Source organism: Enoplosus armatus, chromosome 20, assembly GCF_043641665.1.
Source record: "Enoplosus armatus isolate fEnoArm2 chromosome 20, fEnoArm2.hap1, whole genome shotgun sequence".
Classification (NCBI taxonomy): Eukaryota; Metazoa; Chordata; class Actinopteri; order Centrarchiformes; family Enoplosidae; genus Enoplosus; species Enoplosus armatus.
Genome location: NC_092199.1, coordinates 12024645 through 12301613, shown reverse-complemented (window position 1 = coordinate 12301613; position 276969 = coordinate 12024645). Strand labels below are relative to the sequence as shown.

Below are 276969 nucleotides of genomic sequence, written 5' to 3'. Positions count from 1 at the left end.
GTGGATGTGTAAATGCAAGCACTGTCTCTCCCTGTGTCGCCTTACATGTACACCCATCCCCCGCATCCCCACCCCGCAAATCCAGCTCTCCATCTCCCCGATTTTGCAACCAGACTCTCTTCCTGTCATGTACCAGCGCACACACACACACACACACACACACTCTCCCTGTTGTGATAATCGCTGGCTCGCTCTCTCTCTCTCTCTCTCTCTCTCTCCGTCTTTCTTTCACATTGTCGTTCTCTTGTCTGAAGTATGCGGGGTGCAGACCAGCACGCCGTCTCTCTCCCTCTCATTCCCCACCTCTCTCGCTCTCTCTCCTCCGCTCTCGCGGCTCTCTCTGGCTGAGCTCTCGCTGGAAGACCGGGAGGAGGAGGAGGAGGGAGGAGGGAGGCGGGAGGAGGGAGGAGGAGGAGGTGGTGGAGAGTGCGCGAGAGAGAGAGAGAGGAGGGGGGGACATGGCAATGGGGGGATGCGGAGAGAGAGATTTCTCTCTCTCCCTCTCTTCTTCGTGGCCGTCACTGGGCCCCAGAAACAGGAGCGTGTGGTTCATTTACAGGTAGCGGCTGTTTCCTCATTCATTGGCTGGCTATGGATGTGAGGAGAGGACAATGGAGAGAGGGGAGAGGTAGATGATGCTATTGAGAGGCCGTGCCTTTTCAAAGACAGACTAATAAGCTATGTATTCTGTGCGTGCGTGCGTGTCTCTGAGTGTGCGCGTGTCTTAAATTTGTATTTTTCCTCTGCATGTGAATATCTGTGGGACGGAAGTGGCTATTGAATGGAGACTCTGCAGCATGTTTATTTCTGTGTCTTCCTCCCGTGTGTCTCTGAACGCTGTATGCGTGTGTTAGTGCATGAAAGGGAGCACATATTGATGCATTTCAGTCAGACAGTGTGGGTGTATTTCATTCTCTTTGAGTCATGATTTCTTTAAGCAGATATTTTTCATTCACCAGGACATTTATTCCTGTTCCTTTAAAAATGCTATTCTCACATCAATCCCATATTTTTTTTATGTGTCCCAGTGTGTCATATTTTGGCTGTACAGAAGGATGAAAGTGAATAAGTCAATGAGTGGCAAGAGTGGGGTTTATCAGCATCCTCTCGAGCTCTAATTTGAGATACCGGTCGTTTCTGTGCATGTCTGTGTGTGTGCATGCATTCGTGTTTATGTGTGTGTGCATGCGACTATATACACTGAATAAAATATATGTGGTTTTCACATATAAGTGTATACGTCACAGTGCTGGATTGCTGTGGGAGTATTTCTCCTGTACATACATTTATGTATATGTACTGTCTATCTACCACGTCTCCATCCACAGTGTGTGTCACTAACATCCATCAAGTGCTTCACTTGTGGTGTGAGGGTATTGTCCCCACATAGCCAGTCTATCTGCATGTGCATTCAGCAGGTGAATGGTTAAAAAGCTGCCTTTTTTCTCAGTAATTGTGGATAGAAGAGAGGATGACTCAGGAGGGTACATAATAACTCGTCTCTAGTAGGCTTCCAGCTTCATTGCAGCCAGTTCAGAGAGAGTGTGTCCTACCAGCCAACACCAGGGACGTTTGCGCTTTTTATGGCCCTAATTGGCCAGGAAATTGTGGTCAATATGGTGACAGATGAGTTAAATAGGTTTAAGTATGTAAAGGAAATCAGGTGTGTTACTGCGAGCCAGCGGCACCACTTAGAACCACCTGGAGGACCAACGCAGGCCATGTTTCCCCCTTGTAGAAGTGGATGGATGAAAAGCCCGGTGGATCCGTCCACCCACTCCATGTTACTTTGATCCTCAGAGAGGGAAAGCATGATGGAGGACAGGGTGAGAGAAAAAGGAATGAGGTGTGAGGAGCAGATGGCTGGAAGGCGGCTGTGCGTTGGCGAAACAGTAACATTGATGGAGAACACACAAGGGATGGACCTCAGTAGGGGAAACTGGTGATCGTCTGTTCAGTGCTAAAGTTACGGCTTGGTGTCGAAGTCTGGATCTTCAGGCCTGTAGGCCAATGCTCATGACTCTGCTGGACCTCTGTGATTCCACAGCCAAACTTTATTACATGCTCTGCCGGATTAAATACACAAAACCTTGCTGGGTCTGTGCTGTAAGAGACGTTGTGGAATATAATATTATACTGTCATTGTTATTTTAGTAGCAGAATACACACGGGTGTTTCGGAAGTGGTGGAGGCAGGATGAAGTGATGGGGTCGTCTGCCAGACATTGAAAAAATTCAAGCTCTGTTGCTTAAAATCTAAAAGTAAATCAAAATGTGGCCACATTTTTAAAGTGCTTACAGGGTGAAGTTATCCTGATGAATGTCTGGCTGTAGAATGAAGTGGTTGTGTTTAAGTTTTAGGTTAAAGATAGTTAAGGTTGGATTTAGCGCGTTTTGGGATTTGGGTCTGCTGACTCAAGCGAAGGAGGCAAAATTTGTATGCAGCCTGAGAGTAAGGAGTGCCTGAAGTATTCAACTCAGGGCCAAAAAATCCCATGCCATCCCACACACCATTCACCCAAACTTCCTATTTGAAAGGGGGAGGGACACAAAACTGTATTCCCAGAGGAAATTATGTCCTTGAGTATACCCAGAGCCTTTTTACTGCATTGTTTTGGCAGTCAAGCTATCACTGTAAATAAAGACTTACTTGTCCTGTTCACACACAGCTCGACCCTTCTAGGAAATCAAATACTTTGATTTGTCAAGTGTCAGTCTGCGTTAAGTTGAGGAGCACAAACCAACACAGAAATTAGCTGCCTAGGAAAGAAATATCTGGTATTTCTCTTAAATCTTACAGCTCTGCTCATGCCCCGGGCTCTCTAACAGAACCAGGGTGAATTGACATTGTTAGAAAGTCAAGTCCAGAAATGAGTCGTGAGATGTGGCTGTGTGTGGCAGTGTGGAGTCCATTTAACCGGTCCCTATATTAGAGAAAGGGTTGTAAAGCAGCTTGGCCAAAAGTCCCAGACATGGTAATAGAATAATGAAGGAGCTTGCTGGGCCAGCTGTTACACTACTCCAACAATCTCATAATAAGATTGCATCACCGATTTCTGTGATCGCTGTTTCTGCCCCTTGCATATAGTGCTATAGTCTTTGAGCTAGAGGATCTGTTTGTGGAGGGAGATTAGAGGCCTGTCTGACTTCTTCTTGTACATAATTTGAAGTGTCATGTATGACCTGTAGTGGTGCGCTGGAGTCTGTAAAGCAGTATCCTAGCAAAAGCTGCCAGAGGCGGTGAAAGCTAATGCAGCGATTTAGGTGCGTTTGGAAGTTTCCATTATCAGTGAAGTGTATGTGCACATTTTTCTAATGTGCCGTTCCCCCCCGGCCCAGTGCTTGTCAGCTCTAGCTGGATTAGTCCATAGTATGGAATGTCATCTCATATACACTTCCTCCCATTGTGACACTAACTGTATCCCTGCCATCAGCCCTTTTGTGCACCAGCGCTTTTTGTATGACATTCTCAAGCCAACCTATCTTTTGCTGCAGTGTGATTTCATAATGTGATGCAGTATAGCTGTTTTCCACATTCAGAAAATGCTTTATTTGCATGACAATAAGACTTTTCTGTTGCTATAGAAGTCATATAGCTCTCTTCCTCTCCCAATTCTCTCTCTCTCTCTCTTTTTCTCCCCGTCTCTCTCCACCCCCATTTTCCCCTTCCCCTCTGCTCCCTCTTTACTCTCTCTAAGTGACTACATCATTAAGGAGAAGACAGTGCTCCTACAGAAGAAAGACAATGAGGGCTTTGGCTTTGTGCTTAGGGGAGCCAAAGGTGAGCCTCTTCTGCAAAATTCACCTCATATTTTTCTGTCTCTTCAGATTTCTCAGTCTCATATGCTCTTTTTTCTCTCTTTCTAATCTCTCTATCCCTCCCTCATTTTCAAAACCATGTTCTTGTTATCTGTGTCCACTCATGCTCATCCTTTTTGTTGTGTCCTCTGCAGCTCAGACTCCCATAGAGGAGTTCACTCCAACGCCAGCGTTCCCAGCGCTGCAGTACCTGGAGTCTGTCGATGAGGGGGGTGTGGCCTGGAGGGCGGGCCTGAGAATGGGGGATTTCCTCATTGAGGTAAAAACAAGATGCATTTTGGACTAATGCATAAACTAAACCCAGCATGGAACTTAATTTGAGGCCCTGAGTTTCACTAACAGCACACTTTATCCAGAAGCCACATTCAGGTGAAACACCTAGCATCTGAAAATCTAGCATTTCTTGGCCCATGTTGTTGTTTGGTGGTCTATATTTCTCATTTCCAATTAGTAGATTAATTGTTTCCTGTTAGAGTTAGGAATTCACCAACCATACAGGCAGCTTTGGTGGATCATCATGCAGCAAGCACAAGCTACAGGAGGCACAATATTACGTTTTGAGTGAGTGAAGGAACTAATGAATGCAACACGTGCAGACATGTTCCTCTGAGAGTGTCACAACTCATTCTGGGAAATGTAAGAAATGAAGAAGAGAAGTGGGTACCCCAAAAAACTACACTTCTTGTAACTTCTAGATCGATGATATCTGCGGGGCGGACAACAGAATCACCTTACGATACAATAGCCTTGCAGTAAATACCAATTTGTACCACATTTACTAAGAAAATGGCGTGGCGCAAATGTGCGGTTTTAATTGTAACCAGATTGTATTAATTAATAATAATAATCATAATTTTAGTTTCTAACAATTGTTTTTTAGTTATATGATGCATGTTTCTTTCCCACTACTTGGGGCAGACTGCGTCACAAAAAGCCTTAACCTGGCCTATAGTGTTTTTTCTTTTTTTAAGATTGATCCATTTCTGTGGTGAGTTTCCAAGTATATATTTTGTATGTAGAGTATTTTAGTTGCTGTACTGCTGTTCATGCTGCCATTTTGTACCTTTGAAAGTTCTAAACCCAGTTCTAAAAATGGTGATTGTCAAACCGCTATTAAAGCTGACACATACCTCTAATTAGTATTCAACCTAATATGAGTCACTTATGTAGATGCCCAAACCTGTAACTGTGATTTACTGTAGTTGCTGCCTGAATCGCTGGTGTACCGGGCCAAAACACCAAAATTAGGTATGTTTAAAGCTAAATCTTAGAAAACTGTAACCCATTACCAAATGAACCAGTGGTCACAATAATAAAGTATGGTGTTTCAGTTTTGGGGTCCACTCCCTTTAACAATATGGATATTAATGCAACACATCAGCTCATTCTGCATTCAGTCCTTCTGTGTGTTTGTGTCTGTCAGGTGAACGGCCAGAATGTGGTGAAGGTTGGCCACCGGCAGGTGGTCAACATGATCAGACAGGGCGGCAACAGTCTCATGGTGAAAGTTGTGATGGTTGCTCGAAACCCTGAGCTGGAGGACACTGCTCGGAAGAGAGGTAAGAGTCAGATTTTCCTTGTGTGTCATTTCCATCCTATGTTTATGATGTGATAACGCTGATTGCATGTTTACTTTACCTTAAAAGCCTGTTGCAATGTGGTTGTCATTGGTGACTGCATGTTTATACAAGAATACGAAACATTAAGTCTGTATTTGGCTGGCTTCCCTTGGCAGCCCCGCAGCAGACTAAAAGACTGACTCCTCCTGCCATCGCCCTGCGCTCCAAGTCAATGACATCAGAGCTGGAAGACATGGGTAAGATGATTGAGGGGATAAAGGACTGAATGCAAAGAATAAAGAGGAGGGGAGGTCTGGAAAGTAAAAAATGAATTAGATTAGAGTGCCCCACTGTTTTTTTTCTGGGGGGAGACACATTTGAAATAGGTGGGTTAGCAGCTTCTCTGCAGGATGATGGTACAGTACCATGGCACTATTAGGGAAACACAGCATTAAATATTAACCGAGTTGATGCAGAGGGCCAAGAAAATTATCCAGTATAGGTGTGATCTTTTTCATTAGCAATAGTTTGATGGAGAAGGAGCTTTTTTGATTCATTTGCACTTTTGATATGACCTATGAAGAAGAAAGATGATAATTAAAGAGGTAAGAGATATAGAAGCAACTGCATGTTGTGAAATGATACTTGTCTGGTGCCATCAGTCACAAACTGCTCTTTGTTTCTCTTTCTTTTTCTTCTGACCCAAATGTGCTGCATACAGTGGACAAAGGTGGGAGAATCATGGATTTGTGTGCTCTCATTATCATTTCCATCACTATCCCTCTCATCACATCAGTATTCACACCATCACATGTGTCTGAGTATGTATTTCATCCTTTCATCTGCTTAATACACATGACTACACAACAGTTCTAGTCACACCTAATTTCTGTTTCCCGAATTATGTATGCTACAGCAGCCTCTCCGTGGAAAAAGAAAGCAGGTGAATATCAGCCTTTATCATTACCCCTATCAGCCCCTGAGCTTTAATTAAAAGTCAGCCTGTTTGATGCTCTTTTTTTCTCCCCCTTTTTCAGAATACGAGTCCTCTCAGGGTCCTGATAAGAAGAGGACAGTCTATCAGATGGCATTAAGTAAGAAATCATTCTCACCGCTCTTGTCATACTGTAAAAGGGTGTTTTTAAACCTTGAGGGGACAGGAGGGGGCTCACTGAAATCCTCCTTTTCATGTTTATGCCTTTATTGTATGCTCCCTCTCACTACCTCTCTACATTTCTTTCCTGCCCTGCCCCTGCTCGGTCTTTGTTTTAGATAAACTGGATGAAATCTTGGCTGCTGCCCAACACACTATTACATCAGACAACCAGGGCCAGAGGGGTCATGGAGGCAAGAGGGACCGGAGCAAGAGTATTGTTCCCAACGTCTCCAATGAGGTACTGTTGGGAATTGGAAGGAAATGGTCCTAGTTTTGGTCGTTACCATAACTTGGGTTTCCTGCTGGCTTTTTAGATTCAATGTCTGGATCTACTTAACAAACACTGAACAGTTATGGACCTCTCTCCCAGCCCTGCCATAACAGATTCACATATACAGTTTCTTGACTGCTTGAGGATGTAGCACATATTTAGCTATGAAAGTGACTAATGATAGCAAAAAAAATATTCCTATCTATAAAGCTGCTTGGTCTTTAGCTTTTTTTTTTTTTTGCCCTCACTGCACTTTAGAGAAAATGATTGACAATGGACCACCCACACCAAAACATTTGTTTAAGTGTGAGTCAGGTTGTGTCCATTCATCCATGCGAGTGTTGCCTTATATGCTAATACTCGGACGGGCTGGTTCTCCTGCATTGCATTATACTGTATATCAAATCAATATCAGCTTAACAGCCAACATCAGTTTGATTTAATTATATCTGAGTAAATGTTTCCTCTCCTCTCTTTACCCCCTCTTTCCTTTCAAATTCTCTTTTGCTCCCTTTTCAAAATGTGTTTCGACACCTGAAGCAACCCTATGAGCAGCAGTCATCAGTGAGTATGGTGCAGCCTGGACCAGGTTTTGGCTACAACCAAGCTCATTTTCAACCAGGCCACGGTCAGCATGCAGTCATGATGCGTCAAAAATCTATTGGTAACAGCAATTGTCATGGAAGAAATTTCTGCCTGCTCAATATATGAGTTTTCTTTTAAGTGTCTGTTTGCCTGTGTCCTTGTTCTCAGGTGTAACAGAGGAGGAAAGGCAGTATCTTCACCCACCTGCGATGAAGCTGGCTCGCAGCCTGTCAGTGCCGGGACCAGAGGAAATCCCCCCACCCCCTAACACATCCGCCCCAGATCCGCCTTTATCTGCGGGCCCTCATCCTGTGAGAGGGCCTGCTATGCCCATACCCTCTGTATCTCAAGCCCACTACCAGCTCCACTCCCAGCCAGGGCATCCTACTCAAGCAGGCTGGGAGAGGGGAGGACCTGGTGGAATGAACCAGCAGGTCATGGTCCCCACCCTCCGCAGACAATCAGAAGGACTGTGTGTCAGAGAGCCGGAGGCGCCCAGGAGAGGTGGTGGCAAGATGGGAGGGTTAAGGAGAGGCTACAGCAGCGCTACGCCACCGACAAGTGCTAAGCCTAAGGCCCAACAAGCACCGCAACATCACCCGCACATGGCCAACCGGGAGCAGGGTGGAGGGGTTGGCAGGGGGGCGGCCAGGAGGGGTGGTCGAGGAGCTCTGATGAAGCAGTCGAAAGTGGAAGATGGGCTGAGACAGCACAGAGGAAAAGGAGGTGCAGCCAAAGAGAAGAGCTCCATCCCCATCCCCACCATCATTGTCAAAGCGCCCTCCACCAGCAGCAGCGGCCGAAGCAGCCAGGGTAGTAGCATGGAAGCAGAGCCGTCCCACGATGCAGAAGACAGGACCTCAGCAGATGCAACCCCAGACAGCCCCAACACCAGTCTACCCTCACCACTCACCCCCTCGCCACCTCAGCCCCCTACGTCCACTGCCTTGCCGTCATCAACTGTTGCCCCCTCCGTTTCCTCCCAGCAAAACCTGGAAAACTTGGAATACACTTTGACATTTGGTTCAGCCTTTGGGGGAGGAGGAGGAGGAGGAGGGGCACGCAGGGAAAGGGAACGTTTCCGAGATATGAGAAGAAAGAGCGCGTCTTTCTTCCTCTCATCTGAGGAGGACATCCAAGGAGAGGCAGGAGGAGGAGCAGGGGAAGGGGGGGGAGCACTCGGGGCAAGAATTCAGCCTTTGCAGGGCTCACAAATGGAAGTGCCCACCCCTCGTCTACGGCCCTCCAAGTCCATAGATGAGGGCATGTTTTCTGGAGACAGCTATGTCAACTATTCCAGCAGCATGCCCCCAGCCTTCGGCCTGCCTGAGTATTCTTCCCCTATCCTCAGTCAGGATGGCCAGCCAAAGTCAGCTCCCTCAATGTATGGCACCCAACCCACTACTACCTTCATCCACCCACTTACAGGGAAAGTTCTGGACCCCTCGTCCCCACTTGGCCTGGCCCTAGCTGCAAGAGAGAGGGCCCTAAAGGATGACCGCAGGACACGCAGAGAGGAGAGACACTTTGGTCGGCAGCTGTCCACAGTAGGAGCGTTCCCTACCCCTGTTCAGACCCCAACTCCTTCCCTTTTTGCAACACCTACACAATCGGCCTACACTTCCCCAGTGTCCCTCCACCTAAGCTCCCCCACCGCCACCACCTCTCCTGCATCGCTGAGTCGGCCACAGTCACCAAGGATATTACGTTTGGGAGGAGGGGGTGGGGAGAGGATGGAGAGAGAAAAGGAGGGAGGGCCCAGGGAGGGTCTTAGAGTTCGCTTCTCAGAGGACAGAACCAGTCAGTATTCAACCCAGTATTACCCACAGAGTCCCAGGGAGAGAGAAAGGGAAAAGGAGGTGTACGACAGCAGACCTGCTCCACCCATACAGCCTCCTCCACCCCCGGCTCAACCTGCACCTCGCAGACCTTCCTTTTTGCAGATGGAAAGCACTCCCAACACCAGCTACATCCCTCAGTACACTGTCCCCACAGCCCCAGCGCAGACACATGAAGCTATGGGAGACGCAAGAGCAGGGTCGGGCGGAGGTCTAGGACTGATGGTTCTCCCTCCACCAGCTCCGTCAATAGATGCAGATGATGAGTTTGTCTTTGCAGATCCCTTGCCCCCTCCTTTACAGTTTGCTAATGGTAAGAACGAGAGAGTCCAGGAGTTTCCTCGGCAGCATCAACACCCGAGTCAACACTCTGTTGGAGTTGCTCCACCTCCCCCACCCCCTCTTCCATCTCCCAAGCCCTCAAACGTTACCCAACCCTCTCCACAGGGGGGTGACTCTGCCGCCTCCAGCCTTACCTCCTACGACAGCGAGGTGGCCAACCTTACACAGTCAGCTCTCTCTCCATCTTATCCGTCCCCACAAATATTTCCCCCTCCCTCCACCACCACCTCCACTTCTGCTGCAGCTTTGCCTGCCTCATCACTACACAGACCCCAGCCCATGTCCCATTCTCACCCCTATTACAGCAGCGCTAACGACCCCTTAGTAGGTGTTCACACCCCAGCCCAGGACAGAGGCACAGCCGTCCTCACCTCCACCATGACTTATGCTACCACTACCATGACAGCCACTGCCGCCGCCTCCTCCACCACCACAACCTCACCGTCATCCTCCGACTACAGCATGACCATGGCTGGGCCCAAGGCTGGCCTCAGCACAGGGGATAAAGCTACTGACCACATTAATCACCCTACTATTATACCCAAGGGCGGAGACTGGCAAGATGCCGTGGTGGATTCTGGGATTGAGGAGCTGGATAGTCACAGCAGTAGCGACCACCACTTAGAAATGCTGGGATTGAGTGGGCTGAGAGGAGAGAGGGGAGGGATCGGAGGAGACGGGCGAGGAGGAGAGGGAGAGAGAGGAGGTGAGCATCAGGATCCTTGCACAACCTACTCAGGTGGGCAAACATTTGAGGTGCACAGCTCCAAACTGGCAAACCCTGTGTTTCCAAAGATGACTCATTACAAGGAGGGGGGAGGGAGGGGCCCGTCTGTAGCACTACGTAGGCAGAACAGCACCAACCCTGCTCCTTTGCAGTTGCAGAGACAAAGCAACCCAGAAGATGCCAGGTTAGATGGGGCTCTTGCAGATGAAAGGAAGCGCAAGCCGAGTCGATCCAAAATGGAGGATGGTTTTAGCTCCGCTCTGGCTGCCTGCTTAGAGAGGCCCATGGACACTCGGTCAGTGGGCTGGGTTGAGGTCGGGGAGCATGATCTAGGTGAGGTGCAGAGAGATGGTATGGTTTTGGAAGGCCGCAGACTTCATTCACCTTTTTCTGGTGTGAAGGCCAGCATTATCAATGAGCTGAGCTCCAAGCTGCAACAGATGAGTGGCATGAAGAGCATGGATGACTGGACCCACACTCCAAAGTCTCCCACCATGCATAGGTTTGTTTGTTTTCATCAACCAGCCCTTGATATTAAAATGAAATGTTTACATATCTGCTTATTTTAACTAAAGCTTGTTGTTAGAATTAAAGTTCACATTTTTTGTGTCTCTCAGGTATTCGGCGGATTACACTGATGCATTTCACAGCCCCCCTACTGGCCGCTCCACCTCGCCATTACCCACCTCCTCCCCACAGCATCGTCAGATCCTGACACCAAATCTGTCGGCCACCCCGTCTGTCTCCCCTTCACCTCAAGTCCCAATTCAGCGCAACTGGACCCGCTCCCCATCTCCACAGATGCCTTCCTCCCCAGTTCATTCACACCCTCCCCATTCCCCGACCTACTGCCCATACCCAACGTCACCGAAGCATCGGTCCAAGATGCGCAGGCAGACTTTTGATTTTCAGTGCAGTCCCACTAAGGAGATGCGGTCTTCAATCTCCAGGCGCCGGGCTCCCAGCCCTCTTATCTATAACACTGAACAGCCAAACCCCACCCCTCCCAGACCTTCCTCTCTCCCCATCCTTCCCAGTACACCTGTCTACAACAACCCCTTTGACTTTCCCGGGCCCCTCACTCCTCCTTCGCCTGGCCTCCCTCTGGGAGATACCTACAGAGCTTCAACTCCTCCACTGTTCTCTCCATCCGGTGTGCCAAGTCCAAACCCCCTACTTGTGTCCCGCTCTCTCTCCCCCACCCATTTTCTCTCTGGGGCCTCCTCCCCCATGCACTTGCCCCCCAGTCCTTCCTGCCTCAACTATCCCCATCTCACCCCTCCCCCGCCAGCCAAACCCTTCGCTGTCAAGCCCCTACCCTACTGGACCAAGTACGACGTGGCTGACTGGCTGGCTTACCTAAACCTGGGTGAACACAGAGAGCGTTTTATAGACAATGAGATAGATGGATCACATCTGCCTTCGCTCACCAAGGATGACTTCTTGGACCTGGGAGTGACACGTGTGGGACACCGAATGAACATCGAGAGGGCGCTGAAGAAACTCACTGACAGGTGAGGGAGGACTAATAGACTCTGGAACACGTAGAGGCAACGGGGTCAAAAGGTCAAAAAGGAAGCACCGGATGGTGAAGGAAAGTCAAAGTGTCTCATTCCGTCCATGCAAGTTAGCTGGACATCCCCTTTTTGTTCATTAGATGCATATAATTTGAAAAGTTATCTCATCTTCCCTCCATCCCTTCCTCTTTATTAACCTGTTTTATCAACCCTATTTAGTTTGCGCCGTCTTTATTTCATTTCCGCCCATTCTTATTCTTTCATTTGCCCTCCTTCTCTCCCCAGGCGGCTCTCCTCTCCTTTGCATGTCACTACTTCTCCCCGAGACACAGACTGAGAGAGTGAAGGGGTGATTCAAAGATGAAAGAAAGGGAGAGACACAAATTGACAAAGATGAACAGAAGACGTGCAAGTGAAGAACAGTGGACATCAACAGGTTGTGTTGAACTAAGACTAAGGGCTGGATGTGCGTGGGGAAAGTGTTTTCTTGCAAATTTGCTATACATGAAATCGGTGGAATGACTATTGGTCAAGAAAGGGTATGAAGAAATTAAGATTGTCACATGAAAATGACGCTCTTCAACTGAAAATACACAAAACTTTTGACGGACAGGCATTTAATTAACACACTGTTTTGTGCTGTAAAAGACAAACACATATACACACACACACTGACAGATGGATTCTCACACCATCTGCTGCTTAGCAGCACTGAGAAAACTTCAGTCTGAGTTCAAAGGAAAGTTGCTGCTTAAAGGGTGAACCCCAACAAAATGTTACTGATGGTGGCTGAGCCAGAAACTCAGAAAGCAAAAACATAAGAGTCACATCCTAACATCAGTTTTGTAGCTTCAAGCAGATCAGAATATCAAGTGGCTGTGAATCAGAATAAGAGAGCAAGGGTTTTGTTTGTAAATGATGAGAGAAGAAAATGGTAGACAACAATAGTATTCTTTTTATATATTTGCCATATTCCCCCCAAAGGATGCCCCAGTAAGCTTTGTATGTATGTACTTTGCGAGCACTAAATATATCTTACATGTTAAACGGGATTCACTATCAGTAGAACCATTTGTTTTGTAAGTGCTGATCGCAATCATTCATTTGAAACTGGCGAGGGTATTTATAACTGTTGAATTCAAGTTGTGCATAATGAGGACATACACATATTGACAAAATATTGTTGTGAAATGACCTTTTTGTTATTTTCCTGGTTATTCTATAAGAAAGGAGAGGAAACACTGGAGAGGGTTTGCGTGTCATGCAACTGCAAATCATCCTTTCTTCGACTTAATTGGTGTTTATGGCCATAGCACAGGTCAAGGGATGGATCCATCCTCTTTGATGCCATAATGTTGACCGCTCTCTCTCACACAGCAGGTGCAGTGATCAAAAAGGGCTTTTTACTGCTTCTCTGTCTGCCTGACTTCCTCAGCCTTCAGCCTCTGCGAGTCTGTGTGTCTGATTTTGTGCGTGTGAGTGTTCGTCAGCCTGCATTGGTGGCCAAATGCTTTCCCTGACCTACACCTTTCTCTTTCTAATGCCTTTTCCAAAACATATTTATAATGGTCAGAAAACATTGTTTGTTTTTTTCTCACTAGTTGACAATCCCAATGTTTCCCTGTTCTACACATTAACCCTCGAAAAGAAATACTCTGACCCACTTTTCAAAAGGTTTTTTCAGAGTGATAAACTTAAAGTAAATACTGTATATGTTACATAGAGGTGAACATGAACGCCCTGGATTTTTTAAACATGCCAGTTTAGCCATTCCCTGCAGTGAATTCAACTGTAAGGCAAAAACACATCATTTATAGATCTATATGTAATGATGATGATGACAATGATAACATAAAAAGATAGTATAATAAAGATAATATTAAGTATGTAAACATTTTTAAGAATCTCCGTCTTCCAAATAGTGTGGACAAATTCTTTGAAGCTTTGTTTTGTTTATGTTTCATTTTGGGTTTTTCTGTAAATGCTTTCTATACTGCTGGCCCTGTGGTGACCCCAGTGAAGCTGACACACGTTAGTTAATGCGTATTCCGTCTGTGTGAGTTTAAAATTATGAGTCTGTATTCTCATGCTGAGTTGCATCAATGCTATCTCATGATGGACTATTGTGAGAGGTGAAAGGACTGAGCAGTAGTGTAGAAAGCATTACATACTATGATTTAAAAGAGTATTTTAGGTCTAGTGAAATGCATAATGAATATGACTACATACAGTATGAGCATAAGTATGCAGAGATAAAAGGTATATATATAAATATATATATATATATATATATATATAAAGTTTTGCTTTAAATAAAATACAGTATATACTGATAAACAATATGATAGAGGTACAACTAAGGTGTTGAAATAAAAGCTAAAATAAACTCCGGCCCTGTCGTGATTCTCATTTCTCCTTGGATTCCCTCCTTTGACAGTTTCACATAATGATCCAATTTAAAGTGCTGTGTTTGAATTGAGTCATTTGGCAGCAGCTCGTCTCAGCCCTGCGGTGGTCGAACACAACATTGTTTTCGGGTCCAGGATTATTTTCCCATCAGGCTCTGTGAGCTAATAGGACAAAAGAGTAGAGCTCACAGGGAGGGAGAAGATGAGATGGCTTAATTCAAAGCAAGCAGTGGCTCTATTCGTGCAGCAAACCCAAAGACGCCTGTAAGGCATGAAAAACAACTTGGAAGAAGTCGAATGTGAGACTGTTAGCTAGCATGGTGGTCAGCTTAAGGTTCGTGGTAGAAAATTGTAAATATAATGCTGTTGTTTTTTAAAGTTTGTGCCAGTCGTCCAGATTGTGCCTCCTTTGTATTTCTCTAGTTGGAGTCTGCTCATAGTTAGCAGAATTACAGATGTCAGGGCTTGTGTTTCTCTGAAGATGAAGCCACAAGCTGCCATTTTTTATTCTCACAGTATGAAAAAAGCTTTGATGGTGGTGGAGAGCACTGTCTAACAACAAAATCTCCAATAGGTGTTCAATTGGGTTGAGATCTGTTGACTGTGACCACAGCATATCATCATCAAGCATTTGCATTTGTTACGTTTTTTTCACTCATTCAGTCAGGTTTCCTCTTTAATTTGTCACCCGTCTGTATTTTCAAAGGAGGCTGAGTAAACGGGGGCACTGACGCTGGAAACCGATGTTACTACTGAAATTTTCAAATGTAATTTTCCAATGCTGTGAGCACCACAACTAACATTCATTCACCTCTATTGCACCGGGTGGAGGCAGGAATCTCAAAGACATGATATCTGAAAACCTGGGAACATAAAGCAGAAACTATCTGTATGGCTAGATACCACTAGTGTGTGGTAAGTGAGGAAATACATGTTTTTGTATATTGGGCCTCCCTTGAATGTCACCTGACATCCCCTGGAGGAAATGTAAATATCTTAGGTTACTTTAGTTTAGTTGACATTGTGAGAAGGGAGACATTAAATAACACATGCTGTGTCTTGTAGTTACAGCATGTGTCTATTTCTTACAGTATGTCCATCGTGGTCCTTGATGTAAAAAGAGTAACATCTTAGTGACATCATGCTACAAACAAACCAATACTTAAATTATAGTCAATAAAATCACAAAAATAATTTTTAAACAGTTAAGTCGAATTTTTTTCAAAGTTTCACATAAGACACAATTTGACTTTTTTTGCAATTGTGTTGGTTGCCACCTTTTTTTTATCATGTAAATTAACGTATTCCAATGTTTGGCATCATAAAACGTAAAGGAACACGTACCCAAGTTGATATTAAGCGTCCACAACCACAAGTGAGAAACACTGTCTCTTGTATGGTGGGTGTTGAAAGTGGTCCTTGGATAAGCTGTTAAAAATGAGTGGATGCATGAAAAGTCTAATTATATACAGCATTTATCGCATAAAAAAGACAACAGTAAGCGAACTGTAACTCAAGGATGACATTGGTGTTCTCCTTTAGCTTCTGGCTGATATCCAGAGGAGTAAAGCCCAGAATGAGTAACCAGTGTGTGGGTGAACATACTGTACTCTCTTTGACATGCTCTCTTTCTAGGCCCGACCACATAGAGAATGGCAGGTCACAAAGGGGCACAGGGCTAATGTGGCAGTCCATGGGACCCCCCACCCTCCCCACCTGCTATCACACACACTCACTAATAAGCTCACATGACTCTGTGCCACACTGACACGGTTCTGTGACCAGCGGACAGTCAAAATGAAGGTTCAGCGTCTCATTAGCACCATATTGAGAGAGACAGAGGGAGGGACGTCCAGGGAGAGAGAAGGAGGGGGATTCTTCCAGCTGTTTTTCTAATAGCAGAGAGGAGAGAAAGTGAGCGGGTGACAGTCAAAGAAGAGCTAAACAGCCTGATAGGGAGGAAGCCGGCGAGTTAAAGAGGCAAAGGATGGGGTTAAAGTAGGGAACAGAAGAGAAAGAGGAAGAAGAGTTCATCCTGGTATGACTGTGAAGTAGAATATCACAGCTGGCGGGGGAGGAGAGCAAGCAAGGTAAGTTTCTTCCTCCTTCTTTGTTTGCCCTGAAGCCAATTAGCAGTGGAGTGACTGCCATGCAAATCCTCTGATTTGTTGAATTCATTTATTTTTTCTTTGCTGCTTGCTTGCATTGTCTCTGTGTCTCACGCCCACTTTCAGATCAACAACGTGTGTGTGTAACTTTAAGTGCCAAGGGAAAATTGGGTCAGAGAGAGAGAGGGGAAGAGGGGGAAGAGAAGCATGTGGTAGAGGAGGAGAGGCACACTGGGAGAGGGGGAGACGGACAGAGAAATGGAGAGAAAATCCTCAGCAGGCCCTTGAACTACAGTAACAAGTGGTCACTTGAGTAATCACTGGTGATTCAGAGAGAAATGTAAGTGCTGGTTTCTCCCAGGCATGGCTGCTCTGTTGCCACTTTCTGCTTCTTATTGGCTTGTGGGTGGAGTTTTTTTTTTTTTTTAATAGCATTAAAATACTTTGATATGAATGCTTCTGTGTGATAAAATGAGAGGATGAGCTGCTGAGTCCCGTTTCTTCCTTTCCTCTGCATGCACAAGAACAGAATCAGACCTTCAGGGACTCCCTGCCATGTTTCCACTCGCAGGAGCTCATAGCAAGTGAAAAAAGAAACATGAAATAACATGAAAATATAAGTATGAAGACCAGCTAGCTGAGGGAAAGAAAGTCCTAGAGGAGGCCTGACTCTCCGTCATGCTCAGTCTTGTGATGAGGTGTGGTTAGTCACTTTCATATTACTCAGCCAGCAATGTGTCAACGCGTTACCCAGACAGAAATAGGCCCGAATGTGACTGCGTCTTTTGCATGTTTGTGCATGCATCTCCCTTCTTTTGTTAAATTCTCCCTGTAATGTATCAGCCACTTGTGCTTAGCTTTACATGCTGTGCAGAAAATGTCTGCTAGTGGACATTTTATTCCTTTTAAATGCTTCATTTGTCACGTTTGTTTGCCAAATCATAAACCTACCCCCCCCCCCCCCCCCCCCCCCCCCCCCGTCACGCTCTTGTGATCATGATCTCTGAATCAAATGGCAGGAGGAGTCAGAGTGGGAGACAGTTGGTTCTAATAGGCCTTGTATTAGTCAGAGCAAAGGGAAAGATGACCTTTCCCTGCTGTTTATTTTGGGAAGGCAACAGGAAGAATGCCGGAGCAGCTGTTCTATTCCTGCTGGCAGATCCCACCCCTGTGAATTCCAGTCTGCCACTGCAATGACACTCCCCTTACTCACGCAGGGGGTTTGGATGTATCCAAGCACTGTACAGTGTAAATAACACCTCGTCAGTATCGTCTAAGTAGTTATGGCAATAAGCTCAGCAGCACACACACACTGCATGGTTTCAGCCGACAGTTATTCCCTATCAGGCCGTACATGAGGAACTGCTCTGCTTATGAAGAAGTCAGCCTGCTGTATCTGCATGTTACACCGCGTAGACGTCCAACCTGTTGCATGATAATCAGTGTCACCTGTCTGCCAATAAAAGCTGTCTTTCCTCGCTTGTTAAGCATCGTAACCAGTCTGGCAACTCACTTGTGTAACACAAACAGCTATCTCTTGGTTTCAGACACAGACACGTTCCCAACAATGGCAAGCCTTCCCAAAGAGCCGCCCGAGGATGCCAAGAAACAGAGCTTCTGGATGGTGAGGATTATATTTATGATCAATTCTTGATCCAAAACAGTGCTCATGTGTGTTGGTGAATGAGCAACTCATCCCTGTGTGGTTGAGTTATTCTCACACATCATCACCATCTTTCCTCCTACCAGCCGGGGAACTATGGGCGCACAGTGCACCGGACTGAACAGTCCTTCCAGGCCTGCAACGACATTGTGGCCTGCTTCATGGAGAGAGCGAAGGTAGAAAAACAGTACGCCCAGCAGCTCAGCCAGTGGAGCAGCAAGTGGAAGTCCATAGTGGATTCTCGTAAGTATGAGAAGCTGCACGATGGGGAGCCTAAAAACAGAGAACATGCATTCCCAGGCCTTTTTGATTGTGTCAGCTCTCATCAAGTTAAAATTTATTCTTAATAAACAGCTGCATCTGTGTTTGTCTGAAACTTTCCAGAGGACAAATGGAGGTTATTATTTCTCTATTGGTTCCATGACTCACCTCTGTGCTCTCTCTTATGTCATTCCTCAGTCTGTCTTTTTTTCTCCTTCCCCAGGGCCACTTTACGGCTCTCTCATGAGGGCGTGGCAATGTTTCTTCACCTCCACTGAACGCCTGTCCGCCCTCCACTCCTCCATCTCCCAGTCACTCATGGCGGAGGAAGGGCAGCGGGTGAAGACCTGGCAGAAGGAGACCTTTCCAAAGAAACTCTTCTGTGGGTTCAGGGAGAGCCACGACAGCAACACAAGTTTTTCACGTGCACAGAAACCCTGGTCCAAAAAGCTGATAAAGGTCGTCCAGCACATATGTCGTTTTGATTCATCTGTGTGTGTGTGTGTGTGTGTGTGTGTGTGTGTGTGTGTGTGTGTGTGTGTGTGTGTGTGTGTGTGTATGTCTGCACATGCTAGTAATGATGGTCATAAGTAGCAATGGTAGTTTGACACAAAGTCTTTACTCAAGGTCCACTTGCCAGCTTTGTTCCGCAGCTTTCAACTGCATGTCTTCATGAGCGAATGTAGTTTGCGAACTCAATCAGTTGGCAGCTCCATCTGCTGTTGAATACCGCCAGATGTGGTTGAAAGCTCAGAAAAAAAGCTAGTAAGTGGACTTTGAAGTACAGGTAAGATGTTTGTTTTTTTTGGTCAAACTACTATTTCACTGTCACGCTCAGCAACAGTAGTTTTTCAGTATGCTTTAAGGGAATAGTTCAACATTTTGTAAAATACACTCATTCGCTTTCTTGCCGAGAGTTAGTTAAGAAGATTGCTACACTTAGCATAAAGACTGAAAACAGAGGTAAACAGTAGCCTGGCTCTGCCCTACCAGCACCTCTGAAGTTCACTGATTAACATGTTGCATCTCAGTTTAATCCCTATAAAAGCCAAGGTCCCGGGGTTTGGTGCCAGATCTATATCTTATCTAAATTATCAAAAATTCAACTTTGAGTTGAAAATGGGGAAACATTAAATGTACAATACAATGCTGTTCAAAATGAAATCAGTGTATCAATGACATGTTGTAGTGTTATGGAGAGTTACTGTGTTTTTTGTGCGAATTCAGCAAATGAGATATTACGTGTGAGCTTTAGAGGGGTCGGCAGGCTTGAACAGAGCCATGCTAGCTGTTTCCCCCTGGTTCCAGTCTCTGTGTTAAGCTAAGCTAACCATCTCCTGGCCGTAGCTTCATATTTACAGGACAAACATGAGGGTGGCATCAATCTTCTCATCTACCTCTCGGCAAGAAAGCTAATTAGAATATGTTTTTAAATGTCACACTTTTCCTACAGGTAAATAACATGTATGTGTGTGATTGTGTATTCAACAGCTGGAGAAGGGCCGGGTAGCATATCACAAGTCCTGTCAGAGGGAGCAAACAGCCCTCGACAAAGAGAAACAAGCAATCGAAAACTCTGAGATGAGTCCAGAGAAAAAGCAGAAAATCACAGATGCCAGAGAAAAGGCCACAGAGGAGAAAGAGAAGGTGAGAGGAGAGATGTTGACACACTGCGCCGCTTCACTCCAAGCTCAGTCATGCATGCTGAATAAGGGCTTCATTCACAGCACATTTAAATTCACAATTCCTGATTCACGACATGCCACATGGAGTTAAACATGTTGCATTCCAAGACAGTTTCGTCGGCCTGCTGCATGCGCTGATATTTATTCAGTTGAGAAACTATCAACTCTAAACACGAGCCCCAGCCCTAAATTTCTGTTCCAAGCATTTCCCTTGTATGGAGATGTGTTATTGTTACGCTGCTCAGTGTTTACGGAGCCCAGCATGGGAACAGTAAAGAGCACCAGATGATTTATACTTATTTTAGATCGTCCTCCATTAAAAAAAAAACACAGTAGATGTTCTTCCTGAGGAAGAGTGAACGGCAACCTTCATCATAAAACATCATAAGACTGTCTGTCTGCAGAATATAGAGCGCTACGAGAAAATGCTGGAGGATGTGACGTCCTACACGCCTCGCTACATGGAGGAGATGGAGGCCATTTTTGAACAGTCGCAGGAGGAGGAGAGGAAGAGGATCAGCTTTCTGAAGCAGGCCTTCCTCTCCATCCACAGACATCTCGACATCACCAACAATGAGAGGTGAGCTGGGTGTGACAAAAGTGTGTGTGTGTGTGTGTGTGTGTGTGTGTGTGTGTGTGTGTGTGTGTGTGTGACTCTTGGGTTAATGCAGAGCAAATGTGTATTTATTGTGTCTCTGTGTCCTTGTGTCAGTGTGAAGGCAGTGTACAGCGAGCTCCACCACACTCTGATGTCCATCAGTGAGCAAGATGATGTCAAATGGTGGAAGAACAACCACGGCCCTGGCATGCCCACCGACTGGCCAAAGATTGAAGTATGCTACAAAGTTTCACTCCAATACGTGGAGGAAAGAAAATACATGCAGGACATTTCTTACATTAGAAATATCATGAACTAAAGGTGGCAGTATCTTCTAAAATGAATATTTGTGTGAAAACCTTGTAACGTTGTAGTATTTTTCCTATATTTTACCATGGTCTCACACACTGTCTAAAACCCATACAAACAAGACTTCATTGAAGTGTTTTCACCACATAGTAACATTTATAGATCTCTGGTATTAAAAGGTTTGTACTCAGCCCCAAGATAACCTGAAGTTGTGTTGATATTTGCATGATCTTGCCAAGCATTTATTGTTAGCTGTTTAACTTGACCAAAATGTTGAAACCCAAACGTTGATCTCTTCCACCAGGAATGGGTCCCACCAGTAAAAAAGCTAAACAGAAAGAAGAGGGACCAGAAAAGAAAAGAGGGCCGACCGTAAGTTACCCACTGTGGTGCTTTCAATATATGGTAACTAATCAAAAAAAAAAGAACAAAGTACAAGTCATGTTTATGTTTTTTGACTGTCTAAACATCCTTGTCTTCTCCTGGTAGCGTGATGATTGGAGGTGTGAAGGTGCGAGCTCTGTACAACTACGTGGGAGAGGAGGGTGATGAGCTGTCCTTTAAATCAGGTGACAAATGAAGTGTGATGTGACGACACTCAAATGTATTTAGACAGTGGTGTTGTTCTCAATGTTAAAGCTACGATAGGCAAGGTTTTTATACAAACTTACAACCATTGTATCAGTATGAATCTGAGTGAGGAGACAGAAATGCATCCCATCCCTCTCAAATGATGCAGTTTACTGATGTAAATAGTTTTTTTTTTCCAACCTCATCACCTAGATTGGCACCAGAATCATCCCCTTTGTCTTTCATACTGTTTTATCTTGCCTTATGACAGTGTTGTAGTTTTAAACAAGATGTTTTACTTACACAGTGAAATACAGATAGTTAGATAGATACAGTTCAACAGCTCTAAACTTTGGTTTTGTGGCTACAACGTCATTCCCGTCCTGCAAAGACAAAAAGTGTCCTTGTAAGTTTTGTAGCCAGACAGCAACTCACTTCTGTGCAGCTGAGTAAAGCTGAGGTAGCAAACTGCCACAATCAGTCAATCAAGGCAAACACACCCTCTAAACTTTTATTTAGAGAAAGCACCTAGTGGCCTCAACAGGAATCTTAAGGCATTTCAATGGCTTCAACATAGAGTGATGCTGTGTTCTTACTTGGATCTGCAATAACATCTACTGAACTCACAGAGGTTATTTCAGTTGAACTATGTTATAGTCAAAGTGCCAAAGAATGAGTAAGGTGACCAATTAGAAAACTCCCATGAGCTCTGTTGGTTGGTACTTTAAAGTAAACTAAAAATGACTACTCTGCGTATCATAACACACACTTATTCTTTATTAAAACTGGTTTTTTTTCTATATGTTGAATTACAGAAGCAAGATGTTGCATTTTAACTGACTATGACTAATTTAATTCCTTTTAATCGCAGGTGAAATGTTCCTGAAGGTCGAGGAGGAGGATGACCAGGGTTGGTGTCGAGGAGTCCTGAGCGGAGGGAAGGAGGGCTTCTACCCAGCAAATTATGTTGAAGTTGTTGAGTGATGTCACGCAGTCTAATATACTATGTCCTAAACTTATTTCTCTCAAAGAGTTAGTTTTCAAATCTTTTAAAAATAACAATTATTATTGTATTATTTGTTGACACACTGATTTTGAGTTAATGTCGGATGTAATCTGTTCCCAGCCATTTTTGAAATGTCAAATGTGTTAAGGCCTTAATATTCTAACTTACTTTGAGTACTTCTGCAATAACTTATCAAAGACTAGAATGTACTGTTTGTGCAGGAGCTGTATGTGTATATGTGTGAGTGTGTATGTGTGTTTGCATGCATGTGTGCACGTTAAGGTGAAACAAAAGACAACAAGAGAGGATATTTATTTACAGCCATCATGTCTGAATCATAAGGCCACTGTAATGAAAGATAATGAAACATGAGGTTTTCCCAGGCGCAGGTTTATTATGATGTGTGCACACAAGGTTAATGTTTACTCAATAAGTATTACTTAGAAACACCCAGAAGTTACTTTGACTGAGGGAGTGGACTTTCAAAATAAAAGTGTAATTGTTTTGCCTTTAATCTGTCTTATTTTTTTCTTTATTTTGCCATGCTAGCTGTGTGGGTGTATGGATGGTAATACTGGTCACATGGTCAGTCCACCACTTTGGTCCAGACTGAAATATCTCAACAACTATCAGATGAATTGCCATGAAATTCAGTCATTCATGGTCCCCAGAGCATGAATCCTAATAACTTTGGTGATCCCTGGACTTTTCCTTTAGCGCCACCATAAGCTTGACATTTTTGTTTTTTTAGTGAAATGTATCTACAGTTATTGGATGGACTACCATATAATTTGGTGAATATATCCATGGTCCCCAGAGGATGAACCCTAATGACTCTAGTGATCTCCTCACTTTTCATCTAGGGCCTTTTTCAAATTTTTCACTTATTCAGAGAAATATCTCAACATCCATCTACCTTTTGGAGTGGTACAACATTTTGTCCCGACATTCATGGCCCTCAGAGGACGAATTCTGATGACTTTGGTGATCACCTGATGCCTTTTCCACTAGCGCCACCATGAGGTAGACATTTGTGGTTTTGAATTAAATGTCTCATCAAATATTGGCAGGACTGCTGTGAAACTTGGTACATATTTATGTTCCCAACAGGATGAATTATAATCACTTTGGTGATCCCTTAACTTTTCATCTAGCGCCTTCAGCTGGTCAAATTTTGAATCTGTTCAGTACTTTGGTTTGTGACCCTGCTAATTCCTACATCCCATCAGCCTCAGCTGCACTTTGTGTTTTATGGTAATTAGCATATGTCAGCATGCTAACATGCTTAACTAAGACGGTGAACATGGTAAACATTACACCTGGTAAACATCAGCTTGTTAGCATTGTCACTGTCTGCATGTTTGTGTGACATTAGCATTTAGCTCAAAGCACTGCTGTGCCTGTAAGTACAGCCTCACAGTGGCTCTAGCTTGACAGTAGACTCTTAGTCTTTAAGAAAAACAACACAAAAGACCAAAGAACAGATTAAAAGCAAAAACGTGTGTATTTGTGCCATAACTTTCATTTCAAATGTTTAAATAGTATTTAATGTTGTTGGGGGGTTTTTATTTTGCGACCAGCTAATTTATTGCACATATGGATACATTTAATTTTATGAATCAAACATAGGCCAAGGAAAATACTCAGACATTTAACAAAAAAGTCATTGTTTTAAGCTATGCTCTTTGGTTTAGGAATTTATTTCTTCATTCCTCAAGTCCTCAGAAGTCTTGTAGATTTGTCTTGGCATTCCTAAAACAAATCATATTACATTACAGATGCTATTTTCTTTTTTTACTTACATTTCTTCCCATGCTTACACACACATATGAATAGGAACATAATAGCATGCCACAATATATCTGTCTACATGAAAGACTTTTACAGGATAGTCCGTGTAGGATATGCTTTTACTTTGAAAGACTATTATCTATATTATTCATCTTGACCTTCAACACTTTGCTGCCATGTTTCTCTATTCAGCTTCTATTCTTCCACCCATTTCGTTTACATTCATGAAATGTTTAACTAGAGTTGGGCAATATGCGATAAATCTCTGCCTAACCACCCAACCTCGCAGCTTTGTGCTCACACACACTGTAGTATCACAGTGGAAACAAACCTGTTGGACAAGATGTCTGAGACACACATCGTGAATGACAAGACGTCACACTGTAGTTGAAACATTTCTGAGACCTGGGAGGGTTTCAGGTTTATGGTTGCACTGTTCTGTCTGCATGGGTAAGTACATCTTACATATGCTTATTTGTTAGAGGATTTGTTCATCTTAAATTGCTGAATGATACATGCTGGCTGCAAGGTTTCTTTTATTGGAATGCTTCTTAAAGGTGTGTCAAAATGGTAAAACCTGAATGTCACATGATCCCCAGAGGAAATTATACTGTAATTACTTTGATTGCCGTGGATTAGATTGTAACGCAGCGTGTTATGTGTTAAATAAGTCAATGTAGACTCCTCCATGTGTTATTGTGTGCCACGTTCTGTTAAATAATGTGTTTTATCTCACAGTCAGGTAGACAATGGAATTTGCTTGTGGGTTTGTTTACGTGCCGCCATCAGTGACTCAGAAGGACGGCCAACGATCCAATGCCCATGTTATTAAACGTTCAGGTATGATTTCTTTCAAACGCTCCCAGGCATCTGACATTAAAGAAAAATATAAAATATAAATCTATAGCACGAATGCAGAGATCACTAGCTAGACACACTGATATTTTCAATGCAGCTTCAGTGACGTTTCACACCTGAAATAATTTCACATATCTAAAACATCGACAGTAAATATCAGATTTCAGTGTCAGATTGAAATAGTGCCTTTGTTTACTCACCAGTCTGAAGAAATCCACAAAAGAGACACAAAGCTTTCACCCTGCTGTCACTACGTCTGTCACTGACATCTCACCTACTGTCAGATCCATTCTCTGTCAAAAGGCATTCTGGGAAATGTAGGACTTAACTGAACTTTACTTAATCACAAAATACCTGCTAGTTTGTTTTGAATATAAAAGATTGTGTAAAGACTGTGTAAAAGTATCTGTCAAGTGGATTTTTCCTTTCATCAGAGCTTTCCGGGTGACTGGTTGGTTAAGTATCATTATATATTATGCAATCAGTGACACACACAACCTCTCCTGTCTATCTTAGGAGATATTCCTTTCAGACACTTTGCTTTGCTCAGTAAAAGCCATCTGCCACCTGAGTCACATTTTCTTCACCGCACAAAGGTCACCACTGCACCAGTTGTTTTGTCTGCGCTCACATTGCTCTTGCAAGAAACTGTTCTCAAATCCACAGCCACTGTACATGATTTTTTTTCATGTTTTTTAGCTCTTCTCCCTCCTGTTAACCGGATCCGTCCTCGCATTCCTCCCCCTCCTCCTCCAACAAACTCTGCAGAAGCCAAATCGACGAAATCCATCCCATCTCCCCCCAACATTATTGAACAGTTGGAGAAGAGCAGGGAGGTGAAGAAGGCTGTGAAACCCACAAGCCCGCCCTATGAAAATGCAGAATTTCACAATAAAAAGGAGGCAGCTTCTTCCATCAGTATAACCCCTCAGCAGACAGCACTTCCTCGAAAAACAGGTACTGTGAATGTGGTAATGTCAGTGCTAATGTGTGGCTGAACAAGTTTAGTTTCTGTGCTATAGTGATGTCCCGATTACCTTAGCTGCCATTGATATCTTAAAGGAGTAATTCACCTTGATGATGATGGCCATCTTTAGGCTACACCTTTGTTCAGATGCAAGAACATTTCTTCGCATGTGCAGCAAAATTTGTCATCAAAGGATTTCAGCATGAGCCTAAAAAAACGTATTTTTCACTAGATTGCCAGATGCTACAACATAAAAAACACAGACGTGTGAATGCGCCCAGAGGTCTGTCAATGATTGTTATTTTCAATGACAAAAATAAAGTGTTTTCTCATTACCTCTTTTGGTACCAAATCATGCGGATAGTTTATTTGTAGTATTTGTCCAAGGATTGAGATATCATGAGTGGTGCATTTCATTTGGCCTGGAGGCAGAAATCACAGCGGTTGATGGCCTATCTCAAAATCTGAACATGTTAAACCAAACGTATTTGCATGGTTAGACATCACTTTAGGTTAAGGAAGCAGCATTTCAACCTTTTCCCTTGGCACTGACACCAATCCGACTTATTGGATTGGTGCATCCCAAAAGATTTGGCTGAACCGGCCCTTTAAGCCTGTATTTTGTTTGGTGGTAAATCACTGTGTGTTTGGTGGTCCACTGCTCTTATGTAGGTATTTCATTGAACTGCAGCCTACTAGTTCAGTGACAGTTTTTATTGTTTGGGTGAATTATTCCTTTAACACACTGCTCCCACCTGCTTTACCCAGCGCTTCTTCCGCCACACATGAGACCTGCAGCAAACAGCCAGCCACTCCCGTCCCCCAACACCAACAGTCAGACATTCACCTATGACCTCCCTAAAAGTGAGCCGGATTTAAATGCACAACCCTGGGACCCAAACTACTCATACACGACACCAGAAGGCACAGGGGTCCAGGTGAAGCTGCCAGCTGAGAGCAGCGTGTCGGCCATGACATCAGGTAAACGGACAACATGCCGTGTTTTCCAGATTTGAAGCAGCTTTGTGCAAATAGTTTTAAGGGACAGACAGTTTATTGCGTTCTGCTCTCAAACCTCAGCCCCTCCTCTTCCTCCGAGACCTTCTTTCATGACGTCAATGCCAGATTACCTGGTTCTGTTACCCACATCTCTCTCACCTCGCTCACCATCTCAGAAATCACTTACAGACCCGCCACGTGTCTCATCACCTGCAAGTAAAGGTAATTGTAACAGTCTCTGTCATGCTGTCACTCATTATGAATGCTTTGCACCACCGACGCAACACAAAATGCTTATTTGAGATGCTCTTGTTCCCAACTCAGGATCAGCAGATAAGGGGCTTCTGCCGGGGAATCCTAATGTGGTCCTCGTCAGTTTAGGGAAATTACTCTCAGAGGAAAGAGGTCAGTAAATTTTGATCATCGCCATAAAATCTTCACTATCTACCGTCTAGTTTTCATTTTCAGTCCCATTGGCTTATGATGACGATCATGTTTGCACATTTCCAGTGCAGACCATACAGGGGGAACCCGCCACCTGCTCCCAGTGTGGCTCTGTGCTGGACTCCTCCTATGACAATGTGGTAATTACATACTGTATTTCATTTGGCTTTTATTCTGAAACTGTAGTGACACTATTAAGAGTCATAACCTTAAATCTCTTTGTAATCATGGGAAATAGAGAGCGTGACAAACTCTTAGAGGCAATATTGATCCTAACATAATGAAACAATGCATAACTGGGATTTGTGTGTCTCTGGTTGCTCTGACTGAGTCCTCTCTCCTTATGCTGAACTACAGGTTAATATGTGTTACTTCTGTCAGCCCTGGGAGTTGACCAGCTCTACCAGTATGACACAGTGTCCTCCATGTGGTTACCAGGATAGCCTCTTTTTGCTCCGTCCTGATGAGAAGCCCCTGTGTGCCGCAGACGCTCTGCTGCTCTTCTGCATCGACATCTCAGGCTCCATGAGCATCACCTCCCAGGTAAAGCCACATGACGGACACTGATCTCTTTCCTTTGTTGCTATCATGACAGTTGACATTCACAAATACAACAAGTGGTGTTTCAAGTGATCAATCTCTGTTGTTTTAAGGTGTCAGAGGGAGAGCATGTTGTCCACAGATCCCGTCTTCACGTGAGTTCTCGCTCATTTTCTCCTTTTAACGTTTGCAAGACACGACTACTACAATAACAGCTGTCCAAAGATGCTATCAAGATGCCGTTGGTGATAAAAAAAAAATCACTGTATTCAAACCAGTGTGTCCAGGAGGCCGTGTTGCAGTGTGTTCAGAGACTGAGTGAACAACAACCTGACATACGAGTGGGACTCATCACCTTCAACTATCAGGTACACATGATCGTCAGAGGCTTGATCTCCAAAAACTCACAACAGATTTGTATGTATATTTTACATTTTCTCCCTGATTCTCCTCAATGTTCTTTTAGTTGTCTATTTCTGTCTTTTAAGTTTGTGATTTGTTTTTCAGTTTATTATTCTCTCATATGAAGTTATTGTGTTGTATGTGTTGCTAGGTGACAATACATGGATATGAGAATTTCATGTCACATTTCCTGAGTGGTGATGAGTTGACTGACAGCGACCATCTGAAAGAGGCTGCAGCCAGTTTCCCCAGTCCACCTCCACTCTCACAGACCAAGGACTACTTACAAAGACAAGTTACGGGGTGGGGGAAAGACCAGTGATTGGTGTATAATCAATTGTTTTTGTCTTTTATTACAAAAAAAGTTACATTATCTTCAAATAACAGATGTAGTTTTTGATCTTCCTCTTGTGGAAAGATTATCTGAAAGTGGGACCACGGCTCTCGGTCCTGCTGCCCTCCTGGCGATTGCGATGGCCTCCAGACAGCCAGGGTCCAAGGTAGGTTTGGTGTGTTTGTATGTTTTAGCCCATTTACACTTCACATATACTACATTATACATGTGACCTGTAGTGAATGACCATTTCACTGCACTGCATAGTTGCATAGATTCAGTAAAGCCCATAAAGTGTTCAGGCGCATAAACAAATAATAATAACTGAAAAGGAACCAGGAATCCCACACAGTGACGGTCACATGTACTCACACTTTTGTTTGTTGACCCTCAGGCTTGCATTCATTACCATCAATTTCTACACTTTTGCAGTGAAAAGTTAATATGATTTGTCATAAATGGTGTGGTGCAGTCCCAACACAATCATATGTCAATTCTTTCATTTTTCTATTTTCTTAAAACAATACAATCCTGATCTGCTTATCCCTGCTGATCTCGAAGGTGATTATCTGTACAGATGGGAAGGCCAACACAGAGCTGGGGAATCTGGAGGTGGAGGATAATGATGCTCGCACACTCCTCTCATCCACCATCTTCTACCAGGAGCTGGGGGAGTATGCCGCCAATCAGGGGTTGGTACACGTCTCCTCATCAATGTCAAGAATGGAACAAGCATTAAAAAAAAACAATTAACATACATTTACATACTTGAAGCACTGTTGCTCCACCAGTAACTATAAGACTTCTATTGGTGCTAATATTAGTACTAATGAGGAAATGTCCTTCTTTCATTAGTGTGACGGTGTCTGTACTGTCCATTGAGGGAACAGACTGCAGGCTGGATGAGCTGGGAAGACTCGCAGATCGCACTGGAGGGACAGTAAGAGACAGTTTGGACAGATTTTTATACTGAGCGGCAATATTTTTATTAGGCATATCACTCGTGTGTGTGTGTGTGTGTGTGTGTGTGTGTTATCCCCTAGGTGGTGATAGCAAGTCCCAAGAGGTTGCACCCGGAGTTTGAACAGATCATCAAAAACAGGACCACAGCTACACATTGCACTGTCACATTACTGCTGCCCCAATCACTGTGAGAAGACCTGCGCCTTATACCTTAAATACTAATATTTCTAAATTCTTCCTCAAGTGGTCTAGCTTGCACACAAATGTACTTTAAACTATATTACTAACAAAACCCACAGCATTGACTGATGTTCTCCTTTGGTGCAGGAGTATGAGAGGAGAGAGGGAAGCAGGACACAAAGGGACCAGAGAGGTGGGGAACGTGGACCCAGATACAGAGATCACCTTCCAGTTCGGAGCCAGTGAACAGGACACAGATGGTGAGAAAAGACTGGTATGCCACCACTGTAACAACCACCTGAAGGCTAACTGAAAGAAACATTCAGCTTGCCAGAAATAAACAGCCTCTTTAAGAAATTCACATTACAACAGATAATGTTGGGGTTTTTTACCTTTCCAGTTTCAGTTGCAGAGAAAAGTCTACTGCAACGTCTACTGCAGAAGCTGTCAAAGCAAACAAAGAAATATACTAGTCTGTCAGAAAGTGATAGCTTTCAGATCAAATTCACTCTTTAGCTGCAGCGTGGCTCCAGGGATGGAAATGTCAGTCTATTCATCGGTCCACCACTTTGATCCAGGCTAAAATATCTCAACAACTATTGGATGGATCGCCATGACATCTTGTACAGACTTTCATGGTGCCCAGAGTATGAATCCTAATGACTTTGGTGATCCCCTGACTTTTCCTCTAGCACCATCATCAGGTCAAACTTTGTCCATTACTTTGGTTTATTACTTTTTAATATCTGCAAAACTAATTCCCATCAGCCTTAGCTGCGCTTAATGTGTTTAGTGCTAATTAGCAAACGTTAGCATTCTAACAGGCTAAACTATGATGATGAATCCAGGTAAATATTGTCTGTTAAACATCAGCATGTTAGCATTGTTGTTGTGAGCATATTAGCATTTAGCTAAAATCACCACTGTGCTAGTGATGTTTGATACAGCCTCACAGAGCTGCTTGTATGGCTGTTGACTCTTATTCATAATTTAATACACAGCTTAGCTATTATGCATCTGGACTTAATAGACACTAATGAATTCTGCAGCAGTTCAACCTAAACTGGGAAAGGGGAGCAGCCTGTATTCAGAGTGGAGGGGCATCAGATGGGTCAGAGGTGGTTCATCATCTGAGCCAGTCTGACCACTGAGTCCTCATACAGGCCAGAGCACTGTTTGACTCGTTCAACCTCTTATATCAGCTAAATCTAAATCTACAAACCAAACCAGGCCGTGACACCATATTTAGTATGGTCAGAAAGCAACATGTGCTTCAAAAACACTCAACTAGATTGTTGTTTTTAAAAACCCTGAAACTCTTTATGTGCTTCTCTTCAGTGTCAGCTCCAGCCTCTGGTAGCCGTGTGTCCATCCAGCTGCAGATGAGGTACAGGCAGAGGAACGGACAGATGATGCTCAGAGTGATCACTGCAGACCGAGATGTTACTGATGACAGGTGATAATGATATTTCCATAATTACAGTTTTTCTTTTCTCACACACACTCACACACACACACACACCACTCTTGTACTGAGCTGTTTACATGCTTGTGGCCTCCTTGTACGCTTAAACAAGTCATTATCTTGTGACATCTTTAATCAACGAGGCGTTCTCCCCCTAAGGACAACAATTGATTAGATATATTATTTCATACCAAATCTCTGAGAACCTTTAGGCAAAGCAGTTTGGAAAATCCACGGAGACTGGCTGTTGCCGAGATACCGCAGCCCTTCACATCATGCAGAAATGATTGCAGCATGTAAATCGCATTTCTCATCCATTCTAACATTTAGTCACACAGCAAATGAACCTCTCAGCTCAGTCTGCCCGCTTCATATACTGAATGAAGGTCGTGCAATTCACCATCTGAGCGGCTACAAAGTGGCCCCTGTGTGTGTATGCGTAGTAATACAATGGCAAGGCTGAAGCTGTAAATGTTGCGAAGCACTCTTATGATGAAAGTGTGACCCTCCTCAGCTCGGCGGCCCTGTCCTCTCTGTCTCTGGCTATCATTCAGCTCAACTCGTCACAGGCCAGTGCTGCTCTGGCCGTCAGAGGCCGCTTCCAGGACGCCAGGAGGGAAGGAGAGCCGCAGAGGAAGCTGATTGAAAGAGCAATGTGAGTTACAGGAGGGACGGAGGAAACTCTGACTGACGTTGGTGTGTGGGCAACATGTAGAGTGAGAGCTGATTTATGCTGAAGTCTGACAAATGGATTTAATGAGGGAGGTCTGGTAATTGTGCAGGTGAAATTAAAAAAGAATTTAAGAGCATTTAGCATGAAATGCTATGAACAAAAATATGATTTTAGATGACAGATATGACTGCATTGGATTACATAAACTGAGAGCAAAACTCAAAGTAAAAAGTGAGTCAAAGGAAAATGGAAATCAGATGAACTGTGCTGTTCAACGTGAGTGTGTCTCTGTTTGCAGAGAGCATAATCGCAGTGCTGAGGACAGACAGACATACCAAGAATGGGTTAAAACCATGGAGCCAATATACAACAACATACATAACTTCACAAGGGTGAGTTTTTAACAGTATTTCTATCAGGTTCGGTGCCTCACGTTGGTTAGAATCACCACACTTACATAAATTAACTCTTTTGTTTTTCTTTTTCAGAGAAAATCTGTCATTTCAGACTCACAGGTACTTTATATCAGGTCCTTCGTACTGGAATACTTTGCCTGTTTTGCTCAACTTTTTCTGATAACTCTTCCTCTCTTCTTCCTCCCACCAGTCTCTAACCGACGCTGGTGCAGCGCTGCTCTACAGCATGAAGCACAGCAACAGAAAGTCCATCTCACTGAAGAATAAACAGAAACTCTAGCCAACTGTCAGCCTCCACCTTTTACCTCGTTGGAAGCAACTCAAGTCATGAATGACGAGCATAAATACTGCAGTCTGCTTTGATTCTTTGGCTGAATTAATTTTTCACAATGTAAATAATGTAAAACAGTATATCAACATAAAACATGGTATCACAAAAAAGCCTTTAAATAATTCCTTTCAGTGTTACACATGAAAGCTGCTGAGGCAGTATACAGTGTACATGGGTGTGTTTTAACCCTGTCCCTGTGGCAGAGTTTGTGTTTGAAAAAGCGGACTCAGAAACACCATCATGCAGCTAACACCTAGATCCTGTTGTGTCAGCAAAACACATCTCACAGCATGCACACATGTAAACCTCCAACACAACGGTTAATATAAAGAAAACAGAAGATTTAATAACACAAGAGCAGGTATGCATTATTTTACATACTTTAAAATATACAATATATGCACTGAATGTTGTTCAGAAGATCCACAATACAAACACAGTAAATATGTGATCATATAATTCTTTTATTTTACATCTGAATATTGTAAAGAAAAAAGGTGTCAATATTTAAAAGTTGCAAAGGTAGTGAACAATGGAGTACATGCAGAATAAGACTGAGCAAACAATAATCAGGCCTGAGATGGAAGACAAAGCATAAATAGACATGCGTTTCTCTGGGGCGGCCCTCACAACACAAACATATAACTCTGAGCACACATCTGTCGTGCATCTGTATGGACCATTATTCAGTGCTGGCAGGTTCCAAGAAAGCAGAATATACACAAACCAGGCTTCAACCAGAATACGCAGACCGATGCTGAACAGGTAGAAGCCCACTGTGCCTCTGTCTCTGTGGAGATCTATGACCATCTTGCCCTTGGGGTCTGTGGACACAACCTGAGCCTCCAGCTCCGCATCAGTCTTCACCTGAGAGCTCCTCTTCTGGGCCATGGAGCGCAGGTGGGAGGCGAACAGCTCCATGAGCAGGACGGAGAGGATCACCAGCACGTAGATGACGTTCCAGGCCACCATCATGGGTTTGTGGAAGTGTCTGTTGAAACAGGCTCTGGCGCAGATGCTGTCTCTGGTGCCGTTGCAGGCGAAGTCTGCATCCAGTTTGGTGAAGGGCAGCTCAGCCAGGAAGAGGATCACCAGGCGGACGCACAGGAAGCCAAACCACAGGGAGCGGCACTTGTAGGTGGTGGTGGCATCCACTGCCGTCCGCAGGATGGGGATGAGGCCCGTTACTATGGCAGCCATCGTCACTCCTGGATTTTGTTGGGAATCTTGAAAGTGGGGAAGTTGGAAAAACAGATCATTTCACTTTCAAACGTGATCATATATCATTTTAGATTTTTATGTCGTTTCAAGTGAGTTTATAATTCCAACTGTAAAAGAAATACAGTTAAAATCAACTTTTGTTTCTGGCAGACAAGTTAAGCAGCGATTGAACAGAATCTTTGCCCTTTACAATAAAGGAAGACTCCATCTTTAAATAGGATCTTAATGTACTTCAAGGTCAAACTCATTAACAGGTATGAAGTGTGTAGCAGTAAGAGAGCTTACCTTTAAGAGCTGCAGCCCGCTGATGGAATACTTTCACGCTGGCTTTGCATGCGTCTTTTATGGGGGCAAGAAATGTCATTGTCATCGATATACGTGTTACAGTTTGTCACCAGATGATTTGCTGACTTTTCGTAAGCATCTCCCTCTTCAACATTTAAGTTGCTCGTGCATAGACACTGAAACAATATGAACACAAGCTGGTTTTGCACACAACGAAAAAAAAAAAAATCACTAAAACATTACTACTTTTTACACATTACACGTTTTTTATTGGTATAAAAAATTCTGATTGAACATTTTGGAGCATTTTTTATAATATTAGGTGATACTAATAATTACAAGGTGAAAGTTACAAATTGTTTCAACAATTCAGAAAGAATTTAAAACAAGCTGTGATTAAAAACTCATAAAAACTTGTTACATGAAATCACATTTTAAGTGATATTTTAAAGTGATCAGCATAAATGTTTGCAACACCACATTTTTATGAAGAGATTAAAACAGATACGACAATTTCATAATAGGCTACATATAGTACAATATATATTTTACAACATGATCATCATACTTAACATCTTTCAAATATCATGGCAATAAAAAACAGTGACAAAGCACAGACAATTTACATGAAGGAGACTTCAAGAACTTTTCTTGAAAAATAACATTTCTGTCAAAATCAGACCCATCATCTAAAAAGATTTAAGGCCACTGTCTAAATATATTGTGGAATCAAAACACTAAAAAAAAGCTTAAAGTCCCTCTTCTTTGACTAAATACTCTGGCAGAGTCTGAAAAGCAGTCACGGGTACAGTCACTGGAACGGTCAGGGATATGGTGCTGGGTTCAACAGTGGAGGGGGGAACCTCACTGGGGGGTGGAGGAGAGGGAAGTGGGTCAGTATGAATAATGTTTATGTCGCTGAGCTGCTGGGCGGCCGGAGCCGAGTCTGCATGAGTCCGTAAGTGCTTGCGAAGGTAAGCAGCAAAAAGGAAAGCTTTGCCACAGTGGGGGCAGCTGTGAGGTTTGCTGGTAGAGTGGATCTTCTGGTGTTTACGTAGTCCAGATTTGTTGAGGAAGCCTTTGCCGCAGCTGCTGCAAACATGAGGCCTCGGCTTGGGATGCTGCTTCTCATGCTCCTGCAAGTCTGCCAGCTGCGCAAATTCTGCCTGGCAGGTTTCACAGACATGCGAGCCCAGTGGCACGATTTTGGTAACAGTTGGAGGAGTGGAGTCAATGGAGTGAAGATTTTCATGCGCCTGAACTTCATCCCAGCTTCCAAATGTAGCATCACAGTGAGTACAGGAGAACTGAGGTAGAGTTGTGTGGGCAGTGAAGCCTGAGGCTGACCCGGCCTCTGTCTCCTGTTGTTGTTGTTGTTGTTGTTGTTGTTGTTGCTGCTGTTCAGACAGGTGAGTTCTCTCATGTTTGCGCAGGCTTGAGGACACCACGAATGACTTCAAACACTCCTCACATTTGAATGGCCTCTCTCCAGAGTGCACACGGCGGTGCTTGTTGAGGCTGGAGCGCTCAGCGAATGACTTGTCACACTCAGTGCAGGAAAAGGGCCTTAGACCTGTGTGGACAAGCATGTGGCGCCGCAGATCCCAGGATGCTACAAAGGCCTTGTCACAGCTCTGACATTTGTAAGGCCGCTCTCCAGAGTGGACTCGTTCGTGCACGGCCAGATCAGCTGGCTGCCGGAACCTCTTGGAGCACTTGTCGCAGGGGTAGGGCTTGAAACCCAAGTGGGCTCGCTGGTGGCGACGGAAGCTGGAAGGGTCAGAAAACATCTTGCCACACTGCGGGCAGAGGAACGGCTTCTCACCAGAGTGAGTGCGGAGATGAGACTGGTAGGAGGACAGCTGGGTGAAGCCCTTGCCACACTGCTCACACTGATAGGGTTTGTTCTGGGAGTGAATGCGCTGATGGCAGGCCAGGGAGGAGGAGCGGGAGAAGGCTTTGCCACAGTCTGAGCACAGGTACGGCTTTTCTCCAGTGTGGGAGCGCTCGTGGTTTTTCAGGTCCTTCAGTTCTGTGTATGTTTTTCCGCACTCGTCGCAAGCATACGGCCGATGGCCCTGGTGGTTCCTTCTGTGTTTTCGGAACACGGAGGGGTCGGCAAAACTTTTACCGCACTCGGCACAGAAGTATGGCTTTTCTCCCGTGTGAGAGCGCATGTGCACCTTCAGTTTAGAGAGGGTGGGGTAGCTCTTAGAGCACTGACGGCAAGAATAAGGACGCTCTCCACTGTGCTGTGTCATATGGATCCTCAGGCATATAGCTTGCATAAAGGCCTTACCACACTCTGTGCATACGAAAGGTTTCTCCCCAGTGTGAGAGCGGCTATGGTTGCGTAGCTCTGTGGGCGTCTTGTAAGCCTTGTGACAGTCAGGACACTGAAAGGGGCGCTGGGCTGAGTGAGTGCGCTCATGCTTTGACAGCTGAGCCTTGCTCGAGAACGTCTTAGTACACTGAGAGCACGAGTGTTGCTGCTGACGGTCCTTTACATGAGCTGAAAGCTTGTGGCTCCGCAGGGCTGACAGGCTCCTGAAAGCCTCTGTGCATGCAGAGCATTTGAAGGACAGTTTGGCTTTTGGAGGCCTGCCTCTGCCACGTTTTTTTGCAGGCTGATCCCTCATCAGCTCTTCCTCTTGTTGGCTGTCTTCGTCATGTGCAGGAGGGGTGTACTGCTCTGCAAGAGGTGGACTGCCAGGCTGAGGAGAGGCCATCTTTATATCTGCAAAGAGATTATATAAAAATAGCTTTGTAATAATTATGCAAATAAACAGATCATTAGCAGCACAAGGACATAAGACTGGTAGATTGTTCCACAGCCACAGGCTTAAGTCCTGTGACAGATATGAATAAGGAGAGCTGATCGTCAGTGACTGGCTGATGATGGACCAGAAAAAAATCTGTGTAATAACATAATAACAGAAATATGTGGGTGTGCATTAAATCACAAAATGGCTGGCATTAGGACCTCAGGGACAATAAGCTAACCGCTTTGATGCCAGAGGAAGTTGGCGATGCAATGACAGGGATCACTGTGTGTGAATGACTGACATGTGCCCGACCGGAGACGAGGATCAAAGATTACTTGTCAGTGTGATGGCGTTAACAACCGGATACGATATGTGCGTATTCATTTTCGCTAGCTTTCTTGCTAAACATTTTACTAACTCAAAATGGCTGGCTTTAGGACCGGCTGCACCAATTCTGTCGCCAGTGTCTTCCTCATCATGATTAGACGGGGATGGATTTAGCTAACATTAGCAGTCTTGTGGGCATTAGAGAAACAAAGGTCTTTCTTACCTGAATCAGGACATTAATAGTTGGTCGATAATGCCTGGAAAAACGTCTAGGTCCACGACTGCATTTACTGTGAGACACGGTGATTGCTGTTGACTGGCTGCAGGATGGGGGACGGCTCTAGGACCATGATGACGAAAGCTCTCGGCAAGCCAAGTGTGCAACATTTTAATGCGTTTAACGGTAAAAATATAAATAAATACACATAGGAAATGTTTTGGAACCCCCCTGGTAAAACATGGCAGTCCCAATAAAGCTAGCAGGCTATCTGTCATGATGGTAACACGCGTGTGAGGCCGAAGCGAAGATAATTTACAATGCTCATAAGTAAATGGCAGCGATAGCTGCGTAAGCTAACCTAGCTGTCTGAAGCAGCTGTGCTTCAGGAGTTTTAAGAAAAACCAGCAGCAGAATAGTGAGATTAACATTTAAATTCTTGGTTTCTATTTAATGTTTGCTTTGTGCTCACTTTGACGGTGAGATCGCCGCAGTTTGTGTTGACTCAACTTTTAGCCCATCAAATGTTTGTTACTTTTGAGAGGGAAGTATTTCTCTGCTGCACATTTCCTGTTTCCTAGCAACAAGAGCAATGTGGAAATGGGGATGGAAGAAAAAAAGACAATTGGAAAAAAGGGGGTTGCCCTATACATAAGAATAACGTTTTTAAAATAATTAATGAAAATCTTTCTTCGGAGGCTTGTATTGAATCAGCACTGCTGCAGGTATTTAATATGATTCATTTGCTGACGTTGTGATTCCGTGTTGAAAACGACTTGGCTTTTTGGTGCAATGTTTGTTTAGCTAGCCATGATTATGCTAGGTGGTAGCGCGCTAACGTTAGCTCACTATACCATTATACAAATTTAGCCATCGTTAACCTGTCCGCTCTTCCTATGACCTGACGAGGACGCGTGTGTTCATTCGCTTTTTGTTCATAATGTGGGGAGAATATGGGTATTAGCCGTGGCAATACATTTGTGGGGAGAGGCGTTGGTCTCCCGGTTTATTGACATAGCTAGTTCAGTTAGCCTACTGGTGCAGAGATGTAGCAAAACATGTCAGGCTGGGTACTGTTTCTAGCCAGCTGCATTTAATTTAATAAGTCTGTCAATGATGGCGGTTACCTGCTGCCAGAGATGCATTTTAACCAACGGACTGTGGCTGATATTTCCAAAGATTTACTGACTTTGACATACAGGGAAATCAGGGATCAACACCTGTGAAGCACAAATTATGAGATGTTCACTGTTGCACAGGTTAAGTTGTCAATTTGTATTGCAGAATGATTGCTTGAAGAAAACAACTAATTTCTTTAGGGAGATATGTGAAAGGTTATAGATATATATATATATATAACTACCTTTTTAATGTATACATGACCTATTTCATAAAACTGAAAACTGTTACAGCTCTAACTGGCATCTCTTCTGTCCTCAACAGCTCAATTTGCCTGCTTCTCCTAAACTCAAGTTACTCTCCTAATTGTGTGGAACTGGTTCTCAACATCCCTCCCAGGACATTCCCTGGACCTTATTTTAAAGAACCCACTTCTTTTTTATATGGACAATAAAGGCATGTAATGCATTTCCCTCCTGCATATTCATACACCCTGTGTCTGGTACACTTAATTCGATCATTATCTTGTAATGGCAGTGCAAGATCCTGGCAGGACAACAGGTTTTCCTTGCAAACAATGTGGCATGGTATGTCCCAATATGCCCAGTCTGCTCGAGCACATGGATGCTCACCTTCAACAAGAGGAGGAACGCAAATTTAAATGTGATGAATGTGGACGTGGTTATAGGCATGCTGGTAGCCTTGCTAACCACAAAAAGACTCATGAAGTGGGTTCTTTTCGATGTGACGTATGTGGTAAAGAAAACTCTAACGCTTTGGCCCTGAAGAGTCATCTCCGGAGCCACACTTCACAGAAAAAGTACTCCTGTGCAGAATGTGGGAAATCCTTTCGTCTGGCAACACAGCTGGCTACGCATGAGAGGGTTCATCTTACCAGGCGAGTGAAGGAGCAGTCATATAGAAAGGTAGACATGGAATATCCCACACATGAAAATAGACATGAAATTGAAAATGATCACCCACATCATCTCAGTGAGCAGTCGACAAGTGTTGGGATTTCTACAGAAAATATCCCAGCTGAGGAAAAGACGGAGGTTGTTTATAATGCACAATCTGAGACCTCTGATGATGCAGCAAATCGACCCTTCAGGTGTGATTTGTGTGACAAATCGTACATACACCATCGAAGCCTGACTAATCATAAAAAGACTCACCAAGTGGGAATGTTTGAGTGCACAGTGTGTTTCAAACTGTTCAATAACATGGCTGCCCTCTACAGCCACCAGAGAACTCACAAGGCAAGAAGCGGGACAGACCCTGGTTCAATGGGTGGGTCATATGCAGGCACACCACTGGACCAGTTTTCACCTGAGAGCCAGGATGCTCCAGTAAATTTTTGCCATTTGTGTCAGGTACTATTCCCCAATGATGAGGAGTTCCAGGAACACATCCAAATGCATAACTCTTCATCTCTGTCATTTGGGCTTCAAGACTCCTTGTCAGAGAACCATAATATATCATATGATAACAGTATTGCTTCGCCTGAGTCAAATTTTTATGCATCTCCAATAAATAATGTTCCTTCAGTATCATCAATAGATAATCACGGAGGCTTTGATCAGCCACAGGAGCACATCAGAAGTAACGGTCACGTGTACTCAGACTGCTCCAATAATCAAACACCATCTTCCAATAGCACTCAGGGAGAACCCCCAATCATGGACACAAGCATACTCAATCCTGCCCTGACGCACTCACAAAACGCTGTCAATGCAACTGAGGTGGACGAGACTTCAACTGTAGACTCTGATGAGCGTCCCTTCAAGTGTCAAATCTGTGGAAAGAGCTACCGGCACTCTGGGAGCCTCATCAACCACAAACGGTCACATCAGGTTGGGATTTACCAGTGCTCCATCTGCAGAAAAAGCTATCCTCACCTGGCCGCCCTCAAAAGTCATCTTCGTCTTCACAAAGCTCAGCCGTCATCTTTTAGCCTCATTGCTGAGGGAGACTGGCTCTCCTCAGAACCTCTGACTCTAGATAACCAACAGGGCTGCTCCTCCTCTCAAGACGAGGAGGAGGATGGCACTCACCCTGTGCTCGGTATGGATCAGGAGAATGGAGCGGACCACAGCAATGGAGCTTTGTTCCATGAGCAGTTCAATCAGGACTTTTCCCAGGATATGACTGTGCATCTACCTCACAATGAACACCTGATGCAGAGGCACATGTGTGCAGACTGTGGTGAGACATTTGCAGATATTGCAGGGATTAAGTCTCACAGTTGCCCACTGCTACAGCAACAACACGACACTACTAGCAGTGGCTATGACAATGATATAAATTTCCAGGACAGTAATGGTCACTGTGCCATTGGAAATCCAGGGAGTAATGTAGAGTTCCATGATCTGAATGGTAACCACGACCAAAGTTACTTTGAGCAGAATTTCCATGAAAATATGAGCAGTGATCAGCTGAATGATGGTGGAGAAGGTGATGACGCTGATGAGGAAGAGGATGATGGAGATCTTTATCAGTGCTCTATATGTGGAAACAGCTACACCAGCATGAGGGCTCTCAGGAGCCATCTCCGAGGGCACACACAGTCCCACAGTACTCCTGCAAGCTCAGGGCCTTCTTCCATGTCCTCCCACGAAGAAGTGAAAGATGATGAGTCTGGAGAGATGATGATCTGTAGCACATGTGGGGAGAGTTTCGCAAATAGGCAGGACTTGATAACTCATCAGCTTCTACACAACAAGGACCAGGTAGATAATGTTAATCATTTACATATGAACAACAGCGATGTGTCTGGAGGCAAGGAGGAAGCACAGAGTATCATCTGTGGCAGCTGTGGCATCTTCTGCACCAGCTACCATCATCTCGAGAACCATGGCTGCACAGCTGGGAGTAAAGATGAGTCGACACATGGTAAAGAGGAAATGAAAGTAAATAATGTCGCCCAGCATGAAGACACGGGCCACGTCAAAGAAGCTGTTGATACTGAGGATCGTCACTACAAGTGTGATCAGTGTGGGCGGTCATATCGACACGCCGGCTCCCTCCTTAACCACAAAAAGTCCCACAAAACAGGTGTATTCAGATGCCTCGTCTGCCAGAAACGCTTCTACAACCTGCTGGCCCTTAAAAACCACCAGAGGTCCCACTTTGATATCAAGAGGTTAGTTCCAACAAGAATGCATGCATCATTATTACATGTAAATTCTTACATTTTTCACTCATGTTGCAAACGTTCAATGCTTGTTGGAAATTATAATTGTTGCCTATAGAGTTTTTTGTGTTGCAGATGTGTTTTGTCATCACAGCTCTTTTCCTTGTGTTGACTGTTCCCTGTTTTGTAAACACAGAATTAACCATATGCCCTGTCTCCTCCCCCAGGCATACTTGTCATGAGTGTGGGAAAGCCTTCAAAATTCAAAAGCAGCTATTGAATCATCTGAGAAGGCACAAAGAGAACCAAGCCAAAATCCAGGAACTCAACAACCAGATCCAGGCCCTCATGCAGATGAATGGGAACAAGTCAGATGGAGGAGTGCAGTCCTTAACTTCAAATGCCAATCAGGCTTTTACCTCTTCTCGACGCTGCAAGCAACTGCCTGAAGGGAAGACAGGACAAACAAACTCTGAGACCTCAGTCAAATCAGAAGTCGCAGGCGACCGACGGCCTTTCGCCTGTGATCAGTGTGGGCGTACATATCGTCACGCAGGAAGTCTGGTCAACCACAGAAACTCCCATAAAACAGGTGAATATTACTGTTCTGTTTGTAACAACACGTACTCCAATCAGCTGGCAATGAAGAACCACTTGCGCACCCACTTTGCATATAAAAAGCACTCTTGCCAAAACTGTGGAAAAGGCTTTAGGGGAAAGAAGCAGCTATTAGCTCACATTTGTGCCGACCTCAGAAAGGATGCTGCTGGAGGCAGGAAGGGCCTAAAATCTAGATCCTTTAAGTGTAAGGAATGTAAGCAGACCTTTCTTTCTGTTGACCAACTGACAGCCCACATCTGTGACGGACCTTCAGGCAGCAGTGATGCACAAACAAATATGTGTTCAAATAAGGAGGAGCGGCCTTTCACGTGCAACATATGTAATCGCAGCTACCGCCATGCAGGCTCGCTCCTGAACCACAAAAACACCCACAAGACGGGACACTTCAGTTGCACCTTCTGCTCTAAGCCCTTCACTAACCCCATGGCTTTACGCAATCACACACGCATCCACACACAAAAGAAAAAGTACGTGTGTCTCACATGCGGTAAGGCCTTCCGTCTTGCCAGTATCCTGCACAACCACCAGAGGGTCCACAACCGGGTGGTGAGTCACTTCAGCTGTCCTGCATGTGGAAAGAGCTTCCAGGGCAGGTCTGGCCTGAAGAGGCACCGCTGCCGCAGAGGTCAGGAGAACTCCGTGAGGGCTGGAGTCCAGCAGTCAGAGAGGGGAGACAAGTGCTTCATGTGAGTTACTGTCTTACTGAGTATGTGAGTTTTTGTCTATTAGTCATCATTGGGGTAGTTTTTATATATTTTCTATATGTTAATAAAGCTGACCTGACTGATTTGTCACGGCAACATATCGGCCAGTATTAGCTTATTGCAGATACATCTGTACTACCAAGTTTAGTAAAATTAGTCCTGCTCAGTACATATCTTGGTTATAAATTTAAAGTATTTTTGTCAACAATGTTTGTTTATATCATGTGTTAATGTTAAAAACTAATATCAGACAACTTAAGCTTGAAAAGTAGGTCAGGCTATTTTATTATTTTGAAAGTATAGTCTTGTTTAATAATGTTAATAGTAAAGTAATCAAAGTCATTTGCAGGTTGATAAATAATTCACAGTTGGGTAAAATGATTTGAAGTGTAATATTAGGTATTGAATATGAACATATCCCTGCTGCAGGTGTGACCTGTGTGGGCGCTCCTACCGCCACGCTGGCTCTCTCCTCAACCATAAAAAGACACACTCCGAAAACCTCCACCACTGTTCCTTGTGTCTCCAGACATTTCCTGATCCTCTCACTCTACAGATACATTCCCAGATGAGGCGTCACTGCTGCCCAGAGTGCGGCAAGACCTTCTGTCTGGTCGCACACCTGCAAAGCCACATGGAGGTGCACTCAAAGGACCGGTCTGTGGTCTGCGGCCTCTGCCAGCAGAGCTTTCCCAACACAGCCAGCTACCAGCAGCATCAGGACATGCACCACAGGGCTCAGGACCCCTATCAACAAGATGTGGACGAACCTGTAGATAACAACATCTGCTGGGACTCAGGAATAAATCAGACCATGGGGATGGACGAGATACACAAACACGTTCCACCGCCTTTGTCCCATATTCCAGAAAGCATCACTGATTCACAGAAGAGCAACGACTCCGCCGGCACAGACGAGAAGAGCCACGTCTGCGAGCACTGCGGCCGCACTTACCGCCACGCCGGCTCCCTCCTCAACCACAAGAACAGCCACAAGACGGGCTCCTTCTTCTGCTCCATCTGCCAGAAAGAGTTCACCAACCTGATGGCTCTCAAGAACCACCGGCGCATTCACACCGAGCCCAAGCGCTACCAGTGTCTGGAGTGCGGGAAGGCGTTCCGCGTGTCCACTCAGCTCATATGTCACCGACGAATCCACACCAAAGAGAAGCCCTTCGCCTGCCTGCTGTGCGACAAGAGCTTTTCCAGCAAGTCCAACCTGCGGCACCACCAGAAGATGCACCAGAACACCCAGAGCTACGACTCCTCCTTTAGCATGGATGCTAACACGTTTATGGACTTGGACATGGGGTCTTTCCTTTGAAGTAGTGTGTACAAGAGAAGAGGACAGGTGCTCCTCTTATTTATCTGTTATTTATCCCTCTATCAATAATTGTAAAACAGTATTTTTTTTTCAGAAAGTGCTCCTTGGTCGTGACAGAAGCTCCTTTGAAGACATGCACATTTCGTTACGGACTTCCAGTCTTACCCCAGTAACTGATGGCAACATCACTTAAAAGTCTCCCGAGGGTTTATCGGTCAGCTTTTGATAAGGCCTGAATGTTTTCCACAAATACACAGGATCCCAGAGTACACCCCTCAATGACAAACCAACCAACCAAAGTGAACAGAAAAGTGCAGCCCAGGTCCATGTAAGAACATTAACCCTGATAACATGTTTTTGTAAGACAGTACTGTTCTAACGGTGATCTCTCTTGCTATGTATAATTGTGTTCAGTGCCTCTGTAAGTTCCTTAGGAAACAAAATATACAAACTATATTTATCTCTGAATCCTTTTGTTAGCTTTGCCGCGAGTGTCGAAGGACTGCTCACTCTCCTTTGGGATTTCACATAGGGCAAGCCTGTTATTAAGTCAAATACCTCTGGGTGTGTCCAAAGGTCAGTGGCAAAGTGATTTACTGAAATCATAATATCAAGTAAATAGTCGTACTGCTAATAATATTCACGTTGAGTGACATTGTATGCTAAAAATGGATGTATTTATTAATTTATTCCTGTTATTTTATGTGCATATTTTATTAGAATGTTGTTAAAAAAAAGAAAAAAAAAACTCTAAATCTCATGTAGCCTTTTAAGCAACGTCATCAGTCGATTTGTATTTACTTACTAGTTCTCAGTTACAACAGGCAGGAATGAATGAGCCGAGCATTATTGGCAGCACTCAGGGTAAACCTTCGAAAGGAACGTACCTGATGTGTAAAACATTGTAGATAATCAGAACATTTCAGCACTCTTATAATTTAGCTCAAAGTCACTCCAACATTTAGCTGCAGCTCCACATGCTGTTGAATTATGATCCATCTTGAGCCTTTGAGAAGCATCAGTCATGTTGAAGTGCCAGTGCCTAAAATGTAAGTCAATTGTAGCAGTTTAATGTGAACAAACCTCCTCTCACTGTACTTGTTATACTGTAAACCACAATGTTGATTTTTCTATTGGTCCGTTACTTAATTAGATTTTGTTCTTTTTAACTTATCTTCTGATTTGTGAGTGTCCTCAGCCACAAACCATCAAAACGTCTTAAAGCAGTTGATAAGTAAAAGTATTGTGACAGTGAGGTGGAAGTATGTATTTTCAAACATACCAATATGTGGCCAAAACGCCTCATTTTCTGCCAAGCACATGTATTATTACAAACATACCAGAGCTTTGTGGATTTACAAGGACGAACCAGTTTCATCTTCACTGTCGATATCATGAACAACTTGTGCTCTGTGAAAAACTGTGCAATTATTGATTCTCTGGGTTGTTTTTTTTTTTTTTGCCAAGTTGTCTCTAACGTGCCTGTTGTTCCTGAAGTGGTTTCTTTTCACAAATCAGAAATCTAGCAAACGTGAACGCATGGCCTTTTGTTTTGTTTTTGTTTTGTTTTTTTTACAACAATCTAAAATTTGATTTTCTTTATGCCTTATACATTACACTTCATGTATGAGTATGTTTGGCACTGGTCAGAAGTATGAAATACCTCATGGAAAGCCCTGCCTACCTAGCAACTGCTACTTAATGCCTCATGCAGCTTAATTGTAGAGAATACACTGTAACCATAGAAACTCAGATAGTTATCAATTGTAAGACAAATGATGGATGAAATGTCAATTGTAAGATTTTACTTTGTCGTTCACAGATGCTGTTTCCTCCATAACTTGGTCGTTTCTCTGCAGTTTGTTGTTTTCGGAGTTATATTTGCACATTTGTAGACGAGACACTTGTAGCCTACGGAGGACAGGAAGTATATAACAATGCAGCCGGCCTGTCTGTTGGGGCGTTCGGGCAACAAGTCGGCTGTTCGGTAGTTCACCTCAGCTAGTTTGCGGGTCGCAATATTTAAGCAATATGCTGAAAGTGTTGTTTCAGTGCATGAACCGAGTACATCTCATTTGTTTTGTCTTACGGAGTAAGTCTTATGGAGTACAGTGGCATCAGGTTCATACTGACACTAGCCTTGAAAAAACCATGACAACTTGCCATTTTGTGACATTATTTAAAATCTTATGCGTATTAATTGTAACGATTTAGACCTGTAATATATTTTTCTGTATGCCATGGTAGCCTACATGTAAAAGGACACATGCACATTTGAGTTAAAGCTGACTTATTTTTTTACAATGTTCTCCGCCTACTCTCCCGTGGCACTTAAAACACGTTCACTCCTCCGTCATCGATCACCATCACAGCCTGGTATTTGTGGCGTGCGTTAACCTCAGAGCCCTCTCTGTAAATATTAGAAGGATTATCGGTTGGATCTCTGTACATTCACGGCAGGATTTTCTTCAGCAGGAGAAAACTGCTAGATTAGCTATTGTGTAATAAAAAGAAGCATATACCACACATTCTGATTTATTGGATTTTCAGTGCTCAAAAATGTCTGCTCACTATTTAATTCATATTTATATAACTATTTTGTCACTCTGAAACGTAGATTTTTACTTCTTTGTTAGAACTTAGTTTAGAATATAAGCAAATTATTGAGAATAAAACTAGTTGAAATTAATTAAAAGACTTGGAAAATACAATGTGTTTGTTTCTTGTCCATATTCTTCCAAATGATAGTGATTGTAAATTGTGTATCTTAACATATTGAGATGCTTAAGATGACACATAGTAGAAGCTGGAGCAGTTTTTATATATAAGACTTACATTATTATTGGAAGTTGTCAGTTTTATTGTGAAAATACATTTGGTACACAAAGCAGTTTATGAGATTGCATTAAGTAAAAGAAGCCAGTGCATGTACAGTATATACAATTAGAAACAGGAAGCAAGAGGAAGAAGCAGAAAATAAATGTTAGTTATTGCTCAGTAACATCGTTGGCTGGCCTGGTGGAAGTTTAACACAAATCTTCACTGGAGTCCCTTTTAAAACTGTGCTTGTCACTCGCAGTTGATGCAGAACAACACTGCAAGATGCTTTCAAATAAATAATATAAAATTCTAAAAAGAAAAAAAAAAAGGAAGCAGAAGTATTTGTATTTGGTTTTTCTGCCGGAGGGCAAGCAGGTTACCCACAAGCAGACAGATCCAAAATATGACCTGAAACATTGTCAGTCACATTAAATATCTCAGTTACCTCATTCTGCATGATGTTTTGAAGATAAACAATCATCGTGCGCTGTACAAGACATGGAAAACAACAACCCTTGGTGGTTTCAATGGCTACAAAATTACAAGCACACATTCAGACACATATCTGTTCGGCCTGCTGCAGATCTGAAACCTGACTCGACAGGTCAGGAGTTAGTAAGCATAGTGATTGTGCAGCTCCACCTAAAAACACTGTAGGTGTAATTTTCTTCACTACAGTACATTCCTCACAACATTCCCACATGTTAGCAGTTTGGGACTGCATGTCTAGTGTTTCAAACATCCTGTCCTACAAGCACCAGGACAGTAACGTGTGAATTCTGGGGTTGTAATAGAGACAAATTCAGCTAACATCTCCTAAAACCTAGTAACATTAAAAACAGACAAGACAATATTGTAATGACCTGCAATACAGGGTCTGTGTTGGTCTCAGGAGACCCAGTAACAGTGGATGAGTACAGTTTGCTCCCTTAAATCAACAGCTTTTATCACTGTATGAGGCTACTAGAAGAACAGGTACACGGAGGTACTGGCAGGGCCAAAGGCTAGAATACATTTCACCTACTAGAAAAGTAGTTACATTCAAATGGCCTTAATGTGCCTAACAGTATGTCTAACTCACATGTGATTTATCTTTAAGAGGCTGTTGTGGTAAATGGACCAGCAGATAGACCCCGTCTAACCCCGCTGAATAGCAGGAGATCAAACTGCAGCCCAGCAGGCAGCAGTGGCTGTGTTACATTCATCGGAGTCCTGCCTGTTTGGAAAGCCTCCATCTCTCTGAAGAAAGGACTTAGTTTTATCTTACTACATCTACGAACCCACAAAAGGTCTTCGATCAAAATCTGGTGGAATACAAAAAAGGCACACACAATCTGAAAATGATAACCACTAATGTAATGTTACTATTCCTACAGAGGTGTGAGAGTTGCTCAAGTCCTGTGAGCATGAGAACTACTGAGCGCGTCTCTTCACTCAACGGTCTAATAAATTAAAATGGTCCAATTCTGGTTGAGAGATACCCTGCAGTCAGAGTATACAGTTCATGGTCCAGAGGTTCCTCCGTCCGGCTCCGAACCAGTCGCTCCTTGGTTCTGTCACATCTGTTTCCAGAGGAAGTTGAGGCTGTGGGGGCCATGACAACCATTCAGTTCTCTGTGTACACTCATTATGGGCAGTTTACATCAAACAGCATGCTATGATTAGGATTGAAGCTGCTGATATCTGGTGCAGATATTTAGTGGTTTGCATTCAAATCTGACTTTAAGCCAAATCAATTGTGAAAGAACCAAAACAAAACATCATGCACACTGTCAACCATTTGTACTAACTTTATTTACAACATTTCAGTCCTCAAACTTTCACCAGGTAAAATCTTTTCATCTTGTTTTTTGGCTCCTCACAGAGTTTTTGAGAATCTAGGAACTCTGCAATATTGTTATACGCCAAAACTATCCAAATACATTTTTTAAAAAGTGGATTTGTACAGCCAAAAAATCTCTAAAACATCTGTAGACCAACACTTAACATTAAAATCAATGCGGTTCTTACATACTGTAGCTTAGCAGGTGTCATCACCCACTGCCGCACTGACTGATCAGGTTGTCATTCAAATTCATATATCGGTCTAACCCTTGTTATGACAAAGTGAAAATGATACTTACTGAAATGTTTAAGCTTGATAAAGTGGCCCAGCGGTTTCCTCAATGGGTTCTGTAATAAATCAACATTCAGCATTTTTCCCTGAGAAAAGTGCATATTGCATATTTAAATCATCTGTAATGGGCCTTTTTCACAGCAGGCACTTGTCATAGCAAGAAAAGCACAAGTGTTACTAATAACATCAACAATGGCTCTGTTGTACTCAAGTGTCCCAGTAAGCCACAACAGTGTGACAGTGATAACTCAGCCATCATTCATTTCATTGTTTGCACCTCTGCTTTTCCTTCTGTAACATGTTAAAATGGCTCCTGTGAAAAAAAGCCTAGTGTCTCTCAGTATGTGAACAGACAATAAGAATTATTTTCTGGACCATTTGCGATGGTTTGTGACGCAGCTGCAAAGCCCTCATACCAAAGTGAACTGCACACAGCGTGCTGTGGTTTTCCAAGAATCACTTTCCACCAGGGTGATGACGTGATTTTTGAAGGATTACTTAACCCCAAAGTCATCTTTGTCATCAGTAACTCATCCTCTGTTAGCCTTGAACGTCACACAGATAAGGTTTTTACTCCTTCACAGAGAGCGTGCTGTAATTTACAACTGCAGGCATTGAGGGAAAATAGTAGTTACCTGGATGTAACTCCAGTTCTATGAGTATGTGCGAAGACATCTAACCACAAGCCCAGCTGGTTCCAGTTGTGTCGCTGAGTTTCAAGGGGAGACAAGAAATGCATGCGCCGGGGCTTCATAGGGGAGGGGTGCTACCCCCCAATTGGGCGGAGCACGTACGTCATAGAACCTTTTTTTTCTGGGATTTCAGGGTATGCAGTGTGAGAAAATTAGTAAAAAAAAATCCCTTTACATTCTAATTTGTCACCTCCTGTTGGTGAAGGGACTACACTTGACATTTTATTTCGCAGAACAGCTGGATTACAGTCTCAGTTTGGGAACATTGGAACACTCTTTTCAATTGCAGCCATTCTTTGTGATTCAGGCCTGAAACATTGTGTATTCTTTTCACAAAATGATCAATCATTAATCAATATTTACATTTTTAAGAAACTCACCACGTAGAGGCCGTTTGTGTGACTTGCGCCGGTGCACCATGACCCCGATAATCAACGCGGCTCCGACCAGCACGACAGCCAGCACAGAGAAACTGGTGATGGCTGCCAGTTTCCACACATCAGATGTCTCCTCCACAGATTTACCTGTCGATTGTACACAAAGAGCTTAAACTGCAGCACTGAGAGAAAGGACCCCCACTGTGTGACTCAACCATGGCAGAAAAGTAATCTACATTTTCAGTGATTCACTGTCTTACATGTGTTGCATGACGGGGTCTTTGGGTACTGCTTGCATGATGCACACGGCACGCAGACATCCAAATCGGAGTTCCAAAACTCTGAACTGCCACACTGACCTGCACACAGGAAAACACCAGAGACCATCTGTTAGTTATGGCACTTTTATTCCTTCAGTCATTCACTGGGAAACAATGAGTCAACGTTGGGCCCTGGAGGGTTTACGAGAACTTCCAGGGCAAAACCTTTTTCCTGATTTATGAAATATTTAACACTGCTAAGCCTGTGAAATATTATGATGTGGAGGTAATGTTTAGAGACTGATGCAACTGTTTTAGAAACCAACTGAAAATAAAACAAAACAAACCATAACCAGGTGACTTGCAGGAGAACGTCAGCTGGAAGCAGCTAATACAGTAAAAGGTGTGACCTGAACAGAACACGTGAGCAACTCTGTGGCTTTCTTCTTCTCATAAAATGAAACTGGGAAATTCCTTCGGGTCAGACTGCTGATGCAACATAATTGCATGAGAGAGAACCACTCAGTGACTTCTGGTGCGTGAACAGGCAGGCCGTGTGTGTGTGTGTGTGTGTGTGTGAAGAGCAGGATGTGTTTTCACAGAGTGCTTTCTTCGAATTGTTTTTCTTCTGTGTACGTGTGCGACTTCCAGAGAATATATGAGAAATGTGAGAAAGAAGTCGACGGCGGTTTCACTCAGAGAGAGAAAATGTCTACCTCTGTGGACACAATGGAAAGCTTCATCTCTCTTTTTTCACGGCAGCCAGACAGCTGAACAATTAAAGCTGTGCACTTCCCAGATGATGAGGAAGGAATGAGCCTGAAGAAGTGACACACTTAAAACCAACAGCAAGCTGAGTGTAGAGGCTGTTTTAGTGTTTTCACAGTGTGTGGCTTTCTCTGCAGGTTCAACATCCTGGCTTTGGTTAAGAGGCACGTGAGCATTAATACCCTCAAGGTCACACATGAAGTAGTGAATATTGTGACATCAAACTGAAAAAACACCTCGACAAAAACAATATTACGACACTAAGTCCCCCAATAAGATGACTGAACAATACCTGACATGACTACGTTTCAGATAGTGCAAGAAGGAAATAGTCTACAGATATTTGATAGATAAAATGATAACAATCTTTCTTCCTTCTCAGTGTCACACATGTATTTGCATAGACAACTTCTTTTGTGTCCATTATAACAAGGAACCACCTGGAGCCTAAATTGAGTCATCATTTGTGGTGACTTTCGTGTTCAAACTGGCTGCTTTAATCATCACTGAAAGCAATACCAAAACCATCAGAGGCTAGAATTGACGTGAACCAAAAGTAATGAAATGAATGTCTGTAGGAAACTGCGGCTGCTTCAGCGACAACAACAGGTAACTATTGTGACATCAAGCAGAGGAGCTGACAAACCAGCTTCTTCAGGCCAAGTCAGGCTAACAAGTTGAGTGAAACTACAGCAGACATGATGGCATATATGATAAATGAAACAAGGAAATAATCTGGAGATGTTTGAGAGATAAAATGATTCATTCTTTGTTCAGTGTAAATATTCACAACAGGTTTGAACCAAGTGCTGCACATAAAGCTACACAACTTATTTATATATGAAGTTTCAGTGATTTCTTGAGAGCAATAAAACAGTATGTAGTAATGGTCAACAGTGACATTCAGTAGTGGAGAAGGTAATATTTTAAGAGTACTAGTACAATACTGTGAGAAGTATTCCATTACAAGTACAAGTACAGAAACACCTGTGACTGATACATTATTAGGTTATTAATACTGATGCATCAATCAGTCAATCATCAACCCCATCAACAGTGGGGTAAAAAGTAGAATAGTTACCTCTGATATGTAGTGGGCTATAAAGGAAATTCTCAAATAAAGTACCACAAAATTGTACACAGAACTTGAGTAAATGTACTTCCCAAAGTTCTGTCTACATATTAGCTTATTTTGTCTGACAAACAGACCAAAATCTAAAGATCTTTATTTTACTATCACAAGCAGAAAATCCTCACAACTGGGAAATTAAAACTAGTTCAAGTTTGACATGTTTGGCGTACTACTCCGCCTGTTAAGACAGTTGAACAATGTGGAGGGACCTCCCGAAAGTCTGAGTAACCCTCACCATGTGCATTGTGAGGAACGTAGGATCCAGTGTTTTCAGAGCTTGACTTCTGAGTAAAAGTCAGAATATCTCACTCTGCTGCTTTTATTTTAACTATTTAACTATTTTAACTACTTTTTTTTTTTTAATCTGTCTCTTGTGAGTTCCCAAACTTTATAAAAGTGCAATACTAAATACTGCTGGAGTTTCTCTTTAGTCCTCTCTCTTTAATTAACTGTTTAAACTCTCATTAAAAATATGGAGATGATTCACCAAACCAGACTGAACCTTTCGTGGGAAATATGTGATATTCACTTGCTTTCTCTCATCACTCGCAACCAAAATACATCCAGAAAGAACTGGTCCTTAGACCCACAATGAGATCCAGAGCCTGCATCACACATGTACAGAAGTGTGTACTGATAAGGGGTCTTTAGCTGGTCACACAGGACACACGATACTTGCAGTCCAGTCAGGTCATTATTAAACCAGCTGCAGCCAAAAGGCACCTGCTCAAAAAGTCATGTTTGACCTCTTACGCTCCAGTTATGTTACAGCCACATGCTCATGTCCCCCAGAGACTCTCCGTCCTCTGCAGCCAGCCCGCCTACAGAGCTGGACTGACTCATTTTATGTCCGCGGTCACAGCAAAAATGTGTCACCCTTCTTGTAAGCATTTCTCCGGATGACTTCAGCCCTACATCATCCAGCTGGACTCCATGCTCCAAGGGTTCAAAGGGTCACTGAAAGGAACTGAACCTTGACTGCCGGTTGACCTCCGTCCAAACCCAAAACCACATCTAAGTGGAGCTTTTGTTGCTCAAATCAGACAACAACCTGGACCTGCTGATTAAACTGATAATATTTCAACCATGTTTCTGAGGTTGAGCTTAACTTCAAGGTTAAGAAAGAAGGTGTTTCAATAGGACTTTTATTCCAAGGGGTTACTACACCTTTTCACACGTTCATGAATGGCAACACATCCATCAGACAGCTTTCCAGCGGTTATCCTTTGATTACCACAGATGTTTCTTATGGTTCAGCATCTAAAATCTGGAAAGTTTGGAGCCATTATTTTTTGTGTGTTCCTGACCGGGAGACCTCTGCAAATCTCAGCACCTAGCCTGACAAAGGGTGTTTTTGGGTGTGGGGGTGCTGTGTTTTGTCATAAACTGGGAGGGGGTGGGTGGACCAACAGCTGATGTCCAGATGTAGAGATGGTTTCACACGCAGAGAATCTAGATCGAGCATGTTTTGAGTTTAGCGTGTTAAAATGCATTTGGTGACTTTAATGCCTGGGGAAATGTTCCTAACGCGTGTAATTATTCAGCATAGTGTGTTCTCAGTGCAATCTGAGTCTGGTGTTCTCCACTGGGATTGAATCCAAACTTCAGGGGCTGTGGAAACAAAGTCAAAAGCTCTTCTTTTCTTCTTCTTCTTTTTTTTTTTTTTGAGACAGTAGAAAACTCTGTCTTTGTGTGAAATGGACACAGGCAGTGCACCCCTCTCCATGTGGCCTGTCCTTCCCACCCAGGGGCACGGATGGATGGGGTGAAATAAGGCGATCGGAATGCGGAACCGGTGAGAAATGCAGCTGGTAAAGGAAGCGGCTTTGTAAGCAGACCCGCTATCTGACTCCATTATATGGAGACCAGACCACCGGACTCTAATCCATGTTCACAGAGACAAGGGCACCCAACAATGGCTCATAAATCATAAGGAAGGCATGAAAAGCGAAAGACACATTATCAATTTGCCAGTTAAAAAAAAAACAAAAAAAACAAAAAACAAAACCTGAATTGATGGTTGAACAACAACAAGTTTTACTTACTTTTCTGTGCGCTCACGCCATAAAAAGCCGCTATAATAAGTCCGCACAGCGCGCAGAGAGCGTTTGAAGCCATGATGTCTGCGGGTGAAAAGCTGCTCGCTGTCGGCTACACAATTCCCGAAAGTTCATCTGATTAAAAAATCCGTGCTGGGTTTCAGCATGGAAAAGCGAGCATCAGAGTGAGTCACCCCGGAGGAGTCTGCGCCTTGTTTTAATAGCGCACACACCCACGCTAACAGTTCAACTCCTATGAGTCATTTCCTATGTACTGTACTGCTCGGATTCTCTGTGCGCACTCCCCGACTCACAGGAAACTCCTCTGCCATAGTATGTGGTTTCATTTGCCCCGCTTCAAGTGAAAATTTCACTTAAACCACCCCAGGTACGAGAGTTTCACATGTATTTCATATTGTATGAGCCACACCCAGCAGTGTTTTCCTTCACATTTTCTTTCTTTTTTTTTTTTTTTTTGTCTTTACCAGAGAGTCTGTGTAGTCTGGACTTAATAGTGTCCTCATTGTTATTACCACGCCTGTCGACGTCACCCCCCTCCTCTCTGCCAAACAACACAAGTCTCTGGCACGAGAGCGGGTCCCATACTCAGGAAGAAAAAAAAAAAAAAAAAGTAAAAAAAAAAGAGGAACAAGCAACTGAGGGAAAAACAGATGACATTCACTCGAGCAACTATCTGCTTCTACAGCCTTTGGGGAAAGTCTGCTCAAAAGTTAAAGTGAGATAAGCTTCCTTTTTTTTTTTTACATATGTCTTTGTCCACTTGAATGCCCTCTGCAGACACAAAATAACTGCGATGGTCTTGTTTTTGGAAACTGACATTTGAATAGTGAGTGTCCCTGACGCAGGGTGGTGTTATTAATGTCTGGGGCTGGGTGTAGCCTGCTGCTGCTGCTGCTGCTGCTGCTGCACAAATATGCAATAACAAAGCCAGTGGACGCACGCCTGGAGTGCTATCATGTTGGCCCCTGTCACAGCATTGTCTCATATTAATGAAGACCATCAGCTACTACCACATCATCTGTGCTGTGGGGCATACAAATGACTGCTTAGCACAAAGTGAAAACTACCCATTTATTTATGACAGGTTATGCACATTCACATGAGTAAACAACCACTGCCCATGTATTATTACCAATCAAATTACTCTTATTCATGCCAACATTCTTACTTAACTGTTCCCAAATGCCTGATAAACTTCTTTTTCTTCACGTACTCACTCTTTTTCTCTACAGCCTGGAACTTTTAATGTGTGTGCTACATGGTGTGAACTGCCTTTCCCACAAGAGCTAACGTCAAACAGACGCTAACCAACCTCGCAGTAAATAGTTCACATCATCAGAACAGAGGAAAAGGGGTTTCATTGGCTCAATTAGGTTAGAAGCATGTTGTTAAACAGATGTTTTTGTACTCGACTGTCACGGCTAACCTTAAGGAAAGCGCTCTAAGAGGACCTGGAGCAGCACGGCCCACTAAGGACACCCATATGAGCTGACTTTCCACTGCAGTGATTTCATCAGTAATGAGGCACTATAAGCTGCAGATGTTGTGTCAAACTCTCCAATAGGAACCATGGCAACCGGATGAACACACACAGAGGACCTTGCCCAAGGTGATCCAAACACTCCTGTATGTGCTGACTGGGTGCCAAACTAGCTGTCGTCTCTCAGGCATTGTTAATACTATAGCCTAAGCTGGACAATTCTGGCTGATGTGCTTTATATATTAGAAACATATTTAGTTTTACACATGCAATCCTCAAGTCTGTAAAGGATGGCTTCTTTTAATTTTCAAAAGTTTAAATTTCAGCTTCACTGATTTTACAGGATTTCCAAAAAACCAGCAGGACAAAACAATTCAAAGAAACGCTTCAGGACGATCGACCATGTACCACTGCAGTTCCAAGTTTTTCAATATATTAAAAAAAAAAAAAAAAAAAAAAAGTAGATAGAAGATAAAAGTAACAATTAAAAGTGGGCCCCGTTTTGTTAAAAGAGGATGTTTGACATGGCAAGAACGGCAAGGACAGGAAAACAGTGCAGAGCAGCTGAACATGTAAGAACATCACCGTGTGCACAAACAACTGTGTTTATTAACTACAGCACAACACTCTCAGTCAGATGCGTCACTATCTGTTTGGTCACCAAATTAATCACCAAATGGCAATGATGCGGTAAAACAAGTCTTTCCAAAGAGAGATTAAAACAGGGGAAACACACTCATCTGCTATCCCCAAAATGTCTGCCTCTTTGAACAAATCCCCGGTTCCTTTGTCTTTTCTCTCCTTTGGTTCTGTCTACTGTGTTCTCTCTTCACTCCTCCGTCTCTCTCCGAGTTAGGTGATGTAGATGCGGTGAAAGTCGTTGGCTCCGAAGGCACAGTTGCACTTGGGGCACTTCCTCTGTCGGGTGTCGTAACGCATCTTGAGACATTCGTAGCAGAATACGTGGAAACACTTGGTGAGCACCGTCTCCTTGTCTCGTGTGTTGCAGCAGGGGCAGCGCAGCTTGGCCTGGAGACAGATAAATACATTGTATATGGGCCAAACACTGTTATTACCTCTATCCATTGTACGCTACCACAGCTAACACTTGAGGGTGTAACAAGCATGGTTCTTAATATCCCCAAAGCACAAAGTGGCTGCAATATATCTGTGAAAGTTTGAGCTCACTTTCTGGCCCATACTCATGAATGAAAAACTGCCATTGCCAGCCAATCAAGCACATTACAAAGTTGTAGTATTTAGTATTCCGACACATTATTTTTTCACTAGGCTGTTATAGTTCAGTCAGCCACAGCCTGCTGCTGATTGTGCCAGAAAGCTCTTGGTGTTTTTTTTGTTTTTTTGTTTTTTTATAACTCCCTGACCACAAGAGCAATGTTCTCTCTTTCTCACCTTGTACTGGTTGATCTCCTCCTGCAGGATCTCATCAGCATCAGAGTACACCTCCACCTTCTTCTGCTTCTCCAACTTCCGTCTCAGCCTGGACAGATCCTCCTAGAAGGCATCAGGAGACAGGTCATTGAAGACAGAATCCTGATGTGATCTTCCAACAAGAACTTCAGGAGTAATTTGTGTGAGTTTGGAAAGAGTTCGGAGCGATATCCCCACTACTGAAACACAACATACCTGGGCTCGTTTCAGGTTGCTGCTCTCCCTCTCCCGAGCGGTGCGGTTCTCAGCCACAGAGACCTGGATCTCCTTGAGCTTGGCCTGCGTGTGCTCCAGCTGCACCTTCAGGTCCTCTGCCAGCTGGGCAGCCTCCACCGCCTGCAGCAGGGAAGGAACCGGACACACTCAATAAAAAAAAAAACCCTGATGATGAGATTCCTGAGCTGTAATGTGCCGGTGGTACAGTAAGCTTGGATAAAACTCCCGAGTTTATCCTTTATGCTTCAACTTTAGAGCTTCAGTCGTGTACCAACTTAAACAACACCACTGGTTTTGCATGTTTTATCCTATTTACTGCAGATTGTGTATATTTTCCATCTCTGACGACCATTTCCCACAGCGTGCCATAAGTTTTACATCCTCTTCATAGCTTTCAGGCAACCACTGGTTTCAGTTGAACTATGTGTGTGTGTGTGTGTTTTCTGTTATATTTTAATCTTACTGTTACGGTTGTTCCTACTTGTGAATATCAGATCAAATGTGGAGAAAAAAAAAGAGAAGAATTCAAGCAATATAGTTACGTAAGCGAGAGGGTGACCTCATTAATGGTTCTTCAGTGCACTCGTCGGCACAAATGCAGTCTTAACGGGGAGCAATTACCAGAAATATGTCGCACAAGTAGGAACTTTACTACTTGCAAAAAATTGCTAGTGTGGGAATTGGGACGGTCGGTGGGTTTAATTTGCTAACAATGTAGCTCATTAATGCAAAGTTTTGTGGAAGCAAACTCACAAATCTTGGAGGTCAGAGCAGAACAAGCACCTGAACACGACAAAATGATGACGTGTACAAGTATGACTTTTGGGGAACATCTGGCAGCAATCAAATCATCCAGTGATTAGCGAACCTTAAGTGCAAGAGCCGACAATATGATTGATGGCATCGCTCTTCTCACCTTCCTCTTGTTGAGCTCTAGTGCTTGTGTCCGGACAGCCAGCTCTTTTTCCAGAGCGGCAAGCGTGCTCTGGAGGACGCCCTCTTTTTCTTCTAGCTTCTGCACAACCAGCAGCTGTGCATCCACCTGCAGAGTGGCAGCAACAGTTAATACTTCAGTGCCCTGACACAATGAAAACCATCAAGGCTGCATTTCCAGGTTAAGAAGTGAACACGCCACCTGGGTTTTGAATGTGAGGACTTGGTCGGCCAACTCCTCCTTCTCCTCTTTCAGCAGCTTGTAGATCTGGTTCGATTTGATTCGCTCACTCATCAGCTTGAAATTGGCATCGTCCTTCTCCCGTAACTGCTGCAACAGCCGGCTGTTCTGCTCCTGCATGTCCTCAAAGGCCTGGCCGGTTACATCCATCTCACTCAGCAGGGCTTCCTCCTCCTCGAGAGACACAGGTGTCAGGGATCAAAAACAATGATATTGCTTTTGGACTCCAGTTTAAAAACAGGTGGGGCCTAACTTCATCACCATTTGTAGTCATTCTTATTAAGTATGTGTTGGGAATGTGCAATGCAGATTGAGAGGTTTTACGTCCAAGTCATATTCCCTCAATATGCTTCTTTCTAGATAATGTTCTGTAGTCACAAGTGGAAATAATTAACATTACAGATTCAAAAAGGAATCAGCAGCATCTACTCTTCATAACTACTTTCTTATTAACTCTACATAAACCAAAAAAACACTTATCAGTTCTACACGCAAAGAAAATATGATCTTCTGGCTCACTGATGTACTATTTCTTTTTGAATAAAAACACAAGCATCTTATCAGCCTGAATCAACAGTACAGTTTAACCTCTTTGGTATCTTTTGGTATGAAGAATCACACACGTGCAAAGTTGTTAAATTAAACTGTGCTGTCATCATTTTACCCGATGTGATTAATTACATTACACCTTCATTGGCCCATGTATGCTAGAGTAAGTTGGCCTTCTTCTTGGCTTTTTTTTTCCTCCTAGATTCTTCGATATATTAAGGTGTGATAGACAACATTGAATAAAGCTTTAGAAAAGCCAACAAGCGTGTTAAAAGATCCTTCAGAGACTCTATATCTTACTGCTGTAAAGTACTCCCACCTTCTCCCCTTTTCTGCCACAAGTGGACCACACGCACGCACAATGCAGATGTTCATGCTAAAACAACACCAAAACCAACTTCTGCTGCTGAGGTCACGTGATTTCCTGTCGACTGCGGAGGTCTGCCATTTTGTCTGCAGGTAGGTCCCTCTCCATTTATGACTATGAATGTAGAGGTGCAATTACACCTGGTTTGTTTTCTGTGCTACAAATGTTACTTAGCTGCGTTTGCTTCATTTTGGTTCACACTGCCCACTTAACAAGTCAACCAGGGCCTATAAACTAAAGTCATATGAACTCACAAGTAGCTCATTTATTGGATAGTTTTTGGCAATCTGTCAAACTGCAAAGTTAAAGTCTGGCATGAACTGAGGAGAACAAATCAAACACATCTGAGTCTAAAACCCTTTAGTTGCTGTACTTTTACTTCATAAATCAGTATACGTCCAGATTGTGTTTTACCTTCTGTTAATTATGTTCTGTTAAACCTCCAAAGCATGAGGAGCAGCAGGCTTTCAGATCCCAACATCTGTCTCCTTTATGCTCATAAAATTCTATGCAACAACAGTTAAACAACTTAAAACACGGTAATAACGCTTTTACATTTTGGTGTAATTTCCTGTATTTGATTTAATTATAGTCTGAGTGCTAATGAAAAGAGACCTGAATCTTTTAGGTGGTCTTGGTGCAGTTTATTTACTTTTCACCACTGAGTTCATTGGAACAATGGAACCCAGACTAAGAGAGTAATTGCTCAGGGTGACTTGGGTGAAGATAATATGATATATATTAACTGATGAGCCTCTAAGACTTATCATTTTCAATGTAGCACTAATGTCAACAGCTGAATGAGTTTTAGCGTGACAATATTACATTATCTAATGTGGGTGTATCCACTATCTACGCAACTCAAGTTTTCTAATTACGATGACATTACTTAACCAACATTTGACCCCAGTCAGATAATGGTTTTTATATTTTCCATTTCCAGGCAGTCCACTCACTTTTTTCTTTTTTCTGACTAATGAAATTCCAGAGGAGCGTCTCAACATTTACAAGCAAGTGAGCTCACAGTGTTTTACATACTTAGAATTTATCAGGGTGCCCCACCCAAAAATGTGTGTTTTTTTTCATCTTAGCATTTAAATTCTTTTCATTAAAATCTCAACATAATCGTTTTCATAGCACCTCCCTCCTTCTCTCTGGTGGCAGGTTCAGACAGCAGTGCAAATTCATTTGTGTCAGATAACAAAATGAGAGATATTACAAAGATATTGACGAAGCACAAAACAAGCACTTCTGAATTGTCATCCCATTTCCAGCAGGAGCTGTTGACAATTTTAATTGAGAATTCAAAAATCAATTCAGGGATATGTTGTAAAAGACATTAAATAAATAACGGCAGAGCTTTAAAAAGCTATGTTGTCAGAAAATAAAGATAATCAATAACTAAACATGGACACTGTTAAAACAAGAATGGGATTATGGTTGATTCTTGTATTTAAAAGGTTCTGAAAATGAGTCTAGCAGATGTTCGTGGACAAACAGAAGTTGTTTTCTCTTTCACTCTTTTTAACAACACTGCTGCCAAGTTATTGGAAAAAGAAAAAAAAGCAATTATAAGTTGGGCTAGCATTAAGTTAACCAGCTAATCAGATTTAAATTCCACGCCACAGCGTCAGCTTTCAATTCCTCTTTTGTTGTCTAAGATTAGGAGAACGTCTTTCTTAGGCAAATTTGACACTCATTGCACTAGTTTCATTCTTAATACAGCTGGCTTGTTTATATTCATATGTGGTGCCGTCCCTAAGGTTCAAATCTGACATTTTTCCAAATAGAGCTGATGATTCATGTCTCATTTTTTGCTGGTCTGAAATTCTTAAAAAGTTAAATACAATTCGCTGCTGTGACCAATTATAAAAATGATGCATATGTGTATCGGCTGCATTAATAACCTTTGAGTAAAAACTGTTGAAAAATATTTTTTTGATGGTTACACACTGCTGGCAAATAAAGAAACAAATATGGAGACACTGTTGAGTCTTTTCCCCTGTTAGCGAAGCATAAGTGTACTAGGTAGAACATAAAAGTGGTACACATGCGCAGCCTGTGACACACACATACCTGCTTAGTGGCAGCAAGTTTCTTCTGCAGATGCTCAATGGTCTCCTCCGCCACTCGGATCTTCCTCAGAGCATCTTCATCAGCCAGCTTCTTGCTTTCCTTCCTCTCCCTCTCCTCCAGCTCTCGCACTCGCATCCTCAACTCATCCACCTAGGCAGTTCGAGACAGGGGTTGTATTTAACTTGCATTTCTGTTTAAACATGTTATTAGCAGCTAACAAAGAGCTTTTTGTTACATGCAAGAAAGAAATGTGCAAAAGTAGGACGGAGGGACAACACACCAAAGAACAAACCTCAGCTTTAGATTTGCGTTCAGCTGCCATGAGCTGCACCTTGTCCCTCTGCTCCTTTGGAGCCGACTTATACATGTCCAACAAGAGCTTCATCTCTTTCTGGGACTCCTGGGCTTTCCTGAGGTGTTAAAGATTAAGAGATCACATTAACATTAGCCATCAGTGCAATTAGTTGAGTGTTTCTAAGTGTGCACACATTTGCTTAAAGACGTTGTTGCTGTTAAAACAGAGTAAACAATATAAAAATACAGCTATTAACAAGGCGTCTGTGCAGTTGGTAATGTATCGCTGCATGACTGTCTACTTTGTTTTATAGCACTGGAGATTTTGGACTCCAAAATATGACGTTTTGCATGATGTGAGGAACAATTATTTACAGCAAACATGCTGTTGTTCTAAATGATAGTGGACTTGAGAGGAAGGGGGACGTACTTGAGTTCTACTCTGAGCATCTTCAGTGTGTCCGAGTCCTTCCTCTTCAGCTCGTCGCTGCGCTGTCTCTCTCTCTCGCGCTCCCTCTCTCGCTCTCGCTCAGCCTCCCTCTCCCTCTCTCGGGCCCGCTGTCTCTCCAGTTCCTTCCTCCTCTCCTCCTCCTCCTCCTGGTCCTCATCCTCCTCTTTCTTCACGTCGATGCTGTCACTCGTCGTCTCCTCTAGAATCAGAACTCCTGTGTCGCCACTCTGACAACGCAACTGTTGATAAAGCAAAAATCATTTTTAAGAATTACTATATTTTACTGAAAATAGTGACATTAGTTAGAGGAAATGTATCACTGCTAATGTTTCGGTTTTGCTTGCAACAGCCATCTGAATGTCACTGAGTAAAACATATGTCCGTGAATCACATCATGTACCTTATTGATCTCCATCTGGGTTTCCCGCAACTTCCTCTTATAGCGCTGCACGTCACCTTTTAGCTGCAGGTTGTGGTTCTGAAGGCTGCTGATTAAGTGTCGCATCTCCCTGTTGATTGGTCCTGAGAGACCAGAGACAAAGGATGGGAGTCAGAAACACTCAGAACATAGTCAACATGTGATTTGGTTTTGAGTCACTCAACATTATCTGGTGCTCTAAATGATGAGCTAATCGTGATGCACAGGAGTGACATCACAACATGAATTATATACTATGCACTGTTCCTACAATGACAGTTAAATTACAGCAATTTACAAAAAAAAGTTTGCACTGATCTAATAACTGAGTCTTGCAGTGCATCAAACACAATCCATCTCTAAATACAGGTATGGCTTTACAAAGATTTACAGATACGCAAATAACGGTGTAATGATGAACACACTATGACATGATTTCTCTTCCCTTCTGATAGATGTGAGGCCGTGTTTCGACAGGTACCTGCTTGCTCGTTGGCTGCCAGGTTCTGCTCAAACTCGATGCGCAGCATCTCATACTCTTTGCGCACCTGGGCCAGGGTATCCTCCAGCTGGATGACCTCAGTCCGCAGCTTCTTCTGAAGAGACAGCTCATCACTCTGAAGAGTTGAAAACAGTAAGACATTGTTTACCATACAGCCGTAATAATACACATGCCCAGGTTTAAGTTGCTAGGACAAAAAGCAGTAAGGACAAATAGCTGGAATAGCAACACTGGGCTACAGTCGAGATACAGGAAAGAAAAATATCAAGGGTGTTACATTTTCTCTCATGAATGATACTAATTTACGAAATGTACCTCCATGTGTTCAATCTGTCGGAGATGGGCGTTCTTGGCAGTGAGCAGGAGGGCCCGTGCCTCATCCAGCTGGGTTTTCACCCCGAGAGACTCATTGTACAGCAGGGAAAATTGGGACTGCAGACATTTGTACTCTAGAGTCTCCTTCACAACCTCTTCTGGAATATTCCTCAAGTCCATCTGATTAGGAAACGACAGTGAAGGGTGAGTCTGTTACCACACTACACAGGCCCAAACTATAATCAGCCACAGATTTAAGAAATGTCTAAGAAATATAAAATGGGTATTTGACAACCAGGTGTAGTTACCAGTGCTTCTAATATAACCAGAGACTATATCTTTACCTTGAGCTTCTCGCTCTCCCTCACAGCCTCCTGGAGCTCCACCTGCAGTTTCTCCAACTCTGCCATGCGGCTATTAGCCAACTCCTGGTTATGCTCCAACTCTGCATTGAGACTCTCAAACTAAGATAAAAACAAAAATGTGTTAGAGACAGGGGAAATGCGCATGGTATAAAAACACTGTTTTGCCAGAACAAACTGGCATCTGAGATATGAAGTCAGTTAAGCGCAAAGAAATAGACATGCGTCACACAAATTCAATTGCAATTATTTCCTATGAATGCTCACCTTCTGAATGTTCAGTGTAATCTGGCCCCCAGGTAGTCCACCTGAGCTGCCGGTGCTGCTGTATCCAGACTTTAGCTGCAGACAGCAAACACAGAGCTTTAACCTTTAACTAACCGCCTCCACCAACCAGTCAAGTTGCAGTTTATATCCACGTCTGTCCAGACTCAAAATAAATGTCGTGAATACTTGGAAGGAATTGAAGAAAAGGCATAAAGTGTATTTTTTTGCTAAATGGAAGTTAGTCATTGAAGTCATTGAACTGATTAATGAAGGATTATCATAGATGTATTGGCTAAACTGGTACACATGTACTTGATTACTATGTCACTGTGGATTGTTGTGAGTGTAGCTACACAAAATGTGGCGTTTTTAATTTTCTCCTGGTATTTTTAGATGCAAAGCCTCTCTATGAGCTGTAAGTGAAACTCACTGGATCAATATTAGCTAGGTGTGCTCCAATACATTGCTCACGTTCAGAATGAGGCAGGAAGTGAAAGGCAGAATGGACGAGATGGAGGAAAGCCCGTACTGTGCTAGTTATTGTTTACTCATTGTGACGTCCCAGTCACGTGTGTGAAATCAATTCACTCTTGTGAAATATTGTCACAATCTGCCCTTCTGTTCCTGAGTTATGGTGTTGAATAATGGCCAAATAAGGCTTTTTCTAGGACATTACGGTGTCACAGTGAAGTTGATCTTTTTGGGTAAAAAATGTCACCACTTCACCGTTGTATCCAATCAAACATCTGTGTGAAATTTTGTCATAATTACCAGTTCTTGAGTTATGGCCAAAAACGTGTTTTGTGAGGTCACAGTGACCTTGACCTTTGGCCTTTGTCCACCAAATTCTGATCAGTTCATCCTTGAGTCTAAGTGGACGTTTGTGCCAAATTTGAAGAAATTCGACCACAGCCATCGCAGAGGCATAAAGAACAACATGACAGCATACCTACACACCACCTATGACTCAGACAATGCTTATTTTCTTCTTGTTCAGACAGCGGATGCAAATAATATCACTCATCACTGCACACATCGACAGTGGGACGTGCATCAATAAGAGCAGCTGGCTTGACACGCGTTGATGCTTAGAGCCTTATCACTGTCACCTCATGTACTCAAGAGAAACAGCATGGACAGATTCAAAGATCACACATTTAAAAAAAAAAAAAAAAAAAAGCACAGATACACAAGTTGCACACAGACAACGCACCTGCTCCATGGCCTCTGCCAGGTGTTTGTTGAGCTTTTGTTCCCTGTTGCGGAGTTTTTCAATGTCCCACTGCAGGTCCTCCACCGTCGTCTCCATCTCAGACACCTTGGTCTCGGAGCTGGTCACCTTGTCCACTAATTCATTGTACTGCAATAAGGGCAAAAACATGACAACAGCTGTGTCATCAGTGACAAGTATACACCAAAAGGTGCATACACGTTTTACAATTTTCTCATTCACATACTCCAACTATACTGACACACACTCTCTCTCATACACACATACACACACACACACACACGCACACACGCATATATTCACCATACACACTGACACCCACAAACAGTGCCAAAGACATTGTACCTCCATGGACATCTTGTGGTGTCGGCCCTGCAGGAGAGTGGCCAGGTCTCGCAGTCGACTGTTCTCCTCAAGCAGTGTGTGGTTCACATTGATGATATCAGACTGGCTATCGTCCTCACATCCTGCCAATGAAGATCAAGACAGTTGTGCCACATTAGAGAGGAGCTAGTGTCAAAAAAACCCTGCCCACATTTATGTATACCAACAACTCAATAATGACAGGAAATTTGTTTTAATGTAGGATACAAAATGTGCTGCATGTGTTCCTCTTTCTTATTTGTTTTTGTGTCAATGGCTGATTATAATTTTTGGAGGGAGAGAGGGGCATGACATGCAACAAAGGTTGCCGTAACCATTCGGCTGCCAAGGCACACTATATGAATGTGTCAGTAATATGCGTGTCTCCCCAGTTACCTGCAGCCTGGACCTGCTTGCACATGTTGTCGATGCGGCTGTGCAGCCTGTCAAAGACGCAGACCAAGCAGGCGATGGCTTCCTTGCTGAACTGCATTCGGTCTTGGAGGTGCAGGGTGAGCTCCTCCTCGCTGCTGTGCTCCAATGTGGCTAGGAAACCCTTGGCATTCTCACTTAGGGGAGGAGGGGGCGGCGATGCATCTGAACATAGCAGGAAGTGGTTATGTACGAGGTTGATTAAAATCATAATATGTAATAATTTGATGAAAGCATCTTTATCAAGAAAAACGTAAACTTCCCAGAGATCAGCGTGGTAAAAAAAACAAAAAAACTGACTTACCTGTCGATGAGTCCTGTGGTGGCTCTTTGGGCGTCAACAACTCTTCTGACCCAGTGGGAGGAGGGGGCTGCTGCGGCTCCTCCTGGCTCTCTTCCTGACGCTCCTCCTGCTGCTGCTCTGCCTGCTCCCCCTCATTCTGGGCCTCTGGGAGTGGAGGTGGAGGCACAGCAGAAGTTGGTGAGGCCAGATTGACACCATCTTCCTCCATTGGTGTGGGTTCAGGGAGAGGGGCCGGAGGTGGGGCAGGTGTAGATGTCACAGGAGATTCTGGCTCAATACGTTTACGTAGAACGTGCACATTCTCTTCCAACTGCAAATCAGAAACACAAGAAGTGTTAATCCACTGGAAAAAGCATTCCCATGGGTGTATTTTGGGTACAACAAAAAGACAGTGCTAAACTGAGTCCTGCAATTTGTAAGATCTTTTGAATACCATTCCACCAATTGCGGACAGCACAAAATGCTGTTAATAGGCTATCAAATGCATATTACTGTACATTATCAAGTTAAGACAAACAGTTGGATAACATCTACGTGTTGCATTTGTTGTTGTTGACCGCCTGGTGGATTTGACAGAATGAGACCCCCCTAATCTTGTGTTTACATGGGAATTTCTGAAATCAAGTTACAGCTCATATAATTAGGTTAAAACTAAGTAACAGAATGTGCAGAAATACCTGCGACCAGTAGCGGTTGACAATCAGCAGGGTGGTGTCATCGGTGGCTTGTCTCTTCTCCAGCTTCTCAATTTTCTCTCGTAACTCATCCTCCATCGTCTGTCTCTGCTCCAAGCGCTCGCATAGCTTCTTATTCTTGAACTGGAGGACCTTCATGTCCATTTCCTCCTACACAGATCAAACACAAACACCAAGGTGAAGAATATCATTCAGATTCTGAATGTTGTTTGGCAAAACATACTTGATATGAGCTACAATGTATAATATCCACATAGTGGTCAAAGTAATAGTGAATGGGCTACAAATGATGACTTGTGAGTGTAAACACCAAATGACTGACTGTAGAGGAGACTCCAGCTATGCGTATGGGCTCAATGAGAGTGGTGGTGGTCTTCTCCTCTTTTTTACTTTTCTTCTCAGGTGGGCCAGGGGGGCTGTCCCCTCCTGAGGGACGTTTTCCTCCCCCAGCACCTGACATCGTTCCTTCCCCTGCAAGAGATCAAACATGACATGACATCTTTGTGTTGGTACAGCTGTAAGACAGTACGGATTAGTTTGCAAATGGAACTCATTCATTTGATGTCAGCTAGCAACGGCATTAGCCTTACGTTACATTACAAGCGCAGGGCCACTGATTCTAACTGGCTCAAAATACTGCTCTTCTGATGTTCATATAAAAATATGTGTTCCGAGACGGTTATATTGACTGTTATTGTAGGAGCCACTGCCTTTGAAGCTACCGACGATTTTGAATTTGGCATTTCTGCTAAGATTAACGAACATTAGCAAGCTTGCTAGCGTTAGCCATGGCAATGCTAACGTTAATTCTCCGAGACTTGTTCAGCTAAACGGCGCTCTTTGTCCAGCGTATTTAATGATAGATGGTGAGTATTTTTATTCACTGACCATCACTACACGCGTAAGATAGTTTGTAAAGAAACTCTACATGCACAGAAATGTATAAACCGTTTTCTGAGAATTATTAACGTTACAAACCTTCACAAGGAGCGACTGACAATGTAACTCAGTGCATCCACAGAAGCTATAGGAAATGACGACAGTGTACTTCCGCAGAGTAAATTCATCCCAATTTTTGAAATGATAAAACAAACATCAGATTAACTACATAAGTGAGGTATATTTCCTTAAAATGTATTTGCTTACTTGGACTTGTTTGTAATGCCTCTAAAAGAACCCTGAATGTATTATTTTATAAAAATCAACCATGCTGCAATATTCACTCCAGCCTCACGGGGGCAGTACCGAGCCGCTCTGCAGTGTTTCGAGGAATGTGACTAGAATGTAAACAGTGCTCAGGTGCTAGCTAACGGTTGTCAACATTATCGGTAACTTACGCTAACTTTGATATTGTCGCCGCTGAATCGCACACAGTTATGGCTTCACGATAGATTCCTCAAGCTGAGACGGCACTATTATATTGACTTCTTATTCGCCGTGTCCCCCTTCCTCTTGTCGTTTGATTACATACATGGTGAGTAGCTTCCCTTTTACGGTCAGTGAACCTGCTGCTGCAGCAAGGCCAAATCGAGGACACAGCTAGCTAACAATCAAGATGGATCAAGGGCACTTTTCTAAATAACAGTAGAGAGGAGTGAATGTAACGTTACATGTGCATGTAGCAAGCAAATCCCAAGAATGTCCCGCTAACTAAAATTAAATTAAAGCAAAACACAACACTTCCTGGCCAGTCGTTAGCTCAGTAGTTCCTGTTACAAATCATGCAACACTGTTGCAAAGTCATGTCAAGACATGTGACTGACAGTTTGTATGTATTATAGATTCATGTGCTGTCACCATGACCAAAGACATCGTTGTTGGAGATGAATTACCAGACTGGGTGGGGGCCAAGGAGTTTTACCAGAAATATGACCCGAAAGAGGTGATTGGCAGGTGAGTCCAGCAACATTTCCAGTCCAGTTTTCTATTGGAATGATACAAAAAAAAAACATGCTGTATTCTATATCAATGGTATCTCAGGGGTGTGAGCAGTGTGGTGCGCAGGTGTGTGCACAGACACACGACTCAGGAGCTGGCAGTGAAAATCATTGAGATTACAGCGGAGAAGATGACCGCTCAGCAGCTGGAGGAGGTGAAAACCTCTACACTGAAGGAGATCCAAGTCCTCAACATGGTGAAGGGACACTCCTCAATTAGTATGTTGGAATCCTGCTCTTTTGGACTGCAAGATCCTTTAATTTTCGCCTCTTGCAGATGTGTTGAAACTGTTTTTTGTGTTTCGTTGATTCCCTTTAGTTACCCTGATTGATTCCTATGAGTCCACAACCTTCATATTTTTGGTGTTTGACCTGTGAGTATTCCAACAAATTGCTAAAAATGCAATGCCCTTTATAATTCCTCCCCAAAATGTGAATATTGATATTCACATTCAATCATTGTAGGATGGTATGAATCTCTTGTTTCCATTTACAGCATGAGGCGAGGAGAACTGTTTGACTACCTCACAGAAAAAGTTACTTTGAGTGAGAAGGAAACCAGGTGAGCTCCAGCATCAACACACCCCATGATGATGGCAATGTGACCATGTAAAAAATAGTGCATTTTGTAAAACCCATTGCTCCGCAGGAGTATGATGCGAGCTCTGCTGGAGGCCGTGCAGTACCTCCACTCCCTCAACATCGTCCACCGGGACTTAAAACCTGAGAACGTTCTCCTGGATGATCAGGGACACATCAAACTGTCCGACTTTGGTTTCTCAGTGCAGCTACAGCCTGGAGATAAACTTAGAGGTACTGCAGTATAAAATGAAATAGATGACTGAAGATCAATGCTAATGAAGTGTTTAGATATGTAAATCATTTGTACAGTCAGAGGTTAAAATGTTTTGTCTTTTGTTCTAATTAGAGCTTTGTGGGACACCTGGTTATTTGGCCCCTGAAATACTGAAATGTTCGATGGATGAAATGCATGCCGGCTATGGCAAAGAGGTCGATCTGTAAGTCTTTCCTTTTGCCAATAACATTTATATCAGTATGCTTTTACAAAGCGTGATCCTGGGTGTTGTAGGGAATCTTATCTCTAATTCCTGCTCACTTATTTTGATGCATGTGCTGGAAAGCTGGGCGTGCGGAGTGATCCTTTTCACCTTGCTGGCCGGCTCACCGCCGTTCTGGCACCGCAAACAGATGCTGATGCTGAGGATGATCATGGAGGGTCACTATCAGTTCAGCTCCCCAGAGTGGGATGACAGGTCTGACACTGTGAAAGACCTGGTAAGACTGATATTCTGTCGGCTGATAAACCCTAACAGTTTGAATTTAGATAATAAGATGTTAATAATGTTTGATGCAATAATTCTTCAGCAGAAATGTTATTGTAGTTTTTTAGACAAAATCATGAAGTTAAACCATAAAAATGATTGTTTTTGTTTGTTAGACTACAGCATCACACTGGTCCTGATTTTCAATTGCTTCGTTTTATAATGGTTTTGCCTGTGCTGCTCAGATATCCAGGCTGCTGGTGGTTGACCCAGCTGTCCGTCTCACTGCTGAGCAAGCCTTGGCACATCCCTTCTTCAGACAGTACCAGAAGGAGGACGTGCGGCTCTTCAGTCCCAGAAAGACATTTAGGGTGAGTTTCACCCACAGCTCATAGACAGGCTTTGCATTTAAAAGAGAAAACTGTTCCTTCATTAATCAGTTCAACAATGTATATTTAGAATACATGTATTATATGAGTCTGGACAGACATGGGTGTAAATTACAACTTGACTGAAGCACATATCCTCTACATTCTGCCTCCTCAGGTGTTGATCGTCAGTGTGCTGGCCTGTATCAGGATGTACAGCCGTTACCGCAGGGCTCGGCCGCTGACTCGGGAGGTGCTGGCCAGAGATCCTTACTCCCTTCGCGGCGTACGCAAACTCATCGATGGTTGCGCCTTCCGCATCTACGGGCACTGGGTGAAGAAAGGGGAGCAGCAGAACCGAGCCGCCCTCTTTCAGAACACAGCTAAGATCATGCTGCTGGGCCTGGAGGACTTCGAAGCATAAAAGGTCAACCTCATTCTCATTCCTGTGCTGTCATGTCAGCGTTTGTCTTGTTGCATTAATGTGCATTTAATTTTAAGATGAGGACTTCAGGGACCCGGGACGTTTGTATGCCTTAATGCGCACCATGTTCCTGTAAATTAAAGATAAGCATGCACAATTTAATAATCCTTATCTGCCCTGTGATCCACGTTTTGCGGCTGTTTTGAAACTCTTCTTGTCAGGCCATCGTGTTTGCAGTACCACTTTGCAGTGGAGCACATATTGCACAATCCTTTGATAAAACACATCACGTACTGGTACATTATGTATATTTAGGATTTTACCTGTTGATCGCCAGTTATAACTGAGGAGAGGAGGTGTCGTTTCGAAGCACTGTGTGACTGAAGTGGACATTAATGCACTGTGATTAATTATTAGATATAATAATAAAATACAAAACAGTATCAGAGGACACATGTGAAACATTCAAGTGCAGTATTTTGGAGTGTTTTTGGTGGAGAATCCTGTAGCTATCATGCATGCAGACATTCCTCAATAGGAAACCCACCTCCATTAACTGTGAAGACCATTTGTGACTGTATTTCCTACTAAAACTAACCAACACCATTCCTTACTCATCATTCTTCAGTTCAATAAGTAGCACTTTCCCTGAAAGTGCCTGCCTGAGAAATGTACAGCAATTGTACAAATGGTACTGTATATGAAGAAAAAAAGCTGTTATTGACAATAAAACAAACGTTTGAGTTTGAATTGAGTTTTATTTTGTGTGAGCGCTTATCAGCTAAAAGAAACGTCTATCATCCATTATTTTTTGGCCTTATGGTTGGCCTGTGGAGAATCTAGCGCGCTGTTGTGTTGATCTGCAATTTCTTTCATTCGCTGATCTAGTTGTCCAGACACATGCATCATCTGCTCTCTGACCTCTTTCTCTATCAGTGCCTTCAGGTCTGCTTTTGAACCTAAAAGAGAGGACATGGAGCAGTTACAATACACCATTTGGGGAGCATTTTACTTAAGGTATTTCTGTACAGTCCCTTTTTATGATTTGTGATGCTACCGAGTGTGTCTCCCTCTGGCTCTGCACTGGATGCATCCTGTGTTTGAGGAGAGCTGTCTGCTTCTGCTTCTTTCTCGGTCACATTTCCAACATCTTGTGCAAGAAAAGTACTTAAAAGTATTAATAAATCTGGTCCATGCTCCTCTGAAATATCAAGAATGTTCTGCTCTCCATGTAACAACATCAAATTTAACACTTAAAAATGTGCACAGATAGAGGTTGAAGTTGTTTTTGTGGGTCTTTAAAAACAATGAGAAGTTCTTCAATTTGAAACGAAGTGAAAGGTTTAATGTCAATCAACATTTACCTTCTTCCCCTTTCTTACTCTGCTAATTTACAGTTTCAGAACTTTCACTTGGTATGTTTTGTTGGTCAGCCTGTCTCTTATTCTGTGCTACCCAGAACTTTTGTGCCACTAAAACTGCAGATACCCTGTAATTATTACCTGGAGCAGAAGAATCCTCCACGGTAGGTTCATCCTGGTCTGGGATCCCAGAGTAAGTCAAAGACAAATCAAGTTTTACCTATGGGAAAAAAGGAAGAAGTTCGTTATTCCTTCCAGATATATTTCCACAGCTAATTGCTAGAATAATTAATTTCCGATTCTCACCTGTGGAGTGAAAATATATTTGTAGAGTTTGTAGTGTCTCACGTAGCTGTTATGAATGTGCTTTAAGATACAGTTCACTTCCTCAGAGCTGAAGAGGTTGATACTGAAGGGAGGCCGCTGTAGTGGGCAAACACAGAGAAACATTACATCCATGAAAATGTGTGTGTGTTAAAATTATGTTGACTTCTAATTGTTTTACTGACCCTCACTGAGTGACAGAGAAGTAGCTCCTTGCAGTATTTGAAACACTGTTCTATGTTGTTGAGTGGAGTTTCTGCAAGGGAGGACATCCCACATGAAGTCAGTCAAGTCCAAAATTCAATGCAGACTACACAGTATATACTGTATTCTGTCTCATCTAAATATTGAATTGGATATGGATTTGACAGACATTATCAGCATGTACTGTGACTCAGCTGTCACATAAGTGTTAGCTGCAGAGGTGGCACGTACTTTGACTTTAACACATCATCCATGTTGAAATCCACTTCCATCTCAAATTTCCAATTGCACAGCAGCGATGATAATATAATGACTTTACTTACCTATGTTAGCCTCATGGATGGATTTGATGATGGACAAGAGAGCAGAAGTTTGTTCCTTTTTGAGGCTACGCTCTCTGCAGAAAAGCACAGTCTGGACGTACAACTCGAGCAGGACTCCTCTCTTTGGTTCAGGGAGGTCAACTCCAAACACGCTGCACAAAGCACTGTCACAGGAGAGAAGAAGTGTGACAGGTAAATATGTCAGTGCTGTGTGTGTGTGTGTGTGTGTGTGTGTGTGTGTGTGTGTGTGTGTGTATAAATAGATAGATGTGTTTCTGGTCATGAACAGCGACAGGAACCTCTCCAGATCAGGAATAGACTGCATTTTGTCGATCTCTTCCATGTCATGGTAGCTTACATCTGTCCTGAAAGCACCCAGGGAATGGATTCAGGGTTAGACTTGATATTTAGTCAGTAAAATGAACATAATCTGGATTGTGGACCTCACCATAGCATCACTTTAGCTTTCAGGGCCTGTGGAACCTGCAGAACAAAACAATGCTTGCTTTATATGCAATGGATTACAAGGCAATACTATATAGTTGTGTCCAGTGTGTCCAAGCTACAATATGAATCTTTATATTCAAGTTTTATGATTAAACGAGCAGGCAGTAAAGTGAACCCAATATCTAACTAGCTATTGTGAGTCATACTAAACGTATAGAGCCTACCTTTATTCTCGTATCCATTTGTTATTTTTTTTTGAATTAACGTAGTTAATAAAGCAAACACGTTAACGGTTGAAAAACAAGTAACCTACGATTGATTTGATCCGGTCATAAAATAACGTAACACATTTGTCAAACAAAAAAAATGTAGTGAAAAAAGATCAAAGTTATCAATAGTTTCCTTTTAACCATGTAAAAGTAGGTATTTGGCGAAACCTTCCATTGACCAAAACGCATCATTTCCTGTTTGGCTGCCTCGTTGTATCCTAGCAACACCTTCCCCTTTTTTCTTTTTCCGGTTTAGCGCGCGGTACAGCACCATGTACAACAGAATGATGGAGGATACCCTAATAAAAAAAACAACAATATGAAGGTTATTGTAAAATAAATAATTTAAAAAAAAGTATACATAACAAAACAACAATAAACAATAACAACATAAATATACAAAAAAACCCTCATATATATAAAATACCTGTATTATCTATATACTGTAGGCCTTTATAACCCTGTTAAAATCAAATATATAGGCCTATATGAAGAAAATAATTTGAAATGTTATGGTAAGTCATCAACATTCGTACATGGTTATTTTCACTTCATTTTTCAGTCGAAAATTGTATTTTAAGTCAACTGTCAGTTACTATTACTGCTTGGTTTGGCTACTATATCACCACTATTAGTAGCCTAGACCACACCACTACATTAACTACTATATTACTACTTTTACAATCTTACTTTACTTAACTTTGGGTATTGGGTCTAGCCAACTGTAACAAACTGTAAGTAAAGTCAACTTAATTTGTAGTGCGTCACAAAAGTCTCAGTGCAGTGAAATATATCAAATACATAACGAATACACATACTAATAATACAAATACTACTGATAATAATAATAATCATAAAAAACAAGGAAGGCTTTAAATAGCTTTAAAATCCGTCCTGCACACAAGCACCAGTGTACTGAAACGGCATGAAAATAGACAAAGACCACCTCTCTGTCACAGATGAACTAATAATAACATACAGACATGAACGATGTTAAAGACACGGAGCTGTTGGTTCTTCACATTCTGCATGGCAGCTGTATCCATGGCAACGAGATAAACCTGGCCGAGTGTCCAACGTCTGCTGTTGTTTACGTTTTGTGGGACGTTTGGGTCATTTTAAAGGCACTCTGGGCGATGTGTCGTGAGGCGGCGCAGCCCTGTGAGGCATGTTGGGTGAAACTTGGAAACTTGAGGGCGATTTGTGGTGACGGCTGCGACGTCTGTGTTTGACTGTTCACGCCTGGGTAAGTGATGCAGACTGCCGACTTGCAGTAAATGGAGTGGTAGTAGCGGGGCATCACCTTCCTGTTTCTCCTGTCTCACGTTTCAGCTGTAACACTAGGCCCTAGCATCTCCGCAGAGTCGTGGTGGAAGGCTCGCCATGCCCCCTTGAGACTGCTTGACCACACTGACTGAGCTGTGCAGTGCAGTTTAAGAACATTATCCCCTTTTAATCCACTTTGCCTTCTGCTACATGCAGGTGGACAGACCGTCAGATGGAGCAGGGTGGCACAATCACACACCCGCTTCCATATTTATTGTCTCTTTTATTTTGGAAACTGCACCATTTCTCACGTCGAACTTTGATGCTGGATTTCATCTGTTTGTTTTTAATTATCCTTAATGATCTACTGACTACTTTGTGATTAGCAGTGAGTCTTTACTCAGACATGGAGGACACCGACATAAGACAACAGAAGCTGGACAACCAGGTAAAGAAACAAGGTTTATAAGTAGGCCTGTTTGATGTCATTTACACATGAAATAGCCCAGATATGTTTTGATTTATTTTAAACTGGTACAAGAATTATAAAGCACCTCAAACAACTTACAATGACATGTTACCTTTAAACTGATAGAGTATCAAAACCATTCTGTATGTAGGATACGTATAATTAAAATTGTCAATGCTGACAGTGGAGCAAAGACTGGAACGTGTTAGTTTGATTAGCTGACAGGTGGATAAAGCTGAGGCAGAGCTTTGCAAAGGAAAAAGCGTTCTTGAGTCTCATAAGGTCACGGCCATACCTGTGTCAGAACCAGCTGCTCAACTTGAAGTCACAGACTTGTTTATGCTGTACAGTATGTGAGCTACTGGCTTATATCCAGTAGTACGTAAACACCTTATACCAGAAAGATCAGCAGATAATCAGTGGTAGAAGCACTAATACTAATAGTAGCTGTAGTAACCTAATATTACAAATCCTAAACGAATACTAATGTAGTAGTATAAGTACACCTGCATCCAGAATCAATATTTCCATCATCTTCTGCTGGCAATAATTATAATGGACAATCGCTATCTAGAATACAATAAAATGCTACAACCAATATTAGTCCTATTACAAATAATTATCTGAATTGTCCCAGGTAAACCTTATCTGGTTCCTTTCTTAGTTAAATAATAGAATATAATGTTATAATTCTGACCAAAAAACAATATACCCATGGTATTTAGCTGATGGTCGCTTGAGTTAAGATGTCATCGTATGCATTAAAAAAGCAGTAGTACCTTCAAATGTTGTGAAATGTTCTTCCTTCACTCTTAGATTACCACCTAACCAACAATATGGGCTGTAAAAAAGTATGTGCAAAAGATCAGACATTGAAAGTGAGAACAAAGATATCACATGATATCACTGTAGTACTGAATATAAAGTGATAAGAAGCATTATTTTCTCTGTAGTTGTGTCCCCACGTATAACATTGCATGGAGTTGACAGTTTGAATGAAGTCTGATACTTAATTCTCCCACAGCGAACGCTTTTGATGAAGAAGCAGCAAAAGAAGAGGGCTGATTCTCAAATGGTGGTGGCCAATCGGGATGCTCGCCAAAAGAACCGAAAGCACAAAGCTGTCCACTCCGATGAAACGCCTCTGTTGATCAGCCAATCCCTGAGCAACACTTCCCTGAGTGGTTAGTATTAGAATAATGTATTATTTTATGCAGCAGAAGAACTGAAAACTATTTCTATACAAAATCTAATCCCAATGCATGTTGCAATTATGTTCAGTTTCTTATATTTATTTATGTAATTATTATATTAAGTTTTTTGTTTGTTTGTTTGTTTGTTTCTGGAGATCAAGTTGAACATGCCCATGATAACCCATTGGATGAGATCACATTGGGTGAATGCGACGTGACGGCAAGCATGACGTTAGATGAGATGCCCTCAGAGAAGCATGTTACTCCCAAGAAAATGAACCTGGAGATTGACAAAGAGCCCGAGTGTGAAGTGGAGAATGATGCTCAGGCGGAGGGGAAAAAGACGAAGAAGAAGGAAGTGAAAAAAGAAAAAGCCAAACGTAAGAATATGCAAAGCAGAACATTTTATTCCCATGTGAATGTATTTCAGTTGTGTTGACTATTCAAATACTGTAGTATGTGTCAGAGAGCAACATACATGTTGAGCCCTTAGTGGTCTGGGGCTCTGCATGTGTATTCATCAGCAACTCACTGCTTTTTCAGAGACGGAACAAAATGATGAAAAGGAGACAGAGAAGGAAAAAGATAAGGAGAAAAAGGAGAAAAAAACAAAGAAGAAAGACAAAGTGAAAGAATCTGAAGACCCTCAGAAGCCAAACAAGACAACTAAACAAGAGCGTAAAAGTAACATCATTTATTATTAACATATCAGCATCATTTTAATACAATTTCACTGACTTTAACATGAATCCAGCTGCTGGTTAAAGCACTACACGCATTTCATGTCTCTTCTTTTGCAGAGAAGCACTTACTGGAGGCTTCGACCCCGGAGATAGAGTCAGCGGTGGAGGTGGCGAGTCCAAAGAAGAATATATGTGATGAAAGTGACGATGAAGAAGGAGACGGGTCCCGGAAGCCTCTTCCTCAATCGCCTAAGAAGAAAAAACCACTTGACACATGTGAGCGACAATCTGGCCCAGCTCATTTTACGATCAACAACACTGTAAAGGTGTTGTAAAGAATAATGTTGCGTGTGTTATCTCCACAGCCAGGTGCCAAATAAGTGACGAGAGCAAAGACGAGGAAATCCAGGAGAAGGAGAAAAAGGAAAAGAAGACAAACAAAGCAGAGAAAACCACGCCGAGTCTAGCTTCCCTCAACTCCAACTACAGGGAGAGTTCGTCTTCAGGCAGTGAATCTAATGAAAGGGTGAGACATTACAAGTAAACAACTGTTCAATATGTTAGGCGAGTATGCACCTTATTTTGATTTGTCAAAGCATATACAGATGACTGGTGGTGAAATCATTGTCACTCTCTCATTTCAGCCAACATCTCCGATGTCAGTGGAGGATCTTGAGAAGTTTGCTCTGCGTCCAGCCCCCAGAGATGTGACGATCCAGTGCAGGGTCACCAGGGACAGGAGAGGCATGGAGAAGGGCATTTACCCAACTTACTACCTCCACATGGAGAAGGAGGACGGCAAGAGGGTTGGCACAATTATCATGTCATTACTGTTTTCTTGAGCTGCCAAATTTCTATGTACATTCTCCTCATTGTCTGTCTGCTTGTTTTGTCATTGTGCCATCACCAAGGTGTTTCTAATGGCAGGCAGAAAAAGGAAAAAGTGCAAAACCTCCAACTACCTCATCTCCACTGACCCCACAAATCTGTCCAGAGACACAAACTGCTACATAGGAAAACTAAGGTACGCCTCTCTTTTTTCTCGTTTAATCTACAAATCTTCAGGTAAAGGATTTCCATGGCTCCTCTTTTTTTGTGTGAATTCTCGTGAAACCCTTTCGAATATTTAAAGATGCATTGTCATCATGCAAAACAAGTGGCTCTCAAACATGGACCTGAAGCTTTTATTTATGTCACAGCAGGAAAAGCACAGGTGTAACTAATAACACAAATTATGTCTCAGTGAGCCCCACCACTGAGCCAGCATGCTTAACACCAGTGCCCTGGCACTAAAACAACTGAAATGGAATGGAGCCATCATTAATATTATTATCTACACCTGTGATATCCAGTCAGACATTGTGACATATCATAGCAGGAAAAGCACAGGTGTCACTAATATCCTTAATAAAAAGCTGCATTCCATTTAGGTGTCTCAGTGTCAGGGCTCTCGTATTGTGCCTGCTGGCTCAGTGGTAAGGCTATTGGAATAGAGCCATTGTTAATGTTATTAGTAACACCTGTGCTTTTCCTGTTAGGGTAGGATTAAAAATATCTGCCGTGGCAAAGGCCTTTAAAAGAAAGTGTTGCCGTAATTAAGATGATTAAATTGCTTTAAGCCTCCTCCACCTGTCCACAATGCAGCTCTGTAAATGGACAGACAATGAAAGCAGAGGATTCACAAGTTTAACATTTGTAACCAGGGTTCCTTATCATGCTGCACCCACAGTTTTCATGTTGCAGTGAATTGTGGGATATACTTCATGCTAAAGGCAATATATAGAAATTATAGGGAGGGTTATAGGGAAGGTCATCACTACAATTGCTCTAAATAAACTGGAACCAAATGTTCCCTTTTTGGAGCATTTTTTATTAGGCATTTTGGGAGTTCCCCCTTGATTTGTGGAGGCAAGTGAATGTACCCCAAGGCTGATCTTCTTAATTCTGGCTTGACATCTCCCACCTGATAGATTTCAGATCCATATACCTGATTTGTTTCAGGTCCAATGTTCTGGGTACAAAGTTCACAGTCTATGATGGAGGTGAAAACCCTGAGAAAAAGCCTTTCATCAAAGAGTGTGAATCAGTGCGGCAAGAGCTGGCAGCGATTTGCTACGTGAGTCCGAACCTACTCTATACACCCAACATCCCACTACAACGCAGTATATCAAGAGATAAAACCTGTAACACAACTGGTTATCATGTTCCAGGAGACCAATGTGCTGGGATTTAAAGGTCCCAGGAAAATGACAGTGATCATCCCTGGCATGCTGGAGAACGATGAAAGAGTTTCCATTTGTCCAAAAAATGTAAGTTTTGAAAAACAATCCTCTGTTTTTTAAAACCTGTGATGATGTAGATTAAATGTGAAATATTTCAATGTATATTATTATGACAATATTTTACATCATAGGAACTTGAGACTCTACTGGTCCGCCACGCGAACAGCAACACAGACAAACTGGTCACCCTGGTGAACAAATCCCCGAGCTGGAACGAGCAGACTCAGTCATATGTGCTTAACTTCCATGGACGTGTCACCCAGGCGTCCGTCAAGAACTTCCAGATCATCCACCCTGACAACGGTTAGAAGCGACTGACCTACTGTCTCTCTTCTTGTATTATCTACCACAAGGAACATGGCTGTCTTGTCTTCATTCCTAACGTCACCTCTCGTTGTGCTGATGTCTTTTTCCAGAGGATTACATCGTGATGCAGTTTGGCCGTGTGGCGGAGGATGTCTTCTCCATGGATTACAGTTTCCCCATGTGTGCACTGCAAGCCTTTGCCATCACGCTTTCGTCCTTTGATGGCAAACTGGCCTGTGAGTGACCCATGCTGGTGTGCCTCAAGTGCTTAACTAGATCCCTGATTTCAAAACTATACCCATGATTTTCCACAGGGCCATTTTTCATGTTTTGTATTCTGGTGCATTGTAACACTTTGTATACAATAAATATGGAAGAAAAAAAGATGCCAGACTTAGACTTCAGGGGAGACTTGTTTTATAGGTCTAAGTAAGTAAGTAAGTATTATTGTACCACTGATTTTATATTGAAGTGGAAGCAAAGTCATTTAAGTTAGTGCATTTAATTTAATGGTCTGTCTTTTTATATTTGCCAGATGTGTAAAGAACCCGTGCAATTACCTACACTACCAGTGAAATATTAAATAATAATAACTAATAAGGTTTGCAGGTCTCTGAATGTTTTTTTAATTTTGATTTAATTTACTAGAATAGAATCTTAACCAGCAGTAGATTTTTCCAAAAACTTGACAAATACATCTTTATGCTTCCGCCATCGTACCCTGAGATTGCATGTCATTTCGACATACATCTCTAACTGTCATCTTTAGACTCTTTATCACAAAGAAGGAAAACATTTTTTAAGTACTAAAAAACTGAAAAAAGTACTCATATCAGATCATAACAAGCTGCAGATAGAGCCAGCCGTATCAAGGTTTCTGCTCTTGCACAATATAAAGACTTCATACAAGAGCTTCATAGATGATTTCAAGGACGTTTTCAACACAGGTTCATGCTGCTTCACACGGGGGGACTGAAAGTCATTTAGGTTTCAACAAATAAAAATAGGCCTCCTTTAGCGCACAGATATTTTTGAAAGCAAAAACCTATATTAAACTGAAACCTCTTATCACATTGACATGACTATCTGTGTGGTAACATGCTGTTTACTTGTTTCCTGTTCAAATGCTCTTCAGGTCTAATCCAGTTGTATACAGCAAAAACTGAGCTTTTTTGACTTCCTCTTGATCTAGCAGATTACTTGGTGCACTGTGTGTAAATTAGTATGTTTACAGAATCAACAAAATCACTAACTTCAGAGGAAGACACTGTCAGCTCGTGTCTTTTGCAGAATCACCACACAACCAACATTCAGTTGATCGTCTGTCACTGCTCAACACATTGCACAACACTCTCTTGTATGTTACACAATAATTTATATATTCCAATTTCAGGTTACTTACTTAGAATCACCAACATGAATTGTATACCTCGACGTACACGTCTAGCTCTCCAGATACTGCAGTGGAATAGCCGCAAATATTGAGCTAAAATACATTCACGGGCAGGATTTCTCTGTGGTTTGATATTTAATATGTATATATAATTTATTAGTGTCATTCCATTTCATGTGAATTAGGTCTATTTTATAGATTATAAAGGACACAGAGTACAGGTTCAGTTCAGTTTGTAGAGCTTGAGATAGAAGTTTGTGCAGCAATTTATGTAACGTGTAAGTTTCATTTTATCAGCTCATCAATCAAAATGAATGTCACCACAGTGTTGATATGACACGATTGTCTTCCAGCTTTGTGCGTATTCAGTAGGTTACCATGAGTGAAGAATGCATTTCAGTGCAACTCAGTTCACTATGGATCTCAACATAAGGGTAAAACAGATTTAGAGCATTTCAGATTTTGTATTTTAATTGGTTTCTAAAACTATTAAAATGGGGTCTGATAACAAAAAACATACTTCTGTTTAACCAGATTTTATGAAAAGATAACAAATTCAGTTATCAGTGTGATAGATTATGTGGTGACATGAGACTCAAGCCTTTCAACCCCTTTCACACACTTTGCATTTACAACTGGTCTCTTAAGAAAGCACATCCTCCTCCACCAGTGACATGTGAGCGATAGTGATCAGTGTGAAAAGACTGAAACCTCCCTCTCTCGATCCTGATTAAAACAAGTTTTTTGACAAGCGCTTCAGGGCAGCATGACTTAATCGAAACCTCTCGGGCTGAGGTGATGTCTGGACCGTCTGCTGTGATGGACAGGTGCTCTCCACCCAGGCTGAAGCTGATGCTGCTGATTGCATTTCTGCTCGTGTCCTCCGACATTGTCTGTCTGCACGGAAATCCTGTCACAGGTTATGTCTCTGCCAGTATTTTCTGTTTTTAAAAATGTGATAGAAATCCTGTCTGTTCACAGAACAAAAATCTAAAAATGCGCATGAAGATTGCTTGAATCCCATTTGTACGGTGCTTGGGACAAAAGCCAATTGAATAACTGTAAACTGTAAAAGATGCTTTAATAACTAGATATAATACAACATACACGCTAAGTTAGAATAAATAGTTCAGAGGCTTTGTTATTCATCTAACTGACTCTGATGAGGACCTCAGGTCTATTTGACCTTCAACCTTCTGGGAAAGGTCCCCATATTTTAAAATGCTATGATAAGTAGTATAATGAAAGTCAGTGATTAACACTTTGGTAAGAACTGTCCTTTGACTCCTGACACTGCAAATAAAACACTGCCTATAAATATATTTTTAGACATGGGCCACAATCTTCACTGTGTCAATGATTACCTGTTCACCATCAACTGCTCCCTGAGCATCGCACCATCAGAAAACGCCTCAGACAGCAACAGCTCCTACTGGCTCACTTTCACAGAAACATATGAAAAGTGAGGTCCCCTTTTTTTTTTTTTTTTACTGGCACATAATAATGGGTGACCTTAAATGTGATGATGATGTTGTGTTTCATTGCTGCTTTGTGCAGAGAGCTGTTTGTTTGTAGGCTGACAAACACCAGTGGGGATTACTTCTGTTCCATCACAACATCCGATCCAATGCCTGATGTCGACTATTACCCAGACATCTTTGTGGATACAGACACTTTTGAAATCTCGCTTTGTCACAACCAGAGTGACGAGTCTGAAATCTGTGAGCTGCTGGATGAAGAATATGAGCCTGAGACAAACAGTAAGGAACATGGTCTGTTCTCACACATAGACGTACACAGAACATAAATATATATATATATAATATTTACATTCAGGAGAAATACATGTCTGCCTTTTTAAAAACCTGCCTTTGGTGTGTGTCCGCTCATCAGTTAAACCGAACGCACCGTGCTGCCTCACAGTCAGCCACAACTCAAATCAACACCACTTCACCTGGAAAAGTACCTATGAGGAATACAGTGATTTCACCGCTCTGACCGACAACATGAAGTATCAGCTCCATTACTACAAGAGAAGAGACCAACATAATGTAAGATTCAGTGATAAACAAGCAGGAGTGGGGTGCTCTTTGTTGGTGGGAATAAGAGACAGTTCTGGGCTGTTAGAGACCTGTGTTTGGCAGCTAAAATCTACTGGCAAATCAATAATCGATAGTTAAATCTAAAACATGGAAATTGATTGTATTAAAGGATAAAACAGATGTACAATTTAATAATTTAAAGATGAATGAAAACATTTAATTGGAAAAACTGGTGCCATCTGGTTCCATTTTTTGAACTTTTGCCACTGTGCCAGTTTGACCCAAACTGCTGTCAATAATTTCACCCAGTTCAGAAAGTAATTTCCCTTTCGTCGGGTTTCTTCTCATGCTCTGAGCTGCCAAGACAACTTCATGAAATGAGAAACTGCCACAGCGACTTTGTCAGTGGTCCACTGTGGCCGTCAGCTCAGTGTGGCGACGGGGTGGGTGAAACTGTGACTTTATTTGACCCATAGGTCTTTTCCTCTGCAGACTTTTTGACTTCTCGCAGCAAGAAAAGGACACGTTGAAACTAAGAACACAATAATGGCTCTGTTGCACTCTAGTGTCCCAGTAAGCATGACTTTGATGGTTAAAGCTTGCTGTCGTGCCCCGACTGAACATAGTTTATGAGAGCTCCTAAAACTAGATTTCACAAAATAGGGACTGAAGATGAATTAATAATGCAGGACAGGGCCCTAGTTGATATTGTACTTCTTGAATCAAATGACCAAAAATCAACTGATACCCAATGAAGTGGGGGCTTCTGGGGCTTTTGGGGCTCCTGGGGGTCAGGCAAAATACCAGAGCACTGAACCTGGAACAGTTAAATGAAATGCAACTGGTGCTTTTCCTGCTGTGATGTGTCAAAATATGTGCTGTTGGAAATGACTGCACTTTGAAGCACTTTGATTTGAAGCATAAAGGTGGAAGCATGAAGTTGTATTTGTCAATTGAGATACATCAATACATTTTACCAGACTTTCCTTTAACAGTTTATTTTAATTATTTCTTTTTTTTTAATCTATTGCTCTACCCATCTATCTGCAATTTTCTTGAATAACTGTCCTGTCATATCATCTGTGAACTCATAAACTGGCTCAAATGGGCCTGTGAACAGGACATTTCTCTCCTTTACAAAGTTTCATTACATACCACCCTGTTTACTTCTTTCAGGTGATATCACATAAAATTAACACTGACAGTACGAACTATTCTGTGGATGACCATGAATTTGTGCCAGGCACCGAGTACGCTGCCAGAGTGAGGTCCAGTCCTAATCAAGCTTTTTTCATGGGAGAGTGGAGTGACTGGTCCTCTGAGGTTAACTGGGAGACAGCTGTGAATGGTGAGCCCCCAGACAGCTGATTTAAGATCAATCAAGAGGGTCTTCATTTTAAAGGCAACTTTTCTACCACGTTTGTCCATGCAGATCTCCCAGCAAAACCTTTTCTTTCTGGACTGGGTAAGGTGTTCATCCCCTTCTGTGTAATGGCACCACTGGTCTTACTTCTGTGCTATGCTCCAGTTAAAAAGTAAGTTCCTCCTCCAGCTCGATGCAAAACCACAGTGTACAACCAATATACACTAAATATCATCTTTATATTCCTCAATCTTACAGGTGGAGGCAAAGTGCCTTCATCCCAACTCCAGCACCCTATTTCCACACCCTGTACAGTGACTGCCAGGGAGATTTCAAGGTAAGTTTGTCACATAAAATACTCATACAATACAATTATCTCATGAGAATTTTCCTGAACATGACTGTGATTACAGAGCTGGGTGGTTACACAAGAAAACACAGCAGACATGCTGAAGGCAGAGGAAACGCTCCACATTGACACGTTAACCAAGTGTGCAGATGACCAGGCGGAGGAGTGTCACTCCCAGTTTCACCACCAGTTAATGGAGGGCAGCACATACAGCAATATAACTGACCCAGACTGTGACCCTTCTCTCCTGGGCATCCCCTACGCTGTGAGCACCATGGCTCCGCTGTCTGCTCCAGGGGGCTCTCTCAGAAGTCTGACCCTCAGCTCCCAGCCCGGGAGTCCTGCTGAAGGAGACTCAGGGTGTTGGCTCTGCAGCCACACGTCCCTGGAGAGGGACCCTCCCTGGTACTGCAATGAGTACTGCACCCTGAGCGCCTTCCAGCAGACTAGTCCAGTTTTAGCAGAGCACCATGGGAGCCCTTCTACAAAATCCTGCTCAACAGGGATCATCAGTGGATGAAGCATAAGATGTCATATGTAGCAACTAGACAGTAAAACAGTGTGAAGCTGAACTTTAAATAATGTTGGGCCTAAAATATATGCTTTTGCTATATACAGTATATACACGAGTAGAAATAGCATATATATGTATGATGTTATAGAGTACGTACATTTGTAAAAATGTTTCCACAGCTTTATGTAGTAGAATACTATTTTGCATAACCTCTTGCTTAAATGAAATGAGTAAACTGTGTAAAGGAACTGAATAAAATAGTTCTGACAGTCCTCTTATTTTTGTCTGAATATTTTATATATTTTATAATTTTATATAATTGTTTCTCATTTAATAAAGAAAAATGCAAACATTTTGTAGAAAGTTTTATTTACGCCAACACATACATGAACAAAGCACCGTATAACCTTAAAGTCTGATACAGAAGTAAGCCTACCTGCCTCAGTCATCATGGCCATTTTTATTTATTCCATAGCAAACACTCTGAATAACAAAAAGACAGCCAAGGCAGCAGATTCTATCATATATTACAGCATGCTGAATAGAAAACCTGGGAAAGAGAATTAGACAGAGCCATCTAGAGACACTAGTGAGATACAACAGTATAAAAGTGCCATTCATTATACAGCAGTTGAAATACTGACAATGAAATAAGCTAATTTTACATTAAATTTATGGAACATAAAGGGGGAAACATAAAGGAATAGACCCTGTGAAAGAGCAAAATAAAACAGACATTTTCTTCCTTGAACATTGATGACAGCCAGCTTGCATGGAGTTGATGAAACTGGTACCGAGCTGTGTCCCTTGCACCACATAAGACAATTAATGTTTAAAAAGAAATGACCAGGGTGCTGAAGCACCCTTCCCCTCCCAGCATTATGCGCCAACTGGCAATAAGGAAAAAATGATAGGTCAAAGGAGAACGGATGGCACAGAATGTGTGGAGTTTAAATAGAAGTCTTTAAGCAAGTCCTGATGTGAGAGGAGCACATTCATTGAGAGACTGAGTGGGGAGGTGATTCTTGTTAAACCCATTCCTTCTGCCGCAGCGGAGAGAGTCTTCGCCCTTACGAGGGGGAGAATTTTTTGGCTTGTGCTCGAACTCTTTTTTCATATTCTACTCTGTTTTGGCTGGAAAGGGGTTAAAAAAATAGCAGTTACCACGGTGCTCTGATCACGAGGCATTTCCAAACCATTCTAACTATATATATATAAAAAAAAATCAATGACAAAAGTAGAAAATGCAGCAAATGTTAGCCCCCTGAAAGACACTTCTACACACAAATTATTATTTTGTGCACACAAGTTAAAAACAGTATCTCCAGGATTCAGGGGCTCCGAAGGTTTTAGATACGAAACTACAACCGGGCTGGAGAACTTTCTGCCTAGCAGTCAACCACTTTATTGTTTAAGTGTGGATAAAATTAACAAACATTTTGTATACATTCAGGTAAAAAACACATCCAGAGCTACAGCGCACACACACACACACACACGCACGCACGCACGCACGCACGCGCGCAAATAGAAATAGAAGTCAATCTACTTCAATGACTATACTAGTGATAAAATGACATCTGCAAGTTATCAATACCTTGTCTGGACCATATAGACACAAACTTTACAGTCTCTCTCCTCTGACGTCCACTACAACAACCTTTTCATTTGTCATGAGCTGAATTTATTTTTAGGCACAGAGTTATTATTGATGCATTAGAGAGAACAAGAGAACAATGAAAAAAGTCCTCCATTCCTATTGTAATAATACGGTGCTTTAAGACGTCTGTGGTATTACAGTGCAAGTATAACTCAGTTTCAACCTATAAACAGTTTTGGTATTGTACATAAGAGATCAGTGATTGGCTTCTCATTTCCTCAACCTTTACCAAACATGCACATCACTTCCAGTAATTTTACATTTCAGTGTCATGGTTGAAAAGCTGAAAGAGATGAAATCCAATGTCACTCACCAGTAGATTGTGTAAGCCTCTGCTTGGGCTGGATCCTGGATATTTGGTTCATTTAGGAGTTCCTGGATACCTAATAAGATCTGTAGAATAAATGAACCAATGAGACTAATCGATTTTATATTTCAAGTTGCATATCAGAGAATTCTGATTTACCAGATGCAAAATAAATTTATAATAACTATGACAAGATAACTGATGATACCCATATTACTGTAGCCACTTACAGATACACATTTAGAGATACAGTATGTAACCAAACCAAGAAAATCTCTATCTCAGACTTCTTGGAAAAGCCCTGTAATGTAAATTAGGTATGCTTGGCAATCCAAACCTGCTTTATTGTGATGGCCGGTCTCCAGTCCTTGTCCTCCTCTAGAATAGATAGGCATACTGTGCCTGATGGATACACATTTGGATGAAAGAGCGGTGGCTCAAATTTACCTGAAACACACACATAAGTGCACTTATGTTTCGGATCCATTACAAATGTCAGACAAGATGAACAAATTCCAGAAATGTCACTAGGCTTTTTCAGAGTTTACACTGACTGAACTGTTCAGCTAGAGGCAGCATATATGGCTGTTCACACAAGCAGTGGCTTAATGTTATTTTCATGTGACATTCAGCCAACACCACCCCTGTTGCTGGATATTAGCAACACAGTGCCCTAACGTTGTGTAACCCATAGTGGTAAAGTAATGACTTTGTTCACACAATAGGCCGGTATCGTTCTCTAGGGAAAAGGTTTTAATGTTTTGAGTGGTCGAATTGTCACAGCTGGTTTAGCCGCCACAACTGTATCAGCACTCAAATCATTACTGGCAAGCGCTGTACAATGACCAGTAAAGGATGCATGTGTGAAAGCACCTTCTCGTGGGGGCCACCAATTAGCATCCAAATCATATCTTGTGAACTGGAATGGACGGATAAAATTACCATGACTCCTTACAATGAATAAATAAAGCCCCCCAGTAGTAGTGGTGAGACTGGCTTTTAGATCAGCTTCAACAACCTTTGAAGACTTGTTAATGACAGCTAAACACTGCAAATATGATGATGTGGGAAAAACATGCGTTTGCTACTGCTGTGAAGGGGACAACACAGGTTATCAGACCAATGACAACCAAGGTGTCCAGCAGGTCCAACCCTTATGATTTTAACTACAGTTAGCCCTTGGCTATAAATCATGATCTTCATTACAATGATGCTTGAACATGTTGGTAGAGATTGATTAGATTGATTCAGTCAGGCCAAGTGCAGACTGGGTGACTTAAAGAGAGTTTTCAGAATTGATACACAGGCAGGGACAATATGGAAGCTTGTTGCCCCTCTGTGTTGAGAGGGTTGGGGGACTCCTTCCTTCATCTAGGCCATTTCAAAATGTCAAACTTGCCCGTTTTCATTAACGTAATGTGATTGTCAGTTAGCCATCAAACACTTGCCAGTGTCAGAACAGAAATTAGGCCTTCTAATGCAAAATGCCCTTGATGGAAGACGTGTAATTTGGTGTGCACCTGACTTTACATTCCAGATTAAGCGTTTTTCTGTCTATTTACTGACAATTAGATTTCGGCTACAGCATAATAACAGTGTGTGTAATAATCACAGTAACAGTTGTATCTTACGCTGAACACGGGTCAGACACAGTAACTCACATTTTGGAGGTGAAGAAGGATAGTCATCCTTGAACAACATGCGCAGTTTGAACAGGCCTCCTTCCCATGGAGTCTGAGGAGACACACAGGTTGAAGGCTCATCATTGTTCAAGCGGTTACTAAGAATGATTAAAAGTTGTCACACTGTTTTGGTCCCCGAAAATTTGAATCAGAACCTATGCTGGAACAATAGGATATGCAAGACATACCACTGTAAGTTGAATTGTGTAATACAACTTCTTCAAAACCATACATGCTCTTTTACATCTGCTTCAGAAATTTAATTGATCTCATAAAGCTCACTGTGTTCCATTTAGCAGTGACTTCTATGTAAAGGCACAGATGTTCTGCATGCAAACAGGCTATGAAACACATTACCCCTTTCTTGCCAGGAATAGCACATTCCCAATTCATGAGATTCATGGTTCCATCTGGATTTTTTGTTGGTACAGCAACAAATCCCTGAAAAAATTGAAGAAAGCAAGCAGGAGAGTGCATACAGTTAAGACATCAGTGTTTACTGGAGGACTTGACTTTATATAATGAATGCTCAAATAGACCTGCACAGTTAAGCCACAACAGGTGCATCTCAGAAGACACTACTTACAAAAGGATGGTCCTTTCGCCATGCCTTGCGCTCCTGGGCAAGCCGGCTCAATGCAATGCCTGACATGATTCGTGGACTCCTGCAATGAAAGAGAATGTCAAATGAGTTACATAAAAGAACATGCCTAACATCAGGTCTGACTTGGATTCACAAAGTCCTAGACTTTGTGGAGGAGGTCTGAACGGACTTCATAATAACCATTAATTGTTTGTAAAGCTCACATGATTAGTCAATTAATTCATTTATAAAGCAAAGAAAGTCAAGGAGGACCTAAGGATTTGGTGCTTTTCTCTGTTTTATATCATTGTTTTGTTTGGTTTTGGACTGTTGGTGGGACAACAAAATAGCACATTGGGCATTTTTCTGTATTTTTAGACACATTATAAACCAAATTATTAATGGAAAGAAAATTAGCCAGATTCATTGATAAGATAGTTTCAGCCATAATTGTTTTGGTTCATTCTTTGAGATTCTGGCAGTTTCTGTGACTCCAAGCACAATAACACAGAGGCTCCTAATCTATAAAGTGGTCTACACAGTAATATTACAGCATGACAAGGTGCATGTTTTCATGTTCTTATTAGAGAAACATAATATTGGCTTAGTTTCAACAGTTCTGAGTTGTGGAGAGCTTTCTAGATGTAAGGGGTTTGCCTCTACACTATTCTGTGATTCTAGTAGTGTCAAAACAATTGCTAACAGTGACAGGTGAGCTCCTAACTTCTGTAACGTGATCGAAAGTAGTAATATTACAGTGTTAGATGTTAAAAACTTGACATTAGCCATGAAGAGAGCTCCAGTGAGCAGCTCCAGTTGCCCATGTATACAGTAAAGGAGGACTTCTTACACACATTTTCGTCCACCCAATGAATAAATTGGCCACCCCTCTCTAGATGAACCACCTGGATACAATTATGGTTAAATACTATTCAAGCTATCCATGGCGCATCATGAAAGATAGTTGTTCTCACTTAAACAGATGTGGCTATGCACCACGGTGTTGCCAGCCCGCTTCAAAGCTAATTAAGCGCTCTAATTGAGACCCCTCATTGGAATGTCTAACGATCTCTATAGCAACGATGCTTTAGGAGGCAATGACAACGAAGCAAAGCAAAAAACTGAACTGACAATAACTAATAACTGCCCACGCAGCATTTACTAACTTTAAAGCAGTGGAGTTCTACTTTATATTATATGGCCAACTTAAGACGTAATGTTGAATAGTTTTCATCAGTTTTACAGTAAATGTGTTTCAAATTATCGTTTACACCGACGTGTCTTTAAACGTTATGCTAAAGGGGGCTAGCCAAGTTAGCCGGTGGTGATGCATGACTACAAAAAGCGCTTCTCCTACTCTGTCAGTTGAGCTGGTATTAAACTTAAGGGCCTCTGGAAATGAAGCCATTAACGTTCAATTTGTTTCATGCACGTTGGGCTTTACTGTAAACTTGCTGTCAACGCAAACGTCACTAACTGACTATGAAAGCTATCTGACTAACAAGCTAGCCGGTTAGCTTGATAAGCTAACTCATGTGCGCCAGAATCATGCTATATCCTAACAGGCGCTGGCGCTGTTAGCGTCTGACACGGCCTGATGCAGCACTAAAATGCGCAATTGCACTTGATTTGGACACAATTTTGGTTGAGAGAAAAGTGATCACTGCCTTTCTTCTAACGCTTAATAATACCTACTCTGGAATAGCAACCAGGGATGTGAAATATTCTACAGGAATAAACCATATCATAATCCATTAAAGAATAGGGACAAAGAACGCCAGAGCTAAAAGGCGCACATTTGTGCATTACCAAACTAGCGAAAATGGCGCAAACTGAAGCGGGTAAAATATCATAATACACGACAAAATAAGCATGTTCCTTAATCAAGATGTGCTCCTACCTTTCAGTATGGCTGCACTGGCTCTGGTAATTACGCGAAATGTATTAATCGTGCTCAAATCCCGTTAAACCTTGCAAAGTTTCCCTCCTGAAAAACCACCCGCTCCGACTCAAGCCAGACACAGAAACAGTGAAGCGAAACAGTCATCGGTCGTTTACTTCCGTCTTTGCTTAAATACCCCGAGGAAGATCAGGCTGCGCGTTTCTCTTTTAAGCGTTTGCGTTTCTGAGTGTCTTTTTAACTGCCAATGATCCAGCCGAAAGATTTTATCCGGTTATTTGTTCCAGTTATTCCATTTATTTCGCGTAACAAAGCTTCTACTATTAGCACACAGAACATCACAAGCACCTTTAAGTTGTTGAAGATCATCTTTGCTTTGCGGCTGTTGCTCTTCGCTCATGCGCTGTACCGCGGTCTAACGTTACCTGCTCAGAAAATCAAACAAGCAACGGTCTCACTTTGTAAGTGTACGAGAGACGCATCATGTTTCTTATTAGGACCATCTTCCATCTGCTCATTTAAACAGTTTATGGCCAAAGTTATATGAAATTAATTGTTTATTCCTATTTCATACATCATGAATGCCCAAGCGCGAGATGCCCCATTCTAGCAAACACAGATGGATTTCTATCTTCTCTAATATAACATCTTTGCCCAGACTGACGACCGTTAACCCGAACGATAACGTTTGTCAAAACACATAACATTATGTGCATAATTACAAAAGAGTTGAGATTAACCTACCTTGAGTGTTTTGGCTGTAAAATACATGTTTTCGAACACCATTTTATTCTCCCGTGTAAAAAAACGAAAAAAAAAACAAAAAAGATCGTCTACATTTAAACAGGCAATTTTCCAGGCAACTATACCATAGCAACGTGTTTTGATGAAGTGACACAAGAGGTCGCTATTTATCAAAAACTAGAATAGTTGTAATGACTTGTCCATGTATTTCAATAGTCGCTACAGGTCTAAGGACGCTTCGGTGTGTGATGTACATGTCTTTTAAGATTACTGCTCATTATGAAAAAGCTAATCGTATGTGTACTATTGTGTATAAAAACAACACTAAGACATTTTAATTAAGTATTTATACTTTGGCAGAACCACAGAATAAACACAGAAAAAAAAGTACACACACACACATGAATGATAACATTTTTATTGAGTTTACCTTATGCAAGACCATATAGATCTATCCCCTTAACCTCATACTTAGTTTGTATATTTTTAACATTGCATAAGATCATATAGAAGTGATCTATGTAGTGATATGAGAACCTTATTCATCGATGTATATGCTAGATTGAGGAAAAATGACACATTCATTCCCTCTGATTACAAGTGTGATCATCTTCAATCATGCATTACAGTGGTCTGTGGCTTATGACTTGAATGCAAAACAAACTGGGCACTTAAGTATTAGGCTACAGATTTGATAAGTTTGTCCATCACATGAAATGATTATCAATGCCAAATGCTCAACCAGAAAACCTGTTTGTGAAGGGCATTAAAAAGGTAATGTAGCTGCTAAAGTAGAGGGGTTAAACACCTCAAACCAGAGTATAGTTACAACTGAACCAAGCAAATCAAAACACAAAAACACTTTAAATCTCATCGCAGAGAAAAAAAAAAGCCTCGAAAGAAGACCCAAATGAACCTTTGCTCTGAGCCAACACAGGAAAGTCTCATCCTATTTAAAAAGGGAGCATCTCAAAGCAAGATTGTCTGCAACGCTCAAGCATAGGCTGTCAGAAATGGATGGAATATCTCATCAGTCAGCACGGTTTGTGAGAGTATCAGTTCATGTGGAGTGGGGAGTGCTAGTTGCCATTGGTGCAGTCACACAAGTCAGACAAACACTAACGTGTGTGAGGGAGTGCAAGACAGTACATAATTGGAAGGCTTCAGAATACTATAGCAAATGTAAACATAGCCTAGCTCTGGCAGGAAATCCAGTCTACTTTGATTGAACCTCTTTGCAGATGTCAAACTTTGCACTTTAAAAGCCCTTGTGTGTGTGTGTTTGTGTATATATGTGTATGTGTATATCTATATCAAAAAAACATGCATCCATACTGGTTTCCCCAACAATATAAAAATTGTTTTAGTCAAGTGTATACGTGTACATGTGAGTAAATGGAGGTTTGTGTGTCGTTAACGAGTCTATATGTACAAAGTGTGCCAGCATTAAGAAAAGCTTACTCATCCCTGACACTAAGATTAATGTGTACGATACACATAAGACATTGGATTTTGGTCATTGGGAAAAAAGGCAACACTAAATGATTACTTGTGAATGAAATATCCAACCTATCCAAAACCACACATCAAACCTGAAAACAACTTTCTGTAAAAAAAAGTGTTCTAAAATGCGGTATTTACATCAACAACATTACAGGCTTGTAAGCAATGTGCACAGTGTCATTTCCCCACTGTAGTGCTTGTAATGCTGTGTACGAAATCTACACAATTCAAAATGCTTAGAAGAATCTATCACAATGCAGGAAAAAATACATTTGTTTTAAATGTAACAGTCAACTTCATAGCCAGCCAAGTATAGCTTTGTTATTGGTTATCAAAACATGTTCCAGGCATGTTCTCAGTGAAAGACACCATATTCAGCATCAGCTGTTTCAATCCTAACTCAGAAATCTCCTGTACAAACAATGCAAAACAGAAGTCAACATTGTCAAGATTTTCTCATTTTTAAAGATCCAGTATAAACAACTTCCATTCAAAGTTGTGTTTTCTATACAGTGTACAAAACGTGCAGTTTGTTTTAAGAGTTAAATATTAATATTGAATTTTGGATTATTTACATCAAAACAAAATCCTCTGGATATAAACAGAAAGTCCTTCACCAACTGCCTTCAAACTGCTCCAGTCCCCAAACCTGCCACACCACAAATACTTCCCCTCAAAAAAAGATCTTAATCAAACAAGCTTTTCCCTCAAAACATACAAAATAAACTACTTAAAAATGAAAACTCAGAAGTCAGTGGGGGGAAAAAATCAAGACGCCACTGTCCCGAGGATGTTTTTCCTGACAGGAAACAGGTCATCGTTGGAGGACACCGATGTTTAAAAAAATCTCACTGTAAAACAGAATTCACATTTCAAAACACCTTTGACTATTTTGGCAGTTAATTTTAGACTTATGAACATGAGGAGGTCTCAAACTAAATTAGAAGTTAAGAAAAATGTCTGACAGATTAAATTTGATATAAACTTGCACTTTACACGACTAAAGCAGCAGAAGTCCTACTGTGAAACAACATTGTGAAGGAACATTCGTGGTTATAGGTGCATCCAATACTTAAGTTTCATCCTTATAAAACTGGTAAGTGGACTTCCTGAAAATATAATAATTACTTAATCCCACAGCATACAATGGCCATATCTGTGGGTAATTGGGTTACTAAGGTTGCAAGATAGAGTACATGGTGCCACAAGCAGCTACACTAGCAACGCGTTTACTTCACAAGCCAAGAAAGCGAACAATAAAGAAGTATGTTGCCATATTAGGCAGATATTTCTGCTGTATCTCTAAAGTTAGCTTAGTTAGTCTATGTGAAAATGGGACTTTCATATAATATTCTGTTCATTACAGGTCACTTCCTCATCACCAATAAAAGCCCTGATAAATTACCTAATGCCCCTTTACAGTATCAAATCACTGACATTTTTGTTCACAAAGTTTGTCCTTTGACAGTGAATAGTTACTGAAAATGTTTTTCTAGTAAAGTCAAATGTTTCAAACGCATCTTAAAATGCGTGTTGTATAGCTGGGACCCTCATGATCACAAATCTCAGTCTCAACTGTTTGAATTCTTTGGAGAAATATTTTATCAATTTGTTTTTGGTGAATTTCACATTTAATAGCCGGACTCTTCAACATGCGCTAAATAAATGTACAATTCCCTTCTTAACATCTCTAAACAATGATTTTGAGTTTGATACTTCAGAGTTATAAAGACCATACTGATCCCTTACCAGACCCCTTGAGTTGTAGGATATAAGAATGAACTCAATAGATGACCCTGAGTGAATCATTGGCCATATATGATGTCGGCCATATTTTATAGCATAAAACACATGTAGATTGCAATTCCTCATTTTCAATTAGAGAAAAAAAAACTTGCCGCTAATTAATAAAAAAAAAAAAAGGTCCAGTTTAAATGTACAGGCACAAATTGTCAGTAAACAGACTTATTTACATCAAGAAATAAAAACGAAAACGGAGGGAAAACACAAAATAAATGCACACACCCCCCCTCTTTAAATCTCCATTGTGCCAAACGTTCTTCCACAAAGATGATATGTTTGCATCATAACACCTGGAGCTCATAATACTGAGTCCTCTTCACATCCGGGAACCTCTTTCCTGAAGAATCTGCAGAGACCAAAAGAATGATATAATGAACAAAAACACATCGTACCACAGTCATTTAGTACCCGACTCTGTACAGTCTCCTGTATTTCAGTAGTCACTTTAGTATGTTTTTATACTGCCACAGTGCATTATTCTCTTCTCTGAATGGGGTGCAGACAAAAAGGGAAATGTTTGCACAAGTGAGGAAAATAAAGCGTTGTTCTAGCCAATTCTAGAGCCAATTCTTAGTGAGCTCATGAAGCAGAAAAGCTCGTCATGTGGGATCAACCTTGGTGGTGGAAGACATGCTGCTGAAACTAACCACAGCACCCTGAGGGCTTGTGTCCACGTAGCGTTTTTCTCGGGCAGAAAAGCGCTGGGATGAAGTGCTTGTGTGGTGACAAAAAAAAAAAAAAAAAAACACTGTGGAAGGGTTTTGTTTCTATGACAACATCTTAACGCTACGTTAACAGAGGGTTGACTACACAGCTAACAACAAGCTTACGCCGATAAAAGCACGACACTCAAGTCCGGACGATCTGCTTCCACAAATGGGCTTTTCTGTCTCTGTTATGAGTTATAGTTGAAGATAGACAGACATGGCCAGAACAAGCCTCTCCTCCATTTCCTTGGTTACCAGGGTGACGAGTCCCGCCCCATCTAATATATGATTGGTTGCCTGAAAAAAAGAGCGACACCAGCGCCTTTCTGAAAGGTTCAGAGGGTTGGCCCACATAGATTCCATGTCATTAGACAAATTGTCACATTTACTGCAGCAGCAAAAAATGAAATTGACCCCTTAGTGATTCTTCATACAGAAAAATTATGTATTACATATATTCAGTAGCCCTTTTGGGCGCTGTGTGTATTTTCGTTGTGTTGCCCAGCCCTCTGAGATTAATAAAAGACGTTAGCTATAATATCCTACCCAATTGGAGCTGAAACTGATTATGATTATTTGGCCACAAATCATAATAATATAAAAAAAGATAGTTTGACATCCCAACCTTTAACTGTAGCAATCCAATCATTAGGTCTTTCCTCATTAGGCCGCTTTGTCATTTTTAAACGCACGGAGACACCCTGATAGATTAAAAATGTGACTTTAAAAAACACATCAGTGCTGTCCAAACAACACTTCAACTACTACTACTTTTGACAATGAAATGGACAAAGGGAGCATAGTACCCCCCCCCCCCCCTTCAATGTCATTGAATGAGGGACAATGAGTCAAACTGCAGCAGCTGATGATTCAGCGCACCCTCCATTAACCAAGGCTGTGAGCATGACAATAATTACAAGGGTCTTATTTACACTACTGAAACAAATGGAGCTCTTCCCATCTGGTTTCAAAGAGCTTCACCTGCAAAGAAGTACTCGACCAGTCTCAGCAGGAACCACCTGGCTTTTGATCTAGCTTTGGTATTTGAGTGTTATCAGTTCAAACTGTCTTTGAAAACAAACAGGAAAAACATTTCAGTAGTGTAAACTGCATCAAGGAGGCATGGGGAAGGCAGAGAGGGACAAACTAGGGAGGAGCAGTGGAGGGACTACGAGCACTTGAGCGCTCACCAGTGAGTCATGAGTGCTCAACCCTAATCAGAGTCATTCATTTCATAATCCGTCTCTTCGTCCTCGCTCTGAGCATCATGCAGCATGCAGACGGCACAGAAGGAGACAAGAAAGGCATGGCGTAAAATAACGTAAATGAATGGGGAGGTGTAAAACGTTGGAGAGGAGAACGAGGAGAAAAACAGAACTAATGGATTATGTTCAGAGGGGATTCACAGAAACAACTACATTTAGTATCATTATGGAAGGTGCAAAACACAAGAAAGTACAAATGTTATCCAAGGGCACCTTTCTACCACCCTCAATTCTCTTGTCACAACTGATTCCAGATTATGCCATTCATCACAAATAAATAGCTAACTACAAAAAGGAAAGATAATTTTAGATTTTTTTTGCACCATACTGAAATTAGTCATGCTCAAGGACCCAGTTTGGATATGATGCCCCTGGAAACAAACACAACAAAGTCTCTGCTCTCTTTCTACCTTTGCTTGAAAGATAATCTTCCTATCAAAATACACAGCAGCATGAATATAAATTTAAACGCGGTGCTTCTTCATGTGTCGTTGCCTTTAAGGAGCGCGGCCCCCACAGGGACAAGCTGATGGGAGTTTGAATTCCTCAGGGCGTGCCTCCTGCTTCGCTCCCAAAGCCCTTGAGAAAATGACAGACATCGCCAATAGCACCACTAATCTACAGACCTGTGCTCTCTTAATGCCCCGAGCACGGATTACATCGAGTTTTATTGCAGGTCAAATCTCACACGGCATAACACTAAAAGCTGGGTTAGTTCTGATAGAAAATGTCAAAATTAATGCCTTTCATTTACACATTTTATCTTCTGTTCCTCTGATGGCTTGCGGTTATACAGACGGGCTGTTTTTAACTGAGGGCCTGAATATTCACAATGCTCTCCTTCATAGAGGCTTCTCATCAATAAACCAGAGGTGCTTTCAGTCCCGTGGTGGCATGTTCATAAATGCGATGCATTTAAAACATCCAGCACAGGCCATCATTCACAGATGTTTGCTGTGGATGGATTTTCAACCGGCCTCTCTCCACACACACACACACACACACGCGCTTACCTTAGCCTTCTCACTGGGCTCACTGTTTGTCCCGTATGATTGATTGTGCAGCTCCTTGGAGACTACACACAGGAACTCGGCTTGGTCTTCGTTTCCGTAGTTGTAAGAGGAGCCTATGCTGACCAGCTAGAGAGACACGAGAGCAGAGCACAGAGGAAGAATTAGCGTTAGACTGATGAAGCAGAGGCAAAAACTGGGTTACTCATGGTGGGACAACAGAGGCAGGGAGACATTAAAGTAATGTAAAAGAGGTTGACAACCAATCAAGGAGCACAGAGAGTCTACAGGTTCCTGCAACTTAAAATTTAAGGCTTCCCAATATATTATAAATGGCATGAGTTTCAGTAATTAGACATAGCTAAAAACAGTTCATCAGAATGTCATAGTTGCACATGTTACACTGAGACCACAAGGCCAACAGGGCACCCATCTTAATAAATGAATACACCAAGAGAAGACAGACGTTAGAAGTTTCAGATTTTTAAGGCTACATTGAAATGTGTCAGTTTTAACCTGCAGACAAGCCAGCATTGAAATCCAAAATAAAGCATTCATGTAGATCAAAAGGACAAAAAGAAAACTGAGTTATCAAAGTAATTACACAGAAATAAAATGTGTGGTTCACAAAAATAACAATGATAATGAAAGAAATGGCACAAAGGCAGAAAAAGATAATTAGCAGATAGTTTCCGAGTACAGTGTGAAGGGAGTCGACAACAGGAAGCAAACATGCTGGTTGAAAAATCAATGGGGAACGGAGGGTTTGACTTGAACAGTTAGAATTGAGATGTGTAGGATTTTCTCCAGTGCTGCCATATTAATTAAGATCAATACTCAGTTCTAGATACTATGCGCTGCATTCTACCAGCTTTATATGGCTACTTCATCTTGTCTTGCTTTAGTTGCAAGGCTTCGTTCCAGTATTGAATGTGTCAGTCAGGAAAAGAATTGGCATGAGAAAATCCCACACGTCATCTTTAAATACACATTTTACAATAATCATGGCGATCTTCTAATGCTCCTGTTCCCAGTCACGTCAGTTTGAATAAAAAGACACAAAGAACAAAAGGGGACAAATAAAAAAGGGACGACATCCGTAAGATCTTTATAAACTAACTGCATGCACACCTTGAAAAACATGAGAAAAAAATAAACAGAGCGATTCCTGTTCCTGAATAACCGCTTTTAACTGCTGAATGTGAAGTGTGTTTACACTGCAGGCTACATGTATATCGTCTGTACACAGGTGTACATGTTCAGACTTGCATCGCCTCATTAGCCACCGCTGCCGGAGACTTGTTGTTGTTAAGCATTCTCTCTTACATTAGGCATCAACGCAGCAAATAAAAAGACCAAAAAACCTCAACTAGCTACCGTGGATTCCACTTGTCACCCTGCCAAAGACTCAACACGCACCAAATCCTAAGACTTTCAGCGTGAAATGCACTTCGACAACTTGTCTGTGTGTACGCAGTCTTAGAGAAGGCACTAGGTCATTAAAGCTCATCTCCCCCAAAAAACTCTCCTGGGATGACGACAAAGCTTTCGACTTTGCATAAGGAGTGTTTCTAGGAGTTTCCCATCTGACCTGTGTAAGGAGATTAGAGAGATTTCAGCTCTAATGGGAGATCCAGCGATCCCTCGTCTCAGAGAGACTCATTCACACGTAATACACACTCCCCCACTCCCGAATGTGTGGTTTCTCATTAGAAAAATTTGCCTTTGGCAGTTCCAGCTGAACACAAACTCTCATGTAATCTATTCAACTAGTCTCTCTTAATGTTTGAATCTATTTCAATTACCTGCTGTCAAGAAAAAAAAAAGGTTTCACCCCAAAACAACCAGCACTATATTACAGCACAGCCCCCCAAACAGCCAAGTGGCTACATCAAAGCAAAAAAAGAAAAAATACAGAAGGCTGTTGACAAGCTTACAAACTGTGAATGCAGTGTGGATGAAATAATAAAATTACACACAGACAAGAAAAGAATGTGTCATGTCCTCTTAGCCTCACTGGTGAGCAAGCAGTACAAATGAACACTGAAAAGAATAAACTCAAGGAATGACCAACAGCTATGTGTCTACTTGGGACAAACAATGGCCAACGGGGTGTTTATGGACAACATGGGGACCATGCAGTGACCAGCCCGTGGACAGAAATTTGTTAGACACACCTCTCCGCTGTTGTTTGGCAAAGCAGACTCCTCTCCCTTCACCTCCCTTGACACAATCAGCAGAAACTCTGACTGGTGGGCCCGCCCGTAACCTATACTGACAAGCTGCAACAACCAATCAGAGCACAGAAGGGATGCCCGGATCACGTATGCGGACATTGAGAAAGATGTGATTTGCTGTCTGGCTTTTTAGCCATTTCCAAGATTGAGGATTTGTGGACTTTCTGGGTCAATGTGAGCATAGCGGGGTGGGTGAAGCACATGAAAGGAGGATCGCTGCCGTGACCCTGCAGGGAAGAGATTTACCTGCTCAAACTTCCAGCCGTCAGACATGGTGGACACCATCTGTGTCAGCTCCTCCTCCTGGCACTGCAGCACCCGGTACACATGCTTCACCGGGACCTGAGAGGAAGGACGAACGCATGAGAGAAATGGGATGGAAAAGGAGAAATAACAAGCGCTCACAATATCAATAGAACAGGATCTAAACTTCACATACCTGTGATGTTTTGCAGTCGCGTTCCCTGATCTTGTCCTTGATGAGCTTTATTAATGATGTGATGTTGTAGAATTCGGCTTCTTCTAGCACACCTAAAGCGGTGAAAAATAAACAATGAAGCTTTTAAGGAAGACTTATCCAGTTACTATTAACTACTAATAATAGCATCTACATGCTAAAGTGCAATGCGTTAAAATCTGTACTTCTTTGACCAATCAAATTATTTGTATTGCACGTGTCCTGTTAAAACTGAGATGGACATGTAAGCAGACGGATTTCCTTGTTTCTTTGCAATAATTGCCATCGCTGTTGTTCAGATATTAAAGCAAACAATCAACAATAATGAAGAGAAATATTGAAAATAAATATTCACAAGTCTGTTAAAGCGTTTATTGCGCTACAGGCGACTGTATTTTGATTTTGAACTCATCTCCCACAGAGACGTTACCTTCCTCTGCCAGATCCCTGTTGAGCACCAGTTTGCCATGCCTCAAGTAGTTAAGCACTGGCCCAAAGTATGTGGGGTCTCGGTCTATGAGATAGGCACCAGTTTCATCCTGAAAAACGGAGGAGGAGGAGGATGAGATTCATAGAACAACACTGTATTATTATACTGTTTTCAATTTGAAGTAACAGTCCAACATTTAGGAAATATGCTTGTTTCTGGTCAAACCCACATTTTGATAACACTCTTATCAATTTTAATCCCATGCATCTAGTACAGGGAATGCACTGTATGCACAGAGATGAAAGTGATTTAAAATCTTCTCATCTTACTCTGGGTAAAATGAAAAATTGTATTTCTATATTGTGGAGACAATCAATGAGCAGGCGTATACCTCAACCGAAACATAATCTGTGAAGAGAAATAACACTGTGCATCAGTGAATAAAACTCCGGGGATGAGAATTACGAGGTCAGCTCCTGTGCTGATAATCTCCACAGGGGTTGAGAGGACATGCGCAACACAGAGCCACACACATGCAACATCTTTGGGATATCACTCCACTATTCCCAATGGCCTTGGATTTGATCCCGATTCCTTCACAACCGCTGGGTATTCCCCTATTTCTGTAAGTACTGTGATTAGGCCGTCTTCGTCTCGTGGGGGAAGAGGAAGCTAAAACAATTAGAGCGGAACAGAAAAAAAAGATTTGGAACAGAAGGCTGAATCCACCAAGGGGACCAGGAGAAAGCACCTTGACTTACAACCGACAATTAGCCTAGTCTGGTCTGTTACATAGCTGGCATAACACATAATATAAAAGTCAGTTTGAACAGCTGTTTAACTACTGCAGCCGACACCAGTTAACTACTAAAAGTTGTTTAATACGACATGACACGTCAAATGTGCATGACATTTAGGAAAACATTTGGCATGGAGGAGAGGCCATAAGCAAATTTTGACTTTGCATCAGTCAGGTGCATGGCTTTAGGCGCAATTGTGACAAATCAGCAGCATTGCTGGTTGGTGCGACTTTGTCGTTATTTACCGAAGAACACAGCAATATTGTCACACACTCCAGGCCATGACAGAACTCAAACTTAGCCAAGTCTACACTAAGTCCAGAGATGGATTCAACTCAAAACCCATTAATTTTTCCAATAATAAGAAAAGGTCCCTGTGCATTTTCTTTTGTAATGAATCTCTGAACCCTCTTGGCAGGCTGACCTCCTTTCCAAAGCAAAAATATCCCACTGGAGCCCAATGGAGCTCTATTCTGGTCTCATTGCCCCGTGTCAGTTCCTTACATTTCCATAGTCACTGAAGTTTAAGCACAAGCACAGGTGGGCCTGCATGGAGGAAACAGACGAGGCCAAAGCTGCACGACTCACCACATTCAAACCAACCTGTACATAATGGTTGATTTTAACATAGAAGGTTAAGCTTTATTTATTCTTCTCTGTAATCATTTTATTTAAAAAATTATGTGTTAAAGATGGCAAAACACTATACAGCAACTACTGTCCTCTTCCATCATGGAGATAAAATAGGTATTACAAACATTCTGTGACAAGGCACTATGTCACATGTTAAAACATTAACGATCCATTCCAGCAATTACCAATATCACTGCTTCCACCCGAGTTTGACACATCGAGATGTCTAAGTGGTCTATTCAACTTTAGTTTCACTCTACATTTTGGTGTGGGCCTGTAAAGTGCTATGGGACAACTTAGAAGGCCTTTTTCTCTGGAGACATTTTGACATGGTACAGTAGGAAAAGCACAGTTGACTAATTAAACTGAATTCCATTTAGATGCTTTGTTTTCAGGGTTCCAGGTATCGGGCATGCTGGCTCACTGGGAAACTTGAATAATAATGTTATTAGCAACACCTGTGCTCATCCTACTATGACAAGTCAAAATGTCTGCTGTGACAAAGGCCAATTGCGCTATACAAATAAACTACTGTATACCGCCTCAAAAAACTCCCACTGATCAAACACTCAAAGCTACCACGTGTGTACTGGACACTTCCTGAACTGTTGTGCTGACGAGCCTGTTGCTGGTCCTCTGGGTGCACATGCATCTATGGGGGACTTGGGGTGACAGTGACCCAGTTCAGAGAAAGATGATTATGGGGGCTCTGATATAGGCCAATGTACACAAAGGGGACAGTGTTTTTAATTAAAAACAAAAGGCTGTGTGTCTCTGGGGGCCCAGGCTGGGGAGCGCTGGGCAACAAACAAGAGGGGTGGGGACAAGAGGAGGAGGGCTGCTAGGATGTACTGTAGACAGGCAGGAATATTGGAAGAAATGTATTGAATTAGAAAGCTTAAGCATCTCTGTGTAATACTATGATCATGATGAGGGAAAAAAAACTAGCTTATCTATGAATAATACGTTTGTGAAGAGTAACAGGACACAGGGTTCCTTGACAGAAAAAGCTTCGACACATTACCTTGTCACACACTGAATCTTTATTTATACCTTATATATGTTTAGTAATGAAATAAAAATGTGAGACCTACATGGGAGGCCAACCACTTTAACCAAAGAGACCAGATGATATCAACAAATACACTGACAAGTGTCAACACCGCCTACAATAACCACCAGAAATAGGTCAGTTCAGTGTAGGTCAGGCATGCTACGTGGTGTTTTGTGGTTTGGCCTTGCAAAAATATTCAAACTGCAAAGCCTTCAGTACACACACCAACAAGAACCAAGTCAAAGCAGGCTGGATTCAATTTGAAGACAGTTAAAATGAAGGTAAACAGAAACTAATTAGAAGGGTGGGCTTCACCTTATCATTCGTCTCCTACACACAATACATATCCTCCCACAGGAAATACCATGGTGACCCACCCTTCAAGCGCATGATGTCCAATGAGGCTTTCTGCAGACACGTTAAACACTGAAAGTCAATCCTTAAGTCAACAGAACTAACAAGTCGCTGCATGTTTGTTTCAGAGTACAACAATGGGTGTAAAATGGGGTAAAAACTTTGCATGCGACCATTCACCAATTCCAGACAGGTGTGTTGATATGCACTGCTAAATTTAATATAGACTTTTAAATAATGCACCAGATGGTTGCCAGTAATTAGCAAAAGAAAAAAAAAACGGAATGCTGCTCGGCCTTCACTGCAGCCGAGCCGGAGTACAAGCCCACTGCAGAAACAGTACTTAAAAGATGTTGCAGTAGATCTTCTGAATCACATGACTACAGCTACTTAGCCAAGTGGAAGTCTGATCCTTATAGAGCGGGGCCAGGAGTCCCTCTGGAGTACAAGCAGTAATGGCAAAGTAAAATAGGCCTTCCATCTTTTAAATAATCCACACATCAAGGATATATTATGCAAAACTATCTCATATTTCAAGATATTTAACACTGTCGCTTGAATGCTAGTTTGGCCTTTCGCCAAGGCTGGGAGGAACTTCTCACCTTTCTATCATGTTTTTAACTGTGCAAGGCAACACCATGAGTGCGTTTTGCAGAACAATTTATGACAGAGGAGTGCTTCAGGCAGTAAATGAACAGCTCCTTTTAAAAGTCCCCTAAAAGCTTTGCTGTCATGATGAGAGGGAGTTAAGTAGCTCCACGGCTAAGCTGGCAAGCTGGGAAATTACTGCAACCTGGAGTTCTCTCTTGGCAGAATGGGAAATGTGTATCGGAATAGAAAAGGAGATGGAAGGGAAACGATTGGTCTTGCTGATGAACATTTTGATTTACTGCAACACACACGGCTATGATCATATGTAGGCTGTAGCCTGGCTTTTCTGAATAAAGTTGCTTTGGACTGATAAAGCCAATGAGATCAGCCTTGAGTCACACCTGATTTGCCAATAGCACTCTGCAGTGTCCTGTTGAGCACTTACTGTGAGAAGACGGAGCAGGAGGAGACCGAGATATCACCGTTAAATATTTACGTTGCCTCCCACAGTGTGCTCAGGCATGACATAAAACCTGAATCCGGCATTAAATGCGGCCATATTTTTCTCACAGATGCCGCAGAGAGAACTTCTTTGGGCAGCAAATGGATATGAATATGAAAAGAATAAGATGTTGAAGGAACAAGAATCCTTTGTGATGGGAGTGCCTGAAAAATTGATGCAGCTCTCAAAGCTGGAAAGCTGGGTCTGTACTTGAGTGGTCCTGAGCTGAGTAGTTGGAGAGCAGGAGTCTGCCAAAGGGACGGATGCCCATTGATGTGCATCTCTCAGCTCATTGATTGGACAACTGAAAATTCTGAGAGCAATACCTGATTATGATCTTGTAGTATGAATTAGTCACTTAAGCCTAACAAAACCAGTAACAGAAATATCACTCTAACATAACAGCAATAAGTTGCATGCCAATTCTGGGATAAACTATGTAAAAAGAATACTTATAAATACAAAACTATCTGCTGTTATGACTGTGCACGTCACAGCACTTCCTCCACTTTCTCCCTGATCTACCCCAATGTGCAAAACAGGCTCCAGTCAACAACATGAATAATGCAGTTCTCCTTAAGAGTCCTGCTGAAGCACGTCAGCCTGCGTGACTGAGAAGTGAACCACTCATTTCCTTGGCTGGGAAACACAATACTGCATTCGTCCAAAAACAGAGCACTTCACTGATCTGTTACTCTGCTGGGCTTCCTATTCACATGCAGTGTTGTGTGATGCAAAAAAAAAAAGTGGCCTTCTTTGCTCAGTTGCAGATAAGATGAAATCATATTAACTTATATAGCTTGAAACACCATGGCAAGAGAAATGATATCTATATATCTCCTTTACTGGGAGTAAACCAGACTGCCTGCAGGAGAGAGGTACGGTAATGGCTTGAGAGTCTGATACACACTTAAGACAAGGGATTGAGATGGACTGATCCGTTGCTCATGGGAGGATAAACTGACAAAAAAGCAAGCTGATTATTCAGAGATTAAGATATTTGCATGAAAATACGAGATGAGCCATGGTCTCGGCTTAGTATAAAGGGGGCAGGGGTGAAGATTAAAATGTGCAAGTAGATGAAAACAATGAATAATGGGGCAGTAAGATGAGCGGTGAAAAGCAGAGCACATTACACTATGTATACAGACACTAATACATTGTGTTTGACAGTGCTGGGGGCCTTAAAGCACACACGCTGCTGTTAAAACTGCCAGATGGACAAACAGAGAGAAGCCTGCAACTGGAGCATTGAGGCCATTCAGGGAGAGGAGTGACTTCATCCTCAGCTCTCAGTTGTCAGCAGCACCTCACCCCACTTGGCAATGACTTATGTACTCATTATGGGAGCCTCACCACCAGCACGGAGGCTGATTACTGCAGAGCAAACACAGCCAAGTAACAGACTAACCTCAAGAGAGGGAGGGGAAAAAACACAAATTGATCTTGCAATAAAGTCTTCTATGTGTAGATCATTTGGTAAATTAATTATAGCACCAAAGCTTGCAGACATTACAATCATTAGATGTGCCACAAAAGAGCTATAGATGGATTGTGTATCAACAGCAAACCCACATGATATCATTTAAACGGTTTATGTTACAATTTATGTAATGTAATATGCAAATGAAAGTCATAGCTAACTAATGCAATTGTCTGCACTTATTTGACTGCAAAAAATGGGTGAAATAACCCACCCAAAGTTTTAATTAAATATTACATTACAAACTGTCAAAACTGGGTTACACTATAACAACGAGGTTCAAAGTCGAATATGTCGTTTTTGTCAACACTGTCCAGATTAGAAAAAAACTTAGGTTACTGTCACTATTTGACACCTCGATGAGTGCAACGCAATGCAACGGCCTCAGATGGGGAAAGTTTCCAACTACTGTGTCGACTTGATATCATCACTGGAGACCCTTTAGAAACTGTTAAAACCCTACACTAATTTTAAGAGCCAACACATTTAGGTAACCGCAAGACCTGGCAACTTATCTTGTTGAAGACACATAACGAACCAGCTAACGTACACACACAAGCTAGCAGCAAGATCGTATGTCATGTGGTGACTGTCGGAATCTAGCTAGCTTAGCGGGCTAATGCTAGCTAGCCACAAACATTCGAGTTAGCACTCAAGTATGAATAAACACTGATTTTCACAATGATGGGGATATGATTAATCACGCTGGTAAGTGCAGTCATCAGCCATCCTAACTCCTTAACAATGCAGTAAGTCAATATAAGCTGAATAAGTGGCCAATAAAATAGAGTTAACCAACTGCGCTCCTAACTACAGTGCTAACTAACGTTAGCTCGTCTAGCTTAGCATTTACCTTGTCGGAGTCGAGCTCGGGGTCAGCTTGGCTCAGTCTATACAGAAATGATTTTGGATCTCGACACAGCGTCTGTCTCGTTGTTAAAAAATACGTTCCCCCGACGTTAAGTCGAATCCATTTTGATGCCCCGACAGCGGATGAAATGTTTCTCTCCGCCAGAGAATGGGCCAAACATCTCCGGTGAACGGAGCTGCTCGTCTCGGAGCTGTTCTCTGCCATCCCTCTCCTCACCCTCGCCTCGACTCTGTCTGTGCGGCTGACAGGAAATATCTAAGCTGCAGCCACTAACTTGGAGTGCACGACTCATGCAAAGCAGGCTGCCAGCGCCTCAGCCACTCCTACTAACACACTCCAGAAGCACTGACAGGCACTTGCATAAATTATTCCAGAGAAAAGAGGTCCTCCCCAGCTCGATCTACTGACGCTTCAATATGGAGCAATGATCTCTTGATACCGAGAGCCTGGAAATATCATAGCGCATGAAAATGTAACATCTTTAGAGCTAGGCAGACAAACATCTCATTTCTATTTTTGTGTGCAGTAGTTCGTAATTGTTGTATAGACAGTTTGTTTTTCAAGCATTCACCACCAACCAGCTTTAGGTTTTCTCCTGTGATGTTTGCATAAAAGTAACGTTCAGGACACAAAAACACTGATAATGGGCCGGTACTTTATTTACATGCTGCAAAATGTGAGATGCCATCGCCACTGAACGCTGCTGCTTTCACTGTGTCATGACTGTGGTTGTTAACAGAAGACAGGACACATGGCTTTATTTGTATGCCTAAATCCCTACATGCTTTAATTACTGGACTACCAAGCATTAAGTGGAAAATTCATCATTCAACATCTACTGACCTAGCGCACAAATAATCAGAGAGAGAATGAACAGATTCATTAAATTATCAGAATATGATTAAATCACTGAGCAAATAGAAAATGTATGATATAGTAAGAAAAAAGCTGTAAAATATTATAGTTTACAATAATTATTCACATTCAAAGGCTTTACATCTCAATACATACACAACATGGCCCCTGAACATGACTTCAATCCAAATATGATTCATATATTAGAATTTAAATAACACAGAATGAACTAGAGGCTAAACAATAGCCATCAAATAACCTTATACAAGAATAAAAATACAAAAACTGTATCCTAATATCATTGCATTACTTGCTTCAGATTTTAATAATACATCATCTGTACATCACAGTTCTAGTCAGTTACAAGCCAGGTAGAGTATTCCATACACAATGTAACCGACTGCCATCGACTTGATTCAAACAATTTTTCTAACTAGAGGAAAACACTTCTCTAGTGCTTCCTCAACTTTATAGACAGATACAGCAATTTCATCGGTTATTTGGATCAGATAGATATCCTTTAACTGACATCCAACCACATCGAGCCCCGGGCCCCAGGGCCAGAGGGTCCTATTCACCTATACTCCAGTCACACACTGCACACACACAGACTCAGCTGAAGGAAGAGGACCTTTGGAAAGGACCTTAAGGTAATATGTCAAAAATTAAAAGCATTATGATAATACATATTGCTAAAACAAGAGCACAAGTTAAATCAATTGCTTTAATTTCTATTGGGCCAAACGTCAGAAGAAAAAAAAAAAAAAAAGACGGGCCAGTGAGCCCGATGAGGCAGTTCTGCCATCTTGTCCAGGGACAACAGCTTTACTGTGATTGCTTCGGAGAATGATAGTATGTGTATGTATCTCTGTTGATGAAGGTTTTCTGTTCAGCATGGGGTGGTCAGCACATAAGATTTTGTTTTCAATAGGACGTACTGAAGATGAGCCGACTATCCCACCGAAAAAGAAATTGAAGAATTCACACCACAAAGAAATAGCCAGTGAATGGTACAGAACAGCCAAATCATCCAATAATATTCGCTATGGTTGCCAATGCAGTCAAAAATACCCACCTTTAAACTTGAATAAACTATATCTCCAGTGCCCTAGGAGAGAGAAGCGGACAAGGCTGAGCTACAAAACTGGCCATGCAGGAAAGATAAGCAAGTTATGATTAGGAAGTACAAGCTAGTGGCATGTTTACCCGCCCCCTGTTAGCAATACGTCCTCAGTAACGGCAATGGAAGGCTCACACTTATACAGAGACTGATTCAGACCCATGTCTCACTGCAGACCGGCACTCTGCTTTGTTACACCTTAACTGGACTGCAATAAGCAAGTACCAAGAGACTACAAAAACAACTCAAATACCGTGGGAACATTTGGGCTCTGACAAAAATATATATAGGATTTGAGTTTGGTAAACGTGTGAGACTGAATCAGCTTACAGTATCTGTTACAACTATGGAGTATATGCAATAGAAGTGGGGCCTGACTACAGCTTGCACGTACGATGTAGGAATAGGATATGGTTTAATTAAGATATCAGGATAGGCTCTGGTTCACAAAAGCTAGATTTTGTGTTATGGTATCATTGAAGCAGGAAACCAGTCCTTGCATTTGAGATAGTCCTAGCGGTACCCAAGCTTGTGTCACTCTACAGGACAAGCTTGCCCTTCTCTTCCCCCCTGCAGAATGTACAAAAAGCAGATGTGCATGGTGGCAGTCTTATCATCCATACATGGAAAAATGCAATAGAAGCCTCACAGAGAGCACAAAGAACAAGCAAAGCAACCCTGAATCCAAAGTTGTATTTTTCCCCATCGTTCTACTCAGGAAAACAAACAAGGTCTAGATGCCAGCGTCTCTAAGAGTTTGTTTACATTGCGGTGATGAAGGGCACTAAAGAGGGTGTTACTCTGCTCAGTGATTGGCCTCAGAGCTAAAGAGGAGTGGCCGCAGGAGGAACTGTGCTCCTATAGGCCAGGGTTTTGGTGCCTTTGATAGATCTTTCTCCACACTTCCTGGATCTTCTTGCACCATCTGTCAGCATTTCCGCTGGGGTCCATCAAATAGTATGTTCGGTTAGGCTGCAAACATCACAGAAAATAAATACATATATTAAAAAGAGAAAACCACATATGAGACAAGATTCTAAACAGTAGGCAAGTATCAACATGCTGCTGGAGGAAAATATGCTGAACAGACATCAGAAATAAATAGTTGTGTACCGTGTGAACAAAGAAGGTTTTGAAGTTCTTGGCCTCAGGGCGTAGCTCTAGGGACCAAGGAATCTCCCCTTTCAGGACCTTGTTGACAGGATCCACGTAGTACAGGTGTGGTCCTTCAGTGAGGAGCAGCTGTCTCCGTCGAGCAAACAGACCCTGCAATGGAATGCCACACGTCTCGAGACGTTAGTTCACCAACAGAGGGGGCTGTGAGGCCAATGACACTTTCCTCACCACTGCAGGGAATTCCCCTTTACTTCCTATATGCTAGCAGTCGGCGCAATACCATGGGAAGTGACTTCATTCATGCTGAGCCAACTTCAACTACATCACATTCTACTTACAAAACACAGATAATGTATAGTCTAGCTGGCAGAAGATTCTTAACCTAGAAGAAAGTTTAACTTAAAAAGGGCTAAAATAAAAAACAATACAATACATATGAATAATATACAAATCTCAAATATATGGGCTAGAACTCACACACCTTTCGTTTATCCACTGGGCCCATTTTCAGGATCAGGTTATTCTCCACAAACTGGTGCCTGTGTAAATAAGCAACAGCAGATTACTGGCACCCCCTCCCTTTCATTAATTTTTTCCTCAACAAATATATGTATTGACAGACAAACAAATACTTAGTTTAACTTTGTTCTACATTTCTACAACATGAGTGAGACTTTGATTTAGATCAGATTTAAATAAAACAATGAACAGCACTCTAATACACACAAAGATTAACAGGTTGAAACTGTGGAGGGGTTTACCAGGGGTTTCCAGTGGTCTGTTTTTCCAGCAAAAGCTGCTTCTCTTCTTCAGTAAACTGCAAATCCAGCTCAAATGAGTTATTGTCCAGGTCATGGATGTACTGCTCAATGTTGCTGCTGGACCTCTGCGGGGGGGTGGATTCATGTGGCGACAGGGAGTGTGATGAGCTGGACTGGGCCACCTGCATGTTGCTGAACTGGCTCAGGAGGTCATCGTACTGAGATTGGAAATGAGACAGGTGAGAAATGGTATAGTGATGTTTGGCTGTGTTTGTTCGGAGACCTGGGCCGTAATAAAATATCTTACGTTTCCATAGCAGTCCTCATCATCCTCAGACATGGCTGGCAGGTAGGGGGTGAGCTTGGGGGGTGTCTGTACATGTAGATCACTCCAGGAGATGGTGTCGAAGAAGGGGTGCTGCTTCAAAGGGTCGTACCCTCCCATCTCTTCACACCCAATCCGCTTGGAAGGGTCCAGTGACTGAGGGAAAAACAGAAACAGATATGTGTTTTCATTCAGTAGAAAAGCACTGCCCTGTAAATAACCAACACCAGCACAGACAACTAATATACCACATTAATGTCCCCACAGATCAGTGACATTTAATTGTATCTTACATATATGAATCATGGTACTTCAGGACCTACCAAAAGCTGTTTGACAAGATCCTTGGCTTTGGGGAAGAATTTCTCTGGGAATTCATACTCCAGCTTTATTATCTTCTGGAATATTAGGTACTCATTTCTACACCATATGAAACACAAGAGCAAAAGAACAAAAAGAGACCGTTAGGGTGTACCACGAGTGAAATGTTGTTAGCAAGATTAATACTACGGGGGCAAGGTTATTCTCATGCCTAGCATCTGTTGCACTTGAAATAACCAGTAAAACGTTAATAGGAAAAATAGCAATACAACACGATTACATATCAGCCATTATTGGAGCATGAATTAATGAGGATTGACTGAGCTGTGACAACAACGTCCCCTTAATACTTACCCAGCTCTGAACGGTGGTAAACCAGCCACCAGCTGATAGATAATACATCCCAAGGCCCAGAGGTCAGAGCTAAAAAAATAAGAAGGAAAACAGAGAAATAAACTTACAGATGTGATGCCACTATTATCTGACAAACATAAAATGAGAACAACAATCAGTTACATGATGACCAATCCTCATTACCTCTTGCAGGCTGATTTCTCTGTTAGCAGCTCTGGAGACACATACTGTGCTGTTCCAACAAACGAGTTTGCTCTCGCTGCCAAACGAGGTAAAAAGACATGAATTAATAAATAATTTCATACTGCTCAAGGAAAATAAAATGCTAAATTTATGTGCCTAATACACTTGTTTCACTTTATGCTGAGAAGAATAAGTAAAATCAGGATTGTGGTTATACCTTGTTTACTGTCTGATGATAACTGTTTTGCTGTCCCAAAGTCTGTTATCTGGATGTGCATCTCTTCACTCAGAAGAATATTCTCTGGTTTCAGATCTCTGAAATGAACAGAACAAGCTGTAATTTATAGGGAAAACAAACACTTAACACTTTACATAAGGAAACAGCAAAAAGGACATAAATGTCATTATGGATATAACAAACAGAAAGTCTTACCTGTGTATTATCCCCTTATTGTGTAAGTATTCTAGAGCGCAAACTATTTCAGCGGAGTAGAACCTAGTACAGGTCTCATCAAATGAACCAATTTTGCGAATGTATTTCAGGAGCTCTCCATTCTTAGCATAGCTGAGACCAAAATCTATGAAAAGCTAGTTAAGGAACACCGTGATTATTGAAAATTAATTGTTAAAAATTACCATTTCAGATTTTCTTTTACACAAAACAACTAGTAAGTTACTAATGTACAACATGTCTGACAAATTGGACATAAAAGGATACACAACTTCTCATCATCTTGAAATGTGAAGTAGAGCTTGACGAAGAATGGGTGATCTAGATTTGACATCAAATCCCTTTCTCTTTTCACGTACTGGGCTTTGTTCTCCTTCATTATATGGCGCTTCTCTAAAATCTTAACTGGAGGACAGAAAAGAATATTTTAGGACATAATAGTAAAAACACACCCAGCAACTTTTCCATCTTGATAATCAAGTGTAATTCACCAAAAAGATGGTGCATTATTACTTACTTGCATATTCTTTCCCTGTTACTTGCTCTCTTGCCAGGACAACCTTAAAATAAAAGAACAGAAAAAAACATAACATGGCATCTTACTTTCTTGTCAGACTTGGGAGCAAATCTCACAGCTCTTAGGGCCTGTTTTGTCAATTCAACTCAAATGAGCTGTGGATGACTCATCCAAGTACATTAATCAAAAGAATTCTAGCATGTAGCAACATCTGCCCAGGTATAATTCAAAAGCAAAGTGGAATGCAAGTTACATACCGTCGAGAAGGAGCCTTCACCCAGTATCTTGCCAAATCTGAAGTCCTCTGGCTTCTTTTTACGTGGCTGGGGGGCCTGGACAGCCGGCTGTGTGCGGAGGTCTGAGCCCTGGCTGCTGGCAGACGCTCCTACAGCACGGGCCTCTGAGGTTGAGCCCTCCATGCTGGGACAGTGGCTACTGCTTGCGCCTGGGATAGCAAGTGGCGAGCAGGAGTCAGGGTGGTTTCTTACCATTGATGGATGCGAGCAGGAACAGATGACAACGCTGGGCTGAATGGGCACAACATCATACTAGAAAAGGAGAGGGAACATTGAGAATATCAGTCAGCAGGGTGATGCAGTTGCAGAAATTGTTAAAAAAAAAAAACGATGTCCACATGTGGTTTAACAGTGAGAACTGCTTCCAATATCAATTTGTGTAAAGAATATTTGTTTATAGAAAAGGTCATGTTTTGCTGTTAAACACTCTGAACTGTCATTTCAACTGTGAAGTATTTTCGCCATCATTCTGTGAGCAAACAGATTTAGCAATTTCTTAGGTATAGTGCATCGTAATTCACATTAGTGATAGGCAATAAATAGCAAACATTTACTTATTGTCCAGCAGACTGTACAATGGAAACAATACTTTGTACTACAAAACAAACAATTACCCAACCTATTTCAGAAAATGTGTATATAACACACAAAGGGCTAAGAAGATCTGAATCATACAGAGTAGACCCACTATCCAAGGTTGCAGACTCAAATTTACTGCAGATAATACTCTAGGTAGGTTATCATAACTTAAATATACAATTTCAAATGAGACCACTTAAGGAGCAAAGTCTAGAAATGATAACGACATGCAGCAACTATTGAAGAAGCTGCTTCTGAGTCTGGTGGTCCCACCCTCCAGTGTTTAAGTTGTAAAAACTATGTCAAAGTTACTGCTTTCATGTGACAACTGCTCTTACTACCACAACTGCACTGAACTCATCAAATTTGTATGTACATGATCAAATTGACATGGCTGCTAACGCACACACTGACGAAAACCCCACCAAATGACTGTTGAAAACTCAAAGATAACACACAGCGACAGGTTGGGCTTTTGAACAAACTGTTTGGCGCTTGTACCAAAGTTGGTTATTTTTAACTTAATGAACTACTGTAACACTCAGTGCTGATGTTGTTCAGCTAACAACTCAGTTAACGTTAGTTAGTTCAGTTGGCCTAGCTTCTTCTCATTCAAAACCAAGGTGTGGCCATTTAGCTGCCTTATCCGGACTTGACTGTATGGTTGCCAACTGGTCGTATAACTATCTACTGACCCACTACTATTGGTCAACCATGTACTGGTTGATAGAAATCACCAGCTAACGTTAACCTAACCCTGAGTACTCTGGTAACAACAGGCCTGTGCGAACTTTCTTTGCTAACTACGCCTGCTAGCAAGCTAACGTTAGCTCCTGCTGCCTTGTCAAATAATGCCGGCCATCACTGACAGCGAGTTATAAACTTAACGCTAACAGCCAGTCAATGAGCTAACGTTAGCAAGCCAGGTAACAGATAACCTAAGTAACTTCAAAACCTTATGCAAATTTCACGTAATGTTAACGTTACTTAGTCATGTTCAAAGTTAGTGTGCCGACATTAATGTCAAAATGTGAAAGTTAATGGGATGACAGTCGAACTACACAACGTTAACATTAAAAAGCTATCTTCTAACCAAAAGTGGAACGCAATAAAGCTAACGTTAGCTTGTTAGCAAGCAGGAGCATCGTTCGAAAGCGCGAACATGTTTAGCTAACGTCACCCAACAGATAACGCTACTGACCAAGGGGAAATGGTCATACATCCTATCAAACTATTAGCAAGCACTGGTAAATGCTAAATCAGTACCAAATAATTCGACGAACCTTTAATCATGAACCAAGCCAGGTGTTGGACAACCCCGGTTAACGTAGCAAACATTAGGTGTTGTGTTAGCCAACATTAGCGAGCTAACATTGCTAGTGAGTAGTAACGTTAAACGATCTTTTGCGGCTAGCACCGCTCTTCACATGAAGGCCCAACGTAACTATTTGTTGTCAAACAGCCGCCACACTGTACATTTTGAGCACCGGCTTCGAACTGTTATTCACGTTAAAGTTGCAACACTTACCAGCTGACTTGTAGCTCTTGCCATGGGAGTTTTCCGCGAGTATTTATTTGGAATAAAATAATTAGAGAAGCTCCAGTAATGGCTGCCTCTGCGCCTTCATTTTCGAGCTGTGACGTCGTTCCACAACAATGTTACCGCAGGACAGCAGAGGAGAGTCCCGCTGTGTCCGCCCCCCTCGCCACATTTACAACCTACTGAACTTCATCTTACTGATCGGGATTGAGTCAAACGGCAGCAGTTGTTGATATTCAAATACCGCAGTAAACTTGGCCTACAAGCGATCTTTGCGCCAGTCTGTTTTCGACTGATTAATAACGAATTGTAGCGAGGTTTATCTACAGGTCTTTTACACAATTTTAACGAAACTTTTGTGCAGAAGCAACCTGAATTAACACAGCCCACACGTTTGCGTTTACTGATCTTCTCTTTATCCAGCTGAAACTGTGACAACCCTGTATCCCAATATACACCATAAATTAAATGAAAGTTGCAAATATTGATTTATTTAGTCTGTTTACATACAAAAAAACATTCAATCACAACCCCAAATAGCCTTCAGTTTATGTATGAGTCATGAGTGTTGAAAAGGTTTTTGCCAGTCCTTGTAGCAAAATAATCTATAGTTGAAATATGCTTTATTGTGATGACTTTGGTTCAGTCTCTTCCTCTTCCTCATGATGATGTGAGACTGTTCTTGACTCATCCTTGCTTTCTGTTTTTTCATCTTCTTCTGCTTCATCTTCGTTATCCTCTGAGGTGTCTGTATCCTCACTAGAATCATCATCTTCAGGTGTACTAAATACAGAAATGGCAGTTGGACAACTATTACTATGACAGTTTGGCAAACTATTATTTTTTCCAGCAGTATTGGCTTATTGGTTTTTGAATTTTAGCTGAAAGTAGGTCAACTTTACATGGCAAATTTTATGGCAAAGTTATGTAAAGTGACATACTACTAGAAAAATCAGCAAAAAGTACTGGATCAGTACTGATAATTCATTTATCAACATAAGCATAAGATTGAGAAACTGATGGTTCACTGTGATAGAAGTTATACATTTAATGCCCTCATGAGCAATATTAAATGCTTACCACTGACGTCTGTTGAGATTCCTACATTCTACTCCTGAGTTAACGTCAAATGGATCTGTGAACAAAATAGATGATTAGCTTTCGTTAAGAATTTCTTTAACCATAGAGATCCTTCTCTGAGTATGGGACACTTTTCCAGAGATGCTGGAAACAATTAGCCTGGTTCCAGACATCTGAATCACTGCCCACATCTCCGATTTGTTCAGCAAAGAAAATAGAATCAAATTAAATAAAAATCAAATAAATGAAGTTAAGCAAAATGGCAATTACAGCTGATTATTGATTATCAGTCTAGGAACCAATGCAAGGAATGTTCTTTTTTTAGTTTCGTTTTTTAAGTAGTTTTTTAAGTAATTCATAAAGCTTAAAAGCCTTAAGAACAATGTTTTATGATTTTCACATTCCGAAAAGAAGTGTGAGACCAGTGTTTCCCCAGTAACAATTTAGCAGTGGTGAGTCACTATAGAAAAAAACTACAAGCAACTATGAAATACTATTAATGATTATATTTTAGTCCAGTTTCCCTCAAATGCCCATGATTCCACCAAGGAGAGCTTTCACCATTAAAAAGTTTAATACATATTAACTATTTTAGGGCGGCAAGTTGTACATGATGCCAAACCAACACTAAAATAAGGACAGATGTGGGTTAAAACCCAAATTACCCCAACCACCTCTGCTACACAAATATTTAGGGGAAAAACACTGGATGGGACCCCAGTTTATTTCTCCCCCATTTTACCAAACTCCTCCTCCTCTGGTTTAGACGTAAGAAAATTCTTTTCGACAGAGAGCAGCTCTTCCTCTGACTGGCAAGCAGCATAGCGGTCCAGCAGAACTTTATTGAGATCCAGGAACACAGTCCCCCACTTGAATTTCCTCAACAAGAGCACTGCTAGTTCTTGAAAACCTGCAAAATCAGATACAGAATGTTAAGAGTTGCCGTAACTTGTAACAGGATGGGAAAAAGCAGCATCAAGGAAAACAATACAGTACGTAATTCATGAATAACTAAAGCTACGCCTTACCTACAATGCAGAATGTGGCAGCGAAAGCCTCAACACAAGATAACTTGCAAGGCTTGCCATAGTTGACTGGGTTTGCAGCTACAAGGTACGGCAGTAACCTGGGATGAGTTCCGACCATCTTACTGAACGGAGTCTCCTCCAGTTTGGCCCAGGAACAGTCGATCACTGCTAACCCACTTTGAGCCACAATCTCTCTGTGCATAAAGGTCCACACAACTGTTAAACTATTATGTGGCAGCTTATGGATTGTCTTATGAATCATCATTGTGTGTTATAATAATAAAAATAAATGTACAGATTCTTTGAAGGCTAGCAGTGATTTCAATGGGTGCTGTATGAAAACTTTACACACCTGTCTGCTGGCGTCACATACTTTGTGCCCATTGGACTCAGTATGAGTCCGTTAAATCTCTGATTGAGGCGCAGGTTGCGTACAAAGCCCTTGCGTACCAATTTTCTGCCAGTACAACGTTTGGGATCACAGTGACCCAACTCCCACATGGCAAGTGGACAAGGGAATTTCACCTGAGGGGCATCTGCTCCCTCCTCCAGGTGAAGAGTTGCTGAAAAACAAAGAGGAAAAGTGTACATTATAATGTGAGTGTGAACACTCTTACTCAAGTGCAAGGTACTTACACTTTCCTCAATGACATCGACCTACAACCACTTAATTACTATTTACTTACTATATATGTTACTATGGCAAAAGTTAACAGATATGGTGTGCAATTATATTTCATTTCAGCACAAAGAGGACATGAACAGCCAACATTATTTCACCCCTTAAATTATAACCATAAGAAGTTAATACATTAAGGCCTTATGGTCCCATACTAAAATACAGAGGTCATGTAAATCCTGTACTTCTACTTTAGATTTGTCCTTTCTAGAATACTTAATTTAGCTTTTTAGACAGGAGAACTATTGTACTTCGTCAAATCTTGGTCTTGTAGCCCACATGTAAAATATAAGGCAGTTGAAATATATTTTTTAATTATTAACAGTCAATGTATTACCTTCAAAAGCAGTGTGCATTTCCTCTGTAAAGGCCTCTAAGGATTTCCCCTTCCTTTTATGCCTTTTTTCTTTGCCCTTGTTGTCAGGGCGCACAAACTTGCCCTGTTTCTTTCGTCCCATGTTGCAACCGGTGGACAGCTAGTTAGGTTAGCTTCTGTTTACGTGCTTTACTCTGACATTAGCTAGCTAGCTATCCCACTGACACCAGAATTGTTTCGTATTTTATTTACACCTACACAATTTACACTTTCAAAGATATTATCACAGTAAAGCTAGTATTAGCCCTTGTTTATCCTGCTCTGCTTTTATTATCATGTAAAATACAGTTTAGTTGGTTCTAGCTACTTTGTATCGTGGAAAGCACGTCGTAGTCCAAGAAGTAAACAGCGCATGCTCAAGTTTATTTTGATCACGTGATCTGTCATCTGACGAACGACCATCAAAGCAGGAAATGTAGCAAGAAAACGAGCCAGTAGCACATTTTAGTCACTAAAAAAATAGCCATGCACTCTTTGTGTAACGGAATATATCATTTATTGAGACTGTGGATGGTCTGTGTGTCTCTTTTCAGTAAGTGCTTATATACTCCGCTGAGTGTCTTTTGTTTTACCAAACCAGATGCGCAACATTACATTGTGGTGGTGTGGTGAGTCTGATGTCGACTTGTGTTTTTTACACAGTAAACTATGGATTCACCGGTAAAATGAAGATAGTCGAGGAGCCAAACACATTTGGGTACGTTAAGCAGAAACATATCTGTCACAGTGTGCAGTGAGTGTTGACATGAGCCCCTTTTTGACTGACTTTCTCGATGTTTCTGTGGTTAGGTTGAACAATCCTTTTCTGGCCCAAGGAAGCAGACTACAGCCTAAAGTGACCCCTTTTCCAGTGTCTGGTAAAATAGTTCGACATAATTTAAAACTTGTATTTAATTTAATGATGTGTTTAAAAGTTGTAAAAGAAAATGGTTAACCAGATGTTGACCGAAAGTTATCAAGATTTTTTTGTTGATCAGCCAATCACTGAATTCATTCATCACATCAACACTTCCTGTCTTCCTCAAGGTCCTGCACATCTTCATCGGCTTGCTGGAAAGTGCTTCAGTTTCACAGAGTCAACGTAAGTATTTTACATCTCATGTGAGCATGATATGTGATGTGATTTCCACTCACTCTCTACATTAACCTTGTTTTGTATGCTGATTGTTGGACTCATGCATGTTACATCAAAGTATTTGGGGGAAAAAAACATTATATTTGTTTGCCTGGTCATTTTGCAGGTATAAATATGAATTCTGTCCATTTCACAACATCACCCAACATGAGCAGTCATTTAGATGGAATGCCTACAGTGGGATACTGGGGTAAGATGCAGTTTACCTTACCTTACATTACTCACAGTTACCTTTATTGCAAATATTAATATGTGGATGATTGGTAAATAAGCTGTGGGTATGTTGTGAGAGCAGCCTTTTGTGTGTTCCTAACAGGATCTGGCAGGAGTGGGAAATAGTAAACAACACTTTCACGGGCATGTGGATGAGAGACGGAGATGCTTGCGGAACCAGAAACAGGGAAACAAAGGTGAGTGGGGTTTTAAATGTTTAAACACATTCTGGTAGTCACTTAACAGAAGCTCCCTTAAATATAGGACCAATTCAGTAACACCATGAGTAACATTGAGATAATGAATGAAACCCTTAACAGCAAACTTATCAATTAATATTTAACTAAGAGTCTTGTCTTTCTTGTCATGTTTCTGTAGGTGATTCTTGTCTGCAGTGCAAGTAGCAAACTTGCTCAAGTCTCAGAACCCAGTACTTGTGTGTACTCACTAACCTTTGAGACCCCGCTTGTTTGCCATCCACATTCTCTTTTAGGTAAGACAAAATCTTACAGCACAAGTCAGCAGGGTTAAGTCAGTGTTAATAGTTCTTTCTTATCATTTGTATGCTCTTTTTAAGTGTACCCGACACTGAGTGAGAAGCTGCAAAGGGAATGGGATGAGGCTGAGCAGGCTCGCTATGAAGGTCTTATTACGGAGCAGGTAATGGCTCGATCACTTGCAAGCTGATGAAACATATAGAGTGATTTTAACACAGATATATAGTCCTTTGTTGCATGTGCATTGCAATTTATACAGTAATTTACATATTATAAGGTCCTTATTTACAATTTTTATTCCAGTTTGGTAATTTATCTAATGGTCTTGTCCACTAACATACAATGTATGTTTGCTGCAGGGATACAACAATCTTTTGAGGGATATTTTTGAGGATGCTGGTTTCCTGAAGAGCCAAAAAGTGAAGATAAAGCTGCCAGAAGTTGCAGCTAATTCAGAAACACACAACTCTTTACAGAAATGTACGGAGGTGTGTATATTTACGTACTCTTCCAAATAACAGCCTACAAAATGATGTACAATGATTACAATACTGCTTAAAATGTGTGGCAGAAACCTTGTAATCTCTTAATATATTTGTGTACAGGATTTCCAAAAACAGAGAGAAGAGATTGAGCGGCTGCATGCTCTCCTCACTCAACACAATATTCCTTTCGATTCAAAGCAAAGTAAGTGAACTAGGCTGTCTTCACTTTAAGTTTTATATACTGTGTAATAACATGATTTTTTTTGTGTACTATCTTTGGTGTCGCAGATGAAGCAAAAGGCACAGTGAGCACGACAGTTAAGGATCAACACCTAAGGGGAGACAACGGCCTTATTGATCTGCACTGAAAATCCCTCAGAGCACCGTCTCCATTTAAAAGCACCTGACTGAATTCGAAGATTTCGTCGGTCAATGCAAGCGACACAGACACTCACTGGACAGCACGAAAGGTTCATTTAAACAAGCGACTCTGAGAAAAACTGAACTCATTTGTGGATTACAAACTTTCTGCAGACCCTTTATTTAAAGAGGAGTTATGACATTCGGCTGGCTTTCATCAGAAAGGATCATCTTGTTAATGAATCAAATTCTGTGAACACACAACATATTGAGAAATATGTTTTCTTTTAGAGAAAATGGAAAGTTTTATAAGTTTTCTTGTCTCAACTTTTGAGTCTTCAGTGGGTTTATAAACTTTTTACAAGAGAAAATTGAGTCCCTAAAAACTGTTACAAGTGAAGACAGATAGACTTATGGTGTTATTTATGTGTGTGGCTTGATACAGTGAGACTATCTTGTATATATGTCTTTGGAATTTTAAGTGTACTGTATTTGGGTGTATTTTTATAAATACAGGAAGTGATGTCACCACAGAGACTCAGTTTCCTTCCTGAAAAGTTTGTAACCTGAATTAAGAGTCTAAACATGTGCCTATGTAGTGCAGGAGGCCCACATTCTCCCTGATCCTGCAGCCAGAACTGGCAGCTGCTCCTGTACCTACTGTAAATCTGTTCTGGGCGTAGAGGAGATATGAATTATGGGCACATCAAAGCTTGTTTTTTAGTTTAAGAATCTACATTATTTCTCAAAAATAAGTACATACACTTCCCAAATGCACATGTATGGAACATGAAGTTAGTTGTAAAGCCATCATACTTATACCTTAAAGTTATTCTCATCAGTGACTTCACAGATTATGGGCTTTGACAGGCACAAGCATGTCTCGACTACAGACATTCCTGAGACTTTTAACTCCAGCAGTCTCTCAGCTCTCGGTCTCATCTTTGGAGACTTGCATCTCTCCTCATCTGTCCTCATCTGTCCATGACAGTGAAACTGGACTCTGTCCTCTGACTTCTTTACATTTGAGAAAGTAGTAAAAAATCAGCTGCTGTGTGACTTGTAATAAAAATTTACTTGTTATAACTTTAAAAAAAAATGGTTTTGGTGACTGATCACTACCAGGCAACATTGCATACAAGAGAAGAAAAAGTGATCTAGACACATTCAAATTTAAAAATATGAGCAATACTGGTCATTTAATCAAAACTCAACCTTTCCACAATGGAGCGTTCCCAAAAACGACATAAAAAACAAGTTTTTGTCCTAGCTTGAGACCAGGGTAATCATTCAGTCCACTGATCAACAAACATCAGTCTTTTCCTGGTGGACTTCATGCCCTTTTTCCATGGTGGTGGGTTTAGGAGAGCAGCTGGATAACTTCTCTGGCCCTGTGCGCCCTCTGCTGGACAACTGTGTCCTCTGGCGCTTTTCCCGACTCTTCAACCAGGGCCAAGGCCTTCTGCACTGTGGTGTCTTTGGCTGCTCCACGAAGCCCCTCCAGGTACTGAAGCAGCAGGGAGAACTTCTCATCTGGAATCTGAGAATGAGTATTATAAATGATCATGTTGCTTAAGTAAGTTAATAAAAAGCTCTTCGTAGTAAATGTACAGGTTATTGTACTTCTAAAACAATGTAATTTTGAAAGGCAGCACAATCAAGCATTTTTAAATGTACTTTTAGGGCACTTCATGAAGATTGATAATGCAAGAACTACACAAATGAGGTGAAATCATTTAGAAATACCAAAATTAACTTTTCATAGATTCACCTTTCTATTCTACACATGTTTTTGTAACAGCTCAAAAATGCTACATTCACAAGATGCTAATAAAAAGCTCAGTCTTAAAAATGTGTCCTACTTTTTGAATGGAGATTAGAGAGTGGGTGTAACTCATAAACTAATCAACAGGAAGACACAGCTCTGAGATCAGCATCTCCCTCACTCTGAACCTCAGAAACCTCAGAAACCTCTGAACCCCCCCCCCCCACACACACACACACAATTTTACCTTTTCTGAGTCAAACATGTGCTGCAGTAACCACGTCTGCCTGGTCTTCTGGAACTTCCACTCTGTACGGGTTTCAGCCCAGCTGCCAACACAAAACCAGCACAAGTTGTAGGTGTGGGCTGCAATACTACATCAGTTAACTAGTGCAAAAAGCAGAAACTGTATATGTATACACTCAATACAAATAACAACCTCAACAGTTACTTAAGAGTTGAAGCAATACCTCTAAGACACATTCACCACAGAAAATACAACATTACCACAACAGTATTTGTAAAGTAAATATAAAAATTGCATATGTGCAGTGTTTTTGATCTACTCCTTGCTTCCTGGTTAAGTGGCAACAGACATGAGGTTGCTTTGCATCTATGGTTTCTTATGGAAGAAGTGATGACGTCATAGGCCTGTACTAAGTAAGAGTGGCTCTTACCAGGTGAGGTAATCTAATGCCTGCTGAGGTGCAATGGGTCCAGCTGCTTCACATTTCTCTGAGGCCTCTCCCTCAGCTTTAAGCCTCTTCTTCTCCTCCTTTTTCAGGATCTTCTTCATCTTCCTCTCCAGGACCCGCCTCTCCTCAGGGCTCAAATCCTCCTCTCCCTCCCTCTCATGCGCCCCCTCTGGGCGACAGGGTGGATTTGAAATCTGTCACACAAAAAGCAAAACAAAATGTCATGGGAGTTATCTACATTAACAGACCTTCCTCTGTAGACCCTTATCACTTACTGTGTTTGTGTACAATCATTATCAAACATCCCTAAATAACTCACGCTGACTGTGATTGAATAAGAAACATGTGAGAACAATCAATTGTGTACATAAACTGCCACTTTTCTATTATTTTACAGTTTTCTGGGTTCGTGCAGAGCTTATCTTTCTTATGACTGAAAAATAAATGTGGCATTTTGTTATTCTACAGCATAAAGGCAAATGAAAGCTTTTTGGGTTAGGATCGCTTCCTGTTGCGCTGCAGCTAAGAGGGACGTTTCCTGTATCTACCGCCTTATGGAGGTCAGCACCACACTCATTTATACTGTGTGGTGAAGTTTACTGTGGTGCACAACATCCCTTCAGCGTTGCATTCAAAAGCACTAGCGCTTATCCACGGCACACGGTTTCACTGTTTAAAAATAACCACCTGTTTAATCATACAGAAGAGCCGCAGAAAAGCAGGTGTTTTCAAGACAAAACAAAAATTGGATTTCAGTTTCCTGGCAGAAAATATGCTGGGAGACAACACCAAGTATGAGTATCTATCTCCCTATTTGTCTACAGAATAATTGAAATACTTATTCTACTACTTATTCTAAAAGAGAAATAAAGAACCAGACTGAAGCCATTTCACTGCTGTAGTCAGTAACCACAGCACAACTTGCAGACTTGCATTTAACTCTCAGGGGAAGTTAAACAAGGGACTCAGTATGCTCTCTGATTTAACGGACCTCCGTCTGCACGGTGATGAAAAAAAAAAAAAAAAGAGGGAGGGAGGGAGGGCAGGAAAAGATTTTGATCACATGGCCACGAAGTCACTCTGAAAGTATGCTGGCAGAGTATTGCCCACAGAAATATAAAAGCCCTTCACAGTGAGCGGATCGTGTCCATGCAACAAGCATCATTTTCAGAGCTTAGAGTGAATCAGCAGCGTCGGGCCGGTGGATACAAAACAGAAGACGAGCGGGTGACGAAAGCAAAAATGGTAAGTGGAAACATGTGTTTTCACTGAGCAGGCAGTTCCTCAAAGGGGAGCGGACAAAGACTGGCCAACCAAGACATTTGGTCGTAGAAAAGATTTTAGAAAGAAAACATTTACTATATATTTTGTTAGAGTACTATAATGACGACTTCCGGTTCAAGTTCAAACTTTAGCTCAACTTTGAGTTCATTTAGGAAGGAAATGTACTATATGTTGTAAGAGTATGTTTCTGTGGAGAACCCATTCAGTGATTCATAGGCTGAGCAATAGTAACCACTGCTTAAAATGGGTGTAAATGAGTTTGATTACTCAAACGAGGTCGCTCTTACTGTATTTCCACTTGTTTTTGTGCACTAAAAGAGCAGCTGGTTTACAGACACCAGCCAAATTATCTGAACTTTGCTGATAGTTCACTACATTTATGTTCATCCCCTGATGGGAGGAAATGCTTGAGAAACAGTGGTGATGCTATAGGAGGACAGGATTTCATCGCTGGGTGTTTTCTCTTTTCATTTCCAGTCTAATCAAAGCACCACGGCTCCGTTTTCCGACAGTTCCACCATCAGAGACACTTCCACTTCAACAGTCTCCTCTACCTACCTACCTGAACAAATTGCAGCCAATGACATAACCTCCAGAGCAAACTACGTCTACATTTTCTTGGCTGGGCTGGGCTTCATCGCAGGCTGCTTCGTGCTCTACAGCTTCATCCAGACCTACAGAGCCCAGAGACGGATGGCCTGGCTCGACTGCCTGCTCTGGGCCTTTTGTGGCTTCCAGCTGCTGCTGCTGCTCCTCTCTCTCCACGCTGTGGCCTACAGACCTGCCTACCTGACGACCACAGGTCTGGGCTGTGCTGCTCTCTCCTTTACCATCAACATAGCCTCTCTGTGCAGCCTGTTGGTCTTAGTGCTCATGGCTTATGTCCTAACCCTGGATCCGCCATCCCACGCCCTGCTGAGGAAGTCTGGGGTCTGTGCGGCTCTGGTGATCCTGACTTCTGTCCTGATTTCTCTGCTGCTGGCTGGGCTTCGTGGAACAAGCAATGGTCTGCAGACAAAGGGTGAATGTTTTATGGATCTAGTCCGTGCTGGTGTTTCGTATGCAGCTGCCAGGTTGTGCCTGGCTTTCTTGATTCCCTACATCTTCCAAGTGGGACTTCTGATAGGTGGCTGCGTCCGGCAGTGGAGATCTAAAGGCCGTTTCCTCTCCGGCTCTGAGGAGGGTCCCGTATTCCTGACAGTCACCGTGGTCATGTTTTTCTGCCAGCTCTTCTACAGCGTAGCGCTGGTGAGAGGAGCACAGCTAAAGAGGGAGGGGCTGAGCCCACGTGAGACAGCGTTTCTGAGCGTGGCTGAGTTTGTGCTGTTCTCAGGGAGCAGCGCCAGCCTGCTGCTCGTGCTGCTCATGCACAGGCCATGTCGAGAGAGTCTCCACGGAGTGTTTAGGCAGCTGAGGGACTGCTGTCGAAGCCCAGGGCGCACGCAGCCCAACAGAAACATCACAGCTCCCCACATCGAGATCACAGACACCCTGCAAGACATAGAGTCATAGAGGACAAGAACTCTCTCGTCCATGAGAACAGGACTCTTCTGATGCATCAAATTAAAGACTTTCGACATCTGATGTATGAGACATATTCTTCATCTCACTTTTTAAATGCTTTTGCTGTTTTTCTCTTAAGTGACAATGTAAATGTTTTTATATACATGTGTCTCCTGTGACTGAAAGTCATTGTACATTTTTATTTTACAAAAATAAATGTTTTGCTGTACATCCTCGGAATTGTGCAACATGTTGGTACAGTCCTTAAAGTTACTATAATAATAGGTTTACATGGTTGTTATAAACAACAACTATGAATAAGACAATTAAAAAAGGACAGTATGTGCAATTATACCTCTTGAACCTGCTGTTAGACACACCTCTTTTCTCGGGAAACAGACTCCGTTTGCATTGACATGATTTGCACAAAAGCCCATTTAGACAAAATGCTTGGAAAAACCTCTGCAATGCCCATAATGCCACATAGGAAACATTTAGTCAAGGAAAATAAAAGTCAGACATTTAGGCCAACAGTCTCAGTATTCTTCATGTCATTATTTTTAAAGCTGTTTAAGAACCAAAACAAGCCAGACAAGTGATACTGAAATTTCCAACTCATTTCAAGAAACTGACGGGCGGCAGTTCTAGGAATAACCGACCTGCATGGATCACATATTGCATCGGTGCCAACACAGATTGGCACAAAACCAGGGACCAGTAGGAAAATTAATACAGGAGCCGGGTTGCATAAGATGTTGGCGTCATGTGAAATGTGAGGCCTGATTCACATGGTGTAAAATCATAGTGGCAAAGATCTAATATATGTTATTCCATGGAGGAAAATCACAAAATCATTCGATGCAAATAGCATTAACGTGGTAAATCATCTACAGTCCCAAACAGGTGACTGTAAACCGAAACAAAAAGCAAAAGTGCTGCTAAGTGAACAGTCTCTGTGTTTTAAGGAGTCCGAAGCAAGAAAAGATGAAGTGCGACTATTCCTGTCTGTCCGTCATCTTGTTTTGTGTAAATATACTCTTCAGTCCGTCTTTGCTAAAAGTCCCCAGACTCCCATATTTATATATTTTAACATTCTACAATCATAGTCGTGTTCACACTTCAGTGCCAGTGTTGACAAGTTGGCTCCAGCTCCCCACTTGACATAATTATTTATGCAATGAAATAAATCCATATAAAATACATAGGGAGTGTTCATTGAGACTACTTAATGTATTGCTAATAAAATGAAGCTATGATTGTTTTCATGTTTGGCTAAAAACATATGATTTGTGTGTGTGTGTGTGTGTGTGTGTGTGTGTGTGTGTGTGTGTCTGTACCTGCATTGTGTGTTTGTGTTTCTTGCTATGAGTGGTGGGTGGCACCACAACACTTCACTAGATTTACTGCAGCACTTGCTTTCATAATGACCACCATACGGACAAGAAGGATTAGAAGGACCGTAATGCAGTGCAAGGAAACTTAAGTTTAAGGTAAGTTTAAGCTGACTTGTATTAATGTCAAAGTATGTATCACAAATTCATTTGAACTGACTTATAGTGTCTATAGTCACTGCATCTGTCAATTGTACCATTAATGTGAGAGATAGAACAGGACCAACATGCAACAAAAGTCCCCACTTGGAGTTGAACCAGGGACATTGCAGTTGGCTCCTTAAACCCCTAAATGACTGACGAATGAATGATTGTTGCCTCCAGAAAGTCTGTTCATTCACACTAAATCTCTGTCTTGAGAAGCTGAAAACAAGCTGCTGACTTGCTGCACTTCTCCTCTCTGTCTAGAACAAAGGGCGGGCATCAACTCCTCCATACATCCAAGAGGACCACAGTGCAGAAAGAGGAAACAGATGGCAGCACGGACTCCACAGGGGCTACAGACCCTTGGAAATCTAAGAACTATGGCAACTTAATGGTTAGCTACTGCTAACACCAGATCAACACCAGTGTAATATGGACACGACCATGTTCAGAGTCATCACTGAGTATAACTTCACTGTTCAGCTAAATGACACGCAAATGGCAGTCGTCTTTGATTTTCTGCAGGCAGCTTCGGAGAGCCATCAGCATTATGTTATCAGCCTCTTCCTCTCCTGCCTCTACACTATATTCCTGTTCCCCGTCGGCTTCATTGGGAACATCCTCATCTTAGTGGTCAACCTGGACCACAGGGGCCGCTTGACAGCCCCAGACCTCTACTTTGTGAACCTGGCCGTGGCTGACCTCACCCTTGTAGCTGACTCTCTGATCGAGGTGTTCAACCTGAAGCAGGGTTATTTCAACATGGCCGGCCTCTGCACCTTCATGAACCTTTTCCAGCAGATCAACATGTACAGCAGTGTCTTCTTCTTAACCTGGATGAGCTTTGACCGTTTTGTCGCACTGACCGGCCTCATGGGTCGCAGCATGCCACGTGCACGCCTCAGCTGCTGCCTTATCTGGGTGTCCTCGTCTTTGTTCACCGTGCTTCCTTTTGCTATCGCTCAAGGGCAGCACGCTGGAGAACTCCACTTCTGCTTCGCCAACGTCACCCAGATTCAGTGGCTGGAGGTGATGCTGGGTTTCTTGCTGCCTTTCTGCATCTTGGGTCTGTGCTACTGGAAAATAGCACAGGTGCTCCAGAGGAGCCAGAGGCAGCAGGACGGCCCACAGCAGAGGCCTCGCAGGCAGAAAGCCCTGCGGATGATCTCAGCAGCCGTGTTAGTCTTCTTCCTGTGCTGGCTCCCGGAGAACGTGTTTGTAAGTGTTCACCTTCTAAGAGGTGACACAGATGGCGGCACACTGCGGCAGGACTACCCTCTGACAGGTCATGCTGTCAGGCTGGCTGCCTTTACTAACAGCTGCCTGAACCCGCTCATCTACAGCTTCTTCGGGGAGACCTTTCGGGACAAACTGAAGCTTTTTATTCAGCAAAAGAGCAGATGGGCCAAGCTGCACAGGTCAGCCTCAGGAACATCCATCTATGTGCCAGCTGCAAGCCCATGCAACAGACCAAACCAGTCCTCACATTTAAGCTCTAACATCCTTCAACAAACTGTTATACTCCCCACAAATAAATGTCAACTGAGTACGGTAGGTCAAGCAGATAACAAATAACAACATGTCTGTGCCATGAGTGTAAAAACAGTTATCATCACTGGACAATGTAAAAGTAAGAACTACAACTGCTGTAGAAACTCTTAAGCTGAATGAGTTATTTAAGGTGTATGCCCACCATTTATTGGGATTTTGGATCAATTGTTTTACAGGGTGCCTTCAACTTTATTCAAATTTAAATGCCACTTTTTAATACATTTCTGATGTTATTTGAATGAATATTCAACTCAACTGTAAGAATACAATGTCAACTCTCACTTACTGGTCTGGGCCTAAAAACACTAAAAACTGCTCTAAATTGTGTTTTTCACTGCCTTTAAACACCTTGTTTTTAGAATTTGATGTACAAGACTGTGTTATTAGGAATACTAATAAAGAGTTTTCTGCATGGAACAACACAAATCAGCTCAGAGTTAATCTGAGTACTCACAGAAACATAAAATGACTGACACATTTTAAAGTAAACAGCTAACATTCTTACCTCTGTTTGCTCTGTCATTTGTTTCTTCTTGCGCTTCTTTTCCTTTTTCTGTTTTTTATCATCTGCTGTGATTGTCACATGAGGAACCTGTACTGGAGCCTCCTGAATTAAACAAACATTCATTATTTCTTTGAGCAATTTCAGGTTGTGTCTCTATCTAAAACAGGTACAGGTAAAAGGGACTGGGCTGCTTACCTCTACTTCCATCTTTTTCCTTTTCTTTTTTATTTTAGTGTCCATCATTTCGTCTGCATGCACCTCGCTGGCATTTGAACTCAACTTCTTCCTTTTAGGCGGCTTTGTGTCTGGTTTCAAAGATTTGTTCTTAGCCATGAGATAATTTACTCCTACAAACAAAAACATGTGCATGTTACAGATACACAGACATACTGTATGCAGTATTAAAGAGAAAGACAATAAGCCTTAGTGACTGAGAAGAAGGATGGGTGATTTTGCAGTCTTCAATTTCTGTGATGAACATTTTATGACACTAACACAGAAAAACATAAGAACATATTGACCTGAAGTACAACTGCATATGAATACTCAACCGGACAACACATACGATTGCATGAAAATGCCTTTATTCCCAACTTTATCCTACTATTGCTGATGGCCTGATCAGGCCATACACATGAACAAATATCGGAATATGCTCGATTTCACATTAAAATATAAACAGTTATTTACAGCCAAAAACACGAATGTTACGCTGGGTACGATGGTTTCTACGGCCGCCTGACTGCTATACCCAGTAAAACTTAATCATGGAGCAAACGTTTGTATTATGTGCTTACCTGAAATGCTTAAAAACGTGCTGAACTCTGGAAGCACACAACGAGCATGGGAACACAATCAGGAAGTGATACCGCTGAGGTGAAGCGTGATTGGACGGATATGACTCTTTGTTTTGTGATTGGTCAACGGGTGTGCCCGCTTCCAAAACCCTCGATGATAAAACTAATGAAACCTTCAGCATTCCTGGTATATATACTATCAAAACAGTGATGTGACCTGAAAAGTGATGACTGTTCCGGAATTGCGAGTGGTTTGGAAATACAAGGAAAACATCGTGTAATATGATCGGACGCTCCAGAACAGCTTGCAAATGGACCCTGAGGAAGATTGTTATGTCAAACGATTTGCAAACATCTCATTTAATCCTCTCATTATGTTAATGATAACAGTATAATACAGGAATAATAACATTTTTGATGACAAAGCATGACAAATTCTGTAGAGTGATTTCAGATTATTTACATTTTAGTGGAACGGTCCAAACCGGCGTTCAGCAGCGGCGCCGGAAGGAATTCAAGGTTACACAACGATGTGTTACATGACCTGACCAAGGAGCGTTTGGTAAGAAAACCATCAGTTTCTTTGAACTAACGCCGTGCACACTAAGATGACCAGTTGTCCGAGATGTCTCCAACAGCAGGACGAGTTTTCACCGGTCTGACACGCGTTGCTTTCAGTCGAGGGATATTTATTCGTAACACTACGTCGACCGTGAGGTGAGTATAGAAGTTACCCTGATAGGAACCATGTTGACTCTGCAATGGCGGTGTGGTTCAATGACAAGGTTTTAACTGTAATAAATGTCACCTAATGTGCGAATGCTTTTATCGTGGTAATAGCTGTAACCTGTCAGCTAATTGGTGCTTCCACACTATTTAGATCTAGAGACACACGTTTTGATAGCTGTTACAATCTGAAACAATCTGAACCCATAGACACAAGCAGGGTCACATATTTTGATGTGTACCTGTCACTATTTGATTAACGCTTTAACCTTTTATATCCTTTATCGCTACAGCATCTGAAGAGTCACGGTATTACACGTATTACAGTAAACTGTTGAAGTGGTTCATTTCATTGGTAGTTAGGCACTGAGGAGAGCACAGACTTAAGTAACTACTACACTAGTTAAAAAAAACAATACAGGAGCTAAAGTTTTAGTTTTCTGACAAGCCAGGACTGATGTTGTCATCAGATGACACATTTTGGAGTTGGTCTACTGACAGTGACCTGGTGACTCTCTGTGTACTTGAGATATATTACATCATGAGTTTTAACTGCTGCCTGGGCTTAAAGTAATGACTTAGATCATGTAAAAATAATAATGGGTGCTGCCAGTGGCCCATTGGATTTGTTTTACAATTCACAATGAACAACATATTGTGTTATTTATATAAACACATAACAGATTTTTCATCTTTCAAATTTGATGATTTAAGAATTGTTGATGTTCTGAGTGTGACACTGTTTCCATTACAAGTAGAAGTCCTAGATTTTAAATGTTACTTCATTAAAAGTACCGACATATTAACAGCAAAATCTTGAGTACTGAGTATGTAGATAAACTGCCCCCATTAAGGTAATTATAACAACTTTATATGTAAAATCTAACTGTCATTTTAACTGGTGTATTTTTATTCTCCAGCAGACTGAACAGTGTGCGGCCCCTCGCTCTGAGCTCTCAGAGGCTAGCAGCACCCACAGATGACAAAGAGGTGAACAATGAGCCCATCAAGTTCTCCACCAGTAAAGCCAGTCACAGAACCTGGAAAGTTGACCGCTCCATGGGGAGCCAGTTTGAGCGGCCCTGGTGGAAGGTCCTCCCCATCAGCCTGTTTTGCACCAGCTTCCTTCTGTGGTGTGCACTGAGAAACGAGACAGCCGTTGACACACATCTGGAGAAGGAGCTGTACGAACATTTACCTGGCTTGCTTTCAGATCAAGAGGAGGAACAAAATAAATGAAGTTAACGAATGTGGGACTTTGGATGTATATATTCAAGGCTATATTTATTGTGAAAGGTGTAGTATTTCTGGCTGTGGCACAAACTCATTGCTCTGACAACGCTGAAGGTGTAATGGTGAAGCCGTCCAATACTACAAACATGAATTACATTTTTTGACCATACAATTGCCTTTTGTGTATTTTCAGTTGAGTGTTTGACTATAGCATGTGGATTAAAATGGTTTGAGCCATTGAGCTTTGGTTTCTATTGTAGTCGAGTTACTCAATGTAAACATGCATGTAACCGCAGTTTTTCCCAGTGTCACTTCTGCCACTACAGCACCTGTACTTTCAAGCAATGGGGTCTCCACAGATTTTACATAATAAACTAGTCATGGGGAGTTGTCAAGTGGAGGAAACTGCCCTAGCTGTCAGTTTTATCTCCACTTGGGGCATGGAGTTTTGAAAAGGTATGGGCAGTTATAGGGCAGGAAGGGACCAGAGATGCAAAGAAGTGACATTATGGGTAGTCTAGGATCTAATGCAACCTATAAATTAGAACTGTATATTGCAGCCCTGCAATGTACTCATTCAAGCTATTGTTACCCACCAAAGTAGTGTATTCAGATATCGACCCAGCCCAAAAAAAGTCAAATTTTGAGGTAGCGGAAAGTTTATTTACAGCACGACAAGAAATCCTATGACATGCACACAAAGGATTAAAAAGGTACAGATCCTAAAATAGATTTGCAAACCTGAGAAAGGCAGTGGAATATTTTGTTTTTCAGCATTTACAGATATGAAGCTCTAATCTGAACAGGACAGTTGAGAAAGTCAAGAGTGAAATGAAAAAGTACAAAAAGAAATATGCCTGAAACTACAAATGACAAATTAGGTGGTACACATGCTGGTAATAGTTCCAAGATTTACAAAACAAACCCCCAGTCAGTCCCACCCACCCCCCACTAAAAAGATAAAATCCAATCATTTATGCACGCTCTCCTCTAATTCGCCTGGCCAGCTGAATATCCTTGGGCATGATGGTCACCCTCTTTGCGTGAATAGCGCACAGGTTGGTGTCCTCAAACAGTCCAACCAAGTATGCCTCACTGGCTTCCTACAAAAAGGGAGAAGAAAATGTGTTTAACACAAGTGAGCCAGAATAACTTGCTGCATAAAATTGAAAAAACAAACAAAAACAAAACAAAGTGCCATCTCACCTGCAGAGCTCCAATAGCTGCACTCTGGAAACGCAGATCTGTCTTGAAATCCTGAGCGATTTCCCTGACAAGACGCTGGAAGGGCAGCTTCCTGATGAGCAGCTCAGTGGACTTCTGGTACCTACGGATCTCACGCAGAGCAACAGTGCCAGGCCTGCAACAAGAAAATGTGCCATCTTTAACACCATTGACCACATACATGTTCACTGTAACGTCAATCACACTTTTTCTAGCTAGCAACTAGTTTCAGAAATAAAACATGTACCGAGTTATTTGTTGCTGCTCTCAGTCTCGACATTTTGCAGCAACATCCGCTACCACAACAGCCCAACAGCACTACCAGAGAAACTTGATCACTCTTGAGCATGTACCTGTATCTGTGGGGCTTCTTCACTCCGCCGGTGGATGGCGCGCTTTTCCTGGCAGCTTTGGTGGCCAGCTGCTTCCTAGGCGCCTTTCCTCCGGTAGATTTACGAGCGGTCTGCTTGGTACGAGCCATACTTCACCTGCCGGTTTTAAAATAAACAAAAGATGAAGCAAACAACGAATTGTGAAAAAGTGCATAATTTATTCTTATTAGACCAAATTGCTGCCATAGCAGCATAGTATAGCAGGTAGCAGCTTTACCATTGACACTCCATTAACTCACATCATTAAATATAAATACACATTTCCGACACATATTCACCATAAACATCGCTACAAGAAAAAACAGAGCAAACGTTATATACGTTACTAGCGGCAACCCCTCATTTGTCAGTTGGCCGCTTCTTAATGTGCAGGTAGTGTCGAACCATTGTCGATATGCCGATAGTTTTAATTGAATACAACAAGCCCATCTAAAGCTCCGCCACCATTAAGCTACGGGGCACACACACGTTTCTTTGCTGTCGTTGGCAAGCAAATTTAAAGCTAGCATGGACGGTTGCAAAATGGCGCCAGCTAGCCACCAGAGGCTTACAACAAAATTAAGACACAGTTGCCATCTAAGCTAATGTGATATTCAACTATACACGTGAAGTAAGGCTTAATTGTATGTTTAATTGTAATAACACGAGTTTCTTGATAAGCAAAGTTAGTACAGAGCCCCTCAAATGTAGCTAATTGTTAGCCAACTGGCAATAGCGCGCGCCGTTTTGTTGTCAATTGACTGACGGTAAACGGTAGTCCAACTGTATTTAAATGTACTATAACGATCTGAAAATCAAAGTACACCATACAATTGATCACCTTTAACATCTAATGTAGAAAATCCCAATACTGAAAGTAAAACCTTTCACGTTACCTTTTGTGTTTATTTTCCGGAAAACTGATATCCTCGTCTTTCGTTTCAGCTGACTATATCCACGGGAGAGGGCAGGAGGTGTTATTTATAGTCTGAGAGGAGCTGCCCTCGAAGTCCCGCCCCTGAGCCTACACGATTGGCCCAGACTCAAATCCCTGACGGAATGTGATTAGTGGAGGAAGAAAGGAGGATCGCTGCCTCTGCATTTGAAGTAGGATGGGACAAGAAGTACCTTCTTTTGAAGTGAGGTATCGACATGTTTTGTGTTTTTTTTCTGCATTAATTCATGAACCTGAAACAGCCTCTTCTTAGTCCGCACAGTTTTGGCTTTAGCTTTTGGTTCTACATCCTTAGGATTTATCAAATTATTTATTAAAATATGATGCTCACCGATCAAATCCTTCTCTTTTCATTAAATTGAACGAAATGGAACAATGCTGCTGAACAGTAACAATAGCATCCTACTGAACAACGGATATTCTATGTAATGTATAGAAATAAGTATCTTCAATAATGGATGGGGGGAAATCCATGGGATAAGTTATTGCCTAGTTATTAATACTAATGCTAATAACAATTCTGTTTGGGGTGCAGTTGTGCTTACAAACCTTCAGTCTTTAGCAAAAGCCAGTTGTTTTGAGTGTCCATACAATTACAATTGCCTATATTCTGAAATCTGAACAAATCCTCAGAAAAAAAGAAGAAAGATACAAAAAGTCACTGCAGACCTGTTCTAACCAAAGGAAGGAAACCAAGTTTCTTATATTTAGCAAGCCTATAGTGTGCACAAGACAAGCATTGTGAACCTAACACAGCATGAGCTGCGTAAATACATCTCTATACTTCCACAAAGATTTGGGAAAAAGCACAAGCCATTGTGTGAAGACCTGAGTTAGTACAGAGCACCACAAACAAATCCAGCATCATGCTGGTGGATCCTTCTGTTAACATTATACATTGACGGTGTCCTCCTTGCTTTCTTAGCTCAACATCTGTTTAGGGAACATCCATGACAGTCCTGGGACCCGGTCAAGCATCAGGCAACAGGCCTAGGACACAAACACCCTGAGCCTTTGTGTTAAAAGAGGAGGGTTCAGAGATCACCCAGCCAACAAAAGCCGTTGACAACAAAATCAGCTTGTTTCATTGTCTATATAATGACCCTTTCCTGTTACTGCTGTTTATTAGCATACAGTGATGACAGCCTTTGTTTATCTTACTGTTGTCCTCTTTATATTTCTTTCACCTGTTTTTGTTTTTACATTTTCACATCTTATACAATTTTTGGTTTATGTTTTTGTGTTGTTTTTTCAGGATGTAAAAGTTTTCTTTTCTACAGCTATAAATTAAACCTTATTTTCAATTCTATTTCCAATAAATCTGTGGTGACCAGTATATCTATTAACTCCATGTTCCTTGTCTTCCTTTATTTTTCATCTATGAAGTACATAAAATCAGTCTGTAAAGTCTGCGTATATATTTTTTAAAAACATTAAAAAATATATGCAAATAAACAAGTCGTGTGTGTCAATCCACTCACTCAGCCAATTGGGCCACGAGAACACCACCAAGCGGAACCACAAGCGTTGGGGAAATATTACCAGACGGACCTATCGTCAAGTGACACCAGTGGTAAGTTTCTGAACACAACACGATTTCACGGGAACCAAGAAAATAGAAGAATTTTAAAAACTGTTGGCTGAAACTTGTGCCTGCTCCGCTGAGCGTGTCAGTGCCCCTGAAGCGTCGAGTTAAACAGTTGAGTCTGAAAGGCGACTTTCAGCTGAAAACCTGCAACACCAGAAGACTCAGCATGACCGAGCAAAGGCTGCTGTTTATAGGTACATTATGATTTCATTACAAGTGCTGCGCACTTACCCCCAAAAGTAAGGTATCCTAATGTTTGCGTGAATGTTCATTCAACAGATATTGAACCTAAGTCAAACAGCTCCGCTCCTGTTGACGGCAGAGCTGAGAAGCCCCTCTGGACTCGCAGTGACAACACCTTCAGATTTAACTTCCACCCAGACAACTCTCCAGCACTTCAGGAGGAAACATCTCCACCGTCAGACCAGGCTGAACCAGCAGCGAGCCGGGCATCCTTTACAGGAGAGGGCTCTGCCTTTGCCTTCAACTTTCAGATACCTCCTGTTACACCTGTTGAAAACATGGATACGACAGAGACCCCAGACGCCTCCTCTCCAGGCAGCCAACAGTGCGTCCAAGAGGAAAAGCCTTCCCCGCTGCAGGAGGTTAACTCTCCACTAGAACCGTTGGTGCAATCAAAAGCCAAGAAGAAGAAGAAGTCTGGAAAGAAAAAACCCTCGGACAGCACAGAGCCGCAGCAGAAGCCAAGTTCGGCTGAGGGGAGTCAAGGAGGCGAGGACACAGAGCTGGTCAGTGTGAAATGTTTTCTTTTAAAGTAATCATGGTGGGTTCCAGTTGATTAGCTGATTTTATGTCTGCATGTCTTTCAGAGTGCAGAAGAGCAGCTGAACAGACAGCTGGACTGGTGCATCGAGCACCTGGAATTGGGAATGAGGTCCCAGAAGGGTACACCAAAACAGAGTATGATGTTTACCCGACATATCACCAGTTTACACTTGTCACTAAAATGCATCCAGAAGTCCTGAAGTCCAAACAGGGCCACGTAAGCAGTTAAATGTGACAGATACTGAATTGCTTTGAGGTGTGACAATTTTCTCCCCCTGCAGAGGAGGAAGCCTCTCGTGCCCTGAAGACTCTACGAAGCTCCAAAGCTCCTCTGGCCAAGAAGAGGCAGGTGATGCGAGCCATGACTGGAGATTACAGGAAGAAAATGGATGAGGAGAAGAGCAAGCAGCACAAACTCATGCAGAGCGGTGAGTGGATTTTAGCAGTAGACTGATTTGAACAGGAAAGGTTGCTCACTGTGTTAAAAGGTCCATCTTGGAACTGTGAACATTTTTAGGTGTGGTTGAAGTGCTATTAATTGACAGATTTCTCCAGTCCCAACAGAAATTGCATCAGCTCAGGTCAAAGTTGTGTCCGCTTCTCCAAAGAAATGTGTTTTCCACCGAAGAGCTGATGTCAAAACCCAGACACCAGCCACAGAGGAGCACCTGCAACAAACTGTAGCCCAGGATACAGGCTCGACATCTCAGGCCCAGGGGGAGACGTCAGCTTTTGTTTTTACTCCATCAAAGGGGGAGTTTCGCTTCAATTTTCTCTGATTTGTACCCTGAAGACATGTTTCACCATACATTATGTTGGACTGTGGCTGGACAGTCTGGTCTGAGCTGTGTGCTGGACATTCTTTGTGATGGAAACAATAAAAAGCACATAAAAGAAACTGACACTTACCATCACAATGCGTATATTCAAAATCTTTCATTGCTGACTGCTTGTATCATATTTCTAAATAAAACATGGTGTGTTTTTATTTGCATTGTATTTTCTTGAATATTGTTTTGTAAAATTATAACAAAACAGTTATAAGTAAAGCACAATTTGTGTAAGGCGTGAGTGGGCTCACCTTCAGCTGTGGCTGTGATTGTGGCTGTAGCGATGGCTGCTTTGGTTGTTATACTTATGGCTGTGACCTTGTACTGGTAACACATCTGTCATATCTGATAGAGGCTTTCTTGGCTGATGGTAAATGCAGCCGGAGTCGGAGCAATAACCAGATCCACAGCCACAGCTTCTACCAGCACAGCCAGGCAGAGCCGCTGCAGCTGTGCTCACAGCCAGTGGCTGTTTACTGTCGGCAACATTTATTACGAGGGGGCGCAAAATAACCTTCCGGGGGCTGCGTAGAATACGTTTAAGTAACACTGGCCAGATATATATTAATGTTTTTGCTGTTAAAAAAGTTCAGCAGTACCTTGCAAACAGGAAAGGGCGGGGCACGGTTCAACACGAGCACAATTGAGTGTGACACACAAAACAAAAAAGTTTCAGCCGCTGAGAAAACAAACTAACGGTACCTGTTGAGTGTAAGTCTTTAACTCTTGACACTCGGCTACATTGTGAAATATTGGTTCGTTGAGGTTGTCGTTTGACAGTTTGGGGAATTCATATTAGCCATAGATTAATATGTAGGTGTGTGGTGGGGAAAAGTTCATACCGGGATAACGTTATCTCGCAAAGCTAATGTTGAGCTAGCTAAAAGAGCAAAGTTGGGAATTAAAGCTAGTAACGTTAAAGATATAAATCAACACGAGCCTTCAAGTAACTGCAAGCCAGAAGCTAACTTAGTATTATTATATGTACGTTTATCACAAGCTAAACCCCGGAACATTTAACAACTCTCGGTGTCTGATATTCAGGTAACATGCCCTTTTAAAATGTGAATCCAGGGCTTTGTTGTGCTGAACATTTCGTCTTTAACTTTGGTGCTCAGTCTCAGGGCCACCTCTGTTTTCAGGTGTGTGGAGGGGCGAGTGAAGAGGTGGAAAATGTCTGAGCTTAGTGACGAAGCCAGTGAATCAGAGCAACTGGGTGCCAGCCTCTCTCTGTGGCTGGGTGACTCCCTGGTGCGACCTGAGGAGCTGGATGTCCCTCTGGACCTCCACACCGCCTGCTCCATCGGCCAGTACGACGTGGTGGCAGAGTGCATCAAAAAGTGGGTGCCTGTATAATAATAGATGTATAATAATGTAATAACTAGATGTGTTCATTTCATCCACAGCCTTTGTGGCACATTTCACGATGTGTATTAATAGTTTGTGTCTTGTCAGACGTGTGGTGGACCTGGATGGCAAGAACATTGGAGGATGGACCCCACTGATGTATGCATCTTATATCGGCCATGACAACATTGCAAATCTCCTGCTGGAGGCTGGTGTGAATGTAAATGCTTCCACTGCCAAAGGATTAACCCCCTTGATGCTGGCAGCAAGCTGTGGGAATGAAAGTATCGCATACTTTCTGCTGCAGGTACAAAACGGCTCAGACAGTCACAGTTCATGCCATGCTACTGTATGTTGGTGTGTTCAGAAATCCAAGCAGGACATTTGCTCAGTTAAGTTTTATTTTTGAATGCAACATCCCCATGCAACATGGTCACACTTTACAAGTGAAATCATGCCGAGTTGTTGGATTGTTTGTTTTGTTGCCGGAGAAGTGTTGTATTCATAAAAGTGTCATTGGAAACAGAAAGCAAACACCAATGTCGTAAAAGGCATTTCTAATGCAAAAGGCTGCTGTTTGGCAGGTTACTCTCAATACCCAGATTTTGGCTTTGAATGTACCAACAAGGAAGGTTTCAGCCTTCTCATGTCTCAGACGTTTTATCATGCTAAAATAGCATAATATATATATATATATATATATACATATTTGACAGCAACCGACACACCAACATGTTTCAAGTCTTAAGTCTGTAAGTTGATTTCATCATCATAAACATCAGTGCAAGCTCCTACAATATTGTATAAGTCCATAGGAGTACTTTAAGGTCAGATCAGGCTGGGTCTTTACCCAGTGTATAGGTCACAGAATGGGCTCTTGTCAAAGCAGCTGTATTTTGTGTTAAGACTTTCAATGCCAAAAACAAATTTGGATAAAACAAATTCATAAGCTGAAGTTTCAGCATCAGCAGTCTTCAGCATGGGTTGGGTTTTAAGAAATGCGCTCTAGTAAAGATGAAAGTCTTTGTTATTTTCCTGATAAGGTGTTTACAGCTCTATGTTTTAACGCTTTGTTACTCAGAGTATGAAAGGCCTTTTTGTTTTTTGCACCCCAAAAGCAAGGTGCTGAGTTGGAGCTGAAGGACTCTCGAGGCTGGACCGCTCTGTTCCACTGCACGAGCACAGGCCACCAGCAGATGGTCAAGTTCCTGCTGGATAACAACGCTGATGCTAATGTCAAGTGAGTGTGTCATCACCAAACTACTGCAACACTCTATTCAGACAGATTTTCATTACTTTTTCTGTCATCCACAGGGAGCCAGGGTCTGGTTTCACTCCTCTTATGGAGGCTACTGCTTCTGGACATGAAATCATTGTTCAGTTCCTGCTTGATCACGTGAGTAGGGTACCGTCCACAAATGTGCTCTCTACGTCTTTACTCTAGACGGAGCTACAGCACCAGGAAATTTGCCACTGAGGATGGGTGATGCCGTTACACAAAGAAGAGGCTCATTGTCCTGCTCACACAGAAATCCTGACATCTGTTTTGTTTTAATCCTTTACAGAAAGTTAAAGTGGATGACCGCAACGCTAAAGGAGAGACTGCCCGTGCCCTAGCCATGATGTACGGCTATACCAAGATTGTCAGCCTCATTGACTCACGTACTCCAAGGATAAAACTAGGTAGTTGTTGAAACAGTTTAACTACTCGGTTATTTCTACAAAATACATTGTTGTCCTTTCTTTTTCTTTTATTTTCTGATTTTTTGTGTGTGTGTTCCAACTTGTCAGGACATTTTGAAGACCTGAGCTCCTCCGAGGACTCGGACAGCGCACCCCCGAGGTCGAGTCGAAGCCGAGCTAAAGGCGTTAGCATCCATGATGGGCCCCAGGCCATCGCCAAGTTCCGAGTAGGAGGCACCAGCAAACTGTGTGGTAGTGTCACATAAGACATCCAGTCTGCCAACCTGTATTCGCACTGTTACGAGTGTAGTGGTTCTAGTTGTTAAGTCAAATTACACAAAAGTTTGTAAAAAAAGGAACTATAATCAGCCTGTGCAATTACACTACTTTGTGTACAGCGGGTAGTTTTTCCTTGAGTGTGCTGAAGGACTCTATATTGAGGTTTCATCACAGAAATGATAACAAAGACACTGTATTTGAAATTAGGCAGAAAGCTTTAGTCTGTAAAAAAAAAAAGCACTCATCACTGGCATGCTGCCATTCATTACTATATCGTGGGTTTCTTAATACCGCTTTGCCCCCCACAGAGCCTCCTGCAGTGCCGCCAGGCTTCATGGCGTTTCGTGATGTTGGTGAACAGAGTGAGGGCATCTGCTACCGTGACGTGACCTCACCCATCAACGAGCTGGACGGCCAGAGCAACAGCAGCAGAGGTGAGAGGCACATGATTGCCAATGTTTTGTGACATCTAAAATAAGAAGTGAAATATGTGTCTTTGGTAGAAATATGATCATTGATTAAAGTCCTGGGTGCCTAAAGCAATTAATTTTATATGATACCATCACAGATGACAGTCCATTCTTTGACAATGACATGCCCACCATGAGGAGCAGCAGCAGCAGCGAAGGCCTGCCTCACGCGATTGGCCTCAACTGGGAAGGCTCCGTGGAGAGTAACGAGGTGGACACATGAGCACAGAAATCCCACTGTTTTGGAGTCAAACACCAGATTTGATTCAGATTTGACACTGTGTACTTTTCTCCACCAGGACTCTGACCAAGGCAAAAAGAGCAGCTCTCGCAGAGTAAATAAGGGTCATCATTCAAAAGGCAAAAGTCGCCATGGAGGCAACGATGCAGCTCACTCCAGTGGTACAGTGAACTGTGGGATGCGGCCACATGTTGGTCTTCCATCCTCCTACACTGGTCCAAAGGTACGTCTACGTTTGCTCACTTTTTGATGCGTCAGTAGTTTGACCTCTAATGGGGTGTGTGTGTGGCTCATGGCCCTAAAACCTTCTATTCTTGTAGGATCTGGCAGAGTTCTTGGAACAACTTGGCTTTTCTAAGTATCTCCCCTTACTTGAGGAGCAAGACATTGACCTGCGGATATTTCTCACCCTGACTGAAAATGATCTAAAAGAAATAGGGATCACGTAAGACCTCAAGCCTCTCTTACCCCACATTTACCCCAGGACATACAGAGTTTGTTTTCTCGTGGTATGAAATGCTGAATCCGTTGTTCTTGCTCTCCAGATTGTTTGGACCCAAGCGTAAGATGACCTCGGCTATTGCAAGGTGGCACAGCAGTGCTCGACCACCCAGCGATGCTCTGGAACAGGCTTATGCCGACCAGCTTGAGGCCAAGATGCAGGAGATGGCCATTCAGCTGCACAAGGTAACGAAAATAGATACTCACTGCCATACAAATAATTCACATTTCTGACTTTTACTTGACCAAACTGAAAACCTTTTACCCACATTCAACCAACTCTCTCCCTGTGAAGCGCTGCGAGGCGGTGGAGAGCCTGCAGAGCCAGGTGTCTCAGGAGAAGGAGTTGCGTACCGTGATGGAGGGATGTCTGATGGAGGACAAGATGGCATGGAGGAGGGTCCATGCTGAGCTGGTGGAGAACCACCGGCTGGCTCAGGACATGAATGCCACACTGGCGGAGTGCAGGGCCCGTCACACTGAACTGCTCTCCTGTCTTACTTCTGATGGGAATAGCAGCTCTTATACTGGTGTAGAAGATAAAGGTAACACTGGTGTTAAAGGTGAGTTGAGGTGTCCTGTGCTGGATAACACCTTTTGACAATTTGAATGATTAAAAAAAAGTTAATGATTTTACTTCTTCTCACAGCCGGAGAGGGCCTGACACGCTCCAGTGTGGTAGAGCTAATAAAGAAGCTGGATTCCCATGAAGAAGAACTGGGTAAGATGGTGTAATGCTCAGTGATGATGTGTTAAAGTGGTTTTGTGTCATCAGATGAGCCTAATGCTAATGCCTTGTTGTTTCATCTTCACAGCGGGAACCTTGCAAACAGTGCTTCAGAGTCTGAGGCGACTGAGTGCCACTGAAAAAGTCTCAGATAGCTGGGAACGGCCTTAAACCTTAACAGGTGAGTACTTACGACAAACTCTCATTGGATGGACACAAGTGCTGGAAGAGAAAATAACTTTTGTTTCTTATCTTTTGAAGAGGCCATTTAGCCAATATTTGACGGAGGGTGATCTAACCACCCTGAACAACCTCACTGAAATGGGAGAAGGCCAAAGAAAAGGCTGGCTCTGTTGGACCAGAGCGGCTCGGGGAGTTAAGCAGCTGATCTCCTGCTCCTCTGGGATTGGCTGATGGACCAGAGCTTGCCAGATGTGGACAAGGCCAAGGGCAACGGCAGCTGCTGCGGGGAAATGACAAACAGGCAGGAAGGGTAACTGGCCCTCACACGCTTGTGCTGGTGTATTACTGGACTCCTTTGGTTGGGTTGTGAAAACGCACAGAGAGGAGGAGGGACTGATCGAGGATCAGAGGCTGTAATACTGTGAACTTTTAAAAAAAAAACTGTACTTTCTTCCTGTATGAAATGTGGTTTAAATTATGATCATGCCACCAGCGGAAGGGGTACATTTAATAAAAGTAGTTAAAGTTCTGCAGAGGTATACTTTATTTGAATGATATCTTGTTATTTGTGTGCTGTTGTTAGGTGTTTGAAATATAATGTCCTGCTGAGTGCTTTTTTAAGAGCTTAAATGTGTGAGACCATTATGTTCCACCAGGGAAGGTCTTTTCAATCCATTGTACTGTAATTCTGAGGTCATGTATATACACAGATGCAGAGTGATAAATAGTATTCTTTTTCAAACCACAAATACCTGACAGTCAGTCCAGTTTCAGATTTCACTCAGTGGTGCAATCAAGTGGTTAGTTACCTTTCAGTGGATTCACTGTGTATCTTCTTTAACGTGAGCCTGAAATCCTCCCAAATCTTTAAAATGCCAGATAGTCTTGGTTGTATTTGGACGTGAATTAAAACCTTGTTGTCTGAAAGTTGAAGGTGGATACTTCAATTCTGTGTCATTTTTCTACTTGACAGAATTGTCAAATTGACAGATGTGTACATGTACAACAGACAATCTTTTTTTTTTTTTTATTTAAGCATCACATCCTTGTAAGAAAGACAACTTTTGCTTCTCATGTCATCATTCATTATTCATAATTATGTACCAAAAACACTAATTTCATGACAGCTTGCAACTTTATTTCAAGCCCCACAGCATTGATGTTAGCAGAGACATGAAAAGCTGAGTGGTTATGTGCACACGTGTGGACAACATGATCCAAACAGTACGTAGAAGAAAAAAATAGAAATACCCACCAGCAGCATAGTCATGTTAGGAGAGGGCAGGTCAGTGTAGACTGAGCCTCGGGGTCAGGGATTCCCCTCCTGCTTGAGGAGATGGGAAAATGACTAGAGATGATGATTACTGTACCAGTCATATGTTAAGCTGTCATAAAAAAATGCTGTTTACTAACCACCTGTGCTACTGTTCAAATTTGCATTTTAGTTTGTGCCCCATTCAAATTTGTGTTTTGAAATTTGTCATATGGCTGCACTGCTTTGTTTTATTTTTTTTATTAGTATGTCTTCTGAAATCTGTGAAAGCTTTCCTGTTTTGTGTGCCAGAATACAGCATGCTTATGTGTCACTAAGACTAGTTGAATTTTTTGAAACGGTCCAGGGGCAGAGGACTATCATCTATTCAGATCATCTGCTACTGATTTACACACTCGATGGCAGACAAGAGTGGAAGACAAACACTTGTGATGCTGAGCGCCATCCAGAATGTAAATGTGACCAAATACACACAACCAGTGTTGAGTGTTGAGAGTTGAGACTGGACTGATAAAATATTCTCCTTCTCTCAGTGATCATCTGCCAGTAAAAGTGACAACTAGACTGTAAAATCCTCCAACCAGTTGCCACCAGGCCACACAGTACTGGGATGTAACAGGGACTCTTAGAGTAACAGTCACATTTCACCCAAGACAAAGCTGTTCTGTGGAGGTTCATCTGGACAGAAGTCGTCTCTGTTGGCCTCTACACTCATCTGTTGTGCATCTCACAAGCAGTGAGCTATTACAAACTATGATCAGCAGCTCACATTGTGTCTAGCTGGTGGACTAGACTCTAGTCTAGAGACGAGTTGCCAGTTGGGATTTCTGGGCCCATGAGTGTTAGATGTGGTCGGTAGTAGTGTTCTTTCCCTCTCACTAAAGTGCCCTCAAGCAAGACTTCGTATCCTGACTGCTCTGCTGGAACTGCTCTGCAGACAAGAGCAGAAGACGGGATGTACTGGGCAGCTGCCAGGTGTGAATATTTGCAGCTGAGTGAATATATGAAGCTCAAGTTCAAATGAATTCAGCCTACAGTGACAGCCACTGTAGATTAATCAGAAAAGCTGTGTATACACTGAAAGGAAGCGATTTTCTGTCAAATGCAGCTGACAAAACAGACTTCACTGGTGCTAGTTCAAGTGTCAGTTCAATATGTATTGCTTGAATAAGAGCTATTTCTCATATAAATTAAGTCAACATTCAACATTACACTCCTTCAAAATAAAGTTGTAAGTGTTATGTACAAACAATCCACTTAAGATGAGCAGACAATTATTTCTGTACAGCCTTCAGGATTTTACTGAGGGGTTTAAAAACAATGTAAAATGCAGCAAGTGTGAATTCACAAAAAATATTATTATATTCTTTGAATATCTATCGTAACATCTGCTTATATACAAATTCACCAATGGTTCAAATCCACCAATTCAAATACAAATATGAATCCACTCATGATTGTGTTTGCTCTTGAATGGCTGTCCAGGAGAGCACATATAAACCTCTTCCTCCTTTAGACTCAGTAGATCAGACGTTTGACTCGTCTCACTTCAAACACATACACACAGAACTGTCCGTCTTTCCAATGAGGAGGACTGAAGACATCTCGTTTGTCTGTGGTGTGTGTGTGTGTGGGATCCAGGCCGGTGTGAGGACTGACTTCCACTCCCACAGAGCTCTAGCTGTGTGTGAACAGTGCTTGCAATGAGCTCAGGTGTACTCACACAGGTGACCACAGCCAGCGGGGCAGTGAGCGCTGTTCTTGAGCCAGTTCATGATGTGCTCCAGATGTCCACCGTGGCTGCAGCCCTGACACCACACAAACAGTCCCTTCACCACATGGTGGCACACTGCACAAACGCTGGCACACTGGTGGCACCTAGAGGAGAGACGCAGGGCGATTGTCAGAGCTCGGATTGTGTCAGAATTAAATGAATGTTCAGTGACAACATAAGCAGTAAACAGAGGAATTACACTCGAAATATCAACAGGAGCTGTTGCTAGGCAACCAACAACAGAGACTCCTGGAAGTTACTGGTCATAACCCCCACGAAAGGGTTTTGTTTAAAGATTAAACAAACAATACAACATGTAAATTAGTGACCTTTAGAGTTGCTAGTAGTTGGATTTTGTTAGCCAGGTTAGCGGTTTCCCCCGTTTCCAATCTTTATGCTAAGCTAAGTTAGCCGGCTGTTTGTAGTGGTACCGTACTATCAATCTTGTTATCATTATTAGATGTTAAGATTTTTGCTTGTTTTACAACAAAAACAACTAATTTCAACAAAATTGGACAGAATTTAATAAAAGTAAACAATTAAAAATGACTTTATTGAAGCGAAAGCAACAGTGTTTGTATGAAATATTATTTGCCTTTTGTAATCACACAAAAAGATTACAAGCAGTTTTATCATATGTTAATACATATAAATAGCGCTCTCAAATTAAATGGTGATGCATTGTTTGTACCTGTCACAAATCCAGCCCCTGTTGCTCATTGGCCGCTTGCAGTTGCTGCAGTTGATGTGCAGTGTTGTAGACGCCTGGTTCAGGCCGCTGATGGCGCTGCACGTACTCAACTTAATGACCTCGTTGGACACGTTCCACAACTCGAAACGCTGCAGCAGGTCTATGTAGGACATATACCAGTGCTCCTGAAATGGAAACAACTCGTTCAGGGTCCGCTTAGGTTGTAATTGAATTTTAGGACTTGCGTGTTTTAGTAGTGGACAGGTAAACTATTTACAACTACCAGTCATACATAAAGGCCTACAGAATCCCTAAACTTCTAGTCCATGAAATGGTGAAAATGCAGCTGTATGTTTTTACAACACTAAGCAAGCACCAGTGTTTTCTATCTGACCTGGGTGAGGTCATCAATCTCTTTGCGGATCCGGTCCCCTAAGACGATAAGCACTGACACAGCCATCTGCACGTCGCCCTGCTCAGCGTAGTAGCTCAGCATCTCCCGCACAATGGGACAGAAGAAGCTGGCAGGCAGATGTGGGCTGAACAACGGCTGGGAAATGGAGATGAGTGAGAAGGACTCGATGGGTGTCAGACAGGTGATTTCGGCCTCGTTGCCGCTGACGTGTGGGGAATCGGCCTTGTCCTGTTGAAGGTGCTCTGGAGCGGACGGGTTATCCATGATCTCGTGGCGCAGCTGGAAGGCCTCTTGGGGCAGCGTGTACTCCTGCTCTTCTGTTGTGACAAAAGAGACAGAGATAATATTAGACAAAAGAGCGCTGAGCATGGAGGCAGTTATAAATAGCAGTTACTGACGTAAGCAACTCTTTAGTTTCCTCAGAGATGTGACTGTGACTGACCTGCCTGGTTGTCATGCTCCATAGAGTAGAGGTCATCGTCATCTAACTCGGCATCACCGAACATATACTCAGCCTGGCCCTCACTGCCTTCTGTCTCCTCATTTTCTGAAGGGAAAGTGTATGAATGGCTTATTAAGTCTTGAATATTATACAGAGAACATACGAACAACCAGATTGACTTCTACTAGTTTTAATGGCCACTCTCACCTTCATTGTTATTGCTGATGTGTGAGTTCCCAGGCTCCAGGTGGATGTTGTCCTGCCTGCTCTCACCTTTACTGCGCTCCAGTCTGCTTTCTGTGCCCATCCCTGAACCCATTTCCTTCATGCTGAAACTGAAAGCGTAACGTACCTCAGCGTTAGATGTTAAGTCAGTAAATGACTGGCATTACTGTTTTGTAATGGCACAATAAAAAGCTAATTTACCTGTTCATTAGAGGCAAGGTGCCCAGCTTACTGAGGTTGTGGTTTGGACCGGGCGTGAGGTTTGCTGGGTCAGAGAACATGATTCTCAACATGGTCCATGTTGTGGAAACCTTTGTATTAAAGAAAAAAAGACGTGTTACAAAGTGACGGGTTACTGTAATCACATTGCTTTTTCCTAAAGTGGAGCACGGCTACAAGTTCAAGAGTTTGTCTCTGTCATTACTTACACTATTTCTGATGATGAGGTGGTGTTAAGTCGACAAGTTTATTGACTCAATTAATGCAAATAAACCTCATTGAAGGGTCTAGGGCGAATGTAATGAGCAGACTAGAGGTGAAGCAATTAGTCAATTAATTGATTTGTCAATCGATAAAACATTTTTTTTTAAATATTCGTTGCTGTGTACGATCGTTTAAGTAACTTTTTTGGCTAAAATGGCAGAAAGTCTGGTTCCAGCTTCTCAAATGAGAATGTTTTTGATTTTCTTTTGTGTTTTATGATAGTACTGAATATCTTTAGGTTATGGACTTTTAGTCGGACACAACAAGACATTTTACATTTTATTACATGGGCTCTGGGAACTTGTGATGGGCATTTTTTTAATGATTTGCTGACATTTTAGACGACACAATTAATCGACAGTCATCTGTAGATTTTTAGATAATTAAAATAATAATTGGTTGCAGCCCTAATCCAGTCTGTAACAGTGGTTACTTTTCCAATAGAGTAATGCGTAATTTATTATGTTTAAGAAAAGTAACAAGTAGTGTGAAATCAATCAAATTGTTTTGCAATAATATATCTATCAGTTATTTTAAATCATAATCTGTCACAGTTACATTTAAACTGACAACATCAAAACTAAGCTGCGTTAAGTACAGATTTGTTCCTGTATGGATCTGTCTGACCTGAGGTCTTTTGAGCTCCCGGGCCACCTTGGCATTGTGATCACACAGCTCCGCAAACGGCTTCCCACTGAGGAGGTAGAGTTGTGCTGTCTTGACAAACCAGTCCATGCGGTTACTGTCCAGGTCTGTCTCAAAGACGCTAAGGGCGCTGGACACGTGGGCAAACTGTTCTGTCGGGTCGGGCTTCTTGAAGAAAAAGATGGGGTAGCGGCGGTCGCCTCCAGGGTAAGGCTTTCTGTTGGCGTCACTGCTAATCAGACTCTCCTTGGCTGCAAAGGCCAAGTCACCAAACAGTCCGAAGCACAGACCCTCGGGGTTGGCCTTGTCCACGGGACGAGTGGCGTCCTTGAACATGTGTTGGTAGAGTGTGCTGTCCTTAGAGCCAGAGAGCAGGAAATGAGGGTCGTGCTGGTGGCGCCACACAATACCAGTGGTCACATCTTTGTGTTCCTCAAAGGTGGCGAAGGGAATGAAAGGTCTGCGGACGTCCCACACGTAGATGTTGTGATCCACCATCATGGAACAGGTGGCTAAATGAAACTTCCTCTCAGGCCGCCACTTGACCCGAGCCACTGAGGCAATCGTCTGGACACAATAGATCTCCTTGGCCCGGTTAGTGGTCATGTCCCACACTTTCACCATCTTGTCTCTGCCGCCAGTGGCCAGCCATCCCCTAGCATGGAAACAAAAGGAGAAAGCCATTAACGAATGACAATAATTAAAACCCACTACTAAAGCATTACTAAATGCAAGTGAGATACAGTATGATACCTTTAGAAAGGAAAACCTCTACTTTCTCAGTTGGTTTGCGTCACAAAGTCTCTGTCTTTTACCTGTCATCAGGGTGCCAGTCGCAGCAGAACACAGGGCCAGTATGGGCGGTGAACATTCGCTCGTAGCGGTCCGGCCGCCTGATGTCCCAGAGCTGAACGTTGCCATTCTCAAAGGAAGCAGCAAATGTGAAATAATCCTTCATGCTGAACTGGACGTCCCTTACACTCTCTGACTGACCTAGAAGAAAGAAGAAGAAACACAATTCCAAAAACAGTGAAAATACATGGACTGAAAGTATACATTCAAATGCCCAGAATAATGTCGGTACATCACACTGTTAAGACATATCAAGATGAGGTTTATGCCATGCAAAACTCTCAGAAGTTGTATTTCACTTGTGGGAAATTAATAGTTACACGCTGATGTTTATTATATAATATTCTACCTGAAAACGTGCTGACTGACTCCTTCTTGCGCAGGTCAAAGCACTTCATGAAGCCATCCTGTGAGCCACTTAGCAGCATGTAAACCTCTGTGGGGTGGAAGCACACCTTGTTGACAGTGCGTTTGTGCTCAGTAAACAGCTGGTCCTGCTTGTTACGAGAGGGTTTCCCCAGGTTCCAGGTGACCACCGCCCCGTTGGTGGCAGCCGTGGCCAGCAGGTTTTCCTCCATCTGGTGCCACATAACATCCGCACAGCTGAAGTTGAGAGAGGGTTTGCGGCCGACGCGTAGATTCAGCTTCTCCACAAACTGCTCCTCCTCCAGTGCGTAGATCTTGAAGATGTTGCGGCCGGCTACCACCACCTGCGTGGCGTCACGGCACACGCTGATGGCATTGGCAGGCGCGTCCAAGTGGCAGAACATAGTCCGGCCACTGACGGCATTGCTGCTGAGGGCTGTGGTAACCCGTGACATCTTCTCCATGTTTCTGGTGGACAGTGATTTTACTTGAGCTCAGAAACAATTAAAATGTCAAGATGCATCAGATGAACTGAAATTGATTTGCTACTTTTACAGCAGTCCTATAAGAGGCATCTGAGCAAAATGTAAAATGATTTTAAGGCAGTTCAACAATCCACCAGAAGGTGGCATAAGATGCTAGATTTATACAGCACTTTGTGTAGGGGCAGAAGAGGTGGCAGTGTGTAACAAACAACACAGTATTATATCTATTTTGAACATTTTAATGAAACGGCTGCAGTACTTACGTGGTGAAGAATTGCCGGCCTTATCAATGTTTGCAGCAGCACAGAGTCCTCTTCACACGCTCCCATGAGAGCCAACTTGCTAGTGAGAGATTGGCATGTGAGCTACACACAGCATGATACTATCCGGGTTTATAGTTAGGACAGATATCTTATGTCTATTGCAAACAAAATTTAAAAATATCTAAGGAAAAGATCGGTGTAAACTTTTGTCACACAAACATGAAATCTAACACTGACAGATGTAAACTTTGACATAGTTAATCACATCATCTGAGGATGTTTTCACTATAAATGTAAGCATATAAAAAGATGCCCAAAAATTTGTACTTCCAAGATGAAACTAGAAAATGACATGTAGTGGGAAATATTTAGCAGCATCTAGTCAAATGTATTATATCAGGATAAACCCCTTGGTATGTATCATCTCGTTTACAAGGGGGTCCCAAAGTAGCACATCATCGCTAACCGTCACCTTCTTGCTTTAGTGTTACATTTTTCAACAGATTATTTTAAGTTTTAAATACTGTCAGATGTCCACTCTGTTAGTTTACCTCTGACTGCCGCGGCTTGCTTGTGTCCATCACCTTCTACCTCGTGCTGGTGATTGATTAACTGCTGCTTTGTGCTCACGTGAAGATATAATGATGCTGTGATCCCAACAATGTGAGAGAGCCTATTCACCCAAGTAACATGTGCAGCATTAACACTATTCAGATTGACTACCAGCACCCACTGCCTAAAATTACACCCTTGATTTCGTGCTTTGGTGACGGTTCATTTTACTCATAAAGGGGTTCAAATGAAGCTAAATATATCCGCTAGCTTATTCGCTGTGTCCGCTTGTCTGCTGCTGTGTTGGCTGCAAATAGCTGAACTCTCTGTACAGTGTGTATTTGCACCATAAACATGACAGGAATGTGATGCTAATGCTAGCTGGCTAACCTAGCTACCGAGCACTTTTGTAAAGACGAAACGTGCACGACAGTTTAACAAGTATGTCACACAATTAAAGAAACATGGAAAATATATCCTATGAAGTTACAGTGTCCATGCGAAGACAATAACGAAGTATTTCAGGGGACAGACCTTCTGCAACTGTTGCTCACTGCTGGCGGTACCGGAAGTAGTATTTTGCTCTATCATCTCGCGGGAATTCCGTATCTCATAACGGAAGCACCGTCACTATATTACGATTCATTCAGGAGTTTACAGGAAATTAGCCGCAACTTGCTGGTTTTTGTTTTTGTTTTAGGTGTCCTTCAAACGAAGGTGAGCGCGGCATTTGTTGAATCAAAACGAGGCACTTTAAGGTGTGAAAATAACAGACTTTTAATGTGCTGTTGGCCATTCTTGTAAAATAGAGCTTTGCATTATGTTTGTCTGTGCCTGTAGGAGATGGTGTGAGCTCTGTGCTGCCATGAGTACTCTGTTTGCCTGTGAGGATCCAGCCACATGGAGGGGTGTGTACGAGAAATACTGGGATGTAGTGGAAGCCAAGGCCAAAGGCAAGAAACCTGGAAAGCTGCTGAACCTTGACAAGTGGTAAATCCTTTTTCCCTCACGGCTACAGTCACAAAATCAGACTCAATTTCACTGGACGAGAGAGATGTAGACTCAGTAACATTTCACACTGTGTAGTAAATCTTTAATCTGCTGGCTTTCAGTATGTTATAGAATGTATTTATTTCTCAAAATACATGTATTGATCTAAGCATCTAAGTTAATTCTTGACCTTTGAAATATTTCGACAAAACAATCTCAATTCAAGGTCGACTCACTTTCCGCGCTTACAACTGTATCACAGTGTCTTCATCACTGGAGAGGGTTGGCTCAATTGTCATGGAAAATTTTTTTTTTTTTACATTCCAGCTCAGTAGCTGTATCATTCAATTACTGCACGTTTAGTACTTCTCCTCCATGTTCATTCATATCAGTAAACGCCATCGGCTGATGAAGGCCAAGTGATAAAGTTGAAAGACCTGGGAAAACAAATAGAATTGTTTTGTCAAATCTCGTTATCTGCTTTTACAATAGGTTCACAGTGTGTCTTTTTTATGAATGTAGATGTAAGAAAGTATATCTTTGTTTATCCCTGTATATGAAATGTGTTCTATGAAGTGAGTTTAGTCGACCTTGCTTTGAGTATAACATGAAAGGTAATTTATCCCAATATGTGTGTATCTGTGATCAGGTACCAAGAGGAGCTGCCCACACTCATTGCAAGTCGACCTGACAAACATGTCACTCTGTCAGAGCTGGAGAAACTGATGGAGTGGAAGCTCACTGTGAGTAGCATCTAACACAAAGTCATAATAAGGAACTTTAACAAGGAACTTTAACACACCCACACAAAAATTTGTTGTCACACTGCTCCAGTAAATACTCCTTCAAACATGTATAGTATCACTATGAAGAGGCACTCACAGTCTTAACAGCACTCAATGCATCAGCTGTGTCCTTGAGTGGCCCTGTGTGCTTTTTCTGCAGAGAGGGAAGTTCAGGCCGAGGCTGCAGCAGCTGGTGGCTTCCAACAGCGAGGACACTGTGGAGAAATGTTCCAGAAAGGCCTTCAGCCTCCTGCCTGATGTGCAAGCAGGGATCGCAGAGCTCAGCTCCCTGAAAGGAGTCGGCCCAGCCACCGCTTCAGGTTAGGACGCGCGTGTCTCTTCTGTTTCTTTAAACTTCGAGCAAATAGATAAAAGCTTATGGATTCATACAGATAAAACGTGTCTGTGATCCTCTTGAAGCCCAAAGTGATTGCCTTCTCCTTAAGGCTGGGACTCCCTGCTCTCTGTTTAAATAGTTTGTATTCACTTCATGGCTACACTCACCTTGGCTTGGGGCTGACTGTCCATTTTTGCTCCAGCTGTGTTGGCGGCAGGAGCTCCAGAACACACTGCTTTCATGTCGGATGAAGCCATGGAGAGCATACCGGGACTGAAGCCCATCCAATACACAGCCAAACACTACGCTCTCTACCTGGGCAAGATGGTTGAGTGGACTGAAAAACTAAACAAAGGTTAATGACGGAGAACCAAGGGTGGTAACAAGTGCATCTGCACTGATCCACTTTGGTATTACAGTGTTGTAGATGCATCTGTATTCTGCTAAGTATGGTACTACTAAATAAGATACTACCATTGGTTTATAAAGCACCAAGTGTTTTATGCCCAAAATACATGTCTGATCTGCTACTACATTATGCACCTTCTAGAGTTCAAAACAAAACGTGAAGAAACAGTGTTGAGTTTTTATGCACCACGTGTCTGAAACCCCCCCCCCCAGAATATTGAGGTCTGCTGCAACTGTCTTTTCTACTAAATCCTGGCTTAAAAACGTTTCTTCTATTTCAATTTGGAACTATTAATTCATATTTGGCTCCGCACTGTAACTCTTATTCTCCTGTTAAATCAGTTTTGTTCAAATTTCGCTTGTGCCTATAAAAAGCAGAAAGTGTCATGTTTTATTGTTTTACAACATTGCATCAAAGGGAATTATATGTGGCTTTTTGTCCCTTCTCAATAGAAAAAGACCATTTTAATGTGTTTTGTATTTTATATTTGTAATTAATTTAGATCACTTTGTAGAAATACGCTTTCACTTTCACATTAAAAGGTATTTTTCTGTTTATCAGAATAAAAAAAAGCCACATTAATTCTCCTTTGATTCTGCTGACCGGCCTCCCCTCTCGTCCTCAGTGGATCCCCAGCAGGACTGGACGCCCCACAGGCTGGAGTTGTGTTTGTGGGCGATGACCACAGCCAAACAGCAGCAGCTCCCACTTCTAAAGGATGTTGATGTGAAGGCTGGCAGTGTGGCGGGGGAGAAGTGCTCGGACGCTGATCAGAGACCAGCAAAGAAGCTCAAAACAAGATAAAAATTACAATTATTGCACAGATATTCTTTTTAACATTAAACTTGTTTTAATGTTTGTCAGATTTTTTTGTTGTATTTTTCCACAATAATAAAGCCTTTATATGAAAAACAGCACATTGAGCATTTGTTTAAATTTTCTTGTAGAACTTGTGGGATGAGGTTTACAGATGTTGTGTGAAAACCCTCAAACATAGGGTTTATTTCATAATTAATCGGTTAATCATATGGTCTTAATCATATGGTCTCGTTGCAGCTCATTGACAATGATTTTGTGCTTTAAACACACTAAAAAAGCAGTAGGATGTTGCCACAGTATTGTTCTTTATTTATATTGTTTCTAAATTAAAGCAAAGTACAATGAACAGTACAAAATAAAACAAAATATATTCATATATATACAATATAAAATGGTTCCGTTCAGAACATTTAAAAAGTACAATAGATTGTGAAATAATTAATGAGGACTTTGATATAAATTATCCATATGTAAATTTAGTTTTCCTTTAGTTTCCTCATGATCGAGAGAAAAATAGCTTCTTCTGCTTTGTCTTTTTGTAAACGCTGTGTTGGTACAACCTCTTGTCTGGTCTGAGAGATTGAACCTCATTAGCTTGGCACCATTTTATCAATACAAGTAAGCAGCTCAGGAAAAACTACCACAGCAGCACACATATGACCTTTTTTTTTTATTTTTTAAATTCTAAACCGCTGGAGGGAAACTACTCTGATTTTAAGAAACCACCTGTGATATTTGCATGACCTCAAGTGGCTCAGGCAGTATTTGTGAACATGGAAATAATCTGAACCAAAGCTAGAAACCAGGAAACCAAGACTTTAACATTGTTCTCTGCTACAAACCAGAAAATGCACCCTCAAAACCCTGAATAATGATACACACACAAACTCTTTTATGCTTGTTTCTAGCTGTGGTAGACAAAAATCAGTGTTCACTAATCCACTTGAAAACCAGAACGTTCAGTGGCATTCCTCATTTAAAGGTTAATATTGTAGACTTTAAATTCTTAGCATGATGGATAGTTTGATAAATTGTTGAACTATGACAACCTGCAAGCATTGGGATTCACAGATGCATGTGGAGTCTGCACTGCAGTTTTGTGTCCCAGCCAGTTTATTTTGTTTAATTTTACCGGCTAATTAACATAAATTTAAAATCGGACCCTGTTTAACACATTTTAACTCATCAATATCCAGGATAACTTGGGAGATAAAGCCAAATGTCTGTACGTTTGGGGCCCTAGAACCCCTGAACCAGCATTTCAGGTTTCAACATCTTCAGTAAAACACTACAAGTGTAACTTTATGCACTAGTGAGCGTCCAGTGACTGTTGTTGTAAGTACAGTTCCATCTCTGGAGCTACAGTAGCCTGCTTTGCCTGCACAGTCCTGCAGTGAGACTTACCCATATATACAGTATCTAAGTAGCAATAAACACTAAGAAAAGGCAACCTGGCCTGCTTGTTGGCAAGCAGCAGTTCAGAGCAGCTACTGGATATATTAACAACGTCAGTTGTTTGCACTGCGGCGTCTTTCTCTTATGGATTCTGTGCATGATCATGTGGATTATACCGTACAGCTAAGAGCAAAGCAGCCTCTCCGCCCGGTGCTCAGTCTCATGGGCTTATATAGTGTAACAAGGCATTGGGCATAACAGCACAATGGATTGGCATAGGGAGGTAAAAAAGCATGAAAAGATGTTTATGGCAGTAGAGAATATGGCACACGCCAACATGTCAGTTAACTACATTATAATAAGTGCAAAAAAATAGCACACTTATGACAAAACACAGGAAATAAGAAACAGCAGTCAGAGACATGTCAAGTATGCTGCAATGAACAGCATTAGACTCAAACAAGTTGGCACTAACCTTTTAACATCATCCTGTACCGCATGCCATGACTGTATCGAAGCCAATCAAGGAGAGCATGTGGATCACCTGTTACTGATAGTCTGCTCCTACTCAGCTCATCCCTCACTGTGCCTTCCTTACACTGCTGAAAACAAATACGTCACTCAAAGACGGCAATTAAATTAACATCATGCAGCCTGTCAGATCCACTTATTAAAGGAAGATGTCCTGTTTACGGTCTAGCTTTGGGCTCCGGTGTATCCTCGCAACAGCCATGCATCATCCTGACACTGGGGGTGTTGTGACAGGATGGGGAAAGCATGGACGCCGCTGCGTTGCAGCCCTGCTGAGGTTTGGTGAAGAGTAGATCACTCCTCACCTTTAACATGAGCTGCTGTCTGAGCGCAGGAGAGGCTTTTTATCAGACAGGAGACATTTTAGAAGGTGTGTTGGTGCTGTGGTTGGCTCAGGAACAGGAGACTTGGCCTACAGAAAAGTAAACAAACTACTCCTGAAAACTGATTGTTTAAGATCCCTCTCAGTTTTTCCTCTGTTGACGATGCTTCTCTCAGAAGAGATTTGTATAAATAAAAGAAACACTAGACATTTCTCTTTGTATGAGAAGAACTCGATCGAGTAGGGGCAACAAGAATTCACAAACCTTCGATTTTAGTCCTGCATGTACTTCCGGGAGGGGTAATATTCACAGTTAATGTGTTCTACAAAAACATAGCCATTTACTAGCCCTTTTTACAACCCTTCTGGGTTCCTATGAATCTTAAGTTAAAGAGGCACATTAACCTCCTCTCAGGCACCCTCTTCATCTTCATTATAGGCTAACAGGGTGTGTATGCATTATTCATCAATGTATCTTTGCTATCCAAAGCAATAATATTTCCTAGTATACGCAAGAGTTTCCATCATGGATGCATTACTACCACGTATTGGCTGATCTTTTCTTTTCTCTTTACGCATCTGAAAATGGCTTATTCTGGCTATTTTATACAGATTCCCTCATTTAACACAGAGTCTTCTGTTACTACAGACAGTATTTATCACCAACTATCAAAATTGGCAAATGCATAACATTTTTTCCTCAGGCAGCCAGCGGACATTCAAATGAATTATTGATTGAAAGTCTGAAAAATGGAACGTAGCATGGTTAAATGTAATTGCTATCCTTGCCTCAGCTTTCCAAAAAGCTTGAATCCCTCTGGAGATAATATACGACAGAAGCCCTGTCCATAATTTGTTATTTGCAGAAGAAGAACTACAGCGAGGCGTCTGCACACTGCGGGGGACCGTTTAGAGATGTGAACACTTGCGAAATTAAGCTGCATCAAGTTTGAGTCTACACAGTCGGCGAACAAGTTGTAAAAATGAGTCTAGCTACATGAAAATATCTCAAACAGTCCAGAGTTTCACAGGCATGTACTTGCGCAGTTTGTCTTCTTTCGCCTCACCTGTTGAATATACACAATGAAGAAATGATGTTTGGTCGCACAAAAAAAAATCACTGAAGCTACCAATCAGGGTTTCGAACCAACAAACATTTTTTCCTCTGCTTTTGCCCTCTCGAATTAGTTCTTTCTATGGCTTATTTTGTAAAGCACTAAAGATTTATAAAATCAAGTGAGCTTGAGTAGCCGGTGGTCATCGAACAAACCAGGGGATTCTGCCTCATAGACTATTTTTCAGAGGATCAAAGCCATACAGGAGTTATCAGGAGAACAACAATCATAGCATTAATTTTGCACCATTTGAAACGTTTCTCTTTTCCCCTTCAAAGAGGAAAAAAAATACAAATAAATATACTCTTGGTTATGAACATACAATATACACACATCCACTATCAAATGAAAAACTGGGACAACTTAATAACACTCTTTTTTTTTCATTATAGGTACATTCCTTTACAAAAGTATACAGTCCCTAAGAATGAGAAACTGAGGTATAGACTGGGCCCGACAGACCCCAATGCCCTCTGGGACACGAAGGTCAGAGGTCAGGTGATGACACATCCGCGCCCTCCCCAGTTCAGTCTGTCAGAGCGAGAACAGGCAGAGGCCAGTGTGTGTGTGTGTGTGTGTGTGTGTGTGTGTGTTTGTAGTTTTGTCCTCTTCGGTTTGTCCACGTTGACCTACAGAATCAGGCAGTGGCTGCTCTCAAAGACGAAGAGGAGAAGTGTGTGTGTGTGTGTGTGTGTGTGTGTGTGTGTGCGTGTGTGTGTGTGTGTGTGTGCGTTCTTGTCTCGCTGAGAGCCACAGAGCATGACATGGCATATTTTACACGGTGCGCCCGGCAAGTTGGTGCTCAGTGTTTGACAACAGCAACAGGAGGAGTTCTCTCGCTCAAGCGATGACCATCCAGGAAAACTTCATCTATCACTTTCTCATAAACTTTTTTTCTCGCCTCTCCCTTTCGTTTCCCATCTTCACGTCTTGTCCATGTTGTGTGAACTATATTTCTGTATCCACAGTGTAGGTATAATGCCATGAAAAGAACATAGGAGAACTGATGCCGTCTTATTTTCAAAGACCCCATGAAGTGAAGATGACAGTGATGCCTCTCTAACCTTAAAGTACTCCTCGAGGACGACACAATCCACATAAAATTTGCCTGAAATCATTCATTTAAAACTTTTTCCTCCATTCTTCCTGCAACTGCTCTGGCAACTGGATTTCTTATTCCTTTTGCACTCTGCGGCAAATAATTTTGTATTTTGTCAGTTGTTTTTTTTTGTTTTTCAGTTAGTGTTTCCAGCAATTTTGCAAAAAGCCACAGTGTGACCCCTGTGAGAAATAAAAAAAATCATATCAACAATCACATTTCATTGGTGCTTCTGTGTTTTTGTTTTTATTGCTGCCACCAGAAATAAACATGCTCTTCCTGAAGTTCTTCTTTAAATCTTCTCATGCAGCACTGATTTGTGGCACAGTCAAGGGACTCTGCTTACTCTACTCTGCTTAAGTGCCTTTAAGCAAAACACTGAAACCCTGTGAGTTTTCAGGGGCGTCCCTGCAGCTGATCCTCATCTCTGACCTTTATGAAAGACAGAACATTTCTCTTAGCGTTTTGCCAGCATCGTCACCGCCGATGCCTCCCTTTAACTCCTTTTCCTTTATCACCGGAGGCACGTGTTATGAACTCTTCTTACTTGAGGCCTTTACATGAATGAAAGATGCGCTCAAAGAAACGACTGATGAAACAGCTTGTCAGACAGCATGACGGCTAAAAGCTCACTGAAAGGTTAGTGCTGGTAATGTGGATGAGATTTCAACGTATATATAAAAAGATATAATGCTCCTCAATATGGATCTGAGGAACTGTCACCTGTACTTGTTGCTACTGTAATCCCTCTTTAATAAAAGAGACATATTTCTTTGATTTGCAAAGTATCTGTAAAAAAGGATTCTTGGTCGATTTTAGTTTTGAATGATTTCATATCATTTCATTTGGGTCTAACTTGAGAGCAAATGGAAAAGTTAACTATGGCCAAAGGGGAACCTTTGTTTGGAACAGGGTTGGAGTCAGTGTGTATGTGGAGGAGGGCCTGTTGGAGGGTGGGGGGCCTTCATGAGGGAGGAGTTGGTATCTGCACGCCCAGCAGATCATATGCAAAGATGTTCCAGAAGATGGCAAAGAGGAGGAAGGTGATGAAGGAGAAGACGATGACCCACCAGGAGCACTGTTTCTGCAGGCTCTCCTCGTAGCTGCGCAGAATCAGCAGCCCCATGCTGATACCGACCACAGCCCCCGACAGGTGAGCCATGAAGCTGGGCTGGGGCCCCGAGGAGGGCAGCGGCGGTGAGAAGCGGAGCCAGACTGCACGACCCACCTCCGAACTCACTGTGGAGGACAGAGAGGAGACGTGAGTGACAGAATCAACGTGGAGAAATCTCTTTAGTATCTGCTCATGACTGGAGCTGTGAGGAAATCAGGCCAGATCAGGGTCCTGTTCTTCAGTCATGGCTTAAAAGAACTGTTTGACATTTTGAGAAATGTACTTATTTGCTTTCTGGTGGAGAGTTAGATGGGAAGATTGAAACCACTCTCATGTCTGTACGATAAATATGAAGCCACATCCAGCAGCAGGTTAGCGTAGCTTAGCAAAAAGTCTGTAAAAAGGGCGAAACAGGATGGCAGAGCCTAGACATAGTCCAACACATGACCCCCCCAAAAATGGTCTTTTTTACACTTAAACAATAATTTGAATAAACAAACGAGATATGAGCTTCAGACGCGCTGCAAGGAGGAATCGGCCACCTTCAGACAGAGCCAGGCTAGCTGTTTCCACTCTTTAGGCTAAGCTAGGCTAACTGTCAGCTGGCTGTAGCCTCATACTTAACGTACAGATATGCGAATGGTATCAATCTTCCAAATGTAAGTACATACAGTTGTTGTTGTTATAGAGTCAATTATAAAGCATAGTTCTACTAGTAAATCCTATTTGTTCTCCTGAGTCCTTCATAATTGTGAATTCTTGCAGGCCACAATATATTACCATATGGTTATTTAACCAATAAAGTGAAGCCCTGTCAAAATCTCTTGGATGGCCTATTTTAAATACATGATACATTTTCAGTTTAAGTGTGTCAAATTAAATGTATACAGTGTGTACTTATGATTCAAGTACAGTTTGCTGGTTCCTTTGGTCTGGCACTTTTACTTGAGTTTATTTGTCTTTCCCAGGAAGAAAGGAGTCATTTGTATAACTCACTTTTCCACATATAAAGAACAGGGCCTGAGTTGACTTTATGGCCATGCCTAAAAATGAGCAATACAGTGTCTTCTTCTGAAGGCAAAGAAAGGTCACATGAGGATTTTAAATGAATATTTATTCTAAAAATTGCTTTCAAACGTTATTTGTTGTTGTTTGATGCTTCTCTTCCAAAGTCTCTCTAGCTGAATAAATACTCACCACTGAGCAAATGTTAATTCAGTCTTCACAGTACCTCACACAAACGACGTGTCACATTTTATTCTAAAAATGCTGTATTCCCTGTTTGTAAATCACTGAGGAGAAATATCACATTCCAGCAGAGACTCGCTGCTCCTTCAGTTCGGGGGCGGCAGGCTCGGGACAGATGGAGGGAACATATTGCTCACTAATGAAAGTCACAGTGTATCGGCCCTCGTGTGGAGAAAAAGGACAAGTAGTATGACTCAAAAGCTTTGCAAACAGAGCAACATGTCCAATCATAGAGCCTCTCACTCTGAGCAATTAACAAAGATAGCGTGAGTCTGTTGCTTTCAGAGGTTTTTAAATCCCACTCGGATGATAAACACTCTGCTACCATGTTAAAATGTGAACAGGTGCTGAAATGAAAGGTTGTACAGACTCTGCTAACTATAAATTCAACATAAATAGCAACAGCAGGAGTAGAAGCGCAGGGCTATCAGAGTAAATCTGGACAACTTACTGCAAACTAGTGCCAGGATCATGCGGAGCAGCTTGTATGGACACCGCATCCCGGCCCAGTTCTGCAACACAGAGCGAAAAGTGTCTCGTCAGCACAAACAATCACGACACTGACAACCATTATTTACACGAGTATATTAACAGTCTGGGAAGAAACGCCTCCGTTTCTGTCCTCTGGACATATTTAAACCTGAAAGAAAGACGATCCACATTCGTATGAGAGAGAGAGGAGGCAGCACTTACACTACGCACAGAGGCGATTATACACCTGGCTGCTCTTCACTCACTGGTTCCAACCCAGTGGCACTCTATTAATTAGGGCTACGATAATTTAACAGAAGGGGAAAATGGGCCAATAAATAGCCCTTGTGATTCTCACGGGGAAAAGAACGATGGCATCCTGACTTAGAATAACACATTTACTCCCAGGGATGAAAAATTGTTCCTGGCTGTGGGAATATGACCCAGGGCCGGTGTTTCTCCTCTGAAAAAAGAAATGGTGAAGGCCATGAAAAATTAAAGACGGTGAAGAAGGTATAAATAAAACCTGCAGTGACCATACATTTAAAACAAGTGAGGAGTGGCAGTGCTTGTAATGTAACAATGTTTCTGCCAATAAATGATTGATATCACGGAGGGGAGAGGTCAACACAGGAGGAGGAGGTCTGATGGGAGGCAGTCTTTAACCAAAGGACAGCCAATCCACATGTGTGTGTGTGAGGTGGAGAGGATCATCAGAGAAGACACAAAAAAAACCCCTCAAAAAGTAAGGGCACATTTTTCTTTAAAAACATCAAGAACTATGAAAAGAAGATTTAAGATTTACGTGTAATGTCAAAAGTTGAATCTGTCGGCTGCATGGTTCCATGATGTATTCTGACAATTCATCTGGAGCTGCATGACTTCTAGAGAGTCACGTCCACAGCGGCGGCTCGAAACTTTACTGAACCTGAAAATGTCTGTTGAGCAAAACGGATGATGATGCTTGATGGCAGATGGCTGGGAATTTACTGGGTCGAGACCGGGCGAGGTTTCAAGATGTCCTCCAAAAACACAAACTAGAAAAAAAAGCTCATCGGAGCATAACTAAGACGTGCCTTTAAGGATTTCCCAACAACAAACAGGCATCAAGCGTAACAGACCAACTGTCTGTTAGCTGCTACGAGCGCACAGTTACAGTTACAGAGTCTTTGCTCTGGGCCCGTCAGTGCACTTTGATTTCTATCCCTGGTGGCATCTCCACTGCCCACAGTGAACAGCGACGTTAGTTAAAGTGATTCGTCAGATGTAACACCGCCTCGAGAGTTGAAGAGAACGTGGAAGGCATTTCACATGTGAACCTTGTGTGACAGAAACCCACACAAATAAATACTGTAAAGAAAAGCTCTTAAGCAGCATCAAGGGAATTCACTGTGGACACAAATAAACAGTCTGAATAATTAATATATGTGTCTGAAATGGCAGTTCACTTCAGATTAATCAATACAGATGACGAGCAGTGGAAACATTTTATGGTTTAGAGGAAGTCTTTGAGGTATGCTACACATCAACAACATGCAGCGAGAGCTTCTCCAAAGACGTCACATGGAATATTCAATGGCACTTTCCCCAAAAACTGCTGGGCAATAAGAATTATTCATCACATCGACGTGACAGTAGCAGCGAAGAAAAACCTCCAGCTAACATCTGTAGCAAATGGTGGGAGTGTGCGGCGTCTCGGCCTCGCACCATGTGGACAGCTCTGACATTTCGTCTCTATTGAAAACCCGCTTTCAGACGTAACAATGGAGGTGATGATGATGATGACAGTTACCATGACGACGTTGGCCAGATGCGCTGAGCACAGAGCGTAGACCCCTCCGGAGCCCCCCACCACTGGAGCGCGCATGTCGGTGATGGACACTGTCAGCGAGCCTGTAGAGAGAGAGAGAGAGAGAGAGAGAGAGAGAGAGAGAGAGAGAGAGAGAGAGAGAGAGAGAGAGACAGATTAGGAGTGTAGACGTAAGAGAGGGAGAGCACGCAATGCAGGGAGAAGTGTGTGTGTGTGTGTGTGTGTGTGTGTGTTGAATAGAGAGAGTGCAAAGGACAGCATTTTAGAGCAGAGAGGAAAAACAAAGGGAAAGTCAGATAACTCATCACGCGGCAGCACAAGTCACCTTCCTCAGAGCATTTTTTAAATATCTCTGAGTAAAAATCACCCTCTGTTCACAGGGACTGTGCTACATCAGCTGACCTTCACATGCCCTTTTATTTTACATCTGACACACACACACACACACACACACACACACACACACACACACACACACACACACACGTTCTGTGTTGTGCACATCATTGCTTTGGCTATTCCTGTATGTAAGCGGCCTGCTAAACTTGCAGCTGACTGACTATATTAAAATGGTAAAGGACTGAAGAGGAATATTTCCTAATTGGATTTTCCTTCAGGACGCTGCATTATAAAAAAAAACAGTCCATCTCAAAACGATCTCCGATCAAAGTGAGGCCAGGAGAACACGGGGGAACCTTTGCTGAAGAGGATATTTTCCAATTTGTGTCCTCTAAAGATGCTTCGTGTTGTATTCATGAGCAAAATGTAATCTGGGATATGTACATATGGACATAAGCCAAACAAAAAGTTATAATGTGAAATGTACAGTGGTGGTCGTGGCAGTGACAAAGGTATGAACATTATAACACACTATACTGCACACTTATATTACAGCTACATCCTTGTTAAGGGAAAACCTGCCTGTAAACACTCTTGATACTCATATATATGAACAATTCATTATTTTCAAGCAGTTATTCTGGCTAATTAGGCCGCCAGTCAGGCTGAAGTTGGGCGGAGTTACGTTGGAAATTATGTGACATCATCAAAATCTATAGACCAATAACAATAATAACTGATGTAAACTGTCAGTCGAACAGTCTGTACACACCCACACAGTCTTGAGAAGAGGTCTGATCAGGTGGAGTGAAAACTCCTGTGTGGGAGGTGGACTACAGCTGTGAAGAGTCTTTAACCATCAATCTGTCAGAGAGATCTTGGAAAACAAAAAATAAGTGGACATCTACCATCCACACCATCTGTATGAGTAAGGCCGTTTGAAGCCTCTTTTCTAATGGTGGAGACAGTTTTCCTCCTCCTCCAACATAGATAATCAGCAATAATTAATCAGGGGTGAATGTTGAATATCAGTGCAAGTTTACAATGACGCGTTTGCTTTGTGTTGAAAAATGGACATTCAACCTTTTTACCTTTTGATGGGTTAAGATGAAAGATTGTATTTGCTAAAGAACATTCTGAAAACATGGTTGAAATAATGTAAGGATGACGATAATATTGTTTTATACACTAATCATCTACGGTGATCTTTAGGTCACATGACACACATTCGTTGAATGAAGCCTGGTGTACAGGAGAAGAGTCGTGCAATGTAATTTAATTTTGATGGACTTGTATTGAAGTATAAATAGAAGTGTTTTGTTATCTCCATCGTCGTGCAGGGAATATCTCAGTGTGATGTTTGGCCAGTTATTAATGAGAATAGCAGAAATATGCCAAACAAATGGAGTGTATGTAGCCAGCAGCTGCTTTTAACAGTGTCAAAGTCTTAAAGGTGTATAAAGATATAATCCTGAGCGCAGTACAGTGCACCTGCTGCTGCATTCACCAACGTAAAAAGGGTCGCAGTGATACCATGAAGTAGGACAGAACTCCGAGCGGGAGAAATCACAGTGGCAGTTGCTCGCGAGGACGGCGTCAGCCTCTGTTAATTATGCAAATGAGCTGATAAGGGAAGCGGAGAGGGCTGATAAAACAAAACAGCCTCTTTTTAATCACAGTTGGGGTTTGCTGGAGTTGTGATCTCAGATCTATAATGCATGTTGTAACATTCATATTCTGTGTGTGTGTGTGTGTGTGTGTGTGTGTGTGTGCGGGTGCGGTGTGGGACTGCACAGAGTAAACATCGTCTTAAAGAACGCCTCGTCAGCCCGTGGTGGCAGTGATGATCATGGGAAGACGGATGGTAATCAGAGCGCGCTCCTGAGTCATTCATCTGTCCTCGCTCCGACACCTATGGTCGATTTATGGGGCACATGAAGGTTGGTGCTTCAGCTGAAGATTTGAGGAGATTCACAGTGCTCCATTTTTTTTGGTAGCGCCACAAAATTGCAATTACACAGCGTAGCATACAGTATGTGGTCTCTGATCTCTTCAAAGTAAAAAGGAAAAATTGAATTGGAGCAACTTCAGCAGCATCAACATCTGAGTTTCTCTTCTGGTCTTTTTCCGGAGCTTCACAACTTTTCTGCAGTTCATTTATGACTTCAGTGCAGTGGAGCTGGGAGATATATTGATGAAATATTGATGAAATGATGTGAGAGATTTCATCTGGGGTTTTAGTTATGGTTACATTGTGATTTTGGTCACATTTTGTCTTTTGCTGCTCTTAAAGATTCAGTACAATTAAGTGATACAATTGTATACATTTATTCTACTGTATTATATGAATATTAACTTTTCATTTTTTCTCAGAGACCACGTCTCTCACCCCAAGTCTGGATTACACTCATGGTTGTAATCTTGTATACTGAGGTGTTAAATAAGAAATAGATATTTTGTCAGCATCTTTATAACTGGCTGCAGAGACAGATACCATATTTCTTCCATATATCTTTCATTCTTACCCTTCAAGAAATAAGGAATTTGTTAATGGGTCAATGAAGAATAATAACACTATTATCACCTTGTGAAGTTGATGTGGCAAACATGCTAGCCTATCTACACATGCACAGCAGACAAGGAGCAACATTAGCATTCATTTGGAGCTGCGTTTTTCAACATTCACTCTCTTTTTGTGCTAGTCGCTAACTTCAGCTGGATTGGTTTGGCTGCTGTTCGGAGTGAGTTTTTAGAGCTTATAGTTGAGGAGGAACTGCAGACTCGGGGGATATCCTCTGTGGGTTCATCACTGCCAGCGACCCCTTAATTACACATAGAAACTTGATCCAATGTTAATATACCACCTCTTCCTAAGAGACACTGCTCAGGGATGTGACACCACCATCTGTGGGCAAAGACGAGGAGACAACCTGAGACCTCCGGCTCAGAGGAAGAGACGAGCTCCACGGGGAGGAAGCAAACTGCTCTCTCCTCCTGCTCGCTCTGCTTTGGTGAGAGGCTCCCAAATACAGTATGAATATTAAGCAGGCCTGTCATGTGGGCTCTCCTGCTTAGGGGATTTAAGATTTAGGAGTCTCGCACTCAGCAGGAGCTGAGACGTGAGGTGTAGCCTACGATTATTGCAGCATCAAAGTTGACACCTTCCATCTCATGCACAGGTTATTTATTGTTGCCATCCTGAAGTCATCATCAACATCCTCAAATCTTTTTGTGAGCTTGCAACATCCACAAGTGCACTGCAGTGTACACAGTAAAAAATGATGTACTTTGTCAACTACACACTCGTGGCTATACTCTGTCTACCGCAGTATAATCCCCAATGTAGCTCAGTGAACTGAGCCTCTCCGTCAAACCAAACTCGCTACACCATTACTGTTACTCCGGGCTGCCCTTAAGATATGGGTCAACTTTGTATTTTTCTGTCTCTCTGGGATAAGGTGCAGACAAGGGATGGTAAGCTGATCCAAGGCCAGGGTTTGACAGTGCCTTAGGCTGCGCCTCTCTGTAGCCACTCCAGTGGAGGCTGTGCCATAGCAGTAAATGTTGCAATAAAAAAAAACACCCTCTAATCCTTTGAAAACATGCTTCAAACACAACACAAACACTTCAGACCTGACGCTTTTAACTGCTGTCTAGAGTTTGTATATGTGAGTAGATATCAGCTGTGATTACTGAGACATCTGTTAGCTGTAGATGTCTCGGCAAAATTAGAGAACACAGGGTTTAAGGGTGAATATATTAGATTTTCTTAGCAATGCTTTCTATCAAAAACGAAGCATTCATGTGTATGTATACATTTCTCTGGTGCATGTTTCCTACATTTGTAATTCGTCTTTAAATATTTCATTTTATATATTATTTTTTAATTTTAGTTGAACCTGCATTAATTGATTTTTTGGGGGCAGCATAACACAACATTGATATACACTCAGCTTATAAAGTTGATATGGCGTCATCTTTTAAGCAGCTACAGCTATTAGCTAGATGTATAAATGAGCTACTTACACATTAGCATTCATGTGGAGATTTGCTTTAGGCGACCCAACGGATGTAAATCCAGTATTCACTCTCTTTTTTAGCTCCGTTTGGCTTTCATCAACTCCTGAGGGAAATATTTGCAGCTAAATGCTCCACTGTGTTCACCAGTTCATTGCAAACTTTGTCTGTCCACCGTTTGGTGCTGGAGAGGTAGCGTACAGTGGGTTTATCAGAGCTTTGTCGCTAAACACAGCTGCCTGCTGCGTCTGTACACAGCGCTGATGAGAGCGGTGAGACTGAACCAAAACAGTTAAGTTGTGGGCCTGAAAAACCAAACCAATCAGATGAAAGATGCTATAAAGCTCATTACACATAGTTATCTGACCCATCGTTAAAAAAAAAAGTATTGATTCGAGCAGCTTTAAAACACAGATGCCACAGTGAAAACATGTCTAGTTCTCAGAGACTTTAGTCGGGAGTTAGAAGATGTAATCAGGGAAGAAAAACTGCATATCTAACTGTTAATTTGTAAAGATGTCTCCAAGAAGGTGTTTTCCGGGAACCTAAAGTGTGTAAATATGCACTGAGATGCATTTCGTGGTTGGTCAGCCAATAAATTACTCTGGAGAGGACAATTAAAGGACAATGTCTGTTTATTTATTCAGGTGATTTAGTCAGTATTGGGTACAAGCAATTCTGGCAGCCCAGCGCTGTGCTGTTATTCATTTATTCAGTCATAAGTTATGAGGACCGTCCAAATCTATTTTGTCACGTTTCATTATGAGACATGACAGAATTTATAAGGTTTGTTGAGTCCATTAGGATTACCATTTTGAAACTGTCAAGTAAAATATTCCAATAGAAAACTCAGAGGACCGTATGAGTAAGGAGGGAAACCTGTACCCGTTGATACTGCGGGATTGTTGCCTTTTACGTTCAGGTTGCTCTGTTTCTACATGCTTGCCTCGGACAGATCTATCCTGTATGCATTAAATCTTATGGCCCTGCACAGAGATATGCTGTGGTCAGCACTCCTGTAGTCACGCCTCTGTTGGCTAATAAACTGGGGAAATGCCTGATCAGATTTATTTGCTAAATGCACAAATAAGAAGAGAGGGAGACGGATGGAAGAGCTGCGAGACAGAGAAAGTGCATGAGGAACGGCAATCCTGAAGACACACTAAGAGTGCAGTCATGCAATCAGAACTGCAGGTTTTTGCTGTTTGTCATTTTTTAAATGATCTGCGGCCCAGTTGACAGAGAACTAGTTTCTGTTAAATTAGCTAATCGTGATGGAGCTGTTTGTGCCTTTTTGATTTAATTATTTTATCACTCAAGCTAAAAATACATTAAGTAACAGATAAATATGAACATCAGTCGGCACTGTGGTACATTTTGTTTTGTTTGCACTTTGGGTTCTGTAGTTGAAGGAACACAGAGACAGTTTCAGACATGGCGGTGCCGCCTGAGTCTGGATGCCTTGATTTGAGCCGTCTTACTGAATGAAACAAACTATGGGAGGAAACATGCTGGAGTTCATAACTGCTGACATGCCTGACCCTATAATTATGATGTTTCACATCTCTGAAATGAACACAACATCATCATTATGTTGCTCCATGTAGAGGCGCAAACAACAATTATTTTCAAATCATTTTGGAATGAAATGATTAATCATTTGGTCTACATGTCAGAAAATAGTGAAAATGCCCATTATACTGGATTTTTGAGGTAGATACTGATATTTGAGCGTTGGCTGTCATTTGTGTAATAAATGCATAACATAAATGACCAAAAAGGATCCCTTAAATGTATTTATTTTTAAGAATTATGACAAAGATATGATCTCAGTTAGACATTTGGTATTTGAAAAATAAACTTGTACATACAAACTATGTAATGGTGACACTAATATCGGCTGTATAGTGGCACGGCCACCACAATTAGAGACCAGGGTGTCATCTTCAGATTGCTCATTTTATCTGACCAGTAGTCCAAAAGCAGGAAATCTTCACAATTGAGAAAACAGAACCAGCAAATGTTTAGTATTTTTGTTGAATAAATTACTTATTTCAATGATGTATTGATTATCAAAATAGTGGTAACTATTGCATTCGTTTCAAGGCTTGCTTCGTGCATCATGAAGGGGGATATTATTTGATTTTGGAAGGCAACATACTTTAGCTTTGGTATAAGAGCAGACACAGTTTGCAGGTGACCGGATAGAGAATAAGTAAATGTCAGGGTGACTCAACTGGAGGCAGACCATCTGTCACATGGTCTTTTGTCTACTTTCCAGTCTATTTGAAAAGCTCATAGCTTCAAATGTCATTTAATAGTGGCGTCCATTTCAAAGCTTCACTTCAACTATAATAGTGCTGTCAGACTGGGGGAGCTCTATTAAAGATATTTCACCTGGGAAGGAGACGGACTCCTCGGTGTCACCCAGACAGAAAGAGATAAGGGAAATATCAATCTCCGTCGCTGATTCCTTCCTTAAAGTGGAACAGCATGACTTGCAATCAGTCCTCATCCAATCTAACATCTTCATCCATCTCCTCATGCACTGGTGGAGCGTGGGCGGGAGGGAATAAACCCCTCAGATAATGTGAGGGGAAAGACGGAGTCTGCAAAGTTTGACGCATCTGCAGTGTCGAGCTGCGGAGGAGCATCCAAACTGTCAGCGTCATCAAAGCGACAAAACACTGCACACCTGCGCTCCTGCACTGCAGTCAAAGCAGATCATTAGCAGAGCACCTTCAATAAGGGAAACAGATCCTATGTCACAACACAACATAAATCAGGACCTATACAAAAGAACACACACACAAGAAAAGGGAACAGGAAAACAACAAGATCCCAGTTGCGTTGATGCCAAGTTCGGGTCTGGAGGAGCAGATACAATTCATCAACTTCACAGTGCGCCAACACGGCCACTATAAACACACCTTGCCCTTGGTTTCCTTAGAGATTGATACTGTTTGTTCTAACAGTTTTCTGCCCCGTCCAAATTTGCCACATGGGGGAAAATATGATAATATTTATGCTCCCCCAGAGCCCAGGGGGCATCAGGAAAAATCAATAGTCTCCACAAGACCCATCCTCGGAGCTGCTGAGTGGAGATCGCTCAGCACAGCACCACCCGTTAGTGGAAACGTATAATCATATCTGATCTGGGCGAGTGCGCGTGTGTGTGGGAATATGAGCATGCCTAAAACTGAAGAAGCAAAGAGGCACATTTTAGAAATTAGTGAGCGTACATCCAAATATGCCTGCTGCTCCTCACATTGTTTATCCCATAAGAAGAGCCATAATACAAAAAAATGAATTCTTGTCACGACCAAAACCGTTATCACTCTCGACTGCTTTTCAGCTAACAAGCACAATGGCTGACCTTGGATGGAAATGACTAAAATTCATCCAACATCGCAATGAGAAAGAGCATGAAATCACTTCCTGTGCTCAAGGTTATAAAGCCACAGCGATGGCTATAGCGAGTGTGATGTGCTTCTTCATCGGAGAACCTTGAAACTAACCACCAAACTAAATGTAATATAAAAACTGAGCAGGGAAATAATCTCCTCTCTAACTCCCACAGAGTGCCTGACAAACATTGCTGTACTGGATTGTCTTCACATAGTGGATGCAAATAGACACCCATAAACTCAGTGGGCTCGCTCGCTCCACACACACGCGCACACACACACACACACACACACACACACACACACGGGCTACCTTCAATTAGGCTGCATCACAGTAGAAATATTCATCATCTCTTTGTTGTTATCAGCGAGGCTGCAGGGGGTGGTTGTAACGGAAGTGAGCTCAGTGTCACCTAGGAAGAGTTGACTGTGGGGTGGGATGGGGGACTGGTGGGGAATTACCATAATCACGCTGGCAGCCTTTGCAAGGTCACCCCGCCTCCTCATGGCTCAGTTCAGCTCGGCACCATGGGAGTACATCAGAAACACGGGACCAGACTTTGTACACATACAGCAGTCTGTGGCTAAGGTTGGCTAAAAAGACAGAAATCTGACATCGCATACTGACCATGTTGCACCGTCACAGCTACTCCACCAACAGGCCTTCAAAGTCAGAGCGAGCAAGAGATAATTGGTATTCAGCCAGCAACAGCAATACAAAGACAACTCAACAGCTTCCTGCTCTCCACAAGCCTTCAGATTCACCTCCAGCCAATCAAATCAGCGCGTCGTTAAATGTCTCCACACCAGTGCTTGAAGTGAGTCAGAGCCAAAGTCGGAGAGTCAGAGACCGAGTCACGCCCCTCTGGCGCTGAGAGTTATTTATCCAGCCTTCTGTTCTCTGGTGCTTCCTCTCTCTTTGTCTTTTTACCTCCGTCTCTCCTTCATTAACGGAGTTTGGTTGCTGGGGCCGTGTGAAGGTGTGGCAGCGCCGGTTTATCTGACTCAACTTTGGTCCAAGCAAAAACTCCCAATAAAATCCCACAACCGTCTGCTCGAAGTCAAACTTTCTTGAGCACCACTGTGAACCAAACTTTTAAAAACCATTCCAGTGGTGCGTTCAATCACATGTGTAACTGTATGACAGTTTAATCCATAATGTATTTACATTTACAGTTTTTGTATTGATAGCTCCTTAAAAAGCTGTATTGGTCTATCCAATAAAGTATCAGTACGTTTCATACACCTTACAAGCTTGTCTTGAGCTTTAGGGAGCTTTCGACCGCCTTTCAATTTAAGAGGAGAGAGTCTCACACTGAGAAAGACAGTGAATTGCAGTTGAAAGCTCTGGAAAAATATATTAGGGGGACCTTGAGTCAAGATTTGAAACTACTGTTTCTCCAAGGTCAAAAGTAAATGTTCACACTCCACTCAAGATGAGAGCAAAGAATCAACAAATAACAGTGAATAAACCTGTAAAGTCAATCTCTTAATCTAACAAGTGGCAAAGCTTTATTTTTATTCTCATCAATTACTCAATTGAATTTATTGATTTTAATATTGTAGAGTCAATCCCAAAGCTGTATTTTTAGGCTTTTGGGATTTCCGTAGAATAAAGTAACTTGCAGCTTGTGTGTGTCGACCAAACATCAAACATCAGCAAAAATGGATGATGGACAAAGTCACTCTTGGCTGCGGACCAAGGCCCTCCATTCACTGGCAGCAGATATAATCATATTTACCCTGCATAAATATGTGCAGTGTGCTTTTAAAAAGCATCCATCAGTTATATAACAGGAATGTGGAGACAGTAGTGTAACACAGGTAAAAATAAGCCTGGAGAATAGTGTTTTATTAGTGTGAGAGAATGCAGAAACAATCATCAGACTAAATGACGATACAGCGAGTCTGACACCGCCGCCACCGTATCAGAACAACATTAATCAACTGCTGGATTAAACATTACATGTAACTTGGCATGGAGCTTTTAAGTAATGACAACATCAACTAGCTCGCAACAATGAGGTTATACTGACGCGCCGTCATTTATCACATTTCCATTACAATTTCCCAACAGGCCACAAATGACATCAGGCCACATGTCTCTTCCTCCTCTTGACTGAGGACACCAATGAGCAGCGTGAGCACAGTGCTCTCTAACGCCGGCTGGCCAGTTTATTACAGTAAACACTATATTCTGTGAACAGGAGGAGAAAATCCTCCTGCATAATTCAAACCATGGGCTCCATACGTTGGTGAAACCTCTCAGGGTTTCCAGTTCAGTTACTCAGGTGCATATATGTTCTAACCTGTATTCATTCAGGGACAGTGGTAGAAAAATTATTCAAAAGTATTGAAAAATGCCAAACCTTCTCAGTTTCCAGCTTCTCAAATGAGAGGATTTGCTGCTTGTCTTTACCATATATTACTGTGAACTGAAGGGTTTCTGACTTTTGGTTGAGCAAAATAAGACATTTGAAGACGTCTTCTTGGGTTATGAGAAGGTGTGATGTGAAATAATGAATCGATTAATTGAAAATTTAATGAAGGATAATGAAAATAATTGTTAGTTACTGCCCAAAGTGAATTAGTATCAAAAGGACTCATTATACATAATGGCCCCGTTAGTGTTTTATCATTACATTATTATGTCACTGAGTTGTGAGATGAGGTGTCTTTCATTTGGAATTTGTATTTCTTTTATGGCACTTTCATTATCATATATTTTCTATTTGTTGCCTGTGTATTTGTATATTTGCATATGTATTTTGTTGCATTTTTATTGTATTTTTGTATGCATTCGTTTTTATAAAAGCACATCTGGGGACAAGCACTGCAAATTAAATGCTATGATTTGTGGCATTATTCAGCTCAGTGAATATTTTATGTCTCTGTCCCCATTAAAATAAACCAGAATAAATAAATAAATAAATTAAAAAAAACAAAACAAATCCAATTAAGATATTTAAAAAAAAAAAGAAGATGATTCTTTTCTGCAACAGCAAACAGAAAAGAGAGAGTTGGAAATGCAGCACACATGGCACACACTGTGTCCTCTAAACACACGTTTCTTTCATGCTTGATTACAACTTTTTCTTTGCAACCAAATAAGAAGCCATGAGCTCCTGTTGAGACAGCAACAGATTCAGTTTCCACCAGACTTTGTTGATATTTCAGCAAAAAATCTGATGATTCAAAGTGAAAGTTTTACCCCGGGTCTTTTTTTGGTCACATTGAAGATTGCAGAATCGACTTTGACAGGCAGCAAAGAGCAGAAAGAAAGTATAAAATCGTACGTCAACACTAAAACCTCAGCGTCACATGGTGAGACAGCAGACTCAAGCTTGCTGTTATGAGAGGCTGCTGGAGGATTTGTCTCAAATGTAAGGTGTTAGAGGAGGTAGACTCCCTGAGGCTCACACGGGGCTACGAGGAAAAACATGGTGTTCTGGCACCTGTTGATGTCCTGAAGCACATGAAGAAGCTGGAGGAGCTGTTGGCCCGAGGGAAGGAGACCCAGAAGAGAAAGAAGGGAAAAAGACAGCAGATGAAATAAAAGAAATCCCTGCTGCTTTTCTTTTATGTGGAGCCGGGCTGAAATGTTGAACATGACTCTACATTTTATATTCAGCCCGTCAACATAGTTGGAAAATTCTGACTGCTTGTACATTTTGAAACATGAAATTCAAGTGGAGCTCCACAGAGCCATGAATGACTACTGAGTGGATGGAAGAGAGCAAGGACAACGACCAGGGTCCGAACAGCACTTAGAGAAAATAATTACAGATTTGTTCCTTTTGTCGGCACACATCCGAGGACAAAATGTACAATGTCATACTTTATTCTCAGATCAAACTCAGGCCATATCCAAGGTTTACAGATGTGTATATAACACCATCTTCCCAGACTAAATTGCAATATGTATTATTTTCAAGATAATGACTGTATTTATGCATGTGAGATATGTATATCTGTGAGAACAGTTTTATACTTTCTCAGTATCTGAGGCACCTTCAAAAAGAAAACTCTTTCTTTTGACTCTGAAAGCAAACCCTGTGGTACAGAAATTCTTGCAATGTGTTAGGGCACACACACACATAAACGCACCCACTGAGTGCAGCTATAACCTGAAAGCTCCGCCGCCGCACAAAAATAACAAGCAACATGCGTGCAAGAGCTGATAGCAACAGCCGACATGATTGAACTCATGAGCTAGAATAAGACTACATGAATATAAACATGAGACTGCCGTGGGCAACAAAATGGGGAAGGAGGGGGGAAAAAAATCAAGAATTTTACTGAGTAATCTAAAGCACTGGGCAATTTCTAACATCCACAAGCAATCTTAAGTTTACAAAGAGGGAAAACTGGTAAAATGCAAAGCGTGAGGCTGTGAAACACCGTGTAGGACCAAAGTCTGCACACACACACTCAGACACACGAGTAGATCAGTGAAAGAAAGAACGGATGGCTGGAAGGAATGGATCCATTATATTTAATCTATCTGCAAATATCTACTATGTTCAAACATAGAAATTAGTACATAAAATCTGTACAAATTTGACCTGTCGCCTGGAAGCAGCGGTGCCGTCTCTCTGCTCCCGACTGAGCGGACCTGCCTCTCGTCATTAACCCTGGAGCTGTCATTAATCCCCACCGACTCCTCCAAAACTCCAAACACGCTGAGTCACACACACACAGAGTCCAAAGACTTCCCAACCTGCTTTCTAATGGACTACTTTTCAATGGATCACAACATTTGTGCCTCCAATTTCAACTCCATCAACCAGAATCAGACGGTGGAATTATTGTGCTGCTAAAAGCCGTTCGTCATCTTGTGACCATGAGAAAATTCAGTTCTTCCTCAGTGGTGAGGAGGAATTCAGCTGGTTTCTCCCTTCTTGTCATTTTTCAGAGAGAAGAGCTGAAGTCTACAAAGATTGAATTTATACTGATTATATTGTGTTTAATATATGGTGTTAAATGCAGTGAAATTACAAACAGTTACACACAGCTTCAACCTCACAAATTATATTTTTGATCACTGCGATGTAACCCGAGCATAGAAATACTAATGAATGCAGTTCGGCTCCAGGCTATGGGGGTACAAATATCACCATCTCCTTGCTGCTTTCTCCTCCTTTTTTGATTTGGGCTGCAGCTTAAATCTCCAAACAGCATCTCAAACTGCACTTAGGCTAATTCCCCAGAGAGAAACCCTGCATTACTTCTCCACTTTTCCTCCTCTAAGTCCCATGCTCGCTTCCTTGCTCCCTCTCTCTATGTCATCATTGCTAAAATAAATCAAAGCTACAATAATTCATGAGTGTTAAGAGTGTGTTTGTGTATAGGGGAGTGAGGGTCTGACTTTTACAAAGCATGAGGAGCTTTGAGCAGACGGGAAAAGAAAAAAATAAAATTTGTATTTTTAGTCACATAGGAAAAGAAGGTTTAAAAATCACGTTACTGAAAATGACTGAATATAACTCAATATGAATTAGACTACTGCTCCCGACAGTAATCAAATAATGGTTAGCAAGAGATTTTACGAGATCCAAGACAGAAATTGTTCCCAGTGAAGATGAAAGGGAAAAGGGGTTTATGCAGCAGTGTTGATAGGACTTCTGGAAATATGCATTAACAGCAAAAAAAAAAAACTGCAGTGAGAAACCACATCCAGCAATCAGTGCGGATTTAAACATTTCCAATCTCCAAACTGGCTTGGAGGAGGATGAAAGTTAATGAGGTTTCTCGTCAACAAAGACCGGAGTGCTGCAGCGCGACCTCTGGGCTCCGTGAGTCACTCCGCTGTATTGGGTTTGGTGACTTGTATATTTTCCAGAAGGCCCGGGCCACCAGCCGGGTCTGTGTTTATCAAAACTATCAAATGGATGTCGACTTGAGGACAAGATGCTATCAAATTCAGTTTCGCTGGAGATGCATTTGATGCTGAAAGTAACTGTTGGTCTCTATACAGCAAATATGAAATTAAATCCGAGACCTTTAACTTGGTGAAGGTACCAACAAAACAAAACTATAACTGTTTAAACAGTACAAACAGTAATGAAACAAAAAGCAAACTAGGTCACTACAGATATACTGCGGACTGGAAAACACACACACACACACACGCACGCACATGCACACACACACACACACACACACACACACACACACACAAAGGGCAGAAAAGAGAATAAACAGCCTTTTCTGTTTCTGTCATTGTTCTAAAAACGGAAAGCACTGTCCCTATTGCTCTGTAGATTATCTAAAACTGTCCGAATATTTGCTGACAAATAAACTATGTGCTACATCACTGCATAGTTTACACCAGTGGTTCCTCGTCATAGCAAATGTTTTTAACGAGGCATCCCCACACAACACACATTCTCCCTTTAGCTAAAAATGACACCATGAATGTCTGTTATAAGACTGTAATCTAACTGACAAACAGGCTGACACTGGCGTACAATATGTGACATACAGTATAAGAACTAATATAATTATTAAGTTAAATAATATGGGCCTTATCACAATTACTAGAAATAAAAGAAGTCCGCAGTTTAAGGCTGTGTAGAAAAGCAGATAAATACTGAACTTAAAATAAACACTGAACAAAAATTAAGAATTAGCTGAATTAGCTGTAGCATTATCATTTTCTATTTCTTCTGTTTTGATATGTTTGCAAATGTAATAAAGTTTATGTGTGGTTAATCTAACATCAAAAAGTCTTGACGCACTTTAGGAACCACTGGTTTACGTAATAATACGCTGATTTTAAAAGACACTCACCGGCCAGCACTCCTGCCATGTAAAGCAGACTTATTCGTAAGATGCCGTGGACCATCTCCAAAGGAACGCCGATCATCAGCTGCAGTAAAGCATTGAACCCCAGCTGCTCCAAACTGAGGAGAGAGCGCAGAAAGAGAGCCAGATTCAGCAAAAGATATTTGTTCCTCCTACAGCTGTGCATCTTCTGCAACAACCAGCCAGAGTTTCATTGAACTGATCCTGCAGCAAACCAACATGTGGGCAAGTGGAGCTTCGTGAAACGTACCCAACGTGCATGAACATGTAGCTGAAGAAGCGCCACACTTGTGTGCGGTGGCCGGGATGGTAGACCAGGGGGCTCTTCATGAAGTCGGGCTGATAGGTCTGCAGCACCCATTTGTTTAGCATGATGCCATAGCACATGAACACGATAATCTGCAACAGTCACAGAAATGACACCAAACTGTCAGTTCTTGCTGACATACGCTCTGCAGACTGCTACAAAGGTGGAGATTGCGCCGCAAAACAAAACCCATTATGAAAGACACATGACATTTTCTTCTCGTTCTGTATTCAGCTGATGCTTATTAGACTTGTGGAGACAATTACTGCCCGCAGAAAAAAACCCGTAACATCTGGTTCAATTCCATTAATTTCTTTTCATAGAATAATGACTCATTGTCTCTGTGAATTAAAATGAATGTGAACCGTTATTATCACATCCTCATTGTCTTTACAGACCATTCAGTGCCATTCGGAGGCATTATGAGAGCACTTGGCTTCCGTTCCTCAGAATTATGATGATTTCAGGGGAAAAGGTTGAAGTTTTGTTAAGAAGGCTGTAGGTTATTTTAGCCACTTAATCCCCAACCATTCAACAGTGGTCCATGACGGCGTATGTGTTAGTGGTTTTCTTCTTTTCTTTTTTCTCCAAATGAACATAATAGGTCATTTAATGCCACTGTGGTGGCCAGGGTGCTCACTGACCTGGTTTCCAAGTTCCAAAATCAGTGTCTGGAAAAAAGAAATCCCTGCATGCAGGCTGACTGAGGGTTTCAGCTTGGAGCAATGGCATTAAATGCACCCACTAAGCCCCTCACTCCCAAATGGGTTACCAGCTCATATCGAGCTCACAGTAAAAGCGTGTGATCAAAGGCAGAAAATCTTTTCAGAGGGTCTGAAGCGAACGACTGAGCCAACAGAACCGTCTAAAGTCAGTGTCGTGTTAGTAGCACATACTAAATATTGCAGGCCAAACGCGTTTTAGGAATATTTGAATCAGGGGGCTGCATCAGTAGAAAAGTCTATATTCAGTTCGGTGTCACCTCCTAAATCTCACCTGTACGATGGTGATGATGGCGATGAAGACAGGTGGGGGACACAGGCGGTTCTGGTGGAAGTACCAGCGTCTGTCCGTCTCGCAGGGCAGGATCTCGTAGGCCACATAGCGAACAAAACGTTTGTACAGACCCAGCCCCGTCTCGTCCAGCAGGATCTCCCTCTGCAGCGTGCGGCGGCCATTGGCGATGGCCCGTCGGAAACTGCTGGAGCGCTTACTGCTCATCTGAGGGAAAGGTTCAAAACATGAATGTATTATTCTCAGGAGCTGAGGGCGATATTTTACCAAATGAGACCGATGGGAGCTAAAAAAAAAAGTTTACTTTGAATTTGTGGAGTTGCCATGATTACACTAAGACACATTTTCACTTTATTTAAAGGAATATAGTTCTACATTTTAGGAAATATGCTTATTTGCAAAATACACTTATGAGTTAGATGAGAAGAACAATACCACTCCTGTAGTGTCGTCTGATTTAAAATCAACAGGATGTCCACAAAAAAGAAATGAGCTTGACTCCAATAAAAACACGTCTCCCAGGTAAGTTTGTACTGCGTAAGTGAAAAAAAGAACATACAAACATGTATTTTAACTGTGTCGCTCTGTAGACAAACATTTCTGTTCCTTTCCCAAATAAAGTTGTGGCTATGACGTAATTTATACGTCTAAGGAAGTGTTACTTAACACAAATAAACAGAAATATGCAATTCTGTAATATTGCTGCATAACGTTACCAACAAACCAAAAAAGGTAATCTAAATATGTAAAATATTAAATGCACATTCTTTAAACTATATTCTTTTAGATATGGCTCTTAGAACTCTCATGTCTGTATATTCAACATGAAGCTGCCACCCGCAACTGCTTATCTTAGCGTAGCATAAAGACTGGAAACAGGGGGAAGCAGCTAGCCTGGCTCTCTACAAAGGTAAGAAATCTGCTTTGTTTATTGTGACTTTAAGGAATCAGCAGACAACTTCAATTCATTTGCTACGTTTGTTTTTTGCTTCTTGAGGACTTAATGTCTTTTTTGCAATACAACTTGTCTCCAGTTGCTTTATGAGCATGACTGTCAGCAGCTGGAGGACACGTCACCAGGATAGCAGATCTCATCATCGCCCGCTGCTGACTTTTTCATTTCAGCAATTAAATCCATAACTGTCTTCACGCTAAGTGGATCAAACCTCAGTAAAGGAGGATAGCTTCTTTTCACACAATCTGAGGGAAGCTCGTCAGTGTGACTAATCATCCTAGATGGGGCGCCAGCATTTATAAAGTACTGATTTCACAAAGGATAGCATGACGGTTTATGTAAGTTTGGCTTTTGTGATCAAATAGTCGGGGGAAAGGGTGGTGACACTCTTATCTTCTGTTAGGACTGTTTCTGACATTGTTCAGAGCTTCTCTTTTGCACATTGCTGCATTCAATGGGTACTTTTAACTTTCATTCATGTGTGACGTCAAGGTTTCAAGCATCCATTATTTCCTGTTTCCCCCCCCACAAGTGTTGACTAATGGAAAAATGACCCTTTCTCACACTGTGTGACTCGGACATAAAAGATAGATGCTAGTGCTGAAATCATTTTCAGAATTTTACTCTAATGCAGAAATTAGGAGGTAAAAGTAGTACTTAGTGGTTAATGAATCTCATGTTTCAGCAGCAATCAAAATATCAAAGCCATGATACATGTATAAACAACTGGCGATCACTTTATTTGCCACAAGAGAGAGGACAGCTGAATATTTATGGCTGATAAGAAACTTTATAATAATAATAATAATGTGTAAGTGGTTTTTGACTCGGCTAAAATGTAAGCGTGACTGCCGGCAGGGCTGATTGCAGCTCAGACATCATGACAAAAGGGGCTGTTGGAGTGATTTTGCCCTTGAAAAGCAAATCTTTGTTAAGAGGAACTATTCCAGCGTGTGTGTGTGTGTGTTCATGTTATCACAGACTCCAGCTTTGCTTACTGAGCAGCAGCTCTGCAGCAGCCTGCAGGCCAGCCGGACCAACTCTTGATAAGTTCTTTAGGAGAGGTGAAAACTATCCTAATGCCACTATTTTGACAGGCGAGGCAGAGAACCGTCAGGATAACAACACAGAGAGTTCTTTTCTGCTAGAGTTGCCGCTGAAAATACTGCCTGACCAGCTACTCACAGCAGGGATCCTTTGGAGTCAATATCGGCATTTCCTTACAGATGCAAAGTGTGCATGCTTCACAGGTAAGATTTACTTAATGGCTGATACTGCCAGATGCCTGAAGTCTCCGGTGTAGCTAAAACAATACAGCTCCTTTGAGAACAGGCTGACTAAGCAATTATCTCTAAATCAAAGTGTGTGTTATGATGTGACGTGACACTTGATGAAAATGAGTTTCCAGGAAAAAGCAGTGAAGGAAGAGAAAGAAGACATGTGGGCAGCAGCTGCTACTCTTAACAGTATAAATCTACAGCAGCAGACGTTATGATAGGTTTCTCATAATAGTGACCACCTTAGACAATATGGCATTCTCATGTGAAGTGCACTGAAACTTCCAGAGGGGGCCTGTAGGAAGTACCACCCACCATTAAAGTACACCATTCCTAATTCATTAGCCAGGTCCCGCTGCTTGTAGACTCATTATATGTAGACACAGCAGGGGGCACAGTGAAAGAAATTGTGGGTCAATAGCTATAAAAGCTAATCAGCTAAATATACTGGAGGACAAAGACTGTAAATAAATGAGCAAATAATGACCAAGTAATGAACAGATTGCTCAATAAATAGAGCAGCTGCCTTTTCCCCCCCCTCTTTTCAAGAAATCACTCAGAAAAACAGAGGAAAAAAAAGTGCTAATCCCTTTTGGAAGTTAGCAGAGCAGGACGTGGTAACTACCCTAACTGTGGGTAATTATGACACCGGTGGTTGTACAGTGAGGGTGTGGGGGCCTGTTGCTCGGTGATAACCAGAACGAGCTGGGCTGCTGGCTCGCCCGCAGATGGAGGGATGCATATTTAGTATGGAAATCAGGCCTGGAAAATGCAATTATACTATACTTGAGGCAGGGAGTGGAAGCAGAAGAAGAGGAGCAGAGGGACATTAGAAGGCAGAGGGAGGGAAATTAAGAAGGGAAGATGAGATGCCTGCCTGGGTGAGCTCGAGCCGCAGATTCTGGAGGCCACCAATGGACAGTGAAGGTGAGATGTCTCCTTTCTCATTCTAAATATCTTCATATTGTTGGATGAATAAAAGGAGGCATGTTGGTATGAAGAAGAGAGGCGGAATAGAGAGGCTAAGGGATGTAAATATAATGGTGTTGTCTTCCTCTGTTGGCTTTTCTCTAAATAAAGTCTCTGTTTCTGAGTTTATTTGATCTGCGCTTGGCTTGGTGACAACACCTGCCGCCTCGCACTGTATTCTCCCATTCATGCTGCCTGTGCGAAAAAAATGTGTGTTCCCAGGAGACACGGCTAAGCATAACTGTCAGTCAGCTTTCACCTTCTCTGACATGCAGGACTGCCGCCTCTAAAGTGAGCATTAGCAGCCTTTTGAAGTGACGACTGCAGAGAGACGGCGAACAGACAGTAAGGCACACGTGGACAGCCAAAGACGTGAGAGATAACGCACAGAGAGGAGCGGCGGAGCAAGGTGTGCCGAAAATCACATGACATCACATGAAACGGCGGAGGGGCAAAACCTCTGACTTGTGCATCGTAAGTGTGGAAGTTCCCTGACGAGGCAACGTCTGCCAGGGAATAATTGATGCTGAGACTAAGAGCACGAGATAAAGATAAAGATAGTATTCCCCTTTAGGGATGGCTGAATGGGCCAAACTGACAGTGTGTGTGTGTGTGTGTGTGTGTGTGTGTCAAACAGCAAGGGTTCATCCTCCTCCTCTAGGTAGCTGCATGTTGCCCACTGTACATGCTGCTCTCAGCTCTAGTCAATTGTCCTTGATGGATTAATTAGCTGCACCACATGGTCAATACCTCACAGCTCAATAGTAATTAGTAATAACAATTTGAAAATGTGGTTTAAAGGCCATTCAGGTGTCTGCACTGCAGAAACAAAGGAATCCATAAATCTTCCTGATTTTGTTCAGAGTTTGGTGGTGTCAATCTTTCACTCACAATCGTTGACATGCGATAAATCATTCATTGTTAGTAGAATATTAGATGACGGTTTCAATTAACCGAGCTTACATGATTCACCACCACCAGACTAACAGTGTCACTATACCCATTTACTATCTCATTTGTGAGTCATTCAGAAGACCAAACCCCCCCCCCCCCCCCCTTGTTCCCTCTCTCTCCCTCAGACACATACACTCTTGCAAACTCACAGCAGAATCTAAATCACTGCGGATCTCAGCCTCGCTGATTCTACCCTGACCCAGATACTCCGGTTTTTTCTTGCCCAAATCCTTTTAAAATGAGAGTCCACCTTTTTTCCCCCCTCAACAGTTTGCAGCCACAGCCTGCCTTCATGCTTTAATCATTGCGGTGCTAAAAAACAAACCTTCACTCCAGGACACTTAAGCAAAGTGCATCACTTTTAGCCGGAAACCCGTCCTAAACAGAAAGCCTTGACTTGGCGTTTTGGTGTGGGATGTGATGTTGATAGGTAGCATGTGTGTCCCTGGAGACAGATGCACTGCGGGCACTTACTGTCACTTAAAATGACTTGAAAACTTTAAATTGCTGTATGTCGACTTCTTAGTCTCTTGGCTGGGACTGTAACTGAAGTTCATTTCTGCTCTCTTTCTTACAATGCTGCTTCAAATGGGACAAAAGACTCCCCCAGTTTAAAGCTGAATATTTCAATACATATTATGTAAGCGTTTCTCCAACAATACCTCCTGAGGGAACAGAAAATGTAAGTGCAACATTTGGGCAGAAGGGTAAAAATGAAGCCGAAAGCAGCAACAGCTTTTAAATCCTCCAACCTGAACAAAGAGAATCCCCCTCCATAATCTCTAAAATACACCCGCTACCCGTGTAATTAACCATGGCAGCCATTTTGGATCTCCGTCGAACATTAGCCAAATTACCACCCCAAGGAAAACAATGACACACTTCTTCAATTACACAGCTGGTACATGATAGCATCAGAGGACTCTCTTTAAAGAAATCGATACATGCAACTGCACACATAGGAATATATCCGACTTCAGGTTGGCCCAGTTTTACCCCCAATTCATTAACAGATGCTCGTCTATCACAGAATCCTACAATGAACTTTGACACCTTCGACAAAACGTCTGTGTGTAATTGTGTGGAAACGTGTCACCACGTGTAAAACGTGCAGTGGTCGTCTTGCTGTGTGGGATTTTGTGGATTAGTGGTCTAAATATGCACCTAGACTCTTTGTGAGTGTATATGTATGTATGAGTGAGAGTGAGTGTGCGTGTGTGTGTGTGTGTGTGTGTGTGTGTGTTCAGTTCCCCAAGAGAGGTTTTAGCAGAGCGTTACTTATTCACCCCTCTGGCTGAACTGATGGAGTTCTCTGGCTAAGATCGCCCTGCATGAAAGATGGGTTGAACATGAACGATGTCTTGTACTTACACACACACACACACACTCAGACACCAGAGAAGCTGTTGCCCAACGGTGCGATTCAAACATTTACACCCACTGAGGTCGAGAGAGGCAGCGAGGATTCACAGCTGAATGTAGAACAACAACTCCGAAAAATGTTGAACACACCCGTTGGAGACACAACTGAGAGAAATCGCAACAGCTTGTGGGCTGAAAGCATCGAAAAGACATGGAGTGAGCACACACACACATTCTGCACCTTGCCATGTCCATTTTAATACGATGCAGGGGAGTTCCATCTTCCATCGAGGCCAGACCACAAATCAATGCAGACACCAGACTTCAGGCGCTGGCTATGATATAATGGCAGTACTGAACTTTCCAAATCAAAACACGACTGTCATCTGTCACACACTGTGGAGAGCTACTTATAAATCTGCCTGAGAGACAGAGATGTGAATGGAGAGGAAGCAAGAGAAGGGTCGGGCAAAAAAACGGAGTGAAGAGAGGAGCTCAAGAAAAAGAGGAAACTGGAGAGAAATTCTATAAAAGTCAGAGAGCAGCAGAGAGAAAGGAGAGAAAAAGGGCCGGAGGTATTGGTTGATGACCTGGTTGAAAATGTCATGCTACATGCGGCACTCTCTCCGAGAGGCAGCCCGGAGCTCCTCCCAGAGAACCTGCAGAGCTCACGCTTCACATGCTGCACGACGGGAGGCCAGATCCAGATCAACATTCGAATATCTTCTAAATTAGTCAGCAAATGTGTACCGACAGAGCTCATGTGTATGAATGAGAGGCTGTCTGCGTTTGAGACAGTGTGTGTATCAGGGAGAGAGAGGGGGGAGTAGTGAGACAGACAGAGAGGAAGTGGGTGGCTGCATTAATTAATAATAAAATGCTTGACAGCGTTTGTGTATGTGCAAATGGTATGCATGCACAGAACGGCGTGGGTATGGACTGCGTGTGTTCACATGTGCGTATCAGACAAATCTTTAAAATCAGACCCGCTGGTCGATGTCTGTGTGAGGCTGGCCGTTCTCAAATTACCTCAGATTACTGCCTGCTACTACCGATGCTGGGCTAATCGAAGGCAATTTGCATTTGGCTGATGGGCAATTTTAAAAGTGTCTCCCTGATAACGTTGGAGGCGAGGAAGGGTTGTTTTTTCCCCCACCTCCTAACATATGCTCACAAGGAGTGTAGAATGAAAGAGAAGGAAATGAGATCTGAGGGTTCAAGGAGGAAGGTTCAAAAAAAGGGGGGATAATATTACATGGCTTGAGGAAGGGGGGGGGTTGAAGATGAGAATGCACTGAAAGGAGATGCATCAAAAAAAAAAAAAAAAAAACACTTCAAGAATGGTGGAGGAAGATAGCTGTACACTTCCAAGAAAGAGGGCTGTTGTACAGGAGAGCACACACCTCTACACTGGTTTGTTTGTAGTGACACAGACTCCAGAACTGGGACCTGCTCCAAATTGAGTGGCCTCGTGTGGGCTTCATTACAAACCATGGGCAGCACACAGGGGAGAGAAAGAGATAAAAAGAAAAGACAGATAAATAAAGAGACAAAGGCAAGAGAGGGGGGAAATGAGCTTAAGGAAGTGAAAATATGCCAGGAATAGGAATTGCACTGCGTTGAATTAATCTTGGTGCTTACACCCGTACGGTGCGGGGAGCCGAAGGCAGGTGATCATCCACGCGCTCTGAGAGAATCAGCCTGTCGCATATACTCCTCTACTTGAATTTCTAATAGGAGCGTAATCGTAAACACGGGCAGGTGAAGAGGCAGGGAATGAAGAAAAAGAAGAGGCGATGAAGAGCCTGACCTTACATTCAAAGCAGAGACAAAGGACAAAAACTGCCTTAGAGAAATGCATCTGCAGCTGTAGTTAAAGAATAGAACAGTACACAAACTGCTCTCACGTCAGTTTATAAAACATGTTCTTGTACAGTACCAGTCTTGTCGCCGTTACACTATTTAATACATTAGGTTCTTCAGTGTTTGAATTTATTGGTTATGATAAACAGAATTTGTTGCTTTAATACTCTCTGTCCGCTTGGTGTGGGAGTTTCCTAGTACTTCGCCGTGCACGGCTTGTGAGGTTAAGTGTCTGGATTTACCGACACATTAACTGGAAAGATTGATCCTCCTTTTGCAGGACAACGACCTGAATAGTTGAGTCAATTTTCGCCACTGCAGAGCTCGCCGGCTCTGTCTGAATCAATTCTGTAACCTTTCTGAAGCCCAACAAAAGTGGGTGTATGTGTGGAAATTTGCGGGACATGAAATGCCTTGTGCGACTCCCTCTGCATTACTATCTGTATGTGTGTGTGTGTGTGTTTGTGTGTGTCTGCATCTGGTTTCCACTCACCAGCTCGATGAGCTCCTGGTAGCACACCTGTCCCTCCTCATTGCTCTGGACCAGGGCTAACAGCATGTCCAGTTTGGACGGGTCCAGCTGCAGCTCATGGTGCTCCACCAAGCTGGTGAAGTTCTCCACTGCGATGAAACCGGTGTTTTCTGGGTCCAGCTGAAAAAACAACAACAGCCCGTTCTCAGACCACTGGGATAAAAACTGCATTGCTGACAACAGTTTCTATTGAAGATGTCGTTTCTGTTATGCATCCTGATTTCTTAATAATAAGCAGCACTGCAGAGAAGAGTCAGTTTGCCCTGAGGGAGAATACAGCAGCTGAGACGTACACTCAGAGACACAATAGATGCTCATAAAGACAAATGAAAGCTACAGGGCTGAAGGCAGAAGCTCAGACAGTGACACCAGTATTAATTAAGCTGTGTAGCCTCTATGATGCCTTTAAAAGAATTAGACCTGCCTTAAGAAAAAGCCCCATTGAACCTCATTAAAGGGGCAGGTCTGTCAAAGCAAACTGCAGGATGGTTGTTGTTGTTGTTGTGAGCAGCGAGAGAAGACAGGCAGGCATGTCATTCTAATGCGCAGTGACCCTGAAAATAAAAATCCCTCAGCATTAAGTGACTTTTCAGTCTCTGTTTCTGAGTGGATGCTTCATTTGACTGTGTGAGTCCGTCCTTGGTCGCATTCGCAGCTTGCAGTCAGTGTGGTTTTTCTAATCACCACTCACTCACCGAGACCCACAGCCCCATGGGTTATTACTGCTGATGTCTGTATGCCAGCGCTGCTCCTCGTAATTGATTTAAGCAGGAGAGCGTCATAAAAATGGCTGAGTGTAGTTGTCGAAAATAGCGCCCGGTTAAAAATGGCTTGTAAAGTATAGGGTGTGTATCTACACTTGGTTTAAGTAATGTGGGTTTTTTTGGGCGGCAGCTTCACCTACTTATTACTTGATTTTCTTCCCTCACCTTCTCCTCTTAAATGCATTCAATTGATCTGCAATGGAGCGTTAATTTCTCATGCCAGCTCGCCTTAGTACATCGGATCGTGTTTGTGAAACAGCGCCTGAGGACAAACTGGAGCAGTACAAAGAGACCACATGGGAAGAGCCCTTGCTGCTTTTCATTTTATTGTTTCCTGAATGCTAACGCAGGCTCATTAGGTTTCAGATCGTAAACCAACAGCCTCTTGTTGCCCCGGGGAGGAGTGAGCTTTCAGATGTTGCGTCAGTGTGGAGTCAGTCGCGCTGCATCATCGTTGCCCATGTCATGTCAAGTCCATGGGAAGAATCCCATTTAGTCCGCCCTTAGTCTGGACCTGGCCGGCTCTGACATGGTTAGACAAAGCCGTTTCATCGGTTGCATGAGGAGAGCAGCTTTAAACTACGCTGCGCTGTGTCGGTCTCTACTGCAGGAGGCTCAAAGCTTAAAGCTCTATTGCTCAACTAAGAAGCAAAGAAGATCAATCAGGGAATCCATTGGTGTGAGAGTGTGTGTGTGTGTTTCCCAGTCTGAACATGCTTACTGTATATGCTTTGCCGCCCCCCCCCCCTTGTTTCCAGGGTGTGTTTTTTTTTTTTTTACAGTCATTTAGTTGAACACAAGCATCCCTTTAAAACCATTTAATCTGCTTTTTCCCTCCCCTGAAAACTTATGTATTTATTCACCTGGGAGAGCACAGTGGAGGCAGGAACTAATTGGTTAGTTTTGATGAGGCTTGACTCAGAATGAGTGCTTTTCCACTGCTGGTTGATGCAGTGTTAGTAATGATACTTTTACAATATTGTGCACACCAACATGACTCTAAACTGCAGAATAAATGTCTTTCAACCAATATCAACCACGTTTCTGTACACACACAACCATTGTTGTCTTTAGGGCATTTACTGATAACACGTCTTCACGTCATGTACATTGTTTAAAGTCCATACAATACTATACTGCCATTGTGCCTCACACATCTCCGTATAATCTAAAAACTCAGCTCCTGAGAGCCAGCAGTGTCAAGGCAGTCTGCAAGGCACAAAAAACAAATTTGTGATAATAAAAAAAAAAAAGAACCAAGACGGGTAAGAAAACGGGCCCAGGTCTATTTTTAGATAATCCCCTTAACTGTGTGCTGCATGGACGTTTGTTAAAACACGGCCCCGCTCTCCCCTTGAGGCTCGCCGAGCAAAAATGGTGCAGATATGGACAGCGTTCGTGATGTGTAAGGTACCAGGATGACACGTGGCGAATACAGGGGGTGAGAGAGAGCACAAAAAAAAAGACAGCAGAGAGGCAAGAGGTGGAAAATGGGGAGAGGCAGGTGGGTGGTCGGTTGACGAAATGAAAGAAATGAAAAATGACTAAGTTAAAAGGAACAGTAGAAGGAGGAGAGAGGCGAGAAGAACAGAGACAGCCAGAGAGGAGACAGAAATGAAACGGAGACGCACAGAGAATAAAAATGCCTCGCCGCTGTCTGTTATTCTGTGCATCTGCCTAACACAGCAGCCTGGCAGTGAGTCCTCTTCTTCTCTTTCCTATAAGGAGGGCTGTGACACACTCCAGTGCTCTGCATTCACTTGCCACAGAGGGGAGATAGATCAGATTCTAATGTGCTCCTGGCTCAGCCCAGGCTGACAGGGGGAACAGAGAGCCACACTGGGGACGTCTGATTACTGTCAGCCTCCATATGTCAGCACATGACTACACATACAGCGGCAGCACAGACACAGAGGCACACTGTATATGGCTGCGCACATTTTACACAAACCAAGTGTTGACGCTGAGCTGTCGCACTGCACAGATACTACTCCCCTCATAGTCTGACCTTATTCAGGAAGAGCGTTACAGAGGGGAGGCTGTCTGCAGAGGATACAAGGAGGTGGAGGATTGGTTCTTGTAGCCAATTAGGGTTATCAATTAGCGAGATGAGGTACACTGAGACGAATGAGTTTTTTTCTTGGGCAGGCTGGTGCATGAAGGGGGGGGTGAGACAGAGAGGAGAAAGGGTTGGAAGAAGGAGGGAAAAAGAGCTGAGAGGGAAGCAGTTATTGAAGCGATCCAACACTGGTGAGGGCGACACTTTGACAAGCTGCATGCGTTGCCATGGTTACCAGTCGCCTGCATGTCATCCCTTTCTTGCATCCCCCCCTTTTTTCCCCCGACATATTGGCGCTCGAGAGGCAAAGACACAAAAGGGGGGAGAGGAAGAGACGATGAAAGGCGGGAAGGGTTCAGAGTGGAGGGGAAAATAGAACACAGATAAATGGAAAGAGACCAAAGAGCTAAAAGCTGGGACCTCTATTACCTTCAGTGCAGCGACTCCAGCTGACCCCAGCCCGCGACCGACTTGTCAGTCTATTCCACAGGGGCTCAAGAGCAAGCCCTGCGGCCCGGGAGCAAACCACAAAACCCTGCCATGATAGACGTCCAGCCGACGGGCTGAGACACAGCCAGTCTAAGGCCCTCTGTGTGAACTAGCAGAGCTGAAGCTAATACTGCTGTCACATCATGAGGGACAGAATGTTATTCGGCTCCTCCTGCTTTTCCTCCGGTAAAGGTAATATTATTAGAACTTAGTTGATTCATCAATTAGTCGTTTGACAGGAAATTAATTGGCAACAATTTTTCAGTCATATTTCAAGAAAGAAAAAGCTTCTTAATTGTTAAGCTTTTTTGTTTTCTTTGTCCTCTGCGATAAGAAATTGAATTCCGTTGGGTTTTGGACTATTGGTCGGAAAAAACAAGCAATTCGAAGACGTCTTCTTGAGCTCAAGGAAACTGGGATGGGCATTTTTTTTTTATTACTATTTTCTGGTTCTATGTAGACTAAATGATTAATTGAGAGTACAAGTAGTCCTAAATTTTCAAATCAGCATTTACTTTGAATGGTGCTCGAAGGGCTCCAGCTGACTTGAGGCATCCAAGTTTGTACACACCTCTGTATTAATTACGACCTGGTAAGATATATTGAAATTAAAGTATTTTGGTCCATATAAATGACATAAACAATTAGGCAAATCAACTGAAAGGCAATCACTGCCAACAAAAAAAGCACCAGCCCTTTTTTACAATACATAAAATATTTGATGTCAAAAGTAAAAGAGCTTGAAAGGCTGATTCTAGTTTAACAGTATTTGGAAGATGGTGACTATACCTTGCATGAGGAGGGAATGTAGCACGCGCACTGGTTTGGTTCCCAGTCTCAGCGACACAGTGCTGACCCAGTGGCACAGAGCCAACACTACAGACTACTTTGGTCTCTGTGAACAAGGCTGTCGAGCTTGAACAGGGCTGCGTATCTGCAGAGGGCAGTGGCATTTACAGGGCAGAGCATATTTGCATGGCATCAGATAAAGAAACCCTTTGAATTGTCTCTGCTGCCCTCAGGACTCACTGGTGCTCACCAACAACTGGGCCACTGACTCTGTAATTATCACGGTGCACGCTCTGCCCTGTTGTTAACATCATTGCTCTCAAACTTTACCACTGTGGCACTGCGATGTGATGGCCCTAAGATCCAAACCACTCTGTCCTCAAGACTATAGAGAGATATCCAAAGAATTTTCCTTGACGCAAAACAATCATCTAACGACATTTCTTGGCGTTTAAACACAGCACAAACAGCCAGAGGCATTCTCAAATACAGCTCAATGCAAATTAGCATCAGGGAATGATGAAAGGGGGACAGCGTATGAGAGCTTTATTCTCTCTACTTGACAAAAATATGTCAGAATAGTATTCAGAACCCCAAGCCCTTATGGAAGAGATATAAATAAGCCAGATAAGAACTGAATGGCACACAGAGAGATATCCACCAACTAATGACAGCGTGCTTTAGTGGCTGAGTGCTGCCGACCATCATGTCGCCTTATCAGCGGCGCTGAAATGGAAAGACTATCAGAGAAACTGCGTGCTTGCTCTGATCATGAGCATATGTGTGAGCCCGCATAGGCCAGAAATAGCCTGAGCTCAGCATTGCAACCTCCTGCAGACAAAGACTAATAAACTCACTCATGTTGCCACTGTTTTCTCTTTCTCTTCCCCTGCAGCATTTTCATGTGGTTCAGTGTGACAAGGCAGGCAATACTCCCTCTCCTTTAGACCTGCAATGCTCACATAAACTAAGCATGTCCAGTTTTCTTTTGGAGCAAAACATCCCCTATTGATTTAGGAAAACAGGAAAGCCCAAAAGCATTACAGTTTAGTGCCTTTAACATCTAATGTGGTTGACTGATGGAAATGTTTGAGTAAGGTTGCAGGTTTAAACCCAGAGTATGGAAAAACTAAGCACGGACAGTGACTGAGTAATCCTTTCCCTTCACAAACAACGACACCTAAGATGCCCTTAAGCAAAGCACTTGACCTCCACATGCTCTTGTGGATTTGTGGAGGCCGGTGGGACTCTGTGGTCGTTGTGGGAAAGCCTCCAGTGAATGTGACTATTTAAATCTGGAGGGCAGAGCTGCAGAAGAAATGAGGCATGCTCTGCAAAACATTTCCCTGGAAAAAAGGTGCCCAATGTTTAGGCGGGCAGCAGGCTTTGTTAAAAACAAGCTCGCCTGTTCACAGTCCAAAAAGCTGTTGGCAGATTTCACTTCATTCTAGTTTAATTAGAGAGACCTTTTCCAAATCAAAAGGCCGCCGCATGGAGTCCCGAAGGTGGAAAAAGGCTGTCGTCAGCCAGTGTGAGTGATTTGGTCTAGACTTGAGCTTAATAGGACCGCAGTCTGCTCAACTGTGGCCTTGCGAACTGTCTATATAAACATACTGGCACAAGCGGAGTCCCCACAATCAATAAAACGGCCAGCCATTTACAGTGAGGACATATTGGCTTCATCTCCAGCCCAAGGACCTGATACATCAAAAATGGATATTGACACAGATGAGTCAGCCTCTTTGATACCACATTAAAATGTGTCTATGAAGGAATATGTGTTGTTGAGGTATCACTAAGTAGTTGTTATCACTGAAGTGCTTATACAGTAAATGACTCAGTGTGACCACAGATCATCTTTTCACTCAACCCACACAGGCTTCCTCCACTTGATACAAAAACACAAACAGAGGCATTCATAAAAAATGATCACAGACACACACACTTCTCCCCGAGGCTCTCTTTCTCAAGTCTGGTGATCAATGTGTTGCTGATGGGCCACTCGTGACCCCCTAAACCCTGCAGCAGATAATCGATTTCTCCCTCCTGGACAGAATGATTGCCCCATCCATCTGTCAATCAGCCCAAACCCCAATAGACCACTTCATCATTAAAAAATGGGAGACACATTAGAGAGCATTGAGTTAAATACAAGACATGAAGCAGAGCTGGAAGCACACACACACACACACACACACGCAATCACATATGTCTTCAGGAAGCACTAGCCAAATATACACATGCTTTTCTGGCTAGAATCTGCCGTACAAATCCATTTTGTTAATTTTGGAGACGGCAGACCAAAGCTTAAAACAGTACAGTGAAAACAGCAGTTTGGGCAGAGGACTCTAAGCAACCAGATGTCAAGAGAAACATTTTTCACTGGCCTAAATATGGCCACTAACACTGTGTTTTCAGCAGCAGGACTGAAAAACAAGAAAAAGGTTTAAAGCCAAATATAACAGCTTCTACTCTAGAAGGAAACCACGACCTGAATGTCACAGGAACTGCCTCGTTGCTCGACCCTTGGAAACGAAAAGCTGAATAATCTTGCAGTCTCTGGTCCTTGTGACCCCGAGAAAAAAAACCAGAGGAAGATCAGAAGGAAACACATTCACAGGTACAGACACACACACACAGCATGATTGCTGCAAACGCTAATGCAGCAGCTATAATAGACCATTACACATTTTTGCTTCATTTTTCAAATGGAGAATGCACCAATCAATCCATCTATACATCCATCCATACAGTATATCCATCCATCTATTTGCTCACACACACCCTCCTCCCTGTCTCCCTTTCCATAAATCATGACATGTTGCCCCCCCTCCCTGTGGCTCATGATCTGACCTCACATTCTCGGGGCCCACATGGCTCCATGACGCTTGCATCCGTTGCGTTGTCTCACGCTCTCATGTTTGCCCGTTGAAAAACAGCCCCTGCTATCAATCCTCACATCAGCTCTCACCCCCCAGCCTCCACGTCTCAATCCCTGGATAGACGGCGAGGTGGCCAGGAGCCCGTAACCATAGAAACCTCTGCCGCTGCTTGCCTCGCTCGCTTACCTGCTCTTGTATGAGCTGAAACAGGGAGCTTCTATCCATATACTGGCCAGGGAGGTGAGAGGAGCCGCCGAGGACAAGGGCATAGGGAGGAGCGAGAGAGGGGTGGTGGTGGTGTTGGTGAGGATGGGATAAGGTGGAGGAGGATTTGCTTGAGATAGCAGCTGGTGCCTAAATTGTAGCGTCAGGCCCCTTCGTAGCTGCTGCGTCCCCCCCTTGGTGATGGAGAAAGCCTGCTGATCTGTGTCCCTGGTTTTCCTTGCTGGTGGTGTCGCTGGAGTAAGAGCCGGTGCTGTGTCGGTGCTGAGAGTGCGGACAGTGGCGCAAATGGGCCGTGACTCTGCTCTGTGCCAGTGCAGCGTGGCGCGGCAGTAAACCCCAGCTTCAGCAGACGACAGGCAGGCACGCAGGCAAAGGCAGATCCAGCAGCTCTCATTCACTCTCCTCCTCCTCCTCCTCGCTCTCCTCTATCCCATTGCACTGACTGCTACCTCTCTCTCTCTCTCTTCCCTCTCCTCACACACACACTGCGCCGCCTGCATACCAATGAGGCAGGGGAGGGAGGTGGCCTCGCTCTTCCAATTGGAGAAGGGGAGGGAGTGGCCGTGGGCTGCGGCTCCTGTCCTCACTACAAGTAAGGCGTCTCAGGGAGGGAGCAGGGGATGGGCTCCACTGCGGCTTTGCGCTTACTACTGACACAGACACACGCACACACATGTCTGGTCTTTTACACACACACAAACCCACACACTGTAAACAAGACAAAAGCTACTAATACACAAGCATATGGTGAAATCCTACACATGTGATGATTTTAAGGTAACAGAAGACAAAAGGTGATGAATGGCATGAAAGACAATATAAAGCTAATAATGACATCAATAGCACTGATGCCCCCCAAAGAAAACTATAGACTGCTCTGCAGCCCTTTACATCTTTGTGCTAAAAAGCACTGGCACAGTAGCACATTGTATGCACTGCTGCACAATCAAAGCGCCAAACACACACGCACAAACATAAAAATTCAATTAAACTGTTTGGATGGCTCACTGATCCTCCAATGAGCTCAAATGAATACCACCACGACCAGAGTCCTCATTATAAGTAATACCAGAACAAAGGCTCTTTTTATGTTAATCTGAGGCATAATAAAGAGACTGGCATGCAGGGGGCAGAGGGAGAGGGTCAGAACATATGAACGGTGATAAGGAACTTGTTACTGCTCGTGTGGGCGGCAGGCAGCGGCTCGTGCTTTATTTCATTGAAATCCCCTTTAAAAAGGTGTTTTCTTTCTGCACAAATCCGCAGTGACCCCTCCTCCTCCTCAGGACAATGGCGATGAGGGAGAGGAAGCAGCGAGGGGACGTGAATCTTGAAAAAAAGTGAAACAGCCTTAAATGCCCTGATGCTGATTGTGGCTGAAGACGTTGTCAGGGTTGCGACCTGGTGACGACTTCAGCTTACATTGTGAGTGTTTCAAGTCCTCCGCACCATTTCCTGTGAGATTTACCACCAGCAGTGTAACTCAGCCTCTGGCTCGGTGACAAACAGTGCCTCTGCCTGTTTAAGTACCATTATTGCACCAGATGTTTGGTTCCATTTTCTTACAGGATTATAAATTATAACATTTTAAAAATGTCTGGACCTACTCATAACAGCGACGTGTCCTGCTGGGGCTCAGACTGAGGCTGTCGACTATATGAAGACACGGTTAACTGCTGTATTTGTCCTAATGGATTGGGCCTAGGCCACCTTGAACATGGCAGAGCTCCCAGACTTTCCCTTTGTCACCTTCCATTATACCCACCTGACACACTCTTGTTTAAACAAAACCTTAATCACGAACGTCCAAGTCTATAGCGACGACAGGATTTCCCTTCTCTGTGAGGAAGGACTGAAGTCACTCCAGGGGGTTCTTTGTTCAACTACTAATCAATGTTCAGAATTAATTTGTCTCCAATACTCTGTAGTTGTGAGCATGAATAAGACAAATCTAATTATAAGGTCACCGCTGGAGGATTTGCAAACTGCAATGAGCGAGACAGACTGAAAGAACAACCAAAATGGAACTGGATTCAACTGTTGCCTTGGTAACCTCAAAGGACTCCCATCAAACAATGATAGACAAGTAGCACAAACTGAAAAACAATCCAGTGCCGTAAGAAAATAAAGCAGAAAACCCTCTTAAGAAAAAAAACCCCCCTCAGGCTCTACCATATGTGAGAGTTATCATCAGTTCAACGCAGTCTTGGCTCTGCTTTAAAGACGGCCTGTATGAATGAAGCACTATTCAATCACACACTATCAAATGACAATCCACAAATGGCCTTGATGGAGCAAAAATAGCGCTAGAAGCAGGTAAACAGCATTCCCAAATATATAAATAAGTTGCCAACTAGGCTCACAGCCCTGCTGAGGGTCACGCCAATATCATTGTTTCCATTACACTGCCACCAAGTGATGTTACCCAGATGACTGACAGAGCGAGATAAGCCTGCAGTGAAATACGGTCTCTGCTGCTTGAAGCGTCCCCAACGGGACGGTCTCTCTTGAGCCTGACTAAACCCTTCATGTTCTATTCAGCCCTGTTGGATGGATGCAGGCGGCAGGACAAACCCGGGCAGCCTGCTCCTCTTTAACAAGGCCTGAGAGCAGCAGACAAAACGCCGGTCCAGCCTCTGTGTGAGAGTGGGGAGAGAATAACAAGGCCTTTCAGGGAGGCAGAGAGGCGCATTAATTAGGCCGCCAGTCTGCACTCTTTCCTCACCAGCTTAATGACCGCCAGGTCCATAAGGCAGGTGTTTATTTATCGGTGTCTGCGTGTGGATAGTTGTGTTTCTGTCGGTGAAACGGATTGTGAGAGGAAGCTATAAATGCATGCCTTAAAGGTCTGAATTCAATGTGTCTTAATTATACACAGGCTATGCCACGGTTTTAGCATGAGGTGTGCATGTACACTGAGTTATGAAGCAGCTGCCTTAAGTACACCACACATTTGTCTTAGTCTTAGGACGGGTTGCACCAACCAGGATTAAGTTTAGTGCTCCTTAAACCTGGATGAATTTCAGCCCTGTTGCTCAGTCTAGACTTTTAGATGCCAAAAAAATAAGGCTCTGAGGCGTAGTCAATTTGGATTGTTATTGCAATGTCAATTTCAGCACTGACAAAGGAGTGCACAGGGCCGTAATGTCACAACATCTGGGAGTTATAAAACTGGTAGCTGTCACATATCTGCTGCAACCTCTTAGTACCTGATCAAATTTAAAATCTGGATTATCGTAATCTAGATTTGTACGGTTTCCAGCATTTCATTTTTCATTGACTCTTTTCATATCAGATACAGATACTGTATAATTGAATGCGTATATTGTGGTTATACTTAACTCTATATAAGAACACATAACAATACGTTTGAAGTGATTTCAATATCATTACCCAGCACCATTTGGTGCAAGATACTTAAATAAACCAATCAAAGAAACAACACCTTACACATTCAGCCATAGATGCACTGGATCAGGATACTGCTACCAGAAAATATACATGTTATATTCAGTGAACAACAACTAACTAGTTGGACTTGCTGAATTGTCCCTGCTGGGGCCAGAAGAATACAAGTTGTGCTACTGAAAGCAATAACCAGAAATTACCTCATGAAATCTTAATTAAACTGGCTGTGGAGGTGGACCAACAGCCACACCGGTTTCTCAGGATGTTTCTGTGTCGACATCCAAGTGAGGTGGGGTGCTGTCCAGTGTATGCTGGGAAATATACTCCTGACATCTGCCATCCCTGAAAAACATTAAGCGGGAAGAGAAAATGAACAAAGGTAAGTTAAAAGGTGGTTAAAAGAGAAGAGAGCTGCTCAACAGCAGAGGGAATGAAACCTCGACCACATGACCTGACAACCAGAGTGAGAGTTCAAGGGGTGATGGCGCTCATACAGGCCGGTGCTAGTCTGTAAAACACAGCTAACCCTCAGCATGTTGTCATTGTGCAGGATCATAGCGTTACAGTGTTGCTCTATTGTTCTCTTATCATTTTATAAATGAAGACGACAAGTTGTTGTGGGGAATTTCTGGAACCCGTTAGCTTAACTAATCATGTGAATTAAAATAGATGGTGCTTCACACTCGAGCCGCAGAATGTCAAGCAGTAGTGATTGTACAATAGAGGGAATCACCCGCACGATGAAAAATGGCAGAAAAATGAATCAGGTCACTGACTGACACAGTTTTAGTGCAAACTGCTCCACTTAGAAGATCTCTTGGGGACATAAAACGGAAGAAGCGAGGGAAGGAGAGGGAGTTAGAGGAAGGAGGTTGAAAAGGGGAGAGAATTAAAAGCATAAAGGGAAAGCTGAGGGGAAAGTGAAAAGAACGGTGGGTGTATTCCTGTAAAACTGCCGTGATTTGAATTCATAAGGGAGACACACTTTCAGCCCCGTCTCTGCAGTACTCACAGCTCATCTCAAACATCAACTGCTATTTCTGACATTACAGTGTCACAGTGCCACTTCCAGTTGAGCAAAGCACAGGCTGTCTGAGCAGCCTCTCCTGATACAGTCACCGCAGTAAGGGTGGAGAGACCTCTGGTGTCTAAACCTGCAGCTGCACCCTGAACCGCAGGCAGCCCCGTTGGCCGACATCCACATAAACAGACCAGTCCCAACTGAGTTAACCTGAAATAATCACCTCATCACTCCCGTACTTTCATTTAGACCAAGTTTAGGATACAACACAACTTCTTTACTGTCCTGTTTCCACTTTTATTACTAATATACTATAAGTAAATATGGCAGTTTGAGACAATTATATATATCCTCAGTTTGTGCAGTAGCACTAATTACATTTAGTTTAAGATTATATGGATTTCAAATAACACAATTAATGACTTGTATTTAAGATGCTACTGCCCTCTGTTGGTAAAAGCAGCTACAGACAGAAGTCTCGAGTACAGTATGAATGGACTGAACAAAATACTTCTGCCTGCTCTTATAAATTTGGCAAATGTTGAGCATAAAAGTAGACTGAGAGCACAGGAAGCATAAAAACAACTTCAGTCATTGTTTTTGTATTTTTAGGGTAAAGTTTTGACAAAATAACAGAGGTAAAAGAAAGAAAAGCCTGTTTATGAAATGGTAATTTCTCATTTTGTTTAAAAGCCTACAGTTTTACAGTTTCAATTTTTGTACAAAAATATCACAATTATACTGAATTTTAGACATAAATGGCATAGATGGCTCCGGTTTAGTGGCAGCCTGTTTCAGCAGCTTGTGTTACTCTTGTACTCTGCCTAAGTCTCCAAGTATTAAAGGGGCAAGGGTTAAAGGCGGGATTAGGGCTAAATGTAGCATTCTTGAACGGCAATGTATCAGTGTCAAATCAGATGTGATTGCTTGTGGTCGATGTGTCACATGTGTAACTGTTACAGCATCAGAAATGTAGTTTTACAACTTTGTGTTTTAGTATTTATCATTAATACGAATGATTGTCTTTCAATGCAGCAGCTGTGTTTAAAAACGTCCCTTTTAACTGTCCGACCAAATGCTGCGTCGTGTTGTAACATGAGAGACAATGGCTCACAAAAGCTGCTCTGCTGGCTTGACTGACAGCCCACAGGTGCTCTGACAGACGTCCAATGAGCAGCATGTGAGAGATGGTTTGACAGCTGACATTGAGGAAACAGTTACCTGCTGTACATACTGACATGAGGGAGGGAATGGTTAAGACGTTCACAAAGAGTGCCTTGATGTGGGCCAAACTGACGGGCCTCTGTTGGCTCGGCCGTGCAGCAGTCAGCACAGCACTTGGCCACCGACACCTGCTCGCACGTCCAAGTGTTGTCACAACTGTCAAGACCCGAACACGCACACAAACACTGCCTCGACAGAGCACACTCACACCCCAGCTGGCCAGACGACAAGTGCATTAAAACTGCGAGTGTGTCAATGCCTTGTTCTCACTTTCCGTTGTCTCAACTTGGCACGCTGTTAGTTTAGTGCAGGTACAATCACCAAAACATAAACAGTTTTATCTGTGGCAGCGTAACGGGCAGACGAACTAGGCGATGTCTGGCACTTTAAAACTGTACACTGGGATGATCTGATGATATGTGCAAGTATGGATTTAAAAGCAAATCACTTTCCTTTGTTTTTGGTCATTTTCTTGAGTTGCAAAACTACAAACCTGAACTATACCTGAATACATTTTCAGGTATTGTTTTACTCAAAGCACTGGAACCAATGTTACACCTTGTCACATGCTGGCGATCCCAGTATATGCTGATGGAAACACATTTGGTGTAATCCAAGGAAATAATGTCGGAGAAGTTGCTAAAACAAAAAATGAAGCAACAAACATCTAGGTTGTAGACTGTAACTGGGATTAGAAGCTAGAAAATGTTTATAATGTGGAGTGTGAAGAATTAGACTGCTTGAAGAACTTGTGTAAAGGATCAGTAAAATAGTTTGTGAGGTGTAATTATGAAAGTGTAAAGAAACTCTGAGGATTCATCAGAAAAAGAAATAAACTAGTGTCTACAGACCTTCTCTTCTTTCCACCTGAGTAAATAAAAAAGATCTGATTTAATTTAAATTTATCTGACTTTTAAAGCCGGCGTAAACGACGACACAGTCAAATCAAAGCAACTCAGAAGGAATGCTTTTAACAGAGCACAATGTGATCATGTGCTGGATCGTTTTGGACCTTTTGACAACTGATCCACAGCCCTGATATGGAGCACACTGAGGCCTTCAGTGGGTAAATGGTGGGTGATGTTACCCAGAATGCTTTGGGCCAGAGGCAGGACAAGACTTGAGAGGGTTTTAGGCAGCTAAAATTACAAACTGGCATCAGATAAATTTAGAGGCGCAACACTAAAACACTCCAGCCACCGATGGCGTAGCTGTCTTCTGTAAACTCATGTGCAATATACCTCCCACTCCACTCTCTCCAACTTCTGACAAATAAACCAACGCTGGCTTAAGCATTATGTAAGCTGAATAGATTTGCACCTCAGACACTGACATGACTAAAGATAAAACTGGGAAGCTAGATTTCAGTGAGTTGGCAGCAGAAGTGAATGACTATATATACACACCACAAATGCCACGAGGAATATCACACTTGTACCAATACTACTCCATGAAGACGTCTTTTGTGCTTAAAAACAATAAAACAAAAAATGTAGTGCATTTTTTCCCACGATTATTTTCATTATCGCTGGTTATTTTCTTGATTAGAAAATCAGAAAACAATGACAAATACCCATTGTAATTTCCCAAAGCCCAAGGTGACATCATCAAACCCAAAGATAATAATGTTTCCTTTAAAGTAAGAAGGAAAATCAGCAAATCCTCATGTTTGAGTGGCTGGACTCATCAGATATTTGTCATTTGTGCTTAAAAAAATGACTTAAACTATTAAAAAAATTATCAAAATAATTTTAATATTATAATTTTCAATAAAATTAATTGATTAATCAACTAATCTCATGAGCTCCACAACACCATGACACCAATCCTAGAAATTTTTTTTTGTAATAAACAGTATATAGGCTGTAATTCTGGCAGGGACACTATACAAATATAAATCATTCCTAATTATCAGTCGCCTATGAAACAGAAAGGCACTGCCGGCAGGCAGCCTAATAAAATGCCCCGGTCATTAAGTTACATCTCATTATGCTGATAATTACTTGGTGCGTTGAGCGGAGCTCTGGAGGTCCACTCAGGGGGGAGGACGTCCCTCTGCCGGCGGATCGAGGGAGTGGTCTAACCCGGGGGGAGAAGTCTGCGTTTGGCTTCCTAAACGGGGCACAAGCGGCCAAAGACAATAACACATCACTCCGGACAATAACAACGGAGCGGTAACCTCAAATAAATACCAAAACAAGCGGAAAGCTGCTCCCGCTACACGTGGCCCGAACAGGAGTCGCAAACAATAGGTTGTTCATTATAGAGCCATTACTGTGTATCTATACAGTGATATAAGCAGCGCACTGCACAGCCTATTACCCCCCCCCCCCCCCCCTCACTCATTCATCCATTTGCGCCATGCAAATATTTCTATTCACTCAGTCACTTGCCCGCTTTATTCACTCATTCACCCCTTCACTCCTTCACCCTGTCATCTATTCACTCCCCCTCCCTCTTTGATGCACGTGTGCTATGTAGGTGTAACTCACCCTTTCATCCACTCCCTCCCTCTGTAGCTCAGCTGAGCCACATGGGAAAAAAAAAAAAAAAAAAAAATCACTCACCCCTTCACTCACTCACTCCCCCTCCCTCCCCGTTTTCACTCATTCAGTCCCTCCTTGCTCACCAACCCTCCTGTTAAAACACACGCGCACCACAGAAACAAAACACAGTCATCAAGTCAGTGTGAGGACACAGGTGGAGACAGAGACACTGATATCTTCCTCACTATCTTTAACTTCATTTTGATTATTTACATGATCTATCGGCTACAGTATATAAAACACACAGGTGAGATGTACAGGTAACTGGGCATCATGTTATTTTGAACCACAGTGGACACTTCACTGCTTCAGTATGGGCAGTATCCCACTGTAGTCTCCACTGTAGAGGACCACCTCTCTCACTAACACCCTGGGTGTCCGGCGTTGTTTTGCACCACTGAGTGTGATGTGGACGAGGATAGAAATGTGGTTATTATCCAAAAATAGTGTTCAATAACTCAGATAACCATGACACCAAAAGTCGGGGGGGGGGGGGGGGGGGGGGCACTACTCCAGTGGCTGTGACTTTCATATAGGAATCAAAATGGCGTTGCAGGGAGGGACAGCAGACCTGATATTAAAATAAGAAATTATACAGGAGAAATGTGGTAAAGTTTGTTATTTGGGAGGTTTTTCTTGCTTAGGACCGGCACCACAGACCCTCCAGAAAATGAGGAGAGCCAAATGTCAAACCTGTTATTGGCTGTGGTCTGATGCGCCAGTTCCTGAACAAAAGAAAGCCATCACTGCGCCCTATATTGAAGGACTTTGGTTTCGGCTGCAGCCCCCCCCCCACCAATGCAGCTGGACTCGCACCTGGTCACACAGCAGCCACTCACACCCCTATCCGACATGTGGTGATCAATTTTATGAACCGGTATCAGAATCCCTGATCTTTGGAGGTGTTGGCAACTTTCCTGACAATGGAGCTCGAGTGGCGACTGCCATAGTGACAGTTATAAGCAATTCTGTCCAAAAACCAGCAAACACAGCAGAGCCACCCGCCGTTTTCCCACCCATATAAACCCGCACCATCGTCCCAAGTGTCACCCGCAACTTAGATACTGTGACATTTAATTTATAGGAGGTTTAACACCAAATAATCTCGACCACGTCACTCAAAGTCAATGGCCGGACTGTGTTAGTTGGGAAAATGTATCGATGTATTAAAAGCAAAAACGGAGTCCGACACCTGCCGAACCGCGTGCATCCGTCTGAGCATAGATTCAATTACGATATGCATTGGGTGATTTTGCCCCCGGTTCCGTCTGTTTGGGTCAATTTAACGCGAATCGTGCAAAATTGTTCACAGCACGCGTTACTTCCAGCGGGTTTTCCTGGAATAAAAGTTGTTCGCCGGCGCGGGCGGAGAGAGAAAAGTGTGTCGCCGTGGAGCCCAATGTCTCTGCTATCAGCCCATGGTGTTTTGTGGATCAGTACTCCGCCGTAGCTTTTATATTTGTCGGGAGTTGGAGGATGAAGAAACACAAACGGGACGGCGCCAGTTCCATGGAGTCCGCTAGATCAGCTGCTGGCAGTTGGTGTTCTCAATCACGTCCGCAGATAGGCTTCATAGGCTCACCGAGGCGCCTGTGGAATAAGACACTTAAGTCATCCGGTGCACTGGCGCATCAGTCAGCGTGGACGATTAGAATAACCTTTTTCACTAGAAAAGCAGTACGTGTGGCATCGACGGGCAGCTCGGACTTTCTGGGGGAAAAGCTTTATTTCTGGCTGTGAATATATTTCGCTGTTTCTGACGCTCCGGTGTACCAGCTGAGCCGGGTGAAATTAAACCTCCAGGACTTTTTTTTGTTTTGTTAACTAACTCAAAAAGTCACCATGGCAGAGACGTCGGCGGCTCCAGCCAAAGCCAAAAAGGCAGCAAAGCCCAAGAAGCCCGCTTCTCATCCCAAGTACTCGGAGATGATTAAAGCGGCCATCGTTCACGACGACAGCCGGAGCGGAGCGTCCCGGCAGTCCATCCAGAAGTACGTGAGGAAGAACTACAAGGTGGGCGACAACGCCGATGTGCAGATTAAAATGGCCCTGAAGAGGATGGCGGTGGCCGGGGTGCTGCGCCACGTCAAAGGCATCGGCGCGTCCGGATCCTTCAGGCTGGCCAAACCAGATGACTCCAAAAAGTCGACCAGGGTAGCGGCGTCTGCCAAACCAAAGAAGGCAGCGAAGCCCTCCAAACCCAAGAAGGCGGCCAAGCCCAAGAAGGTGTCCAAGACGCCGGAAAAGCCCAAGAAGGCAGCTGCGAAGAAAGTGAAAAAGGTCGTGAAAAAGGCGACACCAGTGAAAGCCAAAAAGGCACCAGCGAAGAAGCCCAAGGCAGCGAAGCCCAAGGCAAAACCCGCAAAGAAGGCGACCAAGCCCAAGACAAAGACGCCCAGGAAGGCAGCCAAAGCAGGGAAGAAGAAGTAAACGGACAATATCAGAGAGACAAAGTCACTGTAAATACTTAAGGAAATGTTTTCGTATATGTATTATTTTTGTACGGTCTCATGCAAACTTATGCTGTTTTTACCGGTAGTTTTCTCTCCATTGCACTATGGCCAATAGATGCTGTAGAAATAATTGTGAGCATTTTTATTTGGCGTTAATAATAATTGTTAATTTCTGTCTCATCCTTGGATACACATAGGCTAATCTCGGGTCTTGCTGAAAAGGAAAATAAAGTGTATATACAGTTGAACTTATGAATAGTTATTGTTAGAGTGGGGGGGGGGGGGGCATACAGAAAAATACAAATGTGTCAATGGTGCGCATTGTTGAGCCTTTACAATGTACAGACCATAGGCAGTGGATGTCAGCAAGATTCTCCTAAAAGGCTCTGTAGTTGTCATTCAAGCTCCATTCTGTATATTTTCTCATGTTCAGACGACTCATAATATACAAACATCCCGTTGTGTTCAGTCACTTTTAAAGACTGTTTATACTGCAATTCAATAAACCTTTGTCATCTTCTACTAAACCCGTTTCTTAACTTACTGCGCGCATTTTACTTGTGCGTAATATGCTTGGCGAAGTGACCGGAGGAATTCCTGTGGATTTGAAACACGAACACGGTCTAATGTAATCTATTAAACAGACCAATAACATTGTGACCTCTATTTTGATATATGTTAAACATGTTGCACCTCTTCAGCCCGCTGCATGAAAAGATGCTGCTGTGCGCCAGGATGGATCAGGCAGAGTCCACCTCTGGAAGCTGCTAATGGGAGGGATGATACTCTGTGGCAGAGGCTGATAAAACACGAGTGGACGTTTCACACAGAAAAACAGACTGCAAGTTCTCACATTATAAGTAAGTCTAAGAAATACTGAGCACTACATCAGTCACATGAAAAGCAGTAGTAAATATATATCATTACATGTGTTTTAGCAATAACTAGAGTCACACTCTGAATGACCTTTTAACTGCTTTACCAACCAGTCATGGGGGCAGAAAAGGGCTTTGTGGGACTCCTATGCATTATTTATTTTGAAACAAGTGTAAAGGAATCAAGTTCTTTCAGGGAAAAGGACACTGATAAATCAGTCCAGGAGACTGATTTACTGGGGAAAAACACGTTTTCTGCACAACTGGTCAAAACATCCCGGTGTGCAAATCAAACGCTGTCCTGAACACGACTTACAGCAATTATTTACTTTGTTCTGGCACACGAAACTACACTCAAAACCCCAATATCCACTTTCCTCAGATGGGCTGCAGAGCAGTGAGGTGGTGGCTTTTGCAGACACACCCAGCGCTTACTGTCCTCACCTGACATGCAGCACTGCCATCTTGTGGCGTCTCGCAGGAACAGTTGACTCCTCTTCACTGCAGTTGGGACTTGAGACTCCAGCCGCAGACAGACTGGAGTCAAACTGATGAAAGTCAAGATTACGCACAAATTATCCTCTCCATACTGTTCATCATTATCTTTAAAGACAGGCATAAGTTCATCAAACTAACCTTGTTTAACAGCTTCAGGCTGAATGATCAAAACAGAGCATCCAGACTCTCCAAGGCATGCTGCGTGCAAAAGGGTAGTAATTGATGTTGCTTCAAACATGAGTTTTGAGAGCACAGCAGAAAATTACTGTTGGAACCCATCGCTTTTAGCAACAAACGTTTTGTGATTAAGATGATATGGTATCTGGAACATGAATTATACTCCAATAATAGAGTGAACACGCATTCAACAGTAATGCCTCATTTAAGTCGTTCACAATCAAGTGAAACAAAGTGTGGTCAGATATTGACTTTAAAAACTCAGAATTTATCAGCCATGAAAAAATGTGATACTACGGATCAACAAAGTGAAGATGGAAGTAGTTTGCGACACATCTTTCATCCCAACACCCATAACGTCTTTTGGGAAAAGGTCCCCACCCAGTCTGGTCTGGTCTTTTATTAAGCATCTAAATCAGTTCACTTTCAGTAAGAAAAACAGCCGTATTTCAAAAGTCACACAAGTGTGTCCTGAACAGCAACAAAGCAACAAGACAGACATTAACATGATGTTGGAAAGCGGTACAATGGCAGATTATGTAACAAGGTCAAAGTGTGTGCACAGTGTCAGGTGTATGTAAATAGAAAAAAAAGCACAGATTATCAGTCTATTTCAGTCTCAATCATAATGAATTAAGTCCATTTCAATGTGAACAGAGGGAAACTGTGTGGAAGCAGAGATACATTTGACCAGATTTTCATTTTGTCATTTTTAAGATTTCCTTGGCCTCCTTCTATAGGAGAAAATATTTTCTGATTTCTTGCAGACGCTTCAGCAAACCGCCATGTCTCTTCATGCACATCGCTCTCTGCCACAGCAGATCAGTGGAGGATTTACTGCTAAAAACAGTTAAATGTTTCATTCTCAAATAACATGCTATGACTACTCATTGCTGCTGGAGTTATTTGGCAAATCAGACATGAACATCTTGTGTCTGTGGTGGCGTGGACATTGAGGAGCTCCAGCGAGAGATTCAGAGGCAGCCAATCAGGTTTGCTCTGTTTAAAATGCTTCATGTGATGCCCTTTGGTTCTACAGTCTAGTCAATTTGGCATTTTTCTACATTATGCTTAGGAAACACTGCATGTATATAAAAACTCTCCAATCTCACAATTAACAGATCATTGAGGGGAAAGCAATCGATTAGAAGCAACTGTCTTCCTGCATTTCCTCCCCTCTGATAAAGCACCTGTTAGGACATGAACAGTTCTTCATGTATCAATGCACCGAGCGCTGACAGGCTAACTCCTACTTAGCCTGGTTGGACAATGTAAGGCAGAAAAAAGCTGGGCACAGCAGCGTGGGGAATAATATGATCACTAGCTTCCAATTGCCTTTGGACTGCTGCAATCAACTGGCTCAGAGCGGAGGAGAAAGTGAACAAGTCAGACTTTGAGAAGAGATATGACGAGTTTCCTGGGAGCCTTCGGGGTAAAAAGTAAAATGATGCAGACTAGGTCTAGTTCAGACTGCGGTGGTTCTGGATCTGGTCTTGAAGGTTTGGTCTTGATGGATTGATGGATGGATGTATAGAGCGTCAGGCTGAAGAATAAAAATAAAAAGCTCAGCTGGTTGTTTATCATTTCAGTCTGGCGACGGCTCTGTAGATGGCAAAGCCCAAAACTGCAACCACAGCCGAGCCCAACGCCACTCTCAGCCAGAAAGATGTGTTGCTCATGTCTGAACCATTCAGGTGTCTGGAGGGTGGAGGGAAAAAAAATCATTAAGGGTCAGTCACGCACAGCAACACACAGCTAACACCATGAGCAAAACAAATGTCTAGCATCTCTACCTACCACCTTCACTCAGTGTTTTAAACAATATTCCCCTGTGACTGATCTTCCAGGTTTTCAATGATGTCTGACGTTACTTCAGAGCAGTAGTTTGTCTAATTAGTACGTACGGGTACATTGCTGCCCAGGCCAGCCTGGTGTAGATGTTCTTGCTGGTGGAGTCGAGGAACAGACTGGAGAAGGGCAGCGGTGGAGGCAGTCGGTGTTTATAACAGAACTCTGCTGGAGTCATCCCGTGGAACTGCTTGACCTCAGGGACGTCCACCTTGGAGGCGACCAGCACACATGGGATGTTGCTCTCCATGTAGTGTTGCTACGCAAGAAGAAATGGGATAAGGAGGGAGTTGAGAGACAACAGAGTCTATCTTGTTTTCAATGGGTTCCTAATGAAATAACATAATAACAAACTGATGAAAAGTCTATACCACTTTTTAATCATGACTTGTACATGGACATGGATCTGTCAAAGTTTGTGAGAAGAACAGATCAGAACAAATACTCCAATTAATATCTTTTTGGAAGAGGTTTGATCCCTTTATAATTCTTTTGACAGATCAAATTTGGCATGTGAACAATCCTGATTATGTTGTATTTTCAGAAGATCTTTATTCTGGAAAGAGTGCTCATCTTTGAAAATCCACACCATTGTTTCGTCTTTACAAGTACTCACGACCACTTGCAGGCTTTATTCAAGTGGTGCATCTTTCCAAGGGGAATAATAAGTGCAGAGTAATATTTACAGATCAAACTGTTGCTTCGCTAGAACACACATCAATAAACTAATAATGATGCTGGAAGCAGGTCTATGTCCCTTCTTTCTATAGAACATGTAAATAGGATACACTTTCAATGGATTTGTCATTTGGATTCTTTTGGTTTGTAAGAAAAAATAAATTGGTTCGTGTAACCACAGTCACTGAAATGGAGCACCATGACATTACATTTAAATACTCCTTTAACCTTCGCTGTGACTGACCTTGTATATGCTGGCACAATAGTCGAAGGAATGTGGGTCACTGGTGTCGTACATGAGACAAGCAACATCACAGGAGACGTCTGATGCCTTCAGGAACTCCACCTCCACATCCACCTCATTGAGCTACACGGAGAGGAGAAGAGCGTGGGGCTCAGGCTTTAGTCATGGTCAGGGGTTAAAGGTCGGTATTAAGACCAGGATGGGAGCTACTTACGATAAGGTACTTCTCCTGGTTGCTGACTTGGACTGTGTTTATGGCATAGGGGGAGAAGGCACTGCTGGAATTTCCCTTTTATTATAGAAGGCAAAAGAGAGGGCAAAAAAGGGAAAAGTCACTACTTAGCATGATCAATATTGATGATGCAGACAAGTAAGTTTGATAATACAACATTTAATATTTTCAGTACCAGACTAGCAGATGGTGCCCTACCACAACGTTGCGGCCCACAAAGGCCTGGAGAAAGGCCGTCTTGCCCGTCCCCCGCGGTCCGATCACTTTGCAGAGAAACACTGACCGCTGTGTCTGGCACTTCTCCAGGTCCACCTCTTTCTCCCGTGTTACTGCATATAAAAACAAGCAGAAACACAAAATGTAAACACAACGCATTAACACACAGGGCTGCCATTCTGTTAGACTTTGCCTTCCCAAACCTTCTTCGATTTTCAATTTCAGATTGTTTAATTTTCACTACTTGCTAGGCAAAGTTAGAAAAACTACACAGTACAATAGACATCACTTGTGAGCTAATAATTTTCCAGGCAATATTATTAATAGCCCTGAGGTGGGAGGCAAACGTTGACATTAAAAAGGCCAAAGCAGAGGATGTAGTTCCTGAATCAGTGGAGAAAGATCAACCTGCCACAGGAACTGTTGTTTCAGTTCTTGTACATGGAAACAAATCTGTCCTCTCTTGTATATGTTGAGTAAGTTAAACATTAGATTAAGTGACCTCTAGTGGCAGTTAGGGGATTTCCACAGGCATAACAACTAGGTTTAGAATATAATGCAGGAACATGTTACACCTGGATAAGTACAGGGTACACCAACCCAGTCTGTGTTAGGCAACACACACTAACGGTCATAAGACATGTAGCCATAAAATAACATTTGACTAGAAAATAAATAATCTAAACAATGAAAAAAGGAAAAACAAAATCTTGGATACCAATCACTAATGGTTGTACTGAACTGTAAAGTTTGTCCTGAGAGTACTGCCACGTACAGTAACAATTTACATCAATATTACTTAATGAAATGTTGATTCAGCACCATGAAACACAGAAACTGAACACAAGCTGACACCAGTCCCCTTGTTAAAAGATTTGCGTTGACCTTTGTTGCTCTCCGACATCTACAGTAGGGCCAACTAAAGGTGCTCACCTCCAAGACAGAGACAGAATGTGTGGGATTAGCAGCAGTGACACGCGTTACATCACACTTTCCAATCTTGTCCAAGCTTTCCAGACAAACCGTCGTCAGACTGCCACTAGTTCACAAACAGTACGTCTGCAGAGACTACTAACCCAAGTAACAATGAATGCAATAAGCAATGACTTCTTTAAGGCTCACAAGAAACACAAGACCAAAATGTACATCATGTGTGTGAGAGTGCACTACATTTCAAACCATGCATGTGCAAATGTGTCAACACACATGCAATTTACAAACGTTCACATCTCAAGGACAAATGTACATGTATGTAAATCTATTAGGCTACAGTGGACAGGATTAAGACTAGTAATCTTCCTACAGAACAGCGCTTAACTATGAGACTGGGATTTAAGTTTTCAAGGAGGGTACAGTATGTACAGAGTGTCTGCCATGTTCCATAGGCAGTTGTTTGTTGGGACTGCCTACAATTAACAGTCAATCACACAAACACACACACCTGTGATTGCCGCTGTCTGTGACTCCTGCTCAGTGAGGATAGGGTAGCCTAGGTATCCTAGGTGCTCCAAGCAACGGTGGATGTCAAGGTATGCAGAAAGCCTGCATGTGAAGGGATGGATATACATGTGACCTTTGAGCAGTGCGGAACATAAATGGCTTGCAGGTGCGCAAAAGTATGCATGCTTACAATCACATAAAATCACTAACAATTGAGTGAGGCACTTACGTCCACTGACAAAGGTAGCCGTGATTAGAGATGTAGCCCTCGTCTGTGGTTGGTATGGTCATGTAGACTTCCGCACCCCATGGCATGTAGGGACATACGCAAAACAGGTTCCTAAGCTCTGTCTGTGAAAGGGCCGAGTCTTTGTCCTAAGAGGGGAAACAGGTCACTTCTTCAGAACAAGGAAGCCCTCCATTACTGAATATGCCATGCAGAAAACAGAGCACAGCAGTTGAAATACTTTGCCCTAATATAAATCAATACATAATCATACTGTTTCAATAGCATTTCCCACAACTTTTAACTTAACTTGACTTTAAAGGCAGTTAGGATTGCTACTCACTTCGTCATACTTGTCAAACAGCCGCTGGAGGAACTGGTGACCTAAATGATTGAGCTCTGTGGTGCAGCCGACAGGAACTCGTAATCTGACAACCGAAATAACAACAATTAGACATTTAGATACATTTCTGACTAGTGTGTACAACCATAACTGACATAGCCAAATTGAAACACGGGAGAAATACGGAGATAGGTGACTATGTAGAATACAGATCTTTACTCTCCAATACTATTACAATACAACCTATTGTAATACTACAGTTATCATCAATATAAAAAGTTACAATTTAGTTGACAGATACAGTACAACAGTGTCATGAGACATACTCAGGGTAGAGGTAATCATCAGTCAGCTCAAGGTTGTCGTCATAGCCAAACCTCCTGAGGATAGTCCACGTGGTTTCGTGCCGGCCCCTCTGGATAAATAATGTATTAAGGAACAAGAAACCTGAAAAAGAAGAGACACAATACTTGGCCATTAGTTGAGTGTGGCTTTGCAACAACGTGGTTTAAAGTTGCATGTTGTCATTCATGACTGATTTTTACCATTTAGGGTCAGGCCGTTGTCCTGCACCCCATCGCTGGTGTTCTTCCAAACTACTGTCTTCACGTCATCTAAGGCTTGAGGTGCCAGAGGATTCCCAAAACAAGATTTCTACACATAAAGATGGATGGTTTTTGTAATAGCAAACAAAAAGCTTTGGTTCAAATCATAACCAAGAAGACCGTAATGTTAAGTGATTTTAACTGGCACCTGAAAACGGTTGAGTTCAGCGTCACTGAGGATATGGTCATTGTCCTGGTCGGAAATGTAGAATATTCTGCTGAGGGCTCGGACACACAATGGCTTCAGCTGAAAAATATTAGAGGACAAAAATAGTATTATTCAACCAATCATCTGTGTGTGCACATATGTGAATAAGTGGACTCAGACAGACGGACAGGCCGACTCCGCAGTTGGCATCCCATTTCCAAAAATGGCTGACCTGTTTGTCCTCTGGGTCATAAAGAGGGGCAGTGGGGTGAAGAACTGCCTTCTGTGCATAGTAGAACAGCTCTGAAATATTTTTCAGGTTCTTTGCGGAACACTTGAATGAGGAAAAATAACAGAGAGAATATATTTCAGGTACAATTATGTCAGCAATCTAAAAGCCAGGTAAAGTGTGCAAGTGTAAACATTTGTGTAAAACCTGGCAACCACGTGAGTGTCTCAATAGTGAGGTTAGCAGGTCTGTGAGAGAGTTAAGCCTCACCTCAACACATGTCTCAATCTCAGAGAACTGGTTCATGATGGGAAGAATGGTTTCCATTGAGCTCCCAGAGCGCAGGTCAGACTTGTTTCCCACAAGGATGATGGGAACTCTGATATAACATATGGAGACAGGAATACAACACTATCATGATTTGTTGTGTATAAAAATGACATCACAATACAGGTAATACTGCAATACAAAATATAAAGCAAATCAGTTGACATTCAAATAGTGTGTACTGCACGGACTATTCAGGGTGACTTAGTGAAACGATAGAACAGGCTCAGATTCCTAGATTACCAAGTTTGCCAACATTACATGCAAACAGCAGGAAGGAGTGATGGCAATGTATAATCATATATATAATCAATGGCACAGTAGAGCCCAGGTAACACACGCCCATCAACAGCTGATACATACTTGTTCCCTTTCTCTGCGTTTCCGTTGACTAAAGGTATCCATTTAGTTTTGATCTGAAAGACAAGAGGCAGCGTATGATACAAATGTAATTGGTTTGGATTTTAAATGCATTAAGGAAATGTGATCTACAGAAGGTGGAATGCTTGTACAGTATGAGGCAATGTAAACCAAGTAGTAGGTACTACCTTGTCTATCGTGTCCTCGTTGGTGACATCATACACTACACACACAACGTTAGCCTGTGTGGGTTGGAGAAAGGACAGCTGAGAAGGACTCAACAGAATTCAATCAACTTTGTGTACTTTTTATTAAAATCCTTGAGAAATAATACTTAATTTCATGAAATGCACAAAAAACCTAAATATGACAAAAAATTAAAAAAAGAACGGAAGAAAGCCTGAGGTCTAAAAGATGTAAAAACATTCAGGCACCTGCTACAAAGTCCAAAAGCTTAAATGCTGGGCCAAAAAATATGGTCTTAACTCAATTGTGACAAACCTCAGAAACAATTACAGTCATTTATGAGGCTCAACGTTGTTATTTTGGGTGGCACAGAACTGCTCAAGATTGTTCCAGCCCACTTCAACCCTTCAGTGCATTTGGTTTTGATTTCTCATGACGTTTACAAAAAAGTTTCACTTCCTAAAGAGGAGGATGTTCATTAGTGCAGTATGGTGTACTAACCTTGATGATCTCATCTCTAAGGACTTCATCACTCTGCTCTTTTTCTGTTGGGGTTTAGGACAAACATAAACAATTCTCAAAGTCATGCCATTCAGGCCCACATGCATCATCTATGGCTTCAACAAACTGCACACACATACACTAAATTGTTTTACAGTTGGTGTCTTAATGTGCAACAAGCACCGAGACCAGTCAGCGGAATGAATAACGGTGGTGCTACATGTATGCCTTCAGGCCATGTTACCTGAGTAGTCCACTATGTGTGTGGGCACCTTCTCTGGAGTCACGTCAGCAGGGATGGTGATCTCTTCAGCTCTCGATGGAACCTGTCAAGAGAGTGCAGATCACAAATAGACCCTATAAGCCATAAGTTGAAATACTAGGTGATTTTCACTTTTGGAAAAGAAAAACGTGTCAACAGTAGTGCAAAATGTACGATTCATTAGTGTATATGAACATTTTGAGTAGTATCAAAATACTGTGTACCTAAAATCAAAAATAGGTAATAGAAATGGCACAGAAACTCAGTACTGGCCACCTAGTACATAGCAGAGCATTTCATCGTGTTAAACAAACCCAACCACGCTGCAAAAGTAAAAAAAATACATGTCAAAAACCCACATTGAATTCATCCTCTCTCGTGACTTCTAATCTCCAGCCGAACCATTTTGGATTTTTAACCTACTGAGTATTGGAGTCAGTAGCTCAACCTAACTGCATTGACAGCATGAAACAAATCTTACTTCAAAGTCAGTTTAAAAGAGACAATACTTTTTTTGTAATATACAATAGGTGTTTCACAACTGAGGCATCAATATCTTAAACTAAAGATTTGTCCATCTCATCCTGTGATAAGTCTTTTCTGCAATAGGTTTTGCATAATGCAAAATAAGCTGCAAAGGAAATTATAATGGTATTAGTTTTTCCACAGTGAACAGCACCAAGCAAGGCAGCATCCTCCTGAGAAAAGGACGTTATAGTTGAGTAAAAACACAGCAGTGGTGAATAGTTGTACTGACACTTACCTCTTCTGGAAACTCCTCTCCAACCAAAGACATGATGAGCGATGTCTTCCCCACTTTGGCTGTTGGAGGAGACAATATGAAGAGGATGAGAGGAGCTACCAGGGAAAGATTCAAGGATCCAATGTGGCATGTCTGATGAAGAGACTACTATAAAACGTATTAGTTACCAAATTAGCTGACTGCTTATTATTTTGTCATTAACATTAATGCTCTGATATGGACTGAAGCAAACACTGTTTTATTGCAACTGTACAGCAATGTTTTTAGCCCCTGAATTTAGTTACGGTAGGTAACGCTACTTAGGTTAACTGTTGTAACGTTAGCATTTGTTCATAAGGCAACTGCCTGATTGCAGCTAACGTTATGTTATCAGCTTGGTTCGCTAACTAACGCAGACATAAACTAAAATAACAGACAATTGACGCTAAAATATATCTGTGTATTGTGTAAAATGGCTTTCAGTGGACAACAGCTGATCAGTTAACTGACGAAAAAACACGAACAGTAACTTCTCTACGGCAGCTAACTTCTAACGTTAACCGTTCACACAACTTAAAAGCAAAGTTACTGCAAGCTAAGTTAGCATAGCGGAAATTAACATTTGGGAAGCGGTAACTTCGTAGAAAACACAATTTTATCTGATACAACATAATTAGTACAGAGACATAAATGTCCCGTTTAAGACGGCACCATGCCACCAGGAGTAACCGAGGTAAATTCAGCTTCAAGTTATTAAGTTAGCTGCAACAGCTAATGTTTGCTATTCTTTTAGCTTGTGGTCAGCTGTCAGTGCGAGTGACTTACGCTCCCCCAATAAAAGTATCCTGACGTCTTGTTTCATGTTTCCTCTCTGTTTGAAGAACAGCCAGACGTACTGCAATGCTACTGTGACATTTATCTGTCATTTGAATGTCAAATTTCTAGCTAAAATAAAATGTGCCTCTGCACAGCGACATGCACCCAAGGTGAAACCATACCATTCCGGTTCACAGAGGAGCCAGTGAAAACACGCCCTCTGCTGGTCGAGCAAACACGCTGCTGCCCACGTTTACTTCCCATCGTGTTTCACGAGGCGCTGACGTTTTGCCTGTAAAACGTTCAACAGCTACAAATACAGTTCAAGTAAAATAAAAACATTTCAACCTAAAATATAGTGGCATGAAGTCTCACTGAACAGAATGCAGTATGCTAACCTCAACACTGCACACGAATACAGCTCGTCAGTGAATGTACTTTTCCTTGGTTATTCCTTTACTGAAAGAATAGCTTTTAACATAAAAAAGGTACAGAACTTAATTCTAATCCAACTAATTAAGATCGGTATCATATTTAAAGGCTTTAAGCAGAGCTAAAACCACCAAAGCCACAGATAACAGACAAATACAAACATAAAGTATACATAACCTTTATTAAAAATAGGCATTTTCCTCATAGGAATGACAGAGGCTGCTTCAAACATGAACAGAACATATGAATGTAAAAAGGACAGGTGGGGATGTTGTAAATGAACAGAAAGACAATCCATCAGAGAACCTCACACACACCCACAACACGTTATTTATAGTATAAGATAATTGTATTACCTGATGGAAGGGTAAAGGGTAGTATCATTTGATGAAATTACTGTCATTTCTAGGGTCATTTTCAACACCTGGATTCTAACCTCCACATCTGCTTTAAGAAAAGAGACTGATTGGAGAATAAATGGAGAGGATAATTTGAGCTCTTAACAATGTGGTTTCACATCAGCTGTATATCACACTCTCTGTGTTTGTTTTCCAGCTTTGCTCACATAGATATCAGTAACAAACATGTCCATAATTTTCAATAATTGTCCCCTCTTTGCCATGATTCTGCCCGCGGGGCAATCTTGTTTTATATTCCCAGCAGGTTTTGTATTCAAATAAATGCTCTCAACCTCTGACTGGTTTTCATATTTCCTAAAAAAAATCCATGGAGAAAAAAAGCCCACACTGCTTCTTTTTTTAAAAATGTAAAAATAATAATGTCAACACAGACTAATCTCTTAACCTTAACTATCACTTAAAACTGAGAAGGCAAGGCAAGTTCTGAGTTTGCAGCACTGGGTGTCATCATTATCTACAGTGTGTATGCAACATCTCTGAATACTGAAGTGGAAAACTGATGAAAATCCCTGACAGAAGAGTGACCCAGTGCTGGTAATCAGGGAGACCGTCATTCAAATTGGGAAGCCTGAATACAAGTCCTTGTGACAGAAAGGAAGGAAAGGAAGTCGAGAAGATTCACGCAAAATGTTCTGAACAGTGCACCTGTCCTCCCTCATTCTGGTGGAAAGACAAAGTCAAAATACAAATGTCGTTGGCTGTAGCAGTCTGTCCTTTCGTATGTGTGTGTGCACCATCCTAGTATTGTTGGAATCATCGTACATTGGATTGTAATTTTAAATGCTGCTTTTTATTTAAACAACATCCCATCCCAGAGCAGCCCACAGACCATAATTCTATCTATCACTGAAAAACAGTAGGCATGACAACAACTGTTAATCACTCATCAGTATTCACACACATTCGAACTCACAAGGGAAAACCTAAAATAAATAATCAAACACCGTGAAGTGACTGGACATGCATAACAATCCCTTCAACATGTTGAAAATGGCTGTATTTTAAAACCATACACATGAAACATAAAATTCAATCTTATACAAAGCTTCTCCACAAATTACAAACTATTTCCCTAGAAATATTTGATTGATAAAAAAGTATCTACGGAATAATAAAATGACAAAGTTAACGATATAAACTAGGCACCTGTGAGAGGGGATAAACCTACAAGGTTTGAGGTGCAAACACAGATCTGAGGCCCTCAGAGGCCCTGCACCTCCCACAGCAGGATCTCATTATAAGCGACAGTGAAAAGAAGCGTCCCAGAGGGAGAGAAGTGACACGTCTGCAGTGAGTCACTGTGCTGCAGGAAGTCCTGGAACCTGCCGCTGGTTGAATGGATCAACTTCAACACTCGCTCTGATGAGAGATGAGACATAAAGTGAGAAATTTATTACAAACTTGCTCCAAACTTACACTACTGAAATTTCTTTACTGGCTCCATATGGAGATGTGTCATAAAAAACAGGATCTGAGTTTACCTTTTGATCCCACAGCTATGAGTTGACTCTTACAGGAGAGGCTAAAGCATGTGGCCCAGTGGGGCAGGGCAATCTTTTTTATTATCTGGAAAAAAAAAATCATATTATATGAATTACACACACATTTATGGACATTTTCCCTGTAAAGGTTCAGAAGAAAATTACAACACAGTGGTAGAGGAGTGAAGCAGAGGGAGCTACAGTACCCGTTTTTTAGCCAGGCTGTAGAAGGACAGCTCTTTCTCTACTCCGTAGCCAGTGTAGACCACCAGGCTGGGGTCTGCCGGGCAGAAGGCAGCCAGGCTGGGAGGTGGGCTGTCATCCTACAGCACAAAGGGTTTACAAAAATATTGGTCAAACATGGACTGAGCTTAATTCTTTGCAGTGATTACCAAAACAGGCTACGACAATATGCTGAAAAATATTAAATGAAACAAGCACATGCATTTAGAATAAAATAGGCTGAAGGGAAACGTGTTAAGCACTAAGGGCTTAGCCAGTCTTTTTCCTGAGCATAGCCCACATAATGGACCTGAAGCTGTGACGTCCATCACCACAAAACAAATTTTAAGACACAAATAAATAAATAAATACAGCTAAAACTGAAAATTAGGTACATGCACCATATGTAATGGTAGAGATAGGTAGAAACATGAATCCATGAAGACTCTTGTGTGTATCCAATATGTATATACTGTATATGTGTATGTGTAACGGCCATGTTGAAAGCATTTCCTTCCTTTAAATCCTGCTGCTCTGTTTACATCCATGTTTAAGATACATACATTTCTGTAAGGTCAATATCGTTGAATGGAAATGTAATGTGATGTGATGTGACCACAGCAGAACTCAACATTTGGAGTGACATTTCTAGTCATTACCATGTACTGCTACTTAAAATACAGACGGTACCCCAAAATACGCCGGAGCAGGAAATGTCAGCCAGTCCAGCAGATCACACTTGTTCTTCAACCAATCAGCAGCCCACACACTGACGCGTCTGTCACCACTGGCAGCCAACCACATCTCGCTTCCTTCCAGTCCAAAATTTTCACACTGAGGATTAGAAGGTAGCACAGCTTCAGACACATGCTGATGAAAAAATGTCATAGAATGTCACAAGAACCAAAAGGCAGAATATCAGAGAGCACTTTTGTCCTTGTGTTGAAATAGCATCACATAAGATCCATAACCTTGTCCTCTGTAGCTGTGGGGAGCTGATGAGAGGAAATGTCAGACAATTCTTCACCTTCTGCATTTGAAAAGTGAAGCAGGTTTGAAAAGGTAAATTCTAAGATACATATATGTATACCTATTCAGGAATAAAGACAGACTAAATGTATCCAATGCCTCTGAAATAGACAATCAGGCTGATATTGTTTTATTATTCTGCCTGCATGACTGAACATACACAGGAAAGAGCAACACCTATAAGTGATTGATAAGTGACTGCTGTTGCAGAAACACATCAGCAGTGCCCTCTCAGGATCATGTTTTGTAGTCGATCACTGTAAATGTTGCTCTTCAGGGGCAATTCTAACGGTTTCTATTGTGCTGCCATGTTAAGCTCCGTCAAAGCTTCACTCCTTGGTCTGATTCAGTGAGCTGACCTGTTCATTCACACACTGGATGGTGGTAATCGGCGCTCCTTTGTGGTCCCTGATGACACGGATAGTCGCTCCATTCACTGGGCTGCTGACGGCCACCAGACCATTCTTCCCCGCTGAAAGGATCACATGACCTGTAGGGGGCCAGAGATGGTTACAGAGGCAGACTGGACGGAAGGTAGCAGCTTTAATATAACACAAAACTTAGTGCCAGCACATGGGCTAGATCATGGGTCTCTGAGTTCAAAGGGAAGTTCTTCTCCTGACTATTCATGAAACATGAAACAATCACTAAAAGAAATAGACGGAGACAAGGCTGAGGCAAAGTGGGGTCGCCCAAAAAATAGAAATACAACATTTCATCACAAAGTAAGTCCTCCAAAGCAAGTAGTACCATCATTGTAAATACAGGTGATGCAGGTTTTTGGCACTGCTGTCCTCTCTCACCATTAGCAGAGTACTGGATGGCAGTGACAGCCACGTGATGGGGATGGAGCTTCATCTCCATCTCTGAGGAGGCAAGCCGGAAGATCCTCAGGGTCCCATCGCTGTATCCCGCAGCCACACATGCACTGTCCTTACTGGAAGAAGGGCTCCAGCACACACAGCCACAGGCCTGATCCATGGAGAAAAACAGGCGGGGGTATTATTTAAAGGGTGTATTCTGTTATGGTGCACAGTGGCTGTGATTGTACCCACTTATGACATCTTGCCACACACCACCTGCCTTTTTTACCACCTGTTATTTTTTAGCTTAAAATCAAAAATCAAAAGGCGTAATCATTCTCATTTCGCCACAATATTTTAACTTGCTATATAGTAGAAACACTAGGAGACCACCGAATAGTGTAATAAATATGTGAATAAAGTTGTACATATTGTCATATTTGTGTAATTTGTAAAATTCAGTCTATGACTTCTCCATCAAATTTACAGAAGTCTAAGATATTCAATGGACATTGGAACATGTTTATATTGGACCTGGCCCACCTATTAATTTAAAATGTTTCTGAAGTGTATTCCCTCACCTGGTTGAGCACCTGGAACTGCACCACCAGTTCGTTGCTGGGGGCTGACCACACCCTCACACTGCCGTCCTCGCTGCAGGTGGCAAAATGTCTCTCGTCAGAGCTAAACGCCACATGGTTCACCTGGACAACAGAGAGGAGTACAGAAAGAATGAGAGAACAGAGCTTCCTCACAAGTCACATCACACTCCAGCTGCATTCAGAAATATGTTTCTTTTTCTTCTCTTTACCTCTTGCCCCAATCAACAATCAATGCTATTTCAATCAAATTCCATCAGAAACGGTTATCATGATAATGAATGTTGAATGTGTAGTAACCCAAAACATTGACAGGCAAATGAATAAAAAACTAAAAAACTAATGGAAATTGTTAAATGTCAACCCTCTCATTCATCAATACCATTACAAGTAACTTGGGCCACTTATATTTCCACAAATTTATATGTAGAGTTTCATATAAAGGCAAAAAACCAAAACAATTCAGGATGATATTAAACCAGTGAAATAGGTAAATAGACAAATATATGAATACATAAGAACAGAAAACATAATGTCAAAAGTGGGCATAATAAAAAAAAGAAAAAAGAAAGTGATTTAATAATAACAAGTTGACACTAATAATTGGCCAGTATTTATTGCTCTAGCAGGGCTTTCCACAGTCTAGGAGCCCTAATGGCAAAGCACTTAGTTATGCCTTTGACTTTGACAAAAAGAAACCAATTAAGTGGAGAAATGTTTTCAGTCCCCCTAAGATCTAGAGCATTATTTTTATCTTCCCAATGAAAATGAATGGAAACTCAACAACAACAAACTAAGTAAACAGGTGTTAGCTGTGTTGCCATCAGTTCATTGAAATGTCATCAGCAACTGTTAATTGCTTCCCTGCTGTGTCTTTACTTTGATTCTATCATCTTTATTTCCTGGTTCAAACGCTCTCTCCTGAACAGCTGCAAACTTCATATAAGGCTCGCCTTTGATGTGTGATTGACAGGCCACTAATACGGATTCTCACTGCAGACTTTCACAACAGCAGGAAAAGCAGGTGTAAGTAATCATATTAATGATGTCTCTGTTTCAGCAGCGTTTCCCGCAGTGGAAATACAGTGGAGGTGGGCTTCATTACTTGAAATGAAGACCACCCCCACCAATGTCAGTTAAAATAAAAACATATATATAAAAATATAACATTGACCTTCAGGGAAACAGATGTGCTACATCAGGTATATCGCACAGAAAAAGCAATATACAGTATTTAATGAGTAGTGCAATTGTTTGACAAGTGTAAATGACCTCCACGAGAAATGTCTATTAGGGAGTTAGAGTTAAAAGAATGTCGACTTGCCAACTTCTGTGTAGTGTTGAACAGTGCAATTATAGAAACAACGTGCGTTACAAGACTAAGACTAAGATTCTACAGTTTTGCTAGTGGCTCTATGACGTCGTGCTTAGGCACAGTGATGCTTAGAGCTAAATGCTAACGTCAGCCCGCAAACCTGACAAGGATAACAGGCTGATGTTTAGCAGGTATAATGTATAAAGCACCGTCTTAGTTTAGCATGTTAGCAAGCTAACATTTGATAATTAGCATTAAATTTAGCTAATTAAGCCATCTAACTATATTTTCAGGTAGTCAACCATATCAGGTTGACTACACGGTTGAACTGGGGAAACCACAGGTGACTCGGGGACATATCACGGATAACAGGTATAACATTCCATGGGGAAGTATGTGTGGACCACCGGCATGGGCAGACCATGCCATCAACCCATGAGGACTATGCTAATATACTGTAAGGATCAAACATTTTCAAACATATTGTCAAAATTGTTGCTTTAAATGTTTAAACGAACAACTCAACAAGTTATAAGCTGTATGTTGCAGCCCCTGCTGGAGACACAGGATATGCATATGCATTACTATTCACTTCCCAAAGCTCCCACTGGTACCTTGGTCTTGTGCCCGCTGACCAGTCGGGTGCTGCTGTTGTCTGACCAGTTGATGTACCAAAGGGTTCCCGCTGTGGTGCCAACGATGCCCATGTCCATTACGTTATCAAATGCTGCACTGACCATTGTCCCATCCAGCATTATCTCCTGCTCCAACACCACCATGGTCCCACTGAAGGAGAGACACAGGGAACCAAAAATCTCACTAAGCTTACCCCAGAGGTGTACCTATATAATTGCTGCTAGGTAATAACAGGTTGACTCATGATGGCATCTATGTATATATCACACAAGATAATTAAAAGAAAGAGGCGACTGCCTCGATAAGACACAGGAAGAATCATAAGACAATGAGCTACAGACCTGTCTTCCACATTGGGGACCTTTTCCTGAGGCTTCAAGCCCTGTACAGCTTCTACCTCCCAGAGTCGCAACCAGCGGGTGTTGCTGCCTGTCAACAGACGGTTCCCTCGACACAGCAGGATTCCTACACCAACAAACCATATCAATCCAATTACCATTTATAGAAACCAAGGACTAAAATACATGTAAACCACATGACTCAAATTAACATCAATATTTCAGGCAATTTTACCCAGTGAAATAAAAAGCTTCTTAATCTCCTTAATTCAATACAAATAACTAGAAGCGAAAAATTATTTGTGTATTTTTTCTGCATGAACCATTAAGAGCATTTAGTTAAAAACACATTGTTATCCAAACTAGATGGTTAGAATATACAGAGGGGTCCATTTGTACCGATCTCGCCCTCATCAGCTTCCCAGGTCATGAAGCAGCGCTGTGTGTTAACGTCCCAGACGCAAACGTGTCCTCGATTGGTGGTGGTGAACAGAAAGGAATCCATATGGTAGCACAGAGCCGTCAGCTCCACATCACCCATCTCTGCTGGTGCTTTCACCCTCTGGACCTACAAGGATGACGGAGTGGTTAACCCTCATGTACCAAATCAAATACAACCTCAATACCACAAGAGTTTTGATGTGATAAATGTACTTGAGAAGACGGCATTTTAAGACGGTTTTAAGCCAATATAGTGGATCAGTGGATCCTGTTTTGGCAATAACACATACATTCTTTCCTAAATTATCATGTGTGTTTTTCTGTGGTCGTTTACCTTGAGGTCTACATCCAAGTCATGTGTGTGGATGAGGCAGAAGTAAGCCCCTTGGCTGCCCACACAGGCCAGCTGGCTGGCTGCTGAGGGGCTGAAGGCTGCGTCATGGATCGGTCCTGACACACTCACACTGGAGAGCAGCTGGAAGGTCTTACTGCTCCACAGAGCCACCTCTGGGTCAGAAAAGTCTCCTACGGAGCATCGGGAAGAATCAGTGGTCAGTGGAAGCACTTGATTGGCCATAGACATTTTCTGTATTTTAATCAATTATGTCAAGTGACCCAGAACATTTACATTTACAGGAAATGCTCATGACTGATGGATGTAATCCTATTCAAATGTTACTGACCAGCAGAGAGAAAGAAGCGATCGTCCCTGGAGAAAGCAAGACTCTGCACCGCCCCCCTGTGATAGGAGATGGTATTGCGACAAGTTCCATTCTGGACGTCCCAAATGCAAATGAGGCTCCTGCTACCATTACTGCTGCCAGCTGCTGATGCCAGTGTCTGGACAGGAGGAAACACAGACACAGATCACCTTCATATTAACTTATGATTCCATAAGACACAGGACCAATGCCGTACATGAGAAAATTGCTTCATAACCCTGGAATTCTCAGGTCCGAAGATTGAGTCTGAATTTTTCCTAGAAATGATTCACAGACATCTGATCCAATAGCTTTTGTGAAGACTTTTAGAAGAAAAAAAAACCTCTCTCGTAACCCACTGTGTCGAACAAAGACATTTAAATTGAACCAGTTGCTTTAATACTTTGATGAAGCAGCCTTGAGAGTTTCCTTTGGCCATTTATAACTCTTTGTTTTGATTATTTGACACATTAGAAGTGTGTTCAGAGCCTCACTTCTGTTCTAAGACAAGACTGAGCGTTGACACCTTCCCATGACAAGTGCTCAAGCAACATTGACCAATCAAGCAGCACAATAAAGTGTGAAAGTGCATCCATCTCCTGATCAGATATGCCCTTCTCTTGTCTCCTGGTGAGAACGGATGTTCCTTCTGCTCCTCTTGCCTGTCAAATGACTGGAGCGACTTCATTTTCTTTCTGAGGTAGCGATCCTCTGTGGTGACTAACCAACCACCTGAAATATATGGGTTGTTCCCCAGCTGAGCTAACCTTGTAATGCCCCTTGAACATGGAAAAATGTTCTCACCATCTGCACACACACACATGCTCAACAGAGTTTCCTGCCAGTACAGCAAAGAACTTATAGAGACTATGATACAAGACATCCGTTTTTCTTTTGTGTATTCTGTTCAAACATGATATCACCTTTCTTGATCACTCATTATATCTTGCTTATCCACTTGCTCACTTTCCCTCTCTGCTTTTTTAGGGCAGTCGTGTCATCCATAAATGTACATTAATGTCTCTCATTAATCTTTTAACAAAATTCTCTAGTCTAATAGAGATGTTCAAAGTGGTATACCTGTCTCAAATTATCGTTTTCATTCAAGATAATTTCCCTAAAGAGTCACCACTCTGTTGGACTTTTTAAAAACACAGTCCCCTCTCTTAACTTTTCAAATATTAAAATGATACAGAGAGGTGATTCTCTCTATAAGCAATAGTCTTCAGCTGAGTGTAAAGACGCTACCTTTCTGAGAATCAATGTTGATTAGCGACAGTTTTCATTTCAGATGGTGAAACTGCAGCTCGCTAAAAATGATGTGATGTGTCGAGCTGAAACGATTTGTAACTTCTCGAGTAATTTACTGATCATTAGTTGATTGTAAAAATGATGAAAAATAACGGGCGACTATTTTGATAATCAATTAATTGTTTTTGTAATTTTTCAAGCAAAAATTGTGAAAAATGCTACACAGTATCAGGTTCCAGCTTCTCAAATGGCAGGATGTGCTGCTTCTTTTTGTCAGATATAATGGTAAACTGAATACCTTTAGATTTTGGACTTTTAATCAGACAAAACAAAACATTTGAAGACGTCACAAAAATGCCAAGTTATTGTTGGCATTTTTCCCCATCTTTTGATATGGCATAGACAAAGGGATTAATTGAAAAAATAATTGGCAAACTACTGCTCTGTCACCTATAGCTACATCACCAACTGAGAAGACAGTAACATTAGTTGTCATTACTGTCCCCATCATTTCCCCACATACTGCGTTTTAAATCACTGTTATATAACTGTGAAGACTAGAACTGTAAAGTACCTGCGCATCATTTGTGACTGCAAGACAAGAGATCTCCTCGCTGTGGCCCTGCAAGTGTCTCTGACTTCCTGTATGAAGGTACTCCACCACCACCACACAGCCACACGAGTATGCAAACAAACCTGCAACAGAAATCAATGGCTGGATAGGTCAAAACAATAACCAGTCCCTCCATCTTTAACAGCTGACATGGGAGACAAAGCGTTTCGTGTATTTCATTTAATTTTTCCATTTAAGTTTCAATTTTGCTACTCAGTCTAGCTTTAGTCAGTATTCAGACTGTGTAGTTATAATGTGTTCAATGTTCAAGCTATAGTTCATATCTAAATCTTAATTAGAACTTTTTCCACACAGTTTTTGTTTTAATTTTACTTTCAGTATATTATGATAACCTTGGTCAGGGCTCCACACCATGTTGCTACGCCCATTGCCGTTGTAGCCAATCACTGCTTTCAGCTTTATGCCTTCTTCTCCTGGTTGGGGAGCCACAGCAGCCTGGATGAGAGAAAACATTGAGATGGGACAGCAAACAAACCAACACACTCAGTGAGTATAGTCTATCATTATAAAAAGTGCCCTTTACCTGATCAAGAGTGGAGGTCTTGAAACGTGGGATAAAGTGCCTGTAACAATCAGGACGTACTGGCTTCTTCCCTTTCAACTCAACTAAATGACAAAATGATTAAAAAATAGAGACGGTTTAATTCTCCCATAAAGGAGAGAAAACAACAGAAAGTCAGTTCACTGTTTATGCCGAACAATGCAGTGGGGCACTCACCAGCGTCCATATGACTGGTATTCAGGGGAGACATGTTGACCAGCTCTGTGACTTTGAGGAAGGAGATGGCAGGTCTGGGGTCAGAGGAAGGACCTGAACCAGTGGCTGGGACTAGAACGGTTGGGATGGTCGGGGTGTCATCACAAATAGACAAGGAGCCCAAAGCTGTAGGAGGGAAACAAGAGAGAAGCTAGAAACTATCTTGCGATGGGATCACACCAGCCACAATGCCTATCAGCATGTTCACGTTCAAACCCATGACATAGGAGATCAAATACTTTATATTTTAGCAAGAGATGCAACACCGGCGAGGTCTAGAATAAAATCAATAAAAACCCTGTGGAGGAAGTGTTTCCTCCTTCAGTGCAATAGGTAATCGAATGGTAAGTTTGTTTCCAACTGGAGTGCGATAATGTATCTTGAATGCTACGAGAGCATGAATCTCTCTTTCTTGCACTGCTCAACACTACAACTCTGTCACGTTGCCATTGTCTAAAGTCTACTAACTAATGAAAGGACTGGTCAATCACACATTGAGGGAAACGCCTAGGCAGAGGCATTTACCCATATTTGGACACCTTTATAAATTTTACAGCTGAACAGTCACATTGGCACTTGAAAAAAATGACGTGGAATTGGGGTGTTACACCTAAATCATTGCAAATTCAATATTTTGGGGTTCCTAATGTATAGATGCAAATCTGCTCTTTTTTCAGCTACCGAAACTATGTGAACTCATCAAGTCATTGCTAAGTTATGAATACCAAGGCGGATTCGTGTAAATACATCTTGTTTTTCTCATGCAACATGCGATTGGTCAGAATTGAGCAAGACATCAGCTACAAATGTGTGTACAAAAGAGTTTTCGGTTTTGACTGCTAATCATGCAGTTAATAATAGATAGGATGTGCTGGTGGGTAATTTAAAATTGAAGTAGAGAACTTACCCCCCTGGTTAACCTGGTTAAGGGTGGTGGTGTCCAGCCGTGGTGGCGATGAGGAAGGGAGGGGCGCTGTCTGTCGAGGCATCCCATTGGACAACTGAACTCCACTCATTTGAGCGTCTGGTTGAACTGTTAACAGTGAACATTAACCTTATATAAAACTAGGAGAAATGTAATGTACTGGGTTTTTAGCAAATTGCTATTTTCTGCCTGTAGTCCCTGGGCAGGTAGGTAAAATAACAAAATAGTATGAAAACACAGGACCAACAAATTATTTGTAATTAGTAAGAACATTTGCATCAGGTACATCTTATATTATTATAGCATGACTATGAAGTTACCTGATTGAGGAGCTGAGATGTAGCTCACTCTGAGAGGTGAACTGTTGAGTGAAGATGGAGTGTATCAGACCAATAAAACTTACAAAGTGTAACACACACATTAATAACAAGATTCAAACATGCAATGGGGTTATTACCGGCTGTCAGTCAAAGAGTCAATAGGATGTGCCAGGAAGTCCCAAAGGAATATGGCGTCTCCCACTGAGACTATGCCCAGTTGGTCAGGGGTGAAGCTCACCTGGCGGATGGGCTGACTGTGGCCTATGAACATCTGGTACAGAGAAACACCTGTTGCAGTTACTACTGACACAACATAAACCACCATGAAATCACCTGACCTGTGATGGCATCATCACAGAATACAGAAGACAGTAAATTAATTGGCAACAATTTTGATAATTGAGTAATAGTTTAGTAGTTCTTCAAGCAAAAATGACAACATTTCACTTAAGCTTCTCAAATGTGAATATTTGTTGTTTATCTTTGTTTTCCATGATAGTTAAATGAATATCTGAATAACTGAATTAGGTTTTGAACCGTAAGTCAGACCAAACAACAAATTTGAATCTTTCAACAGGCACATTTCAAATTGTGATTTATGTGAAATATTTTCTGATATTTTATAGACCAAACGATCAATCAATCAAGAAAAGTGTGTTAGTCGCCTTTTGTACTTGTTTGTTTTCACAAGACGTTTAAATTGTAAATTTGTGTGCTTTAATCGACAGGTTGAAATCTGTGTCAAAGCGCTTGGCATTGCGTTCAGTCACATTAACAACTAGATGATTATTTGACTCATACTTACATAAATACATAAAGCAGTGGCAGGGAATCTGTAGTTTATATTCCAGTCAATAATACTCATTTTAAAAAAAGATATAAACTCTACCTGTGAGTCAATATTGAGCTGCATGTTATAAGCCCACACTTTCACAGTCTTGTGTCCAGCTGTCAGCAGGAATCGACTGTCGTCACTCACAGCCAGGGACGAGCACTGGTGTTTGTGCACCTTAGACACCTGTCAGGAGGACAGAAACCCAGTCAGAAACCACCACTCCACCATATGGTTGAAAAAAAGAATTACATGACTGTGCACATGTCAAAACTCTTACTGCTGTTACTCTCCTGTTTCGCTTTACAGACATATTTTCCACATTCATCTTCGCCTGTGAGCTTCTTGTTATGTAGTGCTATATGGCTCCTAGTTTTCGCTCAAACCAACAACCATCGTCTTACTATTCTCAAAACCCAACTACTTTTTCATTATAACTATGCCATATCTTAGTATGTGACCTTTTAGAATGGCCTAACCATGGTCTCACTAATTAAGTACCTAAATTTACAATCCTGACTTATATTTTTTCTAAATATAAGGATGTAATGACAGTAACAGAATTGGCAGGGTACAGACTCAGCTCTATTTCAGTCTCTTTCTACGTCTAAAGCAATTTCTCGATCTTGGACTCTCTCAACAAGTCATTTATCTGCTAATGTGTTGTTCAGCAGTGTTACCTCTCGGAGCAGACGGCCTGTCTTGGTGCTAACCCAGAGGATCTTGTGGGCAGATGTGGCGACCAACAAGTGTGCAGTGGAGGCCGGAGAGAAGCAGACCTTCAGTGCAGAATCAAGACGGGGGCTCTCTACGTCCAAAATACTCACATCTACATGGAGCAACTAGACAGAGATGGAAAGGGTCAATGTGGACACTTAAGAACATACAGTAAGACATAAGAACCCAGAACAACATGACCTCCAAAGCTCAGTTGACAATAATATTTTAATTGGTTAGAATGGGAACATATAGTTTAATCTTGGGAACATCTTCTGTATGGTATATACTGTAGTTTTGGGGAATACCCCAAAATGAGAATCCCACATAACCAAAGGGCGATGCTGCCTCACCACTCCTTCATAACTCCTAGGTAAAATCTGATCTTAATTTACCTGAGCAATGCAACAAATGGCATGGTGCTGTAAGGTGACAGGGTGCAAGATACCTCATCCAGAGACCGCGAGTCAGCGATGGTGACAATGTACTCCGAGGGACCGACAAAAGCCAGACAGCGGCTGTCACTGCTCACTGTGAGGGCATCTGGAGCGCGCTCAGTGCCCCGGGCCACCACATTACCTAGCCAATCGGGTACAGAGTTTATCAAACAACACTGATATTGAACAGGGCTGCATAATATGCTAAATTGTGTCTGTGATGCAAACCGGTAAACTATTGAGTAATTTATGATATTAATTACAAATACACTACATATAAGTAAATGTATGAATTATCTCATAGTGTTGTTAATTTCATACAATCTATGTAATGGAATGGCTAGCTAATAAAATCTGATACTGCACCTGTATGAATGTTTTACTATATGATTAAGCTAATTTAAGTTAACATTAAGTGTAACCTACAATGTACTGAAATAAGTTGGTGTGTTTATGCATTGGTTTGTGAGTGTGTATACATACACACAACTCTGATCACATTGTGGTCTTCCTCAGAGGCGTTGTAAAGTGCCAGAGAGCCCTGGGAGTCAGCACTGTACATAAACTCCCCATCCGGACAGAAGGCAAGACCCACCACTTCACCTCTGTGCTGCCTATATAAACAAACATGCAAAAAACACAAAAAGCAGTCATTACTCCCTCTTGGAAGACGCACTCGAAAAGCTTTGTCATGGCACCACAACCGACACACAAGGCATACAGGGAGAATTTCCCATTTTCATTTGAGTGCAATGTGTGCCTTTATCATCAGTGCCAATTAGGTTTACGATCTAGTCATTTTATAGTGTATTTATAGTGTACTCATCTTCTATATGAGTAGCAACATCAATAACATCAGTGCACCATATCGTAACTCTTACAGCTCGCCCGCAACTGGCCAGCCGAGCAGTATTTTCCAGTAATTGAAAACAACTTGACATGTAATATAGCATATAATAATTGTGCCCACGAAAGCTTTTACAGCCACTGGTGGAGCTGGAGCCTCCTCGTTAGTTTAGACGTACTTGTGTTCAGCCAGCAGCTTGGCGCTGGAGATATCAAAAACTCTGACGATGCCGGAGCTGAAGCCACAAGAGAAGATCTGCTCGCTGGGATGGAAAGCCACTGAGGAGGGGCTGTCCTCTGACACAAAATCATACAACTACCCACAGGAGACAACAACAGACATTTAGTTAAACAGTAAATATGCCAGTGGTAAACCAATGATAATGGACACAATGTCAATTACTTTAGTTTAAAGAAAAGAATGAAAGAAAAAACAAGTTCACACTGCAGTTACTTAAATGAGTTACTCCAAATAATTTGCTTTGTGGTTTAGTTTGCTGCTGGTGAGTTGGAAGTGTATAGTAAAATAATAACAATATCTTCTAAATTTGTTTTATAGTTGACTGTTAAAGCCCCTATATGTAGCATTTGATCATTTCTGACTTGAATGAAGGGCTGAAAGTAACACATTACCATACACCAATTCTCACCAGGACTGTCAATTTTTTAATTTTCAAAAGTTTAAATTGAAAGATGCTATATATCACATAGAATTTCTACATATAGGGGCTTTAAACCTTAACAACTATCTCTCCTTTTCTAGAGCACAAAACAGTCTGACAAGGAACAAAAACAGAGCCTTGCATGGGCTTGCTTTAACAGAGAAAGGACAGCTGACAAAAAGCCACAACAATGTCTAGTTTTTATAAATTGAAGAGATTGTGTACATAGATTTGAGCCTTCTGTCTGGTTCAACAAAATGAAACACAGATGAAATTATGGCAAGATTAAAATTATTTCCCTTGAGGCCGGCTAACATGGTGAATATTTAATAATAAAGCATTCAAATAATAGGATTGGATTATTATAAAGAGGTTATAATAGTTGCTGAAAACATGTAAATGTGGGGTTGATTGACCTGATGCAAGGAATCCATATTCCAAATGCGCACTGTGCCATCGGAAGAGGCTGTGGTGAGATGCCGACGGATGCCATCCACACTGAAGCCGAGCACAGTGTCTGTATGTGACCTCATTAGTGTGTTGTAACAACGGCTGCTCACATCAAGGAAGCCAAGGTTACCAGTAGAGGTGCCTGCCAGGACCTGAAGGCTGTCTGAGGAGACTGACACCAGGCTCACAGGTCCCTCATGCTCTGGAAAATAATGACATGTGTCGGAGTTGTTCTCCAAATAGATTTTCTGGTCTGTGTGAGGACGTGAGAGTGCAAAGATATATCCCATATGTGTGTGTGTGTGTGTGTCAGATGCTTAATCATCATTTTTTGGATTATTATTATTATTATTTTAAACACCAACCTGGCTTGTAGTACCAAAATGTAGCAAAATTCACAACATTAAAAGTTAATGTTTAAAAATTAATTGAGAGGAGCAGAAAATCTTATGCCGACTAGCAACGTGCGATACTACTGGACTTACTTTGTTAATTGTGATACGCGATGAAATTTCAAACATCTGAAACCCTTAATTTCCAGTTTGCTAGCTGTTTTTAACTGAGTTTATTGGCACTGTGTCAACCAGGAATGATGCAACCTAACAGACATGCCACCTGAAAACTAGAAAACAACTATCTCAACATACATGAACTGAAGATTATATATATCACTGCCTGTGGAGAGGGAACCGACGGCTACCATTTGTTTATTCATTTGTTTATTTACTGCAGGAATATGTTATGCCATAGCCCGCTGTGCCTACCAGCCTCAAGGAAGACAGCAGAAAAATCAAGGGGCCAGAGCCGCAGGAAACCATCTTCAGAGCCTGTGGCACAGAATGATGAGGACACACTGATGCTGTTGATGGCAATACCTGGACCTGGGACACACACACACACACACACACACACACCTTGATGTCTTCACAGGCTCTTTACAAAGTTTTCCAAACACTTTCTCTCTGCGATTGATTTCAAACACACCTGTGTTAAAAGTCAATTTCTCCCTGCGGTTTGAATGCTGCTGCTGTGCAGGTAACAGCCTCCTGACATTTCGGATAACAACTCTGCTGTAGTCGATTTCAAAGATATAGCCACTCCGACTGCTGGCAAATCTATGGGAAGACAATCACAGAGGGAAAATAGTAAGCTTTTAATAATAACAATAATAATAACGTTTTCAGGTGATTTAAATTAGATTCATACTTCTTCCAATGCTACGTAGACTGGTTTGCTCACTCACAGCGTTCGATCATCAAGACGCTGCTTGGAAGAGTTTCCCTCCTCAAACGCCACATCGGTGAAGTCCATTGAGTGGTATTCGCCCAGGTTGACTGGACAGGAGCGGAGGGTCCCATTCCGCACTCGCCACAGGCGAATATTGTCACGACCACATGACACCATCCTGAAACCAGCAAACTCACAGATAAACCCATGGCCCATTTCTTTCCTACTCCTGCAGCTAGAACCTTTTTAGCTCTCCCACTCTCTGACCAAGGTCTTCAACACCTTCCGGCACTAAGAGTACCTGTTAACACCCGGCAGGTGCCAAATGTGGGTAGATTTTCCGTTTGCCGAGTAAAATCTCGTTACTGAAAGTGCAATAAAAGGTTTGTGAGTAAAAAGCCAATAACGGTAATTAATCAAACCATTTTAGCGCATTAGAACTGTATTTTGCATGTATTTCAAGAAGTGTCAGCCAGAGAACGCAAAAATGAAGGATGCGTTTATTTTAATTATTATAATAGCTCCTTGCGCCTGATTTACTAAAGGAAAAACTGCTTATTTAATCCAACTATTTACCACCCAGTGAAAGCATGTTTTAATTTAGGCGCAAACATAAAAATTTGCCGCCGTCACTTATCAATATCCGCTGACATCCGCTGGGGTGACTGCCTTTATTTTTAAATTATTCACTGGTATATCCTACAGTTCCATCACTATGATTAGTATTTAAAATATTATGCTTAATGGGGTAGCTTAAGCATAGGCTATAGAGAGGAAAAATAAGGAATGACCAGGTGAGGATGGGCTGTGAAAATGTGCAAAAAATAGAAATAGTAATTAATATCCAACATACATACATATAAAAAGTATAAAAGGAAGTATATAAAAAATGATAGTATCTTTATAGGAGTAAACATTCATAAACGCAAACATTGTTCTAACATGACATTATACAGTATATGTAGAATGTGCAATGTGTGGATCATTGGCTGTCAGCATTAGATAAAACAGAGCCAAAGCACCAATTTTATCCACATGTTTACATTTACATTAAATAAACAAATGCACAACCAAAAATACAAACACAGAGAAGGGAAGGTACCTTGTTTCATCGAAGAAGGCAACCTTCATGGTGTGGATGTCCACGTCTGTGTGTGCTTTGGCTAAGATGGACACCTCTCCACCTTTACTAACGTTCAACGTGTTCCACACCACCACCATCTATGAAAAGTTGAATTAGGACAACAAACAGAGACAGTCAGCTCGCAGCTTTACTGAGTCATGGACTAATAAGGGGAGCAATTTGTAGCATCAGTCTAAATAATGATATGAGATGTTGCTTAGCAATTTTCATCTGGATCTAATAACACCCATGGCTCTCCCTACAGTGCAACTGGTGCTAATTGCCTTTATACACAAATGAGAAACTGAGGATTTGAATTTTCATGTTACTGTTACTTACTAAAGGAAAAACTGCTTATTTACTTACTGTTTTACTGTGGCTGTCTTTACCCACTCCACAGAGAATACTGCCGCCATATGAGAAGCTTCGAAATGCAAAGAGGACAAAAAAAGACAAACTTAGTGAGTGAACAGTGTTCAACATAAGATTAGATAAATGTGTGTATGTGAGTGCATGTGTGTATATGCAGTTGGTTACCTAAGAGAGGACAATGAATGAGCATGAATGGTAAACATGGCCAGACAGTTTCCTTTGTGGTAGTTCCATACTCGAACTACACTGTGGTTGCCAGTTTGTGCTGAGGCCAGCAGTGTTGTGTTGCCATTAAAGGCCAGTGCAGATACCTACAAAGAAAACATATGGGCAGATGTTCATTCAATTTTTGTAATGAATACACGTATAAATTCTCTCTCTTTACTGAATGCAACTGCATTAGAAGGCCAAGAATTAGGTGAATCACCAAAGTACCTTATTTAGGATGCTGCCAGAATCAGCTGTGACATCCTACACATTGGAAGAGATTCTGCAGCGGAGGTAGCACAACACATTACAGCTCGTTTACCTTGTCAGTGTGGCCAATGAAGAATCTCTGCTGGTTAGAGGATATCTTCATAGAGACGATAATTGCGTGACAGGGATACACCACTGCATCACCCGATTTGGTCCACAGGGCCTATAGTGTAATACAGTTCAGCTGTTAGACCTAAATCTGTCGTTGATTTAATGCATTTTATTCGTGACCTTCAATTTCACAATGTATGTGAAGTCAGCCTGATAAGGGTTGAACTCCAAATGAGCGTACACATTTATTAGTGGCTCCTCCAAAGCCGATGATTCGATTGAGCCTGAGAATCGGGTCTGGAAGCAGCTTCTAACAAGGAGAGTAGAAAAAGTAAAAGGCAAATATCTGTCATGAGCTCTTAAACAAATTATGTCTCAGCAGCTGGTTTCATTTCAATCTCCACTGTCCCCATTTCTTACCTGCTGTCTGGTTTCTTTGGACGACGATAGATGTACAGGATGTGGAACAGGAGTGCAAACAAACTGAGGATATAAGAAGATCAACAGTGTTTCAAAGCTTTCAAGTTTGGTTAAATGTACAATTTACAATCAATATGAAGCTTCACCTCTTCTTCACTTTCCTCCCCATGTTTGCTGAAGCCATCGTCAGGATGCACATACACATGAACTCCCTCATCAACAGTATCACAAGGTGGCCTGGATATGAGCTGGAGTGAACTGGAGCATGTTGACTCCTGCTGATGTTGGTCATCATTATAGCAAAGCCAGTCATCCTTATGGTGAGTGGAAACTACACCTAGCTCTGGTATGCTCGTCACCATGGAGGTTTGATTCCTTGGGAGCTAAGGAAACAGGAGGTGAAAACGGACTTCTTTGTCTCCTAGGAAACTATATTTGCAATACAAAGGCTCAAGCTTCACCATCTGCCATATTTTCACAGACAAAATTCAAGCTGATTAAATCACGGAGAATTTATTTTTTTAAAAAAGCACTAAATGTTATCAGTCTTACTAATTTTGGAGTGGTGATCTGCTGGATGAGGGACACACGATCCTGAACTGGTTTGCTGAGGTTGACACAACGAGACTCCTCTCTAATGGGGCTTCTTTGGTTGGAGACACATCCTGGGATATAAGGGGACATGAGAGTCAGTCATCTACAATACATTCCTATTAGGATCACCTAGAAGTGCATAGGCTAAAAGAAAATGTGTGATCCCACGTATTTGTCCTGTAACTGATTTTTTTAAAGCTCCAAAGGCTTTAATTTATTTTGATGAACAAATAATAAAAAATATTTAACAAGAGCAGAAAAAAAATATGAGTCAGACTGAGTGTGTTAGGGCAGTAAAAAGCTTTAAATGCTGTATGATGAGAATGATGAGCAGTGTGATATGTCATGACTTACTAGCCTCAGGCCTGGGATTGCCTTTTTGAATGGAGTCAAAGGGTAACTTTGTTCCCTCTGAGGGAAACCTGTTGGGGTAGGACAAGATGAGGGACTACATAGCAGTACACACTGTAATAAAGCAGGTAACTGTAGCTTTCTTAAATCAATAACAATATAGACTGCAGATCTTATTTCACACAACTGCTGTTTTGAGAAACTAAAAGTGATATATAACTGCCAGTAGTGTCTCTGTAATATCAACAGTAAAAATCCAACCTTAAAATACTCTTCTACAGCTACATGTCCTTGATTTTGCATTTAGCATAATTCCAATGACGTACATTCTGTAACCAGGGGAGGTTACCGTACCTGATGTAATCATAAAGGTCATGCCAGGAGCCTCCCTTGGGCACAGGAAATGACATGTCTCTGGGCATAGGACCTGTTCCCTGAGAAGAGGCCAGACCCATCAGCTTGGCTTCACTGAAGGAAACTCCTATTGGAAGAGAAAATTGCAGAAAGCAGAAGAGAAAGGTAAAGATGTCATACATGCATAAAGAGGACACTGCGTAGTGTATTCAGAAATCTGAGGATGTAGTGTGATTGAACCTGACATGGAATGATAGGTATAGGAAGAACATATCTTTCAGACTAAAGTACAAAAAAGTTTCTCAAAATATTCCCAGTATTCAACATATTTTACCAAGGGAATTGAGTGGTTTGAATCAGAATCAGAATCAGAAATACTTTATTGATCCCTGAGGGGAAATTGTACCAATAATAATAAGTAAGGGTTTAATATTGACAGGGCTCCAATAATGAAGCCATACTTTGAGTCTGTGATAATGAAAAACACTGTCACCGTTTTTTTCTATATCAAAGAAGATATATTGGTACATTTTTGCATTTCTCTTATTATCCACATGATATCACCTGAAACTAGTAGAAAACTACCAGTGGTATTCACATATAGAAGACACGTGTAGTGTACATATATGATACATACTATATCTATGTCATTATCACAAAAAGAAGGAAAAGACAGCCATAGTTTTAGGGGCAAACTAAACTTTGTCTCACCTGGATCTAGCAGCAGGTCACTGGTAAACATGTTTTTCACTGTCATGTTGGCACAAAGCTTGATGCTCTTCAGGTGACTGTAGCAGCGGTTGAGGTAGAGAGAGAGTGTGTACTGAAGATCCAGCATCAGACAGGTCCAACGCATTGAAGTGGGGGCTGGACCCACCAAACCTGGACCACATAAATATAAATACTGCCAGTACTGTACATTTACGATTATTTACGTTATATACAAAAGTACAATGAACTATCAAAACAAATGCATACGAACAGTCTACATAAGTACGGTTGCAGTTGTGTGCATGTAATTTACCATGTCTCGCGGATTTGGCCGTGCTGTCATAGACTGAATCCTTTGCAGCTCCGCACAGGAAAGGAAATTGAAGCCAGGTAGCTGTGGACTTGAACTCTTTGAACATGTTGGAAAAGGAGATACGGACCACTTGGCCTTCCTTCATATCACAGCACACAGAGAGAGAGAGGGAAAGAAAATGTCATCCTTTTTTTTTTTTTTTTTTTTTTTTTAAACCACATAAATGGCATTTATAGTAGATAAAAGTTGCATATTTCACAACTAAGCAATTTGCTCGGGTTTTCTTTTGGCCAGTTATAAAATGTTTATTTTTAGGGTTAGGGTTTGAGCCAATTAATTGGGTTTGAGCCAATTAAATTGGATTTACCTATATAAATTAGAACAAAGAAGCTCAAAGAGTGTAAAGAGAGGAAGTTTAATTTTTTGCACACAACTGAATGCTATTTAAGGTGAGAATCTGAAGAGTACTTGCTCCCACTTCGGAATTTCAATTAGATAGAAATGTCAACACGTTGAAAAGGCACTCTTTGAAATGTCAAAGAATTACTGAGAAAGATAAGAGGGCAAAGCTGTGGATTAGTCTCTAAAATTAAACTCCAGTCACATGACTGTCAATAAAAATATGAACTTGTTAAATGATAGATCGTTTCGATAGCATAGATTTATTGATACTCTTGATTTCATCACACAAACACATGCCCAGGATCATCCAATAAAATCAGGTCTGATACCTCAGCAGAAACATCCAGGTGGACCACAAAGTATTTGCCAGGGGTGGGCCTGAAGAGAAGGTAGAAGTAGCGCCCTGTCAGCCCCAGGGACTGACTGCTGTTTTTGGGTACCAGGATGTAGCTGTTGGCAGGAACAGGACCCCTGATCTGGAACACTGAACACTTCAGTGTCTTGTTCTGGAGGGGGGGTTCATGGAAAGTGGACATAAAGTAAACTAACTTTGTCTGAATACTTTAAGGTTTAAAGTGATACTTAACCCAAAATCAATCACCCTGTGTAGGCTTGGCAGTTGTCAAGGACTGAGACAAAAGCTGTTTATTTAGACAACATATTACTGTTTGGATAAACTAAGCCGACATGGATAAGAGGATTATTCAGCAGGACTGTTTAATTGTTTTTATGACGGTTCAGATTCTTTTTTTCTGAGGGAAAACTGGTCACTATTTGAATACTCTGTAGCCGACATGAAATTCAAGCTCTAGGACAAACCTACAAACTCTTTACAGCCACCTTTCAAGCAGCGGTGTTTAATAGTCAAGTGATAGATTGGGGGTCAAGTATACCTTTAAATATCACAATTATAGTGTGTAGCAAAGTTACCGTGTGTGTCGACACATCTCCCTCTTTTGCCGACCTTTTCCAGTCTTCAACTCTTACATGTTTGAATATGTTGACATAAGGATGCTGCCAACCTGCGAAGTCAAAACAGGTTTCAGTAATACGGTAATGTGTTGTTTCAAGTTATGGCTTCTATTTCATAGTCTTTGTTGTTGCTATACTTTTATGTATCCATACCTGGCGACTTCAATTAAAAACTTTAAAGTTAAGTTTACCTTTGGAGGCCATTGATAGCGAATACCGCAAATGGGGAATCCACCTGTTGAAGTCTCAGTCTTGCTGCAACTTCTTAAAACTCGAGCAGCTAACTTAACTAGTGTCAATTTAGAGATGTTAGCTAGCAAACAGACAGCAACATGTCCGGGAAAGCTCCTTCTCCGTTTCTCAGAGGTCACAACGATAAAACATTTCGTTTCCACATCATTATGAGATGCGAGGGCTTTTCCAGTTCTACCGGGTACCAAATAAACAATAGTTTGGATTTGACACCAAGAGCTTAGTGTAGCAGTTATATCCTTCCCGCTCCAGCCTCCGCCGTTGCCAACGACAGCACGACGCTCATGACGTCTGAGCGTTCCTTTCCCTGGCGCTTCTGGGTAATGAAGTTCATAGAGCAAAAGGAATACCAGAGAGAAACAGTCATTTTGGAATATGAGAGCAAATAGTAGAGGGTTGTAAAGAAGACACTGCATAAAGTTCTGGTGTAAATTAACTTTTGGAATTTACAACCTTTCCGAGACTTTCTGTTGACTGGTTTTTGTTTACTTTCCTACTGTTCATTCTAGCCATATTTTATATTAAGTGAAATGGTGAACACCCTACACACACTACTTTCTTATACAATGAATTACCCACCCTGCAGTGCTCATACACTGCTTCTATCACACATTGAAAGAGTCAATATAAACAAATATCCTTTTAATTTTTATACTCCATTTGTATTATTTACATAAAGTTATCAAGTCTTAAAAGATCACAAGCACTTATTCACATATTCACAATTTTACAACTTACATAATAGCAATTACTACAATTTTACATATTCACAAAAAAAACATATAATCTTAAAATGTACAGTGAATGCAAGAATGTATTCAGTCTGAATCTATATTTACAACATGTGGGAGTAACTCCACAGGGTCTTGAAGATGAATGAGGAAGGACACCTGCATTGCCACGGACGATTGTCCAGTGTCATCCTGATCCCCACGCTCTCGGGTGTTGTCTCTATTTACCACTGATGGACAGTGCAGCAAAGATTCATCAGGCTGTGGGGAAGTTGGCTGAACTTGATGTCTAAAAATGAGTGAACTCTCGGGAGTGGGTGAACCATCAGGCATTGCCCTCGTCATCGTGGCGGAGGATCTGTTGCGCTCTGGCACTGTGGCGATGGAGAAAGTGTCTACTCGAGAGTCAAGCACGGCTAGTCACTGTCCACAGCATACAATCTCAGTCTCTATCCTCCAGCTGTGTAACTTCCTCCTCAGCTCTGTCCTCACCTGCACCCAGAGTGGAGGTGAGCTATTTCAGAGTTAATGTGCCATTTTTTGTACCCATTTTGTGACATTTTCTTGTCTGATTCTTGAAAATTGAATGGAAACTGATGATCATTCACCATGGTATTCATCAGATCAATTAGCCACAAAAGCAGCAAACAAAGTAACAGGCAATTTAGATTTGGAAAATCAGACCCCTGGACAAAAACTGTATATAGATGATCCAATCACCACCATTATTAACAATGTTTGAATATGATTTAAGCCACATAATTTTACATCCATGTATCTTCATGTATGTTGTTGCTCAGATACTGTGACTGGTACATATGGCTAATCAGTAACTTCTAGGGTAAGAATTTTTTTTTATCAGAATATGAGATGAAACAACAAACCTCTTTATTGGCATAGCAGTAGAGCACAGCCACCAGAAAGCCCTGCAGAGAGGCCACAATTTATGAAAAGTCCTATATATAGCAATATATATTTGCTATACAGGAACACATTAGATCATGCTGAGACAGTTAACGTTGTCCCACAATGTCAGACATATCAGCTCGTCTAATTGAACCTACCTGAAACGAATTGAGAAAAAGGGTGAAGAAGACTTTAATGTAGCGCAGAACACCTGTTGTTTGCTCATCTGTAGCAAAGATGAATACGATTTCATGAATCCCGAACAGAGGGATGAGGGTAAGGGTTGCCTTGGCAAGCCTAAGAAGGACAAACAGCAGAGCAATTTGTCACAACACCATACACATAGCTTTTTTTGAGTTACGGCCTTGGCTTCAAAGAAATTATTATATATATATATAGTCAAAATAATTTGTGAAAGTATGCTGAGACAACTTGCCGAAGTTTGTAATCTGGGTATCCACTCTGGTTGCTGGCTCGTAATTTGGAAAGAATAACCTTCAGGATCTTCATGAAAATCAGAAAGTTGATCTGTTGATCAGAAAATCTAAATATTAATTGTTGTGTCCTGTGCAAAAAGAAATGAAAAACAACGATGGCATATATTATACAGAGGAGCCCAAAATGTCAGATGATGACACTATTTGCATAAGTCATCCTTACTAGTGAAGCAAAAAGAATTGGGAAACGAATGATCCACCAGTAGTTCATGTTCTCATTGACAGCCCAGCACCTGAGAAGAAAAGGCAGATGTTACCATTTCTCCACTGTCTGATCTGGATCAGTGATGGCAGGGGTCTACACATGAAGAGATCCAGCACATGAGGCACTCACTCTTTATTTTCTTTCAATAGCTTCATCACTACCCAGGGAGCCACAAACAGAAGTGGAGTTCCTAAGACAAAGACAGTAAAGATTGCAAGATTCAGTGGTGCAGGTTCAAAAACAAGCTTAAGAACTAAATAACAGATGGGTGCTATGTAAATCTGTCCATGGCATCCATCCGTAGAAGCTACACTGCTGTTGCAGGGCATGTTCTGCTGTCAGATGAGCCTGATTTGATGTTGTTAATAGGTGCACTAGAGAGGGGCTGAAGTGTGTCAGTGAGACGTTTCTACTGTTGCAACGTGCCTGCTTTTCGAATGTGAGCTGTTCTGCGGTGAGGTGCTCTTTGGTGTAAAGTGGAATTCTATTTTAAAAAATGGAAAACATGGCTCGTCTCCCACAAGTCTAATTAATGAGTCCCAGAAAAACTTCTTAGATGCATGTTCATTTGGACACAAAGAGATGGAACTTACCCCAGCCGAGACAGATGTAAGGTAAGTATTTGTTGTTGTCGATGAACACTGAGGCAATAAGCACAGAGTACAAATAAATTGCCTCTCCAAAGAACCAATAGTGATTGGCCAGGACACAGTACTGCATCATCACCTGTGCTACCCTGCAGCCAATAGCAGCCTAGAGGAAATGGTCATTTAAAATGACATATTACATAAGGCTAATGTTCAAACTTCAAGCAACAACAGTAAAGCATCATCAGTACATTTCAAGACCCACCTGGTGACTGAGCATCTCTCTCACATCGGTCTGTTTCATGATTTCTCGTCCCCAGTGTTGTTCCAGCATGGTGTCCTTAACGATGACAGATACAGCTCGCAGGATGAGGGACAGGAAGAGGTTGGCATGAATGTAGTTCCTGGTGCAGTGCAGTTTCCTGTCAGGGGACAAAAAGAATTACAATTATTTGTCTCATTAACTTTTATCTAGTGTCTTTGTTCTTGATTTTGTCAGTTTTCTTATTTTCTTATAATGAGCTATTTTTATCTGACCTGCAAAAGCACATCATTTGCACCTATGTTGTCTTTGATTTTTCTTTAGATTATTTTCTTTTATCACTTCACTTGTCTGTTTCATCATTGTGCACACTAAAAGTTGTAAAATATAGCCCCATATAACTGCAAAACTGAGATCTGTTGATTTCACCCAATACTTGCTCACATAATACAATCTTCTGGACCTGCATTAAGACTTGATTGTAATAAATGATGAGGATCTTGATTGCAGGGTGTCTGATTTGTATATTGATTGTAGTGTTTTATCTTATTATCTATTTGCATTTGAATACATTTCTCACATTTCTTGTCAAAGCGGAGGGCACACAATGGTGATTAATACGTCAAAAATAAAATGACAGCACATCCATTAGACAGCTTACCTTAAGGTCAGAAGAATGATAAGAGCTGTTATGAGTGTGAAGAGGGACAAGGAATAACCGACAGTGTACAACATCCTGAAGCTCACCATCAGTTGTTTGAACCACAGCTGTGAAGATAAATCCACACCAGTCACATTTTGGAAGTCAGACCACATAAAGTACTTCACTAACATAACCTCAAATTAATTAGCTAATTTACTTAGCTTATTTTTCACACTTACTATATTTTTCACACAATATTAGAGCGAGTGAGTTTAATGCTTGAATGAAAATTTGCCATGGGAGAGAGAGGCCAAAACTCATAAACCCATCAGACCTCTTCTCTGTTAACACACTCACCATCTTGCCGACACGAAGACTTGAATGTCCAGTCATTTTCTGACGTGAAAGTGATGGTATTTTGCCCTACAGTATAGGGAATACACAGGCTTGCACTGTGCACAGGAGGCTGGAAATCTGCAATTTTAGACTTAATTTTCTCTAACTCTTAATGACATGACGTAGTGAGATATTTGTCAACTCAAGAGCATTGCCAAGATTACATTATTTCTCTCTTGCCAGAGTGGACAATGCTCACTGTAACTCTTTATTCACCAAACTGTCCAAGAACTCAACTGAAAACCTCCAGCTTGTTAAAATACAGCTGCCAGGGTCCTCACAATAACTGCAAAATTTGAGCACATATGGGGAAAATGTGCTCATTTTGGCCTTCCTGCACCAGTACTTGTGGCCTTATTTAGAATTGATTGAGTTTTACTGTTTGTTTTTTTTAAAAGGTACTGCACATCCACACAGATGATGCCACTTATTCTGGCTCATCAGACCTCTTCTCAGGATGAAGGTGGGTGGAGCTTTGCTGGAACTACATGAGGTCAACAAATTTCACCAGCCAATAAGAATGATGAAGCCGCAACTTCTTCCTCTCAAACAGGTGCCACAAAACTAATAGTAGGGGTCAGAGAGATGTCAGTCAAACACAGTGTTCACATGCCACCACAGTCCTGAGGAGGAGACTAATTAGGGAGCACAAGTGAAAACACCTGTGCTGGTGGACCTTGGGTGTGTGGGGCTTTCAAGGCCTGGATCGACCTTGCAGCATTCTATATTGTTGACCTTTTCTGTTTTTAGTCTCTCCTTTCGGTACTGCTGCTAAATACTCTATATATACTATGTAGATCGGCTGTAGTGTGATTTTAGCGCTGCCTGTACACTGATGTGAGAGTGGTGACACTAACGCCAGAAAACCAAAACAATGAGCTAAAAATCATCACTAGAAGCTACACATTTCACATCGTAGTCATGTGATCCATTGTTGTTATAAAAATATTGATTATAGCTACTTTAAAAATGTTTGGTTTTACTGACATGCTTTTAATACATATTTGACTCTTGTAAATTATATATTGGCTATGCACTGGTGAGTACTGAAATGATGAAAATTCATGTGAGTACATATTAGTTACTTTTCTTTTTCTTTTGTTAGATGATGACCTTGTTCTGACAAGACAGCAGTGCAGTGAACGCTAAACAAAACTGTCTTTCTCAATAGAGAATACACGTAATACAAATGTTTGAACAACAACAAATGTTCACAGCTGCAACAAGTTAACCCCCGAGCTGGAGACATTTTGGTCTCTGTACCTCCTGAGAAGTGACCTCTTTTTCCTCCTCACACTGGGTCATGTCTCTCCACACCTGCCCGCTGTCCTCTCTCTCCCAGAGGCCGTCAGAGCCACACCGCCGACGCACAACACCCTGGGACACTGGAAGAGAAACAGTCAGACGAAGTCAGAAGAAGAAGACAAGTAAATAGCCTGGACACGTTATCATTCCGTCATGGAGGGAAAACAAACACGAAGATACAGTGCATGCATACTCAAAATAATCAAATCATGTTTGATAAATGTTTGCAATATTAAAAATATAAGGAATAGTTATTATTTGATATCTTTCTGAAAGTTAGATGAGAAGATTGATACACCTGCCCAAACAACTGCCCAACACATCGCCACACATCAAAAACATACTCAACTGGAAACTGACAGGAACACACTTATATTTCAGTTTGCTGTTCTGTCAAAGTCAGACTCTCTAAAAATGTGATTTACCTTTGTCATACCAGGGCAGGTAGAAAGGGCATGAGATGTTGACCACAGAGCTGGCAGGAGTATCTGGCCAGCAGGCGTATCTGTCAAATGTCCTGTTACAGAACAAGCCCACTGCAAAGGCAAACGATAGCAAACTGAGAAGATATGTTCCTCAACGACAAAGCTGTAGATGATCATTTTTTGGTGCAAATCTAAATGGCATAATTGGACATTGTCCTTGTTCTCTTTGCTCTCCTTTTCCACCTCATGCCATATTCCCTTTTGCGTGATGACTCAATTCTAAATGGTTTCTCCATACCTTGAAGGTGCGGCTCATTTTCTATCATTTTGATGCAGTCTTCTTTATACTGGACCCACTTCCGATAAGTCTCCTCTAAGACTTTCCCACTGGCCATCTCAAACTGTAAGGACATTTCCAAAAAAATACTTTCCTTCACTTTCACGTCCAACATTAAGTCTTCTTCGAAGATAAAAAGTTCTGGAGTTGCGTTATTTTAAAAGTCATCCAAGAAAAAAATATTAATATTGTATTTCACCAACACTAACCTTTGGCAGTTTGAGGAACAGCAAGCAGATCAAAGCCATTATGTCTTGTGTCCTGTCCATCACGGCAGACTTGTTCTTTCTTACTGGAAAGACTGAGAGGAGGAAAGAGAACAAAACAAGACATTTGATCTGCATTGTCCATAAAACTACAAAAGCATGGGTTGTTCCAAGAATTTCAAATGGATGTAAGCCTTTGGACCTATAAAGGCTTCAATTGTTGCACATTGTGAATACTACCTCCTGCACATCCATCACAAGGAAAGACTTTTCAAGAGAAATTGTTACCCTGCCATCTATCATGTTCAGAAGACATGAACTACCCTCCATTTTCAACAATCTCTCAATTAGGTTTCTTACTCTCCTGGCAAGTGCTGAGCTTTTTAAACCAAGGTGGCCTTATGTGTAGACTTTTTCTGGATGTATCCAATTTTTGTTGAATTGAGTCACTGACTTTCATGACAGCTCTCTAACAGTGTTCAACTTAAAAAGCCTTTTACTTTCAAATGGAGTCTGACCTTGTTTCCCATTTCCCTCATTTTCTCTCTCTCTCTGAAATCAATGTACTTTTCTGCTTTGTATTAACAGGAAATTATGCAGTAGCCTGCATGTGCTGACAGACATAAACTGAACGGTGACAATTTAGCTCAACTAAGCAAAAGCCAACAATCCTCAATTTGACTTATTGTTTTGCAGCTCTAAATAGCTCCTTCATTTCATTTGTGCATTGCATTGTGAGACAACAGTGTACGTCAACAGCAAACTCAAAAATCAAGGTTTTTCTTTTTTTGCTAGTACGTCATATGTCCTCGTCTTAAACTCAGACTTGAGGTGAACACAGGAAAACTCTGGTCTCTGTTATTATTGAGGACTTGTCTCTAAATAAAATTGAGGGGAAAAGGTTTCTTTAGTATGCTTACTAAGCTGTTTAATTATACTTAATTTTGTCACATTTCCAGCACAAACACAATAAATATTCAAAACCTGCTTATGGAATTGTGACTGAGCCTGTTTTCCCATTGTAATCATCACCTACAGATTAATTTCACAGGCTCTCTGCGGTGGATGTGCCTTTGTCACTGTTATAATTGGCTATGTTTCGAGCTATCATGTATTCTGATTCTGTATTTCTCCACTGAACCTATGATCCTGTTTTGTACTTTTCTACTGAGCACAATGTACGTTCTTGAAGATAACATGACCGGTTAGAACTGGTTTTCATACCAGGAGATAGCTGAAACTTCTCTATTCTATCAGTTAGGTCTGATACTTTAGATACACGCCGTACCAACAACATCCACACGTTTCATACCACATTTTAGTAAGTCCAACCTCTGTACAGGGCAGGCCCAGCCCAAGAAGATAAATGTGAATCATTTTCGGACATTGGGGCTCCTTCTGACTGGGATCCTGCGAGAGCTCTGTCACTCCGAGCCCAGCGCTGTATTTACTTTACCTGTGACCTAAATAAATTTTACATCGGTGAACTGAAGATTTCTCCGGTTTGTTCTTGGGCTTCCAACTAACGAATCGGGCTAACATCACCTATAGTTCATGGATGCAATCAGTCAGCTCTGACACCTGTGGTTAAACGTCAGTGGATGGGTTCTGGTGGGCGTAAATCTGGCACCATCTTAAGTTATGATTAATGTGTGATTCTGAAGCCAATAACTGGGAAAAGATGGCCATTCCTCCTTAAAATTGGACAATCAGAGATATGACAGAAACATGTGTGATACAGCAATGATTGCTGCTTCAGTTGGTCCTTACAGTTTCAATCCAAATAGTCTTTGACCTCGAGGCGATGTAACTTACACATTGGACTCGGATGAAATGCTTTTCTGGTTTGTCTTCTTTGTCAAAAAATGTGATATTGTATTGGCAATATAATATGATATAGATTGGAAGTGTGGCCTATAGTGGCACTGTGTTCCCAGATAAGGCCCTGGGCCCTGCATTTATTAGCAAAGCTAGCTCAGAGGTCCCCATGTCCCCCACCATCTGTGGGGGTCCCGCCTCAGGCTGCCACTGTGTATCAACAGGCTGCCAAAACACAGATTTGATTTCTCTCCTGGTAGGTGGCATTTGGTCTCTGCCTGTGGCAGAATGAGACCACATCAGGTTTACTCTCTTGTGGGTCCAGGAACTACCCCATGTTTGCCATGATGCCAGGAGAAATAATGTCACCTATTCTAGTCCAAAAAAATGTTTGAGTGCCTGTTGAGTTATCTAAAGCCAACAGGAATTTCACACCTAAAATTTCATGGGTGTTCAGGCTTAACCCAGCGTTAAGCTCACTAGTGTGAAATGGAACAAAATCAATTAAGTCTTTGTTGTCCAGTGTGAGCCCTCAAACCTGGGCTCACTGAAACAGCAGCTGTAATGTGATTCACAGCTGTTATTCCTCTATTTGCCTCTCAGATGGTTGTGCAATGCGAGGCTCATTAGGGCGACATGCAAGGCGAAATGAGATACTGTAAACTGGCTCCTCAAATTGACCATTTACTTTTGTGCTTTACACCTGGCAAGAAGATATTTTACTGTAACATAGCAGTCACATAGGAACCCGTTTCTATTCTATTCTTATGTTTTCATCTTAAAGAAAACGCAAAACAACACTGTTAGGCAGGAGAAGCATCTGAACAACATATGGACGCAAAAAATCACAGCAACACCATGTGCATGAACCGAACCTCATAAACAACTGACGATGCTTTTAACTGATTTAAGTGAACAGGCTTCTTTCAACACTTCAGAACAGTTGCATTGGAAATAACATAATAATCACATCTCTTAAATTCTTTACCTTTTGCATTTGCTTGAGTGAGAATTAGTGGCCGATTTAACCCCCACGATCACTTCAGCTAAAAATAGATAGGCTTACAAAAATAAAAGATATTATAAATATTGTAAAGGTAAAAACGAAACGTATATACATGCACTGAAATAAAAAAAAAAAACCTGTTGTAAAGTTTATTTTTTCTGAGCCTATTTACAGAATAACATTTCCCTTTTAAATGAACAACGTATGAAAAACCTCTTCATTTTGGTACATCTGCATAAAACAGTTCTAGTAAGTCACTAGAAAACAACGACTGCAAACATGAGCGAATCACTTACAGATAAAAAGGTCCTTTGGAGAGGAGAAAGCTGCTCTCAGAGAAGCTCCGTCCTGAGCGCTGCTGTGTGACAGACGGACTGCTCCTGGACCAGCTCAGAGACTGTTAGTCTGTCCGCGCTGCTCGCCGATTTCTCCATTGGTGTTCATCATTATTGCCCGATGTCGACTGCATTTATAAACAAGCAACTCCTCGTAACAGACAGCTTATCGCCGTCCTCTACAGACACCAATAACCGTTGGTTACATGAATCGATTTTTTTATTTTTTTGTTGTATTTTTCTTCTCTGCATTCAAGCACAGGGGGCAGAAGGAAGCACCAATATTTACACACTGTTTAAGAACTAGCATGGGTATGTCCAATCATCACAAAAATCAACCACAACCTCTTTTAATTGTGTTATGTTGGATTCACATGCAATTAAATCGAAGGAAATAAGAAACCCATGGTGCCTGCAGAGAAATCAGAATCTCTAATTATCTAAAATGAGACCTCATTCATCAAGATGTACGACAACTTTATTATCATCCATCACCCGCTAAAGCTGAACGTACAGTGTTGTCTCGCCCAACTTACTTACTGGCAGGGTTTGAGAGTAAAAACAGTCTTTACTTTAGGCAGAGTTCAGTACACAGGTAGGCAGTCGGAGCATGCAGATAAAGCCAGTAAGGGAAGTCGCTTGAACGCTTGACACGGAGGACAGAGACGAACTTGCACATGTAACCGCGCTCAGCTACACTTCGCAGTAACTGGCCGGCTCCATCAACCCCTCGACTCTGCGTTGTGTAAATAATGATGAACAGGAGGCTGGTTTCTCTTTTTGGGCCGCCGTTTAATATCTGAACGGGAACAAAACATGTACCGGTCAGTCTCTTAGTTGGCTCAGGCAGCTCACACACAGCACACTACAAAAGATCAGCAAGTTATTTTAACATTGATGCTAGCTAGCTGACTTAACAAATGTGTTACACCGTTAATTGTACATTTTTACCACTTAAAAAGTACAGTAACCCATTTGTAACTCTTCTAATTAATGTTTCCGTAACCCACAGTGCATATATGTTCATATGGCGGACATATCGACATTTACACACCGCATTTGCCTACAGTGCTGTGCACAGCAACTTACCGCGGGCATGTCTCTCACAACTGGCAATGCCTCTTAGGTGCCAGTGGCATAATTACCGCCCTTGAGCCAACAAATCTACATGAAATAGCAAGTGGAATCACATCACACAGACTCTGTTAGACAGAGTAGGAGGGGAGGACACAGACTAAATACACCCAGATGAGTAACTAATGAGGGACAGGTACTCATGCTGGCCAGAAACACACAAGGGCAGGAAGTGAAGTATCGGAAATGAGAGGAGAGGTAAGTACTACAAAATGAAACAGGAAATGTGCAACAAACAACATAAGACAATAAGACAAGACTAACGAAGAGGACGAGACGCTACAGGACCTAATTACAAGGAGACAGGGTGAGCATCATGCAATCTTGTGCCTGTAAACTGTGTTTAACCCTCTCATGCATGGATTATGATAAACTCAGTCAGGATTTTTTTACTAAGTGTTTTTATACATCTTTAGGGATGTAAAACAAGATTTGAAAAAAGAAATTTTTTAATCTTTATTCTATAAAGATATATTTATCTGTCCACTCAAGTGTACTTCATGCATTTTGTACTGTAAAAAACATCAATGTAATAACATAGTAGTTATGTAGGTATAGTTGTAATTTAGTTATAAAGTTGTAATATGGTATTATGTTGGAGTGGTAGTGGTTGGAGAGGTAGTTGAAGTGATAGTGGTTTCTATTTGAGCTCTATTGATTGATTCAGTCATTTTTTTCACTAAGCGTTTTTATTCACTTTAGGGATGTAACACAAGTTTACAAAATAAAGACATAATCTCTCTGAACTAAGGATAGTGTGACAAAAGTAACAGTCACTGAACTGAGCGTAGATCCTCATAGTATCTAGTTGGTGTTTCTCATATTCCTGACATTGCATCGGCTATGAGATCAAGACGAAGTCCTGTCTCTGATGACCAGTACATTCTGGATCTTGGGTATCTGACATATGACATTACCATATTCATTCCAAGAAATGTTTTGAAAACCTCTGAGGTCAATCCCAGCTTGTCTTTTCCCTTTTGGACAGCGTACAGGTTTGTATTGTATACAATGTCATCAATCATATCCTGAGTGAAAAGATGCATGAAGAAATCTATTGGGTCTGTTCCCTCAACATTCATCTTGCTCTCTCCTAAGAATGGAGGCAGGTCTCCCTCAAACTGGTTATCCTTTGCTTTCCAAACATTTCTGATACTCTTTTCTTTTGCTTTTTTCCTCTGAGCTTTGGGAGGTGGTGGTCCCTCAGGTTCATCTTCCTCATCTCCTTCCTCATCCTCAACTCCCTCAGCAACATTTCCAGCCTCCTCACCTTCACTGTCACTGCTTGATTCTATTTCTCTGCTTGCACCTTTCTGTACTGGCAGCCATTCCTCATCACTGCTACCAGAAGCACACTCTTCCTCACTTGAGTCTGGAAACTCCTCTATTACCCTGTATGCCGTTCTTTCTGAGCCCTACAAAAATATGGATGTATATATTTTTTTTTAAAACTCAAATTACATTCTAAAAACATAAAGCAGTTGATTTAAAGCCAAAGCATTACAGGATATGAATCATTTGCAAGAACAACATTGGTAGAAATTGACATTGCATTTAAATTGAAACATAGCTTGTGATGCATGATGTACAATTGAGTGGACAGATGATTAATCTGTATTTCCTCCAAATATAAAATCAAAACTTGGAAAATCTTTACATAATATGTCAGCTTAGATGTTACTTGATGCAATTATATTTTTTTTACCTGCACTGGTATCTTTTTATAGAAGGTAGAAGCCGAAATAGCGGAGGTGATTGGTCTTTCTCCCTGTCTGTCGGCCATCTTGTTTTCACTGGCTACTTTTTCCCATTGCAATGACCAGCCAATGGGATTTTTTGTATGGGATGATGCAATAGGTTCCACTAGAGTGGATTATATGCAGCACTGGCTGAAATTGCAGGCATATATAGAGAAAAAGCACTTTTAAACAGCTGTACACTGTAGTGACCTCTATGCATGAAAAAGTTTTCAGACTGCCTATAAAAAGTAATAAAATGAAAGAATGGATGATTAAAAGAATTGAGAATAGCATGTCTAGCTGAGTTTGATTTTGGGATTAGGATGATGATTAGGATGATTCATTGTCTGGTTTAGGTTTAATCTAGTGCGAAAACAATTAGTCAATTAATCAATTAGTCAATCGACAGAAAATCAATCTCCAACAAATTTGATAATCTTTTAATTGTTGAAGTTATTATTCCAAAAACCCAAAAACATTGACCGGTTCCAGCTTCTCAAATGATTTGCCGCTTTTCTCTGTTTCATATCATTGTAAATTCAATATCTCTGAGTTTTGGTCAGACAAGACAAGCAAATTGAAGAAGTCACATTGGGCTCTGGGAAGTCATGTTGGGCATTTTTCAAGACTCTATGATATTTTATAGACTAAACGTTCAGGGACCAACCCTAGTTTAATCTCAGGGTCACGACTACCCAGTGTAGGTGTTAGGTTTAATTATTGAATTGGGTTTATCTAAATATAGGGTTTAAATTGAATCAAGGTTAAAGTTGTTTTCTTGCCAAGAGTTAGATGAGATGATTGATACCTCTCTCATTTCTGTCTGTTAAATATACAGCCAGTAGCTGGTTATCTTAGCTCAGCACAAACACTGGCTCTGTTCTTACTTCTTCTCTCTCTCTCTGCTTCTTCACTACAGGGGACTTGGAAAGTTAAGTGGCCCTCACAATCAGCTCCCCCCTTCATGTAATAATTAATACATTTCTAGCCTTACAGCGTTGTTTGCACTGAAACGAAAGGTGCTCTAAAACATCGGCCATCAAGGCTGCACTAAACAAGTGGCTGTTCGTGGGCTCGTTCGGTTCCTGAGGAGAACAAATTTGAAATGCTGTTGAGACGAGGTGAGCGTCTGTACTCTCATACTCAAATCTATACTCACATCACTTCCTGTAAGCTCCTGAAGCAGCGCAGCAGAACATGACCTCTGCTGCTCTCTCATGTCCTCTCACTTTGTCTTTTAACACAGGTGTAGGGCTCAGGTGGACATACTGTATTATCATCAAGGCCATGCCTCCACTGGTGCTGATAAATCCCATCTATTTCACCTATACTGGACATCCATGAGACAGGTCTCATCTTACCTGGTTGCAGCCAGATTCAAAGTTTCTTTCTCTCTTTTTTATATATTATTTTCCAGCATTTTGCCTTCAATAATTAGTGGAGACAATGGGCTGGAGAGGAAACACGGGTCGGATTTAGGTATGTTGCGATTACATGTCTCAGACCATTGGGCCACATAGACATCAAAAATGACGAACCAGTGATCAATATGGCAATTGAAGCAATTGATTAAATATATTTCATGTTGAAATAAAGTACCAGTGCATTTGACAAATGTTCTGATAGTTTTTTGTGAGTTTTAAAGGCCCTGAAAACTCAACAAGCTTTTTATTATGAGTGAAGTTTGAACCATCAATGTGATGTCACATACTTCTGTGCACCAATCAGGATTTATCAACATTTCAATCAGGATTGGAAGTCAGTTGGTGGGTTGTTTGTCTGATCAAACCACACCACACAGTCCTGATGAAGCAGGTTAGCTGAGATTTTGACAGTTTAACTCAAACCTTAAATAATAATTATTTTGCCCCGTAATATAGACTGGTCACCTGTCCAGGATGTACCCTGCCTCTTGCCCGTGCATGCTTGGATTGGGTACAGCCACCCCATGAACCTGCACATTTTAAGTACTAGATAGATGGATGGATTCGCCCACACTGTAATACAAGTACAAGAAGCCACAGCTATCAGTGAGATCTTACCTCTGTGTGGCTTGTTATTATCTTTTTGCAAGATTCAATGACTGTTCTTATTTACAACAATAGATCTTGGTCTAAACTGTTTAAAAACAGCATGATCAATCACAGTCTTATTTATACTAATCACTTAGTAATTGGCTCAGCAAACCAAGCCTCTTTGCCTTCCAATCAAGCCAAGATCTCATGCTTCTTAGATGAAAATGATGGAAATGGAATTGCAGGAATACAGTTGTGTGTTATCGATGCATGTGGTATCTAATACTGTACATGTAAACACATCACTGTACATATGGTGTGCTGCATAAGTCAATTTGTCTTTAATTTGATCGCCAATCCTTTTGAAAGAGTTACTAGACACAGCCTTGGGGAATCAGTCAGGGGTCTGTTTCAGGAAGCAGGGTTAACAAACTGCCTGAGCCATCATCAGTGGAGCTCCGATACTATGATTCACCATGGCTACAGGTAAATAAAGAGCAGAGCCTTCGTTTTAATACAGGGGAGCAAGAAATATCAATGTGTGCCAATGCAGACCATGACATTTGTCTAACACAGCAGCAGCCATGGGAGAGCCTGAGTTTGAAGGGAGAAAGGAGTCAATAAGTTAATCCTAATACTTTTTATTTAGCGTAGTCTACTCATTCATCTTTTACCAGACTGGAATCCTACAGTGTGTTACATTCGATTTTCAAATAGCCTAAATTTATATATAAATATCAAATATACATGGATGACTGATTGTTCATAAAAGCCATAATATTAAAGATAGTCCTTGTGTAACAAACTAATATCCAACCACCACACACACACACACACACACACACACACACACACAGATACCTTGAGACACAAACGTTTCCAATCATTTTCAGTATCAGGGTTGCCAGACGTCCACTGAGACCACAGATTGCTGTTTTAGACAGAAAGATCCCTGGTGTTGTTTTTCTGACAGACATGTTGAGAACAAATTACAAATCTATTCTTTCTTAGTTGGTTAACTAATCATATTTCTACAAGAAATAAAATCAGATAACTTTAATATATTTATAGTTTGGTCACCCATGCACAATGACAGGTCAAGGGGGACAACATATGAAAGCTACTGCTACAACAGTTGAACCTTTTCTAATGAATCAGGTTGTACCTTAAACTACATTCAGTTTAGAATAGAAATTATGTTTTATTTTACTATCAAGGATGGCAGTAATGCAATCCCTCTGCTTACATAGTAAATGGGTTTACATCATTTAAAAGTGGTTGGATTATTAACATTAATATTGCTGAATTCTGAATAGCCTGCAAATGATGGGAATACACAGGAATTCAAAACTTCCTTTCAGTATTTTATTGGTTTAGTGTGTTGGTTGTCAAAGTCAAGACTTTGATATCATGATCAAATCAAGTATGAGCTGAATTTAAACCCATCCCACAGTGCAGATTCTCCAGCAGCGAAATGAAAAATGTGAGATCCAAATATATCAGTAACACCTGGCATGTCCAAAATGTCCACATCAACATGTTAGTCACATAATGATTGGCTCAGCAAACCAAGCCTCTTTGCCTTCCTTCATCACAGAATGCTGAATGAAGGAGGATATTTTTAGACAAACATGCCACAGGATAGTAAAGAGGACTCCTGCTGGCGCAGAGATGGTGTTTTTCTGTCCAGTAGTGTATTATTATGTATCAGTGTGGTTTCCCCTACTGCTCTACCTACAGCCTAGTGCACAGAAAACAATATCAAGGCATTATGTTCTCTTTCAATGAGAGTCAATGCAATGTCTGAGCCTGAACATGATGTTGATTTTTGTGACATATTGAAAGCACTGATATTTTTCTTACAACTAATCTGATGAATGGCGTTGGAAAAAACACCTCTTCATATTTTCTTTTCCTGTGGCTAACTTTAAAGGAATAATTCCATATTTTTGGAAATATGCATATACGCTTTCTTGCCGAGAGTTAGAAAAGAAGAACAATACCACTCTCATATCTGTACGCTAAATATGAAGCTACAGCAAGGGAGGAGATTAGCTTAGTTTAAAGACTGGAAACTGGGGGAAACAGCTAGCCTGGCTCTGTCCAACAGCAACACAATCTGCCTTCCAGCACCTCTGAAACACATTACATCTTGTTTGTTTAATTTTTTCACTTCAGACAGATTTTGGCAGACTTTGTTACCTTTAGACAGAGCCAGGCTATCTAAGCCAAGCTAACCAGTAGCCGTCATATTTCTTTACTTACTATTTACTGTACAGACTAGCCCAGATTATAGACTATAGGCTGTATCTATATCTCTATATGTGAGGTTCTTGAGATTGACAGGTTTTAGATGTTTGTCTTTTGGACAAAAGTAAAGTGGAAGAATCGCGGTCGGTTTATTTAGGCCACAACAGAATAGAGAGTTTGCAGAGATAATGAAACCAAGGACAGGTTTCCCCTCCAGCTTTGTTGACTGTCCTCCCCAAGAAATAATTTCATTGCCAGGATCTCTGGAGATTAATGAAGCTGTGGAGGGTCTGAGCACAGCCAATCTGAGAGTGTTTTGGTATTTGTATCTCCATTTTAGTTTTGATTTGATTCTTTCATCCTACAGTCTGTTACTGTGATGTCATTTCTCAGAGCCTGACCTCAGATGAACTTTATTTATTGTCTTCATGAATTGGAAAGCTGAAAAGCCGTCCACTCTGCATATTAACAATAAGTGTTTTTCATTGTTGAGGTATATGTGGAGGAATCAGGGGACACTGGGACAATGTCGTGTCTGATGAGGAAAGTCTGGAGGCTGAAAGTGGGAAAAACAGGTGCTGGATGAAAGAGAAGAGACCTGAGAGCCAAGCGGCAGGTCTGATTAGAGCCAGGATTTATACTTGACAGCAGCAGAATAGAAATTTTTGGGGAGTGGGAAAGCCATTTCCCTATCACCTCAATAAATTCATATGTGGATCGGTGACAGAAATACATTGTAATTTGAATTCAAGCTGTAGTCCACAAGGCTGTCATCTCTTTCCTTCCAGAACCGAAGCTGAAGACAGTGCATGCCACCCCTTACAGCTGAATTACATTTATTGCCAGTGAGACATGACATGAGTCCTCAATGTCGTGGGCTAACTGAAAGCAAAGCTTAGAATGAGTGAAAGGGCAATACATGTGGCCCTACCCCATTTCAGTTTTACGACAAGCCAACTTTATTTGTATGGAAAACCTCATATATAGATTCAAAGAGGTTTACATGTGACATTCAGCTAAAACTGCAGCATTTAAATGACATGACATACATAAAATGTCAGACTAAATTAAGAGTGGCATTAGAAGTGCAGATCGAAAACAGCCCAAACTTCAACTGAGAGTAAATGCAAAGATTTTTTTAGCTTTGAGTATGATTAATGATTAATAACAAATGTCTCCTGATTCTGTATGGCTTCATAATATTTTGATTTGATTCTGGGATCAATTAGCAGACCAGTGCCTGCAGACCTCAGAGGTCTACTGGGTTTATGTTGCAGCAGAAGATTAGAGATGCTTTTTGGTCCTTAACCATTTAGTGATTTGTAGAGTGCTGATGCTTGAAATATTTTTATAATATCACTTCTTTGACAAGGTGGAATTTTGAGACGGACTAGAGATTTGAGAACTGGAGTGGTTATTCTCTTAGGACTCAAGCAGCTGCTTGAGGGGGAGACGCTCCCCTGCTATGAACAGGGGAGAGCTGCGACACTGAGAGGAAAATAAGCTAACAATCTAAAAACAAAAGTGGGGCATTGAAAGCTGTTTGTGGATGTTTATGTGTGGCCAGAATAAAACGTGTTGTAATTTGCAGTTGATGGGATAATAGGATATATAATAGGATAACGAGTTAACTAGCTCAATACAGCATATGATGATTATGGCTGGACATTATGTAGCTCAAGTGCCTCTCAAAACGTCAATGAGCTTGAATCCAATGTGAAGGTATTGAATGCATCCAGTGATGGATATGCAAATGAAATGCGGTGAGAAAGGAGTGAGAATGCAAAACAACAAATGCAACACAACACAAACTAGCTCTTTGTTTGGATGCTGGCAAGATGGGAAAATCTTCCAGTTGATTACTGCTGGGAGCAAAATGGTACTCCTGGGGTTGATCAACAAAGGCTGAAATATGCATACAAACGCTCTGCATCCAATTCATAAAGCAGAGTGTAGGCAGAGTTTATATATCTCTCAATCAATGTGAAATGTTATGTACAGCATGATCTCCACTCCCACAACCATGACTGGATGTACACGTGCCTCTAATCATCTGCTTGTATATGAAAACCTCTGTCTGCTTCTCAACTTTAGGTCTGTCAATGAGAAGAACGGCAAAGAAGAACCAGATAATGCTTGTTGCCATGGATACCAGTGGAAGCTTTTGCCACTGCTTCTTACCTCAACTCCATGCAGGTGGCCGGCTTTTTTTTGCTTCATGTTGCCTGAAGAGTGAAAAAGAGCAGGCAGCTGTAGGCACACATGCGTGCTGCACAAACATGTCAGAGAGTTTTCCAAGGTTTGATTATTTCCTCTTCTGTGTTTAATATATAAAATGAGTGCTATCATTGTTATCATTATTATTCAAACATTTTATTTACTTTTCTTTGCTTCATGGCAGTTGGGCACATGCTGAAGAAGCTCTGGAAATAAGGCCACAAGGGCATTAGTGAATATCATTTGGTGAGGACAGATCCTCATCTGTAGAATTTCTCTAGTGCCACACAACAGTATGATAAAGTATGTTTTTATAACACACAAATAAAGAGAGTAACATCTTTTTCAAGTCCATTGTGTAGCCAAAGATTTATACGGCGCACTGCAACAAGTGTAAACAAAAACATATACTCTTCTCATATGAGTATTCCAGTATGCAACTGCTGTTAGGCCGACATAATAAATCACATAACCGATGCTTATGAAGCCAGCTCCACTTTGTAATGATGGATGCTGAGTGCATTTTACATAAAAACATTTTTTCAACACTGCTACTTCAATAATAATGTCATAATAAATATGTGAATATCTATCTTAAAATACAGTGAAAATAGTATAACAATACCAACATACTGTACAGTACAGCTTAAGTTGAACTAAATTACATAGTTTATACCTACTTCTCATAACACTACATACTGTTATTTGTATGCTACATGTACAGTGTGACCTCCCTCAGCAGAAGCTGCTTTTGGTCAGATGTCCACCACACAACCCGGAGCATTTGTTCTTATAGCATCAGATATGACCTTTGCCCCAGATTCTCCAATGCCATTTCCCTGCAAACTGCAGAAACACAGAAACAAACAGTTTTTAATATGAGCAGAATGACACAAACACACACACACAATCACATACAGTTAAGTGTATGTACAGCTATATGGGAGATGTGTAAAAAAGAAAACTCACTTGATGTATGTCAGTTGGTGGTTTCCCTTCAAGGCTGTTGCAATGAATATGGCTCCATCCATACCCAACGAGTTCTCCTGCAGACTGATGATGCACACAGAGTCAAATAACTTTATATTAATCAAATTTCCAGTGATTTAAAGGACTAGTGTGTAGGATTTAGGGGGATATCTATGGGCAGAAATAGGACATTTGTTCCCAGAAACAAACAGGAAGTCCAGTACCAACTGGCTAATTGCACCAAGAGTTCACAGTTCTATGCAGTCACTGTTAGTTAACAAACATGATAATAAAGCTTGATCATTGGTTGAGTAGATTAGTGAGACACAATGTTAGCTGAGTGCTGTCGGCCTTGTAGCAGGCAGCTGCCTTATGATCAGTGATAAAGTCCTTTGGCTGGATATACTATCTCTAAGAAGCTGAATCTGAATCAGAATCAAGAGAAATACATTTGAATTGGGAGACTTTAATCTTGAATAACAAAAAATGTAACCAAATAGGCCATTACATTCAATGTCTGTTATAAATTAAATGTATTCATTTGGATTGAATTTTCAAAATGTGTGTTCTATGGTAAAGTAGGTAAAACAGCACAGTATAAAACTTAAAAAACAATTAGATCAGTAATTAGAGTGTCCCTACTGTCAACAGCAATGACTGAGATTTTGGTTCACATGGATCATGATAAGCTCCAGTCAGGACTTACTTCAACGACTTGAGGCTTCGGTTGCTTTTCAATGCGTTAGCCAGAGCCTTCGCTCCCTCCATTCCTACAGTGTTCCCACGTAGACTGAAAAGGTGGAAAATGTGCTGGGTTAGGGTTATATTAAGAAAACACAACAATAGATGTACATAAATGGCATAAATGGTGTGTTGTAAGACTGGCGGCATCAACAATGAAAAAGAAAACCAAGAGGTTATATTAGATTAGAATATATTAGATCAGAGACACAACCGAATACTGACGAGGACTCTTACTAAACCAGACCTTTCTCTCGCTTTATGTCACTTTTCTTTTGGTGTTGTTTCAACACAGAGTACAATCTTAAAAACTGGTTCTTCACCAGAACTGTGAAATTGAAGAGGTTCACAAAGAGCTGGAGGCCCACCCCTCTTCTGTTTTGGATTTTGTTCTACCAGCCTTCAGGTCACAACTTGTTTTCTCATCTCAAGGTTTCTGTCCATATTTTAAGCCTATTCTTCTATTTTGTGTTATTGGGTTGTTTTGTTTTCCGCTGTGTTGTTCTTTTATAAGTAAATGTATATTTTGTTGTCTTTTTGTTTGTATAACTACCTCCAGACTGAAATACATTTTAATTTAGTCAATTAAATTCAAGTTTCAATAGAGATGGAAGGAAACCCCTCTCTGAGAAAATACCTTGTTGGGCCGAAGCTGACTTTTTGTTGATTTTGTTGATTAAAAGCGTGGCACACTTTCTAGAACATCCAAGTGTTTATGGATAAAAGAAAAACAGACAAGAATGTCTATTTTGGTTAATACAAGAAATGAAATACCAGATGAGTTGATGTACTTTGTCACGCTGCTTCAAAAAATTATATCAAAATTCATACAGCAGTTCTGAAAATAGATTTTCAACATTGCCCACAGTGGTCTACTACACCCAGAGATATTATAAGGATAGTTACCATGGTATAAACAAAATCTCAGACAACTGGCAAATTTATATCCACAGGTGGGTTCATGTTGATGTCTCAGTGAAGGAAAGACCATCACTGCAGTGTGTCTGTATCAAACAAACACCTGTGGAGCTTTACCATAACCACAATCAGACAATTCAAATTGGATGCTGGCTTTGTCAGGCTTAAATAGACAAACACATCCAAAACAGAAAGCAATCAAAAGCAAATTTTAATTTTAATTCATAAAGCAGACAAATGAGAGGGTAAATATTTTTCAGACAGAGTAATACAAGTAAATGGCCTGTTACTGGGATACAATCAGCTGTAACTCAAAAAGCAGAAAAAAGCAATACTACTGAGGAGCAAGCTTTACATTGAAATTGCTTGATTATGATACAGTATATAGCTCAATGACAAATAACAAAGGAGCAATTTTACACAAGAGAGAGCTTCTACTCACTCTAATGTTTGCAGGGTTTGGTTGGTCACTACAGCCTCTGCCATTGCAATGGCACCAGTTGTGCCCGCCGAGACCCCCTGGAGACTAAAGAGACATCACACAGAACAGTGACCACATGGGAAAAAGAAAGACTTTGTTCAATAACAACTTTTATTTGAATGAATATTTATATGTGTGTGTATAAAAATGTGACTTCTGTCATCAGTTTTTATTAATCATTGTCCACAATTGTAATGCCTACCATAATGTACGCAGAGACCTGTTGGTTTTCAGAGCTTCAGCAAGAAAAATGACGCCCTCATTCCCAATAGCATTCTCCTGTAGACTGCAGCAAAAACGGAGAAACACACACAATGACAATTATAAATAATACAGCCCTGTGGCGGAAATTTCACATAACTGTTTACCGGCTGGCCATGACCAGACAATAAAATCCTGTGGCAACTCATTTGATGACAGTAACGTGAATTCTTGACAGAGAAAAGAGTGTGTGGAAAACAGGTGAGTGAAATGAGGCTATTGGCCTTACTCCAAGAGCTGCATCGTGGCATTGGAGCGGAGTGCATCAGCCAGAGCTTTAGTGGCAGAGGACTTGATGAAATTCCACTGGAGACTGTAAGTAGTAGTAGTAGAGAGGCACATAAGGTCACCTATGAGGCAAATACTGCATATGATTTATATGTCACAAGCTTGACTAATAAATGCAGGTAAACAACAGCGATGAAGGCATTGAGTTCTGTGATTGTGTGGCTGAGATTTACTGGTTTTAATCTTTACATTGAGTTAATTGAGTTTTTTCGACCAGCACAACAAGCTGTAAACAACAAAACACTGGCATATTATCACCTTATAAATTTTGAACGTGTTAGCAAAGAGAGGCTTATTTACGAGCAGGCAAATAGAATTAATTTGAAGTCTGCTTTGTGACAAAAGGAAGTCCAACATTAACACTTTTATTAGCTCTGTTTTTGGTTTCCACCAATTCTTGAAAAAAACATCTGGATCTTTAATTTCTAAATGTTCCACTATGTTCACCAGCTAATTGCTAACTTCTATTGTCTGTTGTTTGGCGTGGGTGGGAAGCATTAAGTGATGTTTTAGAGCTTTTTTTTTTTGCAGACTCACGTGATGTTTCCCCTTTCACATTATATATATATAGTAATTTGATTTGATCGATAGTTATTAATTAGACCAGCTTTAACAGACAAAGGGGAAATTCTAATCAATCTTAACAGTGTGGTATATTTATTTGTTGTTCTTCAAATGTTTCTGAAACAGTTAAAAATCTCATAATACAGTGCAACTGCATAACCTGTTTGCATTGAAAAGAGCTAGTTTTGAGAATATTGAATCAAGATCATACTAGCGGAGTGGATCTACCCTATTTATTCTATTCTTGTACCGTTATTGTGGCACTGTGGGATATTTTCAAAGCGAGCGAAGCTGGTGACGCCTGATACTTGCAGGCTCGTGTGTGTGTTTGCATTATAAGCCTCACTTACTGCAAAGAGGTGAGGCCATGATTGAACTTGATTGCACCAGCTATAGCTTGAACTCCTTCATCATGCAACAGGTTGGCTGTGAGACTGAGATACACACACACACACACACACAAACACACACACATGCATACACAGTAAATATAGTACAAACAATCACAGATTTAAAAAAGGGACAGAATACTCACTGAAATGCAATGACACAAGTGGTTATAGTAGAGTGTCAAAGACTTCACTTGGCTTTGAAGTTTATTATATTATACTTATAATTCAAATGGGTAAAACTGCAGTCCATTAATGCCATGAATGTTAAAGCTACCGTAGGCAATTTCATTGAATTATAATTTCGGCTGAAATAACAAATGTTTTTGAAAGACTAAATACAAAGGGGCGGGTGCTCACAGACACATTTTTTAAAAGGAGCCCTTCAATTAGATATTGTTAGTGGCATGCAATGGTCAAATTTTGTTAATTCAACCAAAATTATAAATTATATAAATATATATAAATATTGCCTTCAATAGCCCTGAGTGACATCTCCGGAAGAGTTGGATATTTGTCTACGGGGCATTACAATATGCACTGCTATTAGGGAGGTGACTCACTCGAGGTCTTGTAGAGAGTTGTTCTCATGGAGGGCGTGGGCCATGTTCTTTGCTCCCTCCACCCCGATTGAGTTCTCCCTTAAACTAACCAGATAGAAAAATACATAAAACGGAAAAAAGGGATAAGAAATGACAATCTCAATCCAAATTCATATTTTACTGGTATTTATTCACATATAGCATCTAGCCCCAATATATAAATCAATAGTTTGACATTTTAGGTAATAGAGAGCTAGATGAAAAGATCGAGACCACTTTCACATCTCTATAGTAAATATGAAGCTACAGCCAGCAGCTGCTTTGCTTTGCTTAGCTTAGCATTGCATAAACTGGAAACGGGGAAACAGCTGGCAGTCCAGCAGTAACAAAACCCCCTACCAGCACTTCTAAAGCTAAGTTACAGACGCAAGAGGAACAAAGGCTAAACCGGACAGGACATCAAGACTTATGCTCTCTACCAGACAGATATGAGAGTGATATCAATCTTCTTATCTAACTCTAAGAAAGCGAATAATGTAGTTCCCAAATTGTCAAAGAATGGCTGTAGTCTAATAAGGTTGAATCAGGTCAAGAAAACACGAGACAGCAGGATCAAGTCCCAAATGACATTAGTCTTGGTTTGTTACAGGAAAGCTACCTGGTAAAACAGAGAGAAGCTTCAAGTTCAATACTCACTTCAAGGAGATAAGGCCACGGTTCAGCCTAAGTGCTTTGGTTAAGGCTGTCATCCCCCTGTTGCTGATTGAGTTACTCTGAAGTCTGCCAAAAGACAGGTAAAACGCAAGCAGAATGAATGACTTGCAAGACAAACTGCGGAGTTGTTGCACAGCATGTGAACCATGTGTAGTGACCCACAATGTTAAAACGCATTAGCAGCAGAGTTTTGAATAGAAGGTGATGGATAATGCGGAGGCTATGATGCACTCCTGCGCAGAAGGTACTGACTGAAGCGAGAGCAGAGTGTGGTTGACTGTCAAAGCCTCTGCAAGAGCGATTGTTCCTTTGTCCCCAAGCTGGTTGCTACAAAGACTGCAGACAAGAACAAAAATAGACGACACATTAAGAAAAAAGTAAAATCATGAATCTTGACAATCAGTATGTGACCCAATCACAGGCTCTGCGGTAAACAAAGGTGAGCTACTGTACACCTAAACATAAATCTACAACAAAATGTAAAGAACATAGATTAAGAAAAATAGCTTGTAGTCTTTAATCCTCTGGGCTGAATGTAAAAAAACGGTGTATTGTAAATCGTACCAGCGCAATAGTTTGTATAACGTGAAGTATAATATTATTGAGATCAGTATAGTGAATTGATATTTTAATTTAAGATTACATCAGCTTTGTGAGAGTCCGGTTTGTCTTCAGCGCATCTGCAATCCTTTTGGCTCCTTCCGCTCCAATCGTATTCTTCTGTACACTGACTCATGAAATGCATGAAAGAAAAATGTACTGATTGCTCCACATCATAAGCATGAGCACACACATATGCTATACATGCAACAAATACAAGTGAAAGTCAGACAAAACTCACTTCAGAGACACCAGTTTGCGGTTGCACTGCAGTACTTCTGCAAGGGCCTGAGCACCTTCCTCCTCAATGGCATTGTTCTGGAAGCTGCGTAGTGGTTATAGGAAAATGAGCAATTGCATTTTGCAGGATCACTGTGTGTATAAACTAGTCTATGGCAATTATACTCACTTGATTGATACCAGGACTTGGTTCATTTTCAGAGCCTCTGCCAGGAACTTTGTACCTTTAGAGCCGATGTTGTTGTTCCGGAGACTAAATTATAAATAGGAGGTTAGATGATAAACAGCAATGTAGAATCATTACAGTAACACCATTTAGCAATGAATATGCCCGTGAAATACGAAGACCAAGACCATAAAAATTGCAGCAATTTGGGGGCTTGGAGATAAGCACAAATTGTAACTTTTATTTGTTAAATCTGCAGCATATTAGTCAAAATTGTCACCTAAAGAAATGCTCAAACTAAATTTGGGGACCAATATTTCCACTCGTGAATTATAGTTTGGGAATTATTGTAATTTTGGTATAAAACTGCTAAGAGTATTCATGTGATAGAAATGAGTGTCAAAATTGTTTACCAAACATTTTTTAAACATCTATTAACTTCAAGCTGCCAGCAAGCAAAGATGGCTTGTTTGTGTGACTGGTTTACATGAGAGTATAATCGGCTCTGGGGTTTAGTCATATTATTCACAGATATTGTGATCAACCAATTCATTCACATCCATCTCTGAAAACCTCTGGAGCACCCCCTTTGGGAAACATTGACATTGCAATTTTTTTTGTCAGAGCATCAAACTTAAGTTTAGTGCATGAGAAGCACCCCAGTTTCCTCTTATGGACTCAAAAGGTTATGGCCATTCACTTAATTCACTTGTCAAAGGCAACAAACGGATCTGACTTGAGAGAAATGAGCGTCCGGTTCACCAGGAGGGCTCGACTCAGGGCTTTGGCACCTTTGTTGCTGATGGCATTCTCTGCCAAACTGAGAGGGTGAATAAAACAGGTTATAATCATATGGTACAAAATATTAATGATGATCACGTTCATCATCATCATCAGTGTCTCTTACATCCTTGTAATCAACAAGGCCGACATTAACTTTAACTGTACAACTGTGTGATCTCACCTTATCTTCTGGATATGACAGTCTTTGGCGCTCAGGAGACTTCCCAGCAATTCCATGACATCATCTTTGAAGTGATTGTTCTCTAACCTGTGAAGAAGACACGTTATAAGTTTCACCCTACAATCTTTCTCCTGAGTTTTAGTTTATTGGGAGACAGTGCTTTGGGGAGCTGACCTGAGATGGCTGCAATACAGCAGCTGTGGCAGCAAACACTTCACTGTTGTGTAGTTCAGCGAGCCTGTTAAGTTGGTCTGTTCACTGCACTCTGGAGACACATGCAGCAGGTAGCCCAGCACAACACAGTGAGCCCTTGTTAACTTCCCTGCTAAGCTACCAAGCTGTAAATCTTCCTCTACACTCCGCAACAGCTCTGTGTGTTGCAGCTCCTGTAAACAATATGCTAGGTTGACTGCACGAAGGGACACAACAGTTCCCCCGCTGACCAAGAGGCCTTGTAAAAACCCTGCTGCCCATGCCTTCTGATTGCCATCATCTTTTCCAAGGGCCAGAAGCCCAGCGAGAGGTTTCAGTGGCACTGAGGATAGCAGGCCTGTCAGGAAGCGCACAAACACATCTAAGTGGCCATCTTCGGCCTGTTGTGAGTGCTGAAAGGCACTTCTGAAGTGGTTCTGGAAACCGATCTTGGGCCAAGACATGGTGCTCTCTGAGAATAAGTCAAAGATGGCCCGCTTGGAGGAGACATGGTAGAAAGTAGCTGCCAGATACTCCTGTAGAGTCAAATGAGTGAACCGGTATGTTGTGTATATGATCGACTCCTCCCGAACAAGAACTCCAGCACCAAGACTGCACTGAGTTAACAGTAGATCTATCCCATAGGCTCTGAGGTCCTGCTCACTGAAGGTGTACTTGTGTTTGAGGAGCCCATAAAACGCCAGTCGTCCAAGATTTCCCAGCAGTTTACGATTGCTCCCGTGGAGCTGTTCCATTTTTACAGGCTCCCTGCCTCTCGGTTCACCGACTTCTACCTTCATGGAACAAAAATGAGTGTACAGCTCAGTACAAGTCCTTGGAAGGCTCTCTTGTGTGTCATTCTGCATCATGTACATCAGAGTATCAGCTACTATCCAGCAAATGCATGGTATGTAGCACATCACCATTAAGATCTTATGGGACTCCAAGTGTGCCCATATTTTACTGGCAAAATCAGAGAAGTGATGGTTTAGGAAGAGCTGGATGTCCTTCGGACTGAATCCTGGGATCTCAGTCACCCTGTCTACCAACCCTCCAGGGATGAGTGAGGCCACTCCTGGCCTGGAAGACACCCACACTACTATGTCAGGGAGCAGATTCCCCCTGATGATGTTAGTAATTAGGTCATCGATGGACAATTCTTTCTTTGGGTCATTGCAAGGAGCTGCATCTGAGAAATTTAAATTGCAGCGGAATTCGTCCAAACCATCAAGTATGAGCAGTGTGCGGCAGGAGCTGCTCAGGACCAGACTGGGGTCTGTTAAATGAGGAAAAGCCATTTTCACCAGCCTCTCAGCAGAAAGTTTCTCCAATGAGTTCAGCTCGCAAAAAGTGAAAGGCAAGACAAAGCTCACATCCGTGCAGATGGCCCCTTGGCTCCACTGTCTGATGAAGTGTCGTAGCCAGGTTGTCTTGCCGATACCAGCCACCCCGACTGTGAGGGAAACCCTGGGAGGTAAACTGACCCGGGTCAGGGGCTCCAAGAGTTTCGCCAGCCCCAGCTGTCGGAGATGATTTCTTTTCCTTCCTCGAGTCACCCCCACCTGCATTAAGTCATGTTCCTTTTGCTGGAGGTCGGAAAGTCCATCGACCAGAAGTAAAGTCCTTGAGGAGATGTTCAATTTAGGGCAGCTGACTGAATCTCTGTCTCTGTACTGCTCATATCGCCGTAACAGCACCTCTTTATGGCCCTTCACCATGGAATCTGCAGAAAAGCAAATTGGCTCAGGTTATCAGGTTTTTTTATATTTTTGATTACCAGGACGTTCATACAGGAAATGGATTGCATTTATATAGCGCTTTTATCCCAAAAGTGTTTTCCAATGCATTACATTTACACGCACACATTCATACACTGAACACAGCACTACTCATCAGGAGCAGTTTGAGGATTCTTAAGAGGATTCAGGAATCAAATCACCATCCCTGCTATCACTGCATGCTCTACTACCTGAGCTACCAGATGCCTAAACTATTAAATGAGAGAAATTTTTTCTTCACCCTTTAAAAAATTGACCAATACAGAGAGCAAATCCCATTTCATACCCCTTACCATGGTTTATGATGAGCTGGGCCACCTGAGAATCTGAGCTCTCTATGAAACCCCGGAGGGCATCAGACCCTTGAGTGTCCTTGTCAGTGACAATAGTTGTGAGCATGTTAACCTGATCCTGCAGTCGGCCCGCTTCCTTGATATTGGTCTCCTCAGCTGAACTCAGCACATCCACCTTTCTCAGGTGGGTTAAGATCCCGTCCAGGAAGGAGGTCGTGATGAAGCGTTGCAGCTGGTCTTGATGCTTTTGGATCCAGCCAAGCTCTAAACCAAAACAGAGCGTGAAGAAAACTCTTAAGAAATGATGAATGAGATAACCAAGTGATAATTAACAATTAAGACAATTTTTTGAGCTAGAACAACCATTTTTGATGTACGATAGGAAAACATCGTGCTTTTGGTCTCTTGTCTTCTTGTCAGACTTCATAACAGAGAATACTGAAAAAAATAACTTGTCAATCAGTGAAAACTACATACTGATGGCAATTTATTAAGGGATAGATGCAGGTCATTCTTATGATGTGCACCAGAAAACAATAACCTTTGCAATAAAATGTATTCTGTTATAACCTGAGGGTTCATGTTGCTACCCACCGCTCTGGTTCAGACTGAAATAGCTCAACAACTACTGGATGCATTACAATTTAATTTTGTGCAGACGTTCATGATCCTCACCAGATGACAACTTTGGTGATCACGTCAAGTAAATTTGATTTATATAGCCCAATATCACACATCTAACATTTCCCCCAAGGGGTTTACAATCTGTACAGCATACAACACCCTCTAACCTTAGACCCTTGATTTGGATAAGGAAAAACTCCCTCAAAAAAGCCTTTAACGGGGAAAACAAAATGTAACCTCAGGTAGAGCAACAGAGGAGGGATCCCTCCTCCAGGATGGACAGACATACAATAGATGTTGTGTAGACTCCCCCCCCCCAGGTGATTGTATACCTGAAAAACTAATGACTTTCCCATCAGCCTAAACTGTACTTTGTGTTAAATACTAATTAGCCAATGCCTGCTGTGCCTCACAGACATGTTGAATTGATTTCCAATTACCAAGCCACAGCCTTGGTGTAGTACCAACAGCATTCATTCCTAATTCGTCCTCAAAAAAGATGGAGGGAGCCTTGTGGAGAAAATGATTCCCAATGCTATCTCTGGATCCCATAACCCAGGAAATATTGGTGTTGTGTTTGTAATCGATAATAACAATCCATGATGCTTCCTGTGCTCATAATCTCCTCAAAAGAGCACGCAGACACTCGTCTATGCAAATGTTCATAAACATACAAACACTATTATAACCTTGAATCTGTGCAGTTGTTATCAATTTTTTGTCATGTTCTATACAATAATGTTGTTTTTTTGTGGCTAACAATCATATTTGTAAGCACTTTTTGTTGCATATAATGAATTACTTTTGTATGCCTTAATCCGCATTTTACCCAGGAGTGAGGTATGAAGTAATTCAAGGCAAGTTAACCCAAACAAGCAGAGTTCAGGAATTCCCGGTAGTATTTTTTTCCAAACTCCAAGGGCCAATTTAATCAGTGGTAGAGACGCAGATTTAACACCGCGGCACAGTAATGACAGGTCATCAATTCCAGCTTGCTTTAAGCTTTCTGCAGCAATTACTTTCAGCAATTATCATCAGTGCTTGTGAAACACATGGTGACAACACAAGTGCCCACATCTCTCCCCAGCCTTTTCAAACTTCACAACACAATTTCAGACCATGCTGTTTTTAAGATGTCCCAGGTACACCCAGGTGGCATTTAAGCAAGTAAGAGGTTTTCAGCTAAATGAGTACCTGCTTCACTTATCATCCAACTCAAATCAAACACAGCTATACAAACCTAAAAATCTGCCAGGAACATTTGTGTTGCCTAAAGTGAATCAATATCCATAAAATCATTCAACAGAAAAAGACACTCTGAGTGACGTATAAGCACTCCTTGGCATGCACACTGACAAATGTCCAGGTAAATGTTTTTTTGGCATTGTGATGGCTAATTCTTAATAAAGATCATTTCCAACACCTGTAAGCTTCTTGATCAGTATCACGGTTTCCCCCCAGGAAACTGCTAAGCGGACGTGGTAAGCAGTATGTCATAGTTTGTGATTAACAGTAACTAGGCAACAGTCTCATTCAATGTATGGCTTACTCTGTGTGTCATAGCTGCCTCTGCCATTCTTTGCTTTAAAGATGTATTATAATTCATAATGAATTAAAGTGTATACATTACATTACATTTCCTATAATGATAGAGGAAGATAATTCAGTGGGGATGGACCACCGCGGGAAAACTGTGTATGAGTATGAATGCGGCACTAATTCAGTTCTCTGAAAACAACTTGAAAACTCCCACATCAACTCTAAATTAAACTTGTCAGCAAACGGTTAATTGTGAAACATATTCCAACCAATTTGGTCTTGATTTTGTAGTTTTACAGTCTTAACCACCCCCACTGTTTTTGTCTCTTGCCATATGACTGAGCAAGCAGGTTATTTTTCCTCTGCTGTAGAGGCTTCAGACAGTTTTCACCCATTGCCTTCACATCCCCACCAGACTCTGTGTCGCCAAACATCGCCATGAAAGAATCCTCCTCCTCCTGATGATGATAGAAAAAAAAATCTTCAACATTTGGAAGAATTTAATTACAAACTTCAACCACGCAGGATAGCTTGTTCCTCTGATCTGATCTCATTCACCGCAGCTCCTGTTGCTTTGCTTGATAAGCCTCTCATGGTAGGAACAGCAGAGTGTAAATATGAGTGAATAGGATGTGGGATGATAATGTCAAAGAAGCTGAGGATGAATCAGAAATGAAAGTACAGTACATATTATTATATATATTATAATCATTATAATTACTGATCTAGCCTTTACCATTACCATCCTCCCATCCACCCTCTCGAGTCGGGACTCACCCTCTGCTTCCGCTTGTGAAGTGACACAGCAGGATGTAGACTGAAGGTCCACGTAGCAGTCGTCCTGCCACATAATTCGTTTGCTTCGGTCCAGGATAGAATCATAATGTGCCTTCTTCTCCATGGGAAAGCTTGATAAAATCTGCCCTCAGACGTTCCTGTTTGTGTCTACACACTAAAAAACAGCATTACTTACACAATGTGCAACTACCATAAACTGAAGGAATTAACCGCGGCCTCAATATCTTCCAAAAACGTCCTCCCTAGTATAATTAATTCTCCAAATGTGAATTTACTACATTGTGTATTTAGTCATGCATTACTAGTGCACAGAACAATCTGTTGTAAAGCTTTCACTGATTATGTTAGGATATATAATTTCAGTGAGGCAGATAGCTATTTAGCTTTCTGCATATGAGCTGAGAATCTATATTTAATTCCAGACCAACTTGTAACACCACTCAGCATCGTGGTTATGGCCTTCAGATTAAGGAGGACATTTGACAGGAATTAACATGAATTACCTCAGGCCAACCACCTTGATGTTTTTGAAAAACAGATTTTGTCATATTTCGTTGGCTCTAGTTCCATTTTTTAAATATCTTAACCTGACCTCCTTACCAAAAATAGACCTTTTATTCCACACTTGGGGTGACGTGAGTGTGCAGAGCCAGTAAAGTGCTTCTCATTGTTTTCAAATTATCTCAGAGCCTTGATTAGAATTACATGAATGACCTCTACACACTTTCGGAAGGTTTGTTACAGGTCTACAGTGAGACTCTGGACTAGACTGTGTACTTCTATTTAGCTTTTAAAAGAAAACCAAACACACAACTTTTGCAAATAACATTGTATTGCATCTACTTGTATGAAATGTGGTATATAAATACGGAAAGGTTTAGTTTATGATTTCATATCACAGCATTTTAGCTAAACTGCAGTGAAAGTACTGAAAACATGCATTTAAATTATGTTTGGGGTTTCACTGAAACAAACGGGAAATGGCAAATGCCTTCCTGTGCGGTTTGTTGCTGATCACAATTCTCAAAAAGGAAGCCTATTCAAAAATCCAAACCTCAGATGTACTCGCGACAGTTTGTCAGCTTCTGCTGATAAGTTGTCTTAATGGCCAAAACCACTTAATAACACTATATACAATAATATTGTTACTGTAGAAATGTGTTGGAGAGTGTCAAACAGTTGCAAACATGTTAAACAAACACACAATAATTATCATCAGCAACAAGCAAATAGCTTGCAAAAATAGAGCAAAGGAACAAGCCAGACAGATCAGTTGTAAATTAAACCGTATTGTATTGTAGTTTATGGCAAAGTGAATGAAAGTCTGTTGAAGATCTGTATTTTACTCCGTTTTCATTGGCCTGCAGCAGATACAGACTCAAGGCCATGATGGAAAGTTAAA

General features: G+C 41.8%; 31 protein-coding genes across 43 annotated transcripts in view; 14 read left to right on the top strand and 17 right to left on the bottom strand.

The window, feature by feature from the left end:
- LOC139302999 (SH3 and multiple ankyrin repeat domains protein 1-like) overlaps positions 1-12150 on the top strand; it is a 26356-nt gene extending 14206 nt beyond the window's left edge. Inside the window, exons 16-27 of the mRNA XM_070926681.1 lie at positions 3698-3780; positions 3953-4077; positions 5242-5377; positions 5554-5634; positions 6099-6107; positions 6294-6320; positions 6415-6471; positions 6650-6771; positions 7345-7468; positions 7558-10798; positions 10914-11810; positions 12099-12150. Coding sequence (XP_070782782.1) covers positions 3698-3780; positions 3953-4077; positions 5242-5377; positions 5554-5634; positions 6099-6107; positions 6294-6320; positions 6415-6471; positions 6650-6771; positions 7345-7468; positions 7558-10798; positions 10914-11810; positions 12099-12150 — 4954 coding nt within the window. The remainder of the gene's footprint in view (positions 1-3697; positions 3781-3952; positions 4078-5241; positions 5378-5553; positions 5635-6098; positions 6108-6293; positions 6321-6414; positions 6472-6649; positions 6772-7344; positions 7469-7557; positions 10799-10913; positions 11811-12098) is intronic.
- Positions 12151-16150: 4000 nt separating this feature from the next.
- On the top strand, positions 16151-22935 carry LOC139303146 (protein kinase C and casein kinase substrate in neurons protein 3-like). The gene is made up of 10 exons (XM_070926870.1): positions 16151-16311; positions 17877-17953; positions 18079-18235; positions 18477-18712; positions 19745-19900; positions 20343-20518; positions 20651-20771; positions 21150-21217; positions 21335-21414; positions 22287-22935. The coding sequence occupies exons 2-10, from the start codon at positions 17897-17899 to the stop codon at positions 22397-22399; spliced, it is 1164 nt and encodes a 387-aa protein (XP_070782971.1). The 5' UTR covers positions 16151-16311; positions 17877-17896; the 3' UTR covers positions 22400-22935.
- A 1681-nt stretch (positions 22936-24616) lies between these two features.
- Positions 24617-32876, top strand: LOC139303402 (circularly permutated Ras protein 1-like). Of its 2 annotated transcripts, XM_070927208.1 has the most exons (21): positions 24625-24662; positions 24951-25052; positions 25770-26027; positions 26806-27018; positions 27118-27258; positions 27361-27441; positions 27547-27620; positions 27838-28023; positions 28134-28175; positions 28299-28388; positions 28574-28725; positions 28841-28922; positions 29318-29448; positions 29612-29696; positions 29800-29906; positions 30047-30159; positions 31238-31355; positions 31879-32019; positions 32336-32429; positions 32526-32552; positions 32644-32876. In XM_070927208.1, exons 2-21 carry the CDS (start codon positions 24962-24964, stop codon positions 32731-32733), a joined length of 2316 nt encoding a protein of 771 aa, XP_070783309.1. In that variant the 5' UTR covers positions 24625-24662; positions 24951-24961; the 3' UTR covers positions 32734-32876. The 2 variants fall into 2 exon arrangements, with proteins under 2 accessions (XP_070783310.1, XP_070783309.1); XM_070927209.1 differs by lacking the exon at positions 32526-32552 and having other exon boundaries at positions 24617-24662.
- A 415-nt stretch (positions 32877-33291) lies between these two features.
- gjz1 (gap junction protein zeta 1) lies at positions 33292-34427 on the bottom strand. Its single transcript, XM_070927712.1, has 2 exons — positions 34291-34427; positions 33292-34010 (listed from the first exon to the last, which is right to left on the bottom strand). The coding sequence occupies exons 1-2, from the start codon at positions 34373-34375 to the stop codon at positions 33292-33294; spliced, it is 804 nt and encodes a 267-aa protein (XP_070783813.1). The 5' UTR covers positions 34376-34427.
- Positions 34428-35039: 612 nt separating this feature from the next.
- On the bottom strand, positions 35040-37715 carry znf668 (zinc finger protein 668). The gene is made up of 2 exons (XM_070926635.1): positions 37606-37715; positions 35040-37027 (listed from the first exon to the last, which is right to left on the bottom strand). The coding sequence occupies exon 2, from the start codon at positions 37017-37019 to the stop codon at positions 35040-35042; it is 1980 nt and encodes a 659-aa protein (XP_070782736.1). The 5' UTR covers positions 37020-37027; positions 37606-37715.
- A 1530-nt stretch (positions 37716-39245) lies between these two features.
- znf646 (zinc finger protein 646) lies at positions 39246-44500 on the top strand. The gene is made up of 3 exons (XM_070927539.1): positions 39246-41860; positions 42079-43158; positions 43606-44500. The coding sequence occupies exons 1-3, from the start codon at positions 39249-39251 to the stop codon at positions 44498-44500; spliced, it is 4587 nt and encodes a 1528-aa protein (XP_070783640.1). The 5' UTR covers positions 39246-39248.
- Positions 44501-47343: 2843 nt separating this feature from the next.
- On the bottom strand, positions 47344-54859 carry LOC139303479 (tumor necrosis factor receptor superfamily member 12A). The gene is made up of 5 exons (XM_070927315.1): positions 54711-54859; positions 50766-50864; positions 50509-50652; positions 49444-49492; positions 47344-48904 (listed from the first exon to the last, which is right to left on the bottom strand). Exons 1-4 carry the CDS (start codon positions 54781-54783, stop codon positions 49452-49454), a joined length of 357 nt encoding a protein of 118 aa, XP_070783416.1. The 5' UTR covers positions 54784-54859; the 3' UTR covers positions 47344-48904; positions 49444-49451.
- Positions 54860-56794: 1935 nt separating this feature from the next.
- Positions 56795-68686, bottom strand: rnf40 (ring finger protein 40). 3 transcript variants are annotated; one of them, XM_070926630.1, is made up of 20 exons: positions 68652-68686; positions 67996-68144; positions 67656-67823; positions 66979-67288; positions 66639-66839; positions 66225-66346; positions 65862-66008; positions 64649-64723; positions 64364-64483; positions 64020-64199; positions 63684-63819; positions 63185-63306; positions 62764-63023; positions 62320-62449; positions 62040-62189; positions 59009-59221; positions 58790-58915; positions 57853-57993; positions 57619-57720; positions 56795-57234 (listed from the first exon to the last, which is right to left on the bottom strand). In XM_070926630.1, exons 2-20 carry the CDS (start codon positions 68131-68133, stop codon positions 57058-57060), a joined length of 3018 nt encoding a protein of 1005 aa, XP_070782731.1. In that variant the 5' UTR covers positions 68134-68144; positions 68652-68686; the 3' UTR covers positions 56795-57057. The 3 variants fall into 3 exon arrangements, with proteins under 3 accessions (XP_070782731.1, XP_070782732.1, XP_070782733.1); XM_070926631.1 differs by having other exon boundaries at positions 62332-62449; XM_070926632.1 differs by lacking the exon at positions 68652-68686 and having other exon boundaries at positions 62332-62449; positions 67996-68145.
- Positions 68687-68985: 299 nt separating this feature from the next.
- On the top strand, positions 68986-72435 carry phkg2 (phosphorylase kinase, gamma 2 (testis)). The gene is made up of 10 exons (XM_070926633.1): positions 68986-69147; positions 69455-69566; positions 69654-69829; positions 69930-69984; positions 70107-70172; positions 70260-70423; positions 70539-70629; positions 70753-70906; positions 71139-71264; positions 71440-72435. The coding sequence occupies exons 2-10, from the start codon at positions 69472-69474 to the stop codon at positions 71683-71685; spliced, it is 1173 nt and encodes a 390-aa protein (XP_070782734.1). The 5' UTR covers positions 68986-69147; positions 69455-69471; the 3' UTR covers positions 71686-72435.
- cfap119 (cilia and flagella associated protein 119) lies at positions 72436-74586 on the bottom strand. Its single transcript, XM_070926634.1, has 9 exons — positions 74569-74586; positions 74346-74380; positions 74197-74262; positions 73898-74061; positions 73556-73626; positions 73353-73469; positions 73188-73266; positions 72743-72835; positions 72436-72644 (listed from the first exon to the last, which is right to left on the bottom strand). Exons 1-9 carry the CDS (start codon positions 74584-74586, stop codon positions 72490-72492), a joined length of 798 nt encoding a protein of 265 aa, XP_070782735.1. The 3' UTR covers positions 72436-72489.
- Positions 74587-76285: 1699 nt separating this feature from the next.
- LOC139303488 (tubby protein homolog) lies at positions 76286-81056 on the top strand. The gene is made up of 12 exons (XM_070927328.1): positions 76286-76327; positions 77373-77532; positions 77697-77921; positions 78085-78225; positions 78342-78500; positions 78590-78750; positions 78869-79030; positions 79136-79248; positions 80226-80340; positions 80435-80533; positions 80638-80809; positions 80923-81056. Exons 1-12 carry the CDS (start codon positions 76286-76288, stop codon positions 81054-81056), a joined length of 1683 nt encoding a protein of 560 aa, XP_070783429.1.
- Positions 81057-82999: 1943 nt separating this feature from the next.
- LOC139303790 (interleukin-21 receptor) lies at positions 83000-86716 on the top strand. The gene is made up of 8 exons (XM_070927636.1): positions 83000-83124; positions 83535-83667; positions 83763-83965; positions 84099-84256; positions 85424-85595; positions 85680-85782; positions 85881-85947; positions 86024-86716. The coding sequence occupies exons 1-8, from the start codon at positions 83004-83006 to the stop codon at positions 86477-86479; spliced, it is 1413 nt and encodes a 470-aa protein (XP_070783737.1). The 5' UTR covers positions 83000-83003; the 3' UTR covers positions 86480-86716.
- Positions 86717-86825: 109 nt separating this feature from the next.
- ube2ib (ubiquitin-conjugating enzyme E2Ib) lies at positions 86826-92709 on the bottom strand. Its single transcript, XM_070926808.1, has 7 exons — positions 92606-92709; positions 90709-90787; positions 90480-90563; positions 90102-90174; positions 88778-88887; positions 88447-88526; positions 86826-87607 (listed from the first exon to the last, which is right to left on the bottom strand). Exons 2-7 carry the CDS (start codon positions 90772-90774, stop codon positions 87544-87546), a joined length of 477 nt encoding a protein of 158 aa, XP_070782909.1. The 5' UTR covers positions 90775-90787; positions 92606-92709; the 3' UTR covers positions 86826-87543.
- A 1042-nt stretch (positions 92710-93751) lies between these two features.
- kctd5b (potassium channel tetramerization domain containing 5b) lies at positions 93752-109272 on the bottom strand. The gene is made up of 6 exons (XM_070927210.1): positions 109032-109272; positions 102762-102870; positions 102314-102405; positions 102121-102216; positions 99641-99766; positions 93752-97001 (listed from the first exon to the last, which is right to left on the bottom strand). The coding sequence occupies exons 1-6, from the start codon at positions 109251-109253 to the stop codon at positions 96972-96974; spliced, it is 675 nt and encodes a 224-aa protein (XP_070783311.1). The 5' UTR covers positions 109254-109272; the 3' UTR covers positions 93752-96971.
- Positions 109273-109684: 412 nt separating this feature from the next.
- On the bottom strand, positions 109685-117565 carry pdpk1b (3-phosphoinositide dependent protein kinase 1b). Of its 2 annotated transcripts, XM_070926753.1 has the most exons (14): positions 117456-117565; positions 115310-115600; positions 115053-115095; positions 114803-114940; positions 114518-114662; positions 114302-114399; positions 114085-114160; positions 113902-113970; positions 113550-113646; positions 113209-113382; positions 112902-113119; positions 112622-112679; positions 112138-112290; positions 109685-111996 (listed from the first exon to the last, which is right to left on the bottom strand). In XM_070926753.1, the coding sequence occupies exons 1-14, from the start codon at positions 117477-117479 to the stop codon at positions 111883-111885; spliced, it is 1698 nt and encodes a 565-aa protein (XP_070782854.1). In that variant the 5' UTR covers positions 117480-117565; the 3' UTR covers positions 109685-111882. The 2 variants fall into 2 exon arrangements, with proteins under 2 accessions (XP_070782854.1, XP_070782855.1); XM_070926754.1 differs by lacking the exons at positions 114302-114399; positions 114518-114662; positions 114803-114940.
- A 371-nt stretch (positions 117566-117936) lies between these two features.
- On the bottom strand, positions 117937-120928 carry tsr3 (TSR3 ribosome maturation factor). Its single transcript, XM_070927273.1, has 6 exons — positions 120592-120928; positions 119928-120138; positions 119576-119769; positions 119290-119457; positions 118548-118602; positions 117937-118250 (listed from the first exon to the last, which is right to left on the bottom strand). The coding sequence occupies exons 1-6, from the start codon at positions 120710-120712 to the stop codon at positions 118091-118093; spliced, it is 909 nt and encodes a 302-aa protein (XP_070783374.1). The 5' UTR covers positions 120713-120928; the 3' UTR covers positions 117937-118090.
- Positions 120929-121037: 109 nt separating this feature from the next.
- Positions 121038-123848, top strand: gnptg (N-acetylglucosamine-1-phosphate transferase subunit gamma). The gene is made up of 11 exons (XM_070926996.1): positions 121038-121162; positions 121273-121327; positions 121420-121487; positions 121657-121711; positions 121872-121955; positions 122082-122175; positions 122357-122471; positions 122556-122638; positions 122835-122963; positions 123081-123162; positions 123249-123848. The coding sequence occupies exons 1-11, from the start codon at positions 121096-121098 to the stop codon at positions 123326-123328; spliced, it is 912 nt and encodes a 303-aa protein (XP_070783097.1). The 5' UTR covers positions 121038-121095; the 3' UTR covers positions 123329-123848.
- Positions 123492-132995, bottom strand: LOC139303251 (uncharacterized protein C7orf50 homolog). Its single transcript, XM_070926998.1, has 6 exons — positions 132956-132995; positions 132354-132505; positions 132159-132260; positions 125763-125974; positions 125333-125414; positions 123492-124860 (listed from the first exon to the last, which is right to left on the bottom strand). The coding sequence occupies exons 2-6, from the start codon at positions 132489-132491 to the stop codon at positions 124681-124683; spliced, it is 714 nt and encodes a 237-aa protein (XP_070783099.1). The 5' UTR covers positions 132492-132505; positions 132956-132995; the 3' UTR covers positions 123492-124680.
- On the top strand, positions 130005-132157 carry LOC139303249 (G-protein coupled estrogen receptor 1-like). The gene is made up of 2 exons (XM_070926995.1): positions 130005-130057; positions 130367-132157. The coding sequence occupies exon 2, from the start codon at positions 130535-130537 to the stop codon at positions 131675-131677; it is 1143 nt and encodes a 380-aa protein (XP_070783096.1). The 5' UTR covers positions 130005-130057; positions 130367-130534; the 3' UTR covers positions 131678-132157.
- A 106-nt stretch (positions 132996-133101) lies between the features above and the next one.
- Positions 133102-135152, top strand: uqcc4 (ubiquinol-cytochrome c reductase complex assembly factor 4). 2 transcript variants are annotated; one of them, XM_070927535.1, is made up of 3 exons: positions 133102-133142; positions 133426-133672; positions 134605-135152. In XM_070927535.1, the coding sequence occupies exons 2-3, from the start codon at positions 133581-133583 to the stop codon at positions 134918-134920; spliced, it is 408 nt and encodes a 135-aa protein (XP_070783636.1). In that variant the 5' UTR covers positions 133102-133142; positions 133426-133580; the 3' UTR covers positions 134921-135152. The 2 variants fall into 2 exon arrangements, with proteins under 2 accessions (XP_070783636.1, XP_070783635.1); XM_070927534.1 differs by having other exon boundaries at positions 133106-133142; positions 134602-135152.
- Positions 135153-135864: 712 nt separating this feature from the next.
- Positions 135865-137470, bottom strand: h3f3d (H3 histone, family 3D). The gene is made up of 4 exons (XM_070926958.1): positions 137406-137470; positions 136492-136626; positions 136121-136274; positions 135865-136017 (listed from the first exon to the last, which is right to left on the bottom strand). The coding sequence occupies exons 2-4, from the start codon at positions 136617-136619 to the stop codon at positions 135889-135891; spliced, it is 411 nt and encodes a 136-aa protein (XP_070783059.1). The 5' UTR covers positions 136620-136626; positions 137406-137470; the 3' UTR covers positions 135865-135888.
- Positions 137471-139115: 1645 nt separating this feature from the next.
- On the top strand, positions 139116-140810 carry c20h8orf33 (chromosome 20 C8orf33 homolog). Of its 2 annotated transcripts, none has more exons than XM_070927562.1 (5): positions 139116-139246; positions 139332-139801; positions 139883-139973; positions 140120-140266; positions 140403-140810. In XM_070927562.1, the coding sequence occupies exons 1-5, from the start codon at positions 139219-139221 to the stop codon at positions 140615-140617; spliced, it is 951 nt and encodes a 316-aa protein (XP_070783663.1). In that variant the 5' UTR covers positions 139116-139218; the 3' UTR covers positions 140618-140810. The 2 variants fall into 2 exon arrangements, with proteins under 2 accessions (XP_070783663.1, XP_070783662.1); XM_070927561.1 differs by having other exon boundaries at positions 140394-140810.
- A 534-nt stretch (positions 140811-141344) lies between these two features.
- anks3 (ankyrin repeat and sterile alpha motif domain containing 3) lies at positions 141345-147046 on the top strand. Its single transcript, XM_070926934.1, has 16 exons — positions 141345-141379; positions 141811-142008; positions 142124-142322; positions 143134-143255; positions 143330-143411; positions 143581-143698; positions 143807-143950; positions 144286-144411; positions 144546-144658; positions 144747-144911; positions 145009-145133; positions 145234-145375; positions 145485-145752; positions 145839-145910; positions 146005-146097; positions 146178-147046. Exons 2-15 carry the CDS (start codon positions 141842-141844, stop codon positions 146085-146087), a joined length of 1926 nt encoding a protein of 641 aa, XP_070783035.1. The 5' UTR covers positions 141345-141379; positions 141811-141841; the 3' UTR covers positions 146088-146097; positions 146178-147046.
- A 1665-nt stretch (positions 147047-148711) lies between these two features.
- Positions 148712-154636, bottom strand: wdr24 (WD repeat domain 24). Of its 2 annotated transcripts, none has more exons than XM_070927387.1 (11): positions 154565-154636; positions 154014-154092; positions 153249-153733; positions 152863-153040; positions 152030-152702; positions 151121-151230; positions 150902-151029; positions 150695-150799; positions 150232-150569; positions 149838-150022; positions 148712-149250 (listed from the first exon to the last, which is right to left on the bottom strand). In XM_070927387.1, the coding sequence occupies exons 3-11, from the start codon at positions 153727-153729 to the stop codon at positions 149082-149084; spliced, it is 2367 nt and encodes a 788-aa protein (XP_070783488.1). In that variant the 5' UTR covers positions 153730-153733; positions 154014-154092; positions 154565-154636; the 3' UTR covers positions 148712-149081. The 2 variants fall into 2 exon arrangements, with proteins under 2 accessions (XP_070783488.1, XP_070783489.1); XM_070927388.1 differs by having other exon boundaries at positions 150232-150566.
- Positions 154637-155212: 576 nt separating this feature from the next.
- On the top strand, positions 155213-158003 carry LOC139303773 (uncharacterized). The gene is made up of 6 exons (XM_070927607.1): positions 155213-155282; positions 155406-155555; positions 156205-156298; positions 156501-156660; positions 156880-157032; positions 157712-158003. Exons 2-6 carry the CDS (start codon positions 155431-155433, stop codon positions 157888-157890), a joined length of 711 nt encoding a protein of 236 aa, XP_070783708.1. The 5' UTR covers positions 155213-155282; positions 155406-155430; the 3' UTR covers positions 157891-158003.
- Positions 158004-163331: 5328 nt separating this feature from the next.
- rhbdl1 (rhomboid, veinlet-like 1 (Drosophila)) lies at positions 163332-198021 on the bottom strand. The gene is made up of 8 exons (XM_070927485.1): positions 197983-198021; positions 190775-190933; positions 182884-183108; positions 181831-181979; positions 181566-181678; positions 166993-167093; positions 165181-165241; positions 163332-163606 (listed from the first exon to the last, which is right to left on the bottom strand). Exons 1-8 carry the CDS (start codon positions 198019-198021, stop codon positions 163332-163334), a joined length of 1122 nt encoding a protein of 373 aa, XP_070783586.1.
- A 9814-nt stretch (positions 198022-207835) lies between these two features.
- h1-0 (H1.0 linker histone) lies at positions 207836-209194 on the top strand. The gene has a single exon (XM_070926954.1). It carries the CDS (start codon positions 208063-208065, stop codon positions 208648-208650), a length of 588 nt encoding a protein of 195 aa, XP_070783055.1. The 5' UTR covers positions 207836-208062; the 3' UTR covers positions 208651-209194.
- Positions 209195-210475: 1281 nt separating this feature from the next.
- Positions 210476-219801, bottom strand: rhot2 (ras homolog family member T2). 6 transcript variants are annotated; one of them, XM_070927610.1, is made up of 19 exons: positions 219636-219801; positions 218832-218890; positions 218051-218132; positions 217807-217850; positions 217308-217361; positions 217123-217175; positions 216703-216811; positions 216436-216537; positions 216204-216302; positions 215996-216104; positions 215777-215897; positions 215451-215535; positions 215111-215256; positions 214883-214983; positions 213401-213554; positions 213208-213268; positions 212994-213116; positions 212128-212330; positions 210476-211921 (listed from the first exon to the last, which is right to left on the bottom strand). In XM_070927610.1, the coding sequence occupies exons 1-19, from the start codon at positions 219670-219672 to the stop codon at positions 211804-211806; spliced, it is 1860 nt and encodes a 619-aa protein (XP_070783711.1). In that variant the 5' UTR covers positions 219673-219801; the 3' UTR covers positions 210476-211803. The 6 variants fall into 6 exon arrangements, with proteins under 6 accessions (XP_070783711.1, XP_070783710.1, XP_070783712.1 ...); XM_070927609.1 differs by having other exon boundaries at positions 213208-213282; positions 213424-213554; XM_070927611.1 differs by having other exon boundaries at positions 213208-213282; positions 213427-213554.
- A 1877-nt stretch (positions 219802-221678) lies between these two features.
- On the bottom strand, positions 221679-243444 carry wdr90 (WD repeat domain 90). The gene is made up of 43 exons (XM_070927361.1): positions 243432-243444; positions 243199-243290; positions 242598-242774; positions 241867-242005; positions 241554-241724; positions 240843-240969; positions 240492-240559; positions 240096-240208; positions 239690-239926; positions 239544-239606; positions 239365-239433; positions 239125-239235; positions 238761-238906; positions 238590-238647; positions 238203-238321; positions 237117-237278; positions 236858-236988; positions 236638-236754; positions 235840-236075; positions 234941-235077; positions 234399-234529; positions 233927-234057; positions 233442-233603; positions 232819-232947; positions 232067-232200; positions 231930-231970; positions 231592-231717; positions 230646-230810; positions 230451-230533; positions 230260-230362; positions 229868-229989; positions 228025-228181; positions 227676-227866; positions 227300-227468; positions 226904-227027; positions 226541-226712; positions 224594-224716; positions 224013-224181; positions 223569-223699; positions 222871-223014; positions 222165-222281; positions 221959-222043; positions 221679-221836 (listed from the first exon to the last, which is right to left on the bottom strand). Exons 1-43 carry the CDS (start codon positions 243442-243444, stop codon positions 221679-221681), a joined length of 5553 nt encoding a protein of 1850 aa, XP_070783462.1.
- A 1199-nt stretch (positions 243445-244643) lies between these two features.
- LOC139303439 (glucagon receptor-like) lies at positions 244644-250055 on the bottom strand. The gene is made up of 13 exons (XM_070927261.1): positions 249996-250055; positions 249748-249850; positions 249450-249560; positions 248983-249104; positions 247342-247448; positions 246684-246840; positions 246425-246584; positions 245961-246021; positions 245790-245859; positions 245566-245657; positions 245288-245426; positions 245108-245149; positions 244644-244715 (listed from the first exon to the last, which is right to left on the bottom strand). Exons 1-13 carry the CDS (start codon positions 250053-250055, stop codon positions 244644-244646), a joined length of 1296 nt encoding a protein of 431 aa, XP_070783362.1.
- Positions 250056-262646: 12591 nt separating this feature from the next.
- nlrc3 (NLR family, CARD domain containing 3) lies at positions 262647-275670 on the bottom strand. Its single transcript, XM_070926929.1, has 18 exons — positions 275547-275670; positions 272607-272870; positions 270518-272258; positions 270344-270430; positions 270116-270199; positions 269383-269466; positions 269215-269298; positions 269017-269100; positions 268626-268709; positions 268356-268439; positions 267681-267764; positions 267079-267162; positions 266106-266189; positions 265818-265901; positions 265577-265660; positions 264182-264265; positions 263476-263559; positions 262647-263352 (listed from the first exon to the last, which is right to left on the bottom strand). Exons 1-18 carry the CDS (start codon positions 275668-275670, stop codon positions 263262-263264), a joined length of 3399 nt encoding a protein of 1132 aa, XP_070783030.1. The 3' UTR covers positions 262647-263261.
- Between the last annotated feature and the right edge of the window lie 1299 nt (positions 275671-276969).

What these genes read in the sequence shown, in the direction of transcription:
- nlrc3 (XM_070926929.1), bottom strand. Translation starts at nt 275,670, where the DNA reads ATGGAGAAGAAGGCACATTATGATTCTATCCTGGACCGAAGCAAACGA. An exon ending in TTCACAAGCGGAAGCAGAGG is followed by an intron (nt 272,871 to 275,546) that starts GTGAGTCCCGAC and finishes GTTTTGGTTTAG; the next exon opens with AGCTTGGCTGGATCCAAAAG. An exon ending in TGTCATATCCAGAAGATAAG is followed by an intron (nt 270,200 to 270,343) that starts GTGAGATCACAC and finishes TCACCCTCTCAG; the next exon opens with TTTGGCAGAGAATGCCATCA.
- cfap119 (XM_070926634.1), bottom strand. An exon ending in TTCTCTGTCACTCAGTGAGG is followed by an intron (nt 73,470 to 73,555) that starts GTCAGTAAAACA and finishes TGCCCACTACAG; the next exon opens with CGGCCTCCCTTCAGTATCAA. An exon ending in GGAGGATTCTTCTGCTCCAG is followed by an intron (nt 72,836 to 73,187) that starts GTAATAATTACA and finishes TTCTTGCACAAG; the next exon opens with ATGTTGGAAATGTGACCGAG.
- znf646 (XM_070927539.1), top strand. Translation starts at nt 39,249, where the DNA reads ATGGCAGTGCAAGATCCTGGCAGGACAACAGGTTTTCCTTGCAAACAA. An exon ending in TCCCACTTTGATATCAAGAG is followed by an intron (nt 41,861 to 42,078) that starts GTTAGTTCCAAC and finishes CTCCTCCCCCAG; the next exon opens with GCATACTTGTCATGAGTGTG. An exon ending in AGGGGAGACAAGTGCTTCAT is followed by an intron (nt 43,159 to 43,605) that starts GTGAGTTACTGT and finishes TCCCTGCTGCAG; the next exon opens with GTGTGACCTGTGTGGGCGCT.
- pdpk1b (XM_070926753.1), bottom strand. Translation starts at nt 117,479, where the DNA reads ATGGCAAGAGCTACAAGTCAGCTG. An exon ending in AATAAGGGGATAATACACAG is followed by an intron (nt 114,400 to 114,517) that starts GTAAGACTTTCT and finishes TGTTCATTTCAG; the next exon opens with AGATCTGAAACCAGAGAATA. An exon ending in TTACCACCGTTCAGAGCTGG is followed by an intron (nt 113,647 to 113,901) that starts GTAAGTATTAAG and finishes CATATGGTGTAG; the next exon opens with AAATGAGTACCTAATATTCC.
- gjz1 (XM_070927712.1), bottom strand. Translation starts at nt 34,375, where the DNA reads ATGACAATGACATTTCTTGCCCCCATAAAAGACGCATGCAAAGCCAGC. An exon ending in GCGGGCTGCAGCTCTTAAAG is followed by an intron (nt 34,011 to 34,290) that starts GTAAGCTCTCTT and finishes CCCACTTTCAAG; the next exon opens with ATTCCCAACAAAATCCAGGA.
- rhbdl1 (XM_070927485.1), bottom strand. Translation starts at nt 198,021, where the DNA reads ATGGATAGAAGCTCCCTGTTTCAGCTCATACAAGAGCAG. An exon ending in ACCAGGAGCTCATCGAGCTG is followed by an intron (nt 183,109 to 190,774) that starts GTGAGTGGAAAC and finishes CCTTTCCCTCAG; the next exon opens with ATGAGCAGTAAGCGCTCCAG. An exon ending in CCATCATCACCATCGTACAG is followed by an intron (nt 181,980 to 182,883) that starts GTGAGATTTAGG and finishes TGACTGTTGCAG; the next exon opens with ATTATCGTGTTCATGTGCTA.
- ube2ib (XM_070926808.1), bottom strand. Translation starts at nt 90,774, where the DNA reads ATGTCAGGCATTGCATTGAGCCGGCTTGCCCAGGAGCGCAAGGCATGG. An exon ending in CGGCCATCACAATAAAGCAG is followed by an intron (nt 88,527 to 88,777) that starts GTTTGGATTGCC and finishes TTTATTCTACAG; the next exon opens with ATCTTATTAGGTATCCAGGA. An exon ending in GAGGCTTACACAATCTACTG is followed by an intron (nt 87,608 to 88,446) that starts GTGAGTGACATT and finishes ACCCCTTTCCAG; the next exon opens with CCAAAACAGAGTAGAATATG.
- LOC139303479 (XM_070927315.1), bottom strand. Translation starts at nt 54,783, where the DNA reads ATGGCTTCAAACGCTCTCTGCGCGCTGTGCGGACTTATTATAGCGGCT. An exon ending in GACCCCGTCATGCAACACAT is followed by an intron (nt 50,653 to 50,765) that starts GTAAGACAGTGA and finishes TACAATCGACAG; the next exon opens with GTAAATCTGTGGAGGAGACA. An exon ending in ACACAAACGGCCTCTACGTG is followed by an intron (nt 49,493 to 50,508) that starts GTGAGTTTCTTA and finishes GATTTATTACAG; the next exon opens with AACCCATTGAGGAAACCGCT.
- wdr90 (XM_070927361.1), bottom strand. An exon ending in ACTCGCGGTCTCTGGATGAG is followed by an intron (nt 233,604 to 233,926) that starts GTATCTTGCACC and finishes ATCTCTGTCTAG; the next exon opens with TTGCTCCATGTAGATGTGAG. An exon ending in GACTCTTTGACTGACAGCCG is followed by an intron (nt 231,971 to 232,066) that starts GTAATAACCCCA and finishes TTCACTCAACAG; the next exon opens with TTCACCTCTCAGAGTGAGCT.
- LOC139303402 (XM_070927208.1), top strand. Translation starts at nt 24,962, where the DNA reads ATGGAATTTGCTTGTGGGTTTGTTTACGTGCCGCCATCAGTGACTCAG. An exon ending in CCAGACAGCCAGGGTCCAAG is followed by an intron (nt 28,923 to 29,317) that starts GTAGGTTTGGTG and finishes CTGATCTCGAAG; the next exon opens with GTGATTATCTGTACAGATGG. An exon ending in CAGATCGCACTGGAGGGACA is followed by an intron (nt 29,697 to 29,799) that starts GTAAGAGACAGT and finishes GTTATCCCCTAG; the next exon opens with GTGGTGATAGCAAGTCCCAA.
- LOC139303249 (XM_070926995.1), top strand. Translation starts at nt 130,535, where the DNA reads ATGGACACGACCATGTTCAGAGTCATCACTGAGTATAACTTCACTGTT.
- LOC139303488 (XM_070927328.1), top strand. Translation starts at nt 76,286, where the DNA reads ATGGAGGACACCGACATAAGACAACAGAAGCTGGACAACCAG. An exon ending in GAGCAACACTTCCCTGAGTG is followed by an intron (nt 77,533 to 77,696) that starts GTTAGTATTAGA and finishes TTGTTTCTGGAG; the next exon opens with ATCAAGTTGAACATGCCCAT. An exon ending in AGAAGGAGGACGGCAAGAGG is followed by an intron (nt 79,031 to 79,135) that starts GTTGGCACAATT and finishes GCCATCACCAAG; the next exon opens with GTGTTTCTAATGGCAGGCAG.
- wdr24 (XM_070927387.1), bottom strand. Translation starts at nt 153,729, where the DNA reads ATGGAGAAGATGTCACGGGTTACCACAGCCCTCAGCAGCAATGCCGTC. An exon ending in GACTGGCACCCTGATGACAG is followed by an intron (nt 152,703 to 152,862) that starts GTAAAAGACAGA and finishes TTTCCATGCTAG; the next exon opens with GGGATGGCTGGCCACTGGCG. An exon ending in AGATTGATGACCTCACCCAG is followed by an intron (nt 150,023 to 150,231) that starts GTCAGATAGAAA and finishes TTTCCATTTCAG; the next exon opens with GAGCACTGGTATATGTCCTA.
- LOC139303146 (XM_070926870.1), top strand. Translation starts at nt 17,897, where the DNA reads ATGGCAAGCCTTCCCAAAGAGCCGCCCGAGGATGCCAAGAAACAGAGC. An exon ending in GAAGTCCATAGTGGATTCTC is followed by an intron (nt 18,236 to 18,476) that starts GTAAGTATGAGA and finishes CTCCTTCCCCAG; the next exon opens with GGCCACTTTACGGCTCTCTC. An exon ending in CCACAGAGGAGAAAGAGAAG is followed by an intron (nt 19,901 to 20,342) that starts GTGAGAGGAGAG and finishes GTCTGTCTGCAG; the next exon opens with AATATAGAGCGCTACGAGAA.
- tsr3 (XM_070927273.1), bottom strand. Translation starts at nt 120,712, where the DNA reads ATGGGACGAAAGAAACAGGGCAAGTTTGTGCGCCCTGACAACAAGGGC. An exon ending in ACCAGAGGAGGAGGAGTTTG is followed by an intron (nt 118,603 to 119,289) that starts GTAAAATGGGGG and finishes TTTTGTTCACAG; the next exon opens with ATCCATTTGACGTTAACTCA. An exon ending in AATCTCAACAGACGTCAGTG is followed by an intron (nt 118,251 to 118,547) that starts GTAAGCATTTAA and finishes TTCTGTATTTAG; the next exon opens with TACACCTGAAGATGATGATT.
- LOC139303773 (XM_070927607.1), top strand. Translation starts at nt 155,431, where the DNA reads ATGAGTACTCTGTTTGCCTGTGAGGATCCAGCCACATGGAGGGGTGTG. An exon ending in CTGCTGAACCTTGACAAGTG is followed by an intron (nt 155,556 to 156,204) that starts GTAAATCCTTTT and finishes ATCTGTGATCAG; the next exon opens with GTACCAAGAGGAGCTGCCCA. An exon ending in CGGCCCAGCCACCGCTTCAG is followed by an intron (nt 156,661 to 156,879) that starts GTTAGGACGCGC and finishes TTTTTGCTCCAG; the next exon opens with CTGTGTTGGCGGCAGGAGCT.
- uqcc4 (XM_070927534.1), top strand. Translation starts at nt 133,581, where the DNA reads ATGTCTCCAACAGCAGGACGAGTTTTCACCGGTCTGACACGCGTTGCT. An exon ending in AACACTACGTCGACCGTGAG is followed by an intron (nt 133,673 to 134,601) that starts GTGAGTATAGAA and finishes TTTATTCTCCAG; the next exon opens with CAGACTGAACAGTGTGCGGC.
- h1-0 (XM_070926954.1), top strand. Translation starts at nt 208,063, where the DNA reads ATGGCAGAGACGTCGGCGGCTCCAGCCAAAGCCAAAAAGGCAGCAAAG.
- kctd5b (XM_070927210.1), bottom strand. Translation starts at nt 109,253, where the DNA reads ATGGCAGAGAACAGCTCCGAGACGAGCAGCTCCGTTCACCGGAGATGT. An exon ending in CAGGGATCTGGCAGAGGAAG is followed by an intron (nt 102,406 to 102,761) that starts GTAACGTCTCTG and finishes TCACCGCTTTAG; the next exon opens with GTGTGCTAGAAGAAGCCGAA. An exon ending in AGCCCAGTGAGAAGGCTAAG is followed by an intron (nt 97,002 to 99,640) that starts GTAAGCGCGTGT and finishes TGGTCTCTGCAG; the next exon opens with ATTCTTCAGGAAAGAGGTTC.
- LOC139303790 (XM_070927636.1), top strand. Translation starts at nt 83,004, where the DNA reads ATGTCTGGACCGTCTGCTGTGATGGACAGGTGCTCTCCACCCAGGCTG. An exon ending in TGCTATGCTCCAGTTAAAAA is followed by an intron (nt 85,783 to 85,880) that starts GTAAGTTCCTCC and finishes GTGGAGGCAAAG; the next exon opens with TGCCTTCATCCCAACTCCAG. An exon ending in ACTGCCAGGGAGATTTCAAG is followed by an intron (nt 85,948 to 86,023) that starts GTAAGTTTGTCA and finishes CTGTGATTACAG; the next exon opens with AGCTGGGTGGTTACACAAGA.
- LOC139303439 (XM_070927261.1), bottom strand. Translation starts at nt 250,055, where the DNA reads ATGGACAGGACACAAGACATAATGGCTTTGATCTGCTTGCTGTTCCTC. An exon ending in CCTGCCCTGGTATGACAAAG is followed by an intron (nt 249,105 to 249,449) that starts GTAAATCACATT and finishes TTTCTCTTCCAG; the next exon opens with TGTCCCAGGGTGTTGTGCGT. An exon ending in TACCCAGATTACAAACTTCG is followed by an intron (nt 245,427 to 245,565) that starts GCAAGTTGTCTC and finishes TGTCCTTCTTAG; the next exon opens with GCTTGCCAAGGCAACCCTTA.
- anks3 (XM_070926934.1), top strand. Translation starts at nt 141,842, where the DNA reads ATGTCTGAGCTTAGTGACGAAGCCAGTGAATCAGAGCAACTGGGTGCC. An exon ending in CCTCCTACACTGGTCCAAAG is followed by an intron (nt 144,912 to 145,008) that starts GTACGTCTACGT and finishes CTATTCTTGTAG; the next exon opens with GATCTGGCAGAGTTCTTGGA. An exon ending in CTAAAAGAAATAGGGATCAC is followed by an intron (nt 145,134 to 145,233) that starts GTAAGACCTCAA and finishes CTTGCTCTCCAG; the next exon opens with ATTGTTTGGACCCAAGCGTA.
- phkg2 (XM_070926633.1), top strand. Translation starts at nt 69,472, where the DNA reads ATGACCAAAGACATCGTTGTTGGAGATGAATTACCAGACTGGGTGGGG. An exon ending in CCGAAAGAGGTGATTGGCAG is followed by an intron (nt 69,567 to 69,653) that starts GTGAGTCCAGCA and finishes ATGGTATCTCAG; the next exon opens with GGGTGTGAGCAGTGTGGTGC. An exon ending in GAAGGGACACTCCTCAATTA is followed by an intron (nt 69,830 to 69,929) that starts GTATGTTGGAAT and finishes GATTCCCTTTAG; the next exon opens with TTACCCTGATTGATTCCTAT.
- rhot2 (XM_070927610.1), bottom strand. Translation starts at nt 219,672, where the DNA reads ATGAAACAAGACGTCAGGATACTTTTATTGGGGGAGC. An exon ending in GAGAGGAGTTTCCAGAAGAG is followed by an intron (nt 218,133 to 218,831) that starts GTAAGTGTCAGT and finishes CTCTCTTGACAG; the next exon opens with GTTCCATCGAGAGCTGAAGA. An exon ending in ACCAGGAGAAGTACCTTATC is followed by an intron (nt 213,117 to 213,207) that starts GTAAGTAGCTCC and finishes CTCTCCGTGTAG; the next exon opens with CTCAATGAGGTGGATGTGGA.
- gnptg (XM_070926996.1), top strand. Translation starts at nt 121,096, where the DNA reads ATGCACTCTTTGTGTAACGGAATATATCATTTATTGAGACTGTGGATG. An exon ending in AAGGTCTTATTACGGAGCAG is followed by an intron (nt 122,639 to 122,834) that starts GTAATGGCTCGA and finishes TGTTTGCTGCAG; the next exon opens with GGATACAACAATCTTTTGAG. An exon ending in CTTTACAGAAATGTACGGAG is followed by an intron (nt 122,964 to 123,080) that starts GTGTGTATATTT and finishes ATTTGTGTACAG; the next exon opens with GATTTCCAAAAACAGAGAGA.
- c20h8orf33 (XM_070927561.1), top strand. Translation starts at nt 139,219, where the DNA reads ATGACCGAGCAAAGGCTGCTGTTTATAG. An exon ending in GCAAAGGCTGCTGTTTATAG is followed by an intron (nt 139,247 to 139,331) that starts GTACATTATGAT and finishes TTCATTCAACAG; the next exon opens with ATATTGAACCTAAGTCAAAC. An exon ending in GAAGGGTACACCAAAACAGA is followed by an intron (nt 139,974 to 140,119) that starts GTATGATGTTTA and finishes CTCCCCCTGCAG; the next exon opens with AGGAGGAAGCCTCTCGTGCC.
- LOC139303251 (XM_070926998.1), bottom strand. Translation starts at nt 132,491, where the DNA reads ATGGCTAAGAACAAATCTTTGAAACCAGACACAAAGCCGCCTAAAAGG. An exon ending in AAATGACAGAGCAAACAGAG is followed by an intron (nt 125,975 to 132,158) that starts GTAAGAATGTTA and finishes TTTGTGTGACAG; the next exon opens with ATTTCAAATCCACCCTGTCG. An exon ending in ACATGTTTGACTCAGAAAAG is followed by an intron (nt 124,861 to 125,332) that starts GTAAAATTGTGT and finishes ACTCATTCTCAG; the next exon opens with ATTCCAGATGAGAAGTTCTC.
- h3f3d (XM_070926958.1), bottom strand. Translation starts at nt 136,619, where the DNA reads ATGGCTCGTACCAAGCAGACCGCTCGTAAATCTACCGGAGGAAAGGCG. An exon ending in AAGAAGCCCCACAGATACAG is followed by an intron (nt 136,275 to 136,491) that starts GTACATGCTCAA and finishes TTCTTGTTGCAG; the next exon opens with GCCTGGCACTGTTGCTCTGC. An exon ending in CAGCTATTGGAGCTCTGCAG is followed by an intron (nt 136,018 to 136,120) that starts GTGAGATGGCAC and finishes CCCTTTTTGTAG; the next exon opens with GAAGCCAGTGAGGCATACTT.
- rnf40 (XM_070926630.1), bottom strand. Translation starts at nt 68,133, where the DNA reads ATGTCAGGTGCTGGGGGAGGAAAACGTCCCTCAGGAGGGGACAGCCCC. An exon ending in ACCACAAGATGTCCATGGAG is followed by an intron (nt 66,009 to 66,224) that starts GTACAATGTCTT and finishes CCCTTATTGCAG; the next exon opens with TACAATGAATTAGTGGACAA. An exon ending in AAGCTGAGGTTTGTTCTTTG is followed by an intron (nt 62,190 to 62,319) that starts GTGTGTTGTCCC and finishes CGAACTGCCTAG; the next exon opens with GTGGATGAGTTGAGGATGCG.
- znf668 (XM_070926635.1), bottom strand. Translation starts at nt 37,019, where the DNA reads ATGGCCTCTCCTCAGCCTGGCAGTCCACCTCTTGCAGAGCAGTACACC.